Here is a 288,358-nt window from a genome sequence, read left to right on the forward strand (position 1 = left end):
ATGCTTCAGCTGGCTCAGATTTGGCCAGTGAGAGCCTTTTCAAGCTCCTGTGACTTTTGACAGTCTCCATCATTCTTGGAGAACTTCCTTATTCCTCACACAAGAAATCCAAGCACGTCTGATACTTCTGCTGCCCCAGCCTTGGAGTCATCCATTTCTGCAAGAAGCCCTAGTTATTTTTAGCTGCAAATACTTAGAAATCAAGATTTAGGCATTGAAAGTGCTTGATGCTACCAGGGTGTCATCATTTCCATGTCCTCTCTATGGGTAGAGCTATATACACACATACATACATTATCTATATCTATGTATTCTGGAAACCCTGTGTTCATGCCAATGCCTCCAATTACAATCCAACATTACACGAGTTAGTTATTCCAGCCTTTCCTTTCCCAGATTTGTACCTCCCTCTCCAACAGTGAGAAGCTGGCTCCCATTTTCCTCAACATATCTGATTAATTCTTTCAGATGTAACTCCCACTCATCTCCAGTGATTCTTTTTTTTTTTTTTTTGGCCACGCTTTTGCATGGCTTTTGGGATCTTAGTTCCCCAACCAGGGATTGAACCCTGGCCCTCGGCAGTGAAAGTGCCAAGTCCTAACCACTGGACCGCCAGGGGTTTCCCTCATCTCCAGTGCTTCTGACTCACATTGGCTAGTGCAGGGTGAGAGCCAAGAGGTCCCCCCAGCCCTGGTGGTAGGCCAGCTGAGAGTCCCTCATCCATATGGTTTTGAATGAATCTTGACTCTTTTACTGAGGGGCTGTAATCTAGTGGTTACGTGTGAGATCTCTGCAGTCAGAATGTCAGGTTTACATAACAGCTGGGCCACCTGAGAGCTGTGTGATCCTGGGCAAACTAGTTAACCTCTTCTCGGCTCTAAGATCCCTCTCTTCACAGACAGGCCATAGCAGGAGAGCGCAGGCCACCCTGCTGCTTCTTGCTGACTTGGATGCAGATCCGGAGTCTCAGAATAAAGGCTTCTGCCTTCGCTGGTCAAGTAGCCATTGACTGAACACTGAGCAGCAGCCTTCAGCAGGCCCCAGGGGTAGAGCGTGTGAGAGGGCTTCAGGGGAGTGGGTGGCTGTACCAGCCAGGTGGACCAAGTATCATCAAGAGGGCTTGCCTATGGCATCAATCCACTTGGGATAAGTATAACCCAGTGCAGAATCATGTCCAGTCGTGGCCTTAGTTTCTTCATCTGCAAACTGCGGGTGGTGCTGTGGGCTTCCCGATCTTAGGAAATTGTTGTGTGAGGATCAGCTGAGCTAGGGTTCCCCAGTGCATGAAGTGGGAGATGTTTAAAGAACATTTCTCACCCTTACCCCCTTTTGAATCCAATACATTTTCACTGTAGAAAATTTAGAAAACCAATGTAAGCAAAAATAAGGTATTAGCTGTCACTGGTAACCCCATCAGGCAAAGATAACCATTTATACTTGGGAATATGTCCCTCCAGTCTTATTTCTGGGCACATCGTCGTAAGGTACTAAGATTATGGCGTTCCCGCTCCCTTCTCTTCTCCCTGTACGAGGTGAGGACCAGATTCCTTTTGGGGACCATTCCCGGATACCCCTGAGCCTCTCGCTGGCTGGACCCAGCAGTACAACATCCCCACAAAGCAGGCAGCAGGCAGGCCAGGCCAGGTCTATGTGTGCAGCCAGGGGACCTCGCACCACGCGCTCCTCCTGGGGCGGGGCGGGGCGGGGCGGGGTGGGGCGGTGGGTGGTGGCGTGCTTCTTCCTTCCCAGGTGCAGGAGGCCAGGAAACAGGTTTTCTCACTCTTTGATCATAGTGAGTCATCTGCTGTGGAAGCTGCCTGCAGCCCAGATTCCAGGGGAAATGGCAGTGCAAGCCTTTTCTGTTTGAGGGCTACCCCGTGGCAGCTTCTCTGGGTTGAGGCGTTTGGGAAAGCGGATAGGTTCAGAGGATGTGGAGGGTCATCGTTCTGAGTGATGTGCACACATTGACTCACGGGCCTCCCATCCCTTCTGCCCTTCCTCTGATGTTGGTGTCAGCTTGTCTGGCTGGTCCACTGACCATACGCTTGGTCATTTTGTCAAGATTTTCTCAACGATTGCCTAACACTATATTGGTGCCTGGGGAGAAAAAGGGGGAGAATATATAAAAGCGAGCTTTATTCCCTCAGAATTTTTACCATATAACAAATGAATAGATACTAGTCCAAGTTCAAGATGGCTTTGAAGAACCTTCAAGCAGCTCCTCTAAGGATCCACTGATCTTCCCAGCACTTACGTCCATCAAAACTCATCAGTCTGGGCCCTGTTCTGGCACTGACATCTTCATATTTTGATTCATTTAATAAATATATTAATCTGTGCTAGGTATTCTGCCCCAAATTTGTTCCTCACTATCTGTTAGTGTTTTCAATTTTCACCCTTAGAGATTTGAGACCTTTGTGTCTAGATTTTATTGGCCAAAAAGCAAGTGTCTGATTAAACCGTAAATAGCCCTTGAGTTTTTCAGCGAATGCATTGCTGTGTGTTAGTTGATACAAGCTCTGTGTAGGGCCTACATGGAGGGAAGGAGGGGAGGAACACACCAAGGGAGGCAGTGATGGGGACCCAGGAGGACCTAAAGCCAAGCATCATGTGGTTTCATCATTTAGCAAGCATTTGGATGTAGCTCATTCCTTTATTCAAGTCCATCACCTCTGCCCCGTGTCTTTACTTCCCTTCTCCCCAAGCTTAGCAATGTTATAATCGATGCTTTGCCCAGTGCTCTTCTGGAAGACCCTGATGAAATCTCTCTCTGGCGGGCTCTTCCCCTGCACCTGAGCAACTGAATGTGGCTGCAGAGATGTCCCCAACTGTGAAGACTATTTCACATTAACAGCATGACTGTTAAACCTTAGGGAGCCCTCAACACACCCAGCAGCCCGACCTCATTCCCCTAGTCAATGAGAAGGAGAAGACCTCTTCACATCTTCTGTCCTTTCCTGAAATTCTAGCACCTCCTCACTGGTCCACCCTCTCAGCTGATGACCTTGACTCCAGTTGATAAAATAGACGTGATCCCAAGAAAACAGCCTGGATTTTCCCCACCAAATCTACCCACCTCCTTGCCTTTGTAGCAGACACTTTGCTTCCTCTTTTGTTACAAAACGAAACCAAAATCAGTCCATGCTCATCCCTGTGTGTGTTTTTAAAATGCAGTTTGCGTTTTCTAACTGAACACCTATATTACTTTTATTAAAATATATCAACAAGAGTAATCTGAGCAGGTCAATTGTGGTCTAATTTTACTTGCTTGTTTTCCCTTAATATTTCTCTGAATTAAAAAAAAAAACCAACACCTAATATCAGCCTCCCAAGGCAATAGAAATGAAAACAAAAATAAACAAATGGGACCTAATCAAACTTACAAGCTTTTGCACAGCAAAGGAAACCATAAACAAAACAAAAAGACAACATATGGACTGGGAGAAAATATCTGCAAATAATGCAACCCACAAGGGCTTAATTTCCAAAATATACAAACAGCTCACAGAACTCAACAACAATAAAAGCAACCAATCCAATTGAAAAATGGGCAGAAGACATAAACAGACATTTCTCCAAAGAATACATACAGATGGGCAATAGGGACATGAAAATATGCTCAATATCACTAATTATTAGAGAAATGCAAATCAAAATTATGAGGTACCAGCTCGCACCACTCAGAATGGCCATCATTAAAAAGTCAACAAATAACATGCTGGAGAGGGTGTGGAGAAAAGGGAACCCTCCTACAATGTTGGTGGGAATATAACTTGGTGCAGCCACTGTGGAAGACAGTATGGAGGTTCCTCGGAAAACTAAAAATAGAATTACCATATGATTCAGCAATCCCATTCCTGGGCATATATCCAGACAAAACTATAGTTCAAAAAGATAAATGCACCCCTGTGTTCATAGCAGCACTATTCACAATAGCCAAGACGTGGAAACAACCTAAATGTCCATCAACAGATGAATGGATAAAGAAGATGTGGTACATATATACAGTGGAATACTACTCAGCCCTAAAAAAGAACAAAATCATCCTATTTGCAACAACATGGATGGACCTAGAGATTATCATACTAAGTGAAGTAAGTCAGATAGAGAAAGACAAATACCCTATGATATCACTTATATGTGGAATCTAAAATATGACACAAATGAATCTATCTATGAAACAGAAATAGAATCACAGACATAGAGAACAGACTGGTGGTTGCCAGGGGGAAGGGGTTGGGGGAGAGGTGGAGTGGGAGTGTGGGGTTAGTAGATGTAAACTGTTATGTATAGAATGGATAAACAACAAGGTTCTACTGTATAGCACAGAGAACTATATTCAACATCCTATGATAAACCATAATGGAAAATAATTTTAAAAAGAATGTATACATGTGTATAACTGAGTCACTTTGCTGTACAGCAGTAATTAACACATTGTAAATCAACTATACTTCAATAAAAAAATTTTTTAAACACCTAATACATGTTTTATTATTTTTAATAAAATGAAAATATTTTCAAAACCTAGAATTTGAGTCACATTAAGAAAAGAACCTTATTGGCTGACAGAATCTTGTTCTGCAACCCTCCCCTTAGTGCTTTTGTCTTATCCAATTAGTCCACTGACTACTGTTAAAAAGAAATAAAATTCACTCTTTCTGGAGAAGATTTGACAACTTCAAGAACCATGAAAATATTTATAATCTTTGTGCTAATATCTTGACTAATAGGCTTTGTGCTATTATCTTGGGGTAATCTAAAATATAGAGAAAAGGTGATATTCATGAAAATTCTCCTCCCAGTATATTTATTATAGTGAAAAGCAGAAAGTAGCTATATAACATGTAACAGGCAGCCACTGAAAACAATGATGTCAAGACTTTGTAGCAGTGTGAAATATATGCTATAATAAGTGAAAAAATAGGATTATAAAATTGTATATTATCTATGATATGGGAGAAATTATTCAAATAAAATGACTAGAATTTATATTCATTGTAGGGTGGTGAAATTATAGATGTTTTGAGTACCTGTTTTCCTAGATTGTGTAACACTAAATATGTAATAAATAATTTAAAAATTTACTAGAAATATCTAATATTTAAGAAAGTAGGCAGCTCTAAGAAGCAAAAGTGTTTATAAATTATATAGCAACATCATGGAAGTAATTAAGTTGCTACTGTATTAGGGTGGGAGGTACCTATAGCATTATTTTGATTTATCCTGTTAACATCTTAAGCAACATAACATCACAAAGGAATGGGAATAGTTCAAGGGAACTTTGGTGACTTATTCTATGTCTGACACGTTCTGGTTCCACGTATTCCAGAATTTTCTCTATCTCTGCATGCAAAAATGTAGAGATATGTGTATATATATATGTAGGTACATGTATATTTAAAACTCAAAAATACATATTTATAATTATTTTCGGGATATTTTGGGATCAGAGAACAAAATGAATAGATATTGCCTCCTATTCCCATTCTCTGCTCTGGCATTTATTGAGTCTTTGGGTTGTTTTTTTTTTTTTTTTTTTTGGTATCTTGAATACAATTCTTTTTTTAAATTAAAAAAAAATTTATTGGGGTATAGTTGTTTTACAATGTTGTGTTAGTTTCTACTATACAGTGAAGTGGAGTTCCCTGTGCTATACAGCAGGTTCTTCTTAGTTATCTATTTGATACATAGTAGTGTATATATGTCAATCCCAATTCATCCCACACCCCGCCCCCAGGAATACCATTCTTAGCATGGATGAGAATAAGGCTAGGATTGCTAGCCTTCCTTTGGTTATATTTTTCTTTCTCCTCCTAATAATATTAGTTTTCAGTACACAGAGTTCAGTATAACCTTGGTCACAATTGGTAACATCTGAAGCTAGGTCTGCTAATGTGTGAGCAAAGACAGATTACTCTGACAGAAGTGAGAAGCTGGCCAAGATCCAAAAAGCTAAACCAGGGAAGTGCTCTATGAGTAACTTTCAGACACAAGGTGTATTTAGATCCTGGATACCCAAGACAAGTTTAGAAAAGGGCGCATAACTATTGAGTTCCTAAAAGCGTAAGATTTTGAGTTCCTTCCTTTATGGGAATGAATTGAGAGCTTTCAAGCGGTGGCTGGAAATGGCCAGGGGATAGAGGAGTGCGTCTGTGTATTCCCTGTGGATAACCTTGTCCAAAGCCAGTTCTACATTCTCCTATGTGAGCCAACAAATTCCTTATTTTGCTGCACACATTTTGGCTGGAGTTGTTTTTCTCTTGCTGCCCAAACCATTATAACTGATGGTTATGAAAACTGATGCAATGACCTTTCAATGTGCAGGGGAGACACTTTTACAAAGGCAGGGGAGGAAGGGGCTTTGAAGTACAGTAATGTGAGAGGAAATCTAATAGATGCTCGGTGCATCCACTTACAGTCTGTTAGCAAGCTTCAGGCTGCTTGAGAAGCCTGGAGGCCCCCCTAATATGATTCTGGTTACAGAATTAATTCTGGTACAATTAATTCAGGTGAAAGAAGAGAAAGCCAAGGATATTGAGACCAAAAAAAAAAAAAAGCAAGAGTGCTTCTGTTATTGTTTTTTGAGCTCAACTCTTAAAGGTGATATGAAAGTGATCTTAGAAAAGCAGACTGTTCCTAAAGGCAGGGGGAACTGGGAACCCCCAAGGTAAAGGAGGGGAATCTCCTGGACAAACTCACAGCCGTCCTCGACAAGGCGACCTCAGTGACCCTATGCTCAGAGCATGGTCTGTTGGTCAGTCTGAACCATTTCTTAAGCATCTGAAAATCCACACACATCATAATTCCCTGATTTTCTCATGTATCACAACAATTGAAGGCTAGTGTATTTACAGATCAGGGATTTAGATATAATCTTATTCATTAAAATTATTTAATAATGGACGTTAATTCATTGATATCTGACAGAGAAACCCTCCCAGAATGGTCCCAGAGGAGAAGTAGCACGAGACCTTTATTTTCTACCTGAAGGAATGAAAGCCAACAGAGACTTCATGATTTGTTCATGGTCAAGTAGTTCTGCAGAGACAGAGTTGGGACGCCCTTGTGAGACCTCTGACTTATAGCCCACTTCTGTTTCAATTACTATGGCCCCAGCCACACTTGTTTTATTTTTCATCTGTGTAGTAAGAGGAACAAGTTCATACAGAGATGTGATCTTCCAACCAGCAGGTGGCAATCTACTGAGAAATCTCAAAAACGTATTTGGTCCTGCTCTAGGTTGATAGTTTGTTACTCTGATTATTTCCCATAGATAGCAGATGCAGCCTGTGGTTGGCCCCGTCCTCTCTCCAGCTATGCTATCAGACATCATAAGATGCTTGGGATGGTAAAAGCAACACCTCATCAAATAAAGAGTGAGGATAGCTGTGATATAATAATAGTTATTAACTTCGTGGGCAATCGTTTTAAAATTTAAAATTTTCTGGTTAAATGTGAGTGAACATAAAAAGCCATTCTATCCTAAACTTAGCTGTTGATGTTTTAGATGTGTTTTTCAGTCCATTTCCTGCACAAGTAAATGAAGTATGATTTGCTACATGAAGCAAAGGATTCTCTAACAGAGATTAATATGAATATTAATTCTCACTGCAAAATATTGATGATGTACATGCAAACCTAGACGATAATATGCTTTCAAAATACATCCTTGAAGTCTTTGATGATAATAATATTTGAAGATAATAATATGCTTTCAAAATACATCCTTGAAGTCTTTGAAATTATTTATTTTTTCAAATGCTGCTGTCCCAAGACTGAAATATAAAGACTATCAGGAAAATTGTGGGTTTCACTAGATGAAAAGTTTTCTATGTGACCGAAATTAAAAATCATGATTTCTTTCCTGATTCATGTAAACACACTGTATTTTAACTGGGGCTGCCGTCACAAAGTACTGCCAACTGGGTGGCTTAAATACAACAGAAATGTATTGTCTCGCAGTTCTGGAGGCTAGAAGTCCAAAATCAAGGTGTAGGCAGGGACATGCTCCCTCTGAGACCTTTTGGGGAGAACCCTTCCTTGGCTCTTCTAGCTTCTGGTATTCACCATCAATCTTTATTGTTCCTCGGCTTGTCAATACATCACTCCCATCGCTGCCTCTGTGGTCACGTGACATTCTCCCTGTGCGTCTGTTTCTGTGTCTCTTCTCCTTTTTCTTTTTTTTTGTGGTACGTGGGCCTCTCACTGTTGTGGCCTCTCCCGTTGCGGAGCACAGGCTCCGGACGCGCAGGCTCAGCAGCCATGGCTCACGGGCCCAGCCGCTCCTCGGCATGTGGGATCTTCCTGGACCAGGGCACGAACCCGTGTCCCCTGCATCGGCAGGCAGACTCTCAACCACTGCGCCACTAGGGAAGCCCTCCTTTTTCTTTTAAAGACACCAGTCATGTTGGATTAAGGGACCACCCTACTTCATCATGATCACATCTTAACTAATTATATCTGCAATGACCCTATTTCCCAATAAAGTTACATTCTGAGGTACTGGGGCGGGGTGGGACTTCGACGTATCTTTTGGGGGGGACACAATTCAACCCATATACATCTTAATGAAATTAAAATTCATGATTTTTTTCCTTATCTGTGTAAACATTCTCCATTTGTCCTCCTAGAACCATTCTCTATGCGTCTTGCCCTGCCGTGTATCCCAGGAGGCAGGTCTCTGTGGTCTGTCTGCCTTTGGGCTTCCTGTTGGCCTTGGGTTTGGCCAGTGGGAGGCACCAGCAGGAGATCAGAGGGCAGGAGAGTGAGAGGTCTGGTATTTATCTTCCCTGTTCCCTGCCTGTGTCACCGCAGTGTTGGCAGTGGGTGCATTTCTCACAGCTGCTGTCAGGCAACACTGCTTCCAGGGCTCTAGCTGTCTCTGGCCTGTGGCACCCTCTCCTTGACCTTTCAGATCCATGGGTCAGGATGCTTTGCCTTCTCCTTATTAAACCTGCCCCCATCTCTGTACATGGTCCCTCATTCAGTCCCATTAATATCACATTGTAAGTATACCATCTGTTGCCTGCTTAGACCCTGATTGATACAGTAACCAAAATATATTGCCTTGGGAAAATGTAAATGTTATGGTGGACAATCCTGTCCTTTGGGAAATTATAATCCTTTATTCCATAGTAATTCTCCTTAATCCATGTGGTATTCTAATGGCAATTTTCTATTTCCCTCATTTCTATCTTTATTAATTTGTGTTCTTCTATAAGAAAGAGTTGCTCCTTCTCTCCTATTTATTTATTCAGTTATTTATATTAGTATAATCTTAATTTTAATTTTTGGATTATAATCCAACATTATCATTATTTATTTTATTGCTTAATTTATTCCAGCTTTAGCCATTGAGAGCTCTTCCAAGTTGACTTTTGTGTTCTTTTTAATATGCCACTATCCTTTTTAGTACTTCCTTACTTTCTAGCACCTTGAGGTGCTCTAGGCTCATCTGGTATTTTCTTGGCCCCAATCACTCCTGTAAAGAGCCCTGTTTCCTTTTATTGGAGAATGGTACTTAGAAACCAGGATGCTGGAACCAGGTGTGCTCATTGCCACTAGGGTGTCACTACTTCTAGGTCCTCTCAGTGGCAGAGCCAAGAAACATTTGTATTTATACTAACTCATGTATACATATGAATTACATATATACACACACATACACACATATATGTATTTATTTCTGTATCTATTTGTGTGTGTGTATGTGTATATTTGTATGTATATATGAGTTTGAATTGGAAGGCAGTGGAGTAAAGAAGTAGATACTCCCTCAAATTTGTTCTAGTGAGGGTAGCCAAACTTTTAACATGGGAGACAATTTTAATATCCAATAAAATAGTATTAAAAGCATGAAGACATATTAAGGAAAAAAAGAGGGATGTTCCTACAAAAGGAATAAATAGAGCAAGAAGATATAATCATCATGAATATATATGCGCCTAACAAAATACCCTCAAAGTATAAAAAGCAATTGATAGTGTGGGGGAGAAATCTATAAATCAACACATAGAGTTAGAGGTTTTAAAATTATTATCTCAGAAATTGATAAAAAATACAAGCAGACTAAAAGTAAGAAAGATATAGATCAGAATAATGCAAGTAAGAACCAAACTATTAGATGCTGTAAAATTACTACAAACCTAGTGGTATAAAACAACACAACTGAATTCTGTTACAGTTCTGGAGTCCAGAGATCCAAGATGAGTCTTAGGAGGTTGAAGTCAAGATGTCTTTAACCCATTCCTCCTGGAGACTCCAGGGAAGATTCAGTTCCCTGTCTCCTCCAGCTTCTTTCTAGAGCTGCTGGCAGTATCCCTACGATCTCTGCTTTCGTCATCACTGCCCTCTCCTTTTCTGTACTCACATCTCCCTCTTATAAGGACACTTGTGATTGCATCCAGGGCCCACCAGGATAAACTCCCGATTTCAAGGTCCTTAACTTAATCACATCTGCAAAGTCCCTTTTTTCACGTAAGATAATATTCACAGGTTCTGGGGATTAGGACATGGATATCTTTAGGGGCCATTATTCAGCCTAACTTAGATACACAATTAGAACTTGTTACCTAGCAGAGAATACACACTTTTCCCAAGTACACATATAATATATATACACTGAACACATACTAGGTCATGAGAGGAACCTCAGTAGATTCCAAAGAACATATATCATATAAATCTTGTGCTCTGACTACTATGAAAAATGGTTAGAGGGCTTCCCTGGTGGCGCAGTGGTTAAGAATCCACCTGCCAATGCAGGGGACATGGGTTCGAGCCCTGGTCCGGGAAGATCCCACATGCCATGGAGCAACTAAGCCCCTGCACCACAACTACTGAGCCTGAGCTCTAGAGCCAGTAAGCCACAACTACTGAAGCCCGCCCGCCTAGAGCCTGTGCTCCGCATCAAGAGAAGCCACCGCCATGAGAAGCCCGTGCACTGCATAGAAGAGTAGTCCCTGCTCGCTGCAGGTAGAGAAAGCCCGCGCACAGCAATGAAGACCCAATGCAGCCAAAAATGAATAAATAAAAAAGAAAAAGAAAACAGAAATCAGTAACAACAGGATATCTAAAACAAACAAACCTATGTCTAGAAACTAAATAACATATTACCAATAACCTGGTAAGAAGAAAAATAGGGAAATTCTGAGATACCTAGAACTGAAAAACAATGGCAACAGCATATGTCAAAAATTTTGAGGGACACATCTAAAACAATAGTTAGAACAGTGCTGTCTGATAAAAACTTTCTGTGATAATGGGGTGTGTGCAATGTTTTAGGCATTTTTAAAAAGGGGATTAATAATTATAAGGAATATGGAAACAGGTAGTTATTGCTAGAGAAAATCAATGATTTGGAGAAAGACAATGAAAGGCTGAGAGTTCATTTTTTCTCCTCTCCCTCCCTCCCTTCATTCTTCCTTCCTTTCTTAATAATTTCTTATCCATCATTTTCAATGTTCTCTCCTTTTGGAATATCTATTCACCAGACATTAAACCTCCTGGGTTGATCTTCTTATTTTCTTCTGTCTTCTCTCTTATTGTTCATTTCCATGCATTCCTCTTTCCCTAGACTCAAGCCCAGAAACTTTCTGATTTAATTCTCCAGGGAATAACAGTCTAGTCTTCTGTGGGGGATGAGGAGGGAGCAGTTCCTTGGCTGCATGGACTAGACAAAGGACATCGTTATCTGAGCCCTCTTTAACAAATTTTCAAACGATCTCCCATCCTCCCAACCTCCAAATTACCAGGTGTCTCCAATTTCTAAGCTTTTGGATGGACTGGGGAAGAGTGGAGGTGTGGAGAGGCAGTTCAGTGGAGAAGATTACCTTTTTTATCATTTTGTATCCTTTTCAGACATGTGGGTTTCAGTCAGCTAAGATAGTTTCACTCTCCTCCAGTTTCCTGTTATATCTGTTGTCTTCTATTTCTTCTTCTGTAATGTTTGTGTCCTCCCAAAATTCACATGTTGAAGCTCTAACCCGCAATGTGATGGTGTTTGGAGGTGGGGCCTTTGGTAGATACTTAGGTTCAAGATGAGGTCATGAGGGAGGGCCCCCATGATGGGATTAGTGTCCTTCTAAGAACAGGAAGAGTCACCAGAGCTCTCTCTCTGCCCTGTGAGGATGCAGAGAGAAGGAGGCCATCTGCAAGCCAGGAAGAGAGCCCTCACCTGGAATGGAATTGGCTGGCACCTTGATCTTAGACTTCCCAGCCTAGAACTGTGAGAAATAAATGTATGCTGTTTAAGCCCCTCAGTCTATGGTATTTTGTTATAGCATCCAGAGCTAAGACATTATTTTAATGTTATTTTAGTTAGATTCCTATACTGTTATTTTACTACTCTTTAGTCATTTAGAACTTGCACAAAAGCTCTGAACCACATCAGAACACATATTGGCTTTTTATTTAAAATTCGGTTTCTCTTTTTTTAACAAATGAGATCATATATGATGCTTTATAATCCCCCTTTTTTAACCTACAGTAAAAAGATTTTTTTTACTACAGTTAAAAGATTTTTAATTTGTGGCCAAATGGCCAGGGGCCCTGTCCTCCTCATCCCTTCATCACCACCTGCTGGTAGAGCAGGAAAACAAGCATGGTTACCACACCTGCCCCCAGGAGGATGGAGACTGCAAGGGGCTGTAAGTCCTAAGTAAGGTGAGATGTGAACACAGGATGAACCATTGCCCAGGTGCCGCTATTGGGAAAGGACATGAGGTGTGTGGTCTAAGGCAGATGCCTTTTTACTCTGAAATTGCTGGAGCAAAACTTTATGCATATCCAGATTCTGTCTATGGGTAAGACATCATAATGACTGTTTAATGAGATGGACTAGCCACCATCATAAGGATATAATTCTATCTGCCTTTATGAACTCACCAGTACTGCCCCCAACACCCACTGTGTATTCCTGTGGCCACCCCGGGGGCTGAATACACCCCTCAGTGGCCGCCTGTGGACCAAGAAGAATGGTGGAAGGAGCTGGGAAACGGGCACATCTGGGGAATATTTGACTTCACCCAAAGATCAAGGGCCCCATGGAAGGAGGCTAATTAGGAACCTGATATATCAGTATTTCCCCAGAAGTATTCGTGGAAACTGTAATGATGGAAATATAATCCTGAAGCTTGGAGATTTGCTGAGCATCAGAGAAGGTTGGCTTTTTTCAGCCTACCTGACGTATCAGCCCTTTTAATTTCAGCTGTGCTTTCAGGTGGAAAGCAGAGAAGCTTTTGCTTTTGCTCCCCAAGGAAGATCATGTAATCAGCTGGAATTTCTGTGTGAGGATTAAGAAAAGGGGTAAAGAGAATTCTGGAAATGAGAGGGTAGGACAGTCTTCATCTGAGGCACATAGTCAAATCTTATTTTGCAACAAATTAGGGCATTTTCAATGGTCTCAGAAATGTTTGAGAAATTTTTACCAGAAAAAAAGGGAAGCATATTTTAATTTATTTTTTGCTTTGTTTAAATTTTTGTTTCCTTTTTTTAACTTATTTTTAATTCACTTTGATTTTAAAATAAATACGAGGAGGGGGAGAGGATGTGAAATCATACAGTGCACCGTTATTGGCCTTGTCTGGAAGCACAGCTGTGTTTCTGGGTCTGACACCTGAGGGGCCTGTTTCCTGCCCCTCCCCTGCCATTCCTTTCTTGGTTAGGTGACCTTCCTTTCTCCACACTGAGGAGGAAGCTGACCCCTCCCGCTACTTTCAGGGACCTGGTGTTGGACCCCTGAATTCTGGTGTGATTGTCTTGGTGGGAAGTGGGTAAGGCCTGGGGGCAAGGAAAGTCTTCTGTTGGGACAGGGGATGTTCCCAGGGTCAGTCACACTCGGGCAGGAAATACCTAGCAAGGTGGCTATCGGGAGGGAGAGGGAGCCCCTTCCTCTCTCGGGGCCTTGTCTCTTGAGCTTAGTCTCTAAGGCGTCTAGAGGGGTAAGATGGTCATTGCCGCTTGGAGCCTGGACAGGAAGGAGGCAGGGGGGAAGCCCTGGGGGACGCTGCAGGGCTCTCCTGGGGCTCTGGGGCACTGACAGCGATGTTACCCAGCAGCTAGTGAAAAAAAAGAAAACAGGGTTTTGAGAGATCTAATTCCCTTTTGTAATCAGTAAAGTCTGCTTCCACAGCACTATGTAGATTAGTCAGGACTCTTCAGAGAAACAGAATCAATGGATAGATAGATATTTAGATAGATAGGTAAGTAGATATAAGAGAGTTATTATAGGAACTGGCTCACATGATTATAGAGGCCGAGAGGTCTCACTGCCTGCCGTCTGTGAGCTAGAGAGTCACGCAAGCTGCTGTGATTCGGTCCTAGTCCAAAGGCCTGAGAACCGGGGAGCTGATGGTGTAAATCCCTATCTGAACTCCACAGTCAGAGAACCAGGGGCACCGATGCCTGAGGGCAGGTAAAGGTAGATGTCTCACCTCAAGCAGAGAGAGAATGAATTCATTCTTCCTGCACTTTTTGTGCTCTTGGGGCCCTCAGCGGCCTGGCGGGTGCCCACCCACACTGGGGAGGGGGTCTACGCATCCAAATGCTCATTCCTCCTGGAGGTACCCTCATGGACACACCCAGAGAGTATGTTTTACCAACGACCTGGGCATCCCTTAGCCTGGTCAAGTTGACACCTAAAATCAACCATCATAACCGCAGACTAGTATCGGCTGAGCCGCGGAGGAGAAGGGACAGGTGTGGTTTTCTGGGGCTGGATTTGCAAAGGGGAGGGCAGGGCCCCCGCTCCTACCACCGCCAGGTTGTGTGGCAGTGCAGTGATGAGCGGGATGCCCAAGGAGAAAGTTAACGTCCTCGGACCTGGGCTGTGAGGTCAGCCATCCTTCCCCACACAAGTCACATTTCATTTCTGGGAGCCGGTGGGTTTCCCTTACCACTTAGCACACTCTCTCTCCTGCCCCGCTGGCCTTGGAACTCCAGGAAAGCAAGGATCCTATCCTGTTTGGCTAATATGCCCACGGCAACACGGAACTCAGAATCTGACGTAACAGTGGCTTCTCAATAAATATCATTTAAATAAATGTGCCACAGTGTTAGCGTTTCACCTAGGAGTCCTGTGTGGAGATTGACCCATGTCCTCAAGGCATTCTGAGGATGGCACGCAATGACTCATTCATTCACTTTTAGGTGACCGAGACAACTCTGTTAGTCTTCTCTTTGGAGAGGTCATTTCAGCCAAATCGTTGACTTTTACCTGAGACTCTGCCTAGAAACGATTATGTTCGTGACGTGGTACTTTGGAATGTTTCTGTCCTAGACGTTTTTTAATTGAAAAATTAACATTTGCGTATGGTTAAAAAAGCCCAACAACAGGGTGAACCATGAAAAGGGTCGTCTTCCCAGGCCAGATGTTTAGTGCCCTCTCTCCAGAGGCAGATACTAACTTCTTGGACACACTTCTGTGAATTTTCTATATAAATGTAAACACACACATACATATTTATATGGGCATATTTACAGGTATGCACATGTGTTTAATACAACTGGGAGGATATTATGTATAACTTGTTTCCAATTTGCTTTTGTCATTCAAAATATATCTTGAAGATTTTCCCTATTGCAACATGTAAATTGACTCTATTCCTTTTTTTAAAAAAAATGTATTAAGATAATACTTGCACGTGTTATAAGTATGAACCATACATAAGGGTTTATAATGGAAGGGAATGGAAGGGAATCGTCTGTCTCATCTTCTCACTTCTAGCCCTGACCCCTTCAAGGCAACCTCTTAGAGTAGCTCCTGTGTTTACTCCTTAATTTATCGACTTAAAATATTATCTATTGACACTCTGCTATGATGGATGATGAATACCACTAACTAATATGCTTATGTCTCCATCAATTCTAGACGTTATCTATTAATTTTCTCATAAGATAGATGAGCATTTGGCACTTACTCCACCCCATCTCTTCCCAATTTTGTACTGTTTCTATTTACAATCCCCCCTCTGGTCACCTCTATTTCTCTTTGCATCAAACATAGGAAGCATCTTCTGACTTTGAAATATAAGAACATGAGCAAATCTACCCTTCTCTCTACTTATCTCCTCCGCAACAACTTTCCCCTTTTTCAGTCTTTCAGCTCCGCCTTTATTTTGCCATTGTCAAGGTGGATTACATTCTCATTCTATTCTGTAACCATAATGAAGTCTTCTTCCGTGATTTGCTGGTACATGCAGGTCATATATTGATTTGAACTCTTTCAGCAGCGAGTGACGGAAAGCTCAACCCAAAGCAAATGAAACAGGAAAGGAAGTTTGCTCACGTAACAGTAAAGTCTAGGGGGAAATGCGGCCTTAATGCAAAGCTTCATTTAAAAGTGTTATCAGGACCCAGTTTTTCTCTTCACCTCTTAAATTCTCTCCCGTCAAGAAGGCAAGATGTTGGCAGCTTTCACTTTCTCAAGTTCAAATCCAGTAAGTTCAGGGGAAAGGAGAAAATTTCTACCCAAACTTTAGTTAGGATTCATCCTGATTGGAAGGTTGTGTTCTCATGCCCATCCCTGAACCCATCGCTGGGACCGGGGGGCTTTGGGTGGGCTGATTATCTAAGCCTCACCTCTGGAACCAGGCCTGGAGCTCCACCCAAGGCACAGAAGGGGTTCCCCCGAAGGAAATCAGGGTACTGTTACCAAAAGAAAGGGGGAAAGGATGCTAGGCACCCAAAAAAACAAAGACCCACCCTAGACCACAAACTCTTCAGGGTTCCGTTTATATAAACTTGTGAACTGACTGAGCGCAGGATACAAAGAGTGGTGGTTTCTGTGATCGAACAGCAGTGCACTAAATTTTTTAAAATGTCATCAGCCAAACAAAACACATCTGGAGGCCTAATTTTGCTTGAGAGCCACCAGTTTGCTACTACCGGTCTGTATGTTAATTCTGAGAGTCGAAAAACTGTGCATAGTGTTTATATTATTATAGCTATGTAAACAGTTTTTATGGCAGAGAGAATTAATGTTTTCAAATTCTCTAGGATTCCTGTCGTGCCTCCTGCGGCACTCAGAGAATGTTCTTGGTATCAAGTTGCAAACATTCTCCCCCTTTACTCTCCCCCATCACTCAGAATCCAGCTGTGTTGTAGTTTGCTGCATACTTGCCCCAGACTTTGAATGGCAGATACGGTTGCCTACACCCCTGACATTCTCTCCTTCTCGCCTGCTCGGATCTTTTCTTTGTTTCTCTTGGTTGTTGTCACTGACGTTGCAGTTCTTCTTAAATGTCTTGTGATGTCTTATGATGTGTATTTTTACCTGAGACAGGAGTTTGAAATTAACAGGAGCTCTGTGAATCTTGGTGGGATTCGTCAACAGACCCCGTTCACTTTAAGTGAACAGGCAGGGAGCTTTCTGTTAAAATGTCTGGTCTAAATAAAGAACAAGAGGGTCTTTGTTCTTGGATATTGACATCCACACTAGCTATCCTGACAGTTCATTAGACAGTTCATTAAATACTTTAGATAAGAACTGATTACACAGCTCATTAAATAGCTCAGATGTTTCAATAAGACCCTGACCCCTACCTTAATATTTTTTAATTTATTAATTCATTTTATTTATTTATGCATCCATTCATTTATTTATTCATTTTAATTTATTCATTATTCATTTTATAGTCTGTCTGCAGGTAGGGGAGGGTATAGAAATTTTTGACTTCCATATTCAGACCTTCAATTTTTTAAATTTTTTTATTTTTTTGCGGTATGCGGGCCTCTCACTGTTGGGGCCTCTCCCACTGCGGAGCACAGGCTCCGGACGCGCAGGCTCAGCAGCCATGGCTCATGGGCCCAGCCGCTCCGCGGCATGTGGGATCTTCCCAGACCGGGGCACGAACCCGTGTGCCCTGCATCGGCAGGCGGACTCTCAACCACTGCGCCACCAGGGAAGCCCCCAGACCTTCAATTTTATCCCACATTTTCAGACCTACTCTTTAGTTCCACTGTACCTGCTGCCTGGGCCAAGAGCTTCCATGAGGTGCCACTCAGTATGCTGGCTTTCTGGGGTTGGTTTGTTTGTTTTTCCTTTTTATTAATTAGTAATATTTCATCTGCTTTTTGTTCTACAGAAATTTGTTGAGTTTTCTTGTATATTAGTGGCCTCCTTCCTATTCTCTTTAGTGTTGTGAATTTAAGCCTTTGAAAGGATGCCATTACTATTATCTTCACGGTGTCTTAGAAAGGCGACGACATAAATACATGTGCTCCATTAGTACACCACATTAAACTGGAAGGCTCTACATCCTTTTTTTTCCCAAGTAATTTTTAAATTTTGCACACATTAAAGTTCACTCTTTGTGTTGTACAGTTTTAAGGATTTTGACAAATGCATAATGTCATGTATTCAAAATTACAGTATTATACAGAAGAGTTTCACCACCCTAAAATCCCTTAGACTTCAACCTATTCATTACCCTCTGACCCCAACCCCCATAGGACCCCTGGCAAACATTGATCATTTTATTATCTCTGTAGTTTCTTTTTTCCAGAATATAATATAATTGGGATCATACTGTAGATAGCCCTTTCAGAGTGGCCTTTTTCACTTAGCAATATGCATTTAAGGTTCCTCCATATCTTTTTGAGGTTTGACAACTCCTTTCTTTTTGTTGCTGAATAACATTCCATTGTATGGGTGTATCACAGTTTGTTTATCCATTCACATATTAAAGGACATACTGTGCTTCCAGTTTTTAGTGACTATGAATAAACTTCTATAAGCATTTGTGTAAGGTTTTGGGGTAGACATAAGTTTTGAACTCAACTGCTAAGTATTTAGAACCACAACTGCCCAGGTGTATGCTAAGACTATGCTGAGCACTGTAAGAAACTGCCAAACTGTCTTCCAAAGTGGCTGACCCATTCTGCATCCCTATTAGTAAGGAATGAGAGTTTCTGTTGTTCTGCATTCTTGTATTTAGTATCGTCAGCTTATTTAGATTTTAGCCATTTGAAGAGGTGTATAATGGTATCTCGTTGCTTAATTTGCAATTCTCTAATGAGAAATTATATTGAACATCTTTTCATATATTTCCTATTATCTGTATATCTTCTTAGATGAGGTGTCTGTTCAGATATTTTGCCCATGTTTTTGCCAGGTAGATAGTTAAAAAAAAAAAAACACACATCTTTTTTTTTTTAATTGCTGCATAGTATCCAACTGTACGGCTATTTTCTTATATATTAACTTGTCTTCTACTGATTAACAATTAACTTTGTGATTACAAACCCTGCTGCCATGAACATTCTTGGATATACCTCTATTCACATGTATTTATCTGTAGAATAAATCTCCAGAGGTACAGTGCTGGATTGAAGGTTGTTGGGAAGTTCCTCTTTGGAGTGTGTGTGTATGTGTGTGTGTGTTTGGAAAGTGATACTGTATAGGAAGTAAAAGCATGAACTCTGAGGCCAAGCTGCCTGGGCTCATAATCCTGGCTCTCTTCCTTAGCAGTGCTGTGACCTTGGGCAAGTTACTTAAGTTTCTGTGTCTTGTTTTTCTAATGGGTAAAAACAAGAATTAATATATCACCTTTCTCCTAGGGCTGTGAGGATTAAATGAGTTAATTTCCTGAGGTTCATGTCTGATAGTAAACACTCAATCACCATCATCTGTTAATGCTGTTATTCTAGGTTGGACCTAGCGACCACAGTAGTAAAGATAAGGCACTCTTCTCCGTGGGCTGGAACTGCCCTCTGGCTATCGCTCTTGTGAGCGCTCCTTGTGGGAGGTACAGTGGTCTCCACAGGCTGGAACTGCCCTCTGGCTATCGCTCTTGTGAGCGCTCCTTGTGGGAGGTACAGTGGTCTCCACAGAGGAGCTGCAAGTCCAGGGCCAAGAAGAGAGAGACAGACCTTAGGGAGGGGCTTGGAGCTTTCTTACCCAGTTGTCTACTGAATGTAGCCACTCAAAAGCTGTCCTGTTAGCTGCTGTCCTTCTAGTTGTAGAAGGGGCTTGGCACATAGCTGAATGAATAAATGAATGAGTGAACGAAACCAGGTTTAAGAATTATTTTTTCTTCTCTTTAATTCCTTCCTGTCCTCCTCGGGTCTTCAGTAAAGTCTTGTTAACCATTACAGCCTCGCTTTGTTGTGAGCTGCTTCGGAGGGAGGGAGCATCACAGAGTCACGCTGCCTGAGTGCATGGCAGCGGTCACTGCAGAAGAGACACAGAACGCAGGGCCCAGGGCTCCCCAGGAGTACTTGGTGGGGGGAGCCTGCTAAAGGCCTGGACCTTCTGCTTCCACCGAAAGGGGTCTGCACTGCTTGTACTTGGGTATTAAAAGGAGAATGATCTCTCCAGACTGGGAAGTCTGATATATCTGGGTTAGTACAGGGACTGTTACTTGGTAACCTTTAAGTAAATGACAGATTTTTTTTTTTTTTTTTTTTTTTTTGCGGCACGCAGGCCTCTCACTGTTGTGGCCTCTCCCATTGCGCAGCACAGGCTCCGGACGCGCAGGTTCAGCGGCCATGGCTCACGGGCCCAGCCGCTCCACGGCATGTGGGATCCTCCCAGACCGGGGCACGAACACGTGTCCCCTGCATCGGCAGGCGGACTCTCAACCACTGCGCCACCAGGGAAGCCCTAAATGACAGCTTTTTACATTTTATTTCTACAGTTTGGTAAAGACTAAAACTAAAGTCCTCATTTGATGCTGTATCCACTCTTCCTCACACCATATCTGATCTCACGTATTATCTATACGGCTGCACACTCAGGACAATATTCCTAGTACAGCTGTTATTTTGGTAAGGTGATTGTCAGGTCGAATGGGACTCAGAGACCAGATAGGATAGCAGGGGTCTTGGGCTTTCAACTAGCTCTTCTCAACAGCATAATCTTGCATTAGAATCTTGAAATTTCAAAGAATCCGTTTCTGTCTCCATAAAATGGGGATACATGCTGTAATATCTACCACCTGTCTGAGCTTAAGAGCACATCTTGACATTATATTAAAAGAGAGAGCAAACAAATAGATTAGAAAGGGCAATATACCCTGAAATCTTGACCTGAAAGTCACTATTAATGGGAAAACCATTACAGTATTATATTTCTTTAACATTCCTAGCAGATGCTCAGCTAAGGAAAGATCTCACTTTTGAGTATTGTTTTGGAATGTGGTTATAATTTATTATTCTTATTCTATTTCACCATTCACAACTTGATGTGTTGAAAAATAGATCTATGTTCAAAAGGGGGTTATTTTCCAAAATTAAGTAATATACACAGTAGATGGACAGAACACACATTCACACATACATAATATTTGTGTTAATTGCTCACGTTGGCTCCTTTTTTTTTTTTTTGGTGTTGTTGAAAATTAATAAAGGACTTAGCATGGAAAGTAAAAACCAAATTAACAAAGACTTATTTGTAGTTACCAGGCGACAGTATGGATCCTGAAGCCAGGAAGTTTGTTTGGGAGAAGATCCAGGAAAGATCGAGAAAAGTTCTTGGGACATCAGACCCAAACATGGATCTCTCCAGACAAGATTCAAGTCGGCCTCCTATTTTAATAATGAAACAGCTTCCAGGGTCGAGGACCCTCTTGTGGGTCTTCATTTGTGACGCATAACTGGGTGGTTTTTGTTTTGTTGGGGGGAATAAATATTTGAAGGGGGTAACCGAAGAAGGTTATGCGGCTGTTGTGATGTTATTGATACACGGGCTGAAGCTATTATGGTGGATGCTATCAGCTACATTATCTTTATGCCTCCAAGGTAATCTGAAGCAGCTGTCCATTGACTTGGCACTACCTTACACTGAAGTGTCTGCCCCGCCTGGGGACTGTAACCCAAGTCAACCACATGCCTCACAGACAGCTTTCTTTAGCCACTGACGGCATCAAGGAAGGAAGAGCGTGAAATCGCCGGGAATGGATGCTTCCGGAGGGGGGTTGGCTGCCGAGTGACTCTCGGGGAGGGTGGCCTGGTCATCTCCTAACCTTCTATTTGGTGGCAGCCACTAAAGGTCCTTCTCTTCAGGCAAGGAAACAGCCACCTACTATGGAAGTGATCAGAATCCCTGGAAAATTTTCTTTCCCCCTTTGAACTTTGTAATGTTTTGCTGCAGGTCATGTCCAGGTGGAAGGCAAGGCTGGCTGAAAGACTGAAATCTCCATCTAGAAGGATGCATCCATTCCCGTGCTCAGCTCTGCTTGCTTGTTTTGGGGACACAAGGGAGACTGCTCCCTTTGATCAGCCCAGCGCAGCCGATACCCCTTCCACCGTCTTTGTCCAACCCAAGGCCAAAGCGGGCCGACATCCAAGTCACCCACGAAGGGAAGAAGGAACTCCAGAGAAAAGGCGAGATTCTGGCACCCATTCAGAGAGAAATGGCAGTGCGAACCGGAATTCAAGTAACCACACCGCTGTCCAGCCTGCAGAGACCCCTGTGGATTTGCCCAGGTCTCTAGATGGGGCATCGGACTGTGAAGCAGTTACTTTTCAGACTTCTATTCCCAGACCATCAATTATTGAAACGCCAGCGGTGAGTGTTCCCGGTGTTACTGTAGAAGGAGTGGTGTTGGGGGAGCGCCCAGTGTTTGGTGAGTGTCTTCAGGAAACCAGCCTGTTTAGCGTTATGAGTGAGTGAGACACTGAGGGAGCTCTTACTAGTGAGAGGAAGTGTGTAAAGCCTTTTAAATTCTCATAAGGTTCTCAAAGGATGCGGACGGAGGCCATGACAATAAGCACCAGGGCCTTGGCAATGGCCAACATTGACCTTTACCTGCCCATGGTGCTCCAGAGCCAGCAGGGTCTCAACACAAGATGAGGAGAAATAGAGTCTGGAAAAGCATTTAAACATTTTTACTGGTTTGTGAATTTATCTATATGAAGATCCACAATACGAAAGGTTTGATTATAGAATTTAAGAAGTTGCCTCTACTTAAAATGAATCACATGATATATGGGAAAATTTGGAAAGGACGATCACTGCACGCATAGCAGTTAAGAAAGGAACTGGCCTGTAAACCTATTCATAATGGGGATGTTTCTGTGATCGTTTTCGGAGACTTACAGGCAGGAGAGGGAGTTATTTGAAAAAAATGGTGCTGTTGCTCTTAAAAGGCAGCATCTTGAGTTATTTATATATCTACTTTCCTGTTTCTGGAATTACTGGATTTTAACTGGTTTTTGTTTGTTTGTTTGTTTGTTTTAACATCTTTATTGGAGTGTAATTGCTTTACAATGGTGTGTTAGTTTCTGCTGTATAACAAAGTGAATCAGTTATACATATACATATATCCCCATATCCCCTCCCTCCCACCCTCCCTATCCCACCCCTCTAGGTGGTCACAAAGCACTGAGCTGATCTCCCTGTGCCATGCGGCTGCTTCCCACTAGCTATCTATTTTACGTTTGGTAGTGTATATATGTCCATGCCACTCTCTCACTTTGTCCCAGCTTACCCTTCCCCCTCCCCATATCCTCAAGTCGAATATTCTGATTGGATTGAGCTACAAAATCATTTCAGAGTTCCTGGTAATCTCAATTTGGGAGACAGTGTAGAGGCGGGGTTTCTTGAATGGTTTTCCAGAGACACCCCTTGAGCATTCTGGGGTTGTATTTCTGGCCATGTAGCTTAGGACCAGATTGAAAAAACCGAGAAGTCTTTGGGGATCCACTACTAAGATATTCTGATTTTTTAAGATTATTTTTTCTATGTAGTTTAACAAATCGCTTTTCGTCTGACTTGCTGATTTGAACTCAAGAAGTCTCATTAAGCAATGAAAACTGCCAAACAGTGAACATAGGATTAAAACGGGATTTTAAAAATAGTTTCACTTGACATTCAACAGGCTTATATTAAATGATTGAAGCTCAGCCCTACTGTCTACATCCTTCTATTCTGAGACTGGACCGAGGATTTCACCAAGTCCTCTGTTATAGCAAGAACTGTAATTTTTTTTTTTCTAAATCAAAATCCAAAACAAACAGAACCCCAAATATTTCTTGTTCAATTTTCAGTTTATACCCACATCCAGAATAAGACATTTGTAGTAGTACCATAGTTAGCTTAGTGGATGGCATGGCTAAGATTATATCTGCTGCGTTAGTTAAAGGAACAAATGATGCACTATTTTAATGGGCTGGAAGAGTTTCTTTTGGGTAGAGATTCCAGCAACCCAGTACCCACCCTATGTTGCTAAACATAGCAGCAAGTACGAGAGTTGATTTGATTTTATCTTTCTGTGTTAGTGGCATATGTGACACAGGGGTTCAAGGTAAATAAGTGTATTCAAATATAACCAATTAAACGCAGCAGGGTAACATCCATATTTGTTGTCCGCTTGGTATGAACAAAGCCAAGGATAGACCACAGAGGTGAGGCAGGCGTTATGATGGAACCAGCCCTAATGCAAATCTGAATATAAATGTCTCAAAGAGAAATACACATAGGACGTTTCAAAGGAGGTTGGAAGGTCTGGAAAGGAACATTGCAGGGGAGGTGGAATTTGAGCTTGGTCTAGAAGGAGGGTTAGGATTTTTAAAGGCAGAGATGAAGGGGAGGACCTTGCAATAAAAGGAAACTGTATGAACAAAAGCTTGAATGTAGGGGAATGCAGCATAGGGATAGGCAGGTACATCTGATTGGCTAAGTTGGAGCGACATCTGGAAAGGTAAACTGAGGCCAAAAGTGGTTTGAAAACTGTGGTGAGAAGGCAGTGGGGAAGCTTTGAGAATTTTGAGCAGAGGAATGTCACGCTTGGGATTTCATTGTGGGAAGATAAATAGGTGGAGTCCCGTAGGATGGATTAGATTTGGGAAGACTGGAGCTGAGAGGCCATTGTAATCATCCCAGCCTGAGGAGGGTCACAGAAGGAACAGCAGGAAGGTGGGGTCGGGGGAGGCAAAGAAGAGAGGACCCCACGGGGTAGCAAACGCAGCAGTGGACTCTGGGTCCCAAACTGAGCAGGGAGGAGAACAAGACCAAACTGGGAGTGATGAAATGTAAACACTGCAAAATTAAGTGCCAGGGTGTGCAGTCCTGTGGGCGTAGTAAATGGGCATCTGTTTTGGTTCAGATTTGAGGAGCTGATATTCACAGAGCACTTGCTGTATACCAGCCAGTCTCCTGAGCACTTTACATAGAGTATCCTATTGTTACATGGTTACAGTGAGGTGCATATTCTTACAAGTCCCATTGTACAGATGAGGACACTGACCCTCAGAGAGGGTAAGACACTTGCCCAAGGTCACAGAGGGAGGAAGTAGTAGACCCAGGATTGGAGCCCAGTTCTGTTTGATGCCAAAGTCTATCCTCTGAATTATAGCATGCTTCTACTGCTTATTATTATTATTTGTATGATGTTTGAGGATTTACAGTCAAGTATTCATACCTGAATTCATACCTTTTATTTTTATTAATTTGCTTAACATTGTTTTATCTTAGTTTCATGGTGTATAACACTACGGAAAGAGATGCTTTCTACTTTGCCTCCTGCTGATGACAAGGCTTTGTGAATGACAGTGTGGGATTGCTGTGAGATCTTCCCATTAAAAGTGCCATAGGACTGCCCAGATTTTTCATTACCTGGTAATTTTGTCATGACCTGTTTCCTCTCAGAAGATGATGAACAAGCTTCTTTATTACAAGCTTGCCTGGAGGCAAAATATTTCTCTTTTGGATGCACTGATCCTCATCGTTTAAGCTGTCTTGGAAGAGGCAATGAATAATACTTTTTTTTTTAAGAGCTCAGCCTCGGCACATAATCATAGCTGAGAAATGAGTCCCTCTATCTGTCTGTAGTTTCCTGGGGTTCAGACAGGAGGGTGAGTCATTTAAATGTGAAACAACATCTGGTCTGAGCAGGAAAGCTCAAGATAGGGAGGCCAAGTGAACTAATTAAAGAGGAAAGGTTTTCGTTTGTGTAAATAGACGAGCGCATATCTGTATTTCTGAAGTGATGCCAATTAGTCTTCAACCTTTTTGTGGTCGTCTCTTCCCTGATCCAGGATGAAAATCAAGGTGATAACAACCCTAAAAGTGGAATGTGTCTTATAATTGCTGCTATCTTCTGATTATAATTTTTTTCTTTCTTAGTGGTCTTGCAATGGAAAAGTCTTATAATGGGTGGGATCGTAGAGGCAATGAAATAGAGCAGTAGGCTCTTTACTCTTTTTTCTTCAGCCAAGAAGTACTGTGGTCTTAATCTGTGCCAGGACAGCACTAGTCCTGGAGAAACAAAGATAGTTTAAAGACACAGTCCGTGAAGCTGCTTACATTCTGGTAGGAGATACGGTTTGGTAACTGGGCAGTGTCAGTGCAGTACGAGAAGGCTTATGGCTCAGCAATGGACACCATAGGAGCACATGGAAGAGACTCCCATCTTAGCCTTGGGAAGACAAAGGGGCTGGAATAGATGGAGAAGGATTTCTACTTTATTCTTTTATCATTGCACATCAGACCCAACACTGCCTTCTTCCTAGCTGAATGGTGCTATTTTTCTCCTCTCTCCCTCTCCCTTGACAAATCTGGCAGTGTAAGAAAGGCACAGCTCCCACAAGAAGCAACTAAGGGCTTCAGAGTTAGTTTGGAAGTTTCAGAAAATCTTTCTATAGCAGTGGTAAGTTTTCATCCAGTTCTTTTTTTAAAAAAATATTTATTTATTTATTCATCCATTCATTCATTCATTCATTCATTCATTCATTTATGGCCGGCTGTGCCGGGTCTTAGCTGCGGCAGGCGGGATCTTCACTGCAGCGTGAGGGCTTCTCTCTCTCTAGTTGAGGTGCGCGGGCTTAGCTGCGCCGCGGCACGTGGGATCTTCAGGGACAGAACCCGCATCCCCGGTGTTGGCAGGCGATGCTTTGCCACTGGACCACCGGGGCAGTCCCTTCATCTAGTTCTTATGCCAACAAAGTAGCCAGCCTACCACAGGAAGAGAAAGTAACTGTGGTTCTGGAAATCATTCCTGGGTTTTTTAACTAAAAGTCTACTTTACAAAAAGGAAGCGAAACAGAGCCCGTAGTGCAGTTGCTAACTGCACTGCTTTTTGTAACAGGCTGGCTTTGCTACTAGACAGAGAAGTGGTAACCAAGACATCCCCAAAACGCAAATCATGGTCTGGACGCAGCATCACAGGCTCAGGTGGTCACTCCTTTCACATTGTTGTGCAGTCATCGTTACCATCCATCTCCAGAACCTTTTTCATCTTTTCCAGCTCAAACTCTGTATCCATAAAACACTGACTCCCCATTGGCCTCTCTTCCCACTCCCTGGCCACTACCATTCTACTTCCTGTCCCTATGAATTTAACTACTCTAAGTACCTCATATTAAGTGGAATCACACACTATTGTCCTTTTGTGTCTAGCTTATTTCACTTAGCATAATGTCCTCAAGGTTCATCCATGTTGAAATGTGTCAGAATGTCCTTCCTTTTTAAGGCAGAATAATATTTCATTGTATTTTTATACCACATTTTGTTTACATATTCATCCACCAATGAACACTTGGGTCATTTCCACCTTCTGGCAATTGAGGTTATTGCTTTTATGAACATGGGTATACAAATAACTCTTCAAAACCTTGTCTTCAATTCTTTTGAGTATATACCCAGAAGGAGAATTGCTGAATCATATGGTAAATCTATCTTTGCTTTTTTGAGGAGCTGACATACTGTTTTCTACAGTCGTACCACTTTATATTCCCACCAACAATGCACGAGTGTTCCAGTTTCTCCACATCCATGCCGCCACTTGTTGCTTTTTGAAGTTTTGTTTGTTTTGATAATAGCCATTCTATTGGGTATGAAGTGGTGTCTCACTGTGGTTTTGATCTGCATTTCCCTAATGATTAGTGATATTGAGCATCTTTTCATGTGCATATTGGCCATTTGTTATATTCTTTGGAAAAATGTCTATTCAAGGCCTTTGTCCATTTTTAAATTGAGTTATTTTATGTTGTTGAATTATAGGAGTTCCTTATATATTCTGGTTATTAATTCCTTGTCAGATATATGATTTGTAAATGTTTTCTCCCATTCTGTGGGTTGCTTTTTCATCCTGTTCACAGTGTCATTTGATGTACACAAATTTTAATTTTGATGAAGTCTAATTTATCTACTTATTCTTTTGTTGCCTGTGCTTTTTGTGTCATATTTAAGAAATCATTGCCAAATCTAATATCATGAAGTTTTCTCTATGTATTCTTCTTAAACTTTTATAGTCTTAGCTCGTACATTTAGGTCTTTTGAGTTAATTTTTATATCTGGTATAAGTTAAGGATCCAAATGCATTCTTTTGCACATGGATATTCAATTTTCCCAACACCATACGTTGAAAAGACTATCCTTTCCCCATTGAATGCTCATGGCATCCCTGTGAAAAATCATTTGACCATGTATATGAGGGTTTATTTCTGGGCCCTCTATTCTATTCCACTGGTCTATATGTCTGTCTTTATGCTAGTACCACACTGTTTTGATTACTGTAGTTTGTAGTAAGTTTTGAAATCAGGACATGTGAGACCTCCAACTTTGTTCTTTTTCAAGACTGTTTTGGCTATTTGGGGTCCCTCGAGATTCCATATGAATTTTAGGATGGATTTTTCTATTTCTTCAAAAAATTATTGGGATTTTGATAAGGATTACATTGAATCTATAGATCGCTTGGATAGTATTGACATCTTAAAAACATTAGGTCTTCTAATCCGTGAATACAGTTTGTCTTTCCATTTATTTGTGCCTTTTAAAATTTCTTTCAGCAATGTTTTGCAGTTTTCAGTATATAAGTCTTTTGTCTCCTAGGTTATGTTTATCCCTAGGTATTTTATTCTTTTTGATGCTATTGAAAATGAAATTGTTTTCTTAATTTCCTTTTCTGATCTTTCGTTGTTGGTGTGTAGAAATGCAATTGCCTTTTTTGTACATAGGTTTTTCATCCTGTGATTTTGCTGAATACATTTATTAGTTTGAATAGTTGTGTGTGTGTATATCTGTGGAATTTTTATATTTTATACATATGAGATCATTATAATCTGTGAACAGAGATAATTTTACTTCTTCCTTTCCAATTTGGATGCCTTTTATTTCTTTTTCTTGTCTAAATGATCTGACTGGAACTTTCAATACTATTCAGCAATACTGTGTTCAATAGAAGTGGCAAAAGCGAACATCCTTGTCTTGTTCCTGATCTTAGAGGATAAGACTTCAGTCTTTCACCATTTAGTATGATCCTACCATTGAGTACACTGTGGGTTTTTCATATATGTCCTTTATTATATGAAGTAATTTCCTTCTATTCCTAGTTTGTTGAGTATTTTTGTCATGAAAGGGTATTAAATTTTCTCAATGCTTTTTCTGCATCAGTTGATATGATCATATTTTCCCCCTTCACACTGTTAATATGTTGTTGTATTGATTGAGTTTTTTGGTATGTTGAACCATCCTTGTATACCAGGATTAAATGGTATAATCCCACTTGGTCATGGTATAATCCTTTTAATATGTTATGGAATTATGTTTGCTAGCATTTTGTTGAGGATTGTTGCATCAATAGTTATCAGGGATATTGATCTCTAGTTTTCTTTTCTTGTAGTGTCTTTGTCTGACTTGGACATCAGGGTAATGCTTGCCTCATAGAATGAGTTAGGAAGTGTTCCGCTCTCTTCAATTTTTTGGAAGCTTTTGAGAAGGGTTGATGTTAATTCTTTTTTGTTTTTTTGGTGTTAATTCTTTACATGTTTGGTAAAATTCACCAGTGAATCTGGCCCAAGGCTTTTCTTTGTTAGGAGGTTTTTGGTTTCTGGTTCAATCTCCTTACTAGTAATAGGTCTGTTCAGATTTTCTATTTCTTCATGATTCAGTCTTGGTGAAGAGGAGCCACTTTGATAGCACCACTTAAGTATGGTAATCACAATCATGATTACCACTTGCTGAGCACTATTAATAGTTTAGTGGTGCTAAATGCTTTACGTGGATTAGCTCATTTGATCCTTCTACTCCTTCTACAATGTTAGCTTCTGATAATCCCAATCAATTCTCAGCTCAAAACCCTCCAATGGCTCTCTCATTCACTCAGAATAAAAATCAAGTCTTCACAGTAGCCCATAGGTCCTTTACAAAGTATGTCCCATTACCTCTCTGAACTCACCTCCTACTGATGGGGAAATTAAGACTCAGTGGAGTGAGGCATCTGATCCATTTCCACTCTAAGGGTAACCTTTGCAGCAGGCTGGGAAGCTCAATTCAACCAGTCAAAGCACGAATTTCTTGGGCTGTACAGAACTCATGTTGCCAATAACTGAATAGCTGTTAATTCTGTTCTCCTTGTCTAGGCTCCACACCCATCCTTCCTCTTTTCTTGGCACAGTCTCTGTTAAGACCTAGGACAGTTAATTAAGTGGGTTTCAGCTTCCTTGGTTAGAATCAGATTCCAGCTATGCTCTCTTGGCCACGTTAATTGGAATTTGGTGTTGGAAAGGCTCCTGGATACCTATTAACAGAAAAACTCTTGGAGATATTCATCTTCATAGGCAACTGATCTCATTCAACAAATTAATTTTATTTTCAATGTCTTAAAGTTGCCTTGAAATCAAGCCTTGGGAATACCATCTGTAGAGGGCAGTGCTTGTAAACTTGTATGTAAACATCTATCACTCCCTCATCCCACCCTAACTCTGTATTCCCTTTATTTAAGCATCATTAGGGGCAACTGTGCTAGGCTGTATTTCTACTTTTTAGTACAAAATAGTGTCCCTGCATTTCTTTAGAATGAAATCTTCCCTTCTTTTTCCTATGGACCCTAATAGAAGAGAACAGAATTCTAGGCTACCTATTAAAAAAAATACCCTATTAAGAAAGCTTTCTGCTAGACAGATGATTTGACATAAAAGCAATTCTAATAGAAAGCAACTTACAGACCCATGCAATCAAATGTTAGTTTTCTAGTTCCTTTTCATACTCTTAGCAAAATCACAAACTGCCCCCCGTGACACACACACGCCAACACCAACAAGGAGGGTATCTTAACAAGCTGGTGGGAATACCATACTATTCATTTTAAGCCCTGATAATTTCTTACACTAGGTTTCTACTTTCAAAAGATGTTAAACATAGTGGCATGATAGTGCATGATATACCCAGTGTACTCAGACAGGAATTTTCCAATCCAGATATTCAGTTGCATCCCAACTGGAAAAGACAGAGACAGCTCTTGGATTCCCCTCTTAGAATGAAATAAAATAAATAGTCCTCATAAAACCATGCAAATTTTACATCGAACCACTTTGACTATTGGAGACCATCCATAAAAGACGACATGATGGCAAAAATGCAAAATTTTCAGACAATTTAGAGCTGAGGGGCATATATGTTCCAAGCTAAGAAATAAAAGTTGAGTGCATAATTTTAGCAAATTTTAAAGCATTGTTCTCAAGTGAGGTTACTCCTGCGTTCACAATTCAGATAAGAATTATATATATTTTCTAAGGTGGTGTTGATATGTTGGAGGGAGAGGTACAAAAGGAAGAGGTCAGCCCATTTCTGAGCCACACCTATTTCTAGCACATCAGAGAGAACCTGGCAATCTGCCCATGACCTAGTTGATCCTTTGCCCTCCTTTTCACCAGTGGTTAATAAAAGAGCAGGGTTTATTTGTTCATAGGCAATGGCCTGGGAGTGTCTAACCAAAGAATCACCAAGGAGATTCCAAGACTCATTTTCCCAAAATGACTGCTTCTGTAGAGTTAGGATTTCCATCCTCTTGATTATATAATATGTAGTTGTCCTTTAATCAAAAAAATCTGCTATTTCACTCCCTGAGTATACTGGAAACTTTAAAATTTCATATGCTCCAGGAACCAGAGGGACTAGCTGAATGAATGTGCTATGTCAATCATGGGAAGTTAAAGGCTTTTGTTCTAGCCAAGGACATGTGTTAACCTGATCTGAACTGCCTTTAGTTTGGCACTCACAGTTCCTCCTTTCCAAAGAAAGTAGATCTCATCACGTTAACACTTTTTCCAATATGAGGTTGACACACTCGCTTTGGTAATTCTGCACCAGGGGAGGTGAGAGTTTGGAAATTTGAGGCAATTAGAGGAAGAGGGAGTCTCCACAAAGGACACAGGACCTGCTATGGGAAGTGTTTATGATTTTATTGTGGGAAGCTGGTTTGTGGGTATCCCACATTCAGTTAAATGGAAAATGACAGCCCTGGCAACTGTTATATTTTTTATATAAAACAACACAGTCTTATAAAAAGTTCAAATGTGATATATGTATACCTACAATTAGAGCCAATTTAAAGTTATCTCTTTTAAAAAATCACTTATATATGGCCAAGTAATCTTCACCAAAGCCACCAAGGATACTCAATGGGGAAAAGACAGTCTCTCCAATAAATGGTGCTGGGAAAACTGGATATCTACATGCAAAAGAATGAAATTGGACCCTTATCTTACACCAAACACAAAGACCAACCCCAAATGAATTAAAGACTTAAATGTAAGACCTGAAACCTTAAATCTCCTAGAAGAAAACAGGGGAAAAACACTTGACATGGGCCTTGGCAATGAGTTTTTGGATCTGACATCAAAGTACAGGCAACAAAAGCAAAAATAAACAATTGGGGCTATATCAAAACAAAAAGCATACGCACAGCAAAGGAAACAATCAACAAAATTAAAAGGCAGCCTACAGATTGGGGGGAAATATTTGCAAATCATATATATGATAAGGGGCTAATAAAATAGATAAGGAACTCATACAATTCAATAGCAAAAAAACCCCAAATAACCCAATTAAGATGGATAAAGGCCCTGTAGACACTCCAGCAAAGAAGACACACAAATGTCCAATAGGTACATGAAAAGAGGTTTAATATCACTAATCATCAAGGAAATGCAAACCACAATGAGATATCACTTCATACCTGTTAGGATGGCTATTATCAAGAAGCCAAAAGATAAATATTGGCAAGGATGTGGAGAAAAGAGAATCCTTATGCACAGTTGATGGGAGTGTAAATTGGTAAGCCATTATGGAAAACAGTATGGTGGTTCCTCAAAAAATTAAAAATAGAACTACCATATGATTCAGCAATTCCACTTCTGGGTATATATCCAAAGGAAATAAAATCACTACCTTGAAGAGATATCTGCACCCCCATGATCACAGTGGGGTTATTCACAGTAGCCAAGACATGGAAACAACCCAAGTAACTGTCAATGAATGAATGGATAAAGATAATGTGACACACACACACACACACACACACACACACACATACACACAGGAATATTATTCAGCCTTAAAATCATGGAAATCCTGTCGTCTGTGACAACATGGATAAACCTAAAGAACATTATGCTAAGTGAAATAAGCTAGACACAGAAAGACAAATACTGCATGATCTCACTTATGTGTGGAGTTCAACTAAAAATGTTGAACTCATAGTAACAGAGTGATTGTTGCCAGGGGTTGTGGGTAGTGGGGGAAAGGGGAGATGTTTATCAAAGGTACAAACTTTCAGCTTTAGATGAATAAGTTCTGGAGACCTAACGGACAGCATGGTGACCACAGTTAACAATAACATACTATATCCTTGAAATTCACTAGGAGAGTAGATCTCAAGTGTTCTTACCACACACAAAAAAAGAGGCAACTATGTGAGATGATGCACATGTTAGCTAATTGTGGTAATCATTTCGCAATGTATACAGATATCCACGCATTACGTTGCATACCTGAAATATATACAATTTCTGTTTGTCAATCACTCTTCAGTAAAGCTGGAAAAAATCACTCTCCCTCATCTGCTTTCTGATGTACTGACTTAAGGGGGAAGGAAGGAGGCACTAGACCTGGGAAGTTGCTGGCCATCAGGAAGTGCTGGCCACCCCCTGCTTGTGAAAAATGGCTGTGAGAAAAATCATGTATGTAGAGGCCGAATAAATGGTAAGATCTTGGGACTTCCCTGGTGGCACAGTGGTTAAGAATCCACCTTCCAACACAGGGGACACGGGTTCGATCCCTGGTCTGGGAAGATCCCACATGTCGTGGAGCAACTAAGCCCATGTGCCGCAACTACTGAGCCTGAGCTCTAGAGCCCATGAGCCACAACTACTGAAACCCGTGTGCCTAGAGCCTGTGTTCTGCAAAAAGAGAAGTGACCACAATGAGAAGCCCGCGCACCGCCAACGAAGAGAAGCCCGCACTTGCCGCAACTAGAGAAAGCCTGCGTGCAGCAATGAAGACCCAACGCAGCCAAAAATAAATAAATAAAATATAAATAAATTTTTTACAAAAAGGGTGAGATCTTGTGTAAGGAAGCTCTTGAACAAGAACATCAATGCACATGCCCTTAACCAGTAATATCTGCTTTCTGACCCTCTTTGACTGAGCTGGATGTTTTAGGAGACACACACACAGGAAGCAGGAAGGAAGGAAGAAGAGCAACTGAATAGACTCTGCTGCATAGTCAGGTGATGGCCCTCCTAGCTGGCTCTCCATCCCAGGGCTTTTCCTAGGGTTCCAGGAAGCCTGTCTCTGGACTGAGTCTCCGCCAGGACCCACCTAACCTGGATGTATAATACTTGAGTCTCTGTAGGGAGAGGTATCTTGGTGTGGTGGTGTTGCAAGTTGACCTGAGTTATTCTGACTATTCAGAATTGTCCAGTAAACAGTGGTAGCCTCCAACAAGTAGAGGTGCCTGGAGGCTCCATGTCTACCCACCCACAACTTGCTCCCCAGTGATGTGCTTCACTAAAGAAAGTCTCACATGAATACTGCCATGGGTACAAACATCTGTTGGCGAGAGGGCACAAAAAGAGGCATCTTCCCTGACCCTGAACGCTGGAAGAAGTTCCCTAGCTCTTGTCCTTTTACGTAGTAGCCCTTGGCATGAATAGAATGATACATAGGAAGGTGACAGTATTCTAATGGCAAAACCAGCCAGCCACGTGAGTCAAATGGGGTGAAGAGCCCTCTGTTGGATGTGGGTCCAAGACCAACTGGGGTTTAAGATCCAGGATGCGATAAAGGAGTTGGACTTCTGAACTGGCCACCTTCTCATACTTCATTTTACAAAGGCAAAAACTCTGGTCAGTCAAGGACCTTGAATACCATTCATTTCACAAGGGAAAAATAATTTCCAAAATCTCTTAGGCCAATAACAAATCCTCTAGTTGAGATTTAGCTAGCCTCACGTGGAACATTTGCTGTGGTCATCTCTGGATGTAGATACCTGAATAGGGTGCTTCAAATACTAACTAAGCACCTCTGAGTGTAGCCTCCAAAACTTTCTTTGCTCTCAAGAAGGAACACAAGGAAAAATGTTCTGAAATTTGGCCTTTGGACATTGTTGGGTAAGGATGGGATGCTTGGTGCTGCTGTAGCCATCCTGTAAGTGGGAGAGGACACACTTGTAGATAAAAGCAAATAACCTTGAGATGGTGGAGTAGGAAGAAAGAACCTGGGATCCCGAAGATGCCACGGAAGCACTTCAAGTGCAACTCACTGTCCAGGGGATACAGATACTCAAAGTGTTTACGCCGAAGTATTAAAAAATAATTACAGATGTTTTAACAAGGGTGATCCAGACTGACTTACCTATCCCTGGGAAATTTCCAGGTGGTCTCACAGTCATCTCAAATTCAATGTGTGCAAAAATGAACTATCCTTCCCCCAAACCTCCTCTTCCATGTATCACTTAGGATGCTTTTAGCTGTAAGAAACAGAAAAACTTAAATTTAGACACTATGTAAATGTATCATGTCGCTTAAAAACAAGCCCCAAGGGTGGGTGGCTTTGGAATGGGTTGATTCAGCAGTTCAATGAAGCCATGGAGCATCTAGCGTCTTCCATCTTTCTGCTTAGCCATCCACGGCCTTGGCTTTACCAACGTGTGTTTCCCTTGGTGGTGATGAAATGGCTCCCAGTAGCAGCTGGGTCACGTGACTTCTCCCTCCCCGTTGAACCTCTCACACACTTTGGACAATCCCTCCCCTTCTCTGTCACCATTCCCAATACCTCGTTCCAGGTTGGTGCCTTCTCCTGGGCTGGCCTAGGACTTGGTGTTTACCTCAAGTAAAGCACTTATTAACCTGCACCATATTTGTTCATATGTCTGGCTGTCCCACTAGGCTATCAGGAGCTTGAGGGCAGGGGCTGTATCTTTTTTCCTTTTTACCTATGATGGGCAGTGCCTAGAACAATGCCAGACATGTAGAAGGTACTTAACAAATATTTATTGAATAAATTGAAGGATGAATCAGCAAAATCAAAATCAGGGGAGAGGTTTATTGTACATGAGCCTTCACAGAGCCTTATCATTTCACCTTTGTTTAGTGTTGCCAATATCTTTGTGATCCATTCCTTGTTTTAGAAATGGATGGAAATAATTTAAGACCACACCAGAGAGTAGGGGTCAAGATATTTTCCCTTTGAAGGATGAGCTGCTTATTACTCAGGTTTAAGACAAATGAGCCAGAAAAACTTTTTTTTTTTTGCGGTACGCGGGGCTCTCACTGTTGTGGCCTCTCCCGTTGCGGAGCACAGGCTCCGGACGCGCAGGCTCAGTGGCCATGGCTCACAGGCCCAGCCACTCTGCGGCATGTGGGATCTTCCCGGACCGGGGCACGAACCCGTGTCCCCTGCATCGGCAGGCGGACTCTCAACCACTGCACCACCAGGGAAGCCCCAGAAAAACTTATTTTGAAGTGGACTCAGCTAGAGGAAGCAGTTTTCTTTCAACTGTCCTTCTAGACTGTTTTCTGGAGCCCTCAATGAATTCCCCACATGGCAAAGAACTAATCTCTTTATGCTTCTGTTTACCTATTTGCAAAATGAGGATAATGAGAGATTTTATTATTCTAGTGCTGTATTGGAAAGAATGACTATTTATATAGAAATTTAAGAAATACAGGAGAAAATAGAGAATATTAATAACAAAATGATGACACCATTAAAACGGGAGCTGAAGAAAACAAAGAGATGCATTCACCTCATTACTCTCTGTGACTTTAATAGCATGTGGAGAAGTATATAGATAATCTTGTTTGCATTATTAAAACCCTGAGCTGTATTAAAGACACTGCAATAATGGCTTAAATTTTTTTTTCACAATTCTGACTTTACAACGTTTTTGGCTGAAAGAAAAAACTTTTTTTTCTGATTTGCAAAGAACTCAGTATCTAAAAGATATGTTTAGTTAATTGGATTAAAGCATAAAGCATATGATTTTGCACTTAATGGGTTACTTTCTAAATCGGAGATTAAAGCCAATGATGTACATATTATTGTCAAGTTAGAGGGTGTTAATAGAGAAAAAAATGTAATTTGATTTCACAAGGAACAAATCATTTCATTCAGCAGGTTGTTTCTTCTGTGCTTTCAGTAGTTGGTGTGAAGTCTAACTTGGGAACTTTAAAGTTTTCATTTATTCCTTGGTTCAACAAACATTAATGGGGGCCTAACACATGCTGGGTTAGCTGCTGAGTTTGCCACAAAGAACCAAGCACTCATTTTGCCTTGGAGCTGCTTGCCGTTAGTTAGGACAGGAGTCAGGCAAAAAAGAAACAACAAAAAACAAAAAAACAAAGAAAACCAGCTGCAAAATGAGGTCATCAATGCCAAAATGGCATTAACATTGATCTCATTTCTACAGCTTATTGTTCAAAGCATTATACAATTATACACACTCTTTTCTTTCCCATCCAATGAAACTGCCGTAAACCCAAATGATCCCATATCAGTTTCTCATAATTACAGTCTCAAACTTTTCCCATTTTGCTGTCTCCTGTCTCCCCATTTCCATCGTGTCCTTTATCGTTCTTGTCTCCTTTTCTCCTGACTCATACTTATGCTTCGGCATTTCTGCTGTCACAGGGGGCCTCTATCTCTAAGATCATTGATTCACTTAGTCATCGATTCATTCATTCATTGATTTATTCATTGATTCATTCACCTTTCAATTGTGCCAGGGACTCTGTCAGTTCTGGAAAAACAAAAGGAAGAAGACATACTTCTTTCTCTTAAGGAGCTTAGCATGACCGACAGAGACAGAAACTTCAGTAACAACGTTGGTGCCATGGTAGATGTATGGTGTACTAAGCAGGTGGGCAGTGAATCAACGCTGCATGAGAGCAGGGTCTCAAAGCTAGAAGGTGTTCACCAGGTAAGCAAGGCAGAGAAAGGCAGTAGGTGGCCAAGAACCTGACTCCAATTGGCTTAAACAGGAAGGACATTTCTTATCTCACATAACTAGATGTCCAGAGGTTGGCTGCCTTTGGAGTTGCTGAAAGGAGCAAAGGGACGGAATCGTGAAAAGACAGTGTCCTCTGGTGGCACTTTCAGGCTCTGGGGCAGACCCTCTCATGTCACAAGCCCATTTAGCCCCCGGGGGGGATATTCATCTATCTCAAAGTGGATGACTAGATTTTTTCAATGAAACTTTTATTAAGAAGTTAAGGAAACGGAACAAATGTAGAGAGGGTTGAAATGAATGTTTACAGAGCATAGAGATTCTCTTTTTAAACGCACTTGCAGGCCGTTTGTGTTCTGCTTTTCTTTCTACTAACCTGGGAATGCATGTCAGCAGTCCCAGCAGCCCAGCCCAGACTTTGAACTTCAGGTGAAAGTTTTGCATTCCTCTGTTCCTCAGGGACCAGCTTGTTGGCACCTCCTGCAGACGGGAACCCCAGGCTGGGCATCTAGGGTATCCTTCCCCTCCTACCCCCTGCAGACATACTCTGCTCTCTTGGAAGAAGACACGTTCCCTGCTGGCCTGTAAGGTATTTTCCTGGGCATGGAAGCATGAGCTCAGGCCTGTCTCCTAAATACCTCTTTGACTTCAGGTCTTTGAAATGATATTCTTATCCCAGGCTAGTTTTAAAATGCATGTCTGCTTCAGGTATTCACTGGCCAATTGTTACGGCCAATTCTTCACTTTAGATTTTCTGTACTTCCCGTGCTTGTGTGTGGCACCATCTTTCCTGCGTGACTATCTGGATTATAATTCATTGTCCCCAAAGGCCATAAGCAAAACCCCTCTTTGAGTTCCAAATGCTCACTGTTGAATGACCTACTGGATTGTTTATTCCTGTCTGAGGGAGCTTCCAATGGGTGGCTCATTTGCAGGACACAAATGACAAGTCCCCAGCCAAAGTTGACCAGCTCTCCCATTGTCTTTTTGGATCATGGAGGAGCTCAGTGAGGAGCAGTCCTTCTGCTAATTGCTAAGTTTTACAGCAGCAGAATTGCTTTACAAGGACAGTACCGAAACCAGACCTGATTCCCATGGATTCATTCCTTTATCCAACAAGTATTTAGCAAGAACATGCCTGAAATGTGACCAGGCACCGTTCTAGGAACTAGAGAGCCAACCGGTTGTGAAGAAAACAGCCCTTGTGGAGACTCCAGCCTAACCGAGGGAGGCACACAATAAATAAGATAAACTAGTAAGTTATATAATATGTTACAGATAGTAATAACTGCAGGAGAGAAATGAAGCAAGGGAAAGGATGTAAAATGTTAGGGGTGAGGGGGTGCAGAAATTCTGGAGAGGGTGGCCAGAAAGGATCTTGCTCTTATTTTGGGTTGATGCCTGTCTTAGTCTGTTGGGGTTACTATAACAAAAGACTACAGACTATAAACAACAGAAGTTTATTTATTATATAAATTTGTTTATTATATAAATTTATTATAACAGGTTTATAAACAACAGAAATTTATTTCTCACAGTTCCAGATACTGGAGTTCTGAGAGCAGGGTGCCAGTATGGTCAGGTGAGGGCCCTCTTCCCAGTTAAGACTTCTTGCTGTGTCCTCACATGGCGGAAGGGGCAAGGGAACTCTCTGGGGTCTCTTTTATAAGGGCACTAATCCCTTTCATGAGGGCTCCACCCTCATGACCTAATCACCTCCCAAAGGCACCACCCCCTAATACCATCAGCTTGGGCATTTGGTTTTCAAATATGAATCTGGGGGTGGGGACACAAACATTCAATACACAGCAATACCCATTTTGTGGTGGTCACTATTCCCATTGTTCACACTGCTGTTTAACTGATAAACAGTTCCATCCCATTCTTTATCCCAGTTGTTCTCAACCCTGGATGCATCTAGAATCATTTGGGGGAGTCTTTTTTTTTTTAATTGCTAATACTAATACTGACTAATAATTCTAGCACTCTCAGAATTTGTATTTAATGCATCAGAGCTGGGACTATTGCATCAGTATTTTAAAAGCTTTTCCCAGAGAGATGCAACATGTAACAGCTTCTTTATTGTTCTTTTACCCTCACGTTTTTTGAGATCCTTAAGGAAAACAATGCCCAGTACCAGATGTGAAGGATTCCTGATAATTCCTTTGTAAAGTGAATGTTCACGAAGCACAGTAAGAAGGGAAAAGGAAGTTTCTGTGATTTGGTTTGTTTTTTAAGTGACTATTTCCTACTCAGTAAGTCATGCCTTTTCAAATCTCCTTTGAAGCTTAAAACAAAAATCGCCCTGCCTATCAGCGCTATATGTAGATGTATCTTCCCTCCTACCATGCAAATAGAATCAATGGCATCCTTCAAATATTAGGCTCAAAAGCATAGTTATATAATTGGCAACGAACTGGCAATCTTTCAAAATTCACCTTCAAGTTCCATGACTTGCCTCTCCAAGAAAGAAGGACCTAGATGGCTTTATAAAGAGAAGAAGAAAGAGAATGGCTTTATCCTTCCTTCTTCGGAACCAGTTCCAACCAAATTATTTCCACCCTAACTGAGAGCTTGTTGTTTTTCCTTTACTATGACATTATCGGGAGAAGACTCTGCCTGCTTTAAGAAACCCTCAATGCTACCACCCTTTCTTCGGCTGCTGGAGATTCTTTCCCCATAGTTTCCACTACATGACATAGCAGTTTTGAGGTCTTAGTCACACATTGCCATCTCCCTGCAGAAATCATTAGGCAGTGTTTCTTACATCCTGAGGAGTTCCCTCTTAATCTCTTGATCTTCATCAGGGGAATTTTGGATTTGCCTTATCTGATTCATTGAATAGTGTATCTGTCAGAGTTCTCAAGAAAAACAGAACCAATATGGTCTGTGTGTATCAATATCTACCTGTTACGTCTATCTATCTATCTATCCATGTATTGAGAGAGATTTTAAGGAATTGGCTCATGAAATTAAAGGGACCTGCAAACTCTAAATCCACAGGACAGGACAGCAGGCTGGAAACTCAGGCAGGACTTGATGCTGCAGTCTTGAGGTAGAATTCCCTTTTCTTCAGGAAACTTCAGTCTTTATTCTTAAGGCCTCTAATTGATTGGATGAGGCCCGCTCATGTTACTGAGGGTCATCTCCTTTCCTTAAAGTCATCTGTAGATGTTAACCACATCTACAAAATACCTTCCAGCAACATCTACATTCGTGTTTGATTAAATGCCTGGGTAGCATAGCCTTGCCACGTTGACAGGTAAAACGACCACAAGGAGTTTGACGAAGAGAAAAGCATCATGGAATTTGGAGTCAGAAAACGTGGGATCTAGTCCCAACTCTCCATTCAACTTGCTAAATGGATCTTGAGCTTGATTTTGCTCTTCTGGAAATTTGGGGATGGGGCATCGACAAGAAGTTTCTAATGCAGTGAAATCCCATTTGGATCTAGAACTCTCAGAGCCTTTCAAGATCATTCACTATCTGGAATGTTTCCCCCCCTTGTCTTAAAGTAGATCTGCTCCTGGGTTATGGATTTTGTGCTCATTACCACAAGGGATTTGCAGTGAGTGAAAAGGTGTTCTCTGAGGAAGAGTGGATGAAAAAAGAAGTGGATGGAGTGATTCCTGGAGAGACTGGTTATGACAGAATTGATTGGAAGGATTTAAGCTGAGGATGATGCTGCAGCATTGTGACTACAGAGTCTTTGCTTTGGGGACCTCCGAGTTCCTTTTGATTCTGTTGGGGGTAAGCATTACTCTCCTGGACTCAATCCTGGCCTGATACCAAGTGTGACTTGTTCTTGCTCAAAAGAGATTTCTCTCAGATGACTGAATCATTTTAGGCTTATTTTAGACCATGGTTGGTATTAAATACTCCATGCAAGTGTCAAGTCACAAAATCTATAGAGCTGCCCCCACCCCTTATCTATGGGGGATACATTCCAAGGCCCCCAGTGGATGCCTAAAGCCAGAGATACTACTGAACCCTTTATATACCATGCTTTTTCCTATACTAATGGGTGGGTAGCATATACAGTGTGCATACTCTGAACACAGGAATGATTTTGCATCCTGGGCAGGACGGAGCGGGCTGGCGGGAGAGTTCATCATGCTACTCATAATGGTGCACAATTTAAAACTTACGAATTGTTTATTTCTGGAATTTTCCATTTAATACTTTTGGACTTCAGTGGACCGTGGGTAACTGAAACCGAGGAAAGCGAAACCGTGGATGAGAGGGGACTACTGTACATTTGTTGACTTGGTGCAAATGGTCAGTTCCCAAGCTTCTCTTCCTCTAAAATATGCTTTCCCCCAACAGTGAAAATGTTGGCAGATAAATTCATTTAACTGTCACTAAGAGAGCTCTTAACTCCAGCCCTGGCCTTGGACAGCAGCGGTGACCTCAGCCCTGTTTACTCACTACATCCTGTTGCTGGGAATCAAACCCGAGCTTTGGTGTTAAGAAGCATTCTTCATTTTTTCCCAGATCTGTATTTCATCTGTGACTGAATAACTTTAAAAGGAAAGAAGTTCATAAGTTTCAACATATTACAGATGTCCATAAAACAATGAAATTATCCATGTGGCTGCAGACACACAGACGCGCTGTACCTGGCAAGGGGCCTGTGTGTCTTAGGGGAAGAAACCCCAATTCAGATGACTGAGGCAAGTACAGCTTGTATACAGAAAAGTCCAGAGTCGGGCCAGCTTTGCAGTGCCTGCTACAGTGATCCAGAGATGGGACCAGAGACCAGCTCTCCCCACGTCGCCTCACTGGTTTTCTCAGCGTCACTTTGTTTTTTTTAAGGTTGCCTCCGCTCATGGTCACCTCAGGCTACCAGCAGTAGTTCTTAGGGCTTCGGGTGTTCACATCCCCGTTCACCTGCAGAGTTGTTCTTTTCCAACCATAGACCAAGTCTTGGACTTTCTTTTCTTGTCCTGATGTCCACGGAGATGGACGTTTTCTGCTAGACAAGTCAGATCCTACCTCTGGCGCTGGGCTCAAGGTCACCCTACCCGTCTCGTGCGCCTGTCCATCAGAGGAGGGCACAGTGGATTGAGGAGAGGCTCGGTGACAAGTACAAATACATTTCAGAAATGACTTGGAGTCATTCTTTTTTTTTTTTTTTTTTTGCGGTACGCGGCCCTCTCACTGTTGTGGCCTCTCCCGTTGTGGAGCACAGGCTCCGGACGTGCAGGCTCAGCGGCCATGGCTCACGGGCCCAGCCACTCCGCGGCATGTGGGATCCTCCCGGACCGGGGCACGAACCTGTATCCCCTGCATCGGCAGGCAGACTCTCAACCACTGCGCCACCAGGGAAGCCCCGTTCTTCCTTTAAACATTTTGATGTGAAAATTTTTTAGTTGAATTCCAGGTAATTTTTGTTTTCAGCCATCACACATGTTACATTTTATATGTGGGAGGACAATGTTGATGATTTGGAAAACCACTCACAAAAGACTTTCTTTGGTTATCAAAATGGAAAAGTTGAGCTTTTCTTCTTTTCTTCTTTCTTTGAAAAGCAGTAAAAGTTCTCTGCGTCACTGAAGAGCAGATGTGAAGTAAAAAGTCTGAATAACAAAAAGTCAGTCCTATAAATACTCATCCTCACCATTTTGTTCGGCTCTATTGCTCTCATTTCCTTTCCAACAGTCACACACAGTAAAGATAACATGGATGTGAAGAAAACTAAAAGAGGAGAACGCTAGTTTACCATTAGTTTGAGTATTAAGTAATCACAATGGGCCTCGACAGTAAATCTAGAAGTTCCTTCTAGACTTTGTGAATCTTGACCAAGCATCATCGACCAGGCTGAGGAAGACCTGCCCACGATTGTATAATGGGGCTTTATACTCCCATTCCTAACCTCTACTTTCTGTTGCCATCCTGACTGAGAGCAAATAGTAGAGCTGGGTTTGTCAGGAACAGCGTAGCCATAAAAACTTTGTATACGTGTGTCACTGTGGTGCTTGTGTATGTGTGCGCGTGCGTGTGCTCTAAAATCTATTACCGCTCTTTTTATTACTACCCTTTTGATAATATCATAAATAGCTTTTGAACTAGAAACTTTGTGCTTTGGGAGCACTTATGCACTTTATTAAAATTATACTTGGGCTGGTCAACATTGCCCATTCTTACATTTTCTTTTATACGATATGCTGTTTGAATGGCTAAGTTTGCGTGAGCCTTATCCACCCCATCTTAAGATCAGAGACCGTCACACACACAGAGGTCCCCAGACACAGGCCAGGCTTACACACCATGGCACACGTTTAGTTCCATTGGCATTGGCTGTTCATATCCTATACCAAAGGGTTACTAGAAGCCACATGCCTTTGCACCTGGACTGGGCCTGGAGGGGAAGTCGAACTCTTATGTGAACATTTTGCAAGTGAAATGGGAAAGGGAAACCATTGAGTGTGAAGCTGGGTCCCTTCCAGGCACTCTGTCCCTTCCAGAACGTTCTCTTGGCAGAGATGAGTGAGGAGCAAAAGGGAAGAGACTCTGACGTCATGAAGATTTGACGGGCCATAGGTTGAGTCCCTTTTTCCAGGCATCACTTTCCAGGCTGCCGTAAAACGGCCTGAGCAAATGGGTCAGAGTCTCTGCAGACGTCAGTTGCACTGGCAGATGGGGGATTGGGAAACCTGCAGGCTGGGAATGACATCCGCCTGAGATGGAAAAATCCGCCCTGGCCCAGTAAATATGAAAATAGGGAGACGGGTATTTCAAAAACCATTTGCAACCCAGAGCAAGACAGCGTGTGGATCACACGTCTTTTCTGATTCCTTTCCTTCCTTCTGCAACGTCCTTGTCTTCACAGCCACTGCGGAAGGCTTTCGGGTCCTGTTCACGACCTACACCGTCTTTGGAGAGGGAGGTGGGAGCTCGGGCAGGTAGACTGCAGTCTAGATATGTTACAGCCTCTTCTCAAGAACCTGACACTTCCTTGCCCTCCTGTCCCTGCAGCTCTCAGAGCCACAGACCAGCGAGAGGGACACCCAGGGACAACTCTGGGGGGTGGTCTGGGGGAATTACGGACATCCCAGGACTTTCCACACTTTTTCAAAGGATTAGCATATCAGGTCACTCTACTCAACCTGCCTCCCTCAGGGCTCTGCTCAATGCTTGGCATCCCAGACGCATTCAGACGCCCCACTTTGGTGGCGGTCCCCCAGCCTGAACCGGTAAGCTCAAAAACTGTTGCAGAGGACCAGCTGTGCTATCAAACACGCTCGGCCCCTTGCAGGACAAGGACCATGTATGGGAAATTATATGAAAACCAAATGGTTTCCCAAAACATCCTCTAGTTTTCATGGCAAAGAGAGCTTCTTTAAAAGCCCACATGTGTGGGCTTCCCTGGTGGCGCAGTGGTTGAGAGTCTGCCTGCCGATGCAGAGGACACGGGTTCGTGCCCCGGTCTGGGAGGATCCCACATGCCGCGGAGCGGCTGGGCCCGTGAGCCATGGCCTCTGGGCCTGCGCGTGCATCCGGAGCCTGTGCTCCGCGACGGGAGAGGCCACAACAGTGAGAGGCCCGCGTAACAAAAAAAAAAAAAAAAAAGCCCACATGTGTGGGTTTGCTTTGGAACATTCTCTTGCTTGGGAAGGCTGGGGGTTGGGTCTCTGTGCTTGGATTCAACTTCTCTCTAGGGACCATAGTAAGGAAGGAAGGGAGCGGATGTGCACACCCCATCTGCCCAGCTGGGGCCCATCCTCCTCTTCCTCCTCCTCCTCCTCATGACCTAGCAGATGTCCACCAGCATACAGGGCCAGCCCCTTAACAGATGAGCTGACACAGAAATGATGTGTTAGGCAGACCTGCTTCTAACATTTGCAGGATTGGAGCCAGAGTAAACAAGTCTGAGGTCAAGCTTCCCTTTCTCTGCCATCCCTGGTTCCTTCTTGTACCCTGACAGGGCCTCTAGCACATGCCTCTGGGCCCCTCTGCCTGCAGATCCCAGTGCAATCCCATCCCTCCCCAAAGAGCCACCCTTTGAACCCTCTTTCTCAGCAGAGGTGCACACACTTGCCATGTGGTCCCTCGGGAGTCCAGACCGGAGAAAGAAGGCTCCACCGGGGTGAAATTCCTGGGTCCAGAGTCCCAGTGGTCTGCAAGGGGGAATGGGTGCTGGGTGGGCATATCGTCTGGCCCAGAACTCCTTGAGTGGAATTCTCTAGAGCAAATTGCTGCGGGCAGAGGCACTGCCTGTTTAGGTCCAAGGGCTTGATTCTGTGTCCTGAAGTTTCATGACATCCCTGGGACAATATCAGTAAAAGTTGTGTGCTGTGTTTGTACTTTTCATAGACTGGAATGTTCTCATCTTTGATAGCTTTACAGTGCCTTAAAAATGCTTTTCCAGAAAGAACAAAGCAGGAGGCATAACCCTTCCAGACTTCAGACAATACTACAAAGCTACAGTAATCATAACAATGTGGTATTGGCACAAAAACAGACATATGGATGAATGGAACAAAACAGAGAGCCCAGAAATAAACCCACACACCTCTGGAGTATTCGTCGACAAAGAAGGCAAGAATATACACTGGGAAAAAGATAGTCTCTTCAGCAAATGGTGTTAGAAAAGTTGGACAGCCACATGTAAATCAATGAAGTAAAAACACTGCCTCACACCATACACAAAAATAAACTCAAAATGGCTTAAAGACTTAAATACAAGACCTGACACCATAAAACTCCTAGAAGAGAACAAGGGTAAAACATTCTCTGACATAAACAGTACCAATGTTTTCTTAGGTCTGTCTCCCAAAGCAATAGAAATGAAAGCAAAAGTAAACAAATAGGACCTAATCAAACTTACAAGCTTTTGCACAACAAAGGAAACCATAAATGAAAAGACAACCTGCGGACTAGGAGAAAATATTTGCAAATGATGCGACCAACCAGGGCTTACTTTCCAAAATACACAAACAGCTCATACAACTCAATAACAAAAAACAAACAACCCAATCAAAAAGTGGGCAGAAGACCTAAATAGACATTTCTCCAAAGAAAACATACAGATGGTCAATAGGCACGTGAAAAGATACTCATCATCGCTAATATTAGAGAAATGCAAATCAAAACTACAATGAGGTACCACCTCACACTGTTCAGAATGGCCATCATTTAAAAAGTCTACAAATAATAAATGTTGGAGAGGGTGTCGAGAAAAGGGAACCTCCTTACACTGCTGGGGGAATGTAAATTGGTGCAGCCATTATAGAAAACAGTAGGAAGGTTCCTCAAAAAACTAAAAACAAAGTTGCCATATGATCCAGCAATTAAAACTATAATTTGAAAAGATACATGTATCCCTATGTTTACAGCAGTAATATTTACAATAGCCAAGACATGAAAGCAACCTAAGTGTCCTTAGCAGATGAATGGCTAAAGAAGATGTGGTATAGATATACGATAGAATATTATTCAACAATAAAAAAGAATGAAATAATGTCATTTGCAGCATCGTGGATGGACCTAGAGATTATTACACTAAGTGAAGTAAGCCAAAGACAAAGACAAATATCATATGATATCACTTATATGTGGAAGCTAAAATACGCCACAAATGAACATATCTTTGAAACAGAAATAGACTCACAGACATAGAGAACAGACTTGCAGTTGCCAAGGGGGAGGGATGGGAGGGGAGGGATGGAGTGGGAATTTGGGATTAGCAGATGCAAACTAGTATATAGAGAATGGATAAACAATGAGGTCCTACTGTAGAGCACAGGGAACTATATTCAATATCCTGTGATAAAGCATAATGGAAAAGAATATGAAAAAGAATATATATATGTATAACTGAAGTCACTTTGCTGTACAGCAGAAATTAACATTGTAAATCAACTATACCTCAATAAAATTTTTTTTTAAATGCTTTTCCAGGGAATTGGTGTTGGTCTTTCCATTATGATACAGCTCCATTGGTTTCCACTGATGTCCTAAGTCCCAAGAGACAGGCCACAGGTGACAGTCAGTAGTTATCCCAGGGAGGATGCATTTAGAAGACTTTCAGGAACGAATGCAATTTGTTTCCATAAGAAAGGTCTTGGAGATGGTACCAATGGATTTGCATACTAGCCTTGCCTCCAACTGTTCTCCTGGCTCCAGGTGGTCTTTTCCTAGGTGTTCCCCTTATATGAGCTGTTCACTTGCATCTTTCCGTGTTCCCAAGTGCCCTGGCTCTTCAGGACGACCACCGAGGTGCCTCATCCATGATTGGCTTCCATGATGGGGTTAGACCTTTCTTTTCTTCCCTCTTTCCTATCTGAGGTTTCATTCCCTCAAGGTCTGCTGTTTGTGGATGTGTTAGTGGCCGTTAATAATAATCCCTCCCAGGACACATCTGCATTGTCGTAAGTGGTTCTGGAACGGTGCCTTATCACAAGGACATTACTGCTGGTGATTCTAGACGCCCCAGGAGGGAGGGAGGATATTATCGGGAGGGGGTGGGGGCTCGGTGCCTCTGCCCCCTGGGGTAGAAGAAGCCAATGGTGAGAAATCATCCAGCTAGAATGATGCGGGCAGAGAGCAACTCCTGTCCTTCTGACTCATTTCACGTTGCTGGGAAGACCTCACTATGACTGGGACAGGAACTGTGGTCATGCCTCAGTTCTGAGCAGGCCATTACATTATTTATTTGGCCAGAGAGTAAGAGTGCTGGCACCAGGGGAAACCATTATAGGATGAAGTGTTTTTTACTTAACAGATGAACTCATAGTCTAGCCTTGATCTACAGAGTAGATTTTGATGAGGGACTCATATCTCAGAAGCCAGGTTGACTGAGAGGGGAAGGGGGTGTCAGGGCAATGACAAAAGGCAAGGATCTCATTGAGGGCTGCTAAGCCAACAGCGCATTGGATCACGTGAGCAGGGGAAGACTTCTTGCTCACCAGTCACCCTTCGGAGTGTCACTCAGGTTCCAAGACCTCAGCCAAGCTGGCTTCCAAGAGGCTGGCAGATCACATGGTCTGGGCTTCTGTTTCCCCTTAATGGCATTGTTCCCTGGCTTACAAACACAGCCATTCCACCCCTGTGACTCCTTCCCAGAGAGGCTGGCTGGAACCAAACCCCAGCTCCCTCGCGCACTTTAATAGGTCTCATCTGGTGCTAAACTCTAAGCACACTGCAGAACTGGAAGGATTTGACTCCAGGACAAGCACTCGGATTTTTTTTTCTTTTTTTTTAAAGGAAAGTTACTCTGGATCCCAATGGTATAATCAGATCTATTCTTACCCCTTGCTTTGAAGAAGGACGGGGTAAAATCCAGGCCAGCTGGCACTTGAGCAAGTGGCTCACACAGGGCCACTTGGGACTGCTGAGGCTTTGATGTCCCTGCAGTTTCACCTAGTTTCCTTTGTGCTGCGTCTCCGTTAGATGCTGTACCTTTGAAACCTCTGGGTACCAGTCAGAGTTTGTAGTTGCAAGCAACAGAAATTAACTCTGGTCGATTGAAACAAAAACGATCAAAGGATAGCTGTGTAGCTTACAGAGGAGCTGGAATTAGGTTCTGGCCTACACAGCCTGGAACGACACTCCAAACTGTGCCATAGAACTGGTCCCGTGAAGACCACCGCTAGCACAGGTGGTGTGGCCTGCTCCTCTGGTTCTGCTGGCTCTGGACACTGCCTGCTGCTACTAGCACCACTGCTGTTGCTGGCAAGGGATGCAAATTTGCCTGATGGCCCCTCTTTCCAGTTCCATCTGTCTGAAGCTGCTAGCTTCCCATTCAAAGTCTTGGGGGAGGGGGCGAGCATCTGATCGCAGGCGGTCAGGGTAGAGGCTCTGCCATAGCTACAGGTAAGACTGGGATGATGAGCTACTGCATCAGCAGCGGCAGGCAGACTCTACTCCCACTGAGACTCAAAGTGAGGACGTCCCCAGATGTGGGAGGAAGGGTCAGATACTGGGGGGCCGGAAAGAAGGACAGACGTCCACTACCCTCTGTTAGATCTAACCTTGACCCTCCCGTACTCACTCCCAGCTTAAAGACATTCAGTCACTCAACGTACATTTGCTGAACACTTGTTAAGAGCCAGGCATGGGGATAACTTTGTGTGGGGCGGGGTGGCTTACAGAGATAATAGAGAATGACCTTCTTCGCAACAGCCACCGATCTAGTTGGAAAGGTAGACAAAACAGAATAAGAAAGGTGTAGTAGGTGCTTTGACAGAGTAAGCACTGGGGCACCTAATCAGAGGAGGTAACACAGAAATTAAATCTTGAGGAATAAGTGGGAATTGCCAGGGCAAAGGCAGGTGAGGGTGTTTCAGGGAGAGGAACTTCATTGCAGCTGTGGATGGTTGCAGGGAGGGGCCCGGTTGGCGCTGAGGGTGGAGGGACAGACAGATCATAAAAGCTTTGCACGCGGGGCTTCCCTGGTGGCACAGTGGTTGAGAGTCCGCCTGCCGATGCAGGGCACACGGGTTCGTGCCCCGGTCCGGGAAGATCCCACATGCCGTGGAGCGGCTGGGCCCGTGAGCCATGGCCACTGGGCCTGCACGTCCGGAGCCTGTGCTCCGCAACGGGAAGAGGCCACAACAGTGAGAGGCCCACGTACCAAAAAAAAAAAAAAAAAAAAGCTTTGCACGCCTCACTGAGGAGTTTGGATCTTATATTGAAGATTGTGGGGAATCATTGGGGAATTTTAAGGAAAATCAATTTAGAAACACCACTTTATCATGGCAATTGCAGGGAACAAGACTAAAGGTAAAGACTTTCACTTTAGGAAGTTACAGGAATCTAGGGACGAAATAGCGACAGAGAGATCCAAGAATACAATAATTTAGGAAATGTTCCGGAGGTAAAATTGACAGGATTTGGCAACTGATTAAATGTGGGATTTATTGATAGAAGAGGAAGAGAAGTTACAGATGACTTCTAGCTTAATGGGCTGGGCAATTATGGGGAAAGTGATGTCATAAATTTGGAGGAGAGAGGATGTGTTTGATTTTGGAAATGTTGAGATCGAGGTGCCTGTAAGGCATCGGAGTAGAAAGACCTGGGAGGCAGAGAAGCACGCAGATCTGAACTTCAGGAAAGAGGGCGAAGGTGGAGGTAGAGGTTGGAGACTGTCACCTTCGTGGTCGTTGTCAAAGTCATGGCGATGCTGGTATCCCTCAGGGAGAATCGAGAGTGAGCAGAGGCGGGGAGGAGGTCCAAGGATACCACGTGGGTGTGGATCATCAGCGATTCAAGAAGACAGTAACAAGAGTCTGTGAAGCAACGGAGAAGGGTCAAACTGACAGAGGCAGGAAGAAGACCTGAAGAGTGTGAAAGCCGAAGGAAGAAAGATTTTTAAGGAGGCGGAAGTAGAAAAGGTCAAGAGACACAAGGACTAAAATGTGCATGTGGTTTTGGTGGGAAGACACCACTGGTGACCTTTATGAGAACTGTTTCGGTGGGTGGTGGCTGTCAGTATTACAGTGAGTCTAGGAGAGAAGGAAGGTGAGACCGTGGAGATGAGGAGTACAGAGTATCTTCCAGGAAGTTTGATTATGGAAGAGGAGGGATGAGACAGGGTAGGAGCTAAGGGGTACTATAGGATCCAGGGAGGAATGGCTAAAATGTGGCCATTACTCCCTTTCCAGCATTTTATTACCAGGCCAGATACTGGTCTTTGAATGTATGCAGTCGACTGCCCTCTTCCCTTTCCCTCCCATCAAGAATGAACAGAGAACTCACCCAGTATTTAATAAATACTTAGTGAACACCTCTCACAGTCCAGGTACCGCTTTAGGTTCACTGGTAAACAAAATAGACAGTGATTGCTGCCCCTCATTAAGCCCAGATTTCCCCAGGGAGAGCATAATAAAGAAATAAATTATACAGTATGTAAGTGATAAAATGCTAGGGAATAAGAGAAAAAGTAGGCAAGGTAAGGGGGAATGGGAGTGCCTCCTGGGTGACATGCAATTGACACGCTCAGTGGTCTGGTCAGAGAAGGCATCACTGCTCCTGATGCCTGGCTTGTGCCTTGCTCCCCGGGCCTGACTGTCTTGACAATCTGTTCAGTACTGCAGCTCCCACCTGGCTCTTGCCATCCCCCATCCGCTCGTCTGGAGTCCTGCCCCTGAGCCCTCACCTGGCGCCCCGATCGTGGCTGGCATACTGCCCACCACTGCTCCGATCACCAGAGCCGCGGCAGCTCCACCCTGGTGCTGCCTGCCCATTGGAAACCCCTAACATCCCTTGCTGATGGCTGTCGGGCCTCAGTGGGTCCTGTCATCATCTTTGCATGTTGTTTCTTGACCGCCAAGCTGGATTTCCTCCCAAAACGTATCAGGAATTTTTATGATTACAAGTGACAGAAAATGAACCCAAGTTTGCTCAGGCTGAAAAGAGAATGTATTGACTTGTGGCTGTATAGTTGAGGGGCTAGGCTAATTTGGGGCATAGCTATATGTCATCAAGACTCTCTCTAGCTTTAAAAATAGACCTTATTTTTTAGAGCAATTTTAGGTTTATAAGAAATTGAGCAAAAGTACAGAGTCTCTACATACCCCCTCTTCCCACCCTTCCCCCCCACTCCCCTCCCCCTCAGCTTCCCCTATTATTAACATCTTGCATTGGCATGGTACATTGGTAACAACTGATGGACCAATATTGATAGATTATTATTTTAAAATTATTATTATTTTTTGATGTGGACCATTTTTAAAGTCTTTATTGAATTTGCTACAATATTGCTTCTGTTTTATGTTTTGGTTTTTTGGCCACAAGGCATGTGGGATCTTAGCTTCCCGACCAGGGATCGAACGCGCACCCCCTGCACTGGAAGGCGAAGTCTTAACCACTGGACACCAGGGAAGTCCCTGATACATTATTATTAACTAAGTCTATTGTTTCATTAAGGTTTACTCTTTGTTTTGTACATTCTATGGGTTTTGAAACACGTACAATGATACGTATCCACCAATATAATATCACATAGACTAGTTTCACTGCCTTAAAAATGCCCTGAGCTCCACCTATTCATCCCTCCTGCCCTCCTTCTACCTGAAGCCTTCTATAGTCTTGCCTTTTCCAGAAAGCCATATAGTTGGAATTCCATCATACATAGCCTTTAGCCTTTTCATACTGGTTTCTTTCACTTGGCAATAAGCATTTAAGTCTCCTACAAGTCTTGTTGTACCTTGATAGCTCATTTCTTTTCATACCCGAGTAGTAGAGTCCATTGTATGCACATACCTCAGTTTCTTTTTTCATTCACCTATTGAAGGAAATCTTGGTTGTTTCTAATCCAGGGCAATTGAGAATAAAGCTGCCATAGACATTCGTGTGCAGGTTTTTGTGTGAACATAAGTTTCTATCTCGTTAGGGGCACAATTGTTGGAGCACATTGTAAGAGGATGTTCAGCTGTGTAAGAAACTACCAAGCTGTATGCCAAAGTGGCTGTAATTTTGCAGTCCCACCAGTAATGAATGAGTTCTTATGCCTCTGCATCCTTGCCAGCACTTGGTGGTGTCAGTGTTTGGGTTTTAGGCATTTAGCTGAATAGCCCAGGGGATGGACTAACTTTCGGCACAGCTGGATGTCGAATTAGCTCATCAAGACTCTGACTTGCTCTTTCATCTCTGCTTTCCTTTCCCCCAGGGTAGCTCCATTCTCTTGCAGGGATCTACCTTGTGGTAAATCTCGATGGCTCTAGGATTAATGCCCATACTCAAGTCCGGTATAAGGAGGATACCTCTTTCCCAGTCATTCTAGAACTTGAATCACATATCTAGCCTTGAAACAATTCTTGGGGCCAAACAACTGACATCCTTTCCTTTCATTCATTCATCCGGAGCACCTCCTACATGCCAGGCACATTCTAAGCAGTGAGGACGACTGGTCAGTCCCAAGCCACATGTTCCAGGGGTAAAGTCTATCCTCTACCCGAACCGCATGAACTGAGAGCTGAGGATGTAAGGGGCCCCCAGGGTGCTGCTGCCAGAAGACAGCTGGTCGGATCACGGATGCTGGGTTGGAAAAACCACTGCTGATGGTGCCCACGGAGCTTGCCCGACCCAGCGGGTGGCTGCAGTTCTGTGGCATCATTCCAGTGTCTCCAAATCCACCAATTGCCTGGGCCCTTTCTGGCCAGACCCTGAGGCAGGACATGTGGCAGTTTGATGTTCCCGCCATGGAGAGGTGGAGGCTGTTCCCCGCCACCCCTTTGAAGCCGGACCACTCTGTGACTGCTTTGACTAACAGCAGGATGGAAGGGGCACTCTTCTTCTTCTGGGAGGATGGGCAGCTTTTGTCTTGGTCTTTGGAAGGTACTCACCATGTTAGAAGGATGAATACCCTGAGACCACCATGCTGGGAGAATTCTAAGCCACGAGAAGGGGCCCAGGTGGATGAGAAGCCACTTGGAGAGGGGCTCCCAATGTGTGGGGTGAGGAAGCCACCTGGGAAGGGGGTCCTCCAGCCCCAGCTACCCCAGCTGATGCATGTGGATCAGAGCTCAACAGCCAGCTGAGTCCTTTCCAAACTCCTGACCCACAAAATTGTGAGCGAAATAAAATAGTTGCTTTAAGCCACTAGTTTTGGGGTTGTTTGTTACGTAGCAATAATACCCAGAACAGACAGCAACTAGTATAATACGGTAATCAACTGAAACTGAGCACACCAACCCATTCGGCCCAGGTCATTTGCCAGCCTTCCTGTCTGGACACCTCGCCTTTACTAGCCCTGCGGGCAGCCCTGCAGGTGCTGTTGACCTCATTCTGTATTGACTCACCTAACCTCCTTTCTCAGGAGGTATGTGACACGCTTCAGGCTACCCAGAAACAGGCTACGGCTGGGAATCTGAAGGGAATGTTTTGGAGCTAAAAGGGCCCTGGGAGACCATTTCATTTTACAGAGGAGATTTAAAAACACCTAAAAAAGTTAGGGGTATGGCTGTGGTCAGGAAGAAGAGCCTGGCCTGGAGCCCAAGATGATGGCCACTTACACTCCTTTCCAGTCCACACTCACTTGTCTGTACAAACAGTGGGCTCAGCTGGTGGTGCAGATAATTCCAACTTTGCTCTGAAACACACTTTATCTCTTCCTTAACTCCCATCCCCAACAAACTCACTATTCTGATTGCTCTATCTCATCTAATTTAAGATTATTTTAAGACAACCCAGGCTCTGGAGTTGACTGTGGATTCAGGTCCCAATTCAGACATTTATTACCTTTGTAATAAGATACTTAGATTTCACGTTTCAGCGTCCTTAGCTGTAGAATGGGGAAATCTTCCTCCCTGGGTTTTTGTTTGTTTGGTTTTTTTTTTTTTCGGTACGTGGGCCTCTCACTGTTGTGGCCTCTCCCTTTGCAGAGCACAGGCTCCGGACACGCAGGCTCAGCGGCCATGGCTCACGGGCCCAGCCGCTCCGCGGCATGTGGGATCCTCCCGGACCGGGGCACGAACCCGTGTCCCCTGCATCGGCAGGCGGACTCTCAACCACTGCGCCACCAGGGAAGCCCCTCCCTGGGTTTTTGTACATTTTTAGGTATAGCTATGGTGAAGTTCCAGTGAGGGCCTGCACATAGACTGTTTCTCCCAAGGCCGGCACAGGGTGAATGCTCCATACGGAGGTACAAGCTACTGCCGAGTGTCATGGGAATCAAATGCCTAGAAACAGAGCTTTTGCCTGTGAACAGGTTCAGTCCCAAGGTGGTCAGCATGTCTGACAACACCGCCATCAGTCAGTGGGGTAAATGGCATTTTCAGATGAGGAAGAAAGATGAACTGAAGCATGGGGCTGGTGCCTGGTCCCAGTGAAGCCAACGGGCTGGGCAGGGAAAGAGCAGTGCCCCACGAGGGTGGGCTGGCCCATCGGCCTGGGGAGCGTTTTCAGAGGGGCCTCTTGGTCGGGGAAGATAAACTTATCTTCGACCATTTCCCTGTGGAAATAAAATGCTTCTCCTGATGAAAGGAAGTGCTTTTCTTCATTCTTCTCTCCTCTCTTCTCCTACTTCCTTTTTCTCCCCATGGCATCCCGACCCCAGTTCTGTGATAGATGAATAAAAGAGAAACCATATGAGCAAAACAAAAGGGCCTCCTGTCAAGCAGAGACGAACGGCCTCTCCCAGCTGCTTCCTCACAGCCCTGACAAGATTTCTGGCTCCCCTGTGCTCTGGGGTTGACTCTGGCTCACTTGCTTCTTTGCCTGCTTTATGACTCCCTCCTTTATTCCTTGTCCTTCTGCGGGTTCACAGAACTTCCCACTCCTCACGCTTTCTCAGGCAGGGAGGTCTTTCCCCAGGCTGTCCACACGGCCACCTGGTGCTGGCTTCTGAATGGAGTGCCCGGTGTCACATCATCAAGACGCCAGTGGATCCCTCTGCAGCTTTAAGCCACCACATTCACTCCCTATTTTACTGGCAATGTTTCCCACGGTATTCATTTAAAATCTATTTTTAGCTGACCCTTTCAGAACTACAGCATTGACTGTCCTGAAATAATGTTGCATGCTTGTGAGGGGCCATAAATCCCAGTAATAGTCACCCCTGGCCAAAGTTAAAATAAAGTGTCGGAGGTGAATATTTACTGATTTATGATGTTTGTACTTAGTAAAGGATTTTAGTGTATCTTGGACTTAGAAAAGAGTACTGACTGATAGAGCCAGTGAGGAGAACTGAGTGATAATGGAGTTTGAGTTTCTTGGTAGCAGACTTACTGTGCTTATATAAAGTACTGTTCAATTTAGCACAACAGGATGTTGAAGGATATACAAATGGATAGAGACCTAATTGTGAGTCTATAAGAAAGCTGTCCCAAACAGTTTGGGTTGTCCCTTAGACAGGGGGCGGGGGGTGGAGTGGAGTAAGGGAGAGGCGGATTACTCCTCATCAGAGACCTGCTGAAAGTAGGTTGACAGATTTACATCAAGATACCATTTCTTGGGCTTCCCTGGTGGCGCAGTGGTTGAGAGTCCGCCTGCCGATGCAGGGGACACGGGTTCGTGCCCCGGTCCGGGAAGATCCCACATGCCGCGGAGCGGCTGGGCCCGTGAGCCATGGCCGCTGAGCCTGCGCATCCGGAGCCTGTGCTCCGCAACGGGAGAGGCCACAACAGTGAGAGGCCCGCGTACCGCAAAAAAAATAAATCAATAAAATAAAAAATACAGACAGACCTCATTTTATTGTACTTCCCTTTACTGTGCTTCGCAGGTACTGTGTGTTTTACAGGTTTCTGGGAACTCTAAGCAGGTCTATCAGAGCCATTTTTCCAACAGCATTAGCTAGCTCACTTCATTTCTCTGTGTCACATTTTGGTAATGCATGCAATACTCCAGTCCCGTGCTTAGGACTCCATGCTCTCACTGCTGAGGGCACGGGTTCGATCCCTGGTCGGGGGACTAAAATCCCACAGCATGCCCCCCTCCCACAAAAAAAAAACCAAATAAGAAATTGCCACCCTGATCAACCAGCAGCCATCAACAGTGAGGCAAGACCTTCCACCACCAAAAAGATTACAACTGGCTAAAGGCTCAGATGATGGTCAGTATTGTTAGCAATAAAGGATTTTTTAATTAAGGTGTGTATATTGGTTTTTTTTTAGACATAATGCTATTGCCCACTTAATAGCCTACAGTAGAGTATAAATGTAACTTTTATATGCACCAGGAAACCAAAAAAATTGTGTGACTCGCTTTATTGCGATATTCCCTTTATCACAGTGGTCTGGAACCAAACCTGCAATACCTCTGAGGTGATACAGGCAGATTCAATCACACCTGTTGAACCACTGGCAGAGCAACTGTTAAGTCCAAATACTTCTTCAGTTTTTCTGGCCTCACTCTCTAGGTTGTCAACATAATCTTCTGGATATAAATGTTCTTCCACGGTGTCAAGACCCCCAGTCTCCTCCCCAACCATATTTTCTCCCCACATAGCTTCTTCCCTTTGCTATCCAGGGTGTATCACTTCTAGTGTTCTTTTGCCAATGCCTTCAACACCTTTGCCTCCTGAACAAAGTCCACAGCAGCAGCTGGCAGACCCATAAGTTGGATTATTCTAGCCATCCACTTCCTCCAGTTCTGCATGTGAGTATTTGAGAATTGCTGGGGGAAGTTACAATCAACCATGGCTGTCACTAAAGCCATCCAGCCACATGTTCTGTGTGCCAGGCACAGTTTAAGCACTGGTGTAGCAGTTGGCAAGACAGCTGAGTTCCTGTGCCCGTGGAGCTTATGTTCTTGTGGGGAGACAAATGAGAAAGAAGGAATAAATAAAAATGTGATCGTCATAATTTCCCTGCAGAGAATTAAACTACACTGTTGTGAAAGCCAATGACCAAATGGCCATCCTAAATTATGTATCCTACGTGTCCTAAGTTAGGTGTTGAGAGAAGGCCTCTCAGACGTGGTGACTTTTGGGGTGAGATCTGAGTGAACAGGAGGAGATGGGGATCAGGGGAACAACCTTCCCAGTGAGGAAAGGGACTGGCACCAGTGCCCTGGGAATGAGCTGCATAGACTCAATAAGGAGGCCCAGAGGCAGCAAGAGCTCTGTGCACAAGAGAGGAAGTTCAGAGGCAGGTAGTGGCCAGATAAGAAACAGGGCTTTGTGACATGTGCACCCCAGTGTTCATAGCTTGCATTACTTGCAACTGCGAAGATATGGAAGCAACCTAAGTGCCCATCAGCAGACGAATGGATAAAGAAGATGTGGTGCACATATACAATGAACTACTACTCAGCCATAAAAAAGAACGAAATTTTGCCATTTGCAGCAACATGGATGGGCCTGGAGGGCGTTATGCTAAGTGAAATGAGTCATACAGAGAAAGACAAATACTGTATGATATCACTCATATATGGAATCTAAAAAATACAACAAACTAGTGAATACAACAAAAAAGAAGCAGATGCACAGATATAGAGAACAAACTAGTGGTTACCAGTGGGGAGAGGGAAGCGGGGAGGGGCAAGATAGGGGTAGGGGATTAAGAGGTACAAACTACTATGTATAAAATAAGCCACAGGATACATTGGATACATTGTACAACACAAGGAATATAGCCAATATTTTACAATAAGTGTAGTATAACCTTAAAAAATTGTGAATCACTATACTGTACACCTGTACCTTATATAATATTGTACAGTAACTATACTTCAATAAAAAAAGAAACAAACAAACAAACAAAAAAAAACGCAGGGTTTTATAAGCCAGAAAAGGAGTTTGGACTTTAATGGAAATTTGAAGGAAGTTTTAAGCAAGCAGATGATATGGTCTGATTTCCATTTCTAAAACCTTGGCTGCAATGTACAGAAAGAACTGAGGAGGACACAAGTGGAGGCAAGGAGACATTTAGGTCATGTCAGTAGCCCTGAGATAGGGAGATATGACTTAGAGGAGAAGCTAATAGGGGGACTGCGGAGAAGTGGACAGATTCAGACTAGATTTTGGAATCAAAAGGACTCACAGACGAGTGAGTGGTGAGGGGGTAGTAGGTGAGATAACACTTAGATGTGGAGATTGAACAATCAGGTGGGTGGTGGTGGTATGTATGTATGTGGGGAAAGTCAAGGAAGATAAGGTTGGAGGGAAATACCAAGGATCTCCCAAGTCTACTTCGAAGAATACACTCAATAGGAATGAGTGCTTAGAGCCACCAAAAGGCACGTGTGAGAATGTTCACAGCAGCTTTCTTCATAATACCCAAACTGTAAGTAACCTAAATGCCCATCTACGGGGGAATGGATAAATACATTGTGATATATTCACACACAGCCATGAAAAAGATCAAACAGTGGATACACACAATGACCTGAAAGAATCTCACATTCTCTTGAGTGAGAGAAGCCAGACTCAATTTAGATGAAGTTCAAGAACAGGCAAAACTAATCAACAGTGTTAGAAATCAGAAGAGTGATTCCTTCTGGAGGCACAGAAGCACTGACTGGAAGAGGTATGAGGGATTTTTCTGGTCTGGTGGAAACATCTGAATCTAGGTGGTACTTCTACAGGGGTGTAATTCATCGAGCTATTGATTAGTGTTAACTATGTAAATTATGCCTCAACTTAAAACATATACTTTTTTTTGCCATATTAAGTTTAAGATCCTTATTAGACCTCCAAAGATGTCAAGTAATCAACTGGATGTAGAAGTCTGCAGTTCCAGTAAGATGTCAGATTGGAAAAAGATTTTTTTTTCAAGTTAACTATATTGAAGTATAATTTATATATCATAAAATTTATCCATTTTAAGTGTACAATTCAATGATTTTTAGTAAGTAACCTGAGTTGCATAACCACAATCCAGTTTTAGAACATTTTTAGCACCACAATCAGATCCCTCATGCTCACTTACATTTAATCTCTGTTCCCACTCTCAGCCCCCGGCAACCACTAATCTTTCTGTATTCATAGATTTGTCTTTTCTGGACATTTCCTATAAATAAAATCATATAATATTTGATCTTTGGTGTCTGGTTTCTTTCACTTAGCATAATGTTTGTGAAGTTCATCTGTGTTTTAACATATATCAGTACTTCATTCTTTTCTTATTGCTGAATAATATTCTACTGCATTGTAATGCCACATTTGGTGTATCTATTCACCAGTTCATAGACATTTGAGTTGTTTCTCCTTTTGGGCTGTTATAAGTAATGCTGCTATGAACATTCACATACAAGTCTTCGTATGAATGTATGTTTTCATTTCTTTTGGGTTGATACCTAGGAGTCGAATTGCTCGGTCATATAAACTTACATATAACGTTGTAAGAAACTGCCAAACTGTTTTCAAAATGGCTGCACCACTTTTCATCCACACCAGCAATGCCTGAGCACTCTGATTTTTCCACATGCTCACTAACACTTGTTATTGTATGTCTTCTTGATTATAGCCGTCCTTCGTGTGAAGGGTGTGAAGTGTCATCTCATTATGGTTTTAATTTGCATGGCTGTAGTGACCAATGACATTGAGTGTGTCTTCACAGGAAATAAAGCTCAGAAGATCATGGGCATAGAATTATTATTAAATATAAAAAGTATTTAAATATTGGACTTCCTTGGCAGTCCAGTGGCTATGACTCCGCGCTTCCAATGCAGGGGGCATGGGTTCGATCCCTGGTCGGGGAACTAAGATCCCACGTGCTGTGTGGCATGGCTCCCCCCACAAAAGAAGATCTATATATTTAAATATGATTAAACATCAGAGGGCTGGATGAGATCACCTAGGAAGTGTGTTGCTAGAGAAGAGAAAGTGGCCAAGGGCAAAGCAATGAATTCTCCAACATGTCAAAGTCAGATGGAGGAAGAGCTGGCAGAAGTCGCTGGAGAGGAATGGCCAAGGCATCAGGAGGACAGTTCCCTTAGCCCTCCAGGAGATCCGTCCTGTGGCGCATCCTCCCCACACCGCCATGTTATTCCTTGTGAAATATAAATCTGACCATTTCAGTCCCTCTTTAAAATTCAACATCAGATGTCTTCGTGTGGCCCTAGAGGGTTTTCCACTATCTGGTCCCACTTACATCTGCAGCCCTATCTCTTGCTACCCTTACGTAAACATTCTAGACAACAGTAACACTAAACCACACTCGAGAGTGTCTTGCTCTTTTATAGTCCTGCAGTTTTGCACATAAACTTCCCTCTGGTGGGACCCGTCTTGTTCATCGTTATCTTGTCCGATCCCTCACATCTAACATAGCTGTTGGCAAATGCTTTGAGCTCAGGGATATTTACTGACTAGCTGAATAAATTAATCAAGGAATAAAAATAGTGAATGTAGGTGTGTGATTTGCCTTCTAACTTAAAAAGCTCCTTGGCTTTTAAAAAATTTTACTATCAGTCAGTCTTAAAATTGGTTGCCGTTTTTTCTACTTATTTGTTCTTTCAAACTAGTACTTAAAAGTTAAAATGCTGTTTATTGTGCTTTTCATGTAGGCAGTAAGTTAAAATTACTTCTTGATCACTCACAATCAGTTTTCAACCCAGGTTTCCGGTAAGGATGGAGGTATGAAACTGAAAGGTGTGAGAATGGTAAGGGAGACACCAGGGACAAATGTAAACAGCACAGGGTTGGGTGTTAAGAGACCTGTGTTTTTGTTCAGTTCTGTCTCTCTCCCGAGCTGTGAACTTGGCCTGATCACTTCCTTTCTATGGGCCCATTTCTTCATTGGAAAGCTAGAGAATACACTGAGGTCCCTTTCAGCATGTCCATTTTGAGGCTGGCTAGCTGAGTATATTCTAGAGGCATGCACTAATGCTTTGCCAGAGAGAGGAATTTTTTTTTTGAGACCCTCCATCTTTGCTCTCTGTTCCCTCTACCCAAGGCTCACCCTCTGGGCACCATAACTAAAACCCATTGTAGCATTTTATTGCATTTAACCTATAATCACACCCTTCCTTCCTCATAGGTTTCCTATAACAATGAAATAATAATATGTATAATAGCACTTTGGAAAATGATAGAGTAATATACAAATGTTAACATTACTATATTTCCCAGGAAGGAAGGGACTCTAGAATTCTAGTACAGCTAGACAATTATAGACCCCTAGAAGTTGACTATGAACGGCATTCCAGTCCATGCCCTGGTTCAGAAAAGCTTGGCAATATATCAGCTACCCTTTTGCTTTAAATGCTTTGGAAAGGAGTCTTCCTGGTCTCCCTGAAGAAGGCACACCAATGTCTGATCCCCTGGCAGTTGGGGAATTCTTCCTAGAATCATTCTGAAGCAGGCTTTTTGCCCCCAGTTTTCTTGCTCATCCTTTAATGATACATTTCCTCCAAATGGATCTGGAATTCAAGCTCTTTTTCCTTTACTGAGGTGTCATCTAACCAGCTGTCACCCTGCTTTTCATCAAGGCCACCCTTAAATAGCTCCAATAGATGTGTATCTTTCCCATCACAAAAGGCCATCGGAATCGGGGTGGTGGTGGATAAATTCCACTTATTTTTCTCAGTGGCATGCACAGGACTACAGAATGACTGAACCCTAAAATACATCCCAATTTTGCAGTACAAGCCTCAAGACAGCAGGTGGGTGACATCTTGCAGGACGCCAGTCTGCAGCCAACACTGGCTGGCTCAGGACTGAGCTGACTTGGCAGGTTAGGGCTGGGACAGATGGGCTTCCATGTGCCACGGGGGAGGTGGGGGGGATGACGTCTATTAATTTGTTTTCTTTGAGGGATTTGTAAAACTGTACCCACTGCATTTCACTACCAAAGTACCAGACAGATGAACTATTTAAGAGCACAGAGCTGTAGGGAAATGCCAAGACCAGTGCTAAATCTGCAGACCCGAGTTGTCACTCCATTTGAGCAACGAAGATATGTCCTGACCTTTGGGGCACACGTCCTACTAATTCCTGACGATCACTTTTACAATCATTTAGAAGATGTTTCTAATTCCCTATCCATCCGGATAGGCCAATGTAAGAAAAGTATAATTGGGCTCTACCTTGTGTCTGACAATGTTGGTGTCTACGAGCTCCATTCATTACTATTCACTCTCCCCCCATGGCTTACTAATCAGTGATACAAAGGATCTTGAATTCTATATGTGGCAGTACATTTATTCTCGTAATCTTAACATTTTAATCTTATTATAAATTGATTAGTGTTCTTTTCAGTGAAGAAGATTCCACTGAAATAAGTTTAAGTGTGTGTGCATGAACAAATCTAGTCCCCAATTTATGTGGGTGTGGCTGTCAGTCCATTTATGTAATTCAATGGCTCAGGTGATGGCAACGTTGGGTTGACACCAATTGTCCTTGCCAAAATCCTCTATATATACCAGGTGACCAGAACCTCTTTTCAGGGACTGTGATAGTTAATTTTATGTGTCCACTTGACTGGATCAGAGGATACCCAGATATCTAGTTAAACATTATCTCTGAATATGTCTATGAGGGTGTTTCTGGATGAGATTCGCATTGGAATCGTAGACTTCATAAGTAGATCGCCCTCCCTAGGGTGGGTGGGCATCATCTAATCTGTTCAGGGCTTGACTAGAACAAAAAGGCAGAGGAAGGAGGACTGTGCCCCTCTTTTCTGCCTCATGGCTTGAGCTGGGATATCTCATCTCATCTTCTCTGCCCTCAGACTGGGATTTAAATCATCACCTCCCTTGGTTCTCAGGCCTTTGGACTCAGACCAAATTACACCGCTGGCTTTCCAGTGTCTCCAGCTTGCAGACAGCAGACTGTGGGACTCGGCCTCTGTAACTGTGTGAACCAATCCTTCATAATAAGTCTCCTTTTATATCCTATTGATTCTGTTTCTCTGGAGAACCCTGACTAATGTGCGGACACTCACTGAAATTAATTCCAAAGAGTTTGTGCAGTTACTGTACCAAATTAGAAGTCTATTGGAGAAGAAAATGTGGTTTTCTGGAAAGAACACAGAACTCTGGAGTCAGACGGACTTGAAGTTGAATCTAGCCGTTTGATCTTGGGCAAGTTGCATAGCCTCTCTGAGCCACGGTTTTCTAATTATCCAGTGAGGATTATAAAATCTGCCTCTCAGGGTTGTGAGATAAATAAGTTAGATTATCGGAGCTGAATTAACCCCCGTTTACTTTATCACTGTCATGGACAACCGCCCTCCACTGCTGAGTGTATCTACTGCAATACTTCAAGAGCCCCATGAGCTACCTGTCACCAGTGTAATTTCCTGGTGGTGACAGGCACACATGCTGTCACTATACCTTGCATCTAGGAACTCCTTTGTCATCGTAAGTAAAACAATACCATTTTGGTGGCTATCATTTTTGCTTAACATGTAACTTTAGTCAGGTTTGTGTGCAACTTGATGGCATTTTTTTAAACAAAAAACCCTAGGGATCTCTGCATGGGGCTGACAAAGTTCAAGGAAAATATTATGTCCGTTGACAAAACTGAATCAGATACATTAGAGCGACTCTGGGATTGATTTTGAAAAGTTGGGTGAGGTTGTCTGCAGGTACTATAGCTTATATTCTTTCTGTGACAGAATTGGTATGGTTTCTGTGAACAGTTAAAATGCTGTCTGCGACTTGAATAATTTACTCTGTTTCTGAATATCTAACACTTTATTATATATATTGTATAAAGTATATTAAATAGCATATATATTTTAATATATATGCTATTTAATATTATCAAATAATATTTTAATAGTAAAATAATATTATACAAGCCTTCAAAATACTTGTACTTTATACACAGACATTAGATGTTTCTGTCAGCAAGAAGCATATTTTGGATTAACTATGTCAATTAAAATATCAAGTATATTCTACTTTCATATTTAGAATACCTTATATTTACATAGCACTTTACAGTTTAGAAATATTTTCACCTACATTTGCTTCTCAAAACAACCTTCTGGTGACTCCCTGGTGGTCCAGTGGCTAGGATTCGGAGCTTTCAAAACAGCCCTCTAAAATAGGCCAGGCAGGTATTATTATCCCCATTTTGAAGAGTAAGGCCACTATTAGGGCTCCAGCAGGTGACATGACGTCTAGCAAATGGCAAAGCCCTCATAAAAAACAGCTCTTCGGACTCCTGGTCCAGTCGATATTTTCCCACGACCCAGCACTGCCTCCCTGACTGGTTTAGAGAGCGGGGAATAGATTTGCCTCGTTTCCTTGCTCTTACCCGTGGAGTATTCGGAATGTAGTCAATACCTGCTGAACGGTGACGGCTGTGCAAGAGCCAGCGGTTGTGAGAAAATGAATGCAGAAAATCAGTAGGTGACTGTGGTGGCGTAGAGGGTAGGTGCAGTCAGGTCATCACACAGTTTACCGTAGAAACTGGGGCACTTCTGAGAGTGGAAGGTGCCCTTATTACTTATTACATTGGGACAGCAGGGGTAAACTGGTGCTATCCCAGGGAAACCAGATATTTGGTCACCTTAGATATAACAGTATTACAGGGGAACAATATGGTGGAAACAGAGGAGGATGTGCTGAGAAATAAATTTTCTGGGGGGTAAAATTATTGATTTAGTTCCTCTCTCCCACTGGACCGAGAGCTCCAGAAGGGCAGGCATCCTCTGTCTTATTTTTTCAGTGCCCAGCACCTAGTAGGTGCTCAATAAATCAATCAACGAATTGACTGATACTTGGATTTTCTCTTGGGTACCTGAAAGTGAGCATGTTGAGAACAAAGCAGGAGGTGAGTATAAGTAGCAGTGTTATATGATAACTGGACACTTAAGAAGCATCATGTCCTCCTGGGAATTCCCTGGCAGTCCAGTGGTTAAGACTCCACACTTTCAATGCAGGGGGCACAGGTTCGATCCCTGGTTGGGGGACTAAGATCCCACATGCTACGCGGCATGGCCAAAAAAAGAAAAGAAAAGAAAAGAAAGAAGAAGCATCATGTCCTCCTTAGCTGATTGCTTTGCCAGCCTGTCGGTGATTCACAGTTTTGTAAATAAACCAGCATACAGTGAGAGGGAAACATGACCTTCCAACCCAATATTCTATATATTGGGGCAGGGAAGCTGTTGACAAAGAGACGAAGGAATGTATCTCCTGAGGCCCTCAGTGATGAATAGCCCACATAAATTATCCCTGCTGGCCCAGCTGGGCTTCTGCACCACTTGCCATCAACACCCTGGGGCTGGTTCTCCTCTGCGTTCCCCTTCATTTCTATTTAGTGTCTCTGCCTTTATATTTCTCACGGGTTTTAATTTCAAGTTTGACTTCTGCCACTGGCGAATGAACTGAAAACACACACATACAGGCAAACCTTAAAAATCATACCACGAACGAAATCAATAACCAAAAAGAAAGATAACTGTTGACTGTTCTTCAAAGAAGCTGTTGGATTGTACTAAGTTTTGATCAATGGAAAGCAGTGTAAATGCAACTGATCTTAAAGATTCAAATAATGACCCAAGCCATGGCGTTAAGCCCAGATCTCAGACCACCCACTAGCTCACAAATGTAGTGTTGGCTGGACAGTCCCTTTTACTCTTTGGGTCATTCAATGAACTTCTTTACTCCATAACTATATGAGGGTGGGTGTGACAGTGAATGAGAGAATGAGAGAGAAAGGATAGAGGTTGCCTGAGACCGGCATGCTTAGCCCAGTCCTCTTTCCTTTGTTTGGAATTTAAAAGTTTGCTAGAGGGTATTTCATCTTCTTACATCTGATTAGAGCTTTTATATTTACCTTAAACATCCTGAAATTACTTTCTAAGCTTCTTATGAGATGGGCTGCTAAAGCACAGAGATTTAGCTAAGCACTTTAGTTTCCCCAAAAGCCCCAGGAAGAGAGTGGGGAAGTGATTCAAGGAAAGGAAGCCTGCTATTAAGTTGGCCACCACAGTGGACAACTAGAGCTAAATACTGTGGGGAAACTCTGGGAAGTGATCCCTCACACTGAGGGTTGAGGAAGCGGGGGTATTTGTACACCAATTCCCAAGAGTTGTCAGTTGAGTGCTGCTACTGGCCGGTGTTAGTTGCCTGGTACTTCGGGCTTGCTGAGTCCCAGGCTACAGCCTTCCTTAGTTCCAGAAGAAGCCCTATGGCACAGAGATGCAGCCACTGAGAGCTGGAAGTCCAGGCTGGAACACACTGTCACAGTTAAGATCTGAGAGATAGGGCTTGGGCATTATGACCAAAGTCCAAAGCATGATGGTGCTATTTCTAGAACAGTATATATCTGTTTTCGATAATCAGAGAATGGTCAGAGTTTAAAGGACCCCTCTATGGGGGAAGGCACAAGAGAGGCGCTGATAATTTGGGAAGCAGGGAAGGGTCATTCAATCTGCCCTGGTCCTTTTGGGTAGTACCTCCTATGTAGGGTCAAGCCATTTGCAGAAAGTTGGCTATAGAGACTTCTAGATGCCATGTGGGTAGACCTGGTTTCTAGGGGAAGCATGATTTTATTGTCCTTCATTGTGGAGCATTACCAAAAAAATTGACCGCAGAGATCCAAACACACGGCTGACTGTCTTCCCAGGTTGGTTCCACGTTGTTCTGTGCTATGGCTTCAGTCCTTTCCTCCTTCAAGCCCAGTGCAGACGTCCAATCCTCCTGTATGTTCCTGCTCAGCTCCGAGGAAGGTACACAAACCAAACCACTCTACCTGGTTTGTAATGGGAGATGCCTCCCACTGAGCATTCTCCTGTGTTCACTTCCCCCCAGGTTTGACGGGGAGTTGTTAGGGACTGAATGTTTTGTGTCCCCTGAAAGTTCATGTGTTGAAATCTTAACTTCCAATGATGGTATTAGGAGGTGGGGCCTTTGGAAGGTAATTAGGTCATAAGAGTGGAGTCCTCATGATGGGATTAGTGCCCTTACAAGAAGAGACGTGAGGGGAGAGCTCGGTCTTCCTCTCCCCCTGCCCACCCTCATCTGCCACCCCCACCCCCCACCTTGCTTCTCTCTGTGCCACATGAGGATATGCTGAGAAATGGCCATCTTCAAACTAGGAAGCAGGTCCTCCAGACACTGGATCTGTGGGCACCTTGATCTTGGACTTTCCAGCCAAGATCAAGAAGTACATGTGTGAAGTAAACGTCTGTTGTTTAAGCCACCCAGTCTACGCCATATTTGTTATAGTGGCCCGAATAAGACAGGAGCATTGATTGAACATAAAATCCAGAGTAAAAGATAATCTGTGGTTCATAAGTCTGGCCTTTTGAGGAGTAAATCTCATTTTTTTCTCCTTCTTCCTCTCTCTCTCTTCCTTTTCTGAGAGACCCCTAAGCACCTCTAATTTCAAGTAGATTCTGGCCTCTAGAAAACCCAGACAAGCTTCATCACCCAGCCCAATCAGCTGGTTCCTAGTTCTCCACAGGATGCTGCTGAGGGTCTGAGAGTCGCAATTATCCTGCAAGGCTTGTGGGTTTATGCACACAAAGGCCCACCCAAAGGCACATGGCCCTCAGGTGCCGTCTCTCTTCCCTCTGTAGGGCTGGGTTTATTTTCACAGAAATCTAAATCATATGTTTCCGTTTCACTGACACCAAATTCATTAGCAATGTTGTTTCCTTGCAACCATTTGAAGTTATGAGAGCCTAATGGATTTATCCCACAAGTGTTTATTTTTGTGCTTTCATTCTCAAACATGCTTCATTTTCTCATAGCCATGACCCTGGGGCGGAAGAGACGGGGATCTGTGTGTATTTAAGGCCTGGGACTCCTCTGCCCTTCAGATGTGGATGAGCTTCCGTTGTCTTGTCTCCTCCTTATAACCTTCTTCCTGCTCCTGGTCCTCACTGTGACTGGGTTCCTGAGAATTTGTATGAAGACTGTGTGAGGGCTGATTTTTCCTTCTGGGAAGGTCCTGGTCTAAACTTCACTCTCCTCCTGAAAATGAAATGTGAGCACATACTCCAGGTAATTTCTAGAGCTGATCCAAACAATTCACAGTGGAGCTGGTGTTCCAAGTCACGCTAGTAGATAAACTATCTGAATATATGGGATATCTGCAAAGCTAGGCCAGCACCTCTCTAAGAGCCCATGAGGCCAGGGACCAGATCTTATTAACCTTTATGCTCTACTAGGTCCAAGCAGTGCCTGGCATATTATGGCACTTGATGTTTAAAGAATAAGCAGATGGGGCTTCCCTGGTGGCGCAGTGGTTGAGAGTCCGCCTGCCGATGCAGAGGACACGGGTTCATGCCCCGGTCTGGGAAGATCCCACATGCCGCGGAGCGGCTGGGCCTGTGAGCCATGGCCGCTGAGCCTGCGCGTCCGGAGCCTGTGCTCCGCAAGGGGAGAGGCCACAACAGTGAGAGGCCCACATACCGCAAAAAAAAAAAAAAAAAAGAATAAGCAGATGACGATGACTACTCAGTAGTTAAGAGAGATCCATACAAACATATATGACTATGAATACATATTCATGTGTTTATACATGTTAATCTCTCAAATTAACATGGCCTGATAAGTCCACGTTCTAAAATGAATCAAGGTGGATTTTTTTTTCACTATTTAGGAAAATAAAAGGACTTTCTCCCCCTGTAATGCAGCTATGGTCTGAATGTTTGTGTTCCCCCCAAATTCATATGTTGAAAACCTAACCCCCAAGGTGATGGTATTAGGAGGTGGGGCCTTTGGGGGTGATTACCTCGTGGGAGTGGAGCCCCCATGAATGGATTAGTGCCCTTATAAAAGAGACGCCAGAGAATTAGCTTGCCCCTTCCTCCACGTGAGGACACAACGTGAAATCTGCAACCGGAAGATGGCCCTCCCCTGACCCTGACCATGCTGGCACCCTGATCTCAGACTTCAAGCCTCCAGACTGTGAGAAATAAATTTCTGTTGTTTATAAGCCACCCAATCTGCTGTATTTTGTTACAGCAGCCCAAACAGACTAAGCAAAATGCTTAGCATAAAAACAACCTTAATTATCTAAGTATGCAGGGTTTGTCAAAGTGAGAAAAGCTGAAGTAGTTAGAGTGATGCTATCCCGGAAACAAACACGAAACTTTCAGAAGTTTAACACAGTTGCATTTTGTTTCTCACTCACCTAACAGTACAGGCAGGTGAAGAGGTCAGCGGGGTAGCTTCCTGCCTACAACTGTCCAGGAACCCAGGTGATGGAGGTTTTGCCACCTTTGACTTCCTGGGGGTTACCTATATTCCAGCCGAGAAGGAAAAAAGAGCATGGAGGAGCCCCACAAAGTTTTCTGAGCAGCCCAGGAAGTGGCATCACTTTTGTGGAAGCTCCAGTAGTGAGCTCGGTCACATGGTGGCATCCAGATGCAAAAGTATCATCCCTGGCCCAGTAGTCACTTGCCAGCGACAGCTCTACTTAGGGAAAGGGAGTGCGAGTTTGGGGGGACAACTATCTCTGACACAAAAGCCAAGAAAAGTTCAGCCCAAACTCCCCAAAGGGATGGCGAGGCAGGTCCGCACATCTGGTGTTAGGAACTCATGAGACAAGGGCTTGGGAATGGATTGTCGCCAGAGACACACCTCCCTCCCCTCAGGAACCCCAGCCTCACAAACACTGTGAAGCAAAGGGGAGCACAGGAATCCATCTTTGGGAGAGGGGGGTGTACATGTGTGGGAGAAACTGTTCCCTCTGGGATATGAAGTGTCTCCTCCATTAAATGTTTCTATTCAATAACATTGAGAAGCACTATCCATAGGGTATTTCTTTTTCTTTTATTTCTAGGAAATGTTTGTTTTGTTTTTGAAGCTAGTGAAAATGCAGAGGATAAAGTTAAACTGCTATAGGCCTGAATTTTCAAAATGACTTTCAATGATTCTCCCTGTATCTAAATTGATTTTTAAACCCACAGACTCAGATCTGGTTGATTATTTGATAGAAAGTGGAAACCAGTGGTGGTGGCTGCCATGGTGGGTATTCAACTACCAGAAACTCCCTAAGTGGGTTATTCTGCTCCCTAAGTGGGTTATTCTTCTTCATACCCAAATGTGAAATAGCCTGTGGAGGATGCAGTAGAGACACAGAGCTCATAGGCAGCTAAGTCTGTTAATAATAATGATGATGATTCAAATAGTGATAGGAGCTGACTTTTACTGTGCATTTGCCAAGCATCACGCACTAACTTAAGTACTTTACAGAGACGGGCTATTTGTATCTTCCTAAGTTAAGTACGTAAGATCATTTTACAGAAAGGGAAATTAAGGTACAGAGAGATTAAGTGATTTGCTCCAGGTTACACAGCTAAGACAGCATGACCTCCTTCCTCATCCACTTCCCACAAATGATTGAGAAAGGCACACTAACGCCCATTGCTGTGGGATAACAGGAAGAAAAGGCTCAAGCAATAACAGACATCTGGCAGTAATAAAATATAGATTTTGTTTTACCACATTACATTTTTCTCTGCTTGCTTTTAAAATTTCACTACCATGTATGCTTTATATATTATAGAACATCCTAAATGCCTTTAGAAGCAACTTAACTGCTTTTTCTTTGTTTTTTTTTAAAATCAATTTGAGGGAATGAGATACTGGGAATAGATCAAGTGGTCGCTGTTTGCTGTCATTTTCATGGAAATAAAAGAAGAAATTCATTTAGAGCAATAGGAACTAAAAGGTTAGGGCGGGGCACAAGAATATGTTCCTTTAATGATTAAAAACACTCAATGAATTAGGAATAGAAGGCAGCTTTATCAACCCAATAAAGAGCACTATGAAAAAGTCACAGCTAACATACTTAATGGTGAGTGATTGAGAGCTTTTGCCCTAAGATCAGGAATAAGACAAGGATGTCTGCTCTTGCCACTTCTATTAAACACTGTACTAGTGGTTTAGTCAAGACAACTAGGCCAGAAAAAGAAATAAAAGGCATCTAGATTGGAAAGAAAAGTAAAACTATCTCTATTTGCAGATGACATGATATTGTATATAGAAAAACCTAAGGAATCCATTGAAAAACTGTTGAAACTAATGAACAAGTTCAGCAAGGTTTCAGGATACAAGACAAATATGTAAAAATAATTGTATTTGTATAAACTAGCAATCAACACTCAAAAATGAAAGTAAGAAAACAATTCCATTTACAATAGCATCAAAAAGAATAAAATACTTGGGAATAAATTTAACAAAAGAGGTGCAAACTTGTACACTGAAAATTATAACGTATCATTGAAAGAAATTTAAAAAGACCTAAATAAATGGAAACACATCCCAGGTTCATGGATTGGAAGATTTAACATTGTTAAGATGGCAATACTTCCCACACTGGTCTACGGATTCAATTCAATGTTTATCAAAATCCCAGCCACCTTTTTTGCAGTTTAAAACAAACTGACCTTATAATTTACATGGAAATGAAAGGGACCCAAAACAACCAAAACAATCTTAAAAAAAAAAATGGTTGAATGACTCACACTTCCTGATTCCAAAACTTACCATAAGTCTACAGTAATCAAGACAGGGCAGTACTGGCGTAAGATAGATATATACATCTACAAAGCTGAAGTGAGAGTTTAGAAACAAATCCTTACATTTATAGCCAATTGATTTTTTTTAACATCTTTATTGGAGTATAAGTGCTTTACAATGGTGTGTTAGTTTCTGCTGTATAACAAAGTGAATCAGCTATATGCATACATATGTCCCCATATCTCTTCCCTCTTGCGTCTCCCTCCCACCCTCCCCATCCCACCCCTCTAGGTGGTCACAAAGCACAGAGCTGATCTCCCTGTGCTATGCAGCTGCTTCCCACTAGCTATCTATCTTACATTTGGTAGTGTATATTAGTCCATGCCACTCTCTCACTTTATCCCAGCTTACCCTTCCCCCTCCCCGTGTCCTCAAGTCCATTCTCTACATCTGCGCCATTATTCCTGTCCTGCCCCTAGGTTCTTCATAACCATTTTTTTTAAGATTCCATATATATGTGTTAGGATACGGTATTTATTTTTCTCCTTCTGACTTACTTCACTCTGTATGACGGACTCTAGGTCCATCCACCTCACTACAAATAACAATTTCATTTCTTTTTATGGCTGAATAACATTCCATTGTATATATGTGCCACAATCTTCTTTATCCATTCGTATGTTGATGGACACTTCGGTTGCTTCCATGTCCTGTAGCCAATTGATTTTTGACAAAGATTCCACAAAAATTCAATGGAGAAGAATAGTTGTTTTAACAAATGGTGCTGGGACGACTAGATAGTCACATGCAAAAGGATGAAGTTGGACCCCTACCTCACACCATATACAAAAACTAATCCAAAATGGATCAACAACCTAAATGTAAGAGCTAAGATTATAAAACTCTTAGAAGAAAGCAAAAGAGTAAATTTTCATGGCTTTGAATAAAGCAATGGCTTCTTAGATAGAACACCGAAATTACAAGCAATAAAAAAATAAATTGGACATTATCCAAATTAAAAACTTTTATGGTTCAAAAGCCTCCATGAAGAGATTGAAAAAACAACCCACAGAATGGAAGAAAATATAATATTTGCAAACTATATATCTGATAAGGAACTTGCATCCAGAAGATATAAAGAACTCTTGCAGCATATACCCAGAAAAAACCATAATTCCAAAAGATACATGCACCCCAGTGTTCATTGCAGCACTATTTACAATAGTCAGGACATGGAAGCAACCTAAATGTCCATCAACAGAGGAATGGATAAAGAAGATGTAGTACATACATACAATGGAATATTATTCATCCATAAGAAGGAACGAAGTTGTGCCATATGCAGAGACATGGATGGACCTAGAGACTGTTATACAGAGTGAAGTAAGTCAGAAAGAGAAAAACAAATATCATATATTAATGCATATATGTGGAACCTAGAAAAATGGTACAGATGAACCTATTTGCAAAGCAGAAATAGAGACAGATGTAGAGAACAAAACTATGGACACCAAGGGGGGAAAAGGGAGGTAGGATGAATTGGCAGATTGGGATTGACATATATACACTACTATGTATAAAATAGATAACTAATGAGAACCTACTGTATAGCACAGGGAACCCTACTCAGTGCTCTGTGGTGACCTAAATGGGGAGGAAATCCAAAAAGGAGGAGATATATGTATACATATAGCTGATTCATTTTGCTGTGCAGCAGAAACTAACACAACGTTGTACGGCAGCTATACTTCGATTAAAAAGTAATAAAAAAAGAACCCTTGCAACTTAATAATACCAAGACAAATAAACCAGTTTTAAAACGGGCCAAGGATTTGACTGAATATTTCTCCAAAGAAGACGTATGAATGTCCAAGAAGCAAATGAAAGATGCTTAATATATTAGTCAGTAGGAAGTGCAAATCAAAACCACAATATCACTTCACAACCATTAGGATGGCTGTAATTAAAAAGACAGACAGGGGCTTCCCTGGTGGCGCAGTGGTTGAGAGTCCGCCTGCCGATGCAGGGGTTCGTGCCCCGGTCCGGGAAGATCCCACATGCCGCGGAGCGGCTGGGCCTGTGAACCATGGCCGCTGGGCCCGCGCGTCCGGAGCCTGTGCTCCGCAACGGGAGAGGCCACAGCAGTGAGAGGCCCGCGTACCGCAAAAAAAAAAAAAAAAAAAAGACAGACAATAACAAATATTAATGCAGATGTGGAGAAACTGGGACCCCCCCATGGTTGCTGGTGAGAATGTTAAACAGTTGCAGCTCCTTTGAAAACAGGCTGGTAGTTCCTCAAAATGTTAAACATAGATTTACCATATGACTTGGCAATTCTGCTCCTAGATATTTTTGTACAAAAGTTGTACATGAATGTTTGCAGCAGCATTATTCATAACAGCCCGAAAGTGGAAACAACCCAAATGTCCACCTGATGAGTAGATAAACGATATGTGGTATATCCACATGATGGTCTGTGATTTGGCAATAAAAAGGAGTGAAGTACTGATACGTGCTACAACATGGATGGGCTTTGAAAACCTGATGCCAAGTAAAAGAAGCTGGTCACCAAGAAATGTGTAAAAGAGGCAAATCAACAAAGACAGAAAGTAGATTAGTGTTTGCTGGGAGTTGGAGGGAGGGAGGAATGGGAAGTGACTGCTCATGGGCACGGGGTTTCTTTCTGGGGTGATGAAAATGTTCTGCAATCAGCAGTGATGTTTGCACAACTTTACACTGAAGACCACTGATTGTACACTTAAAAAATAAAATTAAAAAAGTATTTCCTTTGAAACTATTAGATATTCCACAGGGGAGGGGGAAAAGGGGTGCAAACAGCATTTGCTAATGAATTCTACATCCTTTGCATTATTCTGTTCCTTAAAATACTTGCCCGAGGACTTCTCAGATTTCTTTAAGACAAGACAACGGTGTCTGGTAGCATTCTTAGGGAATCATTTCATTTGCTATTATTTTTCCCTACTTCCCAAGTGGCCCTTCAGGTGATTGATGAATTGGACCTGATGGGGCCCAAAAACTTTTAAAGTTTACTTGAAAAAAAACCCCATCTTTTTACTGGGAACAGGAGTCCCAGTTGGAGGGTGTTCTGGCACAGACAGGGGATCACCCACCTACTAGATAAACCATAGCTATGAAATTGACAGCAATTGAATCACCTAGACTAGTTATTTCATTTTGCAGAAAAGGAAACCAAAGTCCAAAGAGGCTGTGACTTGCCCACCATTACCTGGCTGGCTGGAGGAAGTGCCCCACCCGGGCCCAGATTTCCTTCTCCCAGGTGAAGGCATTCCCCGTACCCCACTCTCTCTGTAGAGAGGGACCAAACACTGGGGACCCAGTGAGGAAAACAATCCACACCATGATTTCAGCAGATAGAATTTAACACAGAGGACTGGTGACAAAGGTATAAGAAGAGCTGAAAAGCCCACAGGGCAGGGCAAGGCGACCCAGAGATTAGCAATGGCTGGAAGCAGCTACCCTCCTTGGGGCCACACGGACAGAGGACAGAGGTGGGAGCCAGGGCCACCAGCAGGCAGTGAGCCCAGGGAGGAGGAGGCGCTTGCTCGTGGGGAACTGGAACCACAGGGGAGATGCGGCCACTGTTGGGAATGCTGCCGGAAGCACTGTTGGGAATGCTCCCCGGAAGGGGGAATAGGTCCTCTGGCTTCTCCCCTCCTCCCCACCTCTCACCCGCTCTGGTGACTCCTACTGACCTTGTCCAGCAGGAAGCCAGTGAGCCAAGAGGCCTGGGAAACGCAGTGCACGGGGGACCAGAAGAGAACAGACCTGAGAGCAAATACGCCACGACGTGTACGGGTTTCTCGGAGGAAATTACTAACATTTTAAAATCTTTCATTCTCCACAAAATATTTACATTCATTAAAACAACAGGAATGAATTTCTTGTAGATTCTCAAGAGTGGGGAAAAGCATCACTGAAGGCAAAGTATTATTATGCTGTATTAGGACATTAACAAACACATTTTAATTTAGTTTAAAAATCTTGATCCCTTCCCTGAGGACAGGCTAATGAAGTAGGTCAGAATTCTTATTTTAGAGGCAAGAAAAATAGGGCTAAGGGAGAAGGTGTCCCTGGCTGAACTCTGAGGCCCAAGGCCCAGGCCTGAGTGTGTCACTGGGGCAGGCTTTGTCCAGTGAGCCCCAAATCAGAGGGCCACGGAGCCTGCCCTGACACCATCATCTGACTGCGAAGCCTCATCCCCTCCTACCACTGGCTGGTAAGGTGATGGGAACAGCCCTGGACTCCGAGAAGATCTGAACTCTGATCTTAGCGCTGCACAGACCAGTACTATGTCTGGAAGCCGCTTCATCTTTTTCAGTCTCTGTTTCCTTATCTGTAGACAAACTGGGAACAAACGTTTTGATTCTTCCCATCTCTTAAGGTGGCTGAGGATCAAGACCATACTGGCTGTGCAAAGAGGGGAGGCATCCACAAACCTAAGTCAGCATTACCAATACCGTGCTTTATCTATCATGATAACAGGAACCAACATTGCCCCCAAAAGCTGTCCTGCTTTCCCGTGTCCCTTGTGCATTTCACAAAAGCCAGGTAGGTTATAAATTGAGATGCACTTTGTATTGGGTGGGCCAAAAAGTGCATTTGGTTTCTAAGTAAAAATAAAAGACACATTTTTCATTTTCACCAAGAACTTTATTGAACAACATATTTACCCTTTTGTTCCACTACCTTCTGCCATTTTTCAGGCAACTTCGTAATTCCAACTTCCCAAAACCTTTTATCTTTTTGAGCAAAGAACTGTTCCAGGTGCCTTTTACAGTCTTCCAGGGAATTGAAATTTTTTTCCATTAAGAGAATTTTGTAAATACCTAAATAAATGCAAATCTGAAGGTGCAATGTCTGGTGAATATGGCCGATGAATTAGAACTTCCCAGCCAAGGTGTAACAGTTTTTCCGGGTCATCAAAGAAACATGTGGTCTTGAGTTATCCTAATGGAAGATTATGCATTTTCTGTTGACTAATTCTGGACACTTTTCATCAAGTGCTGCTTTCAGTTGGTCTAACTGGGAGCAGTGCTTGTTGGAATTAATCGTTTCACTTTCTGGAAGGAGCTCATAAGAGAGGACTCCCTTCCAATCCCACCATATACACAACATCACCTTCTTTAGATGAAGACCAGCCTTTGGTGTGGTTGGTGGTGGTTCATTTCACTTGCCCCACGATCTCTTCTGTTCCACATTGTTGTACAGTATCCACTTTTCATCGCCCGTCACAATATGTTTTAAAAACGCAACGTTTTCATTACGTTTAAGTAGAGAATCACATGTGGAAATATGGTCAAGAAGGTTTTTTTCGCTTATGTGGAACCCAAACATCAAAGCAATTCACATAACCAGCTGGTGCAAGTGATTTTCAACGCTTGATTTGGATATTTTGAGCATGCCAGCTATCTCCAGCGTGGTATAACGTTGATTGTTCTCAGTTAATGTCTCGATTTGATCGCTGTTAACTTCAACTGGTCTAGCTGACTATGGAGCATTGTCCAGCGAGAAATCTCCAGCATGAAACCATTTTTGATGTGTTCGATCAGTCACAGCACCTTCTCCATACACTGCACAAATCTTTTTTTGCGTTTCGGTGGCATTTTTACCTTTCTTGAAATAATAAAGCATAATATGCTGAAGATGTTGGTTTTTCTTCCACCTTCACTATTAAAATGGCTACACAAAAGATCACCAATTTTGATGTCTTTTTTTTAAATGCACGCTGATACGATAGCTGTCACATACAATCTAACAAAGTTGTTTCGAATGAAGTTAAAGACAACTAAGTGCTACTAGAGCCATCGTACGGAAGAAACCGAATGAACCTTTTGGCCAACCCAATACATTGAGGGGCAGATGGAGAACCAGTCGGGTCTGCGTTTACCCAATAAGAAGCTAGTCTTATTGGGGGAGTTCTGACTTAAGGATGGTTGAGGCTTTCTTCTTGCCACTCACTAAATCATGCCGTTACAAAACCTGTGATGTTGCAGAGTCAAACATACTTCTCCTAGATTTGGGCAAAACCTCCCCAAAACTGAAAACCAAAGAACGACCTTTCAGTAGCATAAAAGTTTCCTCCAAATCCATAAAACTCACATGCTAAAAGATGTCTCCGGGGTTTAAGCAGAATACCCATGATTATTCAGAAATAACAGAGTAATGCATTCCAATTGTTTAGCTGTCCATTACTGAGGGTGTCCAGGGGGGGATTTTGCTGTTTTTCTGAGTTCTGCTTTGGGACTTAGACAGGATTTCACTGCAGATCACATCCTTTGCATTCTACCCAAAGACATTTCAATACTAATAATAACAACTGTGATTTATTTGGCACCTACCATATACAAGTCACTTTTAACAATTTATTCTCAACTTAAAAACAAAACCTGCGTAGTGGCAATATCACACCCATTTTACAGGACAGGAGACTGAGGAGAGGCATATGATTTGCTTGAGGAGGAGCCAAGATTCAAGCCCAGGACCCCCTGACATCAGAATCTCTGTTCTTTCCACCCCACCCACCACTGCCCAACACCACTGTGAGTCATCTCACTGCTGTTAACCCTTGCTAGCTCCTTCTCCCTGAGCCTGATTTAGTGACCACTTCTAGCAAATAGAATGTGATGGAAGGGTGCTTCTGAAAAGCACTGCAACTTCCTCCTTGCTCTCTCTCAGATCGCTTGCTCTGGGGGGAGCAGGCTGCCATGTCATGAGGATACTCAAGCAGCCCTATGCGAGTCCACATGACAAGGAACAGCCAGCAAGGAACTGCCCCGTGAGGGAGCCATCTTGGAAGCGACTCTGCAGCCCAGTCAAGCCCAAGGTGACCACAGTCCCGGCCAACATCTTGACCACAACCTGGGACAGACCCCATGCCAGAACCATTCAGCTAAGTACTGGGTGACCTGCAAACACTGTGTGCGATGATAAAATGCTATTGTTGTTTTAAGGCACTAAACTCTGGGGGTAATTTGTTACACAGTGATAGATAACTAATACAATCTCCTAAACCAATCTTCTAATTTTCTCATATTTTTCTATCCTACTGAACTTTCCCTGGCTTTTTATTTCCTGAGAGATTTCCTTGATTGTATCTCCAGCCTCTTTTAATTTCAGCTGTCATATTTGTAATTTCTAAAAGTCTTTCTTGAGCTCTGATTGTTTCTTTTTTGCACATAATCTGCTGCTGTTTTACGGGGTCTTCTCTTTTCTCTCTGAAGATGTTAGTGACTTTTTTGATATTTTCCCCCACTCTTTGTATTGTCTCTGATTCTCCTGAGTCTCTTTTTTTCTCCTGTTTCTCTCTCGTGTTGGAAGTTGTCCTCAAACATCTGCTGAGCCTTGCTTTATATATATATATATATATATATATATATATATATTTCTTTATTTGACTGCATTGGGTCTTAGTTGTGGCATGTGGGCTTAGTTGTCCCATGGCATGTGGGATCTTAGCTCCCTGACCAGAGATCAAACCCACATCTCCTGCATTGGAAGGCGGATTCTTAACCACTGGACCTCCAGGGAAGTCCCAGCCTTGCTTGTTGTTTGTATTCAGGAAAGAAGCAGTAGAAAGGGTGCTGGAAACTCTAGGAACTCTCTTTGTGAGGTCTGGAGTTTGCCAATTAGTGACAGCACGACAAGACAACGGCTGGACCACAGCTCTTTATTGTAAACACCCTGACATTGATATTTAATGCTCTTCCTCTGGTTTAGGTCTAAGACGGGTCCTCCAACCCGCCTTGAAGGTAACCTGGCTGTATGGTAAAGGCAGCGGTTTGACTATTTAACCCAGCACTACTCAGAGAGCCAAGAAACATAGCTCATTTCCCATCAGATCCAATCCTGCATCTCTGGCCTCCAACACTATTGTAGGAAGAAAATGAAAATTCTCAGTTTTTTTTTCCGGGTTGAATAGTAGTCCCATTCAGGTCAGTTTCTTTGGATACACGTTCCAGTTTTCAGGCCTCCTCCCCCAGCGCCTTCCTGAGACTGAGTCTGGATTTCCTGGAGGAGGGCAGGGGGTGCTGGTTAAAGGCTTTGGATCCACGTGCTGCCGTCCGTGCCCTCACCGTCCTCTAATGAAGACTGGCAGGTCTGGATTTGTCCTGGGCTCACTGTCTCTGCTGAGGTGCCACCGACTCTTATGGCCTTTTGAGCCATTCTGTGGCTCCAACTACTGGGCTTCATGGCCCAGCCATTTGCATCTTGGCTTAAGATCGCAGCACACTGTCACCAGTGTGACCTGAGCCGAGGCCATTGGCCCACCAAGTCTCTGAGGCACGCGGAAACCTGTAGAGTCCCAGAGCTAACAGACTGCAGGGGTCCAGGAACACGGTCTTGGGGACACCCAACAGTCCCCTCCCACCACCAGCTCTGAGCTAGTGGCACGCCAGCCCCACGTGGGGCACAGCTGAATAAGAACCTTCTCCCCGATGCTTGCAAGAGCTCCCAGGCTGGGCAACCATGAACCCTGATGTTCTGCTCTTTCCATTCCATCCATTTAACGTGCTCTGTTCCAGAATTTCTGTGCAGAGTAGCGAAAACAGGACACAAGCCCCTGCCTAGTCTCCCATCTCAGTTCCCCACTCTCTTCCCCTCTCCCCCAGAAATGGCAAGAGATCTGCATTAACTTCTTGCAACTCAAAGACTCTCCCCGACTCCCAGATTCCTCCAGCCCTCGGTGGCATCCCTCTCCCGTCTCCTTGGGGCCGAAATGGTGAACGATTACAGGGGGCTCTTTTTTTTTTTTTTTTTTTTTTGCGGTACGCGGGCCTCTCACTGCTGTGGCCTCTCCCGTTGTGGAGCACAGGCTCCGGACGCGCAGGCTCAGCGGCCATGGCTCACGGGCCCAGCCGCTCCGCGGCATGTGGGATCTTCCCGGACCGGGGCACGAACCCGTGTCCCCTGCATCGGCAGGCGGACTCTCAACCACTGCGCCACCAGGGAAGCCCCATTCTATGTGTTTTGACCAATATAAAGTGATAAGTATCTGTCAATACAGCATCACACAGAATAGCTTCACTGCCCTAAACATGCCCTGTGCTGCACCCCTTCCTCTCTCTCTCCCTCCATCCCCCTGAACCCCTCCATGGTCTTGTCTTTTCCAGAATGTCATATAGTTGGAATCATACAGTATGTAGCTTTTCACATTGGCTTCTTTCCCTTAGCAACATGTATTTAAGGTTCCTCCATCCCTTTTCATGGCTTGATAGCTCATTTCTTTTCATACCTGAATAACAGTCCATCTTATGTACTTGAATAATATTTTGGTGCGTGGATGTACCACAATTTATCCATTCGGCTACTGAAGCACATCTTGGTTGCTTCCAAGTTTTAGTAATTATGAATAAAGCTACCATAAACATTCACATGTAGCTTTCTGTGTAGATGTAAATTTTCACCTCATTTGGGTAAATGTCGAGGGGTGCAATTGCTGGAGAGCCTGCAAGAGTACGTTCAGTTTTAGAAGAAACAGCCAAACCGTCTTCCAAAGTGTTTGTACCATTTTGCATTCCCACTAACAATGAATGAGAATTCCTGTTGCTCCACATCCTCGTCAGCATTTGGTGTTGTCAGTGTTTTGGATTTTGGCCATTCTGATAGGTGTGTGGTGGTATCTCATGGTTGTTTAATTTTCATTTCCTGATGACACAGGGTGCTAAGCATCTTTTCATATGCTATTTTGGCATCTGTGTATCTTCTTTAGTGACATTTCTTCTCAGATCTTTTGCCCATTTTTAAATTATGTTGTTTGTTTCCTTCCTGTTGAGTTTTAGAAGTTCTGGATACTAGCCCTTTATCAGATACATGTTTTGCAAATATTTTCTCCCAGCTAGTGCTTGTCTTTTCATTCTCTTAACAGTGTCTTTTGCAGACCAGATATTTTTAATTTCAGTAAAGTCCAACTTACCAATTTTTTCCTTCAGACATCCTGCCAGGGTTGCGATCCAGCACCCAAAGAAAAGAGTAAATATGGCCTGGCTGCATATGTATTTTACCACTGGTCTCAAAGGCTGTTACCCTGGGAAATTCAGCTTCATGGATCATGAAGTAAGTGGAAAACATCCTATCGTATCCGCACCACAGATCTCTGTCTGAAACGCACACCAAGTCATGAGAAAGGGAAATGGCCAGTCTGGGTTCAGTCCTCCTAAGGTGGAGAGACTGGGCAGTCATACAAAGTGACAGCAAGATGGGAGATGGAAGGGAGACTGAACAGAGCACCCGGGCTGGAACGTTTGTCAGTAATGCTGGGGGCTGAGGGCTCTGCCATTTACAGCCATTAACGCACTCTGTGTCCTCCAAAGCCCGGTGAGAATTTGTATCCTCTTTTTCTCATAAGCTTGCTCTCTCTTCCACAAGCTGGGATTCACCAAGAGACTGATGACTTCTTTTTTTTGGCCACACCACGTGGCATGCGGGATCTTAGTTCCCCGACCAAGGATCGAACCCACATCCCCTGCAGTGGAAGCACAGAGTCTTAACCACTGGACCGCCAGGGAAGTCCCCAGGACTTCTTTTAAAATTACTTTTAAAAAAAATTCCAATATGTATGAATATTTCACTATTATGATCGAGTGGGGCTAGGGAGCCACGTCTATGGATGTCAAAAGTAAAATGACTTTAACAGAATGAAGAATGAAAAAGAAAAGGCAAATAAATACTTGGACCCTCCTACTTACGGCCCTAACGTGGGTCCCTCATCTATGCCAGCTGCCACGGCTCACGGAGGGGAGTCTTTGTGAGGCCAGGGTGACCTGAGTTCCAACAGTGGCCCATGCAGAACACAGTCCTGGGAGCAGAACTTTGTCCTCTGCAGGAATGCATTCACCTCTCTTCCATCTTGGCGACACCCTTCTGGTGACCATCATTCCTTTGGTCCTGGTGACTTGGTGCTGAGTAGAAATCTCTGGAAGGTACCTGGAAGCACAAGCTCTCCAAGCTGCCAAGTGTGATGATCACCTGGCCCAGAGGACCAGTCTGTCTCTGTGTCCTTGAAGAGAATCTCATTGTGGGATGAACTGGGGGGAAGCAGATGAAAGGTGGTTGTGAGAGCTTATGAACTCGCTTAAGAGGTGGCTGTGATAGAGCCAGGGCCAGACCATTTCAAATCATCTTTACTCTCTCTCTTTTTAAATTTCTCTTAAATGGAAGTGTAGTTGTTTTACAGTGTTGCGTATCTTTCCTCTCTTTTAGTGTGTTTAAATAAACTAACATAAAATTTACCATTTAAACCATTCTTATGTGTACAGTTCAGTAAGTGCATTCAGTAAGTTCTGCCCCCTTAACTGCCATCCATCTCCAGAACTTTTTCTTCATCCTACAACTGAAACTCTATACCCATTAAACACCAACTCCCCATTTCCCCCCAAAACCCAACCCCTGGAAACCACCGTTCCACTTTGTCTCTATGAATTTGACTACTCTAGGTACTTCATATAAATAGAATCATACAGTGTTTGCCCTTTTGTGTCTGGCTTATTGCACTCAGCATAATGTTTTCAAGGTTCATCCATGTTGCAGCATCCATCAGAACTTCATTCCTTTTTAAGGCTGAATAATATTCCATTGTATGGATATATCACAGTTTGTTTATCCATTCATCCGCTACTGGACATTTAGCTATTGTAAATGCTGCTGCAATGAAAATGGGTGTACAAATACCTATTCAAGTCCCTGCTTTCAGCTCTTCTGGGTGTGTACCTAGGAGTGGAGTTGCTGGGTCATACAGTTATTCTGCACTTAGCTTTCTGAGGACCCACCATGTTTTCCACAGCAGCTGCACCATTTTACATGAGCACCAGCAATGCACAAGGGTTCCAATTCTTTACATCCATGCCAACACTTGTTTTTCTGTTTGCTTTTTGATAATACCCACCCCAATGGTATGAACTGGTATCTCACTTTGGTTTGATTTGCATTTCCCTAATGATTAACAATGCTGAGCATCTTTTCATGTGCAGATTGGCCATCTGTATATCTATCTGGAGAAATGTCTATTCAAGTTCTTTGCCCGTTTTTGAATTGGGTTGTTAGTTTTTGTTGTTGTCATTGAGTTGCAGTTCTTCATATATTCTGGATATTAATGTCTCAGATATATAGGATTTGTAAATATTTTCTCCCATTCTGTGGGTTGTACTCTGTTTTGATCCCACATCAGATATGTCCAGTTTAATTTTTAACCACCCAACTGGACCAGGTGCCCCCTCTATTTTATTCCTGAGTTTGTCAGGGACTTGTCTCTGGGTAGACCCACCTTTCTGAGGCTGGGCTCTAACCTCTCAACATTTTTAGAGTAAAGAGTAGAAAATCATTTGCTAGTGGATGTTCCTATGACCTCGAGCACCTTGTTAGCTCTCAGTTCCAACCGGTTCCTTTTTATTTGGATGATTTATTTATCGTATTTATTTTACATAGCAATTTACCCAAAACTTTACTGTTAGCCTCTTAGGACAGTTAGAAATTTAGGAAAAAATAAAGTGATTGGATTTATCGTGCTAAGCCTTAAAATCTCTATTACTTGATGCAGGAAGGTGGATGTCATTCAATTATTTAACATTCTGTGAGGATGTACATGTAGGCCACATGGATGTGCGCTCTCTGAGCAGAGAAAGTTGGCTCCTACTGTCTATGAAATGGGAATCATAATTGCTGCTTTTCTCAAAACTACACAAAAATGCCAGGGGTTTACTTAGCACCAGCTGGGAAAAGAACCCAGATTTCTGCCCAAGCATTTTAGCATTTCCTCTCTTTTCCTCTCCCCCTATAAAAAACTTTTATTAAAACCATCATGATTGGGCTTCCCTGGTGGCGCGGTGGTTGAGAGTCCGCCTGCCGATGCAGGGGACGCGGGTTCGTGCCCCGGTCCGGGAGGATCCCACATGCCGCGGAGCGGCTGGGCCCGTGAGCCATGGCCGCTGAGCCTGCGCGTCCGGAGCCTGTGCTCCGCAACGGGAGAGGCCACAACGGTGAGAGGCCCGCGTACCGAAAAAAAAAAAAAAAAAAACAAACCATCATGATTGGTTCTCTGCTCAACATTTCTGATGCTACTACCCCTGGAAACAAACAGAAATTGTAGTCTACCATGCTCCCCTGACCATAAATGGCAACCTTAAAAAAAAATAAAAATAAAAATCGAGGCAGCGTTTCTGGAAAAAGCAGACTTTAAGACCAAACTTGACATCATGCCCTACTGTGAGTGTGAAAACTGGAACCATTTCCTTACTGATTGCTAAAGCAGGGTCAGCAACTGCATTTCATTATAACTTAAGGAAGACTTAGAAATGGGTCAGTGTCATTTTTAAAAGGCGAATTTTTGTTTTGTGGTTTGTTCAAACTCAGAAAGATCTAAACCTGACTCTGCTATGGAAGAGCTGGCTTTCCCCAGCTGGAAGACCATCAAATGCATGGCTTTTTGTAGGGTTTTTTAAAAGATAACGAATGCGATTATTAAGTTAAAGCCTTTACGAAAAGGATCAACACCATTACAACCGAGAGTTAATTCAATCACATCTAGCCTAGGAAAAGTGCTGAGCACAAGACAGATGTTTAGACATACACATACATACTACATTGTGTATATACATATAATATTGTGTATATACACAAACAAATCATGTATTTCTCTTTGTTCCTTAAGAATATTTCATTAAATGCACTCGTTTGGGCTTCCCTGGTGGTGCAGTGGTTGAGAGTCTGCCTGCCGATGCAGGGGACATGGGTTCGTGCCCCGGTCCGGGAAGATCCCACATGCCGCGGAGCGGGTGGGCCCGTGAGCCGTGGCCGCTGAGCCTGCGCGTCTGTGCTCCGCGGCGGGGGAGGCCACAGCAGTGAGAGGCCCGCGTACAGCCAAAAAAAAAAAAAAAAAAGCACTTGTTTGTGGAACAAATTATCATAATTTCTGCATTTCCTTTTCAGTGTATTTCCTATTCTTCTGTTGAAAAGAATACATAGAATTTTTAATTCTGCGGTATTTTTTACTGGTGGGCTGTTATTGCCAACAGCAGGAAGCCAGGTCTCTAGAAATCTGTTTTAAAGCTTCGAGAATGTTGTGACAATTGTTTTAATTATATTCTGTTTGCTAAGAAGTACCTCAGAAAGGAGCTGCTACACTGCTCGACTCAAAAGGCCACCAGAGGGATAAGTTTGCAATGGGCTCGCTTCTCAAAGGTCACCACTACGACACCACACAAATACCTCTTCCCTTGTCCTTTTGGTTGGGGGGAAAAAAAAATCCTTGCCTGGGGCCAGCCGTGCCTTCTGCCTGGTTTCCCTTTCCTGATGTGTAATCCGAGCGGATGCCCTGGATGCCTTCTTTCCGTTCCCACGTGGGATGATTCTGTCTGTGAGAGAGACAGGAAACTATGATTGGAGCTGTTTGTGACCATTTAAACGGGAGGGCTCGGCCCGGCACTGACCTTTTTAAAAGTAAGTTTGTTAGAGAGCCTTTCATGAGATCAGCATGATGTCAGGGAACATGAGGTTAAATTAGCACATTAAAGAATAACAGAAGTAGCTGACAGTCAGATGAACTCAAGGCTTACTTCCATAAGACATCAACGGAGACAGGAGTTTTCCAAGGCAAACATGACTGGGTTTCTCGGCTGGGTCTTGTCTGGCACCAAAGTGAAGCTCTTGATGGTTTAGAGCAGCGGTCCCCAACCTTTCTGGCACCAGAGACCGGTTTCTGGAAGACAATGTTTCCACAGAGTTGGGGGGGGGGTTTGCTTCAGGCTGCAATGCCAGCGATGGGGAGCTGGGGAGAGGCAGATGAAGCTTCGCTCCCCGCCGCTTACCTCCAGCTGTGCAGCCTAGTTCCCTACAGAACGCGGACCGCTGGCCCGGGGGCCGGGGACCCCTGGTTCAGAGCACTCAAGTGGCCACGCTTGCGGTGAGGCAGGACGGGGGTGCGTGCGCGCGCGCGCCTGCGTGCGTGCGTGCGCGTGCGTGCATCTGTGCGCGTGCGCCCCACGTGTCAGCCACAGTCCTGGCGATTCCCTGTAACCAGATGAAGCTTATTAGCGATCACGGCTTAAACTGTGCTCACCCCGGGGTCATTTCTCCCCTCTTGCTTGCAGCATCCAAGTGATCCGCTCGGCCTTGAGTTCCTCCCCGGCTGGTGCGATTTCAAATAATTTGGGCTGTCAGAGCTGCCAGTGGAAAGTGGAGGTTATTTAGTCTGTTTCAACATCTGGGAAGGAGCTCGTCATTGTTTACATTGTTTACTGCATGCCCTAGGCACTGCAGCCGATTACGCATCATGGATCCTGCTCAGGAAGCAGAGATAAACCCAGGCTGGATTTCTCAGCTTCTACTCCCATCCCTGTTTTTATTGTCATTTCAGAATCAGGACATTAATCTTTTATGGTATCTCGTCTGATATCGGCGCTAATTACTCTCCCTACATTAAATTCCCTGCAAACACTGAAATGCCCCCAAGGGTTCCATATGGAAGAAAGCCACCCACTCCATTTTTCTTGAGTTCTGAAAGTTACAAGTCGGGGAGCCAGGGGCTCTCCCCCTCATCTCCCAAGGTGCTTAGAAGATGCCAGGCTTAATGGCCATTTATTGTGACAGTGCTTGCCTCCTGCTTCATAAATCGCCCCAGGAAATGGCTCACCTTCAAAGAATAGTCTTTCCACTGGGGATTATTTCTCAACCCTTTGTTGATGCTCTCCTGGATTTTGCTTGACATCGTTTAGTGAGCTACTCTCTGTGCATCACAATCGTTGTTACTGCTTTTGTTGCTGTTGTTCCAAAGGACTCCTCACTGTCCTCCCTGCTCACAGGCTCTCCACACGCCCATCCAGTCTGCACCGTTTCCAGACTAATCTTCCAGATGGGCAATCTTTTTGCTCCAATACAGGCTTCCCACACCCTTGCGAATTAAGTAAAAAGCCTTAGCCTTACGATGACACTCAAACACCGTACCATGTGGTTCAGCCTACTTCCCCCTCCCCTACAAACGTCCTCTCTGGGACCAAACCTGTGTCTTATTATTCTCATTGCACACATACTTTCCCTGCCTTTCCTCGTACTGTCTCTTTAGTCTAGAACTACGAACGCCTTCCTCCCATCTCTTCCTGCCCACAGTATGCCCAGTTTCCACACTCCAAATCAAACCTATTTCCTTCATCAAGATTTTCTTAGTCCCTCAAAGAGATGTGGTCGTATCCTTCTCAGAACCTCCACAGCATGTGCTCCTGCCACGTTCAGGGTGATCAAATCTACTGGGACCACTGGGGAGTGTGTTATGGTAAATACAGGCAGACACAGACTGATGGATAGTTTGAATTCCAGTTGATAAAAGGCTTAAGACATCAATCAGCTCCCTGTGATGTAACTTACCACAGCTGGATTGAGTTGTTAGATTTCTCCAAAACAACAGAGGGCCACGGGGAAGACTGGCTACCTCAAGGTGAATCTTGTATAGCTCTTCATAGCCCCCACGTGTGTTGAATGATCTCTCCAGGTGGTTTCTAGCTCTAAGACCTATAACTCTATGAACAACTTCTATTTGTTACTGCTCATAAAAGTCACAGGCCGGGCCTCCCTGGTGGCGCAGTGGTTGAGAGTCCGCCTGCCGATGCGGGGGATGCGGGTTCGTGCCCCGGTCTGGGAGGATCCCATGTGCCGCGGAGTGGCTGGGCCCGTGAGCCGTGGCCGCTGGGCCTGCGCGTCCGGAGCCTGTGCTCCGCAACGGGAGAGACCGCGACAGTGAGAGGCCCGCATACCGCAAAAAAAAAAAAAAAAAAAGAAAAAAGTCACGGGCCAATATTTTATTTTCACCTGGCACATAAAGATGAGAGAGGTTAACTGAATATCCTGGGCTTGTGCAGCAAGGCAACACTTGTTCTCAAACCAGACTTGAGGTATTTGGAGCTCAGAGTCCCACTGCCTCCCCTTCTTTTGTTGATCAATTACATACAGCAAAGTTGAGGTGATAATTTATCATCTAAATCGACACTTTTGTGTGTGAAAGGGGACATTGTTAATAATCATTCTGGAACGACAGGCATAAACCATGATATATGGGTACTAAATTTAGGCGTAGGAGAAAAGTAAGGTAGTCTTTTGTTTTTTTTTTTAATGAGGTCGTCAACAGACCTTAAATTTGGATTCTTCAAAATGTATGGGGTACTCTAAATGTACAAGCATTTGTATTGCTTGCCACTCATAAAAACACTCCTGTGTGGTTAGGTTGGCTGAACTTCCGCCCTTGTAGCAAAAGGAAGCATATGGCGAAGCTGCCCATCCCAGCCCCAAAGTGGTTAATCATGAGTGGAACAGTTTTTTTTCTTTCATTTTTTGGCTACTCTGTGAGGCTTGTGGGGCCTTGGTTCCCCAACCAGGGATGGAACTGGGTCCCCTGCGGTGAAAGGTCGGAGTCCTAATGACTGGACCACCAGGAAATTCCCTGGAACAGTCTTAACTTTCAAATGTCACCCCTCCCATTAACACACCAATCTCTACTACCTTCTCAAATCGATAATTATTAGATTGTTCAAAGGGAGCCAGAAGTCTCTAGGGGAGCAAACCTCTGGAGTGCCCTGGGTGTGTATCTTATTTTGCTTGCCCTTCCCACTTCTTTCTCATCTCTGAGCAAACTGGTAGCTGATGTCTGTTGCCACCACACAGAATCAAAAGAGGACTCCTGTAAGGTTGGTGCTCCAGGTGATTTCTCACTCTGTGGATATAATAACAGAGAGTACGCCAAAATTGCAGGATGGCCCTTTGCCTCCAAACCTGTAATTGTCTCTTATTTACCAAGCAACCCTCTGGTCTTGGCTAGGAATTGTCTACTCCTAGAAAAGATGATGCAGTGGAATAAAGAGCAGTGGGTGTTGGATATAGACTTGGGTTTGAATCCAGCGCGAACTACTACCATTAGCTGCAAAATGAGGAAAACCATGCCTGATTCATAGAGGTTTTCATGAAGTATAAATTCAACAGTAGGGCTTCCCTGGTGGCGCAGTGGTTGAGAGTCCGCCTGCCGATGCAGGAGACACGGGTTCGCGCCCCGGTCTGGGAAGATCCCACATGCCGTGGAGCGGCTGGGCCCGTGAGCCACGGCTGCTGAGCCTGCGCGTCCGGAGCCTGTGCTCCGCAACGGGAGAGGCCACAACAGTGAGAGGCCCGTGTATCGAAAAAAAAAAAAAAAATTCAACAGCATATGTAAAGCTTTCAGCTCTCATCTTGGTCTCATAGCGAGCCTTGGTTATCACTGCTGAAGCCTTTGACCCCAAAGCAGCAGACTCACCACTCAGCGTGAGTCAGCAGGTGAGGGAACTGTACCCACGGTGTAACCTGGGGGATGCAGACCTGGTACTTGATCTTGCCTTGGGCTTTCTCCACTCGCTTTTTTTTTTTTTTTTTTTAGAGACACGGAGTTTGGAGGAATAAGCTAGAATAGAATATAAACTCAGAGTTCTCATCTTCTCTTTGCTCATAGCTATTGAGATTATATTTTATAAATCCCCCAAATAAAGTATATGGTCTGACCATACAAAAAAGGTTGTAACTGACACTGTCTCATAAAATCCAGAAAGGTGGTTTCCTTACTCATTGTGCTTTTCACATAGCAAGCGATGAAAATAAATGAGTGTGTGGAATAATTAATAAATACATAAATAAATGAGTCTGTGGAATAAATGAGTGAATGAATGAGATACCATCACTACCATCACTGGTGTGGACATGTTTATACATTTATATGTACAATTATATGTATTTATATTTATACAAATATAAATATTTTTATACATTACATAAATTTATAAAAATATAAACTTGCACAGTTTTTATATACACGTACATAATTTTTGCATCCTGCTCTCCCTGATATATTTGCTATTTGCTCTATCAGTCAAGGTCCCAACAGGAAACAGATGGCCCTCGAATTAGAATAATTCAAGAAGAGCTTAATAAAGCGACTGTTTATGAAAGTGTGGGTGGGATGGAGAGGAACCATAAGGAACACTAGTGACAGTGGAAGAGCTGTTACTAGTCCTAGGCCTTAAGGGATGAGGGCAGGAGGAAGCTGCCACAGGAACCTGGATAAAAGAGCATTTCCTGAGAAGGCTGCCTTGATAGGAGGTCAGTGGAATGAGCGCCTGGACCGCACTGTCCTCCCTCCCTTTGATCTCCTGCTCGTGGACCGAGCCCAGCGGGGAGTCAGAGCCCTGGGGAACCCATGATATAGTTATCAAGGAGGGAAGGAAGGGGGAGGGGAAGGGGAAGGGGAGGGGACGAGGTGGCACGTGGGAGACATTGGGTTTGGGCTATGTCTGAGATCCGAGGTACATTTTTTTTTTCTTTTCTTTTTTTCTTTGCGGTACGCGGGCCTCTCACTGCTGTGGCCTCTCCCGTTGCGGAGCGCAGGCTCAGCGGCCACGGCTCACGGGCCCAGCCGCTCCGCGGCATGTGGGATCTTCCCGGACCGGGGCACGAACCCGTGTCCCCTGCATCGGCAGGCGGACTCTCAACCACTGCGCCACCAGGGAAGGCCCGAGGTACATTTTTTTAAAGAGGAATTTAAAAGCAAAAACTGTTACTAGAGTCTTGGTTTCTTGCAGTGGTTCCCTGCCTAGAATTCCGCCACCTCCCCCTCCGGCACTTGGGTGTCATCTCCCCTAAGTCGTCTTCCTTCCACTGGCCTCTCATGACCTGCAGGCGCCTGAGCGCCTTCCTTTTTGCTCTCCCCTCGCACTTCTGACGTTCTAGTGACTGGTTTCCTTCTCCAGGGGACTGGGGTTTGCTCCTCCTCGTCTCTCCCACACCCAGCCTAGCGGCAGGCGCACAGTAGGTGCTCCATCACTGTTGGTTTGAATGGATGACTAAGTTTCCCACGAAAAGAAAGCAAGCTTGCCACTCAGCTACTACACCTGGTTCCCTTGGTTTTCTAGATTAAAGCCTAGAACCGCCGCCTTCCCTGTAAGCACGTCTCTTCTTCCTTAGAAGGGCAGGCAAGTGAAGACCCCCAAGAGAAAGAGGCGAGGGCGCTGGTGAAGCCGAGCATCTGGAGGTCGGCAGTGCCCCGAGCCTGGCAGCAGCAGGAGGATGGGTGGAGTGGGGCGCTCAGACCCGCCGCCACGTCTGGAGAAAGGAAGCTCCGGTTATCAATTCCTGGTAAAGGAACTTGGGGCATCGCTTAAACTAACACTCGAATTCCCAGTAACACCCTTCTCTTTCTGGAAGCCCTGACACAAGAGACCCTGAAGAAAACGGCAGATATCCTGATACGAAGGTCAGAGGGATCTGCAGGATGCCGGGGAGGCTGAACTGCCAGAAGCATCTCTTCCCCAGCTTTACTCTCTTCTTTGCTTAGTTCACTTTTGGTCGGTAGTGTGTGGTGTGTATGTGTGTTTGCTTGCGTATGTACATGCATGTGTGTGTGCTCGTGTGTGCATAGGTATTTGTGAATATGTGCATATCCCTGTGTGTGTTTGTATGTGTTCATATGTGGGTGCTTGTGTGTATGTGTTTGCATGTGTGTCTGATTTATGTATGTGTGCGTCTGTGTGTGTTTGTGTATATGTGTATGTGTGTTCGTGTGCATTTGTGTATGTGTGTATATGTGTTCGTGTGGTTTTGTGTGTATATGTGTTTGAGTGTGTGTGTTTGTGTGTGTATGTGTATATGTGTGCCTGTTTATGTATGTGTGTATATATGTCTGTGTGCATATGTGTGTGTGTTTATATATGTGTGTATCTGTTTATGTTTGTATATTTGTATATGCGTGTTATACGTATGTGTTTATTTGTGTGCCTCTGTGTTTATGAGTGTTTGTATATTTGTATACGTGTGTGTATACGTGTGTGTTTATATGTGTGCATCTGTGTTTGAGTGTTGTATATGTTTGTATATTTGTATACATGTGTGTATACGTGTGTGTTTATATGTGTGCATCTGTGTTTGTGTGTGTATATTTGTATATGCGTGAGTGTGCTTATGCATATGCCTGTGGAAGTCTGTGTATGTGTGTGTACATATGTTTGTGTGTATGTGTGTATGTACGCGTTTTTGTGGATGTGTTTATGCATGTTTGTGTGTGCATGTGTGTGTGTATAAGTTACTGGACCCTTATGCTCTAGGAGTAGTTCTAGCCCACTGTGCAGGAGCCAAAATTGGGCAGAGAAGCATTTCTAGGCAGAAAGAGAAGGCAAATGAGAGAGAAGGGCTCAGGGCAGCACTTTCATTAGAACCTGCCCCTCCCCTGCCACACCTGTCCCTTTTCTTGCTGAACTTTCCCGTGTGCTCCAGGCGGACTTGAAATCGTCTGGTGAGGTTAGCCCACAAACCGTAAATATTCGCTGAGTGATCACTGTGTGCTGGTGACAGAATTCTCTCGGTTGTGTTGGGTTTTTATTTGCACAGAACTGCCTGGGTCCTGTTGAAGGGAAAAGATAAATACTGACCTTTGTAATTATCTCTTTCCAAATAACAACAACGTTGACCCTTCTGTCATTGGGAAGAGCTCGGCATGCTTTCCCTGCTCCCTCCCTCGTTTGATCTGGAAGCATGGCGGGCTGTGAGGTTGTGAGGAGCTGCTCCTTGTTAAGGAGAAAATAAAGCCCATAGAAGTGAGGACTTGGTCAGGTTCACATAATTATGTGGGATTGGAAGGTGGCTCTTCGGACTCTTTTCCATCAGATATCATTGCCTTTCTAAAACGATGCTGACAAGGATTCGTGGAAGGACATTTTTAAAAAATCCTTTTAGGGGTAACGCAGCCTGAATGATGAGAGCTATATGCTGACCCAGGGAACTCCTTAATCCTCTCTAGTAAGCTTTGCCAGGCTTTTTTGAGCATAAAGCTTCTGGGAGGGAAATTCCTGAAAAACAATGAGTTCCATGGCACTACTGTGATTAGAAGACCTTCCACAATGAATATTCAAAAATGATGTTGCTTTAAGAGATGTGCTTAGTCAGGACCCTGTATGTTGAGGGGCCCAGGAGAGGGCTGGACAGCTGGCGGCTGGCTTCCTTCCACCCCCCTCCCATTCTCTAGGTGGCACTAAGTAACTTTAGTTTAGCACTTTTTTCCCCAGGATGAATTGACACAATGTTTTAAGTTCATTTGAGCAATTTACAAATAGTACTCAAGGTCAAGTCAAACTTCAGGAAAAGAGGTTGAGTTTCTGACCTTGAGTCTAAACTTCTTTACTGCCGTTTCAGCTTTAGCTAGGACTAGAAAAATTTAGGTTTACCAAAAAAAAAAAGAAAGAAAAAAAAATCCACCTTCAAATTTCCATTTATTCTGGAAGGTTCTACAGGAAACCAAGAGAGTTGTTGGGTGTCACCGCTGAGGGGTGTGATTTCTTACAGACGTAATTCCAGCTTCCACAAATGTGGCTTAGAATAATTTCTGGAAGTGAGATTGGTCAGGATATGGGACCCAGAACTCAGAAGTCACCTCCAGAATTCTTACGGAAGCCCCAAGACAGTGTTTGTGCTGGTGCAACTTGGGTATCTGGCCAAAGCTCTCCTCCTCCCCTGCTTTGTGATCCCTGACAAAAGACCACCTATTTTCCCTCTGCCTGAACTCTGAGGGGTGGATGGAGCAAAGTGGGAAGTGTTCCTTTAATGACTAGTGAGCAGAGGGTCTGGCCTTGCATTTCTTTACAGCTGTGTGACTGTGGTGTTTATATTCTTCATGTGGGAAATGAGGGTGTGAAATAAGAAGAAAGAACTATATATGTATATCCATCTCTGTCCCTGGTTCCTGACACAGAGCTCCTAGGATCCGTGTAAACAGGGGTCTGGGGAGAATCTTAGTTGATCTTTGACCTGGGTGCTTCACACGGAGCTCCTAAAGCCTTGTAATTCCTAAGTGATAAGAACATCTGACAGAGTTCCTAAATCCTTTGGAATTTCCTGGGTGATAGGAGTGTCTTTTGTTCTAATGAGGTGACTCTTTGTGAGCTCCTGGATGGGGGCTGGTCACCAGAAAGACTAAGGCATGATCAGAAGCTTGACACGTTCAGGCCCATCCTCCGTTCTTCAGAGAGTGGAGAGGGGCTGGAAATGGAGTTAATAGTCATGCCTGTATGAGGAAGCCTCCATAAACATGCCAAAGTGTGGGTTTTGGAAAGCTTTTGGGTTAATGAACACATCTCCACATCGCCACACCGTAACCATGGGAACAGAAGCTCCTGCACCCAGGACCCTTCCAGACCTTACCCTATGTACATCTTCATCTGGTCGGGTGTATCCTTTCATATATCCTTTGTAATATATCAGCAGTAGTAAGTGGACTGTTTTCCTGGTTTCTAGGAGACACTAACAAATTAGTGAACCCAAGGAGGGGGTTGTGGGAACCTCTGATTTGTAGCCAAGTTGCACAGCAGTCATGGGGAACCTTGGGACTCACTGCTTGCGGCTGGTGTCTGAAGTGGGAGGCAGTCCTGTGGGGCTAAGCCTTTAACCTGAGGGGTCATTGCTAACTCTGGTTAATATCAGAATTGAATTGAATTGTGGACACCCAGCTGGCACTGGAGAATTGTTCAGTGTGGGGAAAAAGTCGAGTGTCAGAAGCATGGTGAGGGTGAGTAGAGGAAAGCAGTGCATTTTTCCAGAACGCGGGGATACCGGCTTTGCCCACCATACACAATTATTGAGGGAGTCATGTGAAATCACATAAGACAGCACTTTACAAATGGAGACGTACTAGACAGAGATGAGGTATTACCAATTTTGTGAACCAGTATGGAACCCTGATAAAAAACTGGTGCCCCAGTTTCCAGCAAAAACTCTTCTTCTCTTGTTCACCAGGTATGGATGAAATCCTTTCAGCACAGTCTCTCTCCCACTTGCATTGTCTTCCAGGGACATCTGGCAGTGTGCCCTGCAGGGCTTCAGGTGTGTGTGGCCTCCTGGAGCATTGGTTTTATGCAAATAAAGAGTTGGGCAGAAACATTCATTTTTTTTAAGATCATAAATGCATTTAATTTGACTCCCAGGAAGAAAAGAGAGTTGGGAAACGTATGTGAAGTGATATTTGCTATGCCTTTTTTTTGAAGTATAGTTGATTTACAATGTTGTGTTAGTTTCAGGTGTACAGCAAAGTGATTCTGTTATACACATATATATTATATATATATATAATATATATATATATTCCTTTTCAGATTCTTTTCCCTTATAGATTATTATACAATACTGAGTATAGGTCCCTGTGCTATACAGTAGGTCTTTGGTGGTTATCTATTTTATATATAGTAATACACATATGTTAATCCCAAACTTCTAATTTATCCCTCCTCCCGCTTTCCCCTTGATAACCATAAGTTTGTTTTCTATGTCTGTGAGTCTATTTCTGGTTGGAAATATTCTTCTTTAAATAACATCATTCATTCATTCATTCAACCCATGTTTATAGAGTGCATATGGAGTAGAATTAGATATAAAAGTAGCTGAAGAGCCATGATTCTCTCTCATCACTTATTCACGATCTGTAACACAAATCTATGTGCAGGATATATAATAATCCTCAGTTGATCAGGATCTTAGTCTGTTCAGGCTGCTGTAACAAACTACCATAGACTTGAGGGCTTAAACAACAACCATTTATTTCTCACAGTTCTGGAGGCTGGGAAGTCCAAGATCAAGGTGCTAACCGATTCAGTGTCTGGTGAGAGCCCACTTCCTGGTTCATCGATGACCATCTTCTAACTGTGTCCTCACATGCAGAAGGGGCTAGAGAGCTCTCTGGGGTCTCTTTTATAAGGGCACTAATCCCATTCATGAGGGTTCCACCCTCATGACCCTAATCACCGCCAAAGACCCCACCTCTTATACCATCACATTGGGAATTAGGATTTCAACATATGAATTTGGAGGGGTGGGGGCAGGAAGATATAAACATTCAGTCCATAGCAATCAGTATAGGCAACTAATCTTACCCCTTCCATTCCCCAGTAGTTTGATAGTTTATTTTAATTCAAATATTTTTGCAGTCATTATGTAACTTGAAAGTTTGGACCACCATGTTGAATTACAGCCATAAAGATTGTGTCAGACTATTCTATGCTGCTGGTTCTGAAATTTCCACCACGTGATAAATGTTTTGTTCTGTGGTTTTCTTGACCTCAGGCTCTCTAAACCTTGAAGCACACAATGGTGTGTCTTTGAAATGTTCTTCCCTAGCTAAGAGTAATAATCACTTGTTCCTCTGTAAAACCATACTATGTCTTCTTTACCCAAAGTTCTCTTCTGTTAGTCCCATCACTAAGGATAGCTATTCAATAACTAGCTGTTCCTTCCACTTACGCTTAAATTAAAAAAAATAAATAAATAACACCAGCAAGGAGCAAACTTGAAGGAAGGAATCATGGTATTGCTGAGAGAGCTGGGGTTCTGACCCAGGAAGATGGTGTGACTCTTACCCCACCTAAAAGCATGCACCTTTAGTCAAAGTCTTCAACCCTCCAGGGACCCTTCTGCATAACGGGGACACAAGTATCAACATTGTGGTTTCCCTGACAGTGCTTTTCAGCCTTGTCTACAGGGTACTCCTATGTCAGGGTCCCTGCTTCCAAACTTCCTTGACATTCTGTGCTCATCCTAAACATTTAGGTCTGTTCTACTTACCCTTCCGCAATGTAATCAGACTTGTTTTAATGTACAAATAATGTTTTTCCTCCCAAATCTTTGAGTGAAACTGATGCTCCAGAGAGAGTCTTTACATACCTCTAGCATATTACAGCATACCTCTGGGATGTACCTATACTTTAGAAGTGTGGTTGTTAAGATGATATTCAGGGCTGAAAATATTCAGCAGGTATGCATCAGTAAGAACAATATTGGCCGTTAAAAATGCTGGAGAGGGTGTGGAGAAAAGGGAACTCTCCTGCACTGCTGGTGGGAATGTAAGTTGGTGCAGCCACTGTGGAAAACAGTATGGAGGGTCCTCAGAAAACTAAAAATAGACCACATGATCTTGCAATCCCACTCCTGGGCATATACCTGGACAAAACTATAATTCAGAAAGATACATGCACCCCTATGTTCATAGCAGCACTATTCACAATAGCCAAGACATGGAAACAACCTAAATGTCCATCAACAGATGAATGGATAAAGAAGATGTGGTATACATACTCAGTGGAATACTACTCAGCCATAAAAAAGAGCAAAATAATGCCATTTGCAGCAACATGGATGCAACTAGAGGTTTTCATACGAAATGAACTGTCAGAAAGAGAAAGACAAATACCATATGATATCATTTATATGTCAAATCTAAAATATGACACAAATGAACCTATCTACAAAACAGAAACAGACTCACAGACATAGAGAAGAACAGACTGGTGGTTGCCAAGGATTGGGGGGGAGGGAGAGGGATAGACTGAGAATTTGAGGTTGGTTGATGCACACCATTACATTTAGAATGGATAAACAACAAGGTCCTACTGTATAGCACAGGGAATATATCCAATCTTCTGGGATAAACCATCATGGAAAAGAATATTTAAAAAAAGAATGTATATATGTGTAAAATTGAGTCACTTTGCTGTCCAGAAGAGATTGGTATAACATTGTAAATCAACTATACTTCAATAAAAACAAATAAATAAATATTGGCTGTTAAAATATTAAAACACCTTTGTTTCAACTGGTAAATAACTGCTCCCCAAGCCCTTGAGTGGCATCCATTTCCCACATCACTCCTCTCCCCCGACCCCTGAACTCTGCGTGGCCCAGGAAGTAAAGAGTTAATGCCTGTACTCCGGGAACCTCTGGGAGCCTCCACAATCTGATTAGTTAGTGGCCTGTACCATACAGGCTGTTAACTATTTTGAATATCATCCCATGTTACATGTAACATACATGAAGCTGCTGGCACAGGCTAGCCACTAAATAAGCGGTAGGTATTTTCAGTCCTGTGGCTTTGGAGAATTGTCTACTTGGAGTCTATATTTTGAACAGCAGCGTAGCCAGCATCCTTCCTTCCCTTGGGGAACTGCACCTTCCCCATTCTCTGAGGTTCTGGTGAGGCTTCCAACTGCAGCACCCCGTCCCTCCAGTGGCTCATGGGATGGGCAGTGATGTAGGTCTGGAAGATCAGGGTTCCCATTCCCTGACAGGCATGTGCACATGACCCAAGATAGAGCTTCCCTTAGAACTCTACACAGTCGTCCCTCAGTACCCACAGGGGGATTGGTTCCAGGACCCCCCTGATCCCCACAGATGCTCAAGTCCCTTATATAAAAAGGTTTCTGAAATTCGACCTGCAGTTGGTTGAATCCACTGATACGGAGGGCTGACTGCATTATGAATGCAGGGCCTGAAATGCTCCTTGTCCCCCTTTGAAACATGAGCTGAAAGGATGTGGCCCCAGAGCTCCTGTCTGTGCAATGAAGGAGGAGCCTGGGAAGTGACACACAGACAGAAACAGACAAACGGAGAGACTGAGAGAAAGAGAGGACCCTGGTGATACTGTCTGAGTACCAGACCAAATTTTCATCCTTTACAACAGTGATTCTCAAGCTTGAGTGTGTATCAGCATCACTGGAAGCGCTAATAAAGAATCCAGAGGCCCAGAGATGTTGAAGTGGGAAGGGGTTGGACCCTCTGTATCTGTGCCACACTCTCCAAGTGATTGCATACACATCAAAGTTCGAGAACTACAGCTTTACAAAAGCATGCGATCCAATACACCTCCTCTTTTGCTGTAGCTACTGAGGTTTCCAACAAGCAGACTGGGAAAAGCACCTAGGACTTTCTGGCACCACGTAGACAGGGAATAAAGCAAATTTCTGGTCAAGGTCCCAGTATCCCTGATCTTGGGTAGCTTAGTGAGTTGCAGGTTTTACTCATGAGGAATATTCTCCATGGACCCAGTGGTGGCAGGAGGGAGATTTTGAAGTGGTTAAGATGACTCCTCCCATCTTTCTGGGCTCCCCTGCATCTACAGTTATCTGAAGGGCATTCCTTGAGCTGGAAGGAGTTAGGGGGCAACCTAAGCTATCAGGCAGTTGGCAGAGGAATGGGGAAATAAACAATAAACAACAACTGAGTAAAAACAAGTTGCAGGACTCTGGGACACATGGTATCAGAGCCCTTTCTCTTCCTTTTGCCTTTGCATCTCACCATGTGCTGGGTTCATTCTCTTGAGCTATCTCATGTGATGTGGCTGTCACTAGCTCTGGGGCTCCATCCTGAGGGGTTCAAGACTGTAGGACATCCACCAACCAAGCTGAAACGTCCCAGCCTCCTCACTCTAACTAGCCTGAATTAGGTTATATCCTCTTGCCTGGGTTAATTAACCCTGTGGCCAGGGGATAGCAGCTTTTACCAGAAGGGGGTGGGTGGCTGCTGGCTGGGCAGACAAGAGCCACCCCATCTCATATTAATAGTGAGTCAGGTGGTATTCTTATATCCATCACCTCATTTGATCTTCACAGCAACCCCACAAAAACATAAACTATTACATTTATTAGTGTTGATGAGGAGACTGAGGCTCACAGAGTTCCTACACGGCAGAGCAGGATTTGAACCCTGGCTGTATTTTTTTTTTTTTTTTTTGCACCACGCAGCGTGTGGGATCTTAGTTCCCAAACCAGGGATCAAACTCATGCCCTCTGCCCTGGAAGCACGGATTCTTAACCACTGGACCACCAGGGAAGTCTTGGCTGTATTTTTAAAAAGAAAAAGAAATATAATTGCTCACTTAGGCCAAAAAGTCCATGGTTAAGCTCACTTCAGGCATGGCTGGATCAGGGGCTCTAATGATATCATCAGGACTCCGTATCAGTCCATCTATTGGCTCTGCCTTCCTTTGTGTGGGCTTCTGTCCCAGCTGCATGTACAGCAGCAGCTCAACCCTCCCTCCACAGTTGTCTCAGGATTTGGGACCAGTGGGTAAGAATAGAAGCCATATTCCTGGAAGCACAGAGAAAATCTCTCATTAGCCCAGATTGGGTCACATGACCACTCTGCACCAATCACAGGGAAATGCAGCAGACTGATCGGCGCTGCCCCAGGTCACATGACCACCCCTGGAGCGGTGAGGAGGGAGGTGTGTGTGTGTGTGTGTGTGTGTGTGTGTGTGTGTGTGTGTGTGTGTGTGTGTGTGTGTGTGTGTGTGTGTGTGTGTGTGCGCGTGTGCTGAGGTGGTTTCATAGGAACCGCAATTCATTAGGAGGGGGAAAGGATGACTTTCAAGAGGAAATCAGGACACACTTATTAGAAAGTGTGAGTGAATGCCAGGCAGCAACATCAACAGATGTCTACTACAGTCGGACGGTTGTCATTTTATTCTAGCTTTGCTGGGAAAAAGCCAGTAAGAACAAATTCAGCAAATCACAGACTTGCACTGAAGAGAAGAAACTCAAGAATCTACGGAGCTCAGCCTTTTTTCTCTAAATAGAACATAGTTTATACTATTGAAGACAGATGCTTGTTTATTCTATGCTGAGAGCTCTCTGGCCAGACGGATTCCAAATATCCTTCCATCTGCAGATCCTTCCAGGGCTTTGCAATTTTTACTAATTAATGAGAAGACTGGGGGAGGGGAAACTTAAAATGAAGTAATAAACATGCTTGGAAGAAAGTTAAAGGGCTGAGTTATTTCACAGTTCTGGAATTCAGAGCAATGAAAAAAGTAAACAGTCCTATTGGCTCAGAGGAGAATCCTTTCATCCGTGAAACAACTTTATTTAGATTATTTTGGTGTGTTGAGAGACTTTCCCTGTGGCTATATTATAAAATAACTCCTCACGTTTTTATTCTATACTGTTCTACTGGGCCTTGTGAAACAAGAAATTATTTGCTGCGTTTAGTTGCTGGGTAATGGGGCTTTTCTATCATTTACATGTCCTTGGTATCTATTAATTCACATCTTTTTAGAAATGTAATTGTGGAAGCAATTGTCATTAAAATTTCTTGTAATGTATAAAATCTAGATAATGGGACCGAAGGCCTGTTTGACCAAATTGCCTGTGTCAATACAATTTCATGGGTTTTAAAAGTAGGAAAAATTTTTGAAACTGGTCCCTGGTGGTAAACATTTGAAGATGATTTTTGATCTCTGAAAATAATTTGTTCCCCAAAACACAGGTGAAATCAATTCCTTTCTGAGTTGATACTGATGGTGATTTAATGAAACTAATCTTTATGAATTAAAAAGGATATTTATTTATCTTACTAACCAAGCTTGAGAGTCTGGTGGTTTCTCAGCCAGATGAGATATTTACCTAGGAGCTGCACACTTAGAACAAATTGGGCATGGCTCCTATGATAAATAATATCAGTTTTTGAGTTCCATTGTTCCACTCTGGTTAGAGAGGCATTATGATTTATGGAACCCTACACCCATATGCTTTATTTTGGTCCAGAACATCTTCCATTGCGCTAAATTCTTAGGAAGAACAAAGTATGTGCAGAAAGGGTGCCAGCCTAGGGAGGAAGCTGAGTAGGGAACTACCTATAGTATAATTCATTCATGAGATGTTAGAAGGGGGCTTCCCTGGTGGCGCAGTGGTTGAGAGTCCGCCTGCCGATGCAGGGGACACGGGTTCGTGCCCCGGTCCGAGAAGATCCCACATGCCGCAGAGCGGCTGGACTCGTGAGCCATGGCCGCTGAGCCTGTGCGTCTGGAGCCTGTGCTCCGCAACGGGAGAGGCCACAACAGTGAGAGGCCCGCGTACTGCAAAAAAAAAAAAAAAAAAAAAAAAAAAAAAGAATGTGCTGAGATGTTAGAAGGAATCTTTCCTAAAGATTAAGGTCCCACAGATTTAGTTCATACAGGAACTCAACGAATATTTGTTCAAAGAAGAAATAAAATAAGTAAAGGTATCAGCATAAAATCACCCTGCAGACAAAATTAGAAAAGCCCCATGTAGACATTCCTCTTAATTTACACCTCCCCACCCCCTCTCCTAGCTGGACCTACTTTGACCAATGCTATAGGAGTCAACATTGTCATTAACGAATGTCATACCAGAACTCAGAGAAGAATGTGTTTGCTCACCTTCCCAGAGACAAAAATAACTGTGAGCCGGGATAGAATTTTCTAAGGCACAGGAAATCAGCCTTTTCAATTGTGAAAAAGAAAACATAATTCTCTTCGTTGCATCATATGGACTTGCAGAAATGTTCTCTCACAGAGAAACCCACCCCACTGTGTTTAAGTAACTGATGTCCCCAAATGTATTAGTCACAGAGAACACCTGGGTTGTACAATTCCAGGGGCAACAGTCAGACGCTTCCACGTGAATGGCACCGTGGAGTTTGTAACCCAGCACCCACATAGTTATTCTGCTTAATAGCTATTGTTGAACTTGTTGCTTCTCTGAAGCCTCAGTTCATAAGGGCGTGGTCTAGTTTTTTCAGAGCTTCATCTCATATTAATTAGTTGGTTTGCAAAAAGTGTTGCTGTAAATTAATGCATTGTTTTTTTTTTCTCTCTGTTTTTCTGGTCTGTGGGACTGGAATTCAGGAAGAAGAGGGATCCCCCAAAGAACCACAGTGCCTCGGGTTGGAACGGAAGATGGCAGCAGGTAGAGTCCATTCAGGGCAGCGCCTCCTTTTCTGGGCTGCTCTTGTTGACAGCAAGGCTCGCAGAATCCGAAAGCTCTGCAGATTGCAAAGGAAAGTCTGTATGTTCCCAGTGATTGGAAACATGACTAGAAATGTCACTCGTGATGTATTCCAGGCACGACATCTGGATAATCTGGTCATGATGCAGAAAATAGCTCCTTTTCTTTTTCTTCTTCTTTCTTTTATTGATTTCAGTTCTTGCTGAACAAATACTTGCAATGAAGTAGATGATGATAATGATGAAGAAATTTCAAATTCAATAATACTAAAATAAGTAGTGTAGTTTTTTACTAGAGTATTTATGATTACCTTGGAAAATGCTATCTAGATGCATTTGCTGGCTTTTTTTATGTTAGTGTATAGTTAAATATGCAGCTTTGCTAAAGCTATTTACCCCATAATAGGATTTCGATTAAGATAATATGGAAAGAAACAAATCATGAGCTTATAACTTAGCTTCTGCCTATGATCGGTAATGATAATGAGATGTAATGGTCATAAAAATAAACATTAATTGAATGGACCTCATCATAATGAAAGCTAAATCTTAATACTCTCAGCTTCTATTTTTTCCAATGGCTTTAATTTGGTGTTTTATATGATGAGGGGTTAGAAGAGGGCTCCAGATGTGTCTGCTGCTCATAGAGGGTCATGTTCTTGTAATTTAATGAAAATCAGGGAGCAGAATTAAGAAAATAAAAATGGCAACAAAAAGAATATGCACAGTGAGGGGGGGAAGTTGGCACCCGGCTGTGATTTACATGGAGGAGAGACAATTAGCAATTATCCAGCTCTAGCATCTCCCTCTACAGCCCTCCCAAGTGTCTACCCTCACCAGTAACAGGCATTGCTTTAGTTTCAGGCCTCTTCTGATTCTCTCCCCTTGCAGATCTTTGCATGACTGTCTCCTTCTCTTCAGGTAGTTCTCAGCTGAAATGTACAGTCCCAGAAGCTACCTTGTCATTCCTTGAAATCACTCTTCATCCCATTGCCCGTTTTTATTTTTTCCATAACACTTATTAGGATCCCAAATCATCTTTCTGTTGATTGGTTTCTTTACTTATTGTCCTCTCAAGAGATTGTGGCCTAGGAGTTGGGTCTGGAAGGATAGATATGAATGAAATCCATTTGTGAAGAGAGACACATTAGCTGGTGTGTTTATAAAGTGAAAACCAAATACTGTAAGTTGAATCCAAAGTGATATCTATTTGGAGTTCTGCCGATTTTTTTTGCTGATGACCTGATCCTTTGGCATCTGTCACCTTATCCTGAGGTCTATAATTTATATTTGGAGGGGCCATCCAGGGGACAATGACAGGTTAATTGGGAGTGTATTTACATTTTACCACCATCATTACCTGTCCTTTGAGCTCTAATAGTTCAGCATCTATGTATGTTTGAGGTTTTGTTTAGTGTGACCTGCCTGTAACAGACAGAACCCTAATGCCTACTCAGAATCAGGTAGCATCCCCCCTTGACTTTATGGGTAATGTAGCTGAGCAGATAGAGTAGCCCATTTGTAACAAGTCCCTTTTAATGTGATACAGCATGGGTCAGCTGGTGCTCCATTTCAGCAAGACCAGCACTGGGAAGTTTCATTAGACGGATGAGGTTTACCTTTGCCTCCAGCCTGCCCTTCTGGTGCCCTGCACCTCTTCAGTGGGGTTCCTCCTCACTACCTCATCCCCCAGTTTCTCTACCTTCAGAAGGACATGCAGTCAGGCTCATACACCTCGGTGCATGTTAATTCACATCATTGTGTTGCTTCTTGTTCAGCCCATTGGTATTTTAAGCCACAAATCTACCTGTGGAATGAAAACAATGTGGTGGTGTTAAAGGGTTTTTAAACATCAGCAAACAATTAAAGAAGAGGGGCATTTCTGGCTACAACCACGATGCCTGGTTAGACACTTTCTCAACCTGAGCATTGGATGGCCCTGAGTTATGGGGCCACGCAACGAAGATTCCATCAGACTGTGTGTTCCTTCGGAGCAGGGATTATGTCTGTTTACAAGTGAGGTTAGATCCTTTTTCGAAAGGCGCCATCTTAAAGAATTATTATATCCTTCTGATACAACATTCAAGGCAAAAGTAAAGAAAAGGGTGGGAAGCTAACCTGGGGTTAAGCTTATCACTCTGCACAGAGACAAGGAAGAATGAAGTGATGGGCCCATGAAAAATGGTGATGAGATGGAGGTATTATGGTGAAGAGGTTTCCATATACTTAAGAGATCCTCTGATGCGGCCATGATGTTCCTCATATAATAGAGGAAAAAAACCAAAGATGCTTTACTGAGAGTGACAAGGAGGAAGCTGTAATTCCAACCAGGGAGAACTCTACGTCAGCAAGAAGGCACAGTTTGAAGCCTGACAATGTGACCCAATAAGCCAGTTATTGGAAGGTGCTGAGGACAGGGTAGGAACTAGTCTACACGTTCTCACCTGGGTGTATGCCTTGTTTCTAAGCAGCTCCTGTATCAGAGTTGTCAGGTTTTTGGTCTGCATGGCTCAGGCCCCCCTCTCTCTCAGGTCCTTCTTTCCCTGGACAATTGCTCTTTCTGTTTTGCTTCTCCATGGAATGTGTTCCTTTCCCAGAGCTGCCTGGGATTGCTCTGACTTTTTATTGTAGGGAAGAAATTATATGCTCAGCCTTCATTTAATCTCTTTCTATTCTACTGAAAGGCCCTTGGAACGAGGCAAGAATCACACATACATACAACAGCTTATAAAAGACATTGATATTGAATAAGATTAAAACTGAGCATTACTTTTCTTAGTACAGAGACTCAGGTTTATAGCTGACAGAAAAAAACAACAGATCTTGCTTAGGCTAATCTTATTTGTAGCCAAAGGAATAGATATTATGTAGTACCAGTTTTCTAGAAAGAGGGAGATGAGCAACTTTTCAGAGGTGGCCCATCATATCTTAATTTATTCATTCATTCATTCCCTTGTGGGCAATGAGACCAATCAATGGGACAACTATGCTTTCTTGAGAGAATTCTTTTTAAAAATTAATTGCATCATTTCTGATGGCTATGTTTCCAAAAAAAAAAAAAAAGAGTAATAATGTGTTTTTAAAATGTTGGCTCTGTCTTGCCACGTCTCTTGCCATGCATTGCTTTAGAAGCAAGCCAAGTACTTTTGAGTGCTGAAACAATTTTAACTGTGTTTAAAATCCAGGAAGACTTTGTGGAATCCTTATTATCATTTAGTTTGCATTCACCCTGTGCTGTTAGGGCCCCAAGATTGCAACACTTTGTTCATAAGAGGCGAGAAACCATTTTATGACTGTCAAAGAATTTCATCTGAATGTTCTCCTTTTGCTAAAGGTCACCTAGGGCCGAGTGGGCCCCAGCACACTTTCAGAGGTGGCTGTCTGTGTCATCTGCACTTTAGTCAAATTTTCATTTCCTGTGGTTTGTAGGTTACTCAAGTGTGAAGTAACGAACCCCAAACGGTTAAAGTTCTTTAAAAATGGATGCGATGAGGGAAAGATATATGTAATTTTTGTAACCTTTCTGGGGAAGTGAGACCAGGGTTCCACTCTGCAGCTTCTTAAGCGCCGAGATGGAACTGTGTCTGTGAGGCTGGGCCCCCCAGGAGGCTCAGAAGTCAGGCTTTCCGTCTGAGAGCCCTGGGAGGTGACGAAAATGAGACCGAGTCTCTGACAATTCAGAGAAAATGTCTGCTTTTACTTTCACGTCATAGTAGAACAGTCCAAATGAGGTTTCTGCCCCAGCCAACTGTATTTCAGTCAAACTCCATTCTGATTGTGCCAGAAAGTTATCTTCCTTACTGATCTTTCTGAGGCTCTAGCCAATGAATAGAAAATTGTTCAGGTAGGGAAGTTAGAAGACAGGAGGGTGGTGCACCTCCTTTATCCTGAATTTACTTTCTTTCCATTCTCTGAAACTTGGAACAGGTAATCTGAGGATTTCTGGGAGGCCTTTTGTTAGAGAAAATGCTACTGGGGGTTATAGATGACTTTCAGCAAAGTCCTTATCCTTAAACTCCTTTATGGGACTTTGCTACCATACTTTTATTTCAGTCTAAGGAATCCCACTGTAACTGGGTCTACTTCAAATAATAGCGTTAGATGTTCCCTATCATATACATTCTTCTGAAGCAATGATGGCAGCTTGCTGCTGGAGGCTCATCAAACGAACAGAGTCCTCTGAGGGTGACACAGTCCCTATTCCAAGAACTAAAACACCACTGGACAGGAGGCCACGGGCTCTAACATGTATTCGTAGAGAGGAAGATGTTTCTAGAATTTACTTACAGATTCTGCATTATCAGGGTCAGTAGGAAAAAGTCTTTTTTTTTGCCTGGATTTTCTTCACCTGTGAAGTCAGTTGGACTTGCCCTAGAATCCGGGGAGATGTTTCTCTGGTGACTGGGAGTGGGTGGATGGGGCCGGGGGTATTGTTTGCCTCTGGCAGGAGAGGGTGGCCAGCCAGGGAAGGCTTCACGTCTGCGGGGATGGGAGACTTCCTGGCCTGCCTATTAAAGTATGTCAGTCGGCTCCCAGCTCACTACCTTTTGCATCGAGAAGGTGTCAGATGGAGGAAATCGGGTTTCCAAGTTCTCAGCGCTCTGCTAGACAAAAAGCTCTTAAGTGATGGTACCACCCACGTCTCTGAAACCACAGCATACGTCCTCCTCAGCATCACCCAGAGAGCACTCTTGGCTTTTTCTCCTCCCCCCCATGGGCAGAGAGCTAATAGTTTCCAGATCTTTTATTTAGGAAATTCAACAGACTGCTTATTGTTTGTAAATGGGAAACTACAAGTTTAAAGAAAATGAGAGGTTGCTTTAGTCCTCTGTGTTCAAAGTATACCTGATGCGTTGTTGATTGATGGGCACCTGTGCCTTGGGGAGAAGCAGAAATGCACCTGCACAGATGATGGTTGGTTTTGACACTGTGCGCGTGTGCGCGGTGAGACACCCTGCCAGCTTTGTCTTATACTACTCTCCATCTGATCCTATGTCCCCTTAGCATAGTGGACATGCAGTCAGAGAGCTTTCCAGAAGTTCATCCAGGTCATAACGTCAATCAGTTACCAGGAATGAAATCTTCAGTGCGGTAATACTTGGAGCAGAATTGCCTAATGTGTGTGTGTGTGTGTGTGTGTGTGTGTGTGTGTATCACAAGATGTGTTTCTACCCTATTTCACTTTCTTTTATTATTTTGTTGTTTGGTTAAATGTGTTATTGGGTCTTTGTAAGAACCCCTTAGAGGACAAAGAATTGGGAAGGTGACATTAATATACAAAAGCAGCAATGATTAAAGTAGCACGTGCATTAAATAAGTCAAACTGTGCAGCGATGATCTTTAAAGGTTTCCATCCTGGGGGAATCTCTCTACCCTCTTCCCACTTCCCACTTCCTTTCCCTGCACATGAATAAGAAGATGGCACTTGTGTTGCATGCAACGTATTTGGATGCCCACCCAGCTCTCTCCTGGGAGTGTACCTTCCCTCCTGTTCTCAGGATATGCGGAGTGGAAAAATCACCATCTAGAAATTCCAGCTGATTATTGTCACAAAGGCTCTGAGGAGAGAAAACGTGAAGTTTTTACATCTCACAGATTGTTGTTGTCGTTGTTTTTGTTGCTCTTTACCCATGTTTCTCTGCAAACATTTCAGTGAAGTGGCATTTTTGGTCCTGGGGGACCTGAAGTCAGCTGCTTTATTCCTTGCTCTCCCTACGCTCCAGTTCAACTTGTCTTCATGGCAGCCGTACTTTGCTCCACGCTTCGGTGATTCCTGGTGGATCGGCCACTGTTCCCGAATTTGTATATTGAAGGGGGCACAGGGTCAAGCAACGTGGTTGAAAAGACAGTAAGGGACTTGTCTTACAGCTGCTTTGGGGCAGCACTTGATGTAATACTGGGAAAATGTGATTGTCCGTATCAAAGACCGGGGAGGCGGGATGGATGAAGTTGGGGGTGCGCCCTCTCCCTCCTTCCACTTCAGCGCACACCTGCCTCACTTCCGGCACCTGCAGGCCTCTGCCTGAGGCTTTCTCTTCCAGAACCCGCTCGAGTCAAGCCCCCGTCACCCCCGGAAGTAGCTGGCTGGATAAAGCCCCGTGCCAGCTGCCCCCCTCCCATCTCTGCACCCCACTCCCCTCCTGGTGTATCCTCCACCTCCTGCGAGGAATCCGAACTAAGAGAGGGTCCCTTGACAGTCCCTGCACTGAACTCATCATAACATATCTAAAAGCATCCATGAGCCTGGTTGAAATCTCAGAAAAGAAAACCTTTCAAAAAAAAATTTTTTTTAAATACCTAAATGCAAAATAGCTGCTTTGATGACTACCTTATTAACTGGTCAAAATGGTGGCATAGCCAAGCTTCTTAAAATTCCCTTTTTCTGACTGCAGCCCTCCATCCTTCCCTGTCCACTGGGGATGGTTAAGGATTAGCAAGAAGGAATGAGAATTTTCCATCTTGATGTTGACTGTCACCAAGCATATTTGCTTAGGTACTGCCATAGTTCGGTTATTTTGAACATGCTTGATTTGAGTCTCAGAGTGGATTTGAATAATTTATTTCTGAGCCCCGAACAGGGGCCCTCACGTTCAGCTTAGTTACTGATTGGATCCATGTGAACAAGAATAATCATCTACCTTGTTTTGAACCTGGTTAAAAACAAACAGCTTAGGAAAGAACACCTCTGGTTCCTTATCCTTCATCACAGAGAGACGATGGGAGAAGGAGACATGATGGTAAAATGTTAATGAACAACTTTCTCAAACAAATTATAGCCAAGAGCTGATATTCAGTCTACGAGCTACACAGATCTTCAGAAACAGTGAGTAATTCCAAACTCCTGCAAGTTGATTTTAACTGCTTCTGGCTGATGTTACAAACAGGGCCAACTCAGCTTATAGATGTGTTTTGTTTGGCCCACAGTCTTTAAAATTTTTTTTCAATCGGTTGTCAATGTTTAACAAGTGGAAAATTTCATGTAAAAATCTAGGTTCTGATTTCTCTCGAGAAATTTGGCCAGAAACTGGCCAAACCAGGCTTGCATCCTTAAGTGATTAAAAAAAATCAGCTGGGGTTGCATCCTCTAGATGTTCCCTCCCCATCCTGCCTGTGGTTTGAGGAGCAGGTAAGATGTTGCAGGGGCTGTTGCTACAGAAACAGGAGGGAACGCTGTTCAAGCTGATGAGCACTTACCTCGGCCAGTGATCTTTACACAGTTCTCTGCAGTTCCCCGCAGTGATGGTTTCTTCTTTGTAAGAGGCTAACACTATACTACTCTTCAGAGGCTTCTCATGATTTCAGGAATGGAGGATTACAAATATTTGGCAGCTATGCAGGGTACCCCCAGGAGAAGGAACCACGTAACGGATGGGCGCGGCTGAACCGCTAGAAGTGTATTCCAGCTCACACCTTGGTGACACATGACACTGGGGGACTCGGGGTCACCTAAGGGGCCACAGTCTTCTCCTCTGGGTCATCCTTTTTTTTTTTTTTGCGGTACGCGGGCCTCTCACTGTTGTGGCCTCTCCCGTTGCGGAGCACAGGCTCCGGACGCGCAGGCTCAGCGGCCATGGCTCACGGGCCCAGCTGCTCCGCGGCACGTGGGATCTTCCCGGACCGGGGCACGAACCCGTGTCCCCTGCATCGGCAGGCGGACTCTCAACCACTGCCCCACCAGGGAAGCCCTGGGTCATCCTTTTGTGAGAACTGAGGAAGCACCATGTTCTCACTGAGAGGGTTGCAGCCAAAGACTTCTGTTTCTGCCTATGCTCAGCAAGCCTGATGCAAGATACCCTTTGTGAGCATTTGCCCATCTGGCTGTGTGCATGGCACCTGTTACATGGATTTTGATCAAGCATGACTCCTGTGTGTATAGTAATCATGGAAATTTTCAGCTTTCCTATCCAAGGAGAAGTTGACAAAAGGGACAAATTGCCCTTGGCTTTTTTCAAGCTAAAGAAGCAGAACAGATCAAGGACTCAAAAAGTCAGGGTTTCGCAAAGACCCAATTCTACTATTTGGCCATCACTGTGAACACTGGGGCATCCATGCATTTGGCCACATAGTTCATCTGTCTATGTGTTCAGCAAGGCTGTATGGAACCTGCTGCTATGCTGGGTACTGAGATAGGGCCTGAAGTCTTGCCTTCTTGCTTTTTTGTTCACCTGGAACCAGTTACTACCCTCAACCCTAATAGCCATGTTTCCAGAAGTTCATGCTTTGCCATTTTTTTCTGTGCCTGGACTCTTCTTCATAGCTACCCTGCTCTATGGGGTTCACAGTATGTAGTTCCTTCCGACAATTTGAAAAGTCTTCAGGAAAATGGATAACTGTATCACTTCCTTCAGGTGACTACAACTTTCTCTGTTCTTTACCTCTTACAACCAACTGATTTTATCCTTAATCTGGTCCAGCTGCCATGTTTGATTTTCGCATATTCAGGATCACATCATCTGAATTGTTCTTTTCTAACAATTGAACATAAAACATCTGGTAACCATGCCGACCTGGTACTTAACAATAATACCAGCTAACATTTATTACATACTTGCAATTCATTAGGGACCTTGCTAAGTGCTTTACATGGATTTCTTATTTGATCCTCTTAACAGCACTATGGAATTGGTACTATATTATTCCCACTATGCAGATAAGGGAACTCAAGTTTAAAGAGTTCATTTATCCCAACACAAGTCTGCTTGAGTCCAAAGTCCTACCCTCTTAACCATTTCAGCAACTCTGCAAATACCAAATGTCTTCTGGACAGAGTTAAGAATTTCTGAGCAGTACCATATGAGAGGGTTGATTTTATATCCTTCTGATTTGAGCAAATTTTTCAGCAGGGATCTTAGCTCGGGTGCCCTTTAGAAAGGTTAATCTCCCGGTTTCTTGTAAGGAGGGAGAGCCGGGGTAGGACGAGTTCTTGGAATTTGCCCTGGGCATATAAAGTCATGTTTTGATGGAGATGAAGTAAAGAAATGAGAGTCTTTACCTTTTTTTTTTTAAGTTTGGTGAAGTTGAGAATCTATGTTCTATTTTTTAATTAATTAATTAATTTTATTTATTTATTTTTGGCTGCGTTAGGTCTTCGTTGCTGCGCGCGGGCTTTCTCTAGTTGGGGCGAGCGGAGGCTCCTCTTCGTTGTGGTGCGTGGGCTTCTCATTGCGGTGGCTTCTCTTGTTGCAGAGCACGGGGTCTAGGCACGTGGGCTTCAGTAGTTGTGGCTCGCGGGCTCTAGAGCGCAGACTCAGTAGTTGTGGCGCACAGGCTTAGCTGCTCTGCGGCATGTGGGATCTTCCCGGACCAGGGATTGAACCTGTGTCCCCTGCATTGGCAGGTGGACTCTTAACCACTGCGCCACCAGGGAAGTCCCGAGTATCTGTGTTTTAAATCTACTTCACTCTATTGGGACATTATATTTAAATCTGATAGAATCAAAAATAATAATAAACTTCCCTAAAACTTGGTTCTTCTATCCAATTGTATGATTTCTGTTTATGGTGTCACTGTCCACCTTGGTTTCAAGTTTTAAGGCCAGGTTTGATTCCTTCTTTCTACTTAACCTCTGTATCACTCTTATTGAGTTCCCTTGTCACGTTTCTCATATCTATTCCAACTTTTTCAGTCTTGCTGTTACATTCCATTTTGGGTCATTATTCTCTCATGTCCAGACTATTTTAATAGTTTCCTAACAGGTCTCTGTGCATCCACATTTCACCTGCCCTTATACATCCTACATACCACTGACAGAGTATCTATTCATCTATTAAAATCACACCTAGGCTTGAAGGTCCAAGTTCAATTCTACAGTCTTGAAGTAATAATGGAGGACATATGGAGAAGTAGTCTCACCAAGACCTCCCTTATGGCCCATGATTTACAATCATGTGTGGACATGTCTTACCCCTGCCAGTTGTTTATACAACACTTATATTCACCTTATGCACAGTTGCTCAATCCTATGGTAAGAGTGTATTTTGTTTTTTAAAAAAAACGCCGAACTGTCTTCCAAGCTGTACCATTTTGTATTCCCACCAGCAATGAATGATATTGCGTGTTGGTCCACATCCTTGCCAGAACTTAGTGTTGTCAGTGTTTTGGATTTTGGCCACTCTAGTAGGTGTGTAGAGGTATCTTGTTGTTTTTTGACTGGGTTGTTTTTATTTTTTAAATAACATTTAAATTTTCACTAGGAGTATATATTATTAAATTATTAAAAATTTAGTCATGGGAAAAAGCTAATAATTTAATGTGAAGTGAAAAACAGAGGATATAAAATTATTACCATAATTACAACTACAAAACACAAAAACTGATGCATAGCTTGCAGAGCTTTACAAAATGGAGGGAAAGGAAACAGAATGCTCACAGTAGTTGTTTACCTTTATAGTCCTAGCTTCTAGCACCATAAGTATGCAATAAAAATTTTCATGGTTCTTAAATACATATTGGAATTAGGGAGGAATTAATCTATTTTCCAAATTTGCCATACTGAGATGCTACAAGTTTTGTAATGAAAAAAAAGTAACTATACAAATAAGACTGATTTCACAACCCCCAAAGCAATAACATAAGGGAAGGGGCTTTAATGTTGTTCATAAAAGGATTTCAAGTGTAGCATCTACTACCACGGGGCTTCCGGAAATCTCCCTCAAGAGAACACACCCTTCCTTCTTCCTGTTTGGAACAGTGATGGGTAATCATGGTGGCCATCTTGGACCACGTGGCAACTTTGAGGATGAAGCCACATGTTAAGGATAGTGGGGATAAAACACAGGAGAGGCCTTGGTCTCTGGGGCTCAATACCAACTCTGGACCTTTCTTTTATGTGTAAGAACCAGAAAATAAAACCTTCTATCTCATATACACCCATTATTTTTGTTACTGTCCTTTGTAGCCAAACCTAATTGTCACTCGTGTTACCCTTACAAGACCAGGAAGCTTCTTGAGGGGAGGATGGTATCTGTGCATCTTTGTCTCCATCCTAGCACTCGTCACAGTGTGTGTAGAACCAAATCCTCAGTAACTCTTTGTGAAATGAAGGAATAGAATTCAATGAACTTGGAGAACTGAGTGCCCAGCGCCGTGTGGGAGAATGCGGGCATCTGAAAATGAGTGAAAAGAGTGCTCTCTGCTCTCAAGGGACTGATAGTAAAGTCGTGTGTGCACGTGTGTGTGTGTGTGTGTGTGTGTGTGCGCTCACTGTTTGCATCTGACACATCGGGGTAGATAAATGTGGGAAGGGGGTCAGCCCTCTGTCTCTTTGAAGAAAAACAAGATGTCCATTCACTTCTTGTTCTCTCCTGGCATCCTTGGCTCTTCAGCGCCTGCTGGAAAAGCCAGGCCTTGCCTGGTGTTACTGTGACGTCCTAGCTTTGAGAGCTGTTTCCTTTCCTTCGAAGCCTGAGAAGGATTATTCTAGTGATATGTGAATAGCTGTGTGTGAGCGCACAGGAAGTGGTTCCCTAGCAACAGGAACCTCGGACGGCCTCTGAGCCTCAGCGCGTTCCCTGCCTTTTGTTTTCTCTCCTCCGTCTCGCCTGTCAGCAAATGGCCAGAGTGACTGCACCTGCTCTGAATTAGGGGGGCCGTTCAACCCCAGCCGTTCGTTTTCTAAGTCAAAGGGCCCTGTTCCTCTTTTGGTGGAGCTTCCGCATGAGGTCTGGGGCCTGTTTTGCTCCTGGTCAGACCCTAATTACCTCAGATCACACTTCCTCTTTTGTCTTTCAGATGTTGACCAGAAATGGAAAATTCTGAGGTGCCTGGGGAAAATTTTGAATTTTTATGAAAAAAAACAACAACTAGTTTTTGCACATTATTTCAAATGACCTAAATTTCTTAAGGAAAAGTTTGGTAGACTTTTTTTTCCCCTGAAGAGTTCATTCTCACCCCATTCTTAACTTTGTTTTTCCACAGAAGCCAAATTCTTCATTCCTTATATAGGTCAGCATGTCAATAGGAGGTTGAATGCACAAGATAGCTGGGGAAATAATAAAGTATCTTCTTACAACACTGCCTCAGTCTAGCAAAATACTAAGTTCTAGAGAGTCATCCTTACTGGGGGCATTGATCCTCTTCCTGTTGGGGCCCCAGAGCCCTATTTTAGAAAGTGTAAATCTGTACAGACCGTAGCACATAGCTGGAGCATGGCTTCAGAATTTGCTGACTGAAAATGCCTTGCTTCATCTTTGAACAGTAACCTGTGTGAGAACAGCGATCTTAGAGAAGATAGATGGTCACACATCTTTACCTACCAATTGGCTGGTATCAATTGGTAACGTTGACTATCTGGCTCAAACTGCTGGCAACAGGCAGCTAATTATAATTGAGCCCAACAGCCCCTAGAATCCTTGTCTCTATAGCTTTTAAAATATTTTCATTCACTGATTCGTTTAACCAACAGATATTTCTTTTTTTTTTTTTTTTTTTTTTTTTTCGGTATGTGGGCCTCTCACTGTTGTGGCCTCTCCCATTGCGGAGCACAGGCTCCGGACGCGCAGGCCCAGAGGGTATGGCTCACGGGCCCAGCCACTCCGCGGCATGTGGGATCTTCCCGGACCGGGGCACGAACCCATGTTCCCTGCATCGGCAGGCGGACTCTCAACCACTGCGCCACCAGGGAAGCCCCCAACAGATATTTCTAATTGAGGGTCTCCTATATGTGTCTACAGACCGTGGTATGTCTTGTGGGAAACACATGTCTGTAACCTTGGGGGGCGTTGTCAATTTGACAGAGGAAGTAAGACATGCACCCAAGTAACTATCAAGCAAGATCATAGCCTAAACAGAGATAAAACCATACAATTATAGACGTTCTCTTTAATTGACTCTTCCCATGAGAGCAGTGGTGGAGACAGGGCGAACCCACCTTTCTGGGCAATCAAGTAGAATGATTATAAGTGAAGAGAGCTGAGAAGTTACATCTGTTCTGTAGACAAACAGAAGACTTAGTCTCCACGATGATTCATCTAGCTCTTTTGATTAAACTTACGTTTATTAAAACAACAAAATGAAACAGCAAAACCCCGCTGTGTTATGATATTCTGTTTCCATCCAAATGGTCTATTTTTAACCAGTGTTAAGAGCCTGACATATGTCCTCCAAAGTGGCATAAAACAGAAACCAGGAAGACAATTTATCTGGGATCTGGGAAAAGTAAAACATAAACCCTAGCTTAGGGGAGATTTGAAAGGCCACTGTTTATCTTATTTTCCTCCCAGGCAGTATTTTCCACTAGTAAATGAGAGAGAAAGAAAAATGCATCTCAGTAGCCAAACCCTCTGGGAGCCAGGCTTTCTTGTTAATAGCCATATCCCCTACGAGCTGAGTCTGTCCAGGGTAGACTGTGTGCATGGTCACGGCCATGGTCATGGTTAACCAGGAAAAAATGAGTTATAAATCACTGGAGATGTGGGAAAGGAAGCACCACCCAGGGGCAGACAGCCACAGTGTGTTCTTTCTTGGGCTGGCTGAGAATAAAGGGGAGCAGACATCTAAAAGCCATTCTTAGTATAGCCAGGTGACAAGCCACTGGGGATCATTTCTGACTTTCAAAGAAAGAGCCACTGCCTTCTATGGAACTGACACTTATTAAAGACGTATAAAGTGGAGAAGGTGAGACAGGCCATAAGGGAGCCTTTTGTAGCCAAAAAAGTGCTTTGCACCCTAGGGCAGAAAGGACAAAAAGCTCCCAGTCGTGGAAAGTACAGAATTCCCCAGGGACGTGTCCTGAGTCCCAAGGCTGGGGCTCTGCTGTAACTAAGTGATTCCTAGGGCAGAGTTCTCTCTCCCCACCACACTCAGGATCTTCAATTTTGAACCTAATTGCTTATAAGACGATCTTGGCTGATTATTATTTTTAGGATGCTGTAAACAGATTCCCCATGACTTTTGATGACTAAGTACCAGGCTGTATTAGGGTTCTCCAGAGAAACAGAATCAATAGGATGTGTATATACATTTAAGATTCTTTTAATCTTAACATTTTTATTTATTTATTATTTTTTAAAAGTTGAAGTATAGTTGATTTACAATGCTTCAGGGGTACAGCAGGGTGATTCAGTTATACATATATATTTTTTTCATATAAAATATATGAAAATAATTTTTAGATACATATGGGGAGGAGAGACAGAGAGAGAGGGGTTTATGATAAGGAACTGGCTCGTGTAACCTTGGAGGTGGTCAAGACCCAGGATCTGAAGATCTGCAGATATGGGAGAGGCCAGTCCAAAGTCCAGCAGGCTCAAGACCCAGGAAGAGCTGATGTTTCAGTTTGAGTCCAAAGGCAGGAAAAATTCTCTCTTACTCTGGGGAGGATCAGTCTTTTTGTTCTATTTATGGCTTCAGCTGATTAGACAAGGCCCACCCACATTCAAGAGGGCAATCTGCTTTACTCATCCTACTGATTTAAATGTGAATCTCATCTAAAAACCCTCACAGAAACACCCAGAATATAGTTTGGCCAAATATCTGGGCAACCCATGGCTCAGTCAAGTTGATATATAATTAATCTCTGACAGGCTTTGCCTCCTATGCCCATTCAAACAAAGTGAGGAAATTAATATTTATTGAGCTTCTACTAGACCAGACACTCTGTGTTTATCTCTTTTTATAAATAAGGGGTAGGGGACTTCCCTGGCAGTCCAGTGGTTAAGCCTTTGCCTTCCAATGCAGGGGGTACGGGTTTGAGCTCTGGTCGGGGAGCTAAGATCCCACATGCCTTATGGCCAAAAACCCAAAACATAAAACAGAAGCAATAATGTAACAAATTCAATAAAGACTTTAAAAAATAAATAAATAAATAAATAAATAAGGAGTAATTTATTGCCCACTTTATGTAGCTGGGCATGAAGGTGGCAAGACAGAGGATGTATATAAGAAAGACCTCTCCTGTCTGTCAAATAAGAAGCAACATTTCTTCAAAACACAAACTTATAGTTCAGAAAGCAAACTTAAAGAGATCAGATTTGTGGTTTCCTGAGGTGAGGGGTAGGCAGGGGGAATTGAATAAAAATGGTGAAAAAGTACAAACTTCCGGTTGTAAGATACTTAAGTACTAGGACTGTTATGTACACTGTGATTAATATAATAAACACTGCTGTACATTATATATGAAAGCTGTTATGAGAGTAAACCCTTAGCATTCTCATCACAAGGAAAATATTTTTTCTTTTCTGTCTATATGAGATGATGCATGTTCACTAAGCTTCTTGTGATCATCATATCATGATGTATGTCAGTCAAATCATTATGCTGTACCCTTTAAAGATGTACAGTGCTAGGGCTTCCTTGGTGGCACAGTGGTTAAGAATCTGCCTGCCAATGCAGGGGACATGGGTTCGAGCCCTGGTCTGGGAAGATCCCACATGCCACGGAGCAACTAAGCCCGTGCACCCGAACTACTGAGCCTGCGCTCTAGAGCCAGTGAGCCACAACTACTGAAGCCCGCATGCCTAGAGCCCGTGCTCCACAACAAGAGAAGCCACCGCAATGAGAAGCCACCGCAATGAGAAGCCCATGCACCGCAACCAAGAGTAGCCCCTGCTCGCCGCATCTAGAGAAAGCCCGTGAGCAGCAACGAAGACCCAGCACAACCAGAAAATTAAAAAAAAAAAAAGATGTACAGTGCTAGATGTCAATTACATCTCAATAAAACTGGGAAGAAGGAGGAGAAAGAGGAGGAGGAGAAATTTTCCACATTTTGTAGTAAATACAACATACCAAAGCCTACATATGTTCAACATTCTTCATAATACTTTCACAATCATTTATTGAATTTCTCATTAAAACTCCTTGAGATAAAGTGGGACAGATATAATTTTCACTTTGCAGGTAAAGAAACTGAGTCACAGAGAAAGTAAGCAACTTGCTTACAGTCACATGGAAAATTGGAAGCAAAACCAAGATGCAATGCTCACATTTTCTGATTTCCAATGTAGAGGAAAACCTCCACCATGCCTGTAATATTTACGTCTGCTAATGCATGTGGTGCTGCATGTGGCAGCCTTCACAGTGGCAGGTGTCATAAGTGGGAAAGATCATGAGCTTCCAAGTCAGACAAGCTGGATGTGGATCCCATGTCAAGCTTGGGTTGTTTGACTTCGGGATAATTCCTTGGCTGTAAAATAGGATAATGACACTGACCTCATCAGCTAGGTGTGAGGGTAAAACAATGTAATATATATGGAATGCACAAGGCCAGGTACACGGTAGAGGATTAAGTAGAGAATTAAATAAGAAGAGTGTCTAGACCATAGTAAGCATCCAATAAGTGTTAGCCCTCATCGTGACTACCGTTGTGCTGTTGTTGCTGGTCCCCAATGTATCTTGGCCTCTCCCTTCCCAGCTCTAACACCTTAAGACACTAACAAGATTAAGTAGATAAAGAGAGAGAATAAGACAGAGGGAGAGGGAATATCCTTCCTTCTTATGCTTGGTCTGTCTTCCTCATTACTGGCACCATTAGGTCATTTCTAAATAAATAATATGACAACAGCTTTAAAAAATCTTACACTGGACTGCTATTTTCTTGTGTCTTTATCCAAAGTGACTTTGTTTAAATTTTCCCTTGGAATTATTTGCTGGCTGCCTGCAATGGCTGCTGAGGTCCTGTACCTGAGGGTCAGTCATCTGAAACTGGCCTAACTTGGCTTTGCATCTCTCTGTCTAACCCAGGTACAGTGCACAATGGCTGAAATTATTCAGAAGTTTTACGTGTCAAAAGATCCCGACTCTCCAAATGCATTTTATCTATTTACCTTTCAAAATTGGAAGTTATTATACAGCTTAGTAATTTGAGCCACTAGGAATGGAAAGTACCAACTTGGTTACTCATCCATCTGAGAAGAAACAATTGGATCATAACTCCTTTAAGCTCCAAGTTTTCTATTAAAAAAAGAGAGAGAGAGAGAGAGAGAAAATGGGAAAATCATGGATCTGGGCATCTCCCTTGGAAGAAAAGGATGTACCAATAGATTTTGGAGTATTTTGTCTCCTCTGGCCTCCAGCCTGGGAATCACTCACTAACTGTGTGGCTTTGGGCAGTTTGACTACTTTGCTGATCTGAGCCTCAGTCTGCTTGTCATTAAATTAAGGGATTGGGATGCATCACCTATAAGATATCTTCCAGCTCGAAAACTCCATCATGCTAGCTAGGATTTATGCAAGGTGCTATCCTAGGAAATCCAACAAGCAAAAAGAAAACTCATTGGTTTTATTTCACTTGGAGGTTATCACCTCTTTATTATCCAGTATCTGCCACCCAATCAGGTCATACTGGGCTCCTATGAGAGCTCTACTGGTCCAAGTTTGGTCAGATCTCTGCTTTATTTCCAGGAGAACTAAAGCAGATAAGAATTTCCCTTAAGAGACGTGGATCCAAAGAGGGTTCACCTAGGATGTGGTAATGTGAGCAGTGAAGGCAAATAAAAAAGGGCAATCAAGTACCTCCTATAATTCTGGAGAAATCATTCACTCTTTTGACCAACACTTACTGAGAGGCAGTATGGTATCGAGACAGGCTGGGACCTGGGACCCTTTGCTGCAATGCTTGCACCTGGACAAACATCTCCTTAAGCAACAAAATGCAAAGAAACTATAAGGGACTAAAAATAACTGCATGTATGTGCAGTTGGGGCGAATTATGGACAAAAGATACAAAAAGACAAAAAAAAAGGACAAATAGTGTATGATTCCATTTATATGAGGTGTCTAGGGTAGTCAAATAACTTATGGTTACCAAAGGGGAAAGGGGGGATAGGGATAAATAAGGAGTTTGGGATTAACATATACACACCACTATATACAAAATAGATAATCAACAAGGACCTACTGTATAGCACAGGGAACTCTACTCAATATTCTGTAATAACCTGTAAGGGAAAAGAATCTGACAAAGAAAAAAATATATATATATATATACTGATTTTTTTGTTTTTATAAATTATGAGCAACAGCTAAACTTTCTGTTGAGTTCTTTTAGCCTCAGCGGGGCTGCTTGAAGTCTAGCTGTGCAGGGAGAGTTTAAAGGTCAGCCCAGAGATGTGCACAAAGTTTATGCCGAAAATTGGAGGCTCCCCTCTCTCCTGTTCTCCTTTCCCAGATTTCTCCCCCTCATTTTCTAGCTGACGTGGTTTCCCTGCCTCTGTCCTAAGGTTCTTTAGCCCAGAAAGACTGCCGGTTTCTTTTCAAGGTTTTGCCACTCCTCCCTCCCCACCCCAAAGGAACCATCTGACTTTAGGCTAAAGGCTATACAAGTACGAAACTCAGCTGGTGCCACTTCTGTCCCAAATGTGGACACTCTTCTCCAGGTTTGACCCGCTTTTTGGTCACTCCCCAAGCCTTCAGTAGTTGTTTTTGGATTTTATTTGAAGTTGACAGTTGTTTTCTGTGGAAGAGTTGATTCCACCGTTACTGGAAGCAAAACCTTTTCCTCTTTTTCAGGATCCACTCTCATCCTCTCCAAAAGCTGGTGTTGCCGTGTGAATAAACCCAGGCTTGTCTGCCTATTTACCAAATTTTGGACACTGAGCATATCTTTTGAAATCTTAAGAGCTAGTTTATATGAGTTTTTAAAAATCGATAATAATGTCTTAAAATTATAACTCAATTATAGAAGAAAAATCACAGCCCCCTTCACAGTGTTAAGGGGAAACTCTGCAATGGCTTCACATTCCTTTACTTCCAGGCATGTGAGTTGAGGTTTAGCCATTACAACTCATTTAATCTCTTCCCTAAATTGTATTTATGCTCCACAAAGTGGCGCTACGATTAACCATAAATGTTCTAAATTTCTTGCTATGTGGGACAAAGGAGAAGTACGAGGTTAATCCTGAGAAACAAATGTCTGTTGGATCAATATTTTCTCTGGCTGCCTTGTGATGAAAAGTTGTCAGGTTTCAGATTGGAAAATTATAATTCTGAGATCTGGGGGTTAATAAGAGATTTGCCTGCCTTTCACCATGTATTCATTTGCTTAACAAATATGTGTTTGATCCCCATCACCTGTTAATTCGTTTGTTTAATGAAAACTAATTTAATCATTTGTGGATTATTGATTAGCTAGTGTGGTCATACATTTTTTAATTTTTTAATACAGCAAGTTCTTATTAGTTATCCATTTTATAAATATTAGTGTATACATGTCAATCCCAATCTCCCAATTCATCACACCACCACCACTCACCCCCACCACTTTCCCCCCTTGGTGTCTGTACGTTTGTTCTCTACATCTGTGTCTCTGTTTCTGCCCTGCCAACCGGTTTATCTGTACCATTTTTCTAGATTCCACATATATGCGTTAACATACGATATTTGTTTTTCTCTTTCTGACCTACTTCACTCTGTATGACAGTGTCTAGGTCCATCCATGTTGCTACAAATGACCCAGTTTTGTTCCTTTTTATGGCTGAGTAATATCCCATTGTATATATGTGCCATATCTTCTTTATCCATTTGTCTGTTGATGGGCATTTAGGTTGCTTCCATGACCTGGCTATTGTAAATAGTGCTTCAGTGAACATTGGGGTGCATGTGTCTTTTTGAATTATGGTTTTCTCAGGGTATATGCCCAGTAGTGGGATTGCTGGGTCATATGGTAATTCTAATTTTAGTTTTCTAAGGAACCTCCATACTGTTCTCCATAGTGGCTGTAATTAGTTTGTTCAGTGAAAACTAATTTAATCGTTTGTGGATTAGTGAGTAGCTAGTGTGGTCATAATTTTATTCATCAATAAATTAATTTATTTCATGAATTTAATTTAGTTAGTTTATGGATGAATCAATGCAATAATTTAATTCAGCAATAAATTCCTAATCCTTATTCCAAGGCACTGCAAGTTCCTGAAATGGCTTCTGAAGTATCAAGTTGATTAATTTTGTTCAGGATAGTTTTAACACCAATTATACCTTCTTGTATTATTATTGGAAAACCAGGAGTCCATGCTTAGTACACGTATCAGTTTTCTCAAGGGTTATGTAAAGGTTCCGTTTTCTGTTCGTCAGTTTCACAATCAAAGTCCTATGTAAATTTCCCATGATGTCTTGAAAGGGGGCTTCATTCAATGAGGTGCTTTTGACTAGCTCTATGATTTCAAATTGGTTGATTATTCTGACATACGACCCTCCAGCTCATCTTGGAACCCCTCCCCACTCTGACACTCCTTGCCGTGTACCTCCTGGTCTCTGTCCTAAGCTGGTCAGCCTCTCAATCCCTGGGGAATGTCCCGAGTCTCTCCTTCTTTATGTCATACCCCACCTATCTTCCATCTCCCACCTTTCTTCATCCCCATCCTTTCCCTAAGAAAAAAGTTACTTTGGGATTTCCTTTACGTAATAATTTTTGAATTCTATTGGAGGGGATTCTGATGGTGAAGAGTCTGTACTTTTCTTCATGGACACACAACCCACATAGTCCTACAACGACCTGAACTTAGAAGAGCCTTGCACTTGGCTTCATGCCCTGCTGTCATCATCTCAAAAGACTTAAATCATTTTTTTTTAACCAGGTGCATTTTTAAACATTTTTATTTTGTGCTGGCCCCCATAAGCTACGTAGCCAGTCCTGCGTTAGGGAGAGGTGCTCAGTGGGTCAGGAGTTTGCAATTCACTGGGTAGGAAAAGGAGCAACTGGGGCTATTTATGACATCACTGGCAGGGACGGGACCAGGAAGTTAGAAAAGAAGGATACATAGTATCACCTTTCAGCAGGGCTCTCTGTTACCCTGGGAATCTCCTTAAATCGCAGGGCCAGGGTTGGAGGACATGGTGGTAGTCCTCTTGTAGATCAATTAAGGAACTGTTCAAATGATCATAGTCAATTCTGATCTACTCTTGAGGAATCCCTGCCGAATTCTACAGAAGGAATCTATCTCTAAAAATAGATTGATTTTTAAAGGGCTGCCATGGAATTTACACACTGGCTCATCTCTTTCATGGAATAGGTAAACTAATATAAAAGATAGACAAGTTCGGGCTTCCCCGGTGGCGCAGTGGTTGAGAGTCCGCCTGCCGATGCAGGGGACGCGGGTTCGTGCCCTGGTCCGGGAAGATCCCACATGCCGCGGAGCGGCTGGGCCCGTGAGCCATGGCCGCTGAGCCTGCGTGTCCGGAGCCTGTGCTCCACAACGGGAGAGGCCACAACTGTGAGAGGCCTGCGTACCACAAAAAAAAAAAAAAAAAAAGATAAATTTATCCCATGAAACCCAGGAGCAAAATCTTGTCCTGTAGAAATAAAAAGTGGCAGTAAGGTACTTTCCAGGTGTTGACTGTAAGGACATGTTACATTGGTTCAGGAAAGATATTCTGGGAGAGTAAATTAGGAAGAGGATTGTGATGCAGACCTTTTGAAGAGGTGCTAGGATGCTGTCAAGGCAGAACCTGAGGAAACGCAGTGAGATGCATATGTGAGAAGAAAACAAAGGAAAACACGTGAGATAGTTTCACACTGTCCTGGAAAAAAAAATTATCTCCATTAATCTAAATAGAAAGGGCTTTGTGATGATCTGGACAACAGAAAGAGGCAGAGTTGAGATTGCAAATTAATACCTTTCTGTTTGCTTTGTGCTCATCCTTTTGTTCGTTCTCAATACGTGTAAAAGAGCCATAAAAGTCCATGGGGTGAACCATTTCAAACAGACTAGGTCCCATTAGAATTCAAGGACTTTCAAACAATAGCATGTGAAGGCTCTTGCTGAAGTTCTTTCTTTTAATAATTGACTGCTCTTGAGGAGAGTTCATTTCAGAACATGGTTTTGAAAGTGGGAGCTGAGTAAAAACGTACATACGTAAAATTCAGCTCTGCCGGGGTACACTGTTTTATTTCTTACTTCTTGGGATTCTTCGGGAGCAGCGGGCATTTGTAGGCGATCCTTTTGCTAATGGTTACTACGGTCAATCTAGCAAGTCAACTATTTTTCTGCAAGTCTATTTCCACTGTGCCTTTTAACACGGAAGGAGAAGGGATGCCGCGTTGAACTCAACAACCAAGTTTGAACATTGCGTTCAGGGCACTAAGTGCTTCCTTTAATACAAACTGCTGAAGTGAGCAAGGGAAGCACATTTTGGTGTTTTCTTGAAAGCCTTGACTATTGAAATGAGCCTGAAGTATAGAGAATAGGAAATTCTGCAGCCAAGAAAGCCCTATCTGTCCACAGCATCCTGCGGAAGAAGATAAAGCTCCATCCGAGTTTTACCATGCTACAGAGTATTCACTGACTGTGAAACCTCAAAAAACATATATATTATATATATATGTATATATATACACATATTTTTTTTCATGTATCTTAGGTGAAAAGATTGTTCGTACTTCTGTGACATGTGTTTTTCAATATTAATACTTGATTTTTAAAAGTAAATTGAAAAGTCATGATTTTTCCTTAAGTTTATAAACCTTATTTTGCTTTAAATAAGATGCCAATAAATTTCTAAAAATCACTTTAAAAGTTCTTTGATTCATCTTTGGGTCCCATTTAAAACCTAAAATCCTTTAAACATTTAAAATTACATCTATATTTATTCAGTTTATATAGCTTTATTTCTAAGTCCTTCAGTTGTCTCTGTAATGCCAAAATTTCCCAAAACTTACTTAAGTAATATAAATCTAATATATATAATATGATAACATCTACATTATACATAGTATCTACTTATATATAATGTTAAGTTCTCCAAAATGGTTCAATACCATTTACAAATTAGATTTTACCTTGTTAGCTTAAAAATCATGAGTTTGAATCAGGTATCCACGCCAATTATTCTTTTAGACAATACAAACATTTCAAATGCAAGGTACACAAAATTTTACACGCAATATAACACATAAAAAATGTAAATACTATGAATTGCATTTACTCAATTATCTTTAATAGCTCAGCCAAGATGGATTCCAGCGAGAAGGATTCTGGGAGACCTGTGACAATAAAGATGTAATTTCTTTTCCATTCAACTTCGTGGAACCCGTGAATTCTATCTAAAAGAGCCCAGGAGAGCCGAAGCAAGAAGAATTATCTTTAGACTTCATTCTAAGCTGGCCTGGTATTAAACATACCCACCAAGGAACCAATTATACTTTGCCACATTAATTTCATTTTTCTTTCCAAGTATTTTTTGGCAATACTGTTCCAAGGAAGTGGAATTTCCATTCCAAGTGCATTGGGGTGACCTCAGAGATTGAGCAGCATATAAATTAGAGAGACTGGCCTGAGTACAAAGTGAAGAGCTAGAGACATTCAGCATAAATTTTTTCACCAATAGACTGTCATATTGAGCCTTTTTTAAAAAAAAAAAATTGAGGTGAAATTCATGTTACATAAAATTAACAATTTTAAAATAAAAAATTCAGCAGCATTCACAATGTGTGAAACCACCCCTTTTTTCCCATTGTAAGACATTTCCGTCACTCCAAAATAAAGCCCTGTTCCCACTAAGCAGTTCTAGTCCCTATTACTCACTACCCCTGGCCCCAGGGAACCACCAATCTGCTTTTAGTTTCTATGGTTTTACCTATTCTGGGTGTTTCATATAAATGGAAGCATACAACATGTGAATTTTTGTGTCTGGCTTCTTTCACTTAGCTTGCTTTTGAGATTCATCCATGTTGTAGTATGTATCACTACTTTATTCATTTCTGTGGCTGAATAATATTCCATTTATGGATACACCACAATTTGTGTATTCATTTATCCATTGATGGACATTTGGGTTGTTTCCCCCTTTGGACTCTTGTGAATAATCCTGCTATGAATGCTCCTGTACATGAATTTGTGTGAACACCTGTTTTCAGTTCTCTCAGGTATATACCTAGGAGTGGAATTGCTGGGTCATGTGTGTGATAATTCTGTGTTTTGCTTTTTGAGCCAAACTGTTTTCCACAGCAGCTGAACTGTTTTATATCCCCACTAGCAATGTGTGAGGGTTCCAATTTCTCGATCCTACCCAGCTCTTGTTACTTTCCATTAAAAAAAATTATAGCCATCTTCGTGGGTGTGAAGTGGTATCTTATTATGGTTTTGATTTGCATTTCCTTAATGACTAATGATCTGAGACTTTTTTATTAATGGGTTCTGCCAAGGGGGTACTCCAAGTCAATGTCCTACACTGTAGGTCCTCTGAATTCATGCTCATTCTTTTGTAATTACTCTCAGTTGTGTCCTAGATTATGGCAAATTATATGTGATCTTCCCTCCAAACTCCGATTCCATTCCCCTTCTTTGCTCCACAGCCTAATAGGATTCAACCAATCTGTTTAATGCTTGTTTCTACTCTAAATTCTTTTTACCTTCTTTCTATCTGGCAGAGCTGCTACTTTAAACAGCTATCTGTATGACATCCTTTAGCTTCTGCACGGCTCTCCCGTCTGTTTAGCTGCATGGTCACTTTCTAAAGTCATTCTGATGATAATATTGTAAGTATAATATTAAACATATTGGGAGGTAGGAAATTTCAGACTGTGCTAAAAGTATGTTTTGGCAGAATCAGATGGCAGTACTTTAAGAATTAATAACCATTCATTTAGGAATTTTTCCTTTTGAATCAAATGACCATGATTGAGACCACAGTGTTCAAGAAATGGCAGTTTACCTAAACCGCCTGGGTGGTCAGCTGATGCCCGGGAGGAACCAGGCCCACTGGTGCCTGCCTTGTAAATGTCCTTTCTGAAGTCACCTTTGGGCCACGGTCATATCTAATTAGGAGCATCCTGGGAGGGGCGAGATGTCGATGAGAACAGAGAACATAGCCAATTGGTGCAGAGGAAAATCAGGATTATAGAGGAGGATTTATAGTGTGACGTCCAAGAGATGGAGGGAGGCAAAAACAGCTCATATGGAGACAGATCAGAAACAAATTCAGAGGTCACTGATCACGTCCTCAGTAGTACTTTTTATGCGTGGCCCAAAGAGCTTTGCTGAGGTACACGGAGACTGATAAGACACCTAAAGCTATAAAATGATCCATCTTAAATCCACAGTCTGTTTCCATGAAAGTCAGGTCCTGCAGTAACTAGGACCTCAGATGAGAAACCAAATAGCAGAAGCGTTGGGAGAGACTGTACTCTTGCATCTACAACCCAAGATCTCCAGCTCTTGGACAACTGTCCGGTACAATTGAAAACTCTAAATGGCCACTCAGATATAAAACAGCATTGTTTTTATTGTTCCCCTAATGAATTGTATATTGAAGACAGAGGAGAGTGGAGGGGTCTGAGTTAATTCAAGCTATAAGAAGGGTCTTGTGTAAATCCAGGGCCACCCAGGGACAGGCGGTGGCCAGCAGTGGTCAGCCCTCAAAAAACTAAATAAAATCATCACCGTAACAGGAGATGGCTTTTCTCTTCTCATCTGCTTTGCCAGCTGCAAAATAACCACTGTCTTAAAAGAATCCAAAGAGTCCCAAGTGTACTTCTGGGGGACCCAGTGTCCCCAGCCTCCTGTTGGCCCTAATGAAGGAGGAGGATGTGATTTGCTTTGATGTACAGCTGTAGGTTTTTTAATGAGGTAGGCAAGAGATCAGATTCCATTAGGACATCTCCTTTTAAGCCTAGATTATTCAGCAGCCCTGTTGAAATTAACTGTTCATTTATCTACGAGCAGCTGCACACAGGGTTGGACGGTTTTGCTTATAGTGTCAAACTGAGTGGAGCTGGGCTAAGGCACTTCTGAATATTTATTTAATTCAGTTATTCCTCTGTGCCACTTTTTTTTCTGCTTCTACGCAAGTACTAGATTTTGAAATCGCTAGAATTTCACCATAAAAATGACTAAGAAACTTGATCTGGATTGTAAACCGCAGCTCGATTCTAACCAGAGACAAATCCTCTTGGTCCCACCTGCCTTTTCCTCTTCCACGCGACATTAATGCCATTTTGGCACATCGTGTCCCAGCTGCAAAGCAGAGCTGGTCCCTCCTGTTTGCCTGTTCTGATGAGCTCCCTGCAAGGCTGCCAGGATGGTCACATTCATGACTGTCAGGGACTGGCTGGAAATACACAGTCTGTATTTCAGAGCAGGGGCCAAGCTCTGCTCACTGCCCAGGGAAGGTGTGTGTGGTTAGATGAGGCTTTGTCAGGAATCAGAGAAGAAGGAATGAAGGATGACCCTGGCATGAGGCAGAGATTTGGTGCCACGCTGGAAAACTGGCAAGGTTAGGAGAGATTCTCACACACACACACACACATGCACACACACACACACAGAAGTGACATTCTGATCAACAGAATTATTGTCATGCATTTAGTACAATGGGCCACCAGGAGCACAAGTGTTTCTCACTCTTGAATATTTACTGATCAAGTTAAACTTTGTTCTGTATGTGCTTTAGGTTTACAAGACCTCTGCATTGTTATTTTTTAATATTTTATTTTGTTTTAAAAAATTAAATACAATTTTTAAGGTCACTTTACAATGATTACAAAATGTTGGCTGTCTTCCTCATGTTGCACAACACATCCTTGAGCCTGTCCTACACCCGATAGTTTGTACCTCCCACTCCCACCCCAAGAGTGCCCCTCCCCCCTCCCTACTAAGACATCTGCATTATTTAAAAAATTTTTTTCCATGTCTGTTCTTTCTTTTTTATTGTTTTTTATACAGCAGGTTCTTTTTTTTTTTTTTTTTTTTTTTTAAAGACACATTTATTCAGCGTCATGATCAGACTATTACATTTAGCAATCAACAGCATGGGTGCAAAAAAAAAAAAAAATCTACATTAAAACCCTTTGTTGGAATGCTTTACACTTTCCACAGAACAGAAACTAAAATAACCTGTTATACAATTAGTCACAAATACAGTCCTCGAGTTTTGCCCATACACATGAGTATTGTCTAAAACATGTCTTCTTTGTAGCAGCTAGGCCCTGCCACCACTGTGCTTGGCTGAGTTCACAAATCTGTTGTAACCTGTAGCTTCCCTGTCACTTCTCTGGCTCTCCTCTCCTGCTAAGCTTTGTTTCCTGGCAGTAATCGAAACCTTCTGCCACTGCCATAGCTACTGCTGCTGCTGGAACCACCATAGCCACCTTGGTTTCGGGGTTTGGCAAAGTATTGGCCTCCACCACCATAGGGGCCAGAACTTCTGCCTCCAAAGTTTCCTCCTTTCATGGGTCCAAAATTGGAAGATTGATTGTTGTAACTGCCAAAATCATTGTAGCTTCCACCACTTCCAAAATTGCTTCCACTACCACCGCCAAAGCCGCCTCCGCCTCCTCCGTTGTTATAGCTGTCACTCCCGCCATAGCCACTGCCCTGGTTTCCATAACCCTGTCCACCACTTCCATAGCCTCTGCTTCCTCCAGAGTAACCAGGGCCGCCTCCTCCATAACCACCATCATTACCAAATCCATTATAGCCATCCCCACTGCCACCATATCCACCACCACCACGACTGCCACCAAAGCCACCTCGACCACTGAAGTTTCCTCCACGACCAAAGTTGTCATTCCCACCAAAACCACCTCCACGACCACCACCAAAGTTTCCAGAACCACTTCGACCTCTTTGGCTGGATGAGGCACTAGCCATCTCTTGCTTAGACAGGGCTTTCCTTACTTCACAGTTGTGGCCATTCACAGTGTGGTATTTCTGAATGACAATCTTGTCTACAGAGTCATGGTCATCAAAGGTTACGAAAGCAAAGCCTCTCTTTTTGCCACTGCCTCGATCAGTCATGATTTCAATCACTTCAATTTTCCCATACTGTTCAAAATAATCTCTTAGATTATGTTCTTCAGTGTCTTCTTTAATGCCACCAACAAAAATCTTTTTCACAGTTAAGTGGGCACCAGGTCTTTGAGAATCTTCTCTTGAGACGGCCCTCTTTGGTTCCACAACTCTTCCATCCACCTTGTGTGGCCTTGCATTCATGGCCGCATCCACCTCCTCCACAGTGGCATATGTGACAAACCCGAAGCCTCTGGAGCGTTTGGTGTTTGGATCCCTCATTACCACACAATCTGTGAGCGTTCCCCACTGCTCAAAATGGCTCCTCAGACTCTCATCGGTTGTTTCAAAGCTCAAACCTCCGATGAAGAGCTTCCGCAGCTGTTCGGGCTCTTTGGGTGACTCTGACTTAGACATGACGGCAGTGGAGGGGGGCGGGGGAGACGTTAACGATGCTTACTCGGCGGCGTCCACGAGCAGAAAGGAGTAATCTACCGAACGTATCTCTATACAGCAGGTTCTTATTAGTTATCTTTTTATACATATTAGTGTATATATAAGACATCTGCGTTACTGATTTAACAGTTTCACTTTTCTCCCTGCATGTGTCAGCTGCTTGAACTGTTTTACCACATTTGTTATAAACGCAGCTTCTGTGTCCAAATATGGAGTTCTATGCAGGGACGTTCAAGCTCCTTGGGAGCTGACCCCCAAGTTCTTTTCATTTTGAGGTGAAATGGGCTAAACAAGTCCTGGGCCCAGCGGAAACTGGCTCCGTCATTTCTTCTCCAGTGTTTTCAGCCAACATTGGAATATCTTCCACCCGTCTCCTGATGGCTTTCATGGTTTTATTTACTGTTCTCATTATCACTAGGTTATTTGCATTGTTCATGGGTCTCTTTCAGCACTTCCAGTGGTTACTTAATGGTCCTCCACGTGTTTTCTGAACTGGGCACCAGCCTCAGCTGCCTCTACTTTGTTTCCCGTTTGCTAGGAACCATTTGGGGACAAATACCATGGTAGCGGATGACACAGGCAACTGACATTTTACAGTCCTCCATTACTCAAAAGAATGCTTTGTAACTGATGTTGGCAAGTTCATTAAAAAGTGAAAAAACTTTTTACTCTTAAAAAAGTAAAGTTTAAAAAACTTTAAAACTTTTTTTAAAAAAGTAAGTTTAAAAAACTAGGATAAAGAATAAAAACTATTTTATTTATATGCAAAACAGAAATCTATCTAAAATCAATCGCCGTTTTCTTAATAGAGACTACATTAGATGGCTCCATACATTAAAATCTAGAACAGACAAAAGATGTTCACAATCCTCACTAACATAAAATATGTAGAAATAGCCTTTTTCAGCACATGTACAAGAATCATGAATGTCTTTTCTGGGTTATTCATATAAACAACTTGGATATATGATGAAATATGCCATGTTTATGGATTAGGAAATAGAACATTACTAAAATATTAGTTCTTTTAAAATTAATTTATAAATTTGCAATAATTACATCAGAATTTCAAGAGGAGCTTTTGAAACTAGACAAAATTTTTTAGATTTCATATGAAAGAATAAATGACGAAAGGAGTTCAGAAAGTTTTGAAAAAGAAGAGTAATGGGTAAAGGAAGTTTAACCCTACCAAATATTAAAATATGTTATAAAGTTCTAATAATGTAAAGAACATGGTACTATCAAATATGTAAGAATCAAATATGTAATAAATAAGGCATTCCAAATGAATAAGGAGAAGGGGAAGATCTATTTGACAAATAGTTCTGAAACAATTCCAGCATGATGAAAGTGTAAAATTTTTTAATAACTAATAATAAATTACATCATAAAGAATAATAAACATTAAGTAAGCAAATTTGCCAGTCATGGGAGGGGGGAAAATAGTGCCTCAACTTAAAAACAAAGGAGCAGATTGTTATATTTAAAGATCTAAAATTTTCAAAATTCTGTCAAAAAAAACAAAACATAAACCTTAATAGTAAGAAATATCTGGATAAAATATTTGCAAGATAAATCATCATGCTCTTGCATGAACTAAGCACTGACAAAACTGGAGATACACGTGGCTAATGCTTAAAAATAAACGTCTTCCTTACCAATAATCAAAGAAGTAAAAACAAATTTAAACAAAATAACAAGTTTTTTTTTTTTAAGACGTTGGGGGTAGGAGTTTATTAATTAATTAATTTATTTTTGCTGTGTTGGGTCTTCGTTTCTGTGCGAGGGCTATCTCTAGTTGTGGCAAGCGGGGGCCACTCTTCATCGTGGTGCGCGGGCCTCTCACTGTCGCGGCCTCTCTCGTTGCGGAGCACAGGCTCCAGACGCGCAGGCTCAGTAGTTGTGGCTCACGGGCCTAGCCGCTCCGCGGCATGTGGGATCCTCCCAGACCAGGGCTCGAACCCGCGTCCCCTGCATTGGCAGGCAGACTCCCAACCACTGCGCCACCAGGGAAGCCCAACAAAATAACAAGTTTTTAATTCTTCAAAATAGTAGACATTTTAAGCAATAAAAATAGCCAATACTGCAAAAAAAAAAAAAAAATGGTGTCCTCAGCATAGAGAACATACTGGTGGTTGCCTTGGGGGAGGGATGGATTGGGAGTTTGGGTTTAGAGGATGCGAACTATTATATAAGAATGGATAAACAACAAGTTCCTACTGTATAGCACAGGGCACTACATCCAATCTCCTGGGATAAACCATAATGGAAAACTATATAAAAAAGAATGTATACATATGTATAACTAAGTCACTTTGCTGTACAGCAGAAATTAACACAACATTGTAAATCAGCTATACTTCAATAAAAAAATATTGATAAAATTTGGAAACTGGAGAGGACCTCTGATATTACCTTGGTGAAATGTATGAATGACAGTGGGGTAAGAATCTAGCCTTAGTTCCTTTGAAAGAACGTTGGACTCCAGTGATCATAGGGCTTTTGGGATTTCCCAGCTATAGGGGTCCACCGACTGAATATAAGATATTTAGCAAATACTCCTTATTTAGCTATGAGCCAGATAAAATTTCATAATTAAAACTAAAGTGTGTAAAATTATAAATTTATTTTTCTAAAAAAACCCCACAAAATATTATCTCATGCTCTAACCTGCTAGGCCTAGTAACATAATATAATCACTAGAAATAATGTCAATGAATGGAATAATTTTTCAACCCTATGCTGTTTTATCATAACACATAAAGGCTTCTATCTATTTTCCACATTAAAAAAAAGTAGTATCCTCAGCAATGTTGAGTATTACTGTTGGGAAAGATGAGTTTGACGCTTTTGTTAAACAGTGGAAAAATTAAGGGAAAATGAATAGTTTTGTACGCCTTTAGAACACAAAGCCCAACTCTGGGGCATTTAGCTTGAAGTCTCAACTCATCAAATCTTCCGTATATATTTGTGATGATTTTGTGGCCCGTCCCCATACCTCTGTGCTGCTCACTCTCCTTGGAATATTTGTGCCTTGTCCATCTTTGATGTCCTTTAAATAGGTCTCCACTTAGCTACCTGCTGGATTAATCGTCACTCTAAATTCTCTTGGTAGGGTGTATATGGTGAGTCCTGTGGCATCCTAGACTCTTGCAGCTGATAGGCTGTTCTCCACACACTTCTGCATCTACTGCTTGAATTGTTTTTTTCCTGAGAAAAAGATGTGTTTGCTTCAAACTTGTTTACACCTGTTGTTATTATAATACCGTAATATAATTAGACATGAAATAAGTCAACAAAATGTGAGTGCCAAAAGAAAGGGGGTGGTTATCATGAAGATAAAATCAGATGCTTTGGAAAATAAGGAAGATGAGCTGTTGAAGACAAATTGTTGTCAGATAGGTGTGGGCAAGAGAATTATACAAGATGAGTGAAGTAGTAAAAATCAAGAAGGACTCTGTACTCAGATTGCTTTGCAATTCTCTCCCCATTCTTGCTCCCATTAAAAAAAACAAACTGGAAATTGTGTAGTTAATGCATTATGGGTGTGATCTGTGCAGGAAATAAGGCAAGGAAACTCCAATTAGAAGGCTTACGCTTAATAGAAAACCTTGACCCTACAACAAAGTAAGCTGGTGAATAAATGCCCCATATGAGTTTATGTGGAATTAAGTGTTCAAGGCATAGATTATTTTTATGTAACTGCCTGCTCTGATTAACTGACCATCTACCTGAACTTAGAGCTGCTGAAAGGATGTCCAGGGTACAAGTCCTTTATCAGACAACTTGGGTGCAGTCTTCTCCAGGAAGCTTTCTCTGGCTTTCCTCTCCAGCCTGGGTGAAGCCTCCCATATCCTGGCTCCCAGCTGTTCGTCCATCACAGCATTTTATTACATCATAACTATTTGCTTAGTTGTCTGTCTCCTTCACTGGGCTGTGAGCTTGCTGAGAGCAATGAACTCATTTTTAATTTCCAAATTCTTAGGTCTTGAAACACTGCCTGGCCCCAGTGTAGATGCACGAATGCTTATGAATTGAAGGTTGAAAAACAGACTTCATTAAAGGTGTTGATGGAATAACCAAGATTAAAAAAATAAAAACCAGGTGTATCACTTTATGGAAAGATTGTGGAAAAACTTTGTTGGTATAAGGGAGTCGTTTCTCTGGATTTAGATGTGTTCTGTAAAGAGCTTAAAGACCAAGTACCTGGGAGCCACAGAGTAACGTGAATAGATTTTATTGTTAGTGTATGTTGTCTGGACATATCTTCTCTTAACCTCAAGATATTTTTATATGTCTTTTCACCTTGCAGAATTTTTGCCCCCTTTCCTTTTTGCCTTCCACGTGCTGTATTCTGTTTCCAGCAGCTAACAAGGAAGCTGTGGAACTTGGCTGGTGCCACCCCACATCAACTGGGACAGCCTCAAAGAATCTGAATCCTTCCATTACAAATCTTGTTTATTCTCCTTCCTCTCATCCCTAACCTCAAATCAACATATGCATCTACTCTGGGAGTCTAGGGGAGTTCTCAAGGCCATGTATCCTGTTTCCTTTAATAGACTTGCAGCCTAAGCTAAGAATTATCTTTTCTTCCCCCATCCTTTACATTCTTTAATTCCTTGGTCTTAACTCTTTAATCAAATGTCTTGCTTTAATATTCCCTTGCCCTGTGGCATTTGGTTTATGTCTAGCCACAAAATGTTCCATTTCGTATAAATTTTAAAAAATGGCCTGCAAGAGGAAATATTTCATCCAAAGTAAATTGCATAGTTTGAACACTTAAGGGCTTAGAACCAAAGAGTCTGCAGTAGGAGTCAATCACGGAACACAAATAACACAGGCACAGTTTAAGAGAAAATTTTTTAATGAATTCATTCAGTATAAGCAGCAGTTTAATGGGTGCTTTGCAAACCTATAAATATGGAAATGAATATCATTCTTCTCATTTGCTGCAGGCATGCCACTTCCCCTGGAGTCCCCTGAAAGGATTATCAAATATGAAAAACAGAGACTCTAAAAAATAAAACTTTTTATTGCAAATGAATGATTATCTGCATTAAGAATCCCAAAGGAATCACAAAAAACCCGCCAAAAAACTCCTAGAAGTAGTATGAGAGTTTATCAAGTTCATAGGGTACAAGGTCAATATATGCAAATCAATTGTATTTCTATATAGTAGCAATAAATAATTAGAAGTTGACTTTTTTTTTTTTTTTTTTGTGGTGTGCGGGCCTCTCACTGTTGTGGCCTCTCCCACCGCGGAGCACAGGCTCCAGATGCACAGGCTCAGCGGCCATGGCTCACGGGCCCAGCCTCTCCGCGGCATGTGGGATCTTCCCAGACTGGGGCACGAACCCGTGTCCCCTGAATCAGCAGGTGGACTCTCAACCACTGCACCACCAGGGAAGCCCAGAAGTTGACATTTTTAAAACGTATCATTTAGAATAGCATCAAAACAATGAAATATGTAGGGATAACTTTAACAAAATATGTGCAAGGTCTGTATGCTGAAAAGTACAAAACAGTAATGGGAGAAATCTAAAAAGCCCTAACTAAATGGAAAGATATACCATGTTTGTAGATTAGAAGACTAAATGTTAATATGTCAGTTCTCCCCAAATCGAGCTACAGATTTAATATCATCTCAATTAAAATTCCAGGAAGATTTTTGAAAAAAAATTGACATGTTGATTCTAAGGTGTATATGGAAAAACAAAGGACCTAGCATAACCAAAGTAACTTTGAAGAAAACCAAAGTTGGATGACTCACACTGCTTGATTTTAATACTTATTTTAAAGCAAGACAAATAATGCCGCGTGGTAGTGACAAAAGGAGAGATCTAGAGATACATGCAACAGAATGGAAAGTCCAAAAATATACTCACATTTATATAGTCAGTTGATTTCCAACAAAGCTACCAAGGTAATTCGATATATAAAAAATGGTCTTTTTAACAAATGGGACTGGAGCAATTGTACATCCATATAAAAAAAAAAAAGGTGGAACTCACCCTTACCTAGCATCCTATGCAAAAATTAATAGAAATATTAACTGAAATAGATCATAGACCAAAATGTAAAAGCAAAAATCTATAAAACTTCTAGAAGAAAACATAAGAGAAAATATTTTTGACCTTGGCTTTGGGCAAAGGTTTTTTTAGCTATGACACAAAAACACAAACCATAAAAGAAGAAATGGATAAGTAAGACATCATTAAATTTAGTTTTTTCTTCTTCAAAAGACACTGTTAAGAAAATAAAAAGAGAAGTCACAGGGAGGGATAAAACACCCGCAAAACATACACCTGATAACAGGTAAAAGAACGCTTAAGACTCAGTCACTAAGAAAACACACAACCAATAACAGCTGGATAAAAGACCTAAACAGATATTTCACTAGAGAAGATCTATGGTTGGCAAGTAAGCACGTGAAAAGATGCTCAACATCATAAACCATTAGGGAAATGAAAATTAAAACCACAAAGAGATATCACTACATACTTATTAGAAGGGGTAAAATAAAAAACAGGACAACACCAAGTGCTGACAGGTGGTAGAACAACCGTACCTCTCATGCATCACTGTTGGGAATGTAAACACAGGCAGTGTGGAAAATGGTCTGGCAGCTCCTATCTGGCAAAATATACCCTTCCCATGTGTATTATTTTCTAGGATTGTTGTATAAAGTATCACAAACGAGGTGGCTTAAAACAACAGATATCTATCATCTCACACTTCTGGTGGCTAGAAGTGTGAAATCAAGTTGTCCCCTCATAAGGATACCAATTAGATTAAGGGCCCTCCCTATTCCAGTAGGACCTCATCTTAATTAATTACATCTGCAATGATTTATTTCCAAATAAGATCATGTTCTGGGGTACTGGGGGTTAGGACTTCAACATATCTTTTTTGGGGGACACAATTCGACTCATGACACTGTACGACCCAATGATCCTACTCCTAGGCACTTACTTAAGAGAAATGAAAACATATATCCTCATAAAGACCTGTACAAAATATTTACAGCAGTTTTATTCATAGTCACCCAACAATGGAAATGATGGAAACTTTCAACTAGAAATGGATAAGTTGTGGTACATCCATACAGTGGAATACCACTTGGCAATAAAAGAACCAAACTACTCTTACATCCAAGAACACGGATGAATCTCAAAACTTCATGTTAAATGAAAGAAGCCATACAGGAAAGACTGCAAACTGTATAATACCATTCACCCAACATTCCAGAAAAGGCAAAAACTATGAGGCAAAAATCAGAGGAGTAACTGCAGGGGCTAAAGGTGGGAGGAGAGTATTGATCACAAATGGGCCTGAAACAACCTTTTCAGGTGATGAAAATATTCTCTATCGTAATTGTGGTGGTGATTATACAACCATATATATCTGTCAAAATTCATAGAGCTGTACATTAAAAAGAGTAAATTTTACCGTGTGTAAATTATACCTCAAGAAAACTTTCACAAAAATTCTTACCTACTGCAGTTTGAAAACCAAAAGTACTTACAAAAATAAGACCCAAGATTCTGTGAGCTCTCACTGTAGGCAGTCTGCATATGAACTATTCAGATTTGAGGAATTAAAGTTTCCAACAAAGATTGTTAGACATATTAGGATTAACTGGAATTAGTGAAGGTCAGTATAGCTTGCCCTGGCTGGGAATCAGGAAAGGAAATCTCCAAGAGTCAAGGTTTGTACTTTTGGAGAATGGCCCTCTGATAATTATAGGGAACAATCCTCAAGACAACCTGAGATTTAGAAAATCTAAATGTTGAGCAGTAACGAGGCTCCAGCCTGGCCCTTGTGTGAGCCTGGGGCTATTTCTTTGACTTCTACCTGAATGTTCACTACCTGTTATTTCTAGTCTCCCAACAGCCCTTCCTGAGATGGGCTGTGCTCTGCCTTTCCTACCAGGACAACTACTCTTGCTATTCATTGATCTTGGGTCTGAACTTATCGTTCAATTGTTGTCTGAACTCAAACATAGACAGTTACTTCTTCTGTTTCCTCAATTCAAAGAAGTCACCAATTGTGAAATTATGATACAGATACACCTCAGAAATATTGCAGGTTCTCGTTCAGACCACAGCAATAAAGTGAATGTCGCAATAAGGTGAGTCACACGAATTTTTTGGTTTCCCAGTGCATGTAAAAGTTCTGTTTATGCTCTCCTATAGTCTATTAAGTGTGCAATAGCATTATGTCTAAAAAAACAATGTGCATTCCTTAATTTAAAAAAATACGTTATTGCTAAAAAATGCTAACCATCATCTGAGCCTTCAGCAAGTCATCAAAGGTCACTGATCACAGACCATCATTAACAAATATAATTGTAATAAGAAAGTTGAACATACTGTACAAATTCCAAAATGTGACACAGAAACACAAAGTCAGCAAATGCTGTTGGAAGAATGGCACCGATAGACTTGCTCAATGCAGGGTTGACACAAACTTTCAATTTGTAAAAAAAAGAGAGAAAGGAAGAAAAGCACATGAAGTCCAATGAAACGAGGTCTGCCATTTCCCCACTATCCGAAAGTAGAGCCTATGAAACCTTTTGTAAGCTGAAATGGTGTAAAGTGAAGAAGGAATTATATCTTATCCATCTTGCTAGTGGTTGCACAAAATAAATTGAGTTAAAGCAGAGATGCTTACAGACACAGTTCAAAGCTATAGAGACTTGATGCTGAGATGCTGAATGCAGTTCCCAGGGAAGGAGATGGCGGGGCCCCTCTCCTGGCCTGGATGCTCACTGCCTTTATAACAACCTGTTGCAAAACAGACGATGAACACTATTTTGGCTTTTTGCCTTTTTTTCATAAAAGCAAAAATCTGCTTCGGAGGATTTCTTTTGGTTAGCGAAAACAGGTACTAATGTAAGTCTTTCATAAAAGCAAAGTGGTGTAAAGCAAACTTTCAAGGATACTTGTATGAAGTTTCAATGACAGAATGTACAAGTTTATGTTAAATCGTATTCGATGCATGCCAGTTTTGTTTTTTAGACTGTGTCTCCTGCATGGCTTGACTCCTTCTTGAGCAAGACCAGGGCTCTCTCTCACTTGGCCATTTCAAGTTTAAGAGACATCTGTCTTCCCCAGGGAAAAGGCCACAGTCTTCAGATGCACCCCCTCCCCCTTCTCTTTGTAGATCCTCTTAACAGACAACAACCACTTATAAGGTGCCTAGCGAGAATCTCACACCTGCCTCAACAGGAAGGTTTGTTTCCTGAGTCTTGAATTCACGGTGAAAACCAAGGCACGACCTTCAAAAAAAAAAAAAAATCTTAAAATATCCTGTGTCTTTCTCCCTGCTAATTTCCTGTTCTTTCCAGCCTCTTTATTTCCTCTTCTCCTCTCCCACCCCACTCCTATCCCCTGTAAGTCCTTCCCGGCCCCTCTCCCTCTTACCGTTCCCTCTCCCCTTCCTTCTCCTCTTATCTGCTCCCCTGCCCTTCTGATTCTTACTTTATTTTTGTGCTTTTGCTACTCTCTCTTTAACTGACTATTATAAGGGATTCAAGTGTATCTTTTTTAATCTATTTTTTATTGAAGTATAGTTGAATGACAATGCCGTGTTAATTACTGCCGTACAGCAAAGTGACTCAGGTATGCATATATACACAGTCTTTTTGATATTCTTTTCCTTTATGGTTTATCACAGAAGATTGAATATAGTTCCCTGTGCTATCCCGGAGGACCTTGCTGTTTATCCATTCTATATATACCAGTTTGCATCTGCTACAGGATTGCTGTTCTTATTCAATCAAGTCTTGTGTTCTCAGAAGCCTAGGAGAAAACCTGCCACAAACTTGCCAACTGTATATTCCCCAAGTGCCTCCACTTTTTTATACCAGGCGGACCCAGGCGAAGGACAATACCCTTTATCAGCCTCTGGTCATGATTCAAGCTCATGCATATTCATGTTTGTACCTCATTAGTAGTCCCCTGGGCTGACTCTGTGTCATTGGGAGAGCATTGAGAATTGTGGAAATCTCAGTTAAACAATGCCCCTTGTCTTTGCATTTGCTTCCATCTATTTTGAAAGCACAAGTTTCCAGTTGCTCCGGAGAACCGCTAATCAGGTTCTTTTCCTATACAGAAAACTGAGTCTTAAAAACAGCCATTCCTTTAAATGGGCAATGTGCCTTTATCAAAATTCCCAATAAAGACTCAACTCTGCCTGCCACAAGGAGATCAGAATCATTTTTTTAAATAACGTCTCTAAGAACCTTTCTATGACACAGCAGGGAATTATCTAACATCTTTTGGAAGGATTTAAAATAATTGCTATAAAAATGTTTGAAGGAATAAACTGATAAGCTGAGTTTTTGGTGATTATTTCTATAATTGGGAAGTAATATAATGATCCTTTAAATAATTCCATCATACTGATTTTTAATATAATTCAACCAATATCTATCTAGTTTCTCTCATGGCTCTCTCACTGTGCTAAAAACACCAACAGGATGAAAATATCGATTCCTGTCTGCCTTCAAGATTTTCAAGGTAATTAGGGGGAAAAAAAGATAGGTACAAAAAAATCATAATATGTGACAGATAGCAAGTTTGTTGCCTTCTAGAGTGTAGATAACTTGCTTATTTATTTATTTTTGGCTGCATTGGGTCTTCATTGCTGCACGTGGGCTTTCTCTAGCTGTGGCAAGTGGGGGCTACTCTTCGTTGTGGTGCGCGGGCTTCTCATTGCAATGGCTTCTCTTGTTGCGGAGCACGGGCTCTAGGCGCGCGGGCTTCAGTAGTTGTGGCACGTGGGCTCAGTAGTTGTGGCTTGCGGGCTATAGAGCACAGGCTCAGTAGTTATGGCACACAGGGCTTAGTTGCTCCGCAGCATGTGGGATCTTCCCGGACCAGGGCTCGAACCTGTGTACCCTGTGTTGGCAGGCGGATCTTAACCACTGCACCACCAGGGAAGTCCCCGTGCTTTTTAGTTAATGTGTTGTTGTCCCAAATCTAGCTCATTCATTTGCACACAAGGACACTTAATGAGTGTTTGAAAAATACTGGGTGTTATAAGGAAAATAAAAGAAGCAACAAATCCAGATTACAAAAGTTAGAGACTGCCTTGTGGGGAAAGTAGGGCTTGAGCTGAAATTTAATGCGCGGGTAGAATTTGGATCTGTTAAAAGGGGGAGAAATAGCATTCCTGCCCCAGGGAACAGCATGAACAGGGTTCAGAGGGGGCAAGTGTGTTCACGCCAACGGGAGGGAAACTGCCTGAGCAGAATCTCCCCTTTAGCGAGGTCAGGGTTTAATATTCAAAAGACCAATAAGGATAATCATTAATTCTCTCCATACGGGATCATTCCCATCAGCTTACAAAGAAAGTAAGAAGAATTACACCCAGGCCTCAACATGCCATCAATTCCTTCCAATTTAAAAACAAACCAAACAATAAATAGAATCTCTATATTTCCCTCCACCTACCTCCCTAGAAAAAGCTGCCTATACCAGCTTCCTCCAGTTCCTCCCCTCCCATTCTTTCTTTCTTTTTTTTTAAATGGAAATTTAGTTGATTTAAAATATTGTGTTAGTTTCAGGTATAGAACAAAGTGATTCAGATATATATATATATATATATATATATATATATATATATATATATATAAAATTTTATATTATTTTCCATTCTAGGTAATTTCAACATATTGAGTATATTCCCTGTGTTATACAGTAAATCCTTGTTGCTTACCTATTTTATATCTAGTAGTGTGTATCTGTTAATCCCAAGCTCCTAATTTATCGTCCCCTTTCCCCTTTGGTAACCATAAGTTTTTTTTTTTTTTTTTTTTTTTTTTGCTGTACGTGGGCCTCTCACTGCTGTGGCCTCTCCCGTTGCGGAGCACAGGCTCCGGACACACAGGCTCCACGGCCCTGGCTCGCGGGCCCAGCCGCTGCGCGGCACGTGGGATCCTCCGGGATAGGGGCACGAACCTGTGTCCCCTGCATCGGCAGGCGGACTCCCAACCACTGCGCCACCAGGGAAGCCCCATAAGTTTGTTTTTTATGTCTGTGAGTCTGTTTCTGTTTGGTAAATAGATTCATTTGTATTATTTTTTAGATTTCACATATAAGTGACGTCATACAATATTTGTTTTTCTCTGTCTGGCTTACTTCACTTAGTATGAGAATCTCTGTGTCCACCCATGTTGCTGCAAATGGCAAAATTTCCTTCTTTTTTAGGGCTGAGTCATATTGCATTGCATATATGTGCCACATCTTCTTTATCCATTCCTCTGTTGAGGGACACTTAGGTTGCTTCCATGGCTTGGCTACTGTAAATAGTGCTGCAGTGAATATTGTCCCCCATTCTTTCTTGAGCTGCCCCATCCAGGTCTCCACCCCTGCTGCTCCACCAGTGACATGGAGTGTGTAAATCCAATGGTCAGTTCTCAACCCCCATCTTGCTGGGCTTCCAGCAGTGTTTGAGATAGCTGACCGCTCTAGCCTTCTTGAAACACTGGTCTCACCTGGCCTCCAGAACGCTAATCTCTTGGTTTTCATTCCCTTTCACTGGCTGTGCATTCTCAGTCTCTTTTACTACTTTCCAATTACCTCCCTGATCTTTAAATGCCAGGTGGTCCAGGGTGCAGACCTAAGTCATTTTCTTGGTGATATATGCAGTCTTCTGGCTTTCAGTGTCATACACCCACAGATGACTCCTAAATGTATAGCCACAGCCTGGACCTCTCCTCTTAATTCTAAACCCGTGTCCAAATACAGTTGACCCTTGCACAACGCGGGTTTTAGGGGCACAGACCCTTCTTGGAGTCGAAAATCCGAGTATAATTGGCAGTCGGCCCTCCATGTCCGCAGCTCCTCATGGGCGGATTCAGCCAACCAAGACTACGTAGTGTGCATTTAGGGAAAAAATCTCGGCATAAGTGGGCCTGTGCAGTCCAAACCCATGTGGTTCCAGGGTCAACTCTACTTACTTGATCTTTTCACTTGGATCACTGAGGACGTCTCAGACTCAATGTACCCAAAGCTGAACTTCTGATATTCTCACCTAGGGCGGTTCCTCTCATAGGCTCCCCCTTCTCAGCAAAAGGAAACGCCATCCTTCCAAGTCCTCAGGCCCCAAACTTTGGAGTCATCCTTGACTCTTTTTTTCCTCCCTCCCATTCACCGTCTCATAATCCATCAGCAAATCCAGATGGTTCTACCTTCACAATACCATCCTGTGACCGTTTCTCATCGCTCTGATTCCAACCACCACATTCTCTCTCCCAGATGAATGCACAGCCTTCCAAGTGTTCTTTCTGCTTCCACCTTTGGTCCCCTGAGTCTATCTTCACCCCGGCAACTGGGTGATCCCTTGAAAACATATGTCAAACAGGTCTCTCCTCTGCTCAAAACCCTGCCGTGGCTTCCCAGCGCATTCGGAGTGAAAGCCAGCTGACAGGGCCTTCCGTGCTCTGACCTCATTATTCATCATCTCTCAGGGACCCTGCCCTTCGGCTTTGCCACCTTCCTGCTGTTCCTTGAATTTACCGTGTGTGTCAGCCTCATGCCCTCTGCACTGTTCTTCCAGCTACCTACAAAACTTTGCCTGCACAAGGAACACCTTCACAGGCTTCAGGTGTTTGCTCAAATGTCACTTTCTCAGAGAAACCTTCTCTTGCCACCCTATTTAAAATTGCACATTCTCACCACCACTTTCTATCCCCTTCCCAGCTTAATTTATTTTATTTTATTTTTTAAAAATTTTTATTGGGGTATAGTGGATTTACAATGTTCTGTTAGTTTCAGGTGTATAGCCAAGTGAATCTGTTATACATATACATATATCCACTCCTTTTTAGATTCTTTTCCCATATAGGTCATTACAGAGTAATGAGTAGAGTTCCCTGTGCTACACTGTAGGTCCTTATTAGTTATCTATCCAGCTTAATTTTTTTTCTATAGCATAGCCGTAACGAATGCTATCAAACATACTATATGCCTTTCTATTGTTCTTCTCTTCTCTTCTCCTCTCTTTCCTTCCTTCCTTTCCTGTTTGACTCCTTGGTCTAGAGTATGCATCGGATAAAGGCAGGGATTTTTCTCTGTTGTGTTCACTGTTGTATTCTCAGGAACTAGAATAGAACAGAGCCTGGAACAAAGAACATACTTGAGAAATATTGTTAAGTGAATAAATCCCCATTTTACTGATGGGAAAAACTGAGCCTTAGAGAAGGTGAATAATTTGGCCAAGGTTACTCAGCTGCTAAGTAGGGGATATAGGACACAAACTCCTATCATTTGGTCTGGGGACTTGATCACTGTAATATTCGGTCCTCTGGTAGGCAAAGCAAGCCTTCTTTGTCTTACACAGGGCATGGAACTCTTCTCCAGGCATTGTTTTATTATATTATTTTATAACTTCCATAATGTGAAAAAATTTGATTTTTTCCCATTGTTGGGAGTTACAACTTGCTCAAAAATAAATGACAATAAAAGAACATATTAATTCTAAATCCACATGTCACTTTGTAGATTACAAAAAAAAGTTTCATTTGGGAATTCAGTTCTATTTTGAGAAGATAAGAAAAGTCAGGAATTGAATTAAATTTATTATCCAAAGTAGTACAATAGATCAGAAAAATTTCATGAAAGAAGAAATATTCAGAGTTGTTCAGGAGTTGGCTTACCTATTTTCATCCTAATCATACAAAGAACATAGCTAATTAGGAAAAAGTTATCTAGACATATGTTTTGAGAGCTGTTCATAACCAATAATATTTAAGACCCAGGTCTTTCTAAAACCTTAAGAAGCTAAATACTATTTCTGAAGATGTGTACAGGTCTTCTTTTAAAGTAATAACTCTGCCCAGTAACTATAATTCATGAGAAAATGCATTATTCTATAAAAGTAAACTTCCCCTGCCTCTATATATTTTCTTAATTTTCAGCTCAGCTGAATTCATTAACGCTGGCTCCCTATGACAACTGTTTGAGGGAAAAGAAAGCCATTTGAAAAATAAAAATTGTATATATTTACAGTATGTAACATGCTGATTTGATACACACATACATAGTGAAATGATCAGTACAGTCAAGCTAATTAACATAATCTCACATAGTTACCATTTTGTCTGTGTGTGTGTGTGTGTGTGTGTTTGTGTGTGATGAGAGCACTTGAAATCTATTCTCTTAGGAAATTTCCAGTACACAATACAATATTATTAACTATAGTCACCATGCTGTATATTATACCTCTAGGCTTATTCTTCCTACATAACTGCAACTTAGTACTCTTTGACCAACATTTCTCCATTTCCCCTGCCTTCCTGCCCCTAGTAACGGCCATTCTGTTCTCTGCTTCTGTGTATTTGACTCTTTTAGATTCCACATATAAGTGCAATCATGTAGTTCTGTTCTTTCTGTGTCTGACTTATTTCATATTTTCATAATGTCCGCCAGGTTCATCCACATTGTTGCAAATGACAGGTTTTGTTTTGTTTTGTTTTGTTTTGGCTGCGATATGCGGCATGTGGGATCTTAGTTCCCCGACCAGAGATGGAACCCGTGCCCCCAGCAGTGGGAGCGCAGAGTCTTAACCACTGGACTGCCAGGGAAGTCCCTCTTTTTCTTTTTAAAGCTGAGTAATATTCCACTGTATATACACATCACAATTTTTTTACTCATGGACAGACATTTAGGCTGTTTTCCTGATACACAATCTTGGCAACTGTGAATAATTCTGCAGTGAACATGGGGGTGCAGATATTGTATCTCTTCAAAGTACTGATTTCATTTCCTTTGTGTGTACACCCAGAAGAGGGATTGCTGGATCATACGGTAGTTCTATTTTTAAGAAAACAATTTCCTAAAGAAAGAAGTAACCTTGAATTTTTTTTTTCTTTTTTTTTTTGCGGTAGGCGGGCCTCTCACTGTTGTGGCCTCTCCTGTTGCGGAGCACAGGCTCCGAACCCGCAGGCTCAGCGGCCATGGCTCAAGGGCCCAGCCGTTCCGTGGCATGTGGGATTTTCCCGGACCGGGGCACGAACCTGTGTCCCCTGCATCTTCAGGCGGACTCTCAACCACTGCGCCACCAGGGAAGCCTGTAACTTTGAATTTTAATCAAGGAAAAACCAGAGGTCTGGGTCTGAGGGAGGAAGACTTACATAACTTGTTATATTGGACGGGGCCTGCTGGTGCTATGGCTTGGGCGATAGTGTTTGCTGTGTGGGCATATGGGAGGAGGGTAGCCCATAGATGTCCATTCAATGAGGATTAAGTATCTGTGGTCCAGGCAGAATTTGCTAGAGATGGAGAGGAACATGCAGATATGAGAGGAATATAGTGAAAGCAATGGATTGGTTTTGTGACCCAAGTGGATGTAGGGCCCGAGAGGAAATGAAGATTACCTAAAGTGGTAGGACTGATAGTGTCAGGGGTGGTCCTCCTGATAAGGGGTGGGGGGGTGAGTAGGGAAGTTGAGAGTAAAAAGGGAAGTTCTGCTTTTAATTGGTCACGTTGATAAACTGTCTCTCAGAAAGATTAAGCATATCTCTAAGCCATTAATATCATTAGTCATTCTGAAAATCAATTTCCATAATACTGGGTTCCTCCTATTCTGTGAGAAAATTTTAATTGCTGATCCAATTCATCAGTAGCATGTGGGACTCTCCCAGTTTCCTATTTCATTCTGAGTTGGTTGTAGCAAGTTGAATGTTTCTGGGAATTTTTCCATTTCACTTAAATTTTCAGATCAAGTTGTTCCTAGTGTTTCTGTATTCTCTTTTGAGTATCTTTGAGTATCAATAGTTATGCCTCCATTTTCATTCCTAATATTATTTTTACTTTGTCTCTCTTTCTATCTCTCATCATTTTGGACAAAGTTTTGTCCATTTTATTGGTCTTTTAAAGAAAAAGTTTCATTCTACCTTTGTACTTCTCTCATTTATCCTTTTAAGTAGTTGTTTATGCACTCATGTAGATGAGAGCAGATGGCTTAAGCAGTTGTTGAGAGGAACGATCTGGGAAAAGCAGGTGCATGTCAAAGTGCAGTTTCTTGCAATGTGTCTCAGCTGTTGCCTTGCAGAGGGGCAGTCATCAGGTCAAGCTGGAATAAGAATGAGGCAGGTTGTTTCGGTGACTGAGAAGCGCCTGGGGAGGATTACAGCACATCTCCAGAAAGAGCCTTCAGCTACCCCAGAAGCACTCTGCCCTTTTATCAGTCATTCTTTCTCTCTTTCCTTATCAAGTTTAACTCCTTATTAATTTAACATTATCCAGCTACAGTTAATATTAGGTAGCATTTGGTGGAACACATAAAAGAATGTTATTGCTCGAAGAGCACTTTTTTTTTTTTTTTTTTTTTGTGGTAGGCGGGCCTCTCACTGCTGCGGCCCCTCCCCGCCGCGGAGCACAGGCTCCGGACGCGCAGGCTCAACGGCCATGGCTCACGAGCCCAGCCGCTCCGAGGCACGCGGGATCCTCCCAGACCAGGGCACGAACCCGCGTCCTCTGCATCGGCAGGCGGACTCTCAACCACTGCGCCACCAGGGAAGCCCTCGAAGAGCACTTTTTAAAGCCCAGGAATCATTAGCACTTCAAACGTTTGGCAATTCTCTAGGCAGAGTTAATAAGCAAGCTTTCTCTGGCAAGATTTAACATTAACTGCATTTTGGACTTCAGGTGCAAGCCCAGAGTGGACTGAGCAGTCCTCCCTTTGCAGCCAAGATGGGATATAGCAGCAGAAAAACCACTAATGCTGTAATTTTTAGATATAGCGTATATGTGTACACACACCTCTCTCTCTATACATGTATATATGTGTGTGTGTGTGTAATAGTGCTGTAATGTTTACATGGAACATGGATTTATCTAGATTTATGTTGCAATAAAATCATTAATCACTAAGTCCAGAGGAAAGAGCCTGCAGTGAGTTAAATATCTTGTCCAAAGTCACAAAGCTAGTTGGTAGCAGAGCCATGATTTAGATCCCTTCTGCCCTAGCCTAGTCTTTTTTCTATAATTCCATGGACCTACTTTATTGCATTGCTTAAAAGGCAGGTAAGTATATATAAATGGCATTCAACTAGTTACTACCAATTCAAGTATTTTAAGGGATACTTCCTGCTAATAGAAATGTATCTGGAATGTAGAGCAAGAAGAAAAAAAAGTTGAAGAAAAACGTAGAGTGTTCTCAGTGAATTGGCCACTTGTTTTCTGTGTTAGTTATTCGAATCAGGAAGCATATAGGAATTATCTTTATTATGCTTACGTGCAGAGATTGTTTACTCATTAATATTTACTACTAAGACATCTAATATTTTTGACAGGATGAGCGTCTGAGTGTTTTTTCCCCTCCCTTTGCTTTTAGAGATTTTAGTTTTAATGTACAGGAAGACAGTCAGGAAATCCTCTTTTTCTGGTTTTGGATTTATGTAAAGAAAAAGACGTAAAACTCAGATCTTTGCACCATGCCCTTGTTGTTTATGTGACTAACAGCTGTTTCTTTTGACTCTTAGGTGATATTTAGTTGCAGATATTAATCACCATTATATTATAGAGCCCCTTTGATTTTAAAATTATAAATAACAAAGAGCAAGTGTTTTGTAAAAAAGGAAATCAAACATTTGAGGCAACACATATATTAAAGGTTTTGAAATGACAACTCTCCTGAAATTTAAACTGTCTAGAAATGGCATAGTGTTCAGTTACACTATGAAGCACGGCTCTGTTGTGGAGTTTGCCAAATGCTTTGTAGCAGATAACTAACTATTAAAGGGGAGAGGGTTCATTTTTCTCAGCGGTGCTATTAGCATATTTAATGAAGTGATTCCATTCCTGTGCTCACAAATGCTCATGCAAAGAGGCTCTTTTAAAATAACAGCTCATGATCTTGCTTATAGCACATGTTTTTTGATTTGGGTCTGTCATTTTGATCCTTTCTAAGTACTACTAATTTTAAAAGGTACATATACGCTGTATTTGCTTGGCAAGCCATGCATCTTTTCACAAAACACTTCCACAAATGAGTTCTGTAAGTCTCTTCATTGAAAAGCATTATCTTCATGATTATAGAATATTGCATTAGTGTGATGCAACAATGGTGCAAAGCAGTTAAGCAAAATAAAGGAAACACTGTTATATGCATATTATTATGCTGTTTAAGTGATAAAATTAGTGTGCCGTATTCTTAACTTTGTTTTTCTTTTCCTAGTTTTTCAGTAATCAGGTCATCACAGCTTAATGAAGACTTACTATGCCTTGAGCTGTGTGGGAGCTAGGTTATTAACCTCACTGGAATTCCTTCTTAGGCCTGGCTTCTTCTGGTTTACCTAAGTAGCTGATGAGCTTGTATGTGATACCTCCCCAAGGTCTCCATCTTCTGCCCGCCCTCACATCTGTAAGTTTTATACTAAAGAACATCTGTGCATCTGCCTATCAGTCCATCTATTTATATTCTGGATTGTATGGGCAGAATTCTGTCCCCTGGTATACACACACCTCTCCCAGTTACTCAGTTATACACCAATCTAGGTACTGCTGGGAATGGATTTTGCAAATCAAAGGAAGGTCTCAAATCAGTTGACCTTAAAATTGTGAGATGATCTGGGTGGGCCTGACCTAATCACATGAGCACTCTAAATCTGAGTCTAGAGGCAGAGATGGATGTGGGTGGAGATGAAGGGGGGCAGAGATTAGAAGCACCAAAGGATTTGATGGGTGCTTGCTCACTAGATGATGGAAAGGGCCTCATAGTGAGGTATCTGGGCAGCTTTTAAGTGCTGAGAGTGCCTCCCAGTTCAGCCAAAGGAAAATGGGAACCTCAGTCCTACAACCACAAGGAACTGAATTCTGCCAACAGGACCTCGAGCTCCAGATGAAGTGAGCCATGAGTCCTGCCAAGATCTTGATTTCTGCTTTGTGGGACCTTGTGTAGAGAATCCATCCAGGCCGTGTCCAACTAAAGCCGTGATGAGCTAATATATGTGGGCTAATTCTGTGGTAATTAGTTATGCAGCAACAGATAACTAATACACTGATTTAGAACCTGGTCAACCTTAGCTTCTTTAGTGTCCTAAAGCCTTTGCCCTTTTCCCCCCATCTCTCATTCTTATTTGAAACCAGAAACAAAAAAGCAGAAATCACATATGTACTTTGATCTCTTAGTTCAGGACGTGAGACCAGTAGCAATTTATTGAATCTGTTGTGGGTTTTATGTTTAATTGCAAAGGGTTTTGGCTTGTTTATAATCAGGATTTCCCTTGAGATGACTGCTATCACCTGTCACAGCTACCCTCCATGCTGGAGTTCCTTAACTCTGATGCAGGGGAAGATTATTTGCAAAGATGGCTACAACAACTCCTCCAATCGTACATAGCATCCTTGTACTCAGATCCCTTTGAAATAGGACCATTGCTTTACCATCAAGGGGTGGAGCCCCCAAACCTTGGATTTGGGCTAGATATGTGATATTTTTGAACGACAGAATGTAGCAGGATGACCTTGAGGTTAGACCTCAGGAGGCCTGATGGCTTCCTCTTTCACTCTCTTGGACCAGCTGCCCCAGGAGGAAGTCACCCTGAGCTTGCACCTGAGGGACCCAAGTAGACAGCTCCAGTCAACATCTGGACTTTGAGGCCACCCAGGACAAGCTGGTCCCTAGCCAACCTCCCAGTGACAGCCAAACACATGGTAGAGCCAAACAGAACAGAAACCAGAGCAGAAACAAGGTATCCCAGCTGAGCCTCATTCAAATTGCCAACCCACAGCACTGTGAGCAAATCATTCATTCTTATGTTAAGCCACTGCGTTTTGATGTGATGTGTTATGCATTAATAGATAGCTGATACAGATATTAAAGAACATGACTTTTCAAATATGAGTTGAAAATTAAGATTTTATTTCTTTTTGAATGGATTATTATCTATTCAAATGGTCACGGACACAGTGCAAAATTTAAGATACAGAACAGTATACATATAAAAATAAATTTCCCTCCTTTAGGGCACTGTTAAGCCTTTCTCATCTGTTTGGAGTTCTGCAGGATGATGGTTCGGGCATAAAGCAACTATTTCAAGATTGTGTGTAAGGAAAATGACCAAGTGGGAGATAAAGGACAACATATCTCATTCCAAATTGATTTGCTTTGTTCCACTTTATGTCCCCACATGTTCATCTCTGCTTTCCTCAGTTTTCCTCAGGAATGAATTTAAAAGGCCCCCTATGTCAAAGCAAGAGGATGAGGTTAAAGTTGAGTGTATGGGTGGTCTTGCGGGTGAGTGTTATAAGGTGGAAAATTATTATGTATGCTTTGCAGTAAAGTACGATTAGAGAATCTATCACCAGTGATTGGTTAAAGGACTCAAAAGCCACTCAGGGGAGCATTTTCTTTGTTTTGTATGTGGAGAAAGTGAGCAAAGGGCCTCTATATACCTGGTGAAGTGTGTCAGCCCAATAGTAGAAACCCAAGGAGGTGCCACCGGCTCACCTGACCTTCCTGGGATTCTGTCCACATCCAGAATGTGGAATCTACAGGACATCAGATTCAGGCTGAGAGTTAGGTGTCACCTGACATACTCCTGGGAAGTCTAGCTGTGCCCTGAAAATCCAGGCTTATTTGTTGGACAAACATCTATCATGCCTCTACTGTGGTCCAGGCACTGTTGATAGAGGCTGTGGATACAAGTATAAATATCACTCTGGTCCATAATCTTTAAGTTCTTTTTTCCGGAGTCCACCCACAGTGACTCCAGGGGCCCCAAGCCAAATTGGATACTTGATCCTACCTGGATTAAAATCCCCCTAAGATTCTCAGGAATGTGAAATACAAAGCCCCAAACAGTAGACTTAATGAATGGGTATTGGCATCCTGTCTTTTAATAAAGCTTTGACTCAAGAAGTTCAAAGTAAATATTTGATGGACTTCTTTGTTTTTGGTTTAAAAGAAATAATGGTTCCTGATACAAAGGTAAGGCCAAGGCTGAGATCCTTGGGCATTAATACCTCAGTCTATGGAATAAGCTGTTTCTGTTTCTCACCAGGGCAGGGAAAAGGCTGTGTGGTCACTTATCACGTCTAGACACTCTGTCCACTGCCCTGGCATCACAGTAGTTTGTCCAGGCTGCTTTGAGGTGGGGTACATTATAGGCTCACTGGTGGGTCCGTGCTTTTCCAGTGTTAGAGTCTAGAATCTAATGCATGCTTCTTGTATTAGTCTGCTGAGCTGCCATAACAGTGGCTTAAACAACAGTCATTTATTTTCTCACAGTTGTTTTTTTGTGTGTGTGGTATGCGGGCCTCTCACTGCTGTGGCCTCTCCCGCTGCAGAGCCCAGGCTCTGGACGCGCAGGCTCAGCGGCCATGGCTCACGGGCCCAGCTGCTCTGAGGCATGTGGGATCTTCCCGGAACGGGGCACGAACCCGTGTCCCCTGCATCGGCAGGTGGACTCTCAACCACTGCGCCACCAGGGAAGCCCTTCTCACAGTTTTGGAGGCTGGAAGTCCAAGATCAAGGTGTCAGCAGTGTTGGTTTCTGGGGAGGCCTCTTCCTGGCTTGCAGATGACTACCTTCTAGCTGTGTCCTCACATGGCCTCCTTGTGTGCACAGAGAGACAGATCTCTGGTATCTCTTCCTTTCTTATAAGGTCACCCGTCCTACTGGATTAGGTCCCCAACCTCATGACATCATTTAACCTTAATTACCTCCCCAAAGGCCCCATCTCCAAATACTGTCACATTGGAGGTTAGGGTTTCAACATATGAATTTGGGGAAGACACAATTCAGTCCCTAACATTTCTTATTTGCCAGATACTGGGTTAGGCAGGAGGATGTAAAGATATGTGTAGCTATCAAGTATAAACTCTGCTCAAGGAGAGCACATATTTATGATACAGTGCACTAGTTATAAGGCCGTGCCAGGTATGAGAAGGGCAGAAAAGGTCCATTCAGTTTGAGCAGGTCAGGAAGTCTTCTCAGAGCAACTTGCATCTCAGAGAGGAGAGAAGCTCTTGGGGGTTGGGGGTGTATGAAGGTGTGCTGGGCAGAGGGGAGGCATAGAAAAGCCTAACAGGTGACAAATTCTTTCATCCAGTCCTCATAGTCACAAAACAGGGCCGTTTAGCAAATACAACACTCTGGCTGGTGGCACCATGGGTGTTTGTTTGGGGGATGTAGCAAGAGCCCAGGGAAGTCGTCAAGGTGATATCCAGAAGTATGCTGCGGGCTTCCCTGGTGGTGCAGTGGTTGAGAGTCCGCCTGCCGATGCAGGGGACGCGGGTTCGTGCCCCGGTCCGGGAAGATCCCACATGCCGCGGAGCAGCTGGGCCCGTGAGCCATGACCGCTGAGCCTGCGCGTCCGGAGCCTGTGCTCCGCAATGGGAGTCCACAACAGTGAGAGGCCCGTGTACCGCAAAAAAAAAAAAAAAAGTATGCTGCTCTATGGGGTACTGTACGAAGGGGCTTGAACTTGATCATGTAGTAGGGATTGGGCATCCCTTAAAGGGTTTTGAGAGCAGATGTGCAAGTGGAATGTTCAGTGGGGAAGCAGTTTGGAGGAAAAGCATATGTGAGATTGGGGACTGGGGACAGCTGGGGGGCTACCGCCACAGTGTGTTGACAGACCCCCAAAGGCCAGCTGGGGCAGAGCCAGTGGGATGGGGACCGGGAGGGCTATCAAGCCGTCACACAGAATGTGCAGGACTTGGAATTGTCTCCCCTGTGGGGAGTGAGGGGAAAATCTAGGCTGGATCCCAGGTTCTGGTTTAGTGACTGGTGGATCCATTGTCAAGAACAGAACCAACATAACCCAAAAATGGGAGGGAAGTAAGACTTGTGGGAAACACTGTGGATAAAGTTCACACAGGTCAATTTCTTGGGCTGGGAAGGAGCCCATCTCTCTAAATCCTCTGGCAGGTGACCCCGCCCCTCAGTGGGCTTCAAGGCCTAGGGATGACCAGGCTCTTGAAGTGCTGTGACTTTCCAGCATCTTTGGAGTAAGTAATTTGTTTACCAAAATCCATAATTGATATGACTTTTCTGTGTGATCATGACCCAAGGTGTTTCAGTCAGAAAAGCTTCCCAGTAAATAAGCCCTTATTCATCTGTTGCCAAGAAAATTAAAAAGCTTTTGCTCTAAAATCCATTACCTGCTGTCTTTATTGTTTGTTACTCTGAAACATATCTCCCATTTTTTTAGCTGCTGTGATTCACGTAGATTGTAATCTAAGAGTCTCAGGGTTGGGCAGAGAAACGATTTGCTGTAAGGGAGCTGAGAAAAACGAAAATCCGAGAGGAAAAAAGAGGTAAAACAAACTGTTTTCTCCTTCGCATAAGTTTTTTTTTTTTTTTTTTTGTGGTACGCAGGCCTCTCACTGTTGTGGCCTCTCCCGTTGCGGAGCACAGGCTCCGGACGCGCAGGCCCAGCGGCCATGGCTCAGGGGCCCAGCGGCTCCGCAGTATGTGGGATCTTCCCGGACCGGGGCACGAGCCCGTGTTCCCTCCATTGGCAGGTGGACTCTCAACCACTGCGCCACCAGGGAAGCCCCTTCGCATAAGTTTAAATCTCCAATTACCCTTTGAAGAGCGAGGGCGAGGGGGAGGAGTCTGAGCAAATTCCCAGGTCACTGGGTTTCAGGCTCTGGCTGGACAGTACATCTGATTCCGTGTCCCTCTGAGTTTTCTTCGGTGACGTGTTGGCAGAATTTCAATGGGCACAGTCTCTCTGAATGTCACAGGAGTGGAGTGGCGATGGAGGCCAGACACCCACCAACCAAACAGTCCCGAGTACTTGCGGTCGTGTGTGTGTGTGTGTGAGAGAGAGAGAGACAGAGAGACAGAGAGAAAGACAGAGACAGAGAGAGATGTTTGATTGTGGGCCTCGCAAACGGGCGCCTGTCACCTTTAATTTCCCATTTCTCTCTCTCTCATCCGGTGACACTCAGTTTTTTTCTTCCAATATTCCCTCTGCTTTGAGAGATTCCGAAGCCAACCAAACTAAAACCACAGAACGAAAACCTCCAGGAATCAAATTGGCAGACTTTTTCCCGGCGCAGTCCCCGCGGGCCGCAGTCCGGAGCGCCGAGATGCAGCCAGCGCGACGGGGCGTGTCCGGGGCGTGGCCTCAGCAGCCTAGCCCCGCCCCGCCTCGCCGCTTAATTCGGACGCGCGGGGCCGCGGGGTGTGAAACAGCCGCTCTGCGCTGGACTGGCCGGGCTGCTGCCGCCGCCGCCGTCGGAGCCGCATTCGGAGCCGCCGCCCGCGCCGCCTCCGGGCCGCCCTGAGCCGCTGGGCCGCTGGGCGCCGCCGCGGCCGCCCGGAGCGAGCGCCGAGGAGGCAGCCGCGCGCCTTTGTGAGCGCGCCGAGGTGGGTTCGCCTACCGCACTTACTTTGCACACAAAGACTGGGAGCGCGGGGGAGGCGGGGTGCCCGCCGGGGCCACGGCGCGGCCGGCCGGCCGGCCGCCCGGCTCCGACCCCCGGCGCGAGGGTCCCCCGGGCGGGAAGGGCCGCCGGGCTTCCCCTCCCCCGTGGCCGGCGCTGGGCGGGGGTCCCTGCGTGCGCTGGAGGACGGCGCGCCGGGCGGTGGGCGTGCGGGGAGCCCGGGCCACCCCGCGCCGTGCCGGGGATGAGCCCGGGGTGCGGGGTCGGGGCGTGGCAGGGGTCGCGCGCGGAGGTACCCGAGGCTCGGGGGTGCAGGGGATGAGGGGGTGGGCGCCGCGAGGGAGGCGAGCCTGGGCGGCCGCTCCGCTCGGCTTATTGTTGCTTCCTCGGCCCTGAAAATGGAGAGACCCTGCCTGGATCGGGGATGCGCTGCCCACCGGGTGCGCCGCGCGCGGCCAGATGCCGAGCCCTGGGCGCCCGGCTCGCCCCCCGCAACCCCGGCCGCCGTGGAGCCTCCTCCGCCTGGGCAAACAGAGGAGGGGCCGCGGGGGCTTTGAGCCACTGGTTTAAAGGTGACCGGGGCACCGTTTCCAAACAGTCTGCAAGTAACTTTTCCATTTTTGCCTCTTCTCCGCTCCCTCTACTCCAGTGAACCCAGTATGTTGGGTGGCGTCTGCCCCCAAGGAGTCCTAAAATTTTGGTTCTCATAACTTCTCCTCAGGCATCTTCAGGTCCCTCGGGGATGGCGTGGATGCGTCTGGCCAAGTTTTGACGTGCTGTGTAGGGGATGGTAACAGTCCCTCTGAAATGCGAAGCGGAATCCCGCAGAGGATAAATGCCATAGCTTTTTCTCTGCAGCAAGATACCATACCCTTCCTTCCTTGGAAAGACTTGACTTAATGACAGTAGAGCAAAATTATTTAATGAAAATGAGTTTGATATTCAAGATAAATACAGAAAACCGGAATGCGGCCTGTTAGACTTTATATTTTTAACTTGAGGATTTCTTACTAACAGGTACTTAGTTTCTCCTCCGGCCATGTGCCTTCTCCACCACTTTGGAGATTTTAGCTGTCCAAGTTGCTTTAGGTTGAAATAGTATCTGGAGGGCCTGTCTAGAGAAGGTTTCTTAGTGCTAGTCTTTTCCAGTTTAAAACTTTTAAGTATAAAATTATATATATTTATTAAAAAATTGAAAAGAAACATAGGGGAAAAAAAGTCACTCATGTACCAAACCACCCAAACATACCCTGAGGATAAAGGCATCTTTGCTTCATTTATGGCTTGGCAGCTATGGTGTGGAAATGCATGTGTGTGAATGAATAAATCAGGGAGTTACTGATTATTAATCTTTACCACTCCCATCAGTCTAAAACACAATCTCTACTAACCGTAGTCTACAACAGTGTTTTGCCAACAAGTCGTTTGAAGTGTATTTCCTTAGAGCCTTGCAGATAACCACCTATACAGAAGGGGGAGGGAAGAAAGAAAAAACAATGCAAGTTCCACTTAATAGGGAAGAACGGACGGATAGAAGTGTTTAATGTACTATATTCTTTGGATTTCAGGAGTAGTTTCAGATTGGCTTTTTTTTAAAAATAAAAGTAAACCTTTTGGCTTTTAACATATTCAAAAAAATAAAATTGTGTTCTGAGATCCATGAGAAATATGTGATGGAAAGGAACCCTTTGTAGAACAAGGAATAGCCATGGTTTTGTAGCTGGTGACCTCCTTGCTTCTAAAAGACCTTGCGCGGCGTGCCTGTGTTCTGTGACAAAACAAAAACAAAAAACACATTGTTCCACCCCAGATTTAGCCACTGAATGCTTTTGTCATTACATACTTTTATTTTCCACTTGTAAAATGTTCCGACATTTAATTTCTCCAATATGCAGAGTTAAAAAGAGGTTTTGGAGACAACCGTTAGAAGTACTAGATTGATCATTAGGATGATGCAATACTTTTTGAAATCAGAAGAACTTACAAGAAGGAAGTTGTGGTTATTACTGTCAGGTGCAATCTTTGTTCCTGTTTCTAACGTGGGGCTCCTTCATCTGTGAGTGTGCTTGGACGGGTTATATTTAATCAGCCCTCGGTATCCCCAAGTTTCACACCCCCACATTCAAACAACCAAGAATCGAATCCGCAGGTGCCAAACCCGTGGACACAGAGGGCCGACTGTATTCATTGTACTGCACCACTTTATATCGGGGACTTGAGCATCTGCGGATTTAGGTATCCTCGGGGGTCCTGGAACCAGTACCCTGTGGATATGGAGGGCAACGGCAGTGACCTGTTAGTGAGTGTGTAAAGTACGTAATCTGCTGTAATAATGGCACCTTTCTCCAACCAGAAGTCAAAAGAAACTAAAATAGGGGCCATCAGAATCTCTCAATCTCATTCTTCACCCTCCTATGACCTTGAACAGTCTGAGCAGCCCAGCCAAGCTGGACGTGAGGTCAGAGTTGAGCTGCTTTGCTCTTAAAAGTTCCGCTGCCTCACAGGGTGGAGAGAAACGTTTGGGAGTGGTCCAGGGTTACAGACTCGTATGGCTCTTTGTGATGGCCAGACACCTGTCCCTGTTGCCTGGAGGTTCCATTCCTGGGATGTTTAGAAGCAGCCTTGGTTTGTGCTTGAGAGAAGTGCTCTGAGAGATCTGGCTCCTGAACTGTAAGTGGTAGGATGGATGCTGTCCACCCTCCCTCCCTCTCTCGCTTCCTTCCTATTACTTTTTTTTTAACATCTTTATTGGAGTATAATTGCTTTACAATGATGTGTTAGTTTCTGCTGTATCACAAAGTGAATCAGCTATATGCATACATATATCCCCATATCCCCTCCCTCTTGCGTCTCCCTCCCACCCTCCCTATCCCATCCCTCTAGGTGGACACAAAGCACCGAGCTGATCTCCCTGTGCTATGCGGCTGCTTCCCAGTAGCTATTTAATGCCACATGTAAAGGTGGAAAAGACTTTTAAAGATTTTTGGGGGGGGAGTGGTTAAGGCATGGAAAACTTTTCTCCAGAAAGAGGGGACATAGTAGGTTAGTAATATAGCTTCATATTCTTAATGCCCTATCTGCTCCTTCCCTCCAGAATTCTCTGTGCAAATGTTTGGAGAAAAGGGGCCAGGAGGTTTGGTTGGGTGAGGTCTAGATTTTAGGCATTTTTAGAAGTCCCCGGATATCTTGAGATATTGACTTGTCAGCCTTCTTTAAGTCTGGTGAAAGTAGCTGTGAGCACTGACCCGTTTTTGCATCTCACTTTGGGCTCATGTCATATAGGGAAAGCTCTGTGCAGCTAAGGAGTCTGTGTGCGCAGCCCCGGGCCACTTAGTGCTGGGATGACCTGATGATGAGACTTCACTGCGTTTTTTTGTGTAATTTCCTTGTTTAAGCTTGGCCTTGTTTTGCTTTTCCTTTGTGAAGCAGACCAGTTTCTCCCCTTTTCCTTCTTGTGTAAGAGGTGCTGGGCCCCATCCGTCTGAACTTTAAACTTTTCCTTACACTGAGTACCTAGGGAACTCCACTGAAAAGGAGTTGATGCTTTTCACTGCATCTGATGCTGCTGATTCCTAGACCCCATCAGTAAAAGAAAGAAAATCATTGGCCAGCTGCCACTTAGTCCTGGTAAATCGTCGAGTGGCTGTTTTTGAGGCTGACGGGGGAAGCTTTGTTTTCTATTCCTTCCTTGAACAGACATTTCCTTAGTGCTTCCCATGTGCCCGCACTGCCCTTGCATCGGGCATACCGCAGTTGACAAGTCCCATGGGTCCCTGTCCACATGGCAGGGCGGGCGAGGAAGATATTTAAAGAATTTCATGAATTACACAGACATTGTTTGATGACCGTGAACGGAAGGTAGCACTTTGTGAATTAAGGCATCTCAGAAAGAATGATGTAAATCCCACCTGAGGCTGCGGGATTGGGTTTCTGACTCTAAGGTGAAGGGTAGGGGGAGAGGCGTGAAGCGTAGGGCGAGAGGCGTGGAGGGGACTGAGCGTCATTTGCCCAGGGCTGATCAGTTTAAGAGCAAGGTGTAGGGGCTTGGCGGAACAGATTTGGAGGACTGTTCGGTTGTGTCTAGCATTTGGCTGAGGGATTGGGACACTTTCTAGTGCAGAATTGAGGAGGAACTGGGAAATCGTGGTCTTGTTCCCGTGTTCTCACTGAAGGTAAACCTGCAGGCCGGTGGCCCTGGGAAGCCAGCTGTGGTGGAGACATGGCGTGCCCACCCCAGGTTCTGTTACAAATGAAAAGATAAGAGGGGGCTGTGGGGAAATTGTGGGAAGACTTATTTAAGAATGTTTTCCAGACTCAGGTGCACTGTAGGAAGGAAGATGGAGAGCAGTGCAGAAAAAGGAAGGACTGCTGCTTTAACACAAGCTGGACTCTTCAGCAGTTCCATCCTACCACGGATCGCATTTATGGTCAAACAGCTGGTCAGAGCAGTGGTAAAGCAGTAGCTATAGTCTGTGTTGTGTGTGCCTGGGGAGAGGTGGGAGGGAGGCGTACTTTGGTGGCAGTAATTTTCCCTACCCACCGCACAGTCTTAGTTTTGTGGTGTGAAGAAAAGCTCCCTCCACCCTTAGAGCCATGAAACAATGTGATTCTGGGCTGTCCTCAGTGCTATTCCTGGTCATGCTGCTGAACTATAAATCCTTAGCAGTTGTTACATGGAGAAATCTTAAATGGGGAATTGCAGAGCCTAGGCAGAAGATAGAAAAAGTGCAGGTAGACCAGCTGTCCGCATCCTGGTGGGTGGTAGGTGTGCGTTGTCTGGAGGATTTTTCTCGCCTCGTTCTCTGTTCTCCTGTCTGTTGTCAATGCCACGTGTATGATAGTGGAGCATCTATGGCCCTGTTCAGTGCCAGCCCTGGGCAGAAGGGGTGGGATTGGGGAATGGGGCATGTTAACGAATGTGCCATACAGTTTGGAGCTTTGAAACCAGATGTGTCTGAGTTAGTACCAGGCCCTGGCTTTGTGACCCCCACAAGCCACAGAGCCCCCGGGGGCTTTAGTGCTCTTGTTTGTGAGATGAACTTTGTAAGATCTACCTCCGAGGGCCTGAAGCCCCAAACACGTGGTCCCTGAGCATGGCCGGCCAAAGGTGTTTAGGCTTTTGCGCTGTTGCCCACAGATTTTTGATAACAGCAGTGATGCCAAGATGCCGATGAGGGACACTGGTGGGGGGTGGCGGAGGATGAGGGACTTCTCCCTTCTCTCTTTATCTGACCTTTCAGGATGCCTTCGTGCCTTTGGGAGCGTTTTAAAGAACCTGGCTTTGCTATCAGAAATGGCAGGTTTTATTCTATTTGTGGACACAGGTTCTGGCACCCTTCATAAAGCGACATAACCAGGTGTCTAGGGGAGAGGCCGTGATCCTGTGGTGTCAGCTTTTCTGTGTCGTTATTAGTATATATGTAACACAGAGCGCACTCCGTGATCGTTCAGGTTAAAACTCACATTTTATCCAGGTTTTTGAGGCATCTGGGCCTGATCCACGCTCATGAGTTTACAAAACCATGCAGTGCTCTTACAAACTCCCGCTGTAGAAATAACCAGAAGTTGTTTCTGGATGTCTAATGGAGAGTTAAGAGTGTTAAGAGTGTCATTGTGAATATGTATATATAGAAGGACTTGCTTTAGAATGTTCTTTTCCCTTACAGCTTAATGTCATTTAAAATAGATAAAGCGGGACTTCCCTGGTGGCACAGTGGTTAAGAATCTACCTGCCAATGCAGGGGACACGGGTTTGAGCCCTGGTCTGGGAAGATCCCACATGCGCGGAGCAACTAAGCCCGTGCACCACAACTACTGAGCCTGCGCTCTAGAGCCCGTGAGCCACAACTACTGAGCCTGCCCTCTAGAGCCTGAGAGCCGCAAATACTGAGCCCACGTTCCACAACTACTGAAGCCCGCACACCTAGAGCCCGTGCTCCGCAATAAGAGAAGCCACTGCAGTGAGAAGCCCACGCACCGCAGCAAAGAGTAGCCCCTGCTCGCCACAACTAGAGAAAGCCCACGCAGCAACGAAGACCCAATGCAGCCATAAATAAATAAATTTAAAAAGTAAATAAATAGGGCTTCCCTGGTGGCGCAGTGGTTGAGAGTCCGCCTGCCGATGCAGGGGACACGGGTTCGTGCCCTGGTCTGGGAGGATCCCACATGCCGCGGAGCGGCTGGGCCCGTGAGCCATGGCCGCTGAGCCTGCGTGTCCGGAGCCTGTGCTCCGCAACAGGAGAAGCCACAACAGTGAGAGGCCCGCGTACTGCAAGAAAAAAAAAAAAAAGTAAATAAATAAAATAGATAAAGCTGTGGTCAGGGTTCTTTGTCTTCCTTTCCTTTTTTCACGGATGCCCAGAGTAGTGTAGTGTGTTGGAAAGAGAGAGGCCTAGTGTTCTAAAGTGTTCAGAATCCTGGGCCCAGGTTCCCCATTAATTAGTATGCATGTGGTTTTCGAGCAGGTCATTTATTTCTCTTTCTCTACTTTCTCATCTGTGAAATGCAGATAATCACCCTTGCCTACCTCTTAGAGTGGTCTTAGGGTGAGGTGGAAGCCTGCCTTCGTTTTACCTGGTGGAACGCTTGGGACCATCAGTTGTCGTTCCTGGGACTGCCGTAGGGTTCAATAGCGTGCCGGCCACCCCTTCTAGGATCAGGTGGCTCTTTCAAGGTGAGAGGGGGCAGGGTATAGAATGGTCAGGAGGACTGGCACAGTATCCTTTGCGTTCCTGCTGCGGGCGGGCAGGTGGCATCAGTTATTCTGTGCTCGTGGAACTTGGCACCGTGGATGTGTACTAGACTGTCAGACTTAAGAGTGCAACCTGGCTTAGGCAGGTAACCTCGTAGGGCTTCCATATTCTGATCTGTGAACTGTAATTATAATAAATAAGTATTTTTATTATTACCAACTAACAGTTCTTGAGCACTTCCTATCTGGCAGGTGTTGTGCTGAGCGCTTTGTGAGAGTTCTTTATTCCTTCAGCAAGTATTTAACGTGTTTTTCTCTATGCTAGACCCTGTGCCAGACTCTGGGGCATGTGGGTAGGACAGTGTCAGAATCCTGCTTGCGTGGAGCTTCTCTTCTATTGGGAAGACACAGTGTAAAGGAGAACGTAGAGGATGTGATTCCAGGCAGTGTCACTGCTGTGAAGGAAATGAGGTCGAGGGCTTGGAGTCCGGCAGGGGCAGAGGTGGGGTTTTTAGTAGGGTGAGGCCCCTCTGAGGAGAGCTTGAGCTCTGAATGAGGGAAGGGGTGAGCCTCACCCCCATCCGTCTGTGCAGAGGCAAGTGCAGATAATGGCCCAGGGACCAGAGGTGCTCATCAGGTGGGGCCTGCAGGCTGTAGGAGACCAGGGGAGGGTCCTGAGCAGGAGGTGGTGGAGATCAGCTTTGTGTTTGTAAATACCCTCCTGCAGCCATAACTGCAGAGGCCAGAGTGGAGGCAGGGGGACCCATGGGAGGCTTTTGTGAGTCCCCGAGGACGGGGATGGAGCTGGTGAGAAGTGGTTGGATGGATACCTGAAATATTTTGAGGATGGAACCCTCAGGACTGGGTCATGGATTGGGGCAGATATGGGAAAGGAGAGAAGTCATGAGTGATACCTCTGTGTTTAGCCTCAACCCCTGGGTGAAGGGGGCACCGTTTATTGATCTGGGAAACTTGGGGGAGGATTATAAATGTGCTCAAACAGCTCTGAAATGAATACTGTTAGGGTTCCCATTTCACAGATGTGGAAACCGAGGATTAGAGAGGTAACAAGTTTGCTGCAGGACTAAGCCAGGTCAGGATTAGGATCCAGGTCTGGTTCTTGCCCGAGCCTAGCGTTCTCAGCTGTTTGGCTGTGCTCTGCAGAATATGTGAGTTTGCTGTCAGAATAGATTGGTGAGAAAGGACTTGTGCAAGCACTTTGAAAGCACATCTTTTTTTTTTCTCAGTACAGCTTTATTGAGGTATCCATTATATACCATCCAATTCACCCATTATAAGCATACGGTTCCATAATTTTTAGTAAATTTGTACTGTTGAGCAGCCATCACCCCAGTCCAGTTTTAGACTCTGTAGTCAATTCCTCTTTCCATCCCCAGTTTCAGGCAGACACTGATCTTCTGTCTCTAAGGTTATGCCTTTTCTAGAAATTTCCTACACAGAGAATCATACAATATGTGGCCTTTTGTGTCCAGTTTTGTTCATTTAACAGAGTGTTTCTGAGGTCCATTCATTGTGGCACACCATGTCTACACTTAAGGAGCATTCTTTGCCTTGGTCAGAAAGAGGTCCTCTGTGCTGATGAGAATGATTTCCACGGAGATGGGCCTTCAGATGATGAAACATAATGACGGCTAGCATTTCCTGAGCATTTCCCATTATGCCAGGTGTGGTTTCATTCATTATCTTCTGTGGTCTTCCAAGAAGTTCTGTGAGGGAGGTACCATTAGTGTTAGTGTTTTACAAATGAGGAAAGTAAGCCTAGAGAGACGAAGAAGCTTGCCCCAGGTTCTAAGAGCTGGGATCAAATTTGGGCCTCCTCTCTGCAGAACTTTGCCTCAGCCAAGACTCCACATTCCCTTAACCCTGTTGATAAAACTTTTTTTTTTTTTTTGCGGTACGCGGGCCTCTCACTGCCGTGGCCTCTCCCGCCGCGGAGCACAGGCTCCGGACGCGCAGGCTCAGCGGCCATGGCTCACGGGCCCAGCCGCTCCGCGGCAGGTGGGATCTTCCCGGACCGGGGCACAAACCCGTGTCCCCTGCATCAGCAGGCGGACTCTCAACCACTGCGCCACCAGGGAAGCCCAAACACTTCATATCTTTCTGTCTATGCACTTGGGCGTTCATGTTGCTTCCTTCTCTCCCATTTCATAGGGACCCTGCTTTCTTCAAATGTTAACGTCTCTGTTCAGAGCATGGATTTTACGCCGTTTACATGAACGGGTTTCCTGTGAAGCTCGAGGCTGCTGGAATCCTGTTGGCTATAATTGTGCTCAAGAACCTGTACATCTCCTCTTTAGATTGCCCCAGGTACTGCCTCTGTTTCTACCAACCAGCATCTTCTGCATCTTCTTACTGAGCGTTTCCCCTTCCTGTGCAGAGCTGGATGTGGCCCAGCCATCCATGGCTCAGTTTCTGCTCACGGGCCCTGCCCTTTCAATTGGAGAGTGGCTGAATTGCAGTTCCAGAACATCAGAAGGCAAGGGGTGGGGCAGCCCAGGAATATGTAGGACTCCCCATCTTCCCTGCATTGATTTCACCCCTCATTAGCTTAAAAATGTCTTTTGATAGTTGGTTTCTCACACCAGGGTCCGAACAAAGCTCACACATTGCATTTCATATGCCTCTTGACGTTTTAACTCTGGAACAGCGCTTCTTCCCCCATCCTGTTCTCCCTAAGTTATTGCTTTGTGGAAGTTGTCTTGTAGACGGTCCCGCATTCTGGATTTGGCTGAGAGTTTTCCCTTTAAACGTGTTCCACTAACCTCTGTATTTCTGTAACCTGGAAGTTAGAACGAAAGCTTTATTAGACTTGTTGATGTAAAACAACCAGTTATTTTACCAGCAAAATGGGTTTATTTGAGAACAGCAAAGAATTGCAATTTGGGACCTAAAATTATGGTGACCCAAAACTTATGGTGAGCCACAGGTAAGTCCAGAGAACAGAGGAGAGGAATATTCTTTTATAGAGGAGAAGGAGTTAGCAGGGACTGTTATAAACAAAGAGTCCATTGGAGGAAACTGGGAATTCAAAGTATAGTGGCTTTTCATTGGCTGACTTGTGACAGCCTCTCATTGGCTGAGCTGTTGCCAGGCGAAGAGAAATCCTTCTTTCCTCCTGCTGAGAGGTAAAGTAATAACCTTCTTTCTGTTGGAGATGCAAAGGTATCTCTTTTCCTTGGAGTCTGCAGTTGACATAGAGTGGTAGGGCATGATAATTCCCCCTTCTGGCTTCCTGATTCCATTTTAAATGAGGTTTCTGTTTATTATTTTTCATAGATTCACGTTCAGGTTTAGGGGGGCAAGATTAGTTTGTTGGCCGTGTTGTACACTTCGTGTCCCATTGTCTCAGGACGGTGTCTGGTTGTCTCCCTTGTAGTGATATTGAGGTTGATCGTTGGGTCCATTGCTGGGAGTTTGATCCTTTCATTGTGAATTTCCTCATCAACCTTTCTCCCAGGGTCTGTTAGTTTTCATTGAGGACTGTTGCCTGTATTGATCACTTCTTTAGAGGTTGTTGATTCTCCTCTCTTAATGAGCATGTTAGTGAGTGTGAGATGAGATTTTAACTGGCCAGGGTGTCTGCTTAGGGACAGCTAAAGAATTAACAGAGAAGCAGTGACTGGCTTGGTTTTATCCAAGCATAGCAAATACTTCCAATACTCAGTACTTCATTAGAGCTTAATACTTCATTAGAGCTAATTGCTATTTGCACCATCTTTTATGAATGTTACTGTGCCAGGTTGATTTTATTGTAAGTCTTGTTTAGCAGCAATGTTAAATTCTGTCCGTATTTGCTAACTTGGGTGCTTGGCCATCACCTAAATTAAGAGATTATGACATGGGTTTATGGGTGAGAATGCCAAGTGATGGTGTAGACCACGATAGATTATCTTCTTCAATAGTCATTTAAAATTTCCTGACACATAAGGACACGTATGCCTTATCTTTCCTTATAAAAGAAGTAAGTCACTGGTGAGTTTAAAAATATAGGAGGTGAATGATAAATCTGAAATAGCTGAGTTTCCGTTCTGCCTAGATGGAAGAGAAATGGACCTCTGCTGGCAGCTTTCAACTTCATTGTTAAGATCAGAAAGGATGGATTATTGCAATGTGTCCAGCGGGAAGTAATTGGGAGTTTCTTTTAAAGGTGTGGGGGGGTGCGGGTCGTAGTAAATGAATTTAATTTGTGTGTGCTCCATCGCTACCAGGGGCCACCAGGACATGTTACAGTGGCAATCTGATTTGGGGACAGTCACAACATTTGAAGGCCCCTGGGATGGAAATATATCGATTCCTCCTGTTACAGGCAAGCCTGCCTTTTGCCAGCACATGTTCCTGGAAACCACAGTGTGAAAACAGTCTTCATAAAGCAGGTTCTAGGATCCCCACAGGCACAGTCTCATGATTAGGAGTTGTGCCCTGACTAGACCCTTGGTATCAAATAAATCGTGGCTATGACCAGTAAATCATAAAGGTGTGACAACTAGAAACCTAAAAGAATTTGAAATTAGAAACTACCCTGCGTTGTCACGGAGGGTTTGAGCTTGGGGAAGACTTAGAGATCAAGGGATCATCTAATCTAGACTCCTTATTTTTTTTTTGGTGAATAAACCACCGCTCAGACATGTCAACTAGCTTGCCCAAGACCACACAGCTCGTTATTGGTTGAGTTGGAACTAAAACTCATCCCAGAATAACAATCACTGACACGTGGGTGTTTCTTATGCACGTGCTATGTGCTTTACATGCATTGTTTTTGTGATCCTCATCCCATGGCGTAGGACTTTAATTGACTGTATTTTACTGAGGAGCGCACTGAGGCCTGGAGACTGTCTGTAATTTATCCTAGATAACACAGAACTCAGGTACGTTGGCCCTCCATACCCATGGGTTCTGCATCCGTGGTTTCAACCAACTTCTGATTAAAAAAAAAAAAAAATTCTGGGGCTTCCCTGGTGGCGCAGTGGTTGAGAGTCCCCCTGCCGATGCAGGGGACATGGGTTCATGCCCCGGTCCGGGAGGATCCCACATGCCGTGGAGCGGCTGGGCCTGTGAGCCATGGCTGCTGAGCCTGCGTGTCCGGAGCCTGTGCTCCACAACGGGAGAGGCCACAACAGTGAGAGGCCTGCGTACCGCAAAAAAAAAAAATTTCTGGGAAGTTCCAAAATGCAAAACTTGAATTTGCCATGCCCTGGTAATTATTTACGTAACATATACATTGTATGTACAACTATTTACATAGTATTTACATTGTATTAGGTATTTAGGTATTATAAGTAATCCAGAGATGATTTAAAGTGTATGGGAGGATATGCTTACGTTATATGCAAATACTTTATGTAAGGAACTTGTGCCTCCATGGATTTTGGTATCCACAGGGATCCTGGAACCAGTTCCCTGCCAATACTGAGGGACGACTATATTCACTACGGAAAATGTGGTTTATCCACCCTATGGTACTGTCTTTTACGGTCGCCATTTCTTCTTTCCTTCCTCTCTTTCTCCTCCTCATCTTCTTATTATCAATATTCTTCTTCTTTTTCTAACTTCATTATTCTTATGAAAGGAATTATTCCTAATGGACCATAAACTTTGCCTTTCCATGGCTTTCCATTTACTCTAAAGATCTATATTAAACCCACCAGGTCTAATGTATTGTAAATATAGTCAACGGAAAGTGATGCACTAGCTATCATAAAGATTGAAACAACAAGTAACTTTGCTTGAACCCTTAGCATTTAAAAGAGCTTTTGGAACTTAAAAAAATTCCTTTTTGATCGTTCTTTAAAAAAAGAAGATCACCACTTATCCTTTAAGTACTTGAAAACATCACCAAGCAGGGCTGGAAAGCAAAAGTTCCTTCCGCGAGAGCCTCCGCATCTCTTGCTTCCTCTTCGCTCCCTCCTCTCTCTAACCTTCCTCCTTCAGCCACATTCCGGACAGTCCTATGGCAGAGGTCTGGCAGGAACAGGTCTACTTTGAGGCGCAAGGGTGTGAAGGGTGGTGGGTGGGGAATAGAGGAGGTGAGAAGTAGCCTCTGGAATGGGAGAGGGTGTTGGTTTGAAGCCTGCAGGACTCACCTTGTTTCCGCCCATGCTGCCCACACAGAGCCGGGTGTGGGTGCCAGAGAGGTGGCATTTCAACTGCATGATCTGTGTCACCTGAGTACGTAATAGAGCGGGGAAGTGCGGAGACCCTGGTAGCATCCAGGGAAATCTCTACTTGGATGTGGTTTGTACCCTGGTCCAGGGGTGACTTTAAACAATTTGTGCTAAAACAAAAACAGTTGGCTTGGCAGCTATCCGAATAGGTGCCCAGGTAGAATTTTTTATTTATTTTAAATCCTTCTAAATTGCAGTTCCTCACGAGCTTCCTGTGTCAGACATGCAGCTGAATCTGTAACGATGGGCTCTACCAACACTGCTTTTTTCCCCCTCTCCATTTGCGCTCGAAACAAAGCTGCCTGCAGGTACAGTCTGGAAGATGCTGCATGCATGGGCTTCTCGGTGGACGGTGGCACAGAGCTGATTCATTTCAAATGCTGCCTATTTATAGCCTCTTCAGAATAATGGTAAGACAGTAGATGTTCTCTCTACCACTGCCATGTAGGTTAACATGACTTTTTAAATGGAGATAAATTATGTTTTACTCACAGATGACTCATTTCATAGTCCTCTTTTTTTTTTTTTTTTTTTTTTTGCGGTACGCGGGCCTCTCACTGTTGTGGCCTCTCCCGTTGCGGGGCACAGGCTCCGGATGCGCAGGCTCAGCGGCCATGGCTCACGGGCCCAGCCGCTCCGCGGCATATGGGATCCTCCCAGACCGGGGCACGAACCCGTATCCCCTGCATCGGCAGGCGGACTCTCAACCACTGCGCCACCAGGGAGGCCCCATAGTCCTCTTTAAACACACACCCTGCCGTTTCTCTGAAGTGTGTCACTTTAATCATCAGCCCATGCTGGAGCATTCTCAGTAAGCTGTAGGCTTGCAAGGGGGACGAGGCCTTCCAAAACGTGGAGCTCTGTATGGGAAACTGGTGCTCAGGGAAGCTGAGGACCCCAGCATCTTACAAGCATCCTTAGTGCCGATCTAGGACCAGAACTCTCTTCCCTTGACTGCTAATTCAGCACGAGGCTTCCTTTGCCCTGACCTGCCTTGCCTCCCCTCACCTACCCCCACGGACCGGCACTTGCTGCCACAAAAAAACAAAAGCAAAAACAAAAGAGAAAACGTCCTCGTTACCAGCATCCTGGAACGCGGGCGATGATTTTATTGCAGAAAAAAAATAACGTTTTAAAGAAAAACCTCACGTAATTCTGTCATCCTAACAAACTTCCTTTTCTTGACGTGTGTGTTCTTAGTTCTCGTTCGTTCTAATACAAACTCTTAAAAACGTTAAACGTTAAAAATAGTTATTTATACCATAAGCAAAAGCCGAGGTGTTTATTTAAATGTCTGAGAACTCTCTTTGCTGATGTTGTCTGTTGTGCACATTTTGAGTTTTAGGGCTAAGCTACTTCCTGTGTGTGAATAAACACATGATGTCTTTCTCTGTAAACAAATACGTGAGACTATATTTCTCTAAATAAGAATAAATGTATGCGTTCTTTCCATGATTTTGGAGGAGTGCTTCTCACATCACCGTTCCCTGTAAGTCTTCTTGCAAGTGTTTGTTGTTATTGACTGGGTCTGACATTGGCAGGCTAGAAAGAGCATGAACCTGATGTCTGGTAGACCTCTGTGAGCCCAGATTTTCTCGTCTCTACAATGTGAGTATTAGGCAGGTAATGCAGGTAAATCACCTGGCCGCTGCCTGCACGTAGGTGTTGACTAGTGTTAGTGTCCTCCCTGTGTCTGCGCTGCTTCTACTCGTGTCTGGATGTGATGTCATACCTCATTATTTTCACCCACCCGCTAGAACAAAATGATTCAAGTCCATTAGGACTCAATTCGAGGTTGCCCCAGGTTTGGAGTGACTGTCTGCTTCACCCATACCGTCCTCATGGGCCTTGTACACCTGAAGCGCTGAGCCAGTTGTATAAGCAGAGGTAGATAGAGAGATGGGTTAGGAAGCTGGGGATGAATGACCAAAGCTGGAGCTCTGGAGCCTAGTTGGAGAGTGGACGAGGGACCACTGGGCTCAAGGGTGTGGATGTGGCTGTGAGTCAGCTTGGGTGCTTGACTCAGCCCATAGCAGTGGGCTGGGGTGAACAGAGGTTTAGGACCTACAGGCAGGCAGGGGTCTTAGAAATAAAGACACGTTCTGTAGAGGAGGAAGGTTTTCAGTGGCTCAGGATGGAAGTGAAGTAGGGGGGAACGTGACAGAAGTGAGAGTGAAGCTGTGGGTCAGGCATCTGAGCCCCAGAGGAGAGAATCAGGTCAGTAGGTCACCAATAGCCAGGAGTCCACAAGGATGCTGAATAAAGGCTCTCACCCGCCCGTTTGTCGGTTCGTGGGCCCCTGTAAATGCAGGAACTGATTGCTGAGTGAGGGCCCTACACCCCCAGCGGTGCGTGGCAGGACAGCAGCCACCTGGTCCCTCCTGGTTGGTTGGCGGAGGAGCTTGGTACGCACACGTCTTCTTTGTCCAGTGTAACTATTAGTAGAGCCTCACCCACACCCAGAGTGACCTGGTCTGGTTGATAGGTCATGTAGTCACCCTTCGTACACGTCCTCAGTGGCAGGTAAGTATTTGCTGTGTGCATGGAAAAAATCCCCATCAGACGTTGTCTGACACGAGGTTCTGTGGAGCCCGAGGCTTATGACCTGCCTCCCTGAGGGAGCTTGGCTGCCACCTCTTTGCTCCTTCATTGAACTCTAAAGAACATTCCGCATTACGTTTTTCCACGTTCTTTTCTCTCTTGGTTTGTCTTCGATGCTGGTCTGTGTTGGCCGTGATCCGCTGCTGCTGTAAACAGTCACCTGGCTGCACCAGCAGCATCTCTAATTGCACCTCTTTGCCGGGAGCTCCTCAGGAGACCCTGCTATCTCCCTGGGGCTCCCTGGGGTGCAGTAGCCCCACCGAAGTAACACCTTGGTGTCAGGGGTTGGTGAAGAAAGGAGGAGGAGGAGGCTTTGCCTTCTTTTACTGGTCATCCTGATGAGAAGGGTTTTGGAAGGCCTTGTTCGAGGGTCTGGGTATTGGGGTGTGGGACGGGGGAGGTCGGTAGGGTGGGGTAAGCAGGGCCCAGGGTGCCATCATGAGGCTGTTGCTAACACACCCCAGGTATTTCTTGTTCCCTTTGGCCTGGATTCTCTGTGCCTTCTGGTAAGAGCTTCATTCCCCAGAAAGAGAGTTGACAGGCTCAGTGATACCAGCGTTGCACAGGATTAGCCAATCAAATAGTTTGATGGCTTTGTTTGTGGTGAAATGGGGGGAAAGACTCAGAGGGCTTGCGTGCCCCGGGCTGAGAAAGCAGGCCTCGGCTGCGCTTCGCCCCTGTGGAAGGTGCTTGTGCACCTTTGGATTTCTCTGTGGTCACTTGCTTGTGGACTGCGTTTTTCCATCTCTGATTGGAAACTCCGAGGGCAGGGCCTTGTCATCCTAATCTCGTCCTACCCAGCGTCAGGGCTTCTTCCTAAGTAACTGCTGCTGTTCAGGTCGGGCATGGATGCTGGATTCAGACCCTGAGTGCAGCTGTCTGTTGAGTGGTGCTGGGCCAGCTTCATAAAGTTCGTACAGCACCTGAGGAGGGCTGGGCCTCTGCAGTCAGGCTTTGTTTCAGACTCAGCGTGGGTCAGCATCTGAGATCTGCAGGAGCAGCTGGAAGTTCCTTTTAACAGCATCGTTTACTTCTGTTTTTGTATCTTTTTCGTCCCACATTTCCTGAGCTCAAAACCCTCCTTCCTAAGGACTTGCCTTGAAACACACACACAGACACACATACATGCCACCACCGCCAACAACAACACAATAGATCCTTTTAGGGGAAAGTGTTGTCCTGTACTGTATCCCCAGGCCCTGGAGCTCAAGAAGAACCGGCCTTGTGATACACTGCAGAGGGTCCCAGTCGTGTCGAAATACAGAAGAGCCTTGTGGCGAGTGGACGATCTTGTATGTCTGTGTGTTTTCCTTTCCTTTGCTTCTGTTGGTTAATTACTTCCACTGTGAACTTCTCCCCATCCTCGCTGGCAGGATGTTGGCAAGTAAATGTGCATGTTGGTTGGGTGGGACCCTGTCTTCTTCCTGCACCCCACCCACTCTGTCTTTACAATTTGGGTGGGGTGCTGTGTCAAGCCACGACTTCCGTGACCCCCCCTTTTTTTTTAACATCTTTATCAGAGCATAATTGCTTTACAATGGTGTGTCAGTTTCTGCTTTATAACAAAGTGAATCACGGGACCCCTTTTTTAAAAAACTAGAACAAACAGAGAGCTGTGCCACCAGCTTGTGACCTCCCCTAGATGAAAGGATATTAAAATGGAAAAGGGCAGTGGGTGGGTGGGTGGGTGGTTGCTTGCCCAGGAAAGTGAGTTTGCATCCTGTTTTCAGAGTTCTGTGGTCCATACCATGGTTCTGCATTTCTGTATGCATCTGCTAATGAATAGCAGATACTTTTCCTGTAGTCTTTTTGGTTCTGGGTTGCATACATTTCCCCAAAGAGTCCTGACTGGATCTTAAATAAGACCCAGACTGTCTTATTAGCTAAGTGGAAAAGGAAATGTCCTCCCTACTCTGCCTGGGTAACTTCCGTCTAATGTGTATTTTTCTCTGTCCAGTTTCTTTAAATAGAGAATTAGTGTGAATGGGTGGGCTCTGAATCACCCTGCTTGGTTCCACCTTCTGGGTCTGCAGTTTACTAGCTTTATCAGTAAAATGGGGATAATAATAGTACACACTTTGTAGAGTTTTACAGGAATACAGCTAGTGCACCTGCATATAAGTCAGCACTCAGTTCAATGTTGAAAAATGTGGGTATTGATAATAACATAAACCTCAGGACTCTGGTGCTGTTTTTGGAACTGTTATCCATCTCCTAGGGGTATGGTCACCGTCTGTTCTTTAATCATGATCAGAGGGAATTGTTTGAGAACTTGTGCATGCATTTCTGGGGTTGACAAGGAAGAATATTTGAAATTGGGAGTGACCCAGAAAACCCGGATCCCTTGGGTAACTTGCAGCACACGAGATGCTGGTAATATGCTCTCTGGTTGGAGACTGGGTTTTATTTTAACGTACCTGGAGTTTTATCTGCTCTCACCAAGACTGCGTCAACAGAATCCCCGAGCTGAAACGGTCAACCTCAGCAAGCGTCGCCTGCAATTTTAAAACCATTTTCCTCAACACCCTTAAGTGTGCTTCCTTACGGTAGTGGCTTTGATTTCAAAACCTGCAGGGGTGGGCTTCCCTGGTGGCGCAGTGGTTGAGAGTCCGCCTGCCGATGTAGGGGACGCGGGTTCGTGCCCCGGTCCGGGAAGATCCCACGTGCCGCGGAGCGGCTGGGCCCGTGAGCTATGGCCGCTGAGCTTGCACGTCCGGAGCCTGTGCTCCGCAACAGGAGAGACCACAACAGTGAGAGGCCCATGTACCGCAAAAAAACAAAACAAAACCTGCAGGGGTGTGGACCCCTGCAGAGGAGCCCGAGTCACACGTCCCCTGGGACCTCCCGATGGTTTTATCAGGCTGGCCGGGGGACTTCTTTCAGCATCTTTCAGGCCAGTTGATTCCCACAGCGTGTGGTGGCGTGGAACTCTGAGACCTAAATCAGCCGCTGCTACAAGTGAGAGAGTCTGCCAGGAGCTGGCCACGCCCTGTCACCTGGCAGACCCAGTTTCCAGCCACGTTCCTCTTCCCTGCGCTCCAGCCACACTGGCCTCTTTTCTGGTTTTTCTCATCCCCCTTGACAGAACCAGCCCCCCGACCCTCTTCCCCGGCTCACGTGTCCTCCTCCCCCAGGTGCTTGCAGACACCTCGTCTGTTCACCCGTTTCTCGCCCTTCTTCCCCCTGCCCTCGCCCCATCACCAGAATAGAAAGTCCACGAAACCAGGGTCTCCAGCACCGAGACACTGCTTTGTTCTCACAGGCGGGCCTTCGCTGGACCCCCAGGTGCCCTTTCGGTATGTGGGGTGGCCTCTCCTACCTCCAAAGCAGCACAGGGTAAGAGGTCGTTAGGTTTGTTAAAAATTTTATTTATTTAATTTCTTTATTTTTGGCTGTGTTGGGTCTTCGTTGCTGCTCGTGGGCTTCTCTTGTTGCGGAGCAGGGGCTCTAGGCGCACAGGCTTCAGTAGTTGTGGCTCGCGGGTTCAGTAGTTGTGGTTCGCGGGCTTAGTTGCTCTGCGGCACGTGGGATCTTCCTGGACCAGGGGTCGAACCTGTGTCCCCTGCATTGACAGGCGGATTCTTAACCACTGCGCCACCAGGGAAGCCCACCCAAGAGGTCGTTAGGTTTTAATCACCGAGGGTAGCCGAATCTTCTGTGTTCTCAATATGCCGGCAGAGGGAAATACTTGGGAAGAACATTCTGCAGAGTACTTTATTTTAGGTCCCATCTGGGCATGAAGTCAGGATCTTGGGAGGCTAAATGTGAGGATCAGGTTAGCATTACCTTTCAGTGAATTAAAATGAATGTAAGGCCAGTGAATTCAAGGCCAGGCATAATCCTATGCCTTTGGCCTTTAACAGTTTTTTTTTGGTTTTTAATAGAAAATAGCCATGTGTTCAATGCACTTTTTTTTGTGGGTAAATGAGTATAGCATATTAGCCACAGTGTTGCCCCTTGTTCTTTATATAAAGTCCAAGTGGGGAACTTCTTTGAGACTGTTAATGCTATGATATATTTTTCTTTCTCTTGAGAAGGAAGATGAAATGCCCGTTTTTTTTCCAATGAGAAGTATGTAACTTTTTTGGGGGGGGGGCGTTCTGGCCATTAGGAAGCTCAAAACCACCTTTAACACTCAGATCTGGAAATTATATTAGCCCTGGTGTATCCCACCTTGGCTGTTTCTTCTGTAGTGTGGCCTTAGTGTTTAAATTCTGTTTATCTAGTTGCATGTATGACTTTTGTTTTGAGCATCCTGAATATTCTTTGGAGAGAACTAGAGAATGACAACAACAGTTTTATCTTCCCTCATCTCCTAATGAGAGGTATTGAATAGCCCACTAGCCTTTGAAATTCTGTTGTCTTGTGTGTTTTTGCTTGGGTAATGCAACTGACAGAAATTTCTTTATTTGCTTCAGTAGAATTTCCATTTCTTTGGTTCATAAACCCAAGGAAGCCATTTTAGGGTACTTTCCAGCCAGATAGGGAAGTAGGAACTTGTAAATAGAGTACAATTTTGAGGTGACTTTCTCCCTGGTTTTATCTGGTTTATTCCAGTTGCGAGATTTTGGTTACTTTGCAATAGAAGGCTTTAAAATAAATACGCACTGTTGTAGGGAGACCAGATAACTCACATCTGCATATTAAAATGCAATTTCTTAAGCATTGCTGTTTCCGGAGGATTCGAGTGTTTTCATTCAGTAACTTAGGCACCTTCCTGTGTTCAAAGATTTACCCTAATTGCTGTGAATGTTTACAAGCGATGCTTGAATAGCTGAACCTACTTTCGAGAAGCTTATATTCTAATAAATCAGTTTTCATAATTGGTGTGTCAAATTGGTAACTATTTCATAAGCAATTAAGGAAGTATCTTTCCCCTTCCAGGATCAGTTCATTTACTGACTTGAGTTTAACGCGTAATATGATGAGTGGGTCTTTTCCAGGTGTTTGGAACAGGTGGTTTTTCTGAGACAGAAATTAATAGAAAGTGAGTGGGGTATTTTGCTTTGTTATGATTTTGGGAAAGTCTTAAAATGAAATTTGTGAACAAGGCTCTCATTTTTAGCGTGCATTGAAATGAAAATATTCTGTACTTTGTGGAGAGTCTGCTTGGAAAAGGCGCTTAAGATAGTGCTAAGTCGCAGATGAATTAAATCACTGCATTCTTACATTTGATTCCACCTGTACAGCGTTTGATATCAGCAATGATTGGTCGGGCAAGATGTACATATTTCTCTTCTGCCTCTTTTTCCCTCATTTTAGTCTCTTCCAAAATAGTCATGTTTTTCTTTTACTCAACAGGAATTCCTAAGTAAATACTTCTTTCTGATCACTGAGGTGGAGTTTGTGTTCTTTTCTTGCCTTGTCAGTGGCCCCTAGTTGCTTTCTATGGGGAACAGATCCTGAATGAAGGATGCTGTATTTATAGCAAGGATGAAAAGTGAACAGTTGGCGAGATCCCATCTCTTTTCAAGTCTGAGATGGACTTTTTTTTCTCCCAGTGAAGACTGGTGATATTTATAAGATGGTGGTCTTATTTCAGAATCTACAAAGGAAATTGTATCTGTGATAGAGAAGGATCTTGTTTATTCTAGATTTTCCTTCACTAACATTGAGAAAATGACTCTAAGAGGTTTGGCAAAGTGAAGAAAGATGAAAAATAGATTGAGTTGGTGGAATGTGTTAATTCACCTGATGTTCGTTAAACTCCTAATGTAAGACCCAGCATCCTGGGCATATAGGTAAGGATGCAGGATATTTACCCTCTAGGAGCTTACATCTAGTTAGGGAGGCTGAGCCCATACTTTGAGTTAACAAGTATGTCAGACAAAGTAGTTGCTCATTCTGTTCAAAGTAAAGTTGGTACCACTTTGCTTTTTGAACTTTCCTGATTGGAAGAAAGCTTTGTACTTCCATGCACTTGCTCTGGGCCCGAGACTCAGGGCCCACAATGCCCTTTTTATACATAAAAATAGGTGTCAGCTTGAGGACTGAGTTCGGTTGGGAAGCACTGGGGAAAAGGACCATCCTTAGGTGGTATTAGTCATAGAACCTTTACTGAAGCTTGGTTTAACTCATTCTATTTCCCAGCTTGCTGCAGCCCTAGAAATGTTTATTGCTGGACAAGGTTTATTTGGAGAAAAAAATGACTTTCACACTGGAGTTGTATGTGAATAGAAAACTGTGAATTATAAGTAGATATGTTTATTCCTATTTGTGGTAAAAACTTTGGGCCTACTTAACCGGAGTTCCCACTGTGGACGTGTGTTGTCACGGTATAAGTATAGGTTTATAGATCTAAGTTTAAAGGACAGTTAGGGAAACTGGATCTGAGATTAGGGTGAAGGAATAAGGCCCCTCCTACCTTCTTGAGGGCTGAACTCCTCAGATCTCAACTTAAAAAGCCAGGGCAAACACCGTGATATTAATCAGCATACCTTTGAAATGAAAGGGGTTTTTTAAAATGAAACAATTGTTTCATCAAAAAAAGCTTTGCCTGATTATTTTCATTTTTGACCTACTGCTTGAAATTGGTGTTTTAATTTCTTCAGTTTCCTTGTTTTTAATAGAGGCGACACATTACTGATCCCAAAATACTTTGGAAAGATTTAATCTACTCAAATACCCTTTCTCTATTCAGTGTTCTGATCATTTTTCCTCTATTTAACTGAATTTTCATAGTGTTTCAACCTTTTTATCAACACGTATTTTTTTTGAGCATTACAACTCTCTTTCATTTTGTAATAAACATCCTTATTTCTGTTTTATAGCTGGAAAAAACTAAGGTTCAGTAGTGTAAGTTGAACACACTGTTAGGATTCTAATTGTTTTAGGAAACAAATGCCCAGTCTTCTCTCCTCTGTTTCTCCTTGACTCTGGTGCAGCTGCCACGCTGAACACCTTCTGACACCAGATGTTTGGGGGTTTTCCGCCACCAAGCAATTCTCTGGGACACCAGCTGGGTGTCCTGCATTTACTCAATTCTGTTGCTGTCTACCTGAAAGTCGGTCCCAGGAGACCGCCCCCTCCCCTCTTCACATGCCCATCTCAAGTTGTAGGTCCCCAGGTTACCCACAATTTCTGTCTGACTTGGCTACAAATCAGAGGTCCCCATGACCTCCTCCGCCTCTGATTCAGTTATTTGCTAGAACAGCTCACAGAACTCAGGGAAACACATTTACCAGTTTTTTTTTAAAGGTATGGTTAGGATATAGATGAACAGCCAGATGAAGAGATACAGAGGACAAGATCTGGGAAGGTCCCCAAGCACAGGAGTTTCTGTCCCCATGGATTTGGGGTGTGTCACCCTCCTAGTATATGGACATGTTCACCAAACCTGAGGTACTCTGAACCCCATACTCTGGGGATTTTTATGGAGGCTTCCTCACATAGGCGTGATCAATAATTAACTCTATTTCCAGCCCCTCTCCCTTCACCAGAGGAGTGGAGAGTGAGGCTGAAAATTCCAAGCTTCGAATCGTGGCGCGGTCTTTCTGGTGAGCAGCCCCCATCCGGGAGCCGTCCAGAGTCACCTCCTTAGAGCAAAGGATGCTGTCCGTGCTCCTACCATTTAGGAATTTACAACGGTTTCAGGAGCTCTGTGTAAGGGACAGGATCAAAGACCAAATATTAGAAGAGATGCCCCCAGTTGCTCTTTTTTAGGAGTTCTCTGCCTAGAACTGGGGGCATGGACCAATATATATATTTTCTATTATCTCACACTAATGCTACAGATTACAGATTTCTTCCCAATTATGCTGATTTCACCAGGATTACATAGTCTAGAAAGCCTTCATCTTTTAGGGGAATTTTTCAGTTGTTGACTGCTTTCTAACTCAGGTGTTTTTTTTTTTAATTTGTGCTTTTAACTGTGATAAAATATATATAACATAAAATTTACCATCTTAACCATTCTTAAGTGTACAGTCCAGTGGCATTCGGCACATTCTCGTTGTTGTGCAACCAGCACTGTCATCCATCTGTGGAACTTTTTCATCTTCCCAAATGGAAACTGTACCCATTAAGCGCTAACTCCCTATTCTCCCCTCCCCCAGCCCCTGCACCCACCATTCTGCTTTCTATCCCTGTGAAAATGACTGCTCTAGGTTTTTCATATAAGTGGAATCACACAGTATTCGTCTTTTTGTGGCTTGATTTATTTCACTTAACATAAGGTCTTCATCCATGGTTCATCCATGTTGTAGCACGTGTCAGAATTTCAGTCCTTTTTAAGGCTAAATAGTATTCCATTGTATGTATCGGATACATTTTGTTTACACATTCATCTGTTGATGGATCTAACTCTGTTTTTTATACTGTGGGTCACAATCAGCATTTTACAAAATAAAATACAGTAGGAAATGTTTGCCTATATTAGGGATCAGTACTATTTTGTGAAGTGTGTGTGTGTGTATGTGTGTGTGTGTGTGTGTTGTTCTAAGTCCTATTGAGTTTTTACATTTTTTACAGGCAGAGTAGAGTGGAACACGTTGGTGTCTCCCGGGCCTTAGGCCACTTCTCACGTAGAGAGGTCTGCAGTGTTTCCCATGTTTTGGGTGGGGTGGACTAGGAAAGAAGGAGCAGGAAGAATAGGTGAACTCATGGGGCCTGGTTGTTTGTTTTAAGTGTCACGTGTCCACAGTGATACACTTGGAAGGAATTCAAGTGAACCCAGTGGCCAGACAGCATTGTTTGTAAACAGTTTTCAGGGTTTTCCGTGGAACCTCTTTTTCCTGTCTTCCTGGGGTGCTTCCCCCCGCCCTACACCCCACAGGGCACTGAATGAAGCAAGGCTGCGTCACCGGGAGAACCTGTAGCTCCCGTGTGACGGGCTTGAGGCAGGAGCTGGCATGGACTGTGGACCAGACCTGAAGTCAGTTCACTGAATATTACATCTCATTCACGCCTCCGCGGTTGTCCTTTCACACTCTTTGCCTAGATCTAGATTTGATATTTCCTACTAATTTCGTACCAACAATCTACACCCTCCTTGGTTTAGAGGGGCAGACCCTTCAGCCCAGAGGTCACTCAGGTATTTGGACAGAATTGGGACTAGCGCTCAGGGCCCTTCTTCCCCTGATGCCATTTTTCTCACTGTATTAAACGCTTCCCCCCAAATAGAAGCATCAGAGCATATTTTATGAGTGGACCGTCACGTCATGAATTACGATCCTTAGGAGCGCAGATTTGCATTGTCTCAAAAGCCTGGATGGGATATGCATTGTGGGGTTACAGGCAATGTTAGAACTCCACCTCCACTCACTGGGGAGGGGGTTTGTCAGTAGTTGGAAAGGTGAATCGAGAGTGATCGAGGTGTGCGAATGTCAGGCTGGGGATGGTGCACATGCAGACCTGGGGAGATCCCAGTATGTTTGGGGCGTGCGTGTGTGTGTGTGCGTGTCTATGTGTGTGTGGTTATACCACTTAATGAGGGAGCTGATTCTTAGGAGGAAGTGTTTGCTTTCGTTGATAGATTTCACTTAGCTTGTATAGAGGGTACTTGCTTGCAAGCAAGCTCTGCTGATGTTTTCTGCACACGTGCTGGCAGAGACAGCGTGTTCCATCTGGAAGGTCGGTAACTGGTACCAGGGTTGGAACAGTTTGTTTTTCATTGTTTGCTCTCCTTTCTGTGCCCGATGAGGTCATACAGTTGCACACAGAGCTGATGCAAACTTTCCTGCTTTCCGAAGTTGCTACAACATCTCCTTTTGAACTTTAACTGACTGTTTTGATTTCCAGTAAGAGAGCTTCTTGGTGGGGTGAGGGGCAGTGGTGGTACATCCTTGTTCTGGGTGCTTTTCTTTATTGCTAGAAAAAAGTACTGATGTTGGGAGGTGCGTTCTTACTGTGATCTTTTTATTTGTTGCCTTGAACAAGGAGCCTGCACACATCCAAAGAGATCAGAGTTCATTCTCCAGGGCGTTTGTTGCTTATGCCGTGAGTAGGTGACAAGTGTGGGGTGATTTTCTGGGCAAAGTTTCTCTTACTAAAGGATGATTTTTAAAACGTTGGATGTTGATGATGAAAGCATAAATACGTGTTTATCTGAGGTCATAATAAACCTTGAGATCTTCCCCTGGGCCACTGAAGAATCTAGTCCTTCACATGTGTGAACTTGAACTTGTGGATTTAACAAAACAGCAGATCTATACAAGACTAAATAAAAAGTCACATCTTATTATGATTTTGGATGTCGTGTCTTTGCCAGGGAGAGAGTTCTGTAAGAGGCTGTCTGTCTTGCAGTCATAAACTACCTTTTTTGTTCCGGGATGATTTCTTCCAATGCCCAGCCATATCTGTCAAACTCTGGATGAGTTGCCCTTTGCTCACCTTTTAAAAATATCTTTTGGGGCTTCCCTGGTGGCGCAGTCGTTGAGAGTCCGCCTGCCGATGCAGGGCACACGGGTTCGTGCCCCGGTCCGGGAAGATCCCACATGCCGCGGAGCGGCTGGGCCCGTGAGCCACGGCCGCTGAGCCTGCGCGTCTGGAGCCTGTGCTCCGCAACGGGAGAGGCCACAACAGTGAGAGGCTGGCACACCGGAAAAAAAAAAAAAAAATCTTTTGATGCTGAGTAGGTTTTGTCTCCATTATTTTATCCAGGCTCCATTCCGTGTCTGGGCTCCTGCTGATTAAATTGTGCTTTTTCTTTGAAGAGCTCCACTTCTGGTACAATGTGACTCTCCAATGAAAATTACTGATGTGTATTTTGAAGTACTTCATTTTAGCAAGATAGCACTTGCTTTGCAGTTGTTTCGCTCATCATCTCCACTTTCTCCCTGGTGGTTGTGGGTTTAAAGGTGAAAACAGCAACAAAACACTCTGAGAGGCCTTGGTTTTAATTTGCTGCTTATTCCTTGGTGGGGTTTAGGAAAGATGCTTTCTCGGGTGTCCATTATGGAAACAGTATTTTCAGTCTCTGTTCATACCTGTCTAATGACCAAAGGGAGTTAAATGCTCTCCTTTATTGTGGTGTCATAATTTCTACAGTAGCTTTGACTTGAGTTGCTACTACTACTTCACATTCCTGCCTGCCCTAGGTGTGCACAAATATTTGGTGACAAGGTAATGTTGATATAGACAAACAGATCACACACACACACCTTTTTTTTTTTTTTTTTTTTTTTTTCTGGGTGCATTTGCAGTGCCTTTTTGTTTGAGAAAAAAAAAATACGGGCTACCCTTGCTAACATAGGGCTCCTACCTACCTTGTGCACATTCATATTTATATAAAAATAAAATTTTCAAAAGCAGTGATACATGCCTTCTTAAGTAATAATGGCTTAGCTTTTGAAAGCTTTCCTTTACAGAAGAATTATCTTTCTGAAACTAAGGAAAGAGGTTTAGAAATTAGTGGAAAATGGGCTTAGTCGGTGGGGATTTCTGCTCCTCTATCTGTGTTGGGGTTTTTGCTGGGCCTCTGGCTCTCCCAGCCTGCGTGGTCGGGTGTGCAGCCGAGGCTCTCTGTCTGTCACGTCCCTGGGTCCCGGGAAAGTGCAAAAGCACACCCGTGAGGCTGGCCAGTCCTACTGCTTCAGGAGGCCCAGCCTGGAATTGACGGGGAAGATGGGGAGCTTGTGGGCCATGTGAGAGAGGAGGCAGTGGCCCTTGATGTCCCTCCCAGGGACTAAATGTTGAGTAGCCATCATGTCTCCTGGTGACCTGTGAGCTTACTGTGCTTTTTTGTTTCGTTGGGACCCTGTACCCCCAGGCCTGGCTTAACTCTGTCTTCCCCAAAACTTGAGAGCAGGGTTAGACTGAACAGAAGTACTTGAGTCATTCTTGAGTCAAGGACCTTTTTTTGCATATTTTTTTTCCAAATAATACTAAAACCTTTTTGCTGTTTTACGGTTGAATTTTTCTATCTTCCGTAAGACTTAAATCTCCAGACAGCATAATCGTAACACGCACGCATGTGTGCACGTACACATGTGCACATACACACACGACAGAAGACGCAACTCACCACGACACAACACATGTAGACCCTCCCTTTCTTCTATGGTGATGTGAAAAGTTTAGCATTTTATTGTCAAGAAATGTATGTCTGTACTATGTTTCTATATTAGTTATTGGCAGTGATATCAGTAAATCCATGAAGATCTTCTGGATTCAGATAACACACGTAACTAGTGAAATGTGAGAGATTTAAGGAGACTTTCAGGGTTGGGTGAGGGTCTGAATATCAGAACAAAGTTGATTATTTGTGAAACAGATATCTGGGAATTGAGTCCTGAGAGGAGAGGACTTTTTAGACAAGGACCACAGGAACTCATGGTAGAGCTTTGACAATTCCTAATCTCGTTTCTTCAGGATAAATCTCTATCTTTATACCATATCAGAATGTCAGTGTGTTAAAATACACATGTGCTTCTGTGGCACACACACTGTGGGACACCAGCTCCCCTGTAGTTGCCATCTAGTGTGTCCCCAGCCATCCATCCCGTGAACCTCACGGTGGGTGGTACCCCCCCCCCCCGCACTGCCTTCCTCCCTGCGGTTACCTCGGTGGGATCCCCCAGCCCCGGAACTTCTGGAACTTTCCTCTGAGGACTCTTGTGTGCTTCCTTAGACTTCCAGGCTTTTCCACGGTGCTGCGGCTCTTGCTCCACGGTCAGCCAGCTTCTCCCCCGAAGTCTCTCCTTCACTTCCTGGTCCTCATCCTGATGGAACCCAGCTGCTCCTCCCACATCTCAGGATGGGGCCCCCGCTTCTCCTGGCTCTCAGGTCCTTCCTCTTCTGCTGTCTGCACCCTCGAGGCTGGCTTCACTGCTGTCACGTACTGTTTGTGTCTCCTCATTTGTTGAGCATTTTGGCACCTGGATGGCAATCTTCTCCACCTGGAGTGGTTGTGAGAGCTGCCTGGGTGATTCCAATGCAGCCAAAGCTGGGTGACCAGCAGTCCGGGTTTGCCCAGGACTTGGGGGTGGGGCTTTCTTCGATGGGGGGGGGCTTTCAGTTTTAAAACCATGCCGGTTTGCCTGGGACTGGGGCCTTTCCCAGGACACGAGACTTGGATGCTCAAATTGGCATGAGTGGGCCACCCTGAAAGAGTCACTATTCCAGATGTTGTTAATACCGGGAACGGCCCCTTATCTGGAATTCAGAGGTCCCACTTGATGGCCAGAACCTTCTATCCTTCCAGTTCACCTGACAGACCATCCCTAGTATCTTCAGAGTTTTGTCTTTCCGGGTTCGTTTCCAGCCCCGTGGCCCCTGCTTTCACCCGGCGTGTCCATCATGCCCTGCCTCTGCTTTTCTAATTCCCTGGCCAGCATTTCACCGAGATGCTTATCAATCCACTGAGTCCCCTCCTATCCGCCGTCCTGGCACATCCCAACCCTGGAGGGTTGGGCAGCCCATGGTCTCCGCACCTGCCCCTGGACTGCCAGGTTCTTGTCAGAGAAAGTCACACAGATGCGGCGATAGAGTCTGGTCGTCAGCTTCAACACTGCCTGGAAATGAACTGATTGCTTCATCAACACTCTCACTCTCCCACATGACTATTTTCAATTCTCTCAACAGTTCTTAAATCTCCAGTTTCATCATCAGCCCCGTCCCTCCTGCTGGTCCCCCACTCTCAGCAGGTGTTCTTTCCACGGCTAGTAAAGCAGTTGTGTGACGGCCCTTTGCTCCTTTTCCCACTGCCCCTCTGCAAATCTGCGTGCTCCTGGATCCTTTTCTTGTCTTTCTGTTCATAGTGGAAGAGGTATCCATCTCCTTCACTTTCTAAAGATCAGTTTCTCCACAGCCATCCCCTCCCTGTTTCCATCTCTGTCCTGGTGTTTCTTTCTCATGAGGATTTATGAATGCTCAGGTCTCTCCCATCTTAAAGCAAAAACAAAACAGAACAAACACTGTGAAACCCACGCCTTCCCTGGTGCCCTCCTCTTTCAGCTGTCACTTTCTCTCTTCTCCTCTTTCATTAAACTTTTTGAGAGGATATTCTACTTTCTGCCCTGTAGGAGTGATCTACTGCTGCCTGGAAGAGCATCATATACGACACACAGTTCTTATCTCACAGTTTCTGTGGGTCAGGAGTCCAGGCACAGCTTATACTAGCCTGTACTTCAGGGTCTCACCAGGCTGCAGTCCACGTGGGCACTGGGGCTGTGGTCTCATCAGAGGCTCGGTTGGAGAAGAATCTTCTTCTGAGCTCACTGAGGTTGTTGACGGAACGCCTTTCCTTGCAGCTGTGGGACCTGGGTCACCCTTGGTTCCTAGAGGTCATTGCTCTTCCATGACACCAGGGATTTCACTTAATTCATGGCACCTTAGGTCCTCACAGATGGCGAGGGAAGGAGAGAGGGAGAGAGAGGGAGAGAGTGCGAGCGAGCAAATCCAGCAGGATGGAATTACGGGAGTGATATCCCATCACCTTGGTCTAATTCTGTTGGTTAGCACTGAGTCACAGGTTCTGCCCACACTCAGAGGGAGGGGATTAAACTAGGGGGGAGCAATGGGAGATGAGGATCATGGGGACCACCTTGGTCTGTCTGTCCTGTCTCAATTTGCTTATTTCCATCCACTCCTTAAACCACTGTATTTTTTTTTTTTTAATCTCCACCACTTTACTGACACTAATCTCAGAGGCAGAATTGGCTACATGATGTGCAGGGCTCCGTGCAGCATGACAGTGGGAGGCTCCTTGTTCAAAAATGATTAAGAATTTCAAGATGGCAGCCGCAAAGCGTTAAACCCAGTGTGGGGCTCATCTGAGCACAGGGATGCAAAGGTCCACACCCGCGAGGCCAGCCTCCCTGTTGCTAAGTCTAGAAGGCACTTGCTTGTGCGCTTTCTTACTTGACCTCTCAGCAGTTTTGCTTGTCCGCTTGCCGCTGCTGAGAGCATCTTGCTTTCTGAAACATTTTCACGTCCCTGAGCTTTTGAGACCTTGCGCCCTCCGGGCTTCCCTTCTCTTTCCGGATCTTCCCGTTCAGTCTCCCTTGCAGGCTCCTCTTCTTTATCCTTCCTTTTATATTTGAGGATTTGGAGGGCACCTTTGTCACCCTGTGAGTTTCCTTAGCCTCAGTTGCTCATGGATTTTGGGCTCCCAGATCTACGTAACCAGCCTGTATCTGACTCCCAAGCTCAAGCACTCATGTCCAGGCTTCCTTTATTCACTCGTGTGCTTTATGGGCGTCTAAATGCAGTGTGTCTAAAGGTGATCTCCCTGTTTTCTCTGATGAAGCTTGTTTCTCTTCCGAGTCATCCATTTTGGCCAATGGCTCCACTGTCTCCCCAGGTGAGTTTGGATTTCTGGGTTTGCTGTGTTCCTGTCTTGAGCCCCCTCTCTCTTCTGATTGATCTTACTTGTATTTAAGGTCTGTGCCTCCACATGGCTGTGAAGGGCTCGCCCTGGGACTCTATTTCATCCGGGTGATCTTCTTGTTCTCTGGGCCTCCTGGGCTTGTTTGTTCAAACCCAGCATACTTCACTGCTCTTCCTCAGTTAAGGGTCTGCTTCCCCACTTAAAATAGGAGCCTCCTGAGAGCAGGGGTGCAGTTTTGTTCATTGCTTTATCCTCAGTATTGGGAAGCTGGGCACCTGCTACACCCTCAATAAATATGTTATTTTTAAATTAATTAATTTATTTATTGGCCACACCTCGGGGCATGTGGGGTCTTAGTTCCCCGACCAGGGATTGAGGGATTGAACCTGTGCTCCCTGTGGTGGAAGCGTGGAGCCTTAACCACTAGACCTCCAGGGAAGTCCCAATAAATATGTAATATTTTAATGAAAGAGTTTTTTATTTTCAACCTGATTTTTTAAAAAGCATGACTGTTTTGTTCCTTTGTAAAAACCATACGTTTTGGAAAAACAGGACAACTGTATAGAAGAATTCCTGTTCTGGAGATGCTAGGAATAGCTATAATGTTACAAGTTTGGGACCTTTTGGTTGGATTGTTGTTGATTAGAAAGTAAAGTTGTAACAGGCACTCCGTGGGTGTTTTCTTATTTCCATGGAGTTCTGGGCCTGGTGGTTGGGAGGGAGCCTGTGTCATTAGGTCTGCAAAATTCAAAGAATTGCTTGTGTCATTTGGTAGCAGTAAGTAAAAACATGATAACTGTGAAGATAAGTAGGTATCAGGTACCATCATCTGAGTCACTCTGCTCTTACTCCAGATGTTTTGACATATTTTTATTTTTGTTTTTTTAACCAACAAGTGGAGAGGTAGTTGTTGTCAGAGATCTACACCTCTGATTTTCCGGGATCCTGTTTTCCTTGCAATATCTGCTTTAAATAGTGTTTGGTAATAGAATGTCGAAATGCATTTCAGTATTTGGGGGCCTAATTATTTAGAGACTAAACGTGGGCCAGAAGAGGACAGATTCCATTCAGCAAAGACACTGCTCATCTATCAAAGGTCTTAGAGAAGTCTCATTTTAAGCAGAAGTCTGTTACAAGCAAACAAACTAATACATACGCTTATTTGTTAAAGAGACCCTTTATTCTACAGCCTAGCGGCTCTCAAACTTTTTGATATCAGGACCCTCTGTTTATACTGTTAAAGAGTATTTGAAGACCCTCAAAGACCTCTGTCCGTTGTAATAGCTATTGATTATTTACTGTGTTAGGAATTAAAACTGAGAAAGTTTAGAAAATTCACTTAAAAATGGCAAAAATAACAATAAGCCCATTACGTATTAGCAGAAGACCATTCTTATTGGAAAGTAACGTTTCCAAAACAGAAAAAAATAGTGAGATGAACGTTATTTTACATTTGTGCACATTTTAAAAATAATTTTTTAAATGGAAATAACTATTTTTCAAAATTAAAAAAATTAATGACACTGGTATTGTTTTACATTTTTGCAAATCTATTTCATAACCAGCTTTAATAGAAAATAACTGGGTTCTCATAACTGCTTCTGCATTCAGTGTGTTGATAGGTCGTTTTGGTTGAAGTATACGTAGAAAATCCAATCTTACACAGATACATAACTGGTAAAGGTGGGAGTACTCAAATAACCTTTTCAGAGAATTATGGATGGTACATTGTGGACTCAAACTGCAACACTGATCTTTTCTCAGTCTGTTACATTAAAATTCATTAAATTATCTTTCATTTTGAATAGGACAGGAGGGTAGCTGAGTCAGTTATAATACACCTGTATAATGGCATATTATGCAACCATATTTTAAAAGTATTTTATCACAGATGAAATGCTTACAAATGTCATAAATTGTCTACTTAATATGACCCTCATTTTGCTGAAAGAAAGAAAAGAGATGTGTATTTGTATTAACTGAAAGGACAATATATCAAAATATGGATATGTTTAGTGATGCATTCATGGATGATATTTTATTTTCTGTATACTTTTCTGATTTCCAAATTTTCTATGATCACATTGCTTCTAAAACCGGCAGGTGAGGGGAGAGTTTTTTTTTTTTTAATAGAGAAATAAGTATGTCTGTTAAACCTTTTCCCTCGTCAACAGGTCACCTTGTACATGAAAACCCCAGTTTGTATAGTTGGAGCGGTAACAAAGATCCCTTTTCCCCCTTCAAGTTTTTGTTTATTTAACAGACTAGTGTAACATTTCTATGCCTGTTTTCAACCTGAGAACTTTTCCTCTTTATTTGAATAACAATTAATTGATTTATTAGAGGAACTTTATTCAAGACTTATTCAAGCCAAGTATTGATTGTGGAACTTTATAGCAGGGGCATAATTTGCTTTTTCTCATTTCTGCTACACCTCAGGAAAGCACTGATTCTTTTTTTTTTAATTAATTAATTAATTAATTTATTTATTTATTTTTGGCTGTGTTGGGTCTTCGTTGCTGTGAGGGCATTTTCTAGTTGAGGTGAGCGGGGGCTACTCTTCGTTGCCACGCACGGGCTTCTCGTTGCAGCGGCCTCTCCTGCTGCGGAGCACGGGCTCTAAGTGCACAGGCCTCAGTAGCCGCGCCACAAGGGCTCAGTAGTTGTGGCTCGTGGGCTCTAGAGTGCAGGCTCAGTAGTTGTGACGCATGGGCCCAGTTGCTCCGTGGCATGTGGGATCTTCCCGGACCAGGGCTCGAACCCGTGTCCCCTGCATTGGCAGGCAGATTCCCAACCACTGTGCCACCAGGGAAGCCCAGGCACTGATTCTTATGTAAGTAAAATGCAGAAAGATCTTGTCCTACAGTGATAGTAGAGCTCCTTGCATAACTGAGAAATATTCCTGGAAATTAACATGCAATTAACCTCTCAGTTATTGCCTCTGAGTCCTTTTGTCAGTGGTGAGTGTTGAGTATTTCTCTTTACAATTTTTTTTCAAAGATTTTTTTTGATGTGGACAATTTTTTAAAAAGTGTTTATTATTGAATTTGTTACAATATTGCTTCTGTTTTATGTTTTGGTTTTTTGGCCAAGAGGCACGTGGGATCTTAGCTCCCGACCAGGGATTGAACCCACACCCGCTGCACTGGAAGGTGAAGTCTTAACCACTGGACCACCCGGGAAGTCCCTCTCTTTACAGTTTTATGCCTGGAAGTTGAAGTGTCTACCCAGAGATGCAAAGGGCATCTCACATCTGGGGATGAGCTCCCTGCTTACTCCTGGATTTAGAAAGCATGTTTGTTCACTGTTATGTAGCTGATGTGGTATTGTCCTAACGTTTTGCTGCTTTAAGGCTTTTGTCCTTTGTCTGTGGACAGGAATCCAAATCTGCTGATGGTCTATTTTCCTGAAAGTGGAGGATTCCATCCTGTTGGTCTTTCTTTATGTTCCTTATGATATGATTAAGTGATTACTAAGATGGCTACAAAGCACCCACAAAGCAGGAGATTAGCAGTTTTGCATCCTCTACTTATCATTTTAAAGATATGAACATTGTAACTTTGATATTTCCAGCTGAACATTCAGTTCTGTGGCTTTAGTTAATAAGTTAATAATACAACACTTCTCTGATGACCGAATGAGAAGCTGTGGGCTGAAAGGACTTCAGTTCAATAAGACTGATTGAAATTGCTCGTGGGAACCTTTTTAGTTGCTTTTTTTTGAAGAAAAGGGTAACTTCAATTTCCCTGGTGTGGTTTCCCCTAGAATGGAATTCCTGGAGGGCAGGTCCGCCAGTGTTATTTGCCATGTGTCCTGGTACTCAGTGCTGGCACAAGAGGTGCTCAGTGAAGGTGGGTGGATGGATGGATGGATGGATAGGTGGATGGATGGATGGATGGATAGGTGGATGGATGGATGGATAGGTGGATGGATGGATGCATGGATGGGTGGTGCAGCTGCTTGGTCTTGGGGATGGAGGGAGAGGAGACTCTTGTAGATGGAGCAGTGGCTCTTGCTGTCCTGACCAGCCTTTCTCTTTCCCTGGTTGTGTTATGGCCCAGACCCCATTGGAGGTGTGGCTGATCATGATGGGTGCTCCTTTAGTGCTTCTCTACTGGAGCTGGACACACTTTTTTTTTTTTTTTTGAAGTTTCACACATGATTCTGATGTGCAGGGGAGGATTGGAAACCACAGCTGTAGTATTTGAAGGAAAATGGAAGTTAACTTAAGCCAGTTTTTCCACATGTAAATAAACAAAAGCAGCTTATCCTTTTTGCTGGGGGGCGGGGGAGGGGGTTATTTTGCTGAGATGGACCCACCTAACTCACTAGTTGTTTTTCTTCCCCCTACATCTTCATCTGCTGTTCTGGACTTTTTTTTTTCACGTTTGGCTCTTGGCAGCTAATAAGAATTCAAGCGCTTTGGGCACATTTTTATTATACCTGGCAGAACATATTATAAAGGTGTTGAAGTGTTTTTTAAAATTTAGCAGCAAAGTCTAGGTGGTTTCCAGCTCCAGCCACTAGATTTAGAATCTCCCCGCTCAACTCTCCGTCCACCCCCCAGATTTCCAGTCCTCTCTGCGGTCGCCAGCAGCGCAGTTATCAGCAGCTTAGTCTGAGTTCAGAATCACAGGAAGGAAAGCGGCTGGGAAAACCGGGACCAGGTGAGCACTGCCCGTTGACCTCTCTGTTTAGTTATCTTCCTGGACAATTCTTGAAATGTCCATCCAGGTTTGGTCATTTTCTGGCTGTGTAATAATTCAGACGATACTTTGTGAATCAGTAACCTTTTATATGTGATACATTTTGGCATCGCTAGGAAGGTCCAGTAGTTATTCACCTTTTACACCGCAGGGTGAAGTAAATAGGAATTTGGAAAGTTGTTTGTGAGTGCGCGTGCGTGTGCTTCTGCTAAGCAGGCAGGGGAGGAGAGCAGTTGGGGACCCTGTGGTGAATTGCAAAGCATAAATAAAGATGCATTGATGGGGCGGTGAGGGAAGCGTGATGCACTGGGGAAACCCGGAGGGAATTACCTGGACTGAGGGAGCGTGGGTCTGAAGAGGAATTTAGTCTTTTTTTCTAAAAATTAAAAAGAAAATGATTTGCCTGGCTTCAAAACAGGAAGAGATGGTTCTGCCTCGTTTCTGTTTCCTGCTAGTAGAGGACTTCGCTCGCAGGGGATAAAAACACCATCGCACAGCAGCGAAGAGCCCAGACGCTGGGGGCAGACCCACTGGGCTGAGGATGCTCTTCCAGCTGCACGCCTTGCACCAGTTGTTAACATCCCTGGGCTTCAGCTTCTCCTCTTTCAATAAGGACCGTAATCCCTTCATCATAGGACTGTCTCGGAAGGCAAATGACGTGAAAGACGCAGTGTTCAAGATGGTGCCTGGGACTTCCCTGGCGGTCGAGTGGTTAGGACTCCGCACTTCCACTGCTGGGGGCACGGGTTCGATCCCTGGTCGGGGAACTAGGATCCCGCACGCCGGGCAGCATGGCCAAAAACCAAAACCAAAAAACCGAAAAACCAAAAACGGTGCCGGGAGCATAGTAAGCACTGAATACATTTTAACAAGAAGGAGGACTAGTATTTCTAAGGATTACCTGGGAACCAAACTGTGACTGGTAACAGAGTTTCTATTACAGATCTCAATGTTTTAAGACTCCCATTTAAATCAGGAGATTGCAGGAGTGCACAGACCCACAAGGTGGATATTTAGTGGGGAGAAATAGAAAGAGTAGAAATTAATTTTGCCCAAGACAAGTGAATACTTTTTTTATTGGTCCATGACCAACTTAGGACAAAGAAAAATGTTCATGGGCTGCATCTTTTCTAACCCTGCAAAATTTACTGAGACACTGAATTGCTTTAACAAGTGAGAATCAAACATTTAGTCATTGTAAGCCCTGGAGATACAGTGGTACACAGAGAGCAATGGCCCCGACGCTCAGGTAGCTTCATATCTAGAGGGAAGATGATCAAAACACATGTTCCCAGCAGTAAAATGAACAGCTCCTCAGGCTGTGAGGGGGGTGGGATGCGAGCTTAGGTCAGAGACTGATGGTGGAGGGACCCAAGTTAGGTGCGGTGATCTGGGCAGGTGATGTTTGAGTGGAGATTCAAGGGTGAGCCAGTAGTGTGGAGAGATTTGGGATGGGATGGGAAGGGTTGGAGGGGGTACTGGCGTGAGCACAGACTAGGTAAAAAACGAAGGGAGGCCGGCATGACTAGAGGGCGGGGAGCAAAGCTGCGGGGAGAGACGGAGAGATGCAGGGGACGAGATGTGAGAAGTAGGCCCGGGTTAGGTCAGGTAGGGAGTGACGGCCACGGTCAGGGGCTTAGAGAAGCTTCTGGGGAGTGACCTGACCTAAATGACATTTTAAGACAGTCCCACGGGCGGAAGGTCAATTCTTAGTGCAAGCTTCCTGCTTTAACATTTTTCTATTTGATAATGAAGAAAACATCAGGAGAGCGTTTTTAGCCATGGAAAGGTTGGTATCTGGATATATTTGAGAAGCAGTAATGACAACGAGACCTTCTGAGTTTTCAACCTGAAATGACGTTGCAGCTGAACTGTGAGGCCAGGCTGGTGGCCCTGATCACATCCCACAGGTTCCTGGCTAGAAGGGCACACAGGAGGTGGCTAATCTAGCCAGAGGGTTGGCACAGCTTTGTGGTGTCAAGAGCAGAACTGTCATTCGTCTGGGCTGCGACGGATGAGACTACTGTGACCTGGCCGATGGCTGGCAAGCTGAGTGCTGACCGATGTATTTCCATTTTCAATCACAGCATCCAGGCCAAGCCAGGAACAATCTAGAAACTCTGCGATCAGCACTTGTAGATCTTCTGTGCTTTTGGGAAGAGTCACATGGACTACTTTAATGTAAATTTCTGATAGCAAATTACGGATGATGAAATCACTTGTTTCGGATGACAGAGAAGGACCCTTTGGAAGGCCTCTTTAAAGCGATCGTTATTAATCCAGCAGTGCTCCTTTTTATGTGGAGCGCTGAGAGAGGAGTGCTATGCTGTCTTACTGGTTTGCCTCCAAGTATGGAAAGTCCCAGCACACAGGCAGTGAAGGGCTGCATCTCAGAAACAAGCTTTAATCGGGATTTCTTCTGGTCATGGATCTTCCGAGGAGTCACCCTATTATTTTGTATTATAGTTGCAGATGGGCAAAAAGCAGATTTCTCAACGTTTCCCTTTTTGGGAGGGATGGGGTAGTGTGTGTGGCTTCGAAAGGCCTGTCTCTGTTGGAGCCTGACTGTGTTGCCTGGTGCAGTGTCTGTGTGTGTGTGTACACGTGTGTGTTTTGTGTGCAAGAAAGTCTGCAAGTTTAGATCAGACTGCCCTGATTAGTGAGAACCTCTGGTCTCCTGGTCTGGGGCTCACAGGAGGGGAAACTGACCCCACGGGGCAGGATCTTTTGCTGAAAGCACAGCCTGTCGGTGGCTGAGCTGGGACTAGGACCTGGCATTTTTGGTGCTGGGACCTGTGCCTTTTGACAAAACACGTTGTTTAGATTAATTGTAAAGAAAATGGTTAGTAACAGATGTAATGAGGAAGTAAATAATGTCCGATTATTCCAAGCCAGTGAGTTGAATCTTTTTAAATCTGCAGTGAACCATTTTAAGAGAAAGCAAAATTTGTTTCTTGCTAGTGAGGCAGAAGCAGAACTTATTTTAAAAAATGAGTATGAGGCAAAATAAAACTAGATTAAAGACAAATAAAAATGTTAGTCTAGGATACTTTGTATCTTTGTTTTATAATCAGGCTTTAAATTAGAATGTCGGTGGGTATACACACTACTATATATAAAATAGATAACTAATATGAATACTGTATAGCACAGGGAACTCGACTCAATACTCGGTAGTGACCTAGATGGGAAAAGAATCTAAAAAAGAGTGGGTATATGTATATGTGTAACTGAACCATTATGCTGTACAGCAGAAGGTAACACAACATTCTAAATCAGCTATACTCCAATAAAAATTAAAAGAAAAATTAGAATGTCAGTGGGAGTGACATTTAATGATTCTAAATTCATAATGTCATCAGTACTTAATTAAAATAATGGATATATTAGTGAATCTACTTTTGTTAGGTGATATTATTTAATCTGGTACTTAGTTTCATAATTAATTTTTTTCCTAAGGGTAAAAAGATGCTGTATCTCTTCAGATTATTAAATAGCTATATAGCAACAATGTCCTGTTTTCTGAACATTCATAAATTCAATGTATGTCCTTTAGACTTCCGGGTGCTTTTATCCAAGTCAGGCTCATGGGTTGTATTCCCCTTTGGTTTGCCAAACTAGTTATTTATTAATACTTGGAAAGTAGTTTATATAATTAGTGATAGATGTATAGTGTAAAACAAAGAACTAAACTGCTAAATACCAATCTGAGCAGGCGTTATTGTCCACTGTTGCTATGACAACTAACAATTTAAGTCTAACATATATAGCTGACTTGTTACACCTTGAGGGCACATACTCACACAGCTCATCTCTATTTGCTGTTTTAAAAAAAAAGGCCCGGGACTTCCCTGGTGGCGCAGTGGTTTAGAATCTGCCTGCCAATGCAGGGGACACGGGTTCGAGCCCTGGTCCGGGAAGATCCCACATGCTGTGGAGCAACTAAGCCCATGCACCACAACTACTGAGCCTGCGTGTCGCAACTACTGAAGCCCGTGCGCCTAGAGCCCATGCTCTGCAACAAGAAAAGCCACTGCACTGAGAAGCCCGTGCATCAATGAAGACCCAAAGCAGCCATAAATAAATAAAATAATTTAAAAGAAAAAACAAAACAAACAAACAAAAAAAGCCCCGATTCAGTGATTAGGTGATGGTATGTTATCGACGTGTCTTTCATCAACTTGGTTCAATTAATTTGGTTGATGTGCTTTGGTTCTTTCCATGGAACAGCCTGTCCTTGCTTCTGTTTACCCACTTTATCTGGGATAAGGAAGTGGTGGAGGTAGCATTTGCCAACTAATGTGGACAGAAAAGCAAGGGAGAAACGTAACCCTATTTTGAAAACTTCTGCCGACACTTATTAACTCCTTGGTACTGGTAATTCCTCTTTCGAAAACTGAGTTCATGCAATCCTGCCCTCCCCTGTGAGATTGTTTATTGCCCTCAGCAGAATTCCTGGCATATTTGAGGCCCTGCCCCTCCGATTCCTGCCAGATCCCCAAGCCACAACTGGCTCAGTCGCTCCCCTGCCTTTATCCTGTCCCTGGTCGAGACCTCGTAGGGTAAATGCAGTTGAACCCTAGTGATTGTCCTAGGGCACTCCTGCTGCCCCGTCTGAGTCCCAGCCTTTGTGGCTCTCTGCCTGTCATGGTCTTGGCTTTGAATGAAGTTTGACAACGTTGCCCTGCCTTACACACCTGGGACACCCACCTCCCTTCCCTTAGTAAGTAGACTCATGGGAGGTGTTATGTACTCTCCCTGCAGTGCTGATGAAATGGGACATATTTCCTAAGGTTAGTAATAGGTGTTTGTGTGGGAGGTGTGTTTGAAGGGTAGAGAGCAGTGAGAGGTTAGAAGGAAAAAAGATAAGTTTTCTGACTCTGAACGAAAGATAAGAAGTTTCTGACTTTGAGCAGGTGAAGCCCGCTTACCTGAGAAATTTGGTGACCTGTGCTGATGGCAGCTGAGAAACTGGTTGGGGGCGGGGGTGGGGGGGTGGGGGGGCGGGGGTGATGAGCCCTTATTAACAGTCAGTCATTAATCCAAACAGCAACCCTGAGAGGGAAAGATAAGGAACGCAGGACTCAGAAAGCAAACCCCCAACGAAGGTTTTGAAATGAGTTAGCTTATGTTTGAACTCTGGCCTTCCCGTGACTAATTGTATGACTTTGGATAAGTGCCTTAGCCCCTCTGGCCCTCTACCTCCAGTGTTGTGGAAATTCAGTGAGGTGATGGATGTGGACATTTAGGACCGTGCCCAGCCCACAGCTAATATTTATTGAATCATTATCTTAATATTTTTCTTGTTGAACCAAGGTCATCCAGCTAATACATGGCAGAGCGGGCTCTGACTTCCTCAGACTTGAAAGCTTAGCTCTTTCTACTGTTTCATAACCACCATTACTGTCGCCATGTCTCTTTTCACCAGGAAGAAAAATACATCAATTCTTAGTTGTCTCCCTTACCATTTTCTGCCTGTTTCCCACATGCGGGTGTAAATGACCTTTGACGGTTGGGTTGCAGGTACCTGGGACGGGAGAACTTCCTCTTACCCATTGTTAACTCCAGTTAAGTGTGTGGAATTTTGTCCTGCCTCTTAAAAAATATACAACTAGAATTATTGTTTTGGTATTAAGAATCTGAGTTACATTGTAGTTTTTGGTTTTTTTTTTTGCGGTACACGGGCCTCTCACTGCTGTGGCCTCTCCCGTTGCGGAGCACAGGCTCCGGACGCGCAGGCTCAGCGGCCATGGCTCACGGTCCCAGCTGCTCCGCGGCATGTGGGATCTTCCCGGACCGGGGCACGAACCTGTGTCCCCTGCATCGGCAGGCGGACTCCCAACCACTGCGCCACCAGGGAAGCCCTACACTGTGGTTTTTAACAAAGAAGCAAATGCCATTACAGTTAGCTTTAAATATTGATGTACTATGGCTATCATTTTATTTATGGATAGAGAAACTATTGAAACTGCTTTTAAAAAAACACTTTAAGAAAGGGAGAAAATACTGCCTCGGTGATCTCTGTTCCCCATGTTCATCATCACAGGGAAAAAGGCTTATTACTGAACTATGAACAAATATAATTCTCTAAGTAATCTTTAATTTGTATTTCTTTACTCATTCACATATAGCTAGGAGGATTTGAGGTTATTCTTTAACGATTGGAATAAGGATATTTTAAAGATCAGACAGAGGAGAAGATGATGACTTTTTAGTATCAGTAATAGAAGCTGAAATAAACTTTTAAAAGGTCATGGTTTTAAGTGCTTCCCACTTGGAAGGGATGATGACAGTTGGCTGCTCGTCCAGTTTATGTTTCTGTTGGAAGTTTTCAGGTGCTTTCCCTGGTACCCGGAGTGCTGCCAGGCGATGGTGGCAAGTTTAAGTAAATGAATTAGGACAGGATTTTCCAAGCTGCGTCCATCAGTGGGTCACGGAATCAATTTAGTGGGTCACAAGAAGCATTACAAAAAAAAGAAACTGAAAAATATCAGAGTGTATATAGCATAAGGCTAGTATTGCTTCTGGAAACTTTTACTTCAGCTAATTTTAGTGTGGTGTGTTATTGGGTCCCTGTGTATACAGAGGATTACAGACAGAAAAGTTTGAAAGCCATCGATCTGAGGTGTTTTAGAAAGTTTATCAGCTTTAGAGCAAGTCTAAATGTTACATAGAAGGGAAGTTCCACTGAGTCCTTAACATTGGTTTTCCTACATGGCTCGCAGAATGAAATTTAGGAACACTCAGTGTGGTAACTCAGATTTTTTTTCCCCAGAGGTAATATATATTTTATAAATGGAAAATAAGGTTGGGACTTACCTGGTGGCGCAGTGGTTAAGCATCCGCCTGCTAATGCAGGGGACACGGGTTCGAGCCCTGGTCCGGGAAGATCCCACATGCCACGGAGCAACTAAACCCACGCTCCACAACTACTGAGCCTGTGCTCTAGAGCCCGCGAGCCACAACTACTGAGCCCATGGGCCACAACTACTGAAGCCTGTGCTCCACAACAAGAGAAGCCACCGCAATGAGAAGCCTGCGCACCGCAACAAAGAGTAGCCCCCGCTCGCCGCAACTAGAGAAAGCCCGAAAACACACACACACGCGCACACACACACAAAACCTGTTAAAAAAAAGAAAGAAAGAAAGAAAATAAGGTTTATGACTTCAGCTCTGTAGCTTCATGGATGAAATTACAAAAATAAAGTTGATAGGGTCCTTCCTAATTATCATGTCACATGTACTGTTGTGTTTGTAGATTTTGTACTGTAGACTGAATTTAAAAATCTTAAATTGGACTCTTAAATACTTGAGTTCTTACTCAGTTTGACATTTGTAGGATTGCAAACTAAAGGGTAGAGATTTTTGTTCATTGAATTACCTTGAAAACTTTTTAAAAGAAGCATCTTATTTTTCATGGCCTTTGGCTGCATTTTACTTTTGAATACTTCATTGAAGTAGGTAAAACTCTCCTATCTTAAGCTTTTCAGATTCTTTTTTTGTTTTTTGTTTTTTTTAAGGCATAAGGGAAGTAGTTAGGTGTCATGATACATCTGTAGTTTCTTGTTAAATTATCTTATAACTGTTCTTCCGGAAGCGACTGATGATTTCCTTTATAACCGGTGGTAAGTAGGGGACAGGTTTTCATTATGGACGTGTTGATACGTCATTTGTCCTTTTGCCCTTTTCATTTAGTTAACCAGTAGCTTCTATCATGTGTGGAGTTTAAAACAGACACAGTTAAAGTTCTGAACTTTCGGACAGGAGCTGTGAGAGTAGTCAGAAGCTGATGGGAAGTTTCTGGATGCCGAGTTCTTGAGTAAGGAGTCCTGTTGCAACACAAGAAATGAAAACATTTCAAACTTGGGTAACTTCAGGAAGAGAGAGAAGCAGAGTTCTCCATTTCCTGTGGAACTGGGTTCGAGCAGAGCGTTGACTAGTGACCAGCCTGTCCTGTTCTTCTACTTAATCAGTACTGTTGCTGCAGTTGTGTCAAGACTTGGGGAAAACCTGTAAACAAATAGTATTGTTGCTTCGCAGCAGATTTGATTGCGATGCCAGAGTGAGTAGCCTGGTGGAGGATGTGCTGGTACCCAGGGCACACGTCCTCATCCCTGTTGGCTGAGGACCTGGGGGCTGTAGACACAGTGGTAAGTGGTTTGAGTTCTACGTGCTTGGATGCCGGGAGGAAGGGGTGATGGTTAAGGCTTTATTTTAAGAGAGAATTTCCTTGTGGATGGAAGCTACCAAGTAAATAGGAGAGTCTTGCAATCGTCATAAGTTGTACTTAAAACAGTTTATGTTTGAACATAAACACCCTTAACACATCTTGTTGGAATGAAGATGAATAATATCACTCAGCTTCTATAGGACCTGGAACGTGATTGGTGTATCTGTTGCACATTACTCAAGTAAGTGATTAAGGCCTCTATTTATTCTAGGAATAGATCAATTTTTGAAATCTTGACTATTTTCTAATTAACAGTGAGCCCCCTTCCATTCCAGCAAGAAGAAAGGCTGTTATGCTTTTCAGACATCATGGCACCTGGTGTCTGCTGGTTTAAATGCAGGCTCCTTCTTTTTAGGCTTTTGTTTTTCTGTGTTCCTTGTTTGCCAAGTAGGTTGCTGTCAGTTTTTCCCCATTCTTATTTTGGAAGTTTTCCGCTGCCTATTAACTGCATGTAGAGAAAGGGCTCCAGTGGAGGCCCAAGGGAGATTGTATCCAGTTTCTGAGCTGGGTGGGCCTGTGAGATGGGGGTGACTGAAATAACTGTTTAGGGTGCGTAGACAGCCCCACGGGGCTGGGGGTGCCTTGTTTTTGTTTTCCTGTGGCTGAAGGAAAGCCTGTGGGAAAACGGTAAGGCCTGGCGCCCTAGAATGACAAGCCTCCTGAGGGAGTTGAATTAATGCGTGGAGTTCAAGCAGAGAAAGTTAAGAGTCAGCGTAGTTTACTCCCTTGTTCCGGGGCCAGCACCCGCTACAAATGTGTTTACGTTTGAACTTTTGCCAAAATCCCGGTAGTTTAGAAAAGGAGGTTTTGTGAAGGCAGAGCTAAAGGCTGAAAGGGCTCCCAATAAAAGGTGCCCCGTCTTTGTTGCTTACTGCAGCTTTATTACAGATGCTGTGAGGACTGAACACTTCTAAGAAATGGTCGTTGCCCTAGTTTCCCTTTCAGCTTTGGAGCTGAGGTGCAGAGTTGCTGCTGACCTTACCCGGAGGGGCCTGCCTCATGAGCTCCTTGTCCGGAGGCTGGAGTGCCTTTGAAGACAGCTGAATTGGATTTGTGTCCTAGTCAGCTCGGGCTGCCATAACAAAATACCATAGGCTAGTGGGTTAAGCAACAGACATTTATTTCTCACAGTTCTGGAGGCTGGACGTCCAAGATCAGGGTTCTGGCTGGTTCAGTTCCTGGTGAGGACTCTCTTCTTGGCTTACAGACAGCAGCCTTCTCACCATGTCCTTACATGACAGGGGTAGGGGGAGATGCCAGCTCTGGTGTCTCGTCCTCCTATAAGGACACTAGTCCCATCATGGGGGCCCCACCCTCATGCCCTCCTCTACTGCTAATCACCTCACAAAGGCCCCACCTCCACTTACTGTCACATTGGGGGGTGGGGCTTCAACGTATGAATATTGGGGGACACATTCCGCCCATAACCGTCTGTGTGTGGCAGGGTCGGTTGTCTGCCTAACAGCCACTGCTGTCCCGTCTTCACTGCTGAAATGCCACGTCCCCATTTTCCTAGTGTCCTTTGTTGCTATGGTGATCACACACACACTCTAGCCAATGAGGTGTCAGAAGGCCCCCGGGGGCTTCTGGGAGTGGCTTCCCTCCAAAATAAAGAGACCCAATGTGTGGGGGCTTTCCCAGCCTGCCCTCCCTCCTGGAGGTGCTGGGACTGCTGAGCAGAGCAATGAGAAGACCCCAGAGTCCCCATGACACCACTGAGCTCTGAAGCAGCCTTGCACAGCCTGACACCACATTCTTATGAGAGGTAAAAACGAGCCCCTGTGGTTGCAGCTCCTTAGAGGCAGGTGTTGTTACGTGTGGCCCAGAGCATCCTCATTGATGGAGTCACAAGGGGAGAACCTTCCTCCTTTTGGAGCTGGAAGGAGGTACAGTCTTAGGAAGAACTTCTCCCAGAGACTGCCCCGGGCTTCCCACCCTCAATGTGTATGTATCACACTAGTGATTGTGGGCCTGTCTTCTCCACTAGCTGTGAGCCCAGGATGGCAGGGACCATGTCTCCCTCCTCCCTAGATCTTTAGGGCCTGACCCGAGGCTCATACAAAGGAGGGACACTCATGGTTCTGGCCTTGCTGACAACTGTGGGCTTAATAATCCTTTCTTGGTTTTGGTGTCCTCATAACAAGACTGGCTGTTTGTTCTTCACAGAAAGCCCACGGGGTAACCAGAAGAGGGGTAGTTGGGAAAACAGACTTTAATTAAGAGTACCTGGGCTGTGCCCATAGCTGCTCTCTGAGGTTTAGTTAGCACCAGATGATCCTCCAAAGACCCAGACGGAGATGTGCCCCAATCCTCACACTAATTTTTCACTGTGGAAGCAGAAATCAAATAAGAGTCAACTTATATTTGTGTAACTATGAAACATGTTAATTAACCATTCAGAAAACCACATAATTGTAACCATTGTTTCTCACATGAAGATCTCTTTAAGAGTGAAAAAAATTTTCCAGACAAACTCTAACTGTGCTGTATTTCAAAAGTGAAAAAGTTAAGTTGAATGACTGGGAGTCAGAGCACCTTCTTCAATGGAAATAAACCTATTTGACCCACAATATGGCTGAAATACAGCGTATCTGAGATGAAAAGTTGTAAAATATGGGATAACTGGCTGGCATTTTACCAGCAAGGAAACAGACCTAGAGAAGTGAGTGATAAGTCACGATTTAGGTTTGTGGACCTTTTTTATTTGAGGTTCTTTCTACTCTATCTCATGTTACTAGTAACTTAGTAAGACAAACAAGTGTGGAATCCCACCGGCCAGCAACCAGCAGGAATGCACGTGCCACTGTAGAGAGGTTCGTTTCATTTAGCTTCTGCAGCGGGGCGAGTGTAGCCTGGAAGAGTGCTGGGATTCTCTGGGAAAGGCAGAGTTGGGTCTCTGCTTATGCTGGGTGCTTTGAAGGTGGGGTTAGAGAAACGGGGCCAGACCCGGACTGGATGTGGTCGGGAAGCAGGCACAGTTCAGTGATTGGGTATCTTTACAATTTTTACATAGGAGGCCGGACATTAAAGTGGGGTTAGAGTTGTCACTTAGTTAAGAATTAGCAGTCACAGGTTAGTGAGAAAGGAGGATGGCCATTCATTTTTGTGGAGGTCAGCGTCTGGGTCCTATGCTGAGCTTTCTTTATGTCCTGTTGGCATATTGGGGTCGGTTGTCAGTAAGGCCTGTCCTTACTTATCCTGTTGTCAGTAGGGCTGATTTTCACTTTTCCAGTAGTTTATTTGATTTGATCCAGTAGTTTTATTGATGCTTGAGGAAGGGTAGGATTTAATAGGAGAAGGATAAGATGGAGAGTCTAAAGAGGGTGTCTGAAGTCACTGTGTCTGAGCAGTCACTGGTTTTTAACGTTATGGTAACTCAGTGTCAATATCAGGTTAAAAAAAAAGGCAAATGAGTCGTTTTCTCCTACCCTAAGAGGCATTTTTTTTTTTTTAATCATCACAGTGACTTTGTAGTTTTCTGGAATTTGGCAGGATATAGAAGCAGATGGAAGTGTGGATACTTATAACTGAAACATATTATCATCTTCAAAGATGCCATCCCATTATTGATCAAGAGGTAATGTTAATGGTGATGTTAGTGTCAAAAACACCCCCCCAAAATGAGTAGGAAATGTAGAAAATCAATTTAGAAATTTCAGTATAGGAGTCAGAAGTGAGAGAGGTGGTGTGGTCCAGCCAAGTGAGGGCCAGAGGCAGACACAGGTTTCCGTCCAGGCGTGGCCACCTTCTCTGTGAACTTAGCCAAGCTTCAGTCTTTCTGGGCCTCAGTTTCCTCATGTGTGGTGCTGGGGAAGTTGAGCAGATGGTCTCTGCTCTTTCTAAATTGAGCCCTTTTGAAGATAGTCTGCGCTTTTGAAAATATTTGTTTGGGTGCCCAGCTGGACCAGGTCATGCATTTTATGAAATTATTATTCCTCTCTTGAAGACAGGAATATTTGAGGGCTTAGAAAGCTAGTCCAGCAGGAAGTTTTTTTCTGGTCTGTGTGGTTTCCTTCCTCTCAGGAGGGACCAGGCCTAAACCCACCATCTTCCCAGTCCATCCATCCCCTTTGTAGTCTCCTGAAATGAATGACTGAGGTATTTCCACCTTAGAAAATCACATACAGTAAATGTGCCAAGGTAGGCTCCTTTATTCAGAAATTTGCAGTTTGAGAATAAAGGCTGGTGGCATTTGTTTGCAAACTTGAATTTTGTGAATATAAAATAGCATCATATAAAAATTAAAGTATTACGTTACATGAAAATTTTGAAGGCAGAAACCAAAAACGTAAAAGAAATTGATCAAGGGCTTCCCTGGTGGCGCAGTGGTTGAGAGTCTGCCTGCCGATGCAGGGGACACGGGTTCGTGCCCCGGTCCGGGAAGATCCCACATGCCACGGAGTGGCTGGGCCCATGAGCCATGGCCGCTGAGCCTGCGCCTCCAGAGCCTGTGCTCCGCAACGGGAGAGGCCACAACAGTGAGAGGCCCGCGTACCGCAAAAAACAAAACAAAACAAAACAAAACAACAAAAAAAAGAAATTGATCAAAAGTTGCATAATTTCAAAGATGATAGGCCGGGTGGTTTGTCAAGGGTGTTTATGGAATCGCCAGTGACAGCCCCACTCTAGCTGGTGATAGGAAGGCCTTCCGTGTTAAACCCGTATCACGCTCCGTGCTGTAACTCAAGGACATTAAGGTTTCTGCGGATGTGGGCTGTTATTTAATGTGCACTTAAATCAAACCATCTTTTGAAAGACTTCAAGCAGGTCTTTGCCACGAGGTTTGTCAATGGTGGTTCAGTGATAGTGGCAACGCCTCTTTCCCCCATCAATAACTTTGTAACAGAAGTGCTGAAACACTAGGAATAAGACACACGGAGGGGTGGGATGCATCATGCTGTTGATTTCGGGGAAGAAGCACAGAGCACACTTCCAAATATAAGATTTATCCTGGAGAGGCCCTAGAGCAGAGTGGTGTGGAGTGTGGACTCTGGAGCTAGCTGTGCGAGCTGCCGCTTATTGGCTTTCCAGCCTTGGGTAAGTTACCTAGTCTCTCTGAGCCTCAATTTCCCCATCTGCACAATGGGGCAAATTTTAATATCTACCTCAGAGGTGGTGCGGCACACAGTAAACAAAAAAACAGATCTCTGTGCCCTCCCCCAGTGATTCTGATCCAGTGCCTTTCAGCTAGGGCATTTGCACTAGGGAGCAAGCTCCCTAGCGATGCGGACACTGCTGGTCATTGGATGGCACTCTGAATAGCTTTTGTTCATGCAAACACACAGACTAGAAAATAAAGGACATGCTGTTCTGGAACCTGAAATTTTTCTCTCATTTGATACATCGTGAGTATTTCCCCTTTCATTATTTATTCTAACAATATGATTTTATTAAAGCTGCACTGTATCGCATTATTAGACATTTAAGTGGTTTCTTTCCTTTTTCACTATCATAAATCATACATAAAATATTCTTACACATATTCTTATATGTTTTGTGTCCTTGTCTGATTGCCTCCTTGGAGTAATTCCTGCAAGGGGAATTACCAGATTCACGGGTATGTATGTGTTCAAGCCTTTTGTCACACACTGCCCACACATTTTTCAGACAGGAAGTAGCAAAAATATATCTTCTTACGAGTAGTCTATGAGAGTAGACAGTGATTTTCTGAACGTAAGGCAATGAGAAAGAACTGTCATTGACTCTCTGAAGCTCCTATGTATTTGGACTTTGGTGGGAGTTAGCAGGAAGAAGGTGGATTTTTAGAGAAGACAAAGATATGTCAAGAAAAACTAGAGGAGAAGCAAGAGGGCTGAATTTTTTTTAATTTAATTTATTTTTTATATGACACGTTCTTATTAGTTATCTATTTTATACATATTAGTGTATATATGTCAATCCCAATCTCCCAATTCATCACACCACCACCACCACGTTCCCCCCTTGGTGCCCATATGTTTGTTCTCCACGTCTGTGTCTCTATTTCTGCCTTGCAAATGGGTTCATCTGTACCATTTTTCTAGATTCCACATATATGCATTAATATACAATATTTGTTTTTCTCTTTCTGACTTACTTCTCTCTGTATGACAGTCTCTAGGTCCATCCACATCTCTACGAATGACCCAATTTCGTTCCTTTTTATGGCTGAGTAATATTCCATTGTATATATGTACCACATCTTCTTTATCCATTCGTCTGTTGATGGGCATTTAGGTTGATTCCATGACCTGGCTATTGTAAATAGTGCTGCAGTGAACATTGTGGTACATGACTCTTTTTGAATTACGGTTTTCTCAGGGTATATGCCCAGTAGTGGGATTGCTGGGTCATATGGTAATTCTATTTTTAGTTTTTTAAGGAACCTCCATACTGTTCTCCATAGTGGCCGTATCAATTTACATTCCCATCAACAGTGCAAGAGGGTTCCCTTTTCTCCACACCCTCTCCAGTGTTTGTTGTTTGTAGATTTTCTGATGACGGCCATTCTGACTGGTGTGAGGTGATACCTCATTGTAGTTTTGATTTGCATTTCTCTAATAATCAGTGATGTTGAGCAGCTTTTCATGTGCCTCTTGGCCATCGGTATGTCTTCTTTGGAGAAATGTCTATTTAGGTCTTTTGCACATTTTTTGATTGAGTTGTTTGTTTTTTTTAATATTGAGCTGCATGAGCTATTTATATATTTTGGAGATTAATCCTTTGTCCGTTGATTCGTTTGCAAATGTTTTCTCCCATTCTGAGGGTTGTCTTTTCATCTTGTTTATAGTTTACTCTGCTGTACAAAAGCTTTTAAGTTTCACTAGGTCCCATTTGTTTGTTTTTATTTCCATTACTCTAGGAGGTGGGTCAAAAAGATCTTGTTGTGATTTATGTCAAAGAGTGTTCTTCCTATGTTTTCCTATAAGAGTTTTATAGTGTCCAGTCTTACACTTAGGTCTTTAATCCATTTTGAGATTATTTTTGTGTATCGTGTTAGGGAGTGTTCTAATTTCATTCATTTAAATGGAGCTGTCCAGTTTTCCCAGCACCACTTACTGAAGAGATTGTCTTTTCTCCATTGTGTATCCTTGCCTCCTTTGTCATAGATTAATTGACCATAGGTGTGTGGGTTTATCTCCGGGCTTTCTATCCTGTACCATTGATCTGTATTTCTCTTTTTGTGCCAGTACCATATTGTCTTGATTACTGTAGCTTTGTAGTATACTCTGAAAGTCAGGGAGTCTGAGTCCTCCAGCTCCATTTTTTCCCCTCAAGATTGCTTTGGCTATTCAGGCTTTTGTGTCTCCATAAAATTTTAAGATTTTTTGTTCTGGTTCCGTAAAAAATGCTGTTGGTAATTTGATAGGGATTGCATTGAATCAGTAGATTGCTTTGGGTAGTATAGTCATTTTCACAATACTGATTCTTCCAATCCAAGAACATGGTATATCTCTCCATCTGTTTGTGTCATCTTTGATTTCTTTCATCAGTGTCTTATAGTTTTCTGCATACAGGTCTTTTACCTCCTTAGGTAGGTTTACTCCTAGGTATTTTATTCTTTTTGTTGCAGTGGTGAATGGGATTGTTGCCTTAATTTCTCTTTCTGATCTTTTGTTGTTATTGTATAGGAATGCAAGGGACTTCTGTGCATTAATTTTGTATCCTGCAACTTTACCAAATTCATTGATTAGCTCTAGTAGTTTTCTGGTGGCATGTTTAGGATTCTCCATGTATAGTATCATGTCATCTGCAAACAGTGACAGTTTTACTTCTTCTTTTCCAATTTGGATTCCTTTTATTTCTTTTTCTTCTCTGATTGCCATGGCTGGGACTTCCAAAACTATGTTGAATAAGACTGGTGAGAGTGGACATCCTTGTCTTGTTCCTGATCTTAGAGGAAATGCTTTCACCTTTTCACCATTGAGAATGATGTTTGCTGTGGGTTTATCATATATGGCCTTTATTATGTTGAGGTAGATTCCCTCTGTCCCCACTTCTGGAGAGTTTTTATCATAAATGGATGTTGAATTTTGTCAAAAGCTTTTTCTGCATCTGTTGAGATGATCATATGGTTTTTATTCTTCCATTTGTTAATATGGTGTATCACATTGATTGATTTGCGTATATTGAAGAATCTTTGCATCCCTGGGATAAATCCCACTTGATCATGGTGTATGATCCTTTTAATGTGCTGTTGGATTCTGTGTGCTGGTATTTTGTTGAGGATTTTTGCATCTATATTCATCAGTGATATTCTGTAATTTTCTTTTTTGTAGTATCTTTGTCTGGTTTCGGTAGCAGGGTGAAAGTGGCCTCATAGAATGAGTTTCGGAGTGTTCCTTCCTCTGCAATTTTTTGGAAGAGTTTGAGAAGGTTGGCTGTTAGCTCTTCTCTAAATGTTTGATAGATTTCACCTGTGAAACCATCTGGTCCTGGACTTTTGTTTGTTGGAAGATTTTTAATCACAGTTTCAATGTCAATACTTGTGATTGGTCTGTTCATATTTTCTATTTCTTCCTGGTTCAGTCTTGGAAGGTTATACCTTTCTAAGAATTTGTCCATTTCTTCCAGGTTGTCCATTTTATTGGCATAGAGTTGCTTGTAGTAGTCTCTCATGATGCTTCGTATTTCTGTGATGTCTGTTATAACTTCTCCTTTTTCATTTCTAATTTTACTGATTTGAGTCCTCTCCCTTTTTTTCGTGATGAGTCTGGCTAATGGTTTATCAATTTTCTTTATCTTCCCAAAGAACCAGCTTTTAGTTTTATTGATCTTTGCTATTGTTTTCTTTGTTTCTGTTTCATTTATTTCTGCTCTGATCTTTATGATTTCTTTCTTTCTACTAACTTTGGGTTTTGTTTGTTCTTCTTTCTCTACGTCCTTTAGGTGTAAGGTTGGATTTGTTATTTGAGATTTTTTTTTGTTTCTTGAGGTAGGATTTTATTGCTGTAAACTTCCCTCTTAGAACTGCTTTTGCTGCATCCCATAGGTCTTGGATCGTCGTGTTTTCATTGTCATTTGTCTCCAGGTATTTGATTTCCTCTTTGATTTCTTCAGTGATCTTTTGGATATTTAGTAACCTATTGTTTAGCTCACATGTGTTTGTGTTTTTTACGTTTTCTTCCCCTGTAAATGATTTCTAATCTCATAGTGTTGTGGTTGGAAAAGATGCTTAATATGATTTCAATTTTCTTAAATTTACTGAGGCTTGATTTGTGACCCAAGATATGATCTATCCTGGAGAATTTTCCATGTGCACTTGAGAAGAAAGTGTAATTTGCTGTTTTTGGATGGAATGTCCTATAAATATCAAATCTATCTGGTCTATTGTGTCATTTGAAGCTTGTGTTTCCTTATTAATGTCCTGTCTGGATGATGTGTCCATTGGTGTTAAAGTCCCCCACTGTTACTGTGTTACTGTTCATTTCCTCTTTTATAGCTGTTGGCATTTGCCTCATGTATTGAGGTGCTCCTATGTTGGGTGCATGTATATTTATAATTGTTATATCTTCTTCTTGGATTGATTCCTTGATCATTATGTAGCATCCTTCCTTGTCTCTTGTAACATTCTTTATTTTAAAATCTGTTTTATCTGATATGAGTATTGCTACTCCAGCTTTCCTTTGATTTCCATTTGCATGGAATATCTTTTTACATCCCCTCACTTTCAGTCTGAATGTGTCCCTAGGTCTGAAGTGGGTCTCTTGTAGACAGCATATATACGGGTCTTGTTTTTGTATCCGTTCAGCGAGCCTGTGTCTTTTGGATGGAGCATTTTATCCATTCATATTTAAGGTAATTATTGATATGTATGTTCCTATTACCATTTTCTTAATTGTTTTGGGTTTGTTTTTGTAGGTCCTTTTCTTCTCTTGTGTTTCCCACTTACAGAAGTTCCTTTAGCATTTGTTGTAGAGCTGGTTTGGTGGTGCTGAATTGTCTTAGCTTTTGCTTGTCTGTAAAGCTTTTGATTTCTCCGTCAAATCTGAATGAGATGCTTGCCAGGTAGAGTAATCTTCATTGTAGGTTCTTCCCTTTCATCACTTTAAATATATTGTGCCACTCCCTTCTGGCCTGTAGAGTTTCTGCTGAGAAATCAGCTGTTTACCTTACTGGAGTTCCCTTTTATGTTATTTGTTGTTTTTTCTTTTTTGTTTTTCATAATTTTTCTTTGTCTTTAATTTTTGTCAATTTGATTACTGTGTGTCTCGGCATGTTTCTCCTTGGGTTTATCCTGCCTAGGACTCTCTGCACTTCCTGTATTTGAGTGGCTATTTCCTTTCCCATGTCAGGGAAGTTTTTGACTATAATCTCTTCAAATATTTTGTCGGGTCCTTTCTCTCTCTCTTCTCCATCTGGGACCCCTATAATGTGAATGTTGGTGCATGTAATGTTATCCCAGAGGCCTGTCATTTCTTTTCATTCTTTTTTCTTTATTCTGTTCCACAGCAGTGAATTCCACCATTCTGTCTTCCAGGTCACTTATCTGTTCTTCTGCCTCAGTTATTCCATTATTGATTGCTCTCGTGTATTTTTCATTTCAGTTATTGTATTGCTCATCTCTGTTTGTTGTTTAATTCTTCTAGGTCTCTGTTAAACATTTCTTGCATCTTCTCGATCTTTGCGTCCGTTCTTTTTCCAAGGTCCTGGATCATCTTCACTATCATTATTCTGAATTCTGTTTCTGGAATGTTGCCTATCTCCAGTTCCTTTAATTGTTTTTGTGGGGTTTTATCTTGTTCCTTCATGTGTTACATAGTCCTCTGCCTTTTCATCTTGTCTGTCTTTCTGTGAATGTGGTTTTTGTTCCACAGGCTGCAGGATTGTAGTTCTTCTTGCTTCTGCTGTCTGCCCTCTGGTGGATGAGGCTATCTAGGAGGCTTGATGGGAGGGACTTGTGGTGGGTAGAGCTGACTGTTGTTTTGGTGGGCAGAGCTCAGTAAAACTTTAATCCACTTGACTGTTGATGGGTGGGGCTGGGTTTCCTCCCTGTTAGTTGTTTGGCCAGAGGCAGCCCAACACGGGTGCCTACCTGGGGTCTTTGGTGGGGCCAATGACAGACTCTGGGAGGGCTCACGCCAAGGAGTACTTCCCAGAACTTCTGCTGCCAGTGTCCTTGTCCTCACAGTGACACACAGCCACCCCCCCCACCTCTGCAGGAGACCCTCCATCACTAGCAGGTAGGTCTGGTTCAGTCTCCTATGGGGTCACAGGTAGGTCTGGTTCAGTCTCCTATGGGGTCACTGCTCCTTCCCCTGGGTCCCGATGCGCACACTACTTTGTGTGTGCCCTCCAAGAGTGGAGTCTCTGTTTCCCCCAGTCCTGTTGAAGTCCTGTAATCAAACCCCACTAGCCTTCAAAGTCTGATTATCTGGGAATTCCTCCTCCCGTTGCTGGACCCCCAGGTTGGGAAGCCTGACGTGGGTCTCAGAACTTTCACTCCAGTGGGTGGACTTCTGTGGTATAAGTGTTCTCCAGTCTGTGAGTCACCCACCCAGCAGTTATGGGATTTGATTTTATTGTGATTGCGACCCTCCTACCGTCTCATTGTGGCTTCTCTTTTGTCTTTGGATGTGGGGTATCTTTTCTGGTGAGTTCCAGTGTCTTCCTGTCGATGATTGTTCAGCAGCTAGTTGTGATTCTAGTGCTCTCACAAGAGGGAGTGAGAGCATGTCCTTCTACTCCGCCATCTTGAACCAATCCTAAGAGGGCTGAATTGTGGCTTGATTTTAGGGTAGTTTCAGGAGTCAGACTTGAATTAATTTAATTATAGTGTAATATCTACTTGCTGTAGGTGATTTTATACAAAGAGGAATAAACAATGCTTTGTTTTTATTGATCGTATATGGTGTATGTGTGATTCTTGACTAGAGTATTGGGAGCCCCCTGGATTGGGAGTTTTGGTTTAATAAAGTCTAGTCCGCACACCATCCTATGTGGGCAGCTCTAGCCCTGGACCAAGTGGCTGAGACTCTTCTAGAGGGACTCGAGGGAGGGTGGCTGCATCTGGGGCAGTGCAGCATCACAAGCAGAAAGCCTGCTCAGCGTAGATGTGATGCCCTCGGGACAGGAACGAGGAGGGGTGGAGACCAAGGTGGGGTGTGCGTGGAACGTACTGGGGTGCCTCCATGGTCTCTCTGGCCCTGATGGTGGGGCCAGAGTTCCACAGCCTTGGGTCAGAAGCCCCTGTGCTGTGGGGAGTGACAGATCAGCCGAACTCTTCTGTATTATCAGAATGTTAGAACCAGGAAGGGATCTCAAGGGTTATCTGGTCCAGCCTTCTCTTTGTACCGATAAGGAAGTTAAATAATGTATTATTTTCAATTAAGCATCACCTCGTAAGCTTCTAAAATCAGATAGTCAACCTTGGAACAGAATTGGCTGGGTTTTTTCTCCTTGTTCTGGCAGAGCCAAGCTTTTGAGAATTGAAGTGGCTGAATGGTGGACGAGAAAGCAGACAGCGGGGGGTGACCCTATTTGCTCAGCCCTGGGACACTGAATTGATTTCTTGTCAAACCTGCACCATCCCTGAGTCACAGGAACTTCCCTTGTATCTCTCGTCATGTCTGCACACGTCTGTACGGTCCCCAAAGGCTTCAAAATAACCTTGGACGTAGGGGAGCTGTCTTACGCCAGTCCCGTGTTTTCTAGAATTTACACACACACTAGTTTTCTTAGAGCAATTCCCCCCAAATAGTTTTCTTCTTTTCCTTTTAGTAAAGAAACACATGTGACAAGTACTTCTTTTAAAAAACAACAGCTGCTCTGAACACAACTGTGACTTCTGCCACTGGGTGACACTGTTAGACCACAGAACACTCTACAACGGGTAGAATCAAGGGTGCTTGAACTTCACATCTCATCACGCTGCTTTACCTAGGAGAGGGAGAGAGAGACTCTGGACCACTTAATGGTCATCTATCAAATGTTATTGGATAAGTAATTTATCAGCCTATGGCAGTTTTAAGGCTAATGAGTTTAAGGTAATCAATTATTTAAAAAATCTGTTAATTGGACAGCATTTCAGTTGCTTAGAGGTTTGTGCAGATTGATGGGCCGCATGTTAATGAAGTGCTAATCACTTCACGGGAATATCTATGCAAGCCAGCGCACTCAGGTTTATTTCCCAGCAGGCAACAATCTGAGTTCTTTCTGGGGGAGAAGACTCCTAGCTCATACACAGCAACTCACGTTATGGACTTTGAGTGAGGGTTTCGGGGAGTCATCTTGTGCCAGAGGGAGCATCATCTGCTGGGTTAGAAAAATGGGCATTTGGTTCCCTGGACTGATCTGTATCAGGAGAACCAGGAACTTTGGTCTCTCACTCATTCTGTGCTTTTTGAAGATCACGTGAGGACAGGGTCTGTTCAAAGCATGAGATGCCCTCTCTCCCCCGCCCCTGTTTTTGGCCCCTTCTGTAAGCCTGAGCTCTGCACATCACTTGTCAACAGGTCAAATTGAGTTCAGCAGTACACAGAAGGCTCATAGTGGTGTTTCTGGGGATAAGAAATGAGGAAAAGTCAGGCCTTTCCTTTGCAACTTTAATGTGAGGGATAAGCAAACTTGTAGTTTTCCTACAAGCAGCCACGAGCATCCTTAGAGAAGTCTTAACGGCGTCCTGTTGGGACAGAAAGGAGGGAAACTGCAAGAGGAATCAGGAAAAGCTTCCCGGGATGAGCTACTTCGTTTGGATTCTCTGTTGGTTCAGCATCTGCCCCCTTTATTCAGTGCAGTAACGTCGGGTGCCCACGGGGTGGCGCCCAGCCCAGTGCTGGGAACGCAGGAGGGCGTAAAGCCAGATGTACCGCTGGCCCCCTGGAGCTCAGCCGTAGGCACAGGGCATCGGTGGCCCCAGCTTCCTGCTGGTTCTTCTTCGTCAGCTGCTGACAGTGGGGCTAATTCCACTTTGGATGGCATAAGTGCGAGGCATTGTGCTCCACGTGGGGGGTTGACTTAAGTCAGTCGGGGGTCTTTTCCTTTCTGAAGGGACGCACATCTGTCCTTCGAGGGGGACCACCTGGAGATGCATGAAGGACTGACTCGTAAGTGTCAAGTTCACACGGGAAGGGAGCACCACGTGAAATTGTTCTCAGCACTTCAGACAAGAGGGAGATGGCCTGGGGGAGTGGCCGTGGGGAGATTCAGGAGAGGGAAGCATCCCACCGAGTAATGGCTCACAGAGAGGGAGGGCTGAGGGCGTTGGGGACCCAGAGAAGGGTCTAGGCTGGGCCTGATCCTGAGAACTCTTGGCGCCAAGAGATCAGGCTGGAAGAGGACACCTGGGCATCCGGTGCAGAGAGGCCCAGGAGACAGGGTTGTCCAAGGGGCTGGCTTTCAGATCAAGAAGGAGATGGACAGCAGCTTTGAATTCCAGGGAGAGGCTGTGGAGAATGTACCCCAGGAAGCCAGGCGCCCCTCATATTCGTGGGCTGGGAGGTTTTCTGCGCTCTCTTTCTGCTAGGCATCCAGTGGTGGCTGTTTGTCCCTAGTGCCTTACAGGTCACAGACGGCCCCTGTGGACGGGCCTGGGGGCCAGAGCACAGGACCTTGGATCTGAAAGAACATCTGCCCCCCAGGTAGCAGTTGGGAAGCAGGAGGTCTGCTAAGGTCCTTCCAGGTTGAAATCCCTGTCGATTCGTACTCAGGCCCGGGTGTTTCCTTGGGGAGAAGCCCGAGTGCATTTGCTCGGATGAGACGCCGCCCTGTGCTGTTGTCCTGCGGGAACGTGAGCGACACAGCAGGCGCTGCCGCTCCCCGTGCGGAGGTGGTGGCCCTCCTGCAGCTGTGCTGGGGGCCCCCCCCGCCCAGTGAGGCCCCCGCTGGCTGGCCCTTCTCCTTCTTTCAGGCAATGCTCACTGCTTGCAGAATTAGTGCTGTCGTCTACCAGGGAATTCTAGAATCTTCTCTGGAGGCAGAGGGAGGGAATGTAGAGAATCCGTGTCTCATCTGAAATTCTGGGACTTGTTTAGTTATCGGAGTGAAACATCACCTGGATCAGCCACCTGCCAGGACGGAGGGATGTCATCGTTGTCTGAGAGCCCTTGAAGGATTTTATTCTCCTCTTTCACCATTTTCCCTTCCTCCCTCCACCAAGCAGCTCAGGGAATTTTTATCAGTTTTATATTAGTTTTGTTCTACCTAGAGACTTTTCTTCTTCTTTTTTTTTTTTTTTTGGCTGCACCGCACGGCTTGTGGAACTTCCCCCACCAGTGATCAAATCTGCGCCCCCTGCAGTGGAAGCATGACGTCTTAACCGCTGGACCGCCAGGGAAGCCATAGAGAGTTTTTTTTTTCTCACACCCCCGGAGTGGTTTTGTTTTTGTTTTCATTTTCTCTGTATAGTTTGTCTTCCCAGTTTTCCAAGGTAGCTTGAATATCCACCTTTCTAGCAAAACCAGATTATTCAAGAACTGCTTTTGCTTTTGCTTTTAACTTTTACTTAGGCTTTGAACATGGCCTCATTAGGCAACATAGCAAACTCCTTTCTCTTTTTTTTTCTTTCTTTTTTTATTTTTTTAGCAAAGCATTAGACTTTGGGGAGCTAGAAGGCAGAAGGAATTCAGTCACAGGGTTAATTTGCTGGTTTCCATGGAAAGCAACCGATACTTGCATCCGCTGACTGTCAGCATCACTTTCTTCTGATCAGGCACCAGCAGGATCTTGGGTGCCCAACTTAGGTATAAGCGTTCTCTGAGGTCCTGACATTCCGGGCGTTTACTTTCAGGTTACCCCTTGTATGTGTTTGAGTAATTTTGTGTTAGATTATATTGAAAAATGCACTGTTAACAGTTTAGAAACTTGATTAGAAACGTGCAGGAGCAATGCACTTTACTTATAGTACCAGTGCAGTGCAGAAGTGTAAAGTATTGTGCTTTGGGGGGACACTTTTGTTGTCTGTCTTCCACCCATTGCTTCTCTCTCTCCCCACCCCTTTCCCACAGGGTTTGACTGAACATTATGCAAAACATGCCTCTAAAAAGATCTTGCCTGTTTGCTGTTTTGTCTTTTTTGTAGAGTTGTCTGCCATTGGGTCATGAGTTCAGATTCCACGCAGGCCATGGGAGGTTAAGTAACTTGTGACCACTAATAAGAGTTACTTGATGTTTGAACGGTTAGACTCTTTTCATTGGACTGACTTATGTTTTTAGAGATCCTTCATATTTGTATGATTGCTCTGTACGCAGTGTAGTTATTTACAACAGATTACCGAGAAAACAGGGCGACATAGCCATTCGGCTGTAAAGATAAGAAGACTGAAGCCCAGAGACTGGGAAATGGTCAGGGTTTTCCCGGCATCCCAGCCTTGGGCTGCGGGCTCCTGTCTGTGCTTTGGCTGTGCCGTCAGGGATTTTGTTTTCTCCCCTCCACTTCCTCCCTCCCTGACTCTCTCTCTCTCTCCCATCTAAGTCCAAATTGGAAAAATGAGCAGAGGCCAAGATGGGGTTCACCATTAAACTTGGTCTAAAATAGTATACTTGTAGTGCGTGGTCATCCATTTTTCACTTTGATAGGACATTGATTCATGGAGAGTTAGATTAATGAGTTAATTTGTTGGAACTACTTAACTGTCCAGTTTATTGAACATCTGCCACATGGGCTGGTACGATGTATGGTGAATGTTTTCCTTAAGTTTTTTTTAATGCTTTGGACAACTCTGCAAACGTGGGTGTATGAGCCCTGATTTACAGGTGAGGAAATCAAGACACAGGTTAAGTCATTTGTACAAAATCACATAACTGGTAAGTGGCATAATCCAGGATGGGTGGTCTTCAAACCTGGTGGTATTACTTCTCATGGACTGAACAGGGTTTAAAGTGGATGAAATAACAAAACTGTAATAATATAGCGGCAACTGAATGATCCCTAGATTGTAAGTTTAATAGCTATTTAATATGTATTGTATTTACTGAGGGATAATACAATACAGAGCAGGGCATGAGCCCCCAAAGTGAACTGATTGGTAAATTTTCATAGTGAATGTGCCTGTGTAACCAGAACCTGTATCAGAAAACAGAACCTTACCGGCACCCCAGAAGCCCCCTTTCTCCCCATCCACTGCCTCTCTGCTCCCAAGGTAACCGTGATCCTGACATCTGACACCAGAGGTTGGGTTTGCCTGTTTTGAACATCAGATCCATGGAAGGATCCAGGCTGGACTCTTGCGTGTCTGGCTTCTTTTGCTGACGTTATATTTGTGAGGTTCGGTCCTGCTGCTGTTGTCATTCTCACTGCTGCGTATTCTTCCATTATATCCTCACACCACCATCTACTTCTCCATCCGACGGTTAATGGACATTTGGGTTGCTTCCAGGTTGGGGCTGTTATGAATATCGCTACTCTGAGCATCGTCATAAAAATTTCTATGTTTTAAAGAAACTGTGTCCCTCTTGCAACCTTTCCCCACATTAATGTGACTTTCTGCAAGATGTTTTCTGGTTGGGGTTATCAAGCTATGATGTTATAAAGCTTCTAAAAGCTTTTTGAGAGAGAAAGTCATCCTGTTAAAGCGAAACCTGTTGTCTCCTCTCCTGCCTCCCCCTGCCCCACCATTATCACGGCCCAGAAGAGTGGGATGCTTGAGGGCATCCCTGTGGGATCAGACAGACTCCAGTTCAAATCCTGGTCCTGCCCTTTCGTAGCTGTGTAACCTGGGGCAGCAATAACAGGGTTGTTTTTACTAGTCGTTATTTGCTGCCGATGACAGCACTCATCACAGGTGACATTTACTCAACGCTTACTATTCCAGGCCCTGCATTGGGTAGCATTTCTCATTTATTCTTCATAACCCTGTAAGATAATCTTTCCCCTGCTGCTGCTGCTGCTTCCGCCTCCTCCTCCTCTTCCCCCTCCCCTCCTCCTCTCCTCTCCTCTCCCCTCCCCTCCCCTCCCCCCTCCTCCCCTCCCCCTCCTCCCCTCCTCCTCCCCCTCCTCCTCCCCCTCCTCCCCTCCTCCTCCCCCTCCTCCCCTCCTCCTCCCCCCTCCTCCCCTCCCCCTCCTCCCCTCCCCCTCCCCCTCCCCTCCCCCTCCTCCCCTCCTCCTCCCCCTCCTCCCCTCCTCCCCCTCCTCCCCCTCCTCCCCCTCCTCCCCTCCTCCTCCCCCTCCTCCCCTCCTCCTCCCCCTCCTCCTCCTCCCCCTCCTCCTCCTCCTCCTCCTCCTCTCCTCTCCCCTCCCCTCCCCCTCCTCCCCTCCTCCCCCTCCCCCTCCTCCTCCTCTTCCTCCTTCGTGAGAAAACTTGGCCCAAATTCACACTTACAGTAAATGAGAGAACTGGAATTTAGACCCAGTTGGTGTGACCTGGAGCCCGTGACCTTAAAGCTGTCTGAGCCTATAGGGAATTTGGAGACTTCATAGGGAATAAAACCTCCTGCCTCATCGGGCCGTCGTAAGGCTGAAATGATGGGGAGAAGCGGTGGACAACATCGAGGGAAGGTGCACAGCGACTCCACAACGGATTCCCTTTGTGGCGTCTCTCTGATGCTTTTTCGGGGTGAGGCGTGGGTGTCATCCTGGACATGGACACCTCATGATTTGCGGAGCTGTCGCCACCTACTGGTTGGTCCTGCCTCGCCCTGACCAGCTCATCTTTAGCACTGGCACGCGTTCTGTCTTCCCGAGGTTTTTCTTGCCTTCTTTCCCATCTTCTAAATATAAAATATGTGCCTTATTTTTTTTTGTAAAAATACATTTTTGGGGGATGAAAAAAACGATGAGAATACTAGTTTGGTATTTTCCCAAGCGCGTCAGTGTTTGGCATGTGTACAGCCAGTTCACTGCGGGTCTGAAATTCTAGCAGCAGTGGGCCGGGTAGAGTTGGAAAAGTCACATCTCTGAGCTCTTGGGGATGGCTGTGGTCTGGCGTCATTTGTCAGCCTTAGTTTAGGTTTGTGGCCACAGAGGTCATCTGGGCACTTGTCTGATGCCTTTGGGTACCAGATGGTGCCACTGTCTCCTGGCAACGAGACGGAATCCTTAGGTTCACCCCAGGCTTAGGAGTTTGTAAGTGAAGCCCTGGGCTGTTTGGGAGAAATTCCCATTTTAACTCACTCTCTGCTCTCTCAAGGCCTTTCTCCTCACAGCCAGCCAGCCTCCCTTCTGGGAACAGTGGCTATTGCAGGAGATTCCCGTGGGTCCAGAGAGAGCCGTTCCCCTTCCAGGTTGACCCAGGCCTGGACTTGGCTGGCCTGCAATCTTAAATGACTTGGGTTTTTCAGGGTGTCGTGAGAGGGTTGCTAGAATCACTTAGAGACAGCCTGGGAAACAAATGCTTTTAAAAACTGCCTTGGAATTACTTTCCACTTTCCAGAAGAAGTCGCAGCAGTTCACATGTTTATTTGGTTAGCTTCGCTTGGTTCTAGTACAGCTGTAACCTGCATGAACCGACAGGTTTCAGGTATTGTCTTCTTCCTTTTTTTTTCATTGTTTAAAAAAATATTTATTCGTTTATTTATTTGGTTGCTCCGGGTCTTAGTTGCAGCACGCAGTCTCCTTAGTTGTGGCATGCGAACTCTTAGCTGTGGCATGCATGTGGGATCTAGTTCCCTGATGAGGGATCGAACCCGGGCCCCCTGCATTGGGAGCTCGGAGTCTCAGCCACCGTGCCACCAGGGAAGTCCCGGTATTGTTTTCTAAAGGATTCATTTATTAGTGCTTCTAGGTAGAATTAGATTTTAAATATTAAGGTAAACATGGAATTTAGCATAATCTGTAAATTCTGATTTTTCATCTCAAAGGATTAGGTTTTAAATTTTATCTTTGTGGGAATTCCAGGTGGTCCAGTGGTTAGGAGTCTGCGCTGTCACTGTTGAGGGCCCGGGTTCAATCCCTGGTACATGTAATGTTATCCCAGAGGCCAAAATACAAAAAAAAAATTATCTTTGTGATGTAACAATATGTAAATGAACTACTGGAGCCAGGAATAGACTGATGGGAAAATTAGATGCAGTGAACTGTTTGTTTTATTAGTCGAGTTGTGGAATTTTTCTGTGGGGATGGTTATTCGCCTCTGGAAAGCAATCAACACGAAATACCCGGGACAGGCAGAGGCTTGGGCCCAGAGTTAACCTTTGAAAGGGGAAAAAAATGCAAAAGCAAGGACTCAGGAGGCATCTGTAAGGATGGGATTTTCTTACTCTCTGGGATAGTGGAGTTCAGTGACGATTTCCGTTTCTTGATTCTCAGGAATTAAAGGCAGAATTTTCATCAGGTTGTGCTTTTCAGTGCATAACATTAATACATGTCTAAAACGCAAATCTGTGTTGTTATTCAATGGCTTAAAATCTTTCAGTGAATCCCCTCCACTTGAGAACAGCATCAGAGATCCTCCCTAGCAGCCTTGTTTCCTTGATACACACCCTGCACTGTAGCCTGAGCCATTCAGAACTCCATGTGTGTGTGATAGACTTCTTGCACTTTGCAGAAGGTTCTTAATGTTTGTAGCCTGAGTGGGTCTTTGAACCACTGAATGTTACCAGCGAGAACGGGAAAGGGGCTTCGTGGCCCTTTCCCCGCGCTGGTTGTGAAGAAGGGCCAACTGGAGAGAAAGAAGAGGGAAACTGTTTGTGCCTTCATTTCAGTGCCTGAGGGTCACCTAGTTGAACTCTTATGTCTTTGGAGAACTCTTATGCTTTAAAGGCCTTGAGAGGTAGAGCTTTGTACATACAGGGTTTCCCAGACCGCTGAGTAAAATATGGAATGTCGTTGGTCACATAGTTTGACTAATAATAGCTTCCATTTATTGAATCTGGCATCATAGACATGCCAGAGATTATACCGAATACTCATATCCACATTATAGCCTGTTCTTTTTTTTTTTTAAGTGTTTTTTTTTTTTTTTTTGCAGTACGCGGGCCTCTCACTGTTGTGGCCTCTCCCGTTGCGGAGCACAGGCTCCGGACGTGCAGGCTCAGCAGCCATGGCTCACGGGCCCAGCTGCTCCGCGGCATGTGGGATCTTCCCGGACCGGGGCACGAACCCGTGTCCCCTGCATCGGCAGGCAGACTCTCAACCACTGCGCCACCAGGGATTCCCAGTGTGATTTTTATTTATTTAGTTTTTTGGCTGCATTGGGTCTTTGTTGCCACGCGCGGGCTTTCTCTAGTTGCGGCAAGTGGTGGCTACCCTTCGTTGCTGTGCGAGGGCTTCTCATTGCGGTGGCTTCTCTTGTTGCGGAGCACAGGCTCTAGGCGCACGGGCTTCAGTAGTTGTGGCTCATGGGCTCAGTAGTTGTGGCGCACGGGCTTAGTTGCTCCGCGGCATGTGGGATCTTCCCGGACCAGGGCTCGAACCTGTGTCCCCTGCATTGGCAGGCGGATTCTTAGCCACTGCGCCTCCAGGGGAGTCCCTTCAGCCTGTTCTTACAACAACACTCATTTTAGAAGGTGGGAGAACCGAGGGGCAGACATCTTAAGCTTTGTCCAAGATCTCAAGCCAGGTTTGCTTCTCCTATACTGAGCTGACCTTCATTTTCCTTCATTGACTTGGCAGTTTAAAAACAATTACTTTATGAATCAGTTCCTGGGCCAGGGGCGTGTATATGACAAGCGTGTCTTCAGGTTACTTTCCGGAAGAATGTTTCGTAGCAACAATAACATCCAGTTACAAGGTGCTTTTACTTCCAGACGTATTTCTGTCTCCTCCGTCCTTTCAGGCTGTGGATTCTGGCTGCTCAGAGCCCTTTCAGGCTTTACTTGTTGCTCTGGACTCGGAACAGCTCAGGGCTTCCCTGTCCTGCTAGTTATTCGTGGGGTCTGTTCCTTCAGTTAAGGACCGACTGTTCGTTGACTCAGCCAAGGGGTCTGAGGAATATGAACGTAAACCAGATGCGGTCTTTGCAGTGAAGAGATGATCTGATTTATGTACATGTTGCTGCAACACAAGGGTGGAGGTTGGTGAGTACTAGGAAAAGGGGGCAAAGAGAACCCCATAGTTGTCTAGAGGTCAGAGAATTGCACCTGGGGAGTTGAGGGGGGGGCGCTTCGTGGAAGATCTGACATTCGTCTGGACCTGAAGGCGTGAGTGAGATTTGGCTTTGTGGTCCAGGGTTGGGTAGGGAGCGGATCAACGTCCCTGCCAGAGGGCACGGTGCAGGCACAGGATGCTGGTGGGGAAGGCAGGGACTTGTGAACACAGGGAGCAGTCAGTGTTCATTTTCCTTTCGTTGAGGACAGGATCTGTGAGCTGGGAGGGTTCCCTGATGATCAGAGCTGCGTTTCCCAGCCTTGGGAGCCATGGGGAAGGTAGTTGGCAGAGGGGAGAAAGTCGAACATGCAGGTCAGTTAGATGGTTATTGCCATGTCGTGGCTGCAGGGTGGAAAGTTGCTGAAAAGGAACCAGACCCCAGATTGTTCTCCGGCAACCACCACTGCCAGGGGCGCTCAGGGACGCACAGTGTCGCTCCCAGCCAGTTCACTCTCCTTCTCGTAAGTGACCTTTCCCAGACCCCAGTGTGGTCCACTGTACGGGGGCCACAAGGTCTCCCTTAGCCTGGTTTGCAGTCACGCTTGAGGTCTACACGCCTGACTCCGGCCGGGACTCCTTTTCCCCTCTCCACTTAGAAGACGGGCAAACCAGGGAGAAAGAAGAAGGAAGTTGTTAGAGGCTTCATTTACCGCAGATCCCCTCCAGCCGCTGCCCAGTTACCGCGTCACCACTCAGGCGTCCAGCGACGTCTCCCACCCAACACGTCCGAAAGAGAGCCGCTGACCCCACTGCCATCTGCTGGCCGCACGGCCTCCACCACGACCACTCTGTCCTGTTGCCCAGGCCAGGCCCCTTCGAGACATCCTCGGCCCTTCTGTGTCTCACACCTCGTGTGCGGTCCTTCAGGGGAGTCCCGCGGACCGGGATGAAATGACATCTGTCTGTCTGGTCCAGACCCTCTGGGTCCCCTGACACTCACCTCCCGGCGGCGTCTTTCCTTGGCTGCCTTGGTCTGTCCTACACTCGGCAGCTAGAGTCATTGTCTGGACGCCTGAGTTAGAGCTCGTCACTTCCCTGCCCAGAGCCCTGCATGGCTCCCGGCTGTCACTCAGGGCACAGGCCAGAGCCCTGACACTGGCCTTCAGGTTCCCGCATCTATCGCCCTCACCCCGCCCCTGCGTCCCCACTGGTCCCTCTCCATCCCCACCCTCGCTGGCGTCTGTCCTCCCCTAGACCCATCAGGCATGCTCCGGACTCCTGTCTCACTCCGGTGTCTGGAATACTCCACCCCCCCCACCCCGCCTCCGCTGCTGACACCTTGACCTCAGGAGGGCAGGAATCTGTTTGCATTTGATGTCCGGGAGATTATCCCTGGTTTAGGGCAGAGAAATCAGTCCTTTTATGGAAGCATATGGGCCTTCGTGTCTACTGATTAACTAGGATGAAACGGCTCTTGGCTTTTCAACAAAATGAAGGCTGCCTACAGGTGTGTCTGGTGCCTCTCCAGTCTCCACCAAGGAGCACATTCTCCTCGGGGCACGATCACGGTCAGGCTGCTGGGATGGCGTCACTAACCTACCACTGTCCAGGTTTGTCAGTTTCCATTTGGGGGAGGGCTTCAGGCATGCTTGTTTTTAAAAGATCAGTGCAGGTAGCATTTAAAGAATGTTTGGTGTAATTTGTTAGATATATATATTATTGCTCATTAATTTTGGGCCTTGATCATGTGTTTATACCTAAAATATATAAACAAATGAGGCAGCTATAAGTTTTCTGTTTTAGTTGATTGATTTATTCTTTGGGCTTTTGTCCTCTTTATTTTCACGTTGATTTTCAAAAGATTTTTCTTTTTTTTTTCTTTTTTTCTTTTTTTAACTAATTTTATTGGAAGATGGTTGCTTTATAATGTTCCGTTAGCCTCCACTGTGCAACAAAATGAATCAACCATACACATACAGATATCCCTCTGGTGGCGCGGTACTTGGGGTGAGCCTGCTCGGATGGGACCCTCCCTCCCGCCCTTGCCCTGTTTTCGGATCCCTGTTCCATCTGAGGGCATAGCGCTGGCGGAGAATTAACAGACATGTACTCCGGACTTTCCAGGGAAGGCCCGCTGTCAGATGCTCTGCTGTAGTCAGGCCCCGCATCTGACTTTTGCTTTGGAAAATTAAGTCCTCATGCAGGACAGGGAAGCATAAAATGGTGTGTTGGTTATATTGAAAGATTTGTGTGTGTTGGGGACAGGGGGCAGGGAGGGAGTCTGTGCCGAGAGACGTGCCCAGGGGTCTGCAGGTGGACCTGCTACGTGGACCGCAGGGGTTTCCAGCCTCCGCTCAGGCAGCTGTGTACCCCCCGCCGTTGCCCCCATGACTTTTCTCTTCCATCTCATGAAATATGCCGTGTATTCGTGCGGTGCCCACTGTGTGTCGCAGCCGCAGGGCAGTAAGGAAGGAGACGTGCGCCCTGCTCTCCAGGGGCCTCTTAGACACACACACACTTGAAATTGAACACGGACGGAGGGACCCAGGGATCATCACGTCACATGTTCTTTTCACTTGCTGATCCAGAGTCCCAGCCCAGAAAGAATCACATCAGGTGGTTCTGCTCTGTTCTCCAGGGAAGCTTCCTCTTCCTTCCAAATAGTGAGCTTGGAGAGCCAGGCACTGCTGCCAGGTGCCCTCCCCCTCTCTGTCCCCCTCCCTCTCTCTCCCTGTCTCCCTCCCTGGCACTGTTCTAGCAGCTGGGAGGTGGGGTGTGGGCAGATGAAATCCTTGCCCCCAGGAGCATCTGCTCTAGGTGGCCGGTGACAAATCAGTCTGTGGTTTGGATGAAGCAGGAAGTGCTGGGGTGTGATTGCAAGTTTAAGCAGGGCGGTTCGGAGGTCAGGCCTCTCTGAGACGGTGACATTTGGGGAAAGATGCAAAAGGCTGTGAACAGGATGAAGCCCCCAGGGCGCTCATGTGGGTGGGAAGGAGACAGGGACCAATAGCCTGGCTGGAGGAGGAGGTTGCTCTGTGCCCAGGGAGCCGCTGGCCACTGATGAGGGTCCGGGATCTGTGTGTTTCTAGAACACGTTAATTTGGAGGCCGAAGGGAGCGTGAAGGACCTGTGTCTGGTGCCCAGGTGCTCGTCGTGGGGTTCAGCCGGTATTTAGACGTGGTGGTGGGTAGCACCTACATGACCTGAAGCTCAAGGCGAGCCTGGTGGTGACCCGCCAGGCTGTGGGACTCCTTTGCTTTAGTGGTTGGCAGCCCAGAAGCAGCTGGGCCCCTCTTCTCCGTGCTGCCCCCATCTCTTTGACAGAGCTTCAGAGTTTTCAGTGAAGTGGTGAAGGGGCCCCGTGGAGGATGCGGTGTCAGCTGCTGGACCAGCCCGGCTGTCCTGGGCCTCGGCCTCTGTGCAGACGTCTGAGCAGAGACCACAGTGAATCTATTCTTTCTGTTTCAGACAGCCCGCTGGAAGATTCTGACCTGAAGGACACGTATCTCATCCCGAGAAACATCATGGCTGAGCCAGACTATATAGACGATGACAATCCTGAACTAATTAGGCCTCAGAAACTAGTCAATCCTGTCAAAACATCCCGGAACCATCAAGACCTTCACAGAGAACTTCTTATGAATCAAAAAAGGTAAGATGCTTTCTTGAGCGGAGTTTTCCTTAGGGGACTTTTAAGGTAACTAGATTTAAGTTTAGTTACGCTTACAAAGGCTTCGAAGAGTTGTTTGTTTCTTGACCATATTTAACACTTCCTGTTCCTTTCGCATCCTTGAGTCAGGGCATCCATGATGTAAAGCCGTCTGCAGGCTCAGCTGCTGGCCCCAGGGTCTCTCGGAGTTCTGTGGTCCTGGGTCCCCTTCTCAAGTGGATGCGTAGTTTAGGATTTGTACAGAAGGGGCTGGATTAAGGATAAAAGAGGGTGTCCTGCGTCGAAGAGGAACACATTATTGCTTAGATTTGTAAAAATTCTGAATTTTCCCCATACATTTGGGGAAATGTGAGAACAGATACCGCCCATTTCAGCATTTGTAGAATGGCAGGGAGAAGTCTCTAGAACCACATCAGACTTAACAGTAGATAAGGACCCCCTTTCTTGTGTTTTCGTTTGTTTGTTTTTAGGTACCATTTAAAATTACTCTCATCATTTTTATTATTATTAATTTTTTTTGAAGAGGAGCAAAACATTTACCTTCAGTCTTCTTTGTAAACCATTTTGTTAGTTCCATCTGTGTCACACGTAATTTTGGGCATTGGGTTCGGTATACTCTGCTTTTTTTAATTTTGAAAATTTATTTTATTGAAGTAGAGTTGATTTACAACCTTGTGTTTATTTCTGCTGTACAGCAGAGTGATTCAGTTATATATATTCTTCTTCATATTCTTTTCCATCATGGTTTATCACAGGATACTGAATATAGTTCTCTGTGCTATACAGTAGGACCTTGTTGTTCATGCATTCTACATATAATAGTTTGCATCTGCTAACCCCAAACTCCCATCCACCCTTCCCTTACCCACCCCCCTTGGCAACCGCAAGCCCTCTTTATGTCTGTGAGTCTGTTTCACAGATAAGTTCATTTGTGTTGTATTTTAGATTACACATATGAATGATACCATATGGTATTTGTCTCTCTTTTGCTGATTTTGGTTATGTATGTATGATAATCTCGAGGTCCATCCATTTTGCAGCAAATGACGTTATTTCATTCTTTTTTATGGCTGGTACTCTGCATTTTAAGTGATTATGGGCAGGGCTGCTGGACTGGGAGAGCTGAGGATGAAAAGTTGCTTTATTTATCAGGACCCAAGGTCACTAGAAGATCTGTTAAGCTTCATTTAGAACTGTTTTCAAATCTTCATAGTAAAACTGTTTGCTGATCTGAGTTGTGGAACTGTGGATCACTCACCTGCTCACTCTTTGCTAAGCCTTGGTGAAAAGGTAGCTACTGCCCACTGCACTGAAAGATGTGCAGACCAAGCTAAGCATTGGGGTAATGTTTTGGAAGAAGGGCCTAATTAAAAATAAAAATAAAACATTTTAAAAAGGGATGAGGGGGCATTTTTATGGCAGTTCTCCGTCCGAGTGTACCGCTGCCAGAACTCATGTCTTCTGTCCCAGGAACTCTTTGTAACTACATTTCTCCCTCCAGATGTGGGAATGTGACTTACTCTATGTCCCCAGCACACTAGAGTGCTGTCTGAATAACACTTATTCAGTAGAATGTGAGTTTGATCCCTTTTGAATAAATCCTTAGCTTCTACCTGTCTTTGTCGCATAAAAACAACAAAACCCTCAAGGATTTGGTATCATCACGCCCATAGCAAAACAAGACTGTGTACGTTCCTAAACAGGCCAGAGAATTTGGAGGCCGTCCTACCTGGGAAACCATGTCTGCATTTTGGTGGGAAGATGGAAAGTTTAATATCCTCTAAAAGAGGGTAGCCGAATGGTTTCCTAAACCAAATAATTTTCTGATTGTCTTTACCTCTTGGATCTCAGTTCCCTTGCCTGTCAGATAGGAGTAGGAGACTTAGTTAATCTCTAAGGAACATTCTAGTTCAAACCGTTGTTGGGTTTTTTGTTTTTTCTATTATATCTATGAAAAGGCTCCACGTCAGAATAGAGACCACGGTAAAGCAAAGTTGGTGGAATAGTTGTTCTTTGAATTAGAGGCTATAGACTATTCTGCAGAAATGTATTTAGTAGCCTGGGTCTGTCTGTGTAAAACATTACATTCAGTTTGTGCAACTGAATCTGTTTCCAAATTTCCTGGAGTAGGCACATTCTGTGAAAATGGACCTCATTCCTGTTTGCCTTTCTCTCGCCTGTTCTTTCTTTTCCTTGTTTACACAGCTGACTCCTTAGCCAGGCCCAGCTCAGCTAATTTTGGAGAATGCTCTTATTCACTGGAGCACCGTGGTATAGAGAGGACCTGGGCTTTGAGGTCAGGGAGAAATGGTATGAATCCTGGTTTGCCATTGAACTTGACCTACCTTTTATGATCTTGGACAGGGTCTTCCTTCCTGAGATCTGTTTCTTCATCTCTAAAGTAGGGGATAAAAATATCTTTCTTATAAAAAAATGAAAGTAAATGAGAGCATGTTTAAATACCTGTTAAAACACCTGGCATATAAGAAGTGCTCATTTAGTCCCATCCATCTTCCCCCTTCCTGTGTAGCATCATCTGAAATTTCCTGTTGCTTTTTCCCCTTTTTCTCTGAAAAGTTCTGGTCTGGTTGTAGAAGTACATTAAAAAAAAAAACAAAAAACGAAAATTAAAGGGAGGTTTCAAAATCAAACGAATATATCTTATCCTATGCCTTCAGGTTTTTTCAAGGTAAAATCTTAGTTTGGTAGGATCCTCTTATTAGGAATACAACTGGTTTTAGAGTGAAAACTTCTCAAGCAGTTTCTTCTCTTTTATTCATCTTCTATCATGCATGCTTTTTAGAGACTGTGGGGTTTTTATTTCTGTTTTAGTGCCAAATAATAGAAAGTATCACATCAATAATATGTATATATTTGGTTAAAGGATAGTCATAGTTGCTTACTGGTTTGTACTATAATGAACCTCTGTTTACTTGTCTGAAGTTTGTAAAGGGCCTTCCCATATTTTATCCAGTGATCTTCCCAGCAACCCAGTGTGTGTTGTCTTGGGGTTGTTCTCATTCGACATGTGAGTGAGAGGAAACTCAAGAGTCATTGGCTGAAGAGTCTTTTCAATTTCACATGATAGTTTTATTGGAAGAAAAAAAAGGGTAGAGATCAACATAGAATTACAGGCAGTTTAAATTAAAGACAGCGATGAATCAAATTTAATAACCATATAAACGAGAAGGGGTAGGGGGTAGGAGAGGGAGAGAGAACTGAGATGAACACGAAACAGGCTCTGTGGAGCTTTTGCTCTGCGTGGCCACAGTTTCGCTCAAAGACCTGCCGCAGTCCAAAGAGTTGCCTTGCTTAGGGGAGCATATCCTCATAGGTATTCTAACGCCGTATCCTGCACTCTTTCAAGTATATCATTCTGCTCCTCTATTTGCTGTCTTTTGGGCCCAGTTAAGTTTCAGGTTAAAAGTCTTTAAAATTTGATCTGGTCACAGTTTACCACCAAGTCTGACGATTAAGACCCTGTGTCAGGTTCTCAGATTCTTTCTTCCTATAACAAGGCAGATTGCAAGAGGCATTATTTTTGGTAGTTGAAAGATCAGTGTTCAAGAGGTCTTAAAAAATGAGGATATTTCCAATATAATTTAGAGAGAATCTGTCTTCCCTAAAAAGAGTACTTCTGGGGCAAATACAGAATACCCGGCTACTCTACATCCCTACCATTGGCTCTTTGGCTTGTACATTTCAGTCGACAGTTTCTAGGTCCCTGTGTTTTGGGTCACTCTTCAGTTGGTGTGCTTTGTTAGACAAATAGTTAGAGCCTCAGTAAATGCTTATTGCCATACAACATGGAAAAAAAATATGGGAAGTTGAGGTCGAAATATTTACATTTGAATCCATGCAGGTAGAAATGGCTCAGTCATAAACGTGGAGTGGGGCAGGCCAAACCAGGAGATTCCAAGATTCAAGATCAAGGGCTTGAAAGCCAAAGGCAACCCTTCCCCTCCCCGCTACAGAAAAATATTAGGCCAGGAGGTGTGTGGCTGGGTGGGAAGGGGGGGGAGCGTGTCGTGTTAGACTTGGCGCCAGACCTGCCCCTGCCTCCGTGCTGACTTGGCTCAGGAGGCGGTCTCCCTTTTATGGGTTTAAGTGTGGCCGGCGCGGAGGCGGAGTGGCGTGAACACAGACCGGTCCAGTCGGCCCCTGAATGTGTTCAGTGGTTTATATGAAGTGTGAAACGAACCTTTAAACGTTGTCTGTACGTTTTCATCAGTGGTGGTGGGAGTACAAATTGTTGCAGCCTATTTGGAAAGCAGTTTCACGGTCCGCATCCAAATCCAAAATGTGCAGACGCTTAGCCAGCAATTCTGCTTCTATGAATGCAGCCAGCAGAGATACTTGGATAGGAGAGATATAAATGGACAAGGAAGCTCCCTGCCTCATTGCGTTCAATAGGGAACAATTGGAAACAACCTCAATGTCTCGCATTATGGACATGGAGAAATTTGGGCACTTCTGTACTCCGATAAGGGTCTAGAGAGTATGGAGCACACTCTAAACAGTGAGTGATCTGTGGGTGCAGGAATGGGGAGCAGTCCATGGGTGCAGGGCCTCTACCTTGTACAATTTTCGGGGCCACCATTCACCTAGATTACAGTGCAAGTGGTGCACCCCATAGATGTCTAACAAGGAGAGTCTTGGTGTGCTTTCACTTTTTGTTTTTTTTTTTTTTTGCGGTACGTGAGCCTCTCACTGTCGTGGCCTCTCCCGTTGCGGAGCACAGGATCCGGACGTGCAGGCTCAGCGGCCACGGCTCACGGGCCCAGCCGCTCCGCGGCATGTGGGATCTTCCCGGACCGGGGCACGAACCTGTGTCCCCTGCATCGGCAGGCGGACTCTCAACCACCGCGCCACCAGGGAAGCCCTGCTTTCACTTTTTATCTTGCATGTATGTATATAACACCTAACCTCTCTCTCTCTTTTTTTTTTTCTTTTCAAAGAGCACATATTTATTTAAAAAATCGGCGTGGTCCGCTGTGAAAGTCACGAGCAGCAGTTCGGGAATAACTGTTGGTCTTGGGTGGTACCAAGTCCCCAGGCCGTAAGCAGTTGTCAGTCATAAAGGGATTGAAAGTTCTTGTTAATTGAATTGATTAAAGAGAATCAACGTTGTCATGCAGAGACGGATACTGTAATTTTTATGAAATTTGGATCTTATTTCTGTCTTGCTATCTCTGCAGCCTGATCCAGTTTTAGACTCAGAGAATCACATAGGCAGTGCTTGACTTTTTCCATTCAGCATAGAAAGTTAAGTGAGCTGCTTGATAAAATATTAACTAAATTTGTATGACTTCTTGACTAGTATAAGTGCAGGACATGTATCATATAAGCACCATTTTCCTGAGTTTTGTGTTACTAAATATTTTATCATACTGCACCACTGTGTAAAATCTTTGAACAGAAAATGCATACCGTATATTAGTTAAACCCATTCACGTGTTGTGATAGAATGCCAGCTTAATGCGTCATACATCAGAGTTTGTTCAACAGCTTTTGCATAAGCCAGAAGCACTTAATAACGGTTGAGGTTAATTTCACCCGTGAATTATAGTTTGAAATTTAAATTATGCAGGTAGCTAAATTCTTAATCCTAAAATTTAAATCCCTTAACTCTGTCTGTACTGTCATCCTGAGACTTTTTAATAGTCATGAAACTGAGTGGGTCTTTACTCAGATTATTTACAAACATTTTCCGGTGCTCAATGACACTTAAGTCTATTGGAGAGAAGTACCATAAGCAACCTTTCTTATTACACTGAGTAAGACTTAATTTCCAGAATAGTCTGTCTATACTTCTGTTCTCCTCATACAGTCCTGATAACTGTGAAATAAGTTGTAAATTGCAAAAATAACCCATCTCTTTTATTTCACTGGAAATACAGCTGAACTTAATATTTCTTTTTGTTTTTTTTTTTTTAATCAATTTATTTATTTATTTATGGCTGCGTTGGGTCTTCGTTGCTGCGCGAGGGCTTTCTCTAGTTGTGGCGAGCGGGGGCCACTCTCCGTTGCGGTGCACGGGCTTCTCATCGCAGTGGCTTCTCTTGTTGCGGAGCATGGGCTCTAGGCACACGGGCTTCAGTAGTTGTGGCACATGGGCTCAGTAGTTGTGGCTCACGGGCTCTAGAGCACAGGCTCAGTAGTTGTGGCACGCAGGCTCAGTAGTTGTGGCTCGTGGGCTTCAGTAGTTGTGGCTTGCAGGCTCTAGAGCACAGGCTCAGTAGTTGTGGCACACGGGCTTAGTTGCTTTGCGGCATGTGGGATTTTCCTGGACCAGGGCTTGAACCTGTGTCCCCTGCATTGGCAGGCGGGTTCTTAGCCACTGTGCCACCAGGGAAACCCCTCTTTCTGTTTTTTTAAAACCGAAAGTTCTGCTAATGAAAATTGGGAAAGGGAAGACATATATGTTATTTTAACTGTGTCCTTTATCTTCAGTGATGGAATCTACTGACATTTACTCTGTAAACAGCAACTTTGCAAAATCATTTATTATGATCTTAAAAAGAGGTAGAGAGGACGGTTGCCAGAATTTTAAAAAATTACCACTAGATAGATGTGGAAGTGTGACACCGAGGATTATTTTACATATGTGATAGAGTGAACTTGAAAGAGATAGAAGCAAGAGTGGTGAGATTCTTAGAGCCAGAGCATGTTTCGGAAATTCTTTCAGTTAACGGGCAACTCACGTGACTCCTAGTTGATTAGTCGCATTAGCTGATTGAAGTAGAGTGGAGAACAGCCACGGAGTTCGACGGGCCTGATCTGCAGACTCCCGGGTGTCATCAGCAAGGTCAGCAGGTGTGTGGGGAGGCGCACAGGCCACCTCGGTGGTCTGAGGCTGCTTCAGCAGCACTGGTTTCCCGCAGCCCAGAAAAGCACCGGTGCCTGTTGGGACCACGTGTGCACATGTGGACGTGTGTGATGGCATTGTCACTCACCCCCTGGGCTGCCTGGCTCTGATAGTGTTCTTCCTGCTCTGTGGCTTGTTTCTTTTTTTCTTTTTTTTTTTTTTTGCAGTACACGGGTCTCTCACTGTTGTGGCCTCTCCCATTGCGGAGCACAGGCTCCGGACGCACAGGCTCAACGGCCGTGGCTCATGGGCCCAGCCGCTCTGCGACACGTGGGATCTTCCCGGACCGGGGCACGAACCCATGTCCCCTGCATCGGCAGGCGGACTCTCACCCACTGTGCCACCAGGGAAGCCCGGCTTGTTTCTTTTTTATTGTCAAAGTTAATAACGAGTTGAGATGACTCAGGGGCTAGTGGAGACTGGCTCAAGAGAGAGAGGATGGTGAAGAGGGGTAGCCCGGACTAGAGAGATCCTGAGGAATTGGCCGAGGCCATGGAGACCAGGCAAGTCCCAGCTGACCATTAACACAGGCAGAAACCCCACCTGCGAAAATACCAGTGAATGTCATCCTTCTCCTGACGTGCCTCAGACATTTCAGATGAGGGATGCTAGGGAATGGCCCGAGTTTGGGTTTTGTTTCACCCCATTTGAAGAGATGGCAGCCTCATTGATCTCTCCCCAGTGTCGAGGTCCCCTGAAGCCTGACTTCCCTGTGTTGTCAGCAGTTGAAATGGCTCCAGAACACTGGGCTGGGATTCGGGATCCAGGTTCTCCAGGGCCGTGCCCCCAGCAGTGATGGAACCTTGGACGTGCCTTTAGATGTGCAAGAATCCTCTCCCAAGTCTGAAACGTGAAGGGTTGGAAGAGGTTTCTGGGCTAGCTTCTCTTGAGGCTGCATTTAGTACTTGGGGTCAGGGGCTCGAGCCTGGGAAGCTTCAACATCTTACTCTCCATGGTGGGTGACCGTCCCACCCACCGAATGAGCATGCTGTTCCCCACCTTCCCCGCCCAAACCTCCTGCACTAACCTCCCTTGCATGACCTGGTGTCTGGCATACAGTAGGCGCTCAGAATGATTTTATCGAGTGATGGGTTTTGCTTACTGTTGGGAGGTACTCTTGCCCTTTCTTTCATGCTCATGAACTTCTGAGGCCCCCAGTGTTGACTGTTAGCTGGTGGCAGGCATCACAGTCATGCTAAGTCACTAGAACCCTCTTCTGTGGTTGATGCCTAAAACGTCTATTCATGAAAGATGCATCCATTCGATTAAAGCTTTAAAATATTGTTAATGCTTTAAATATTTTTTTAATTAAAAAATTTTATTTTTACTAGTTTTTTTTTTTTTTTTTTTTTTTTTTTGCGGTACGCGGGCCTCTCACTGCTGTGGCCTCCCCGTTGTGGAGCATAGGCTCTGGACGCGCAGGCTCAGCGGCCATGGCTCATGGGCCCAGCCGCTCCACGGCACATGGGATCCTCCCGGACCGGGGCACGAACTCACATCCCCTGCATCGGCAGGCGGACTCTCAACCACTGCGCCATCAGGGAAGCCCTATTTTTACTAGTTTTAATTAAAAAAAAATTTTTTTTGAAGTATAGTTGATTTTCAGTGCTGCATTCATTTAAGGTGTACAGCAAAGTGATTTGTTAATGCTTTTTTGCAGGGGACTTGCCCCTCAGAATAAGCCAGAGCTGCAGAAAGTTATGGAAAAGAGAAAACGGGATCAAGTAATAAAGCAGAAGGAAGAGGAAGCACAAAAGAAGAAATCTGACCTGGAAATAGAACTATTAAAACGGCAGCAGAAGTTGGAGCAGGTAGGGGTGATTGGGGTGAAAGGTGTATTTTTGGTTGTTGATTTAGGGGTACAGTATATTGATTTGGTACACTTGTATCGCAATATGATTGCCATCATAGTGCTCACATGTCTGTTGAATCATATAATTATCATTTCTTCTACTGTTGGGGACAGTTAAGTTCTAGTCTCTTAGCAACTTTCATGTTTATAATCATTTTGTTGTCGATAATCCCCGTACTGTGTGTTAGGTCTCCAGGACTTACTTCTCTGCTAGTTGCGAGTACGTACCCTTAAATAGCATCTTTCCCATTCCCCTAGCTAGTCACCATTTTACCCTCTGCTTTTATGATTTCACTGTTTTTAGATTCCACATGTGAGAGAGAGATCATATAGTACTTGTCTTTCTCTGACTTCTCTTGTCCTGAGAAATAAAGGGTGCTGGAACAAGCAGAATTGCCCAGACACGTCGGATGTAAATGTTTTTATACCATGAAAGGAAAAGCTGAGACAGGTGTCCGCAGATGGACTAAAATATACTCAAGATAAAGGGAAGGGGCTTCCCTGGTGGCGCAGTGGTTGAGAGTCTGCCTGCCGATGCAGGGGACACGGGTTCGTGCCCCGGTCCGGGAAGATCCCACATGCCGCGGAGTGGCTGGGCCCATGAGCCATGGCCACTGAGCCTGCGCGTCCGGAGCCTGTGCTCCGCAATGGGAGAGGCCACAGCAGTGAGAGGCCTGCGTACCACAAAAAACAAAAACAAAAACAAAAACAAAACAAAACAAAAAAGATAAAGGGAAGGATTCTGTTGAGGGATTCAGGAGGCAAAGCCAAAACCAGGGAATATCACAGAATGCACAGCCCAGTGCTGGGAGCTCAAGCACTTGAGTGAAGTTCAGCTTCACTTAAGACTGTGGAACAAGTGCGTGTTGCCCTCGGCTCCTGTTTTAAGTCTTAGCCTTAATCTTTAGGCTCTCGTCATCCCTCGGTATTTCAGCAACAACCAGTCAGCTGCTGCTCCTGCGCAGAATTCTTACCCCAGCACCTAGATCCAGACACATATGTAAAAATATAAATATATTTAAAGTGGAGACCAGGAGAAACTTCCTTCCATTGGGAAATGAAGTCGTTAGGGACTTTGGAAAGAGGAACAGTGTTTTTGGAAAGCCTCTCCGTTTGTAAATAATTTGTAAATAATTTTCCTGTTTCTGAATTCTGTTTAGCTTGAACTTGAGAAGCAGAAATTGCAAGAAGAGCAAGAAAATGCCCCAGAGTTTGTGAAGGTTAAAGGCAATCTCAGAAGAACAGGCCAAGAAGTGGCTCAAGCCCAGGAGTCGTAGGTCCAGGCTGCAGAGACCACGCACCAGCCCAGCACACACAAAAAGTGTGTGCAGGGCCCTCCCCAGTACCTAACCTCAGGGCCAAAGCCCCTGGAGAGAATCCCAGCCAGCAGAGAACTGTTACTTTGAAAAGAGTTTGGTTTTGGTTTTCCTACCATCTGGGTTGGATCCGTTGCACCTGTGACTGTTGCAGTTCCTATTCGCCAAATGAAGGTCATTGCCCGAGCACTTAAGTTGGCATAATGGACCTATGTGTTCAAAGACTTAAAAAATAACAACAAGAAGAAGAAAAGGAAGAGAACACTGGCATAAATTCCTGAGAGTTGCACTACTTGGTTTTTCTTTCAAGCCAAGTTTAGTGGGGCACAGAGCCTTTTTTCTTTTAAAATGTAAAGAAAATGTGTTTCATTCTTCCTTTAGTTACCCATTCAGTAATTTAGATCGCGCACAAATGCGTTTGATCTCTTATATCCACTGTTTGTAAATTCTGTTTTCTTGTCTATTTACACTTTCACCCACGTCAGGCTTAACACCAGAGAATGTTAATATTCATGTTGAACACAGTTCTTACCTTTGTCGGCATTAAGATTCAGAAATAGAGTGAGGAACTTTAAAAATGTGGGAACAAAGAAATACATAAACAAGACTACGTAAACGTCTGTCTTGATCGTATTTCCATTCCTGTTGGTTCCCTGATGCTTCACGGTGACCTTCTACTTAGGGAAGGTCCATCATGTAAATCCATGTATTGCTTTGATAACTGTTAGGGGTTTTGTTTTGTTTTATCTTATTGTTAAGTTTCTTGTTCAGCCACGCCTTTTATGTGAAATAATCTCCCAGTCCTTTGAGGAATAAAAACTAGTCCGTATAACCCAACTTCAGTGTCAAAAGTAGAGGGTCCAACTCTTTTTGTTTCTCCTGAGAGCAGTGTGGGGGAAGCTCCCATGTGGAGCTGTGAAGGAAGAGTTCTTTGGGTATTTTAATGTGAATCAAATGGAGATTGGTCTCAAGGAGGCCCGTTTGGAAGATATATAGCATTTATACATTTTTAATATTATTTGAATCCAACCTTTGAAATTTTCTGATTGATGATCACCTAGCTCTTTGCCCTTTTTTCTTGTGAAGAAAGGCTATTTCACCACTACCTTAGTGATGGTGATGCGTTGGTAAGGGTGTTGTTGTGACTACTGTAGATCTCTCAGGAACAGCTGAGGGGAAGAGGAGGCTGCTCAGTTGGTGCCAGCTGGCATGCTGTACTCCACATGAACCCTGAGTTACCAACTACAGCCAGATTCTTAACGCAGAATCCCTTTTCTATTGCCAGGATGGGCAGGGGAATGTTCTACTTGGGGTGGTCTAGAAGAATTTGTGTGGATTCAGTATGTTCTTTGTAGAAATGGTTTAGCCGGTAATTCCTACATTGGAGGCTCTTCTTTTTTTTTTTGCTATACACGGGCCTCTCACTGTTGTGGCCTCTCCCATTGCGGAGCACAGGCTCCGGACGCGCAGGCTCAGCGGCCATGGCTCACGGGCCCAGCCGCTCCGCGGCATGTGGCATCTTCCCGGACTGGGGCACGAACCCGCGTCCCCTGCATTGGCAGGCGGACTCTCAACCACTGCGCCACCAGGGAAGCCCCGAAGGCTCTTCTTATAATTTCTTTCAAGAATCATAGAAAGCTGGATCCTGAGCTTTTGAATCCTTAATAAGCCTAAGTAGAAATTAGCTTTCTATGGGAATTCTGTAGTTTTCATGGTTGGTGATTAGGCTCCCGTTCACCCCTGATGTGGACAGGACAAAAGTAAATGCATAGATAATATACTGCTAGTCATAGAACATGTTGATTACACCTGAAATGGATTATTTCTCTCATCAGCAAGTATTATTTGAATAAGATATGAGGTGCTTAAGGTACAATGTTGCTCTATCATAATTTACTTTTGAAGGATGGAATAGTAACTGTTTTTCCATCCTTCGTCCTTTTCAGAGAGGAGAGAGCATTAACCGATCATCTTGAAAGTACGTTTCTGATTGTATGTTGACTAGAGTTCTGCCCCTGTGCATGTGGACTAGTGATGCAATTTGTAAAATGAAGATTCAGGAGTAGCTCATAGCCTTGAATCCAACCGGATATGTAAGATCTTTAGATTCTGTATCCTTGAAGCAATTCTGCCACTGGATAAAATTCTCAAGGGCCCTAACAGGCTCCTTTAGAAAGACCAATTCTATTCCGAGAATTTGCCTAGAATGCATTCTTCACTGGGAAAAAATAAATTCCAAGAGCGTTTCCCTCCCAATCTCACTCACAAATCTGCAAAATTATTAGTGGTTAGTAGTCCAAGGTTTGGCCAAAAGAAGACTTGTAAATAGTGTCAAGTGATGTCTCCTCACTAGACAGTGGAATGTACAGATAGAGAAGCTCTTTGAAATTGCCAGGTCAGCTCAGCTAATAAGCCTGAGTTTAAAAAGGTGTCATTCTCCCTCCACACTTTAATACTGTACAGTCCAAACCCCTAGGACTCATGAACATCCAAGCAGTTTTGTGCTTTGAGCCAATTTTTGAGAAAAATGGCTCCGTTTTTCCACTCTGCGGTTTTCTTAAAATAGCTCAGTGTTTTCTAGTCTCCGAGTAGTGTTGCTTTCTAAGCTATCACAGTTGACTTTATTCTTCTACTCTGAAAAATTCTGACTTGTTTGAGTGTATATAATATATATAAAGGAGCCTTAATGGATTTGTTTTCATAATTTAATATTTTTTGTATTTGCTCTTGTATAATTGTTTTTAATGGAAAGTATTACAGAATTGAGGGTGGAATTCTTAGAACCAAAGTTATTCTTAATAAAAATCACCACACGCTTGGACCATGCATCTGTGTTTGGCTGATGTGTTTAAGACGGATGTCTGGAATTGATGGGGAGTGGGTGCTGTGTTCAATTCAAGAATTAGAAGGTGGTTTGAGGGTTTCCCTCTGATGGCCCTCCCCCCAAATCAGTTATGTCCTCTTGCCTTGTGTCAGTCAAGGCTGGCGATTTATTCTGTCAAGCAAATTCATGCTAAGATATTATGCTATACCTTGCTTAGAATATATGGTATTTTAGCAACAGCTGTCCGTTCTACAGATCAAAGTATTCTGAATTTTAGGTAGCTTGGTAGGATAGTGGGAGATATATTTTGGGAAGGTCTGTTTTTTAGTGCTTGTGAGCACATATGACATGTCATAAGTATGACCATGAAATTATTTTGCTTATTCAGCTAAATTAATTTTATCCTCAAAGAAGTCACTTTGGGAAGCTGTACACATGACTGCATTATACTGTTGGTTGAAATAGCTTGGAGAGTGAAGTTTCTATACTTTGTCCTTATTTTCCACCCCCAAATTACTACTCAGCTTAGTCACCCAACTCCTAATGTCTTTGGACTCTTGAAAAATTAAATCTACTCAGAGCAGTGAAGATTTGCTATGTCTAGGGTTATACCATGAACTCCAAAGGCCAATGAAGAAGGTGGGCTCCAAAAATAATTTGAAGAGTGGCTACATCCTTGGAATAACAAGGCAATTTTCCAAGGTGACAGTTTTGAGGCTGTCAGTCCATCTCATTGGACCACTGTACGTTCCCTACAATAGTAGCCATTGACTTGAAAGAAGACAGAGGTCAATTAATATGTTTGGTAAGACTTAAAATGCTACAGTACAGCTAAAAGAAGTATTAGAATACTACTTCCAGGCTTACATTTACTAGTATAATGAAAAAGGAAGTGTTTTATTCTAAGGTTTTAGGGTAAATAAAATCTTTATGAGCTAGCCTCACAGTCTCACAATTATAATTTCTACTTTTTTTTTTCCATGTGAGAAAATGCAGTCTGATGATCAATTGGGGATGTTTTGGAACATCTTCCCACTTGCACTTAGATTTCCCAGCAAGATGGTAATGCCAACCAGAGTCTGGTATGCCTTGTCAATATCTTATATAATTAGTAGGATCATACTGAGAATTTTTTCTACTAAGAATCATCAAGTGGTGAATTCTTTGAGACATTTGGCTCTGTATTACCTTGAACATACTGTTGGGTCCTTTTAAATTTGTTATTTCTATGCTCATGCCTCCTTTTCCACTTGGTTATTATGTGTGACCACTGCTGATGATTACTCTTCTGTGCTGTAGTTTCCAGTGTGAACCAACAAACCCAACTGTCTATCAGCTGGTGAATGGATAAGCAAAATATGGTATATCCATGCAATGGAATATTATTCAGCCATGAAAAGCAACATAGTACTTATACATGCTTCAATATGAACAAACCTCAGAAACATTATGCTAGGTGAAAAGAGGCAGACACAAAAGACACATAGTGTACAGTTACATCCATATGCAATGTCCAGAGTAGATAGAACTATAGGGACAGATAGTGGGATAGTGGTTGCCTAGGGCTGGGGGTGGGTATGGTGAATGACTGCAAATGGGCATGAGGTTTCTTGTGGAGGTAATAGAAATGATTTAAAATAAAATTGTGGTGATAGTCATATAACTCTTTAAATATACTAGTAATCATATAAACATAAATCTACTAACACCTTAAAATGGGTAACTTTTATGGGATGTGAGTTATACCTCAGTCAAGCTTTTAAAAATGTACACATCCTTTGAATGCACAATTAGATTTCTAGGAATTTAGCCTTCAGAAGTATTTATCTGCACAAAGATTGTTGTTCAAAGATATTGCAGCATTTCTCATAATTTCTCAACCCAACTATATTTTAGTAGTTTACTAGATTGAGTATAATACATCTGTATTCCTTATTATGGACTATAATGCATATCTTTTAAAATAATAAGGTATTATTATTTTAAAGAAATAAGACTTTGAAGGTATACTATTATATAAAAAAGCAAGCTACAGAACATGTAATATAATCCCATTTACATGCAAAAATTAAAAGTGTATCCATACATCTATATAAATGCTTATGGATAAGACTGGACATTTACCTATCATGTAAACAGTGATCACTTCTGGGGAAGGGAAAGGAATTGGGGTCAGAAATAAAGGGGGGGATTCCTAGTTTAATTTGTGTATTTTTATATTTTTAATAATTTTACACAATTAAAATGTGTTCTTGACCTACCGGTGTTTAAAAGGGCATAAGAAGCAAAGTAAAAGCTTGGGGAAAAAATGTGTGCTTCATACAAAATCATCTCTTAAAAATTAAATGATATTCATGTCATAATTATTTATGTGTTGAACGCATGTATGGTGAAAAATTACAACAGAATGATTTCAACATTTCCAAAAAGCAAAGTAAAAGTGAATCCATTTTAAGAAACTGTCAAGAATCCAATTGTTTTAAGCACACAGACCTGTAATTGAAGCACAGTCAAAGGAGAAGAGGAGCCAGGGAAGGAATAAAGAGAAGCAAGGACTCCAGAATGGCAGTGAGGAACGTATCAATTCTTTGTCGACCCCCCAGTGATGAACCAGAGACCTAAGCCGGGGCTCCTTGTAAGAGATCCAGTTGTAGGCTACACCATAAAAACAACTCTGCCCTTTAAATGTTTCCTCTGCTACTGGAATTTAAGGTAGTGTGGCTACAATATTGGTTTTTCCTACTGTTGTTTTTGTTGGCTGAGGTCAAGGGGACTGGGAACGTGGGGACATGCAGCTTGGTAATGAATTACTGATATCCTGTGCACACAGTGCCTTGGGGGAGCTTTAGGTTGGCCTATCACAGTCTTCTTGGGACGTATTCTCTCTTGGATGATAGTGAAACTTCTGTCTACCTTCTCACTTGCTTCCAGGTGGAGCCTTCATCCTATTACTAAGAATACTTTTATTTCTCTTTCTGCTTCTTCTGGATGAAGGAGGGTTAAGATTAAAGCTTAGACTCAGCCATAAAAAAAGAATAAAATCATTCCATTTACAGCAACATGGATGGACCTAGATATTTTCATACTAAGTGAAGTAAGTCAGAGAAAGACAAATATTATATGATAACACTTAACATGTAGAATCTAAAAATTAGTACAAATGAATCTATATACAAAACAGAAACAGTCTCACAGATGTAGAAAACAAACTTCTGGTTACAAAAGTAGAAGGGGGAGAGGCATAAATTGGGACATAGGAGTAACAGATGCACAGCATCATATGTAAAATAGATAAACGACAAGGAGCTATTATTTAGCACAGGGAACTATATTCAATATCTTGTAATAAACTATAATGGAAAAGTATAGAAAAAAGATATATACATATATACGTGTAACTGAATCACTTTGCTGTGCATCTGAAACTAACACAATATTGTACATCAACTATACTTCAATAAAAATAAATAAGTAAAATTTTAAAAAATGATTTAAGCTAGCCAAAAAAAAAAAAAGATTTTGGCTAGCCAAAAGAGGAGCTAGCCGAGAACTGGAGAAATGCTGGCCTTTTACAAAGGGCTAATAGTCGCTGGGATGGAGGCTGGCTTAGAATAGAATTTACGTCAGAGAATGTAGGTGGCAGCGTCAATTGTCCTGACTTCACTGTTGAAGTGGGAGGTGCGGTCACATGGGTACCACCTTGGTCATTTGCCCAGTTATTTACTCATTCAAGAGGTTTCAGGAAACCATCACACCTGTGTCCGCCAGGTACCAGCGAAAAGGGGGCAACACGACCCAAACATCTACTGCAAACCAGGGGTGCAAAATCTTACACAGTGAACTGAGAACCAGAGTTGGGTTCATGCATAACCTCTTCAGGGCTAGTAGCCAACCTAGGGCCTTCATGAGGAGAAAATTCACTATGTAAACTCAAATGAGCGAAGGTGATTTTCTGGTCAAAACTTGTGAATTGGCTTTAATTTGATGAGCTGGTTGTCCCCATTTCTCTTTCCTTCCTTAGTGACTTCAATGTTTCTCAAAGATGCCAGATCAGTCAACTGAAAGTACTTAACCGAAGATGTTTACAAGATATCTTGCTAGAAGCTGGTTCCAGCCCTTGGGGTGTTTATAATCTTGTTCAGAGATAAGACATTGCGGTAGGATGTAACAAATAGTAACAAGCATTAAATTAAATAAAACGCCACAAGAACGCAGAGAAGATAAGACCTATAGGAGCAAATTAAGAAAAGAAAAGAAAAACACTACATCATGTGGTTTTACTGCTACGTAGATGCTCTCATAAATGTTCTCTGAGGGGAAGCAGTAGAAAGGAACAGTTCAAGTGACGTTTTAAATGAAATGCGCATCTTACTGATCCTTGATCTTCCTCTTTGCTTCACAGACTCTTCCAGAAATAAGACTGGACAGTTTGAAAACCCAGGTTTTTATGAATATCAGTAATAGGAGAGTGGAGTCTGGAGAAGAGGGCACAGCAAGTAAACTCACAGGCCCGCCCTGCACAACAGCTTGTAGGGTTGCCAGGTAACGTCTGACATTGTTTATTTCCAAAGAACTTCCTGAGGTACTTAAGGTTAGGCTGTGGGTGAGTTTAGATTTGCTTCCTAGCGTGAACCCTGAAAAACTGTGCAGTTGGTGGTGGCATGATTAATACCAAGCAAGTGGCAAGCTGTTCCCATGTGCCTGGAGTGGGTACATAGGAATGAACGGCACTCCAGGGAAGCACACATTTCCTCTCCAGGCTGTTTGTCTGTTTTTATCACAATGCTCAGTGATGGGGCTACAAAATCATGTTCAGTCCCTGTTGTTTGGGGGCTTAAAATCTAATAAGGTGCCAAATATTATTCAAAGAATCACACAAACAGAATGTGACAACTGTGGTGTGTGCTATGAAGGCCCCCAAAGAAGCAGGAGACCAGGCAGTGAGGGTGAATCCACAGGTCAATTTGCACCGACAAATCTAGCCAATTAGAAACTACTAGAAAGACAGACCACACCAGGTCTGAGTAGAACAAGGTTGAACGCATGTAATTGCTCTTTCTCTTCCACATTTTATTCTTCGGGCAAGGACATTTAACCTATAATCCAAGACTTGGATGATCCCAAATGTAGGCTGTTTATTTACTTGTACTGATAAGCTATTCATCTTAGAAATAAGTCCCCTCCTCCCTCATTCTCAACACAACTCATTAACTACACCCCTCCCCCTTCTCACATAGTGGAACAGAGAAGACTTTTTGTTTTTGTTTTTGTTTTGCGGTACGCGGGCCTCTCACTGTTGTGGCCTCTCCCGTTGCGGAGCACAGGCTCTGGATGCGCAGGCCCAGCGGCCATGGCTCACGGGCCCAGCTGCTCCGCGGCATGTGGGATCCTCCCGGACTGGGGCACGAACCCGTGTCCCCTGCATCGGCAGGCGGACTCTCAACCACTGCGCCACCAGAAAAGACATTTTAAGGCTGATCAAACATTATCCAGACAGGTGAGTTATTTTCTGCAAACCTGCAACTTTGAGGCTCTCATGAATCACCTTGCGGTGTTGGAGGTGATGACTTTCTTTACCGTATTTTCCCGAATGGCCTGCTTCTTACACGAGATCTCAGGGAATCCGGCCCACATGGTATGGATCCAAGCTGTGCTGGCTTTTTCTGCAGTGCTGCGTCATTTTCCTCTTGTCTTATTTGACCCGTGGTGGCTTTTGGCTCTGGGTATCCAGTGTTGCACCCCTTCCTGTTCTGTGATGGAGGATGGGCATGGGGGCCCAGGGGAAGCCCAGGGAGGGAGCGGTGAGGTGGAGGGGCGGCCAGCCCAGGGATGGAGAGGAGACCCCTTGTTTCCTGAGTCCACCCTCTCCTCTCACAAGGAGTCATTTATTGAGTGCCTGCTGTATGCTAGCCAGTATGAAGGCTGAACGTGAGTAGGATAAAGTCCCCATTCTGGAGCTTATGCTCTTTCGAGGCCCTTCAAGTAAACAAGTGTCCCCAACATGAGAGGAACCTTCCATATGTTGACCTTGACAGACGTGGATACAGAAAATGTTGTAGGAGCCGCAATTATGGTTTTCTAAGAGAGTACGAGGGAAGGTCAAATCCAGGTGTCACAAGAAAGTACCACGGTCTTGTCTGTGTCACCATAGAGACACACCTGTAGGCTCACACACACGTTTCTATAAGAGCAAAACGCAGTGATCCAAAGCCATGGCCAACTCCCGGGCCGCCGTGCTTCCTTTCCCCAGCTTGAAACTAACTGTTGGACTCATTCTCCCTGGCTGACAGCACGAACCAGGAGGTATTTGGAGATCTCTGCCTTCAGTAGAAGGTGTGAGTGTGCGTGTGCGTGTGTATGTGAGAGATGAAATTCACATTGGATGTTGCTTTGGCATTTTGGGGAAACTCAAGTGGGCAACAGAGTGCAGTTAGGAGCCCAGGTTCTTGTTCAAATCTCAGCCCCACCACTTTTCTAGCTTTGCAGTCCTGGGAAAACAAGTTCTCTGGCCTCAGTTTCCTCCTCTGAAAAATGGGCATAATGAACATATCTGCCTCACTGAGTTGTTGCATGAGTTACAAGAGTCGACGCATGTGAAGCCCGTAATAAACATTAGCGGCTGTTATGGTTGCTGCCCTGTTCTTTGTGTGTGTTGTCTCTAGCTTGTATTTATGAGCCCGTGCGGGCTCTATCAGCAGAGACCTGTGTGGGCCGGAATGGCTTCAGGACCGTGCTGCTCACAGAACCAACGCCCAGTGCCCGGGCAATCCTGGTACGAGACCCTCTGCCTCGTGGTGTGATTTAAAGCCACACACCTACCTGCTCCCGAATTCCTCTTCCAAAAGCCTATAGCATTCATCTTTAAAATCCTGACCACAGTTTACCTCCATGAAAGTTCCAACGTGCTGTCACCTGGGGAGAGAGAACAGTTACCCTCTGCTGCCTGGCACAGACACCTTGATGCACCCTCAAGCACTGGGAACAGCCAGGACGGTCCCTTTGGGCTGGGGAAGAAAGGAGACAGGCCGGGCCTGAGCAGGGGGGCTTGCGGAAGCCGAGCAGGAACGCTGAGGATCTAGGAGAAGGAGGGCAACTATGATGGATGGCGCTGGGGCAAAGGCGTACGGGGCTTGGGGGTTTGTGTTTGGGGCATATTGCTGGTGCATAATAGGTGCTCAATAAATATTTGCCATTGAAAGATGGGACCTGGGAAGAGGCAGCTTGGGCACCGGCAGGCGTGGGCTGTCTCCAGTGTGCCCAGGGCTGGCCCAGCTCAGCAGACATCAGGGGGCCAGGAAGGGAGGCGCGTGGGAGGGGTCGCTGGCGCATTCTAAGGCCCAGGGACTCCTCTGTCCCTGCTACCCCTTCTCACCACGGAAGGACCCTGATTCAGAGGCTTCTAGGAAGCAAGGCTTCCCTGCGGGGCATCTTCAGTGACAAGGCAAGGCAGCCACGAGAAACCTCTTTGCAAGAGGAAGATTGGTGACCTCAGGTTTCTGGATTTGATCCTTTCTGCTAGGCTGTTTTAATCTGCAGAATTAAGTGGTCATGAGGCTTAAATAAAATAATAAAAAGCAAGCCCTAGCTTAAGGCGCAGTCTCTATAGATAGCCTTCACGGAGGGGGCCAGTTGCCATTGTTACGGGCCTCAAAATGGTGCAAGATGCTGCCATCTAGTGTGCATCAGGAGGAGAACTTTAAATTTTTAATTAGAATTGGAATTAATTAATGAATCTACTATTATTTTATTATTATTTACTCTGTAGGCCTTAGAATTCTTTTTCAGAATATTCATCTTCTGTTCTTGATCTTACATGAACTAATGTAAATCAAACACGTCCGTTTGTTATGCTGGCCTCCTGCACACAGAGTAAACAGTCCTCTCTTCTGGTCCCAGAGCTGCCTCTCCCTGTGGGGCAGTGGACGAGTCCCTGAGCCTCTGGATGTGCAGTGTTTCTTATCCATAAAATGGGCTAACTGGACTTTTCCTGTCCACAACTGAGTGTGAGAAGAACAATTTCACCCGTTCATTCATTCATCCGGCCAATCCGGGGTGGAGTCCGCTGAGTACCAGCCTGGGACCCCCCGTGAGTAAGGAGGGTTCAGGGCTGCCCTCCGGGAGCCGGTGTTCCAGGGAAGAAATAGATTCACACACAAAATGAACAAACCATGGAACCACTTCTCACGCAGACTCTCTTCCTCCATTCTTTGCTTCCAATCTTTTTCCTTTCCTAATACTAAAATTCTTTCCTGACACACAACTCTGAACATCACTGCCTTGCTCAGAAACTGTCTCCCTTGTCAATATAATAGAGTCCCGTTTCTCTCTCCTGGAAGTCTCTCTATCCTGGCCGCTCCATCGGGCTACTTCCAGTGTTTTGAACTCATAGCAGGGGAATTTTGCCAGGCGTCAGGTGTTCTGCTAAGTGCTTTATCTGTTAATCTTCACCACAACCCAAGAGCTACGTCCTATCATCACCCTCTGCTTATCTATGGGGAAACTGAGGCAGAGAGAGGCCAAGGAACTCACCTGAGGTCTCACAGCTAGTAAACAGCAGGTCCCTGGAGCTCAGACCCAGGTTCCCTTGATGGCAAAGCCCGTGCCCTTAGCCTCTGTGTCACGCTGCCACCCAGCTTCCTGCTTCTGCAACTCTGCTCTCCCCACATCGGGTGTACTGGCCATCTGGTGAAATCTCACCAATTACTCGTGGTTCAGCTCAAAAATCCTGACCACCAGGCTGCCCCTCACATCCATGGCCCTGCTTGGCTCCCCCCAGCCCTAGAAGGGTCCCTACCTGGGTCAGGCTCTGTCACGCACGATGGAGCTTGTACTCGTTTGCCTCGACGCATTACAAGGATCTCATCAATATCCGCAGTGGCCTGAACTAAACACAGTTTTGCTGAATTGCAGTAAATGAACAGCATAGGAGAAAGTGCCCTGTACACTGTAAAACAGCAGAGAAACAGAAGTCAGCAGATGCTTTTAACATTTCTTTATAAAATGTAAACCGACATAGAATATGAAATGTTCATTTGTGCCTGAGCATTTCTTGGTTTTGATTTTAGGCCACTTTCTATTACCATTCAGGATTGCTTCTGCCATTTTAATTTTTTTTTTTTTTTTTGCGGTACGCGGGCCTCTCACTGTTGTAGCCTCTCCCGTTGCGGAGCACAGGCTCCGGACGCGCAGGCTCAGCAGCCATGGCTCACGGGCCCAGCCGCTTCGCAGCATGTGGGATCTTCCCGGACCGGGGCACGAACCCGCGTCCCCTGCATCGGCAGGCGGACTCTCAACCACTGCGCCACCAGGGAAGCCCTGCTTCTGCCATTTTAACCAGGGGTCACTACACTGGAAAGTGTTTGCGTTACTGAGAAAGAGACTTGAAACAATCCCTGCGCAGACCTTGCACAAAGGCAAGCTTGACCCTCCTGACAGAACTTTAAGTAGCGTCAGTGCAGTGGCTCCAATTAGGGGAAAATCTCACCAGGTCATGGGTGGGACCCTGGCCTCGGATCAGGCACTTGGTTCTGGCTGGGCCTCTGCCCCTCACTGGCTGTACCTTATTAAACTTCTCGGTGGACAAAGGGAGCTCCCCAAATAATCTCTGGGGCCTCTTCCAATCCTGGGGTTCTTAGATTCAGATCTTGGGTCCGCAGCCTCAGTTCTTGGAGTCATTTAATTGATTTTGGAAAAGCAGTTTCCTTGCCTATAAATTGGAGCTGGCCTACATTATCAGAAAATTGTGGACATTGCAGAGAAATATGTGTGTAAATTGCCCTTGCAGTTAAAAACCTAATAAATGGAGGGAAGAAGAAAGGAGCACAGCGTGTTGTCAGAGGTAAGTTTAAAAGGACGGCTCCCTGTGGCGGCCAAGTTTCTCTTTTTAGAAGATGAGTTAAGTAGGTGAAACCTGGAATATCTTTTTCTTTGGAGTGACAGGCTGAGATTTACATAGTCTGTGACATTAGAAACTACGTCCCTGTTCTGTAAGTAAGATTGTCTTCTTTCTCTGGTTGTCACGTTCTCTCACTTCTGGGCAGATCTGTCTGATCTTCCTGAATAATAGTTCCAGACTCAAAAACTAGCAAGCTTAACACCTTTTGTGGCTGCTACTGAAAATTGCTTTATATGAAATAATTAGGAATCAGGGAGAAAAATATAACATTAAAAAAACCAAAATTTTCTTAAATAATATAATATGCTTTAAAGAAATTAAATAGTGATCAAAAAAAAATCTTAAAAGTCCAGGCATAGATAGCCTCAAAGGCAAGTTCTATCAGACAGTTAAGTTTTTAACTAAACTAATTTTACACAAACTATTCCTGAGCACAGCAAAAAAGCAAACACTCTCCAACTCAATTTATGAGGTTTCCAAAATCTTGATAATAAAAAAAGGACAAGTAGGAGACAGGAAAATTACTGGCCAATAACACTTATGATCATCGATGGAAAAATTCTATACAATATATTGGCAAACTAAATCCAGCAACATATTAAAAGGATAATACATCATAACCATTTGTTTATTCCAGAATGCAAGGCTAGTTTGACTACAAACATTAATTAAAGTAATTTTCTAAATTATCATATAAAGGGAGAAAAATCATAGCCAAGGAAAAGGGATCAGTCTAGGAAGCTTAGCCCTACCAGATATCAAGTCATAGTATAATACTCTAATAATTAAGATTGTGTGGTATAGATGTAGAAATAAAAAATTAAACAGTGGAACAGAATGTGGTCCAAAAACCAGATCTACACAGATATTATCATTGGGTATACAACACAGGTGACATTGCAAATCTGTGAGGGAAGAACTGACATTTTAATAAATGTTACTGATATGATGATTTATCCAGATGGGGAAAAAATGGGTTCTACATCATACCATACAAAAAAATTAATTCCAGGTGGATTAAAGAACCTAAATATGAAAGCAAAGGTATAAAGCATTTATAAAAGAATATTTTGAGGACTTTGGAATAATGAAACATTTCTTAAGACAAAAATTATAAGAAAGATATTAGCAAAATAATAATTGACAAAGGACTCACATCCAGAATATATAGAGAAAACTTATCAGTTAATAAGACAAAGAATCCAATAGAAAATTGGGTTATAAGATGTCAACAAATATTGCACAAAAGAAGGAAAACTCAATGACCAAAAAAAGTGTGAAGGATGGTCAGCCTCATTAGTAATTATAGAAATTCAAATTAAAGCCATAGTGTAATACCAGTACATTCACACCAGATTTAAAAATTTTAAACAACTGACAATTTTATGTGTTGGAAAGAATATGGAACAATTAGAACTACTGGGGGTGGGAATAAATATTGCTGCCGCACTTTGGAAAACACTTGTATGGACATTGCATTAGTTTTCTAACGCTGTGTAACAAAACTCACTACAAATATAGCAGCTTAAAATATCACACACTTATTAGTACACAGCTGTATAGGCCAGAAGTCAGATGGGCTTGACTGGGTTCCCTGCTTAACTCTCACAAGGCCAAAGTCAAGGTGTCAGAATATATATATTCTTTTTCAGATTCTTTTCCCTTACAGGTTTTTACAAAGTATTGAGTACAGTCACCTGTGCTATGTGGTAGGTCCTTGTTGGTTATCCATTTTATATATGCTAGTGTGTATATGTTAATCCCATACTCCTAATTTATCCTCCCTCCCTCCCACTTTACCCTTTGGTAACCATAAGTTTGTTTTCTATGTCTATGGGTCTATTTCTGTATTGTAAATAAGTTCATTTGTATCATTTTTTTAGATTCCATGTATAAGTGATATCATATGATACTTATCTTTGTCTGCTTTACTTCACTTAGTATGATAATCTCTAGGTCCATCTATGTTGCTGCAAATGGCATGATTTCATTCTTTTTTTTTTTTTTTTTTTTTTGCGGTATGCGGGCCTCTCACTGCTGTGGCCTCTCCCGTTGCGGAGCACAGGCTCCGGATGCGCAGGCCCAGCGGCCATGGCTCACGGGCCCAGCCGCTCCGCGGCATATGGGATCCTCCCAGACCGGGGCACGAACCCGTATCCCCTGCATCGGCAGGCGGACTCTCAACCACTGCGCCACCAGGGAGGCCCATTTCATTCTTTTTTATAGCTCAATAATATTCCACTGTGTGTATATATACCATGTCTTCTTTACCCATTCATCTTGTAATGGACATTTAGGTTGCTTCCATGTCTTGGCTATTGTAAATAGTGCTGCTATGTACATTGGGATGCATGTATCTTTTCGAATTAACCTGGATCACGGTTGCATGAGTATTTGCTTTATAATTATTTACAACACAGACATGTTTTATATACTCTTATATAGTATGAAATATCTCATAATCCATTTTTTCAATGGCGACATTTTAATTAAACCTAATGATTGGTGTTGTAAAAAAGCCCTGGTCATCTAGGAAGTGGACACCAGCATGTCTGGGAAGAAGCAGGAAACCAGGGGCTTTCACAATATGAAGGTCTTGAAAGAAAGGATCTCTAATTTCATCTCCGAGCAGGCTCCCGCTGCTCTGCAATAATATCTTGCCTATCAACCAGCCCTTCCCGTGGGTTCTAGCAACTGCCAATGTGCAGTGGAGTGAATACAACTTGACTGTTCCGAGGGACAAAGGTGAGATAATTAGGGTGCATTCCCATTGCAGCAAAGGGATTTAGATTCCATTTGCTTTACCTGTTAGTTGTTTAAATCAATAGCACTGGCCACCACTGTAATAAATCTGTCGAATCTGTATTGGCCTTACCACGTTTGTCAGTGCAAACCCCAGACCCTGAGGCCTCATCTTCATCTCCTTTTCCTGGCCCCTTATTGGGAGGCTGAGTGAGTACAAGCATCTGTTTGTAGGAAATTTCATTTGGAATTCTCTTAAAAAACCAGATCCCTATAAAAACGGAACAAAGGGAGGTTTTAAGGGGAGGAGAGCTCATGCATAGTAAATTATCCTTCACGTTTGCTTTGTAATTTCTTTTGGCCCTAAGCTCTATTTTCAAGTCTGCGTTCAATGTTGCAGAGATTTGTCTGCCTATGAGGGCTATGGGGGCACTGGAGCGCGAGGCCCTTGAAAAAGCTGGACTCTCCCCTGTTCTTGGAGGAAGAGGCACTTTGGGATGCTCCTACTAGAAATTTAGAAGGAGGGCCTTCAGTGTACAGTTTGGGGAGGTAAAATCCACGCAGCAGTGTCTTAATTCAAGCAGTTTCTTCTATTGATATAAAGGGTTTTACCATTATTTGAATAGGATGGATGTGTTTCTTTGAAAAGAGCACCATGTAAGGGAATGAATAAATACTAAGTAAAATTTAAATTCATTCTAACAACAGACTTTATCAGCTCTCTCCCTCCAGACACTGGCCATGCCCCATGTTACTCTGTAGCCTCAGTGCCTGGTGTGGTGGCTGGAGCTGCTGGTGGGCACTCACTGAATCACAGTGAATTAATGAATGAGGTGAACGTTGGGTCCAGCATCCAGGCTTTGATTAGTACTCTTCCCTGACCACACTTTCAGGATCCCTGTATCATGAGACTTTTCCTCCAGCTTGTTATTCTCTGAATTTTGAATGGAAAAGCAGTAACGGTTTTCTACTGCACCAGTCACTAAAGTCATCAGTAACCTGAGGCTGAGTTTGTGGTATTAAGATCTTAAGGACTCGAGACTCTGTTTGTATTTCATTTCATATCTGAAATGAAAAGTTAAGTTGTGCTAATTCGTGTAGAATAGCACATCACGTATCTTTTCCCATAAAATGAGATTGTCAAATGAAATGTAAACATAATGGAGGAGATTAGATGGCCTATCAAGGTAATTAAAAGAGACATCCTGTACTGTTAGGCTCCAAAGCCTTGGATCCCTTCCTTGATGGTTGTCAATGCCAATTCCTATGTCCTGAGAATAAAAGAAAAGAAGCATCTGTCCACAGAGGTCACTCATCATGTTTCCCAGCCATAAATTTCTGTGATATAGAACCATAAGAGTAGGAATTGAAGCCAATGTGTAGTTAGTGAGACATATGTTTTCTTTTTGTTAGCCTGTATATGAAGCTGAGTGATTCTGAAACTGGTCTGCCTGCAGTGCAGGCACACAGCTCTGGAGGCCAAGCACAGATGCCCTCCTTAGAAGCACAGAACAAGGGCCTGCTCAGGGTTGTCGCTCTTCTTGGGTTGCCCAAAAACCTCCCTGGCCCCTCAAACATCAAAGTGCCCAGGAATCAATACCTGTGCTCCCCCTCCCATCAGACCAGGAGCCAAGAGCATCAGTGAGTAAACTTCCTAGAGTGTATAGGAGATGGTCTCCGCTTCCTCCCTCTCTCCCTTCCTTCCCTTCTTTCTTCCTTCTCTTTCTTTCTTTCCGTCCTTCCTTTCTTTTTCTTTCCTTCCTTCCTTTCTCTCCCTTTGTTCCTTCCTTTCTTTTTCTTTCTTTCCTTCCTCCCTCCCTCCCTTCCTTCCCTTCTTTCTTCCTTCCTTTTCTTTCCTTCCTTCCTTCCTTTCTTTTTCTTCTTTCCTTCCTTCCTTCCTTCCTTCCTTCCTTCCTTCCTTCCTTCCTTCCTTCCTTCCTTCCTTCCTTCCTTCTCATGCTCTTCTTTTAATTTATAACAAGAGCATTGTGGCTGAGTTTTCACACTTGATTCTACAAGCATTGGATAAAAACCCCACCACAGTCTAGAACATCAACACTCATCTTCTGGATGACATGTGCCAGTCAACCGTTCCCCTTTTTACCAGAAAAGAGGCTTCTAGTCCCTGGAGGGGCAGGAACACACAGAGTGAACACGACCATGAAAGTGCGTTCCAAGCTCGAGTGAAGGGCTCCGGAGTGTGGGCTGGGGGAATTCATGATTTTCTAGGTAAGCAGACATAGAGTCAAATCCTGCTTCATTTACGCATTTCCTCAGCAAATATTTGAATGCGTCCTGTTGGCCAGGTTCTCTTCTAGGCATCCACGGTATATCAGTAGACAGACAAATTCCCCATTTTCACAGAGCTTGCAAACTCGCAGAGGGTGCATGTAACAGACAATGCAACTAAATTACCATATTTTGTTGATTTCGGGAAGTACAGAGTTGCACATTAGCTGCTCTGAAGTTGGGAGGCCTCCCTTCTACAATCACTGGCATCTTACAGTTGCTGTTGGCCCGGAAGCTGCCTCTAAGCATTTGTACTCGCCCGTGAATGGGCAGACCTGACCACAGCTGTGTAAGAGGGGTGGGGCCGGGGCGCAGTTGCTCTCGCGAGACCCAGAGCGCGGCAGTCGGAGGTCCAGCCCCCGCCAAAGGCCCGCCTGGCCGCCGTGGTCCTTGCTGTGGAGAGCACGGGGGGAGGCGGCTCAGGAGCCTTCTCCCCGGGGCCCGCCAGGCCCTCCCGCCTCGGGCCAGCGGGTGAGCTGGGGCACCCGGGGGCAGGCTGGGGACTGTCCCGCAGAGCTCCAGAGCCCTCGCCACGGCCGCCCCCAGGCCTTGAAGCAGCAGCGAGCCTCTCCCACAGCCCCACCTCTGCGACCTGATGGCGGCGGCGGCGGTCTCCACAGGTCGCGGTCCACGGAGGCCTCAGCAGCTGGAGTACATGGACACCGCCAGTAAGGTAACAGCTTCAACCAGCTTCATTCTCTCCATTCAAGTTTCAGAAATTGGTCCAGCTTAGATCAGTTGTCTACCTCTAGGGGGTGGCCAGGCGTCAGGGTTAAGTTGCAAGGACGTTACACGTCATGACCACAGGTTCACCTCTGTGTTTGGGGCTCTTCTCAAAGACGGACAATTCTCGTGAGCTGGGGATTAACCTGATTGGTATTTGCTACAACACGTATTTCTATGGATCCTATACAAACGGTTCTCTCCAGTTTAAATGAAAAGCTTGAGGGCCAGCCGGGTCCTGGGTGCCTGGCTCCCTCAGCGGTGATGGCTGCGCAGGGTCTGGGGACCTGGCCCTGAGGGTGCCACCAGCTGAGAGCTGCCTCTTCAGCCGGCCTGGGCACTGGAGGGAGGACCCAGACAGGGTGCTGGACGAGCGCTCCGGGGCAGGGTCCCCGGCCCGACCTGAGACCCTCTCCTCTTAGCCAGGACCTGGACCTCGGAGGGGGAAAGTTGAGCCGTGGGACCTTTGCCCTTTCTTGTCAGAACGGAGAATAACATTTGTTTTGGTGGAAGTTTACAGGAACATCGTGACCTGACCGTGACCTGACCTGACCTCAAGAACAAAGGCTCTGAAACCAAGAAGTTAGCAACAACTCACCACACCCTTCCCTCACCTTTCCTATAAAAGGGCTTTGCTGAAAGCTTTCAGGGAGTTGGGTTTGTTTGTTTCTTTTTTTGGCGGTACGCGGGCCTCTCACTGCTGTGGCCTCTCCCGTTGCGGAGCACAGGCTCCGGACGCGCAGGCTCAGCGGCCATGGCTCACGGGCCCAGCCGCTCCGTGGCATGTGGGATCTTCCCGGACCGGGGCATGAACCCGCGTCCCCTGCATCGGCAGGCGGACCCTCAACCACTGCGCCACCAGGGAAGCCCGGAGTTGGGGTTTTTTAAGGCATGAGCCACTTGACTCCTTGCATGGCCCTGCATTAAACCTTTCTCTGCTCCAAACTCCGGCAGTTTGGTTTGTTTGGCCTCCCAGTGCGTGGGGCATACGGACTTGTGTTTGATAACAGCTGTTCGTAATATTGTTGCTACTTCAATCTGGTTATGCGCATTGTTGGTACTCTATGCATAGGATTTCATTTGCTACTTAAAATGTCTTTAGAAAGATTCTATGGTGATTCGGCATTGAAACAAAAAGTTATGTACACAAAAAGTCATGGGAACCAAGAAGCAAATATTCATTCTTAGAAGAATGACCGCAATTCCGTATTTTCTTATAAACAACCAGCAGTGTTTTGACACCTTAAGAAAGGAAGATACCTCGAAGTAGATGTAGCCATATCATGTTTTATTAGCGAGCTGTACTTGCAAATGGATTGCCTATCACATGCCAAGGATTTTGACCAGAGGCTGAAGACATCGCTTCAAACTCCTGAATTACACAAAGAAACCTGAGCAGTGTGGCCTAAAATTAAGGCCTTGACTTGGCTGGCAAGTCTTCTCATTTAGTGACACACTACCTGATGGTGTGTCTTAAAATTCTTGCTGCCTTCGATGAAATGTGATGTTTTGAGTGAAAGAAGTGTTGCGCAGGAGAATAACACAGGAAGGTGCCATTGTAAATGGCATGGATTCGCAAGTGCTCGCTGAGAAGGTGACATTGGAGCCAAGACCTGGAGGAGGTCAAGGAAAAGCCATGCTTCCTTTCAGGGGAAGAGTGTTTGGAGAAGAATGACTAAAAAAATAAAGACTTAAGGGCATACTCCAGCCAAATACAAAATAACTTAAAGCTCTTGCTGGGGGATGTACGTTCCAGAAAGACAGAGACTGTGAGCTTGTGGCTGTTCGATCTCCCTGCAGGTCAATATTTGTGGATTAAGTGAATGAACTCAAAAAAGGGAAAGGAATGCTATAGTGAGTGATGAAACATTAGCACTTAAAGTTACATTTAAATAATTGCTGTTAATGTAGTCATGAGGTTTAATACTGTTATGGTCTGAATGTTTGTGTTCCCCCCAAATTCATATGTTGGAATCCTAACCCCCAAGGTGATGGTATTAGGAGGTGGGGTCTTTGGGGGTGATTAGGTCATGAGGGTGGAGCCCTCATGAATGGGATTAGTACCCTTATAAAAGAGACCCCCACAGAGCTCCCTAGCTTCTTCTGCCATGTGAGGATAAAAGAAGTCCGTGACCCAGAAGAGGGCCTTCATCTGCTCATGCTGGCTCCCTGATCTTGGACTTTCAGCTTCCAGAACTGTGAGAAATAAATTTCTGTTGTTTATTCCTGTTGCCACCCAGTCTGTGGCATCTTGTTACAGCAGACCCAACAGACTAAGACAAACACATTTTTAAAGGATTTAAAAAACTAAACAGTGTATGTCCCTAGAGAACTGCAAATTAAAACAATAACTAGATACCATTATACACCATTAGTGTGGCAAAACTGCCAGATACTGAGGATACCACATGCTAATGATAATGTGGAGCAGAAGAAACTCTCGTCCATTGCTGGTTGGAATGCAAAATGGTGCAGCCACTTTGGAAGTTTGGCAGTTTCTTACAAAACTAAACATAATCTTACCATGCAATCTAGCAATTGCACTCCTTGGTATCTATCCAAATGAAATTGTATGTCCACACATCCTCAGGAAAACCTGCACATGGATGTTTATGGCAGCTTTATTTATAATTGCCCAAACTTGGAAGTAACCAAGATGCCCTTCAGTAGGTGAATGGATAATAAACTGTGGTACATCCAGACAATGGAATATTATTTAGCACTAAAATAAAGAACAACATGGAGGAAGCTTAGATGCATATTACTAAGTGAAGGAAGCCAATATGAAAAAAGCTACATACTGTATAATTCTAACTATGTGACATCCTGGAAAAGACAAAACTATGGAGACAGGAAAGGATCAGTGGCTGCAGGGATTGGGGAAGAGAGGGATGAATAGTGGGAGCCCAGATGATTTTTAAGGCAGTGAAACTACCCTGTGTGACATTATAATGGTGATACATGTCATTATATGTTTGTGAAAACCCACAGAATATACAACACCAAGAGTGAACCTTAATGTAAACTATGATTTGGGATGATAATGATGTGTCAGTTTCATTGATTGTATCAAATGTGCTGCTCTGGTGCCGGGTTTTATAGTGGGAGAGGCTGTGTGTGCATGGAGGTGGGAGCAAAGTATATATGGGAACTCTACTTTCTGCTCAAAAGTACGGAAAGTGAACCTAAAAGTGCTCTAAAAAAATAAAGTCTATTAGAAGTAAAAAAAAAAAAAAAAAGCCCTCACGATAATAATTGCAATCTTGGAACTAAAATTCAACATTATTTCAACAAAGCTTAAGGGCAAAGGGGTCATTAAGAAGAGGGGATACAGGAAGTTGTCAACATATCATCTTGTTTGACTTGGAGGAGAGGGAGGTTAAAATACTATTTAATTATTGATGTTGCTAGAAAATGTGGTTCAATTGAGTTAGCTCAAAATGGAAGCAAAACTCTCGTAGACTAGAAATAGAATGTAGAGCTTCAAAGAGTGTAGAAAAGGACAAAGAACATTTAATGAACCTAGTATTTGATAGGAAAGGAAGAGAAAAAACATTGAGATAATATAAATAGAAAATATAAATGGAATGGGCAAGAATAACATCTTCACCTACCAGGCGAAGCACAGAACCCCCTGTTAAGGGACAGGCTGGGTGTGGGCAGTGGGGGAGAAGGGGACAACAGGGGGCTTCCCTTAGGGCTCCCTCCAGCGAGGGGGGTGCTGGCAGGGGATGCTCTGGTGGCGAGCCTCCTTCTAAGGGAGCTTGGGGGCAGTAGAGAAGGGAGTTTGCAAATCCTGGGTCATCCCATCCCAGCCACCCATCTGCTTGTGAGGTCTTCTGGGTGTCTCTACCGGTGGGAATCAGGCAGGAGTTAACCCAGGAAAAGCCATTATCACTGACCTCTCTCTCTTCCTGAAGCTGGGCACACGCAGGTTACTCTGGTCCACATTCTCTTGCTCTCTGGTTCCCCCCCATCGACATGAGGAGACAGTCAGGCACGTCCTCCGGAGACCTGGTGAGTAGTCCCTGCTGTGTGAGGCTGAGGGTGTGGACCAGCCCCCATGCAGTTCCGGTGGTTTTTGTCTTTATCCCTTGTTATGCATCCCTGTGGGACATTCTTGTCTAAGGCAGCTCTGAGCTCGAGAATTTTGCCAGACTCTGCGGGGGAAGTGCAGCCACGTCTCCCTTTGCAGGTGCTGAATCACAGGCCAATCAGCCCTGATCCATTTAGCTGTCCATCCCGCCCCATCTGCATCACACTGTCCACAAAGTTTCCAGCTTTTCACTTTGCTATTTCCCAGCACTCTTTTCTTGGCTAATTTTTACGTGCTTTGGTTAGTTCCGTGGAGGTTTGAGAGGCAGGGGATGTAAATGACAATCTGAAGATGCAAGTCGCAATTCCAAAAGGATACCTTGTTATGATAAGTGTCGCTCTGCTTACTTTGAGGGTGAGACACTCATGTGGGTGTACCGAGTCAGTTACAGTATGTTTGCTAAGAAACAAAGCCCATCCTTATGAGCACACCAAGCACATTTCCCCAGGGCCTTTGTACTCTCCCCACTGCTGTGCTGGCCCTTCCCCCAGATGCTCATGTAGTTTATCCATCTTCACTCAGTTCTCTGCTCCGATGTCCCCTCCTCAGGGTACCTTCACCCTCTCTTCTTTCCTTGCTTTGTTTTTACTTTTTAGCACGTATCACTCCTTGACATTGTATTATGTATTTATGGAAGAGTGGCACACAGGCACATCTGTCCATATTTGTGAACGTGAGGGCGTGTGACAGTGGAGATGGGTGACTAGTCCAGCTGGGGTAGCTGAACCACAGTCCACACTTTTTCTGTAATGTCAGGTTCACAATACAACTAACCTTACAGTTTCAGAGGGTTTTTTGCTCCTAGATAAAAAAATATATATATATCTTGCATTTCATTGCATGGTAATATATTGACATTCTGGTTAACAAATCCGCCTCTGTGACATTGAGGTACAAAGCCTGGAGATGTAACCATGTCAGAGGTCTAAACCTGCTGCCTGTCGTCTTGGCGGCTGGGGTGTCCCTCTGAGTATAACCTTTGGTTTGAGAGCACGTACCTCGGATCTGCCAGGCTGGACAATCCTTCAGAAATAATAAGGCAGTTCAGCAGTTCCCAGTGGCTGTGTCTGGTTGCTTCTGTCCTCAGCTGACATCGTTTTATTGATACCAGCAATCACTCCCCACCTTTCTGTTATTTTGCAGTGTGATTAATGGTAAGCTTCTGGTTGAAAGGAGCTTTACAACAGTAGACAATGATTTAAGTCGTGCTTTGATTACCTCCAGCTGCCTATTCAAGTAGAAACTAACTGTTCAAGGTGGAAAGTCACGGCTAGATGTAGAATTTAAGTGCCAAGAGGGGTTAGAGGGAGACAGAAGGTTCTGAGGAGGACTGAGCTTACCTCACACTGAGGGCTGACCTCCCGAAACAGCGACAGGGCAAAGGCAAGGGTCAGTCCTCTCGTTAGCACAGTTCAGGTGCCACTGGTACTAAACATCCTCCAGGAGAGACACGTGAGCCCGGAAAAAGAACAGTTACCAGGAAAGAAGGAGGGACCAGAGGAGGCAGAGACGAGGGGGAAGAACGGAATGGTTTTTGTTGGGAAGCAAGAGAATATCACAGTGGTAGAATTTGCTCTCTGGTGTCGGTTTAAGGTCTTCTGTCCGAAACGGTTATTAATAGGGCGAGAAATCGTTTCTCACTTTTCCAGTGAATTCTGGAGATCATAATACAGAAGTCAACGGAAGTGCTTCGATGTTGCCAAAATTGCTTCGGACACCATAAGCTCCGGAAGCAGCATTTCAGGGCACGGATGTTATCCAGTTGTAAAGTGAAGCTGGTACCAATGGACAGATGGAATGAACGTCCTGATTGCTGCTCCCAGAATTCCTCCTTTTTTAAATTAGTAATTCAGGGCCTTGAGTTACTGTCAGGAAGCCAGAGTCTGCCCTTGCCCCCAGAACGACTTTCAGGGTGTTTGACTGACCTCATGACACCACATGGGAGCAGAATGTGGATGTGGATTTAGACTGGCTCAAAGGGTACGTTTTGGTGAAAGCTCTGTTACAGGAAGAGCCCTTCTCTCTTTGGAACATTCCATAATTCCCTCTTGGTTTACTGCCCCCTGTGGCACCAAACCCAGATGTGATGTTAAGTGATGGGATATATCAGGGAGGATGGGAAGAATCCCCAAAACAAGTTTTGCCTCCAGTTCAGCCTTAAAGGTGCCTTGTGTTCTGGTTCATGCTCATCTTATTCAGAAAGGTAACATTCTACCATTATCCGAGGAAACTTTTCAGACTTCACTTAACATGTTGGCAAAAGAGATATCCCTTGAATCCTACCCCCCGGATCCAGGGGCAATATCTCAGGCAAATAACACAACTGCATAAATTCTAACAAGAGAGTAGGTCATCAACAAGGGGCCTTGATTCATGGTAAAAACATGAAGAAGGCATAGCGTTAAAAATACGGGCTTGGGAATCTGAAAAATCCAAGATCCCCTAATTGGTAATGAATGAACTTCGGCTAATTACCTAGCTTCTGGGAGCCTCAATTTCTCCATCTGTGAGATGGGGAGCCTCTCTCATATGGCTTCTTAGTACCTGGCCACGCATATTCTAAATGCACAGTAAACAATTGCCATTGCACAATTACTACTATTATCATTAATTCTAGAGAATAACAGGAAGAAATTTCAGCCAAGACAAAACTAACTCCAGATCTTCTCTGGCCAATTGAATTCCCCAAAATCAATTCCAGGACATGGAAGCAACCTAGATGTCCATGGACAGATGAATGGATAAAGAAGACGTGGCACATATATACAATGGAATATTACTCAGCCATAAAAAGAAATGCAACTGAGTTATTTGCAGTGCGGTGGATGGACCTAGAGTCTGTCATACAGAGTGAAGTAAGTCAGAAAGAGAAAAACAAATACCGTATGCTAATACATATATATGGAATCTAAAAAAAAAAAAAAGGTCCTGATGAACCTAGCTGCAGGGCAGGAATAAAGAGGTAGACATAGAGAATGGACTTGAGGACATGGGGTGGGAGGGGGAAGCTGGTGCAAAGTGAGAGTAGCATCCACACACATACACGACCGAATGTAAAATAGTCGGCTGGTGGGAAGCAGCCGCATAGCACTGGGAGATCAGCTCAGTGCTGTGTGTCAACCTAGAGGGGTGGCATAGGGAGGGTGGGAGGGAGGCTCAAGAGGGAGGGGATACGGGGACATGAGTATGCATATGGCTGATTCGCTTTGTTGTACAACAGAAACTAACACGGTATTGTGAAGCAATTATACTCCAATAAAGATCTATTAAAAAAAAAAGAATCCCTCAACAGTGTGTAATTGCCATCAATACCAACTGGACTGTGGTGCCCCTCCAATCCATCTTTTGTGTAATCTCCAGTTACTATTTAAAAAGTGAAAATCTTCACGTGTTACTTCCTGCCCCCTCCTCCAGAATCCTGAGAAAAGGCCTCTATAATCTCCTCATTGAGGTCCCTGAGGACCATAATTCCATGGGGGGGATTATGAATTATGATTATGTATCGGACTCTCCCTGGATTCTGATCAGATGGAACCATTTGTAGTAGTACTTGCAGATGCTAGGCTTCCCCACAGTGTCCACCTCTTCCTCTTTTCCTCCTCTTGTCAATTTGGGCACTGCTACTCATCCGTAAGACTCAACCCGAATTGGTCTCCTCTGTGAATCCTGGGCATAAAACCAGCTGGTCACCCCCTCCATTGTGCTGGACCCTGGGCATAGATAGCTGTCTGGTTGCACGTATGCCATGGGGTAGTGGGTGGTTGTTTACCTGCCTCCTTCCCCCGCTGGACTGTGAGTTTCTGAGGGGTTCAGACCTTGTCTTGGTGGCCTCTGTGCAGGACCCAGGGCCTGATAGTGGAAGGTGCTCAGCAAATTAGTTAAATGAATCAATGAATGACAGTCAATCTCATTGATTGTCATAGGAAACAATCCTTCCCATCATGCCCTATAGGAAACCTAACTTCAGCAAGACCTGGGCATGCCCCCTGCTTTCCAGCCTCAGATCCTTGGGCCTATCATATCCCTAGGTCTGGAGTATGCTTCCCAGTATCCCCTCCCTGTCTAACTCCTGTCCTTCTTTGAAGTCCTACCTAGAAGTTCTACATTTTCAAATATTGTTCAGGCCCAGTTATAGTGTGTCTGCTTCCCTTGATTATCTTTTAAGTCCCTGAGGACAGGGACTGTATCTTTCATCTTTGTAGTTTGGTGCCTAGTCATGTGCCTGGAACATGGGATTTATTCCATAAATGTTGAGTATATAAATGGAAGATATACACTTAATGTCCTCACTGTCATTCGGGACTTATTTACTACTGGTATTTTAGTCACCTTTTCATATTATAGAATTCTTGAAATTACTTTTAGTACCTATCCCAGGCCTGAAGATTTAATGGGCCCCTAATAAATATTTTTTGGTTACTTAGGGCTTTCCTTAATATTGTATGTTACAGCTTATATTTTGCCATTCTCTTAAAGTTATCCTAGAGGTGAAAGACAAATGCTTTAAACATTCAAATCAGGGTTTTCGCAGGGAAACAGTATTGTAATAACCGTAGATAAACACGTAGGTGAATGGATGGTGCTGCTGTGTGGTAGAAAAGTAGCCCAACACTAGAGGTCCCTCTCTCCGTAGGCGCTACTGGCTCTGCCCAGGATCCTTGCCAGCCTCAGTGGCTTCTGACTTGGAACGAAAAGTGAGGAGCAAAGGAAATTTGAACCAGTGAATTCTTTGTGGCATCACGAATTAGATCTTATATATCAGCCCTGCATTGCTGAGGTGCTGGGAGAGCCACAAGAAAAATGCTATTTCCTCCCCCCAAATCCTAGCCCCAGTTTAATTTTATTCTATTTATATCTGGCTCTTGAATTAGCCATGTGCCTTTATTCAAATCTTTCTATCTCAACCCCATCTGGGAAGCAATCTGGGTTCGGTTGCTAGTTTTTCACTGAAATAACACTGTGAAATATAAGCAAGGACTGGGGTCCCCCTGTCCCTCATAGGGGCATGTCAAATAACAAAACTTAAAAGGTGTAGTAAGCAATTTGATGGCCTTTATTTGAGGGAAACTGTCCATGGATTGGGGGAGTACAGTGCCTCCCAGGCTGTGGAGCCCTCTTCCCGAGGGGTTTTATAGAGGGTTAGAAGAGGCAAATGGAAACAGGGTATGCTTGCTAGGAGGCCAGGGAGTCCCTTTGAAGGCCAGCAGGTCCTGTTTTCTAGGGTAAGGGGAGCTCGCTAAAGCTGGGTTGGGACGATTGTGATTGGTGTGTGTTAGGTTTACTCAACAGGTGCTTCTGTAAGTGCAGGCCGACTTGGGTTTAAATTTGTGATGTGGGCCAGACTGCTGGGGTGGCCTCCATTTAGTGAGTCCCAATATATGAATTAGCCTTGTCAGTTACCCCCTTTTGTACAACTGAGAGTATCGATCAAAATGTAAGGTATCGGGCTTCCCTGGTGGCGCAGTGGTTGAGAGTCCGCCTGCCGATGCAGGGGACACGGGTTCGTGCCCTGGTCCGGGAAGATCCCAAATGCCGCAGAGCGGCTGGGCCCATGAGCCATGGCTGCTGAGCCTGCGCGTCTGGAGCCTGTGCTCCGCAACGGGAGGGGCCACAACAGTGAGAGGCCCGCGTACTGTAAAAAAATAAATAAAATAAATAAATAAATAAATAAATAAATAAAATTTAAGGTATTAGCGAAACAGAAACAGACTCACCAACATAGCGAACAACCTGGTGGTTGCCCAGGGGGAGGGGCCTGGGGGAGGGATGGAGTGGGACTTTGGGGTGAGCAGATGTAAGCTAGTATATACAGGATGGATAAACAACGAGGTCCTACTGTATAGCACAGGGAACTGTATTCAGTATCCTATGATAAACCATAAGGGAAAAGAATATTACAAAAAGAATATATACGTATAATGGAGTCAGTTTACTGTACAGCAGAAATGAACACAACGTTGTAAATCAACTCTACTTCAATAAAAAACAACTTAAGGTTTTAGCACCACTCCCAGTCTCTGCTTCTTGTTGATGTTGGAATCAGTTGGGCCTCTAGCTAGGCTCATAGGTTAGGGTGTGGAGGTCTTTGTTCCTTAGTTGGCTGTTTTCTTCAATGCCACAATAGACGAGAAATACACAAATTCACCCAAACAAGCATAAAGAGAAAAAAGAGGATAAAAAGCAGAAGTCTCACGGAATATTTTGTCTCTCATCTTTGTTTGAAAAATGGAAGGAAGGAAATTTTAAGGAGCTATAATGAAATGGGTTAACCTACAAAATAGGAAACAAAAAATAAGCAGTATTTTGACTGCAACCCACTCAGACCAGCAGGGCCACAAAGCCTTTGTTGCTACAAGAGAGCCAGTAACTGAATATACAAACCCTTTAAAAAACTTTGTTATTGAGGTATAATCGACGTATAACGTTATATTACTTTCATGTGTACAGCATAAAGATTCAGGATCTGTATATATTGTGAAACTCTTTTCAAACTAGTGTTTTCATTTTCTTCAGATAAATACTCAGAAGTGGAATTACTGGATCATATGGTAGTCTTATTTTTTGAGTAACTTCTATCCTGTTTTCTGTAGTGGTTGCACTAATTTACATTCCCACCAATAGTGCACAAAAGTTCCTTTTTCTCCACATCCCTGCAACACCTGTTATTTCTTGTCTTTTGGATAATAGCCATTCTAACAGGTGTGAAGTGATTCCTCATTGTGGTTTTGATTTGAATTTCCCTGATGGTGAATGATGCTGAGCACCTTTTCATGTACCCGTTGACCATTTGTATGCCTTCTTTGAAAAATGTCTATTCAGATCCTCTGCCTATTTTTAAATCAGATTGTTTGGTTTTTTTTGCTATTGCATTGTATGAGTTCTTTATATATTTTGGATATTAACCCCTTATCAGATCTATGACTTGCAAATATTTTCTCTCATCCAGTAGGTTGGGAACCCTTACTTTCATATGCACTTCTTGAATGAACAATTTTGTTTAATTGCAATGTCCCCCATAATGGCCATTGTAATTCTAGGTTGTATTAGTAAGATTTTGACATTTTTGTGGATATCTACAGCTTCCGGGACCACAGTTCTTAGACACACAATGAGCAGCTGTGTGGACAGGTGATGTGCTCACTTCTTTGAAACTTGAGGATCTTGTTTCTCTAGCTAAGCCTTGGGTCTCTTGGAGCCAAATTAGTACCCAGGAGGGACGTGCTGCCAGGTCGGGATTTTATGGTGTTTTAAAGTGTACCTTGTTGCAGGGGAGTTTCCTTGAGATTGGCAGGTGATCTAGTGTCAGTCTACCCTGTTCTATGATCAACTTGTCGTAACACGGCCAGGGCTTTAAGAGCTTTTACGTGCTCAACTCGCACCCACTGATTTTTTGGATTTGGCTTCCAAGACTCCCATTAGCAATAGATCTATAATTCCTTTCATGAGAAGATGTTTGTATTATGTCTGATGCCCTAATGGCCTTTAATAGCCTGACTTGTGCCTACTTAGATTTTGATATGCTGTTGGTCAAAAAAGTTCGAATTTCTCGGCTTAATTTATTTCCCCAAGTCCCCCAGTGGTTTCTGCTGTACCTTGAGGCCTTGTGAGTTCCCCAATGGCTGCATCTTGCTTTCTCAGATTGAGGAGTGTCCATTTTTTTCCTTTGTTGATATAATCCTCCCTAATTCAACCAGACTTCACTGGTCCTGGCTGTCTGTACACAGTTCCTGGGACCTGTCAGGACCTCCTAGAGGTACTTACCTTGTAGGTGAGGTCGGTCATACACCCAGATGTTGTAGCCCCCTAAGTCTCACCTGGAAAAAACTACAGTCTCTCACACCTCAATTTTCCAAACTCGAAGAGCTCAGAATGCAAAATAAGGAGAGCTCCATCCAAGAGAGGCTTACTGGAGATCACAGCAAGCAGCCTAAGCGTTGGAGAACCAGAAAGGCTCGGTGGGTACTTCCCCTTCATCTAGGAACCATCCCAGGATCTTCAGCAGCTGTCTTTGGGACACATCTTGTCACCCAAACTGTCAAATGACAAAACCAAAACAGTTTAGTAACGGGTTTGATGTCCTTTATTCGAGGGAAAACAATCCCTGGATTGGGGAGCACAGGGCCTTGGGAGCAGTGGAGCCCTCCTCCCGAGGGATTTTGGGCAGAAACCACTTTTATAGAGTGTTAGAAGGGGCAACATGGAAACAGGGTGTGCTTGGCTAGCCTATTGTAGGTCCTGTTTCCTACAGCAAGGGGAGCTTGCTAAAGCTGAGCCGGAGCATTGTGATTGGTGTGCGTTAACGTTTCCTCGACAGGTGTTTCCATAAGTGCAGGCTGACTTGGGTTTAGATTTGTGATGTGGGCTGGCCCACTGGGGTGGCCTCCAGTTTGTGGGTCCCCGGATAGGAATTAACTTTCTCAGGCATGGTGGGTGTGGGAATAAACTCAAGGGTTACCAGGGTCTTGTAGTTCCGGCTGTGCCTTACCTGGGTCAGGGCTCCTTTCGGCCGTGAAGCGCCTTCATAATTCACATGCAGCCAGCAAGTGCCAGAGAGGAGAACCTCGGTAGGTATGCTCTTTCCCCCGAGGGTCAGTTACTCATAAGAAAAGAAATCAATTGAGGAGCATGCTTTTGAGATGAGAAACACATTTTAACTTATGTTAGAAGATACAGACTAGAAAGAAGACCTTCAAGGAAATAAGATAATAAAGTTTCAGCTCTGCGCCATGGTGCTGACGGAGTAGTGAAGAAGCATGGCCTCCTTGTTGCTAAAGCAAATGTAACTTTTTCAGAACTGACCTGTTACGAACTCCCAAGGGCAACATTGCAGGTTGCAGGAAAGGCCGCCCCCTTCTCTATCTGCTCCACAAGGGGCCTCCAACTCCGTCCCCTGTGGGCACTGGCCCCTGGACATTTTATGTCCCAGGGATGCACAGTAGGTGGCATGGGCCTCCCTGTAGAGCATAAAAATGGGGAAGAGGCTGGTGATGGGCCTAGAAGGGGGCTCTGGGCCACTTGACGGTGGGATTCTGGGGTCCAGAAGTGGGGCCATGAGCTCTGGTTATTGAGGGAGGAGAACCCCTCGGCTCTGTGAATGCCTCAGGCATGTCAGGGGCTCAGCTCAGGGCTCAGGGCAGGGACGCTGGTTGCCCCGATATGAGTGGTACTGGGTGATCTCAAGGTCTCCGTCCTTGGTTCCTTGGTCTTCTGGTTCCATGTTCGGTGCTCCCTGATCTAGAGCCTTTCCAACTCAGGACCAGGGAGTATCCCATGAGGAATGTAACCAAAAATTGCTTTTCCTACATCCAGTGGCTCAGTCCTTGAGGATTTTTGCCAAATCCAGTGGCTTTGGACTTGCCAAAAAAAAAATGTGTGCAGCAAAGGAAATTTGAACCAGCAAATGTTTGGTCAAGGCAGGCTTTCTTCTGATAGTGGTGGGACCTGTTTGGAAGCTGTAAAAAAAAGTTATACAAGTTATCAGCGCAATTCTGCATACATCACTGGTGCCATGACTTGCTCCAAAGTGATTTTTGCCTAGTTTCTAAATGGATGACACCAAGAGATCACACACATCTGGGGCCTGTGCTGAGAGTCTCCAAGTGGGTTTTGGAACCATAACGCCAAACTCCATTTGCTGGGAGCATGAAGAGCCAAAGAACAAAGAGTTGGGGTGGGATGCTATGGATATTTCTGATGCCTCAGTTTCAAAAGCCCACATCAGATTATAGACATGTTCGTTTGCCGCCCTGGAACTCTGCTTGGGGTTTTGGCAGAGCCTCTTAGCTGGCTGTGACCCGGCCACAAATGGGGACGAAGTTAATGGGTTTCACGTGTTATCGGCAACTCTGGGCCCACCTACAGTAGTGAAATAACTCAGGAGATGCCTTTGCTGACTCCTGACTGCTTTTATTTTCCCCGCAAAGAGACACAACTCAGAGGCCTCTGAGATTTCCAAATCAACGAGCAGAACACCTGTGACTTGCTAATGGCTTGAAACGTTGGGGGAGAAAAGCTCAAAACCTGACAGTGGCATTCTGGTTAATTTAGGGAGAGGCCACCTTGGACCCAGGGTGAGCTGAATTTTCCCAGCCTCTTGTCCCTTGTTTGGTTATGAACACATACAATCTCCTATGAGGTGCACAGATTCCAAAATGGAATCCAATTAACCTTTAGCCTCCCCCAGCTGGAAAGCACATTTGTTTCACCTAATTCTACAGTTGTCATGATGCTAATAGATGGTAGCGCATTGAGGACCTCATCGTCCTTGTGTTTTTATAGGCTGGCAATTAACGTCTCCATTTTCCTGCAGCCTGGAAGGCTGGAATCTCAAGGCAGGGTTCTCCCTCACAGCTTCCCTTGCTTCTGAGCTGCATTGTGTGTTTGTTCTGCAGGTGCCCGGAAAATCCCCCCAATTCTCCCCTCAGTGGGGTCACAGCCAAACAATAATCAAGCTTCAGTAAGAAGAATGTTGCAAAACAGTGCAATCACTTTTCTACATGAGATGCATTTCTTTGGACGGTGTAGAGCCTCTCTTGTGCCACTAATTTAAACATACGTATTTCTGGGAGATTGGGGGTATTCTGGTTATCAATTGCCATGTAGTAAATTACCCCAGAATTTAGTGGCGTAAAACAGTGATGTCCATTTATCGTCATTTTATTGGTTTGCTAGGGCTGTCGTAACAAAGTACCACAGACTGGAGGCTTAATCAACAGAAATTTATTGTCTCCCAGTTCTGGAGGCTGGAAGGTCAAGGTCAAGGTGTCAGCGGGGTTGGTTTTTTTCTGGGGCCTCTCCTTGGCATGTATTGATAGATGCTGTCTTCTGTGTCTTCACATGGTCATCCCTCTGTGTGTGTCTGTGTCCTCATTTCCTCTTCTTATAAGGACACAGCCAGATTGGATTAGGGCCCATCCTAATGACCTCATTTTAACTTAATTACCCCTTTAAAAGCCTCTTCTCTAAATACAGTCACATTCTGAGGAAGTGAGGCTTTGGATCTTAACGTATGAATTTGAGGGGACACAGTTCAGCCCATAACAGTCATGAATCTACAATTTGTACAGAGGTCAGCAGAGATGACTCATCTCTGCTCCACATCTGGGACCTCAGCAGGGAGGACAGAGCGGCTGGGAGCTGGAGAAACTGGTCCCCCGCCTCCTCCTCCGACATCTCTCCCTCTCTCTCCCTTGTCTCTCTCCCCATGTGCCCTCTCGAGCATTGGCTGCTTCAGAGTAGCCTGACTTCTTACATACCTGCTGAGTCACAGATCTGAGAAACTTAGGCAGAAGAAGCCACAAGGCCTTTTACAGCCCATCCTCAGAAGTCACTGCTGTCAATCCCTCTTCACTCAGTGGGCCCCCCAAGGCCACCCCCAATTCAACATGGGAATAGTTGAACAAATGTGTGAGTATCGGGAGGTTAGTAGCATTGGGGCCTCCCCTTGGAGGCTGGGTACCACAGGTGAGAACATGGGCCTGACACGCAGAGCTGGAAGGAGGATGCATTTGTATGAGGTGCTGTCTAATTACAAGACATTCTGCGATACAGAGTCGTAAGGTCATGGTGGTTCCTCTCTCATGTGTCTCCTCCTCCATCTCTCATCCTCCGGGAATGCCCTCCTCACCATCAGGATTTCCTGGCTCTGAGAGGAGGATCACAGTAAGCAGCATGCATTGCTATAGCCTGAACATTTGTGTCCCTCCCCAGTTCCTATGTAGAAACCTAACCCCCAAGGTGATGGTGTTGGGAGGTGGGGCCTTTGGGAGGTGATTAGGTCATGAGGGTGGGGCATTCATGAATGAGATTAGTGCCTTTATGTGAGGACAGTGAGAAGTTGGCTATGAACCTGGAAGAGGGCCCTCACCAAAGCTGGCACCTTGATCTTGCACATCCAGTCTCCAGAACTGTGAGAAATAACTTTCTGTTGTTTATAAACCACTCAGTCTATAATATTCTGTTATAGCATCTGGAACAGACTAACACATGCACCAGTGTCCTTAAAGCAACATCGACACCAAGGTGGCCAGGACAGGGGAATAGAGAATTTAGAGCAGTGGTACCAGGGTGTGGCATCCTGCCAATATTTGTGTTACTAGTCCCGGATGAGCTAAGAGATTAAGAGTTCAAAAACTTTTACTGCCATTGTACAGAGTCATTTAAGTCTATTGAATCTAATATTTTAAAATATGGGTTTGTTTTTATATGTATTTGGTTTATTTCATTTTTCAGTAATTTATTTTATTGCCTTGTCGCGTCAGCCTGCAATGGGCAGCAGTTAGAAACTATGGGTCTGTCACAGGTGAGAGCTTGGGAAGCACTGATTTAGGAATCTAAGAGTTCACATCCTAGAAGCAGAGAGGAGAATGGCGGTTACAGGGGCTGCAGGGGAAGGAGAAGTGAGGAGGTGTGGGTGGAAGGGTATGAAGTCTTGCTTATAAGCATGTTCCAGGATGAATAAGTCCTGGGGCTTCTCTGGCGGTCCAGTGGTTAAGACTCCAAGCTCTCAGTATAGGGGGCATGGGTTCAATCCCTGGTTGGGGAACTAAGCCTGGGGGTCCCCATCTTTCTCATGGCCTCTTGCTGTGTTGATTGCACCCTTTCTGCTCCAGCCTCTGCCGTCCACTTCTCCACTGCCTACTGGCCTTTCCCAGCCTCACCCTGATGATTCTCACCACAGCCTGTGAGTCTCACTCCTGTGACTGGCTCTGGGCGCCCTGATTTCTTGGTGCTGCTGTATCTCCTTCAGTTAGTTTAGCCAGCATCTCTAGAACAACTGTCTCAAGCCAGGCACAGTGCTGGGGACCAGGGATGCATGGATGGTTTCTGTCTTTGGGAAGCTCAAGGTCCAAGACCAATAAACACAGTCTCAAGATTAGTGAAATGCTTTGGAGGACAGGAAGGGAATGGGGGGAAGTTCCAGATCTACGGGTATCTGTGTGTGGGGTTAGCCTGGCAAAGACATAGGGAAGAACTTGCTGGCACAAGGCAGAGCCCTCACTGAGGCCATGGGGTGGTGGATACACAGGAGGTCATAGCAGTTGGGGTACTGGGGTGAGAGGTGCAGGTGTGAGGTTCTGAGACTCAAGGGGGCTGAGAGGGGCCTGGGAGCAGCGAGGGCTGTGCCAGGACTCGGGAGCCAAGGAAGGGCTTTCAGAAGGGATAGAGGCTGTTAGTTTTGCTTTTACACCTATTGCTCTGGGGGTTGAATGGAGGGATTTGAAGGGGTGGCTTTGGAGCAGGGAAATCTGTCGGGAGATTCTTGGGAGAGTCCAGGTGAGCATGAGTCTCAACAAGGGCAGTGGTCATAGCAATGGGGAGAAGAGAATTATTGTTATTATTATTTTTTTAACATCTTTATTGGAGTATAATTGCTTTACATTGTTGTGTTAGTTTCTGCTGTATAACAAAGTGAATCAGCTCTATGTGTACATATATCCCCATATCCCCTCCCTCTTGAGCCTCCCTCCCACACTCCCTATCCCACTCCTCTAGGTGGTCACAAAGCATGGAGCTGATCTCCCTGTGCTATGCGGCTGCTTCCCACTAGCTATCTGTTTTACATTTGGTAGTGTATATATGTCCATGCCACTCTCTCACTTCATCCCAGCTTACACTTCCCCCTCCCCGTGTCCTCAAGTCCATGCTCTACGTCTGCATCTTTATTCCTGCCCTGCCCCTAGGTTCATCAGAACTTTTTTTTTTTTAAGATTCCATATATATGCGTTAGCATACAGTATTTGTTTTTCTCTTTCTGACTTACTTCACTCTGTATGACAGACTCTAGGTCCATCCACCTCACTACAAATAACTCAATTTCATTTCTTTTTATGGCTGAGTAATATTCCTTTGTATATATGTGCCACATCTGTCGATGGACACTTAGGTTGCTTCCATGTCCTGGCTATTGTAAATAGTGCTGCAATGAACATTGTGGTACATGACTCTTTGAATTATGGTATTCTCAGGGTGTATGCCCAGTAGTGGGATTGCTGGGTCATATAGTAGTTATATTTTTTGTTTTTTAAGGAACCTCCATACTGTTCTCCATAGTGGCTGTATCAATTTACATTCCTACCAACAGTGCAAGAGGGTTCCCTTTTCTCAACACACTCTCCAGCATTTATTGTTTGTAGATTTTTTGATGATGGCCATTCTGACTAGTGTGAGGTGATACCTCATTGTAGTTTTTTTTTAATAAATTTATTTATTTTTGGCTGTGTTGGGTCTTCGTTGCTGCACACGGGCTTTCTCTAATTGCAGTGAGCGGGGGCTACTCTTCATTGCGGTGCACGGGCTTCTCATTGTGGTGGTTCCTCTTGTGGAGCACGGGCTCTAGGTGCGTGGGCTCAGTAGTTGTGGCTTGCATACTGTAGAGCACAGGCTCAGTAGTTGTGGCGCACAGGCTTAGTTGCTCCGCAGCATGTGGGATCTTCCTGGACCAGGGATTGAACCATGTTCCCTGCATTGGCAGGCGGATTCTTAACCACTGCGCCACCAGGGAAGTCCCCTCATTGTAGTTTTTATTTGCATTTCTCTAATGATTAGTGATGTTGAGCATCCTTTCATGTGTTTGTTGGCAATCTGTATATCTTCTTTGGAGAAACGTCTGTTTAGGTCTTTTGCCCATTTTTGTATTGGGTTGTTTGTTTTTTTGATATTGAGCTGCTTGTATGTTTTAGAGATTAATCCTTTGTCTGTTGCTTCGTTTGCAAATATTTTCTCCCATTCTGAGGGTTGTCTTTTCATCTTGTTTATGGTTTCCTTTGCTGTGCAAAAGCTTTTAAGTTTCATTATGTCCCATTTGTTTATTTTTGTTTTTATTTCCATTTCTCTAGGAGGTGGGTCAAAAAGGATCTTGCTGTGATTTATGTCATAGAGTGTTCTGCCTATGTTTTCCTCTAAGTGTTTGATAGTGCCTGGCCTTACATTTAGGTCTTTAATCCATTTTGAGTTTATTTTTGTGTATGGTGTTAGGGAGTGTTCTAATTTCATTCTTTTACATGTTGCTGTCCAGTTTTCCCGGCACAACTTATTGAAAGGATGCTCAACATCACTAATCATTAGAGAAATGCAAATCAAAACTGCAGTGAGGTATCGCCTCACACCAGTCAGAATGGCCATCATCAAAAAATCTACAAACAATAAATGCAGGGAGGGTGTACCACAATGTTCATTGCAGCACTATTTACAATAGCCAGGACATGGAAGCAACCTAATTGTCCATTGACAGATCAATGGATACAGATGTGGCACATATATACAATGGAATATTATTCAGCCGTAAAAAGAAATGAAACTGAGTTATTTGTAGTGAGGTGGATGGAGGGGAAGGGTAAGCTGGGACGAAGTGAGAGAGTGGCATGGACATATATACACTACCAAATGTAAAACAGATAGCTAGTGGGAAGCAAACGCATAGAACAGGGAGATCAGCTTGGTGCTTTGTGACCACGTAGAGGGGTGGGATAAGGAGGGTGGGAGGGAGACGCAAGGGGGAGGGGATATGGGGTTATATGTATACCTATAGCTGATTCACTTTGTTATACAGCAGAAACTAACACAAAATTATAAAGCAATTATACTCTAATAAAGATGTTTAAAAAAAAAAAGGAAGTTGCATTCCTAAAGTCTTAGGTACTAAGGAGATTGAGGGCGATTATAGCATCTGTTGAGCTCCAGTTTTTCATAGCCAAGCACTGGGTCATGTGTAGCCATGAATTCCATGGGAGATAAGCACAGATTAGGAGCCTGGTGATCAGACCTGGCTTCCCCATGAGTTGCTGTGTGATCTAGAACAAATTACTTAACCTCTCTGGTCATTCTTCCCTTTAAAGTAGAATTAATGCCGCTTCTGAGGCCATGTGAATTGGGGTATCACATCTGAATTGGGGGAATCGCTATCTAAATTGGAATATTTTTGTTCTTTATCCCTTCAGTCGGGGAAACAAGTCTGGGGCAGAGCTGCTTTCCTTAATATTTGTTCCCTGTTGCTGTCTGGAGACCTGCATTTTCTTGTTTTGAAAACAGACACCTCTTGTGATAACACGCGAAGCATTTTTGTCTTTAAATATTTTGCTTTCACGTTTCCTCTAAATGACATGAGGGGTCTCTGTGGTTTTGGTTCTTCATCTGATCTAGATGTAAAGAAGGGTCCCCAAAACCAAATGTCTATCTGAATGTGTTAAGATGCAGGAGCCCTCAAAGAGGAAATAGAATCTTCTATGACCAGTGTTTTCGAGTTAAGAGTTAAGGTTCTAGAAGAAGCTCATGTATCTCCGATCTTCCCTGGTTGTGTTCTCCCTGGTCTTGTACATAGGTTATGGGACTGTGTTGGGATCAGTCTAAAACCATGAGGGCACTATGAAATGAGAGTGGGGTTTGCTTTACATGGACAAGTCTTGGTCGGAATGTCCCTATGAACATAAATATCCACAGTGTGATTTCCATGATGTCCAGCTGACATTACATCAACAAAATTTTCCCTGGAACATTTGAGGCCAGATTGGTTTCAATCCTTAAATTACCCCCGGTCCCCAGAAGTCTCCAGCTATAGAGATAAGAGTCCTGATGCTTTAACAATGACCATTTGGCAAGCTTTTCAGGGGGATTAAGTGAAGCTTATTACATTTCTGTAAAGGGCCTGGTAGCTGGTAAGTGATAAACAAAAGTTCCCTTTATAAGCTTATGATAATTTATGGTTTTAAAATAATTTCTTTAAAAAAATAAAAATTTTAAAGTAGTCATTCCACTTCCCTAGCAAGTTCAGAGGGTTTATTTTAGGTTTAGGCACAGTATGTAACTCTATATAAAAGATGAATCAATGAACTACGGTTTAGCAGGGGGTCCAGCCGACACAGTCACCCCAAAGGTATCTGAAAACTGACTTATGAAAAATCCTTAGCATGATTACAGTATTTTTTTAGTTGGGTGGAGAACAAGTCACAAGAAAGTGTGTAAAATGTTTCCCGGAGAAGCAATAAAATCCATAGGGAAGGGTGTCAAGAGGCTTTTCTTTGTCCTGCCAACGAACAAGAATAAACACTAGGGTCTTCCCTGAATCCAAAGAATAGCTTTTGGAAAATAAAGATTTATTATCTGGGTATAAATGGTGATGAATCACTTGGCGATACGTGCTTTCTGGCACAATGTGTCAAAAGTAACGAGCCATAGTCTGTTCCAGAGTTCATCTGGTTGTCAGCGTTCCTGATAAAATATGGAAGAGAGTGGAACAGTTTGTCTTGAGTCTCTGCACAACTCTCCCCCAGTTACTGTGCTTGTGTCCCTGTCACCAGGGAGAATAAATGGGCTGATAATGACAGCCCCAGAGACATTCTCATCGCTTGCACTTCCCTGGGCCTTGCCAGGCGGTGTGTCTAATGGGGTCACATTAGGAGTTATAAGTCACAGTTTATTGTCTCCTACCGATGGCCCCTTCGCCCTCTGCTCCCCACCGGCCTCCATCTCAGTGGGAAGTTCTTGCCATGCGTTTCAGGAGCTCCCTGGGAGATGCCTCACTTGCCCTTAAATAAGAGTGCTCCTTGGGGTACTGTTTCTGACGTGGGCATGCAGCGTCCTCCTGGGTACATTTGATGTCCCACAGTTTTTGCTGGACTTTTTTCACTGATACCATCACCTATTTCTCTGAGCACCACCCCTAGTTCACAGGAGCCAAAGTTTCTGGGTGCCAGAGCTCTGTGATGGTCTTTGCAAAAGGGGGAGAAACCAAGAGCTCTTCCTCTGTTACTCTGTTGCGTGTGTTGTGCATGTGCGTGTACAATCCGTAATGCTTACACCAGGGAGCTTTACAAATATTTTGATGGAACAGCCTATCTAATTTTCCTGGCAGCCTTCTCTCTCCCCAAGACGCACCGAAGAACCGTGTGTCCTTCCTCCCATCCCTGCTCTCCATGCCTGGTCCCTTCTCCCCACCAGAATGAATTCTCTCCAAGGAGGTGCCCAGCTCCCCGTGCAAATAGTGAGTCTGTCCTACCAGTTATCCCGACAAGTTCAACAAACATAAGTCCCAGCTGAAGCTCCAGCTGGGACCTGAGTTACATTTTCTTTGAGTGAAATATTTGTAGTCCTTTTGCAAAGGTTTTCATGGTTACCCATGAGCCCCCCTCTTGGAAGGTGGAGAAATGATATTGGCTGTCTGGAAACTGGGGCACTGGGGCATTTCTCCTGGCTGGCTCCCAGGCTGTGTTAATGATTTGTGTGAGACCTTGACCTTGGCTGTGTCCCTTGATCTGTCCAGCAGTCAGCTGAACCCACCAATGCTGTTCTGTCTCCCGCTGGCTGTGTTACAAGTGCTGTCTGTGTCCTAGGAAAGCCACTGGGAGAGACCACAGATACAGTGTCCCTGCAGGCAGTTCTGGGGAAATGAGAGGACGGAATGCCTCCTTGACATATTCTGATTTATTTTGCTTTTTTTAACTGAAGTACAATTGATTTACAATGTTGTGTTAATTACTGCTGTACAGCAAAGCGATTCAGTTATACATACATATACATACATTCTTTTTTTAAATATTCTTTCCCATTATGGTTTATCATAGGATATTTTATATAGTTCCCTGTGCTATACAGTAGGACCTTGTTGTTTATCCATTACAAATGTAATAGTTTACATCTGCTAACCCCAAACTCCCACTCCATCCCTCCCCCACCCCCTCCCCCTTGGAAACCACAAGTCTCTTCTCTATGTCCATGATTCTGTTTCAGTTTCACAGATAGTTTCATTTGTGTCATGTTTAGATTCTACAAATAAGTGATATTTGGTGTTTGTCTTTCTCTTTCTGACTTACTTCACTTAGTATGATAATCTCTAGTTGCATCCATGTTGCTGCAATACATTGATTTTTAATCAATATTTTTTACATATCTAACTTCAGGAAGTAGTCTTTTTAAAAAATATATGGGTAGGGAAGTTGAGAAAAAAAAGTACAGGAAGTTAAAAAACTCCAAGCCATGCCAAAGTATCTTTCTTACAATCTTCAATGATCCTTCCTGGAAATGAACTTGAAGCAGAGATTGAAAATGCAGAAGACATTAGCACCTGGACAGACCGATGCCTGTTTCCTTTTCAGGTCTGGGCAGCGTTCCGGGGTGTCAGCACGCGCTCGCTGTCTCCATCCAGGATGACATCATGTCATACCATTGGTTTTCACGAGCCATGAAGGACACGAGTCCATGTCACAGATGGCTGGTCCCAGCGAGTCATGCTTCCACTTCCAGGATCTTGCTCCGTGAGGATGATTGATGGGTGCTCAGGGAAATCTGCACTTCACCTTTCCAGAGGTTACCATGGAACTGGCTAAACGAAGCCTTGATAAAAAAAAATCACATGAACCATGTTATAATAGCAATAACAAGGATTCCAGAAAAGAAGTACCCAGAATCCCAATATACCAATAAGTAACTATTATATTTTTTTCTGGGTTCACTTATAGTACAAGAGGTAAAATAGTATAAAGAAAAGAGTGTTTGAGACTTTGAGTGAATGAACGCACTAAATTGACTAGTTAAACAGTAACTAGAGCTACTTTGGATGAAAAGCTATAGTTGATATTGGATACCCCTATTTATTCAAAATAATTGAAAAAAAGGAATGAGAAAAGTTTATATTATTTTCACATACCCTTAGTTCCCTTTTGCCTAAGAGGAAGAGGTCTCTTAACTCCTTTTATTTTTAAAGGAAAACAATCAGTTTACTGCTTAAGAACTCAAAAAAAAAAAAAAAGAAAAGCAATATACACGTACAGTAGAAAATCCGCAAAAATAAGAAAGTAAGAATCACTTGCAATTCCATCCCCAGGGATGAAAGTTATATTCTGTTTGTTTGTTTGTTTATTTTTACTTTTTTTCTTTTTTTTATTGAAGTGTAGTTGATTTACAATGTCATGTTAGTTTCATGTGTACAACACAGTGACTCAGTTATAGATATACATATATTCTTCTGCAGATTCTTTTCCATTATAGGTTATTAAAAAATATTGAGTATAGTTCCCTGTGCTCTACAGTAAGCCCTTGTTGGTTTCTGTTTATCTTTTTATAGTGTCTTCTCTGTGCCTGTGTACTCTAAAAACAAAATTTGGTCGTGCTCTACTGACAATATTTATTTCTGCTCTCTTCACTTGATATTACTTCCATAGCATTTCCTCAGTGCCATTAAATATTATTTGAGGGCATCATTTTATTATTATTTTTTATCATTATTGTGTTTTTATTGAGGTTTAATTGATGTACAATATTATGTAAGTTTCAAGTGTACAGCACAGTGAGTCACAATTTTTAAATTGTGTTTAAATTTTTAAACATTTATAGTTATTATAAAACATTGGCTATATTTCCCTGTGTTGTACAATATATCCTTGTGGCTTATTTATTTTATACATAGTAGTTTGTACCTCTTAATCAGCTACCCTTCTCTTGCCCCTCCCCCCTCCCCGCTTCCCTCTCCCCACTGGTAACCACTAGTCTGTTCTCTATCTCCGTGAGTTTGTTTCTGTTTTGTTACAGAGGGCTTCATTTTAGATGGCTGTAGAACAGTTCATCACAGATAAAGATTCTCTTATAGCTGAACATTTGATTCCAGTGTTTAGCACCAATGTCACTGCAGTGAACAAGTTTGTACATTGATCTTTGCTTGAGTTTCAGATAAATTCCTTAGGGAAGATGCTTAGAAGACATCCTGCTATGAGCTTGAAAGCTGACATTCTTTGTGTTTTTTAAACTTTTACAATTCTTTTTATTGTCATTTTGGTGGTTATCTTAAGTTTTACCACATAATCCTTGACTTTTTTTTTTTTTTTTTTTTTTTTGGCGGTACACGGGCCTCTCACTGTTGTGGCCTCTCCCATTGCAGAGCACAGGCTCCGGACATGCAGGCTCAGCGGCCATGGCTCACAGGCCCAGCCGCTCCGCGGCACATGGGATCCTCCCAGACCGGGGCACGAACCCGCGTCCCCTGCATCGGCAGGCAGACTCTCAACCACTGCGCCACCAGGGAAGCCCTAATCCTTGACTTTTCAAAGCCTAGTTAATAACTGGTACTTTTAGCTCTTTTTGAATAGAACAAGGTCCTTATAACACTTTCCTAAATTCATATGCCATCCTTGTTGTATACAAAACATATTTTTTTTGCTTTTAAATTGTCAAAGCATTCATATTTACTCACATATTTACCCTTTTCAGTGCACAATGATTCTTCCTATGACTGTGACTTTATGTGGGATAATTTTTCTGCTGTCTGAAGAACTCCCTTAAGTATTTCTTGCAGGGTAAGACTGCTGGTGATAGATTCTCTGCTTTTGTTTGCTTGAAAATATTTATCTCAGCTTAATTCTTTTTTTTTTTTTTTTTTGCAGTACGTGGGCCTCTCACTGTTGTGGCCTCTCCCGTTGCGGAGCACAGGCTCCGGACACGTAGGCTCAGCGACCATGGCTCACGGGCCCAGCCTCTCCACGGCATGTGGGATCTTCCCGGACCGGGGCACGAACCTGTGTCGCCTGCATCGGCAGGCGGACTGTCAACCACTGCGCCACCAGGGAAGCCCTCAGCTTAATTCTTGATGGATACTGTCACTGGATATAGTTGGCAGTTATTTCGTTCCCTTGTTTCCTGTCTTCCATTTTTTTTCTATCAGTCAGTCTAAAAACAGTTGCTCCTTTAAAGATAAGTTGTCTGTTTTGGTGCAGATTTTAAGATTTAAATTTTTGTTTCTTGGGCTTCCCTGGTGGCGCAGTGGTTGAGAGTCCGCCTGCCGATGCAGGGGACGCGTGTTCGTGCCCCGGTGAGGAAAGATCCCACATGCCGCGGAGCGGCTGGGCCCGTGAGCCATGGCCGCTGAGCCTGCGCGTCCGGAGCCTGTGCTCTCACAACAGTGAGAGGCCCGCGTACTGCAAAAAAAAAAATTTTTTTTCTTTCTTTTTTTTAAGTATTAGTTTTACTAATGTGTACCCAGGTGAGGATTTCTTCTTGCGAATCCTGTTTGGAATTTGTAGGGCTTGACTTTATGGCTTGATATCTTTTATTCATTTTGGACAGTATTTAATCAAATATTTCTTCTCTCCATTTTCTTTCCAGTCTCATTCTGTGGCTCTAGTTACACTGTGTCAGACTGTCACCCAGCACCCTTTATGTTTTCTACCTTCTTTTCTATGTTTTCTATCCTTCTTCTTCTGTGGTTCATTCTGGATATTTTATTAGCTATATTTTATTCATCAAGTCTTCCTTTACCTATCTAATCTGCTGTTAAATCCATCCTTCAAGTTATTTATTTCATTTTTTATACTTTTTCAGTTCTAGGATTTTAATTTGTTCCTTTTCTCATATCAAATAGTTTCACCCTCTTTGCTGAAATTCTCAATCTTGTTGTTTTATCTCCCTGAAAATTTTTATCCTAAAGTCCATGTCTGATAAATACAATATCTAGAATCCTGTAGGTTTGTTTCTCTCCTATTTCTGCTCAGTTTCATTCATATGACCTTATATATTTCATGTGCAAGGTTATTTTTGATTTTGAATTTACAGAATTACTTGTAGAAATGATATTAGACCAAGAAAAAATTTATTTTATTGAAGTCTAATTGATTTGTGATGTCATGTTAATTTCTACTGTACAGCAAAGTGATTCAGTTATACATATATATATACATATACATATACATATATATATATATATATATATATATATATACATTCTTTTTCATATTCTTTTCCATTATGGTTTATCACAGGATATTGAATATATTTCCCTATGTAGGACCTTGTTGTTTATCCATTCTGTGTAATAGTCTGCATCTGCTAATCCCAAACTCCCAATCCATCCGTCCCCCACCCTTCCTCCACTTTGGCAGCCACAAGTCTGTTCTCTATGCCTGTGAGTCTGTTTCTGTATCATAGATAAGTTCATTTGTGTCATATTTTAGATTCCACATATAAGTGATATCATATGGTATTTGTCTTTCTCTGATTTACTTCACTTAGTATGATAATCTCTCATTGCATCCATGGTGCTGCAAATAGCATTACTCCATTGTTTTTTATGGCTGAGTAAGTAGTATTCCATTTTATATATGTACCATATCTTCTTTATCCATTCATCTGTTGATGGGACATCTAGGTTGTTTCCATGTCTTGGCTATTGTGAACAGTGCTGCTATGAACATAGGGGTGCATGTATCTTTTTGAATTATAGTTTTCTCCAGATATATGCCCAGGAGTGGGATTGCAGGATCATATGGTAGTTGTGTTTTTAGTGTTTTTGGGAACCTCCATACTGCTCTCCATAGTGGCTGCACCAATTTACATTCAAGCCAACAGTGTAGGAGGGTTCCCTTTTCTCCACACACCCTCTCCAGCATTTGTTATTTGTAGAATTTTTAATAATGGCCATTCTGACCGGAGTGAGGTGGTATCTCATTGTAGTTTTGATTTGCATTCAAGAATGATTTTCTTTTCCTTTGCCAGTAGCTTGGGTGGCACTAACTATTTGAGATTTCCTTGATACAGTTTCAGGGACTGAGATCATTCAGAGGTGTAGGAGGACCTGTATACCTCCTGATCACCCCACTCCTAGGACACAGCTCTGTAAAGTCTTAATCTGAAGAAAGGGCGGGCATTCTCTGGAACTTTTCCCTGGTCGGAGTCTGGACCATAAACCTTTTTCTTGGTCAAAAGCAGTATTCGGTCTCTCAGCTATGGCCGTAGAAGTTGGCAGGCACTTCTAGGGGAAAGCAGTCCTCAGTACCAGCTCATCTCTCCTCACCCAGCTCTTGACCCAGTAACTCTTCTCTATCTTGTTAGCTGTCTCTTCTCCCATCGTGGCCAGGGGAAGAGCTGGGAGTGCCTGCTGCAGATGGGTCCTTCTCCCTCCTCTTGAGTCCAGGAGCGGCACCTGGAGAGGACGCCACAGACGAGCCCATGGCACCGTCATTACTCCAGCACCAAGACACGAAACCCATTGCATTGTCTGCCTGAAATAATTTATCAACTTATACCTTGAATTTCAAGGGTTTTTTTCTGCCTTAAAATGAAACCTAGTGAAATACCATTCTTGATGGCACTGTTTTGATACTTATGTCTTTGTCAGGTCTGCTTTAAGTCGTATGCGAAATTTCTGGTAGGGCTCAGTCCTTTTCCAGCCTCACATTTATTTAGGAAAGAATACCAGGTAACAACCCTGGCTAACAAAAAGCAGAAAGTGTGAGGCCAAAACCACAGCTCCCATTCTGAAAGCCAGTCATCACCCCAGCTGATCTCAGTTCTGATGTGTTTCAAATCCTCAAAATACCACTGCTTTATTTCCCTTCATGCCCATCAGCCAAGCCTGACCTTCAGATGGACAGGAAACAGCATGCTCTCAGGGAAGGAAGGATGTGAGCGCAGGTCTGCTTGTGGCTTTTCATCTCTGAGGGCAGCTCAGCACACTTCTCAGAAAACCACACTGGTGAGATCTCAGCTAGGGCTTCACAAAGTTTACAAGTGTTACGACCCTAGAGACCAGGACTGCCTGTGATTTCAGGGAGGGTGCAATGTGACTTCTTGTCTCACTTGTGCTTGATGAAATATCAGGTTGTCAATGGGAATGAAAAGAAGAAAAGAAGGTCTTTGCCCTTAAGGCCTTCAACTGATTGGATGAAGCCTACCATTTCATGGAGAATAATTTGCTGATTCTTATCTGTGCCTTCTTTGGCAATATGGAGTTAGGATGGAGTTTTTCTTTAGTAGCATAGTTTGTGAAAGCTGCATTTTAATATCACAAATTCATTTTTCACTTCGGGCCAACTCTTTACACCCACAAAGCCAGCAATTTTCTTTTAACATTTTGGATACTGGGACAGGAAGGAAATATATTCTGGAGGCAGTTCTCTTTCATCATCAGGCTATGCAGACCGAATAAATGTGGCCCCAAAGGCAGCAGATCATAATCATGTCAAGGAAATAATCCATTCTATTAAAAAGACCTGGGCCATAAATAAATCAACACGGCTCCTATTGCCTTACAGGTTCGTTTTCAATCTGAGACTCACAAATGTGGATGGAAACTCAGGCCGTGGTGATTGCTTACAATCGTTTGATGAGGGATTTTTATTAAGTCTTGTAAATTTTAAATAGTGATCGGTGAGGGGAATACAATAATCATACTCTGAGCTAGTTCCCATGGATATGATCATTCTGGCATGGATGGGGACATTTTCTGGTGATGTTTTTCTTCTGAATGTCTCATTAATTTTCTTTCTTTAAATGAAGCTTATTTTAGTTTAAATGACATGCTCCCTTGGAAAGAGCATGTGCAAATTATCTTTTGTTGGAAGTGAAAGGGCACATTATGAATGCTTTTCCTCTGTAGGGTTTCGAAGAATGCATTTGTGCTTCTGGACAGAGAAATAATTGGCTCTGAACTAACTACACAGTGAAGATTTTTTTTTTTTTTTTTCGGTACTCGGGCCTCTCACTGCTGCGGCCTCTCCCGTTGCGGAGCACAGGCTCCGGACACGCAGGCTCAGCGGCCGTGGCTCACGGGCCCAGCCGCTCCGCGGCATGTGGGATCCTCCCGGACCGGGGCATGAACCCACGTCCCCTGCATCGGCAGGCGGACCCCCAACCACTGCGCCACCAGGGAAGCCCCCCAGTGAAGGTTTAAATGTAGTTTTCATGGCAGCCGTCCATCAGGTACCTTACCCTCCCGACCCAGCTGAGGTAGGGCTGCCTGGCTTCCTTCGCTCTCGAGGTGCCATGTATTGCCATGGAACACACATGGAATTCTAAGAAGGTGTCCAATTGTGGGTCACGATGGCAGTTATCAAACTGACAGTGACCTCATTATTTGATTCTTCCACTCATTTGGGATCCAGTTTTGGAACGAATGACCATAAATACCCTCATGTACCATATCTTAGGAGGACTGGTGACATGAAATGCCTCTCTGTATCGCATTCAGCATTCATTCAACAAACATTTGTCTCGTGCCAACCTTGTGCCCCTCGTGGTGCTAGGGCTGAAGGTGCAATGCTTAAAGGAAGGTTTTCTTAAACATCTGTGGATTTAAAAGCTTGGGGTATATTTTTTGAGTGGCTCTATTAGACTGAGCCTTGTCAAAACAGTCCTGGGAGTCCAGATGGCAGAGAGGTCCCTGTGTTCGTCAGCTTGGGCTGCTACAACAAAATCCATTCACTGGGGGGCTTAAACAATGGACATTTATCATTTATTTCTCACGGTTCTGGAGGCTGGAAGTCCAAGATCACATGCCAGCAGCAGATTTGGTTCTTGGCGAGGGCCCGATTCTCGGCTTGTAGACGGTTGCCATCTTGCTGTGAGCTCATGCTGCCTCTGCTTTGTGCGTGAGGAGACAGAGAGAGAAATCTCTTTTGCCTCTTCTACTTCAGATAAGGGCACTCGTCCCGTCATGGGGGCCCCACCCTCATGACCTCATCTAAACCTGTTTTCTCCCAAAGGCTTTGTTTCCATACACCATCATGTTGTGGGTTAAAGCTTCAACATATGAATTTGAGGGGACACAAGCATTCAGTCCATAACAGTCCCCCTTGGAGAGGGAATCAACCCAGGAGATGCCTCTGAAACAGAGATGTGCTCCATCCCTGCCTGAGCTGGAAGGAAACTCAGGAACAGAGGGAGAATTGCTCTGTGGGGAAACCCCTTCCTCTCTCCGTCCCTCAGACCCTGCCCACCCTGCCCTGGGCAGGCCTGCCGACAACTTCAATCCAAAGGCAGGGAGATTATTCTGGGCCATATTCCCAGGCCGAGGCCAGCTGATGGCTAAGTGTTCTCTCCCCTTGTTTAATTGGGTGTATTGGGCCACTCTGTACTCTGAGGTCACACACGTCAGCTACTCACTAATGTCCCCACACTTTGGCTTCATGCCAGCTCATCCCAGCTCATCTTTGTTGGTAAATCCTTTCACTTCTCTTTCTCCTTCAGCTCTATTTCCAAAGGAGAGAGTTATCCTGTTACGTTAGGACGAAGAAGCCCTTGCAGAAATGTGCAGCTCTCTGACCCTGCAGCAGGAACTCCTGGTCCTCGCCGGAGTGGGTCTGGAGCCCACCCTCCAGTGCTGCCTCTCCTGGTGCCCGTCTCCTGGATGTAGTCTGTCAGCTTCTCCCGTGAGTCTCCCTGAGCCCTGAATGCGGCCGTGGCCAGGTGACTGGTGCCCTTCAGAAAAGCAATGGGATCTTTGCTCTCTTACTCCTTTCCCAGGGGGCTTCCAAAGGGCATTTCAATGTGAATGGGAACCTCCAGACGGAGTAGTTCCAGATGTTCGCCTGCATCAGGGTGCACTCCGATTTTAAAAGCCCTGCGCCCACGATTGCATTCCCTTCTGCTTACCTCTCAAGTCCTCATTGGCAAAGAGAGACTCCGTGGCTGGAGGGCTTCCCGTGATGCTTGGTGTTCCCGGGTCCAGCCCTCAGCACTGTTCCTTGTCTCTCCCAGCGCTGCCCAGGCAGAGGCCATGGCATTTCTTTTTTTTTTTTTTTTTACCAAACATGTGCTATATAATCCCTTTTTCGTAGGGGAAAAAACAAGGCATAAATTCACATGCATAGAAAAAAAATCTGAAAGGATATATACACAGAGAAGTAGAGCTGTTCTGGGGAGACGATGAAGTCATGGGTGCTTTCTGGAAGCTTTATGCACCTTTGCATTCTTTTTTTAATTTCATACTTAAAAAAATTTTTTTATTTATTTATGGCTGTGTTGGGTCTTCGTTTCTGCGCGAGGGCTTTCTCCAGTTGTGGCAAGTGGGGGCCACTCTTCATCGCGGTGTGCGTGCCTTTCACTATCGCGGCCTCTCTTGTTGCAGAGCACAGGCTCCAGATGCGCAGGCTCAGTACTTGTGGCTCATGGGCCTAGTTGCTCCGCGGCATGTGGGATCTTCCCAGACCAGGGCTCAAACCCGTGTTCCCTGCATTGGCAGGCAGATTCTCAACCACTGCGCCACCGGGGAAGCCCTTTAAATTTAATTTTATTTATTTTTTTATACAGCAGGTTCTTATTAGTTATCCATTTTATACATATTAGTGTATACATGTCAATCCCAATCTCCCAATTCACCCCACCACCACCCCCCTGCTGCTTTCTCCCCTTGGTGTCCATATGTTTGTTCTCTACACCTGTGTCTCAATTTCTGCCTTGCAAACCGGTTCATCTGTACCATTTTTCTAGGTTCCACATATGTGCATTAATAGACGACATTTGTTTTTCTCTTTCTGACTTACTTCACTCTGTATGACAGTCTCTAGATTCATCCACGTCTCTACAAATGACCCAATTTCGTTCCTTTTTATGGCTGAGTGATATTCCATTGTAGATATGTACCACATCTTCTTTATCCATTTGTCTGTTGTTGGGCATTTAGGTTTCTTCATGACCTGGCTATTGTAAATAGTGCTGCAGTGAACACTGGGGTACATGTCTCTTTTTGAATTATGGTTTTCTCAGGGTATATGCCCAGGAGTGGGATTGCTGGATCATATGGTAATTCAAATTTTAGTTTTTTAAGGAACCTCCATACTGTTCTCCACAGTG

General features: G+C 43.8%; 2 protein-coding genes and 1 long non-coding RNA gene across 4 annotated transcripts; 1 reads left to right on the forward strand and 2 right to left on the reverse strand.

Annotated features, from left to right (window-relative positions):
- Nucleotides 1-22,096: 22,096 nt before the first annotated feature.
- On the forward strand, nucleotides 22,097-240,067 carry FAM107B (family with sequence similarity 107 member B; the record flags this gene model as incomplete). Its single annotated transcript, XM_081226768.1, has 5 exons — nucleotides 22,097-22,510; nucleotides 104,416-104,476; nucleotides 227,004-227,187; nucleotides 235,734-235,884; nucleotides 237,086-240,067. 5 exons carry the CDS (start codon nucleotides 22,097-22,099, stop codon nucleotides 237,200-237,202), a joined length of 927 nt encoding a protein of 308 aa, XP_081082894.1. The 3' UTR covers nucleotides 237,203-240,067.
- LOC308613370 lies at nucleotides 35,591-87,879 on the reverse strand. 2 transcript variants are annotated; one of them, XR_014015241.1, is made up of 4 exons: nucleotides 87,767-87,879; nucleotides 87,515-87,657; nucleotides 87,212-87,313; nucleotides 35,591-35,693 (listed from the first exon to the last, which is right to left on the reverse strand). It is a non-coding gene; the product is annotated as an uncharacterized lncRNA (long non-coding RNA). The 2 variants fall into 2 exon arrangements; XR_014015242.1 differs by lacking the exon at nucleotides 35,591-35,693 and adding an exon at nucleotides 68,921-69,428.
- On the reverse strand, nucleotides 131,126-132,670 carry LOC308614539 (heterogeneous nuclear ribonucleoprotein A1). The gene has a single exon (XM_081228979.1). It carries the CDS (start codon nucleotides 132,585-132,587, stop codon nucleotides 131,451-131,453), a length of 1,137 nt encoding a protein of 378 aa, XP_081085105.1. The 5' UTR covers nucleotides 132,588-132,670; the 3' UTR covers nucleotides 131,126-131,450.
- Nucleotides 240,068-288,358: the final 48,291 nt, after the last annotated feature.

Source organism: Mesoplodon bidens (assembly GCF_964165515.1).
Source record: "Mesoplodon bidens genome assembly, chromosome: 3".
Lineage (NCBI taxonomy): Eukaryota > Metazoa > Chordata > Mammalia > Artiodactyla > Ziphiidae > Mesoplodon > Mesoplodon bidens.

Bases quoted from the DNA above. Each gene is read 5' to 3' on its own strand.
- LOC308614539 (XM_081228979.1), bottom strand. From the start codon at position 132,587: ATGTCTAAGTCAGAGTCACCCAAAGAGCCCGAACAGCTGCGGAAGCTC.